This window comes from Oryctolagus cuniculus, chromosome 12, assembly GCF_051225735.1.
Source record: "Oryctolagus cuniculus isolate XC-2025 breed Fujian yellow rabbit chromosome 12, ASM5122573v1, whole genome shotgun sequence".
Taxonomy (NCBI): domain Eukaryota; kingdom Metazoa; phylum Chordata; class Mammalia; order Lagomorpha; family Leporidae; genus Oryctolagus; species Oryctolagus cuniculus.
In genome coordinates, this window is record NC_142878.1 from 70,991,084 (window position 1) to 71,234,876 (window position 243,793).

The 243,793-nt window shown below is 39.1% G+C and overlaps 4 protein-coding genes across 23 annotated transcripts; 3 read left to right on the forward strand and 1 right to left on the reverse strand.

Annotated features, from left to right (window-relative positions):
* Positions 1-27,961: 27,961 nt before the first annotated feature.
* SLC24A5 (solute carrier family 24 member 5) lies at positions 27,962-56,479 on the forward strand. Its single transcript, XM_017348054.4, has 9 exons — positions 27,962-28,103; positions 28,778-28,957; positions 47,249-47,332; positions 47,423-47,526; positions 47,866-47,966; positions 50,798-51,081; positions 53,512-53,718; positions 55,582-55,683; positions 56,152-56,479. Exons 1-9 carry the CDS (start codon positions 27,983-27,985, stop codon positions 56,472-56,474), a joined length of 1,506 nt encoding a protein of 501 aa, XP_017203543.1. The 5' UTR covers positions 27,962-27,982; the 3' UTR covers positions 56,475-56,479.
* On the reverse strand, positions 55,930-98,704 carry MYEF2 (myelin expression factor 2). 19 transcript variants are annotated; one of them, XM_002717853.6, is made up of 17 exons: positions 98,412-98,704; positions 89,014-89,222; positions 87,729-87,781; positions 86,488-86,495; positions 86,296-86,389; positions 81,244-81,435; positions 80,443-80,596; positions 79,924-79,973; positions 79,735-79,798; positions 72,277-72,378; positions 70,296-70,346; positions 69,942-70,010; positions 69,543-69,641; positions 69,200-69,271; positions 67,298-67,506; positions 67,167-67,218; positions 55,930-57,221 (listed from the first exon to the last, which is right to left on the reverse strand). In XM_002717853.6, the coding sequence occupies exons 1-17, from the start codon at positions 98,570-98,572 to the stop codon at positions 57,058-57,060; spliced, it is 1,803 nt and encodes a 600-aa protein (XP_002717899.1). In that variant the 5' UTR covers positions 98,573-98,704; the 3' UTR covers positions 55,930-57,057. The 19 variants fall into 19 exon arrangements, 16 of the variants coding, with proteins under 16 accessions (XP_002717899.1, XP_089165580.1, XP_002717898.1 ...); XM_089309454.1 differs by lacking the exon at positions 70,296-70,346; XM_002717852.6 differs by lacking the exon at positions 69,200-69,271.
* Positions 98,705-118,606: 19,902 nt separating this feature from the next.
* On the forward strand, positions 118,607-126,233 carry CTXN2 (cortexin 2). 2 transcript variants are annotated; one of them, XM_008269061.5, is made up of 2 exons: positions 118,607-118,745; positions 125,805-126,233. In XM_008269061.5, the coding sequence occupies exon 2, from the start codon at positions 125,862-125,864 to the stop codon at positions 126,105-126,107; it is 246 nt and encodes an 81-aa protein (XP_008267283.1). In that variant the 5' UTR covers positions 118,607-118,745; positions 125,805-125,861; the 3' UTR covers positions 126,108-126,233. The 2 variants fall into 2 exon arrangements, with proteins under 2 accessions (XP_008267283.1, XP_069910249.1); XM_070054148.2 differs by lacking the exon at positions 118,607-118,745 and adding an exon at positions 119,233-119,369.
* A 6,605-nt stretch (positions 126,234-132,838) lies between these two features.
* Positions 132,839-241,011, forward strand: SLC12A1 (solute carrier family 12 member 1; the record flags this gene model as incomplete). Its single annotated transcript, NM_001170971.1, is given in 26 exon segments — positions 132,839-133,450; positions 144,096-144,230; positions 144,385-144,460; positions 152,097-152,192; positions 155,131-155,270; positions 156,312-156,422; positions 158,893-159,004; positions 161,568-161,695; positions 167,639-167,723; positions 181,603-181,754; positions 183,491-183,598; positions 183,918-184,041; positions 185,366-185,467; positions 187,765-187,920; positions 191,815-191,914; positions 192,690-192,801; positions 201,793-201,933; positions 204,142-204,248; positions 209,276-209,358; positions 220,009-220,152; positions 224,642-224,773; positions 225,331-225,442; positions 227,154-227,240; positions 235,625-235,760; positions 237,040-237,107; positions 239,707-241,011. Coding segments are annotated over 26 exon segments (3,300 nt in total). The 3' UTR covers positions 239,843-241,011.
* Positions 241,012-243,793: the final 2,782 nt, after the last annotated feature.

Below are 243,793 nucleotides of genomic sequence, written 5' to 3' on the forward strand. Positions count from 1 at the left end.
CACTCGCCCCTAATAAATTTTTTAAAGATGAACATTGTGCACCTTGATTTTCAGTCAAGTCAAAATATTCTAGTATCAAGGGGCTGGTGCTATGACATAGCAGGTACAGCTGCCGCCTGCAGTGCCAGCATCCCATATGGGCGCTGGTTCGATTCCTGGCTGCTCTACTTCTGATCCAGCTCTCTGCTATGGCCTGGCAAAGAGTGGAAGATGGCCCAAGTCCTTGGGCACCTGTACCTGCGTGGGAGACCTGGAAGAAGCTCCTGACTCCTGGCTTCGGATCAGCACAACTCTGGCTGTTGCGGCCAATTGGGGAGTGAACCAGCAGATGGAAAACTTCTCTTTCTCTCTCTGCCTCTCCTTCCTCTGTGTAACTTTGACTTTCAAATAAATAAATAAATTTTTTTAAAAAACATTCTAATATTAAATCATCTGAATCAAGATGTTGTGTAACACAAGAAGAGAAAAAAATAGTAATTGCTGTGACACCAGCCTATGGGGTAGAAGGACCCTTACTTTTAAGTAAGGATGAATACTTCATGCAGTTTGCATTGTGTGCACAGGGGACCCTTCTACCAAGCCGTAAATGACTTTTCTTTAATGTCGTGTATGTCTTCAGCAGATCCCTTGCACTGGAGTTATGGAGAAGAGCGCACACCAACTTCGGAAAGGTAAGGCTTAAATCTTTACAAATACCAAAGAACGTGGACCATAGCTTCTTTAGAAATGAAGATTTGAAGGTTCTCTTATTTAGAAGTGTTCTCCTTTTAGTATTGGAAGTAGAATCGAGGACTGACTATGGACTTAAAACTAACAGTTGAGTACAGAACATAGTTCCACATTAGTCTTCTAGGAAGCTGAAGTCTATCCAAATATACGTCTGAGAGGCAAGAGCATATTTAGGAATGTAAGCTCACGTGTCTTGATTGGGGAATCAATACTACAGTCCTGTAGCTCAAGACATACAGCCAACAGTTGGCGTTGTGGTTTATTGGCTTATTTATTTTTAAAATGAAACCAGAAAAATAAAACACGCTACGATTTTGTTTCATTGGCCTTCTCCAGTCAACTCCAGGTAACGTATTTAAGAGAATGTCACTCTTTTATAGGCTGCCAATGGTTTTTTCATCAGTAGGCTATTTTAATTCATTATTGATGCCTTTTTTAAAAGATTTATTTATTTGAAAGTCAGAGTTACACAGAGAGAGAAGAAGAGGCAGAGAGAGAGAGATCTTCCATCCGCTGGTTCACTCCCCTATTGGCTGCAACGGCTGGATCTGTGTCCATCCAAAGCCAGGAGCCAAGGGCTTCCTCCAGGTCTCCCATGTGGGTGCAGGGGCCCAAGTACTTGGGCCATCTTCTACTGCTTTCCCAGGCCATAGCAGAGAGCTGAATCAGAAGTGAAGCAGCCGAGACTCGAACCGGCGCCCATGTGGGATGCCGGCACTGCAGGTGGTGGCTTTACCCACCACACCACAGCTCTGGCCCCTATTGATGCTTTTTTTAATGATGCCATTGACTAGCCATAACAGATAATGGCAGAGGATAAAAGGGAAAATATTTAATGAAATCTGAAACATGAATGCTGTGAGTACAGTCACTGCTTGGTTTAATGTGGTTCATTAGATTTTCTTCTGATGCAAGTAAACTAAGCAATATCTTTGTTACCCACAAAAATACCAGGGGAACTGACAGAAATTCTCCATGCACAGCTTGCTCATTTGTCCTGAAATCATTCAGTCTGGCATAAGAATTTAGTCGTGTCTCCAAAGACAGACTCTAATGGTACCCTAACTACTAGCTAACAACCTTGGCCCATTTTCTTAACTTTTTCTGACAAAGTTTCTTTATCTATAAAATAGGAATAATTGTGATACTTCTCTTGTAGCTTGTTACATGAAGTAAATAAGATAATGCATTGGAAGCTAATAAGCACTCAATAAATATTAGCCATGGTATTTATTTTTATTTTTATTTATTTATTTATTTTTTGATAGGCAGAGTGGACAGTGAGAGAGAGAGACAGAGAGAAAGGTCTTCCTTTGCCGTTGGTTCACCCTCCAATGGCCGCCACGGCTGACACGCTGTGGCCGGCGCACCGCGCTGATCCGATCGCAAGAGCCAGGTGCTTCTCCTGGTCTCCCATGGGGTGCAGGGCCCAAGCACTTGGGCCATCCTCCACTGCACTCCCTGGCCACAGCAGAGAGCTGGCCTGGAAGAGGGGCAACCGGGACAGAATCCGGCGCCCCGACCGGGACTAGAACCTGGTGTGCCAGCGCCGCAAGGCGGAGGATTAGCCTAGTGAGCCACGGCGCTGGCCAACCATGGTATTTAGATTGTAGTACAGCAGCCCAACTTGCTAGATATCTGAGACCTTCCCTACCCAGGTGCCTTCCTGATTTTGCCATTGCTTCGTTGATGATTCATGCATGGAAGGCACATTTCTTGATCACTATGTTTCCCACATTCTCTGCTGCGTAGGTGCCCTGTGTTTGATGTTGTCTTAGTCTGCTTGTGCTGTGTATTAGTCAGCTTTTTTGTTACCACAACAAAATACCTAAGGCAACTGACTTTAAAAAGAGAAAAGATTTATTTAGCTCACAGTTTTGGAAGTGCAAATCCAAGATCAGGTGGTCCCATTGGTCTGGGGCTGGGTGAGGGTGGTGGCTGACAATGATGGAGCATGTGCAGAGGAAAGATCACATTGCAAACCAGGAAGTGGAGAGAGAGACTGAGCCTTTTGTGAGAACTATCTCCTGAAGGCATGTCCCCAGTGACCTCAAGGTCTCGACTGGGCCCACCTCCTAAACACCATAGTTGGGTAAAGATTCTACCCTCTTAGCAACATTAACATATGACTTTAGGATTTAAGGTCCTGCAGGAGTTTGAGGGCCAAATCATATTCAAACCATAGCATGCTGCTGTAGCAAAATATCTAATGCTGGGTAATTTTTAGAGCAGAAGTTTATTCTTTTAAAAGTTCTGAAGGCTGGGAACTCCAAGACCAAGACCAGATGCAGTGTCTGATAAGGATTCAATTGGCTTCTGAGATTGAGCCTTGTTGCTAGATGCTCTTAGGGCAGAAGGGACCAATGATGTGTCCTCACAAGGCAGAAGGCAAAAGGGGGAGGGGGGAGGGAAGGCCAGTTAGTAACCTGAAGTCTTTTTAGACAGTGCTAATCCCGTCAATGAAGGTGGAGTCCTCATAATTCAATCACCTCATAAAGGCCCCCACATCCTAACACTATGACATTGGGGTTTCAGGCTCACATATGCATTTTGGAGGGACACATGCATTAAAGTCACAGCGGTTATGCAGTAATGTATAACTCACTAACCTGGACACGCTGGCTTTTCTCGAACCTCTCCTCCTCTCAGCATCTCCACTGGGAAACACAGGAAGCATAATGAGCACCTGGATGAAATTTTAGAAAAAAAAAAAAGAGATTAAGAATCTCCTCAAAAGAAATGGAGCATAATGTAACCTTGCTCCAAACTGCCTCAAACTGAGTCTTAAGATATGATGGAATATGGCAGGATGAACTTCTTGTGGAATATCTTAAGAATCAATTATCTGGGAATTTGTTTCCATTCTCCAGCAAAACCGAACATGAATTATCTTTTCTTCTCCTCTGCCTCAAATCCTACCCGTTACTCAAGATTATTCTGGCCGGCTCCGCGGCTCACTAGGCTAATCCTCCACCTGCGGCACCAGCACCCCAGGTTCTAGTCCCGGTCGGGGCGCCGGATTCTGTCCCGGTTGCTCCTCTTCCAGTCCAGCTCTCTGCTGTGGCCCGGGAGTGCAGTGGAGGATGACCCAGGTGCTTGGGCCCTGCTCCCCATGGGAGACCAGGAGCAAGTACCTGGCTCCTGGCTTCAGATCAGCACAGTGCCGGCCGTAGTGGCCACTTGGAGGGTGAACCAGCAAAAGGAAGACCTTTCTCTCTGTCTCTCTCTCTCTCTCACTGTCTAACTCTGCCTGTCAAAAAAAAAAAAAGGCAAAAAAAGATTATTATGCAAATATTCCATCTAGGAATAAAATGCTCAGATGCCTTATAACTTGATCCTAGCCTGTGCTCATTCCTGTCTTAGTCTAAGGTTATTCAGATGTCATAGTTGCTTTTGACTGTTTAACTTTTCCTGTGGGTTGCCACAGCCCTGATGCCAGAGATGATGCCTTTGTTGCTCTTGCCAGTTCGTTAGACTATGCTCCTTTACATGTTGCGCCGTCCTTACGTCTTGAGCTTGCGCTGATGGCCCCATTTGCTGCGTGAGCAATAATTAGAGACCCAGCTTTACAGTGACTTAGACACAGTGACATTATACTATCACAGCCTCAGAAAGCACCACCTAAACCAAGGAATAATCAATGGGCTGGTTTTTGGTTGTGCAACTAAAAATATATTGCCTGCTTCTAAGCAGAGGGAAACAGTTATAGCCGGAGCTACTATAGCAGCAAGATATGATGTTTAATAATGTGATATTGGAAATCTCATGATGCTATAAAAATAGATTGTCTATTCTTAGCTCCAAACTGGATATGACTTTTCCCACACGAAGAGGTTGCAAGCCTCATCAATAACCACAGCCCTTGAAATTTCAGCTTCTGGCCCAAAACTTACTAATCCTCACCGAGGGAAAGCAGCTGTCCAATCAATCTCTTCTTAGAGCCACAGAGTTAGAAATCTATATGACCATAGGCCTCGTGTTGAGGGAATATTGATGGGAAATGGTCTTCTAAAAAAAGTGTATCTGATGGACGCAGAGCTAAGTGACATCAGAGTCAAAAACACTCTTTCTTTTCATCAACTTAAATCCGCCTCAAGTCTCCTGATGGTTAGGGACGGGGGTGCTGGGCTTCTCACACTTTATTCCAGCCTCTGCCCGCTAGGGTCTTTAAGGTTTACAAAGAACCCTCACAACTGGAGTAAGGCCTTATTTCTGCACTGTACTGTATTGATAAGCTCAACCTTTTATAAAATACTGGAGGATTCTGTCTCTCAAGCAGCTTCTCCTCCGTGTCCTGAAAAGGCTTCAGGGTAAGGAAATACAAATCAACCTTTTTACTCCTCTGAACCAGGTAAGGAGGAAAAATGGGAAAATGCAACAATTATTATCTCAGTTCTTATTCTGCCATAGACAAAAACTCTGTGAGAAAGACATCAGAAGGATGCAGATAGCCCACTGCAGATCAGACCATTTCAGAAAAGAAAAACATGGGGGGCCGGCACCCTGGCTCACTTGGCTAATCCTCCGCCTGTGGGGCTGGCATCCCATATAGGCGCCGGGTTCTAGTCCTGGTTGCTCCTCTTCCAGTCCAGCTCTCTGCTGTGGCCCGGGAGTGCAGTGGAGGATGGCCCAAAGTGCTTGGGCCCTGCACCCCATGGGAGACCAGGAGAAGCACCTGGCTCCTGGCTTCGGATCGGTGCAGTGCCGGCCATGGCGGCCATTTGGGGGGTGAACCAATGGAAGGAGGACCTTTCTCTCTGTCTCTCTCTCACACTGTCTGTAACTCTACCTGTCAAATAAATTAAAAAAAAAATAAAAATAAAGAACAACATGGGACATGCACATGCACAAAAGAAACCAATCTGGGCCAGAACTGGGGTGGTGAAAGGAGACTCAGATTCCTTAGGGAAAAAGAGAAAGATCCACTGAACATCTTTTCTTTTCTGCTTGAAGTGTAGGCAAAGGAATTGTGAATCATATTTCACCTCCTTATTCACAGTACACTATCTTCGTAAGTCCCCAGTTCCACAGCCCTTCCTAAAAGTGGTTTGGGTGATGCCCATTTGTACCTCAAAGTCAAAATACTGGGCAAAGGGGCTGGCACCATGACAGCAGTTTAAGCTGCGATCTGCAGTGCCAGAATCCCCATATGGGCACCGGTTCAATTCCCAGTTGCTCCTCTTCTTGTCTAGCTCCCTACTAGTGCACCTGGGAAAGCAGCAGAGGATGGCCCAAGTCCTTGGGCCCCTGCACTCATGCGGAAGACCCTCAGGAGACAACTGGCTCCTGGCTTCAGCCCAGCCTAGCCCTGGCCTTTGTGGCCATTTGCGAAGTGAGCCAGTGGATGGAAGATTTCTCTTTCTCTTTCTCTCTCCCTCTCAGTAATTCTGCCTTTCAAATAAAAAGATAAACCTTTAAAAATATATATTTTGCAAAGCTAGATAAGTATCTCCCCTTTGTAGGACTGACTTAACACTTCCATCTGCATGCACAGAGTATGCAAATCACACAGCTTTTGAAAGGAAATCCAGGTGTCTGCATGAAGCTTTTCCACAGCATAGATTTGAAAAGTAGCAGGTGCTGTTAACACCACCCAGTTACTAAAGAAATGGGAATTCTGGCTATTGGCCAGTCATTTCAAGTTAAAGATCTGTACTTTCCAAAAGGAAGTGGAGATAATCCTAGCTTATCTTTCCTATCACAAATACAGCCTACACAAGTCAGTTCTCCAACTGTAATATATGATCCCAAAGCTTGGTATTTCCCCACTAGTTGTTGTCCAGATGGTCCTTAACAGAACAACAGAAGAATCTTAAATGGGTCTGGTGAATATTCAGCCAGACAGTCTGTATACAGTTGGAGGAATCATGTAGTATATCTTTATATTACACAAATAATTTAGTAATTTGTGCTTATCACTGAACAAAAACTACCTAGAAATTATATAAATAAACCAATGGTAGAAATAAAAAATTGTCCATCGATCTCTAACCACTATTAATATATTGGCATATATATTTACGACTTTTTAAATACATATGTATTAGTAAAATATATCTAATTTTTACAAGAACACGGTCATTATACATAGATTTTCTAACTTATTTTTTCATTTCCATATAAACAGATAAACTTCTGTGTAATCATTTAAACATCTACAGAGCATGCTACTGTACTATACTCACTTTATTAGAAAATTGTAGGCTATATTCGTTTTCTTTATATTAACAATACTCCAATGAATGAATTTGCTCTGCTTGTATTTCTGACTGTTTCTTAGGAGAAATTCTTCCAAAGGAGTTTGAGGTCAGAGCTGTTCAGATTTCATAGGTTGTTTTAGTGTTCATTGCCAAATTGCCCTTCAGAAGAGCTGCTCCAATTTATACTCCCACCTGCACGGTGTGGACGAGTGTCCCAAGCATTAATCTTAATGCTGTGCAGTAAACTCACTGACAGACCCAACTCCTTGTGATAGTAAGAATAAAAAGCCCGTATAACACGTGTTTATCATTCTGCTCCTAAGCACAGCTCTGAAGCAAAATATGTGTTGATAAACAATACATACATGCTCAACTAAAACAAAAATCCTCAAGAGAGTCTCATTTGGCAATAAATCTTGGGCCATATTTTATTTTTTGAAATCTGGTTTAATCAGGTCACCATCTGAGTCTCGGGTTCTTTATCAACCAGATAGATATTCTCTAAGGTCCTTTCTTTTCCTAGTATCTGGTGATTCACACCACAGAGGGAGACAAGAGGGCCAGGCCCTGCATCAGGCCCAGCCTCCTCCACTTCCCTTCAGACGTCTTGACTCACTGTGCTGTTACAAACTGGACATTTCTGAAGTCTGAATCTTTGGACACACTCTCTATCTGAGTATTGCCCATCTTTTCTTCCCCCCTTGAAAAATTCTACTCATCCTTAAAGGTTCACCCCCAAAAGACCTCCCTGTGTCTCCCACATATGCCTCTTGACCATTTCTCTGACACTGAATGTGACGATTTTGCTCATGTATGTCTCTTCTGTGAGACTGTGTGCTCTCTGTGTCTCCTGGGTTCAGAACTCTGCTGAGCATATTCAAGATGCCCAGTGAATACTTGAGGAAAGCACAGATGAGCAAGTGAATGGCTAGGTACGATTTTTCTGAGTCTCTGTGACATCTCCAAAAACTTCAGAGGTTTGCTCAAACCTATATAAACTTGATGGCTATTTTTCACATCTAAGTGCCAGACGTTTCTTGTAGGGCTTATCTCCGAACCAGGCTCCTCTCAGAAGTGTACTCTTCTCTCCTTCTTATAAACACACAAGCAGTACCAGTTCTCATCCCTGGATTAAGGAAGAAAATGATTTTTCAAACGATTTTATTTATTTATTTGAGAGAGAGAGTTACAGACAGTGAGAGGGAGAGGCAGAGGGAAAGGTCTTCAGTCCGCTGGTTCACTCCTGAAATGGATGCAATGGCCAGAGCTGCACCCATCCGAAGCCAGGAGCCAGGAGCCTCCTCCAGTCTCCCACACAGGTGCAGGGGCCCAGGGACCTGGGCCGTCTTCTACTGCTTTCCCAGGCCATTGCAGAGAACGGATTGGAAGAGGAGCGGCAGGGACTAGAACCCACGCCCGTATGGAATGCTGGCGCCGCAGGAGGAGGATTAACTACTGCGCCACAGCACCAGCCCCAAGTAAATGATTAAACCCAGTGCATACGCAGGTGCTGTGGGATAGCCATACCATCCGTCATCCATCCTGAGGTTATCAAGGGAGAGAAGGAAAGATCACAGGGCATCTGGTTGAACCAAGATGAACTGGTAGATAGAAAATTCATCACCAAGTAATGCTTTACAAGTGCTTAACACTGACTAACACTGCTCCTTAACACACTTCTCTCTCACAATTTTCACACAGCAAAACTTATTTCCAGCTGGTTTTCAAAGCTATTCTAATCAAAGAAGTATTCTTCTATTGGTCATGCAATTTCAGCTTAACCACCCCACGGTGGCCATATCAAGACTACTAGGCATTAGTGGGCTCAAGCCCTGACTTTGAAAATTGGAATTCCAGGAACCAGGGAACTGCCTTTAAAGTTGCCCTCTAGGCCAGTAATGGAAGTAGCTTAGATCTTCGAAGCACATTATCTTGAAGTGAAGATTCCAGATTTTGACATTCTTGAGCTTAAATTCCAGCTCTGCCATTTTCTATTTGCGTAACTCTTAGCAAGTCACCTAGCCTTTTTTTGAGTTTTTATTATCTCTTATAATGTGTGTGTGTGTGAGAGAGAGAGAGAGAGAGTGTGTGTGTCTCCTCAGATGTCATCTCCTCAGAGAGGCACTCCCAGATCACTCTGTCTACAGTGGTACTTCCTGTCACTTTCTATCACTTCCTTGTGGAGCTTTTTTTTTGTTATTTAAAATTTATTTATTTGAAAGTCAGAGTTACACACAGAGAAGGAGAGGCAGGGAGAGAGAGAGAGAGAGAGAGATCTTCCATCGCTAGTTCACTCCCCAATTGGCTGCAATGGCCGGAGCTGTGCCAACCCGAAGCCAGGAACCAGGAGCTTCCTCCAGGTCTCCCACGTGGTGCAAGGACCCAAGCACTTGGGCCATCTTCTGCTGCTTTCCCAGGCCACAGCAGAGAGCTGGACGGAAGTGGAGCAGCCAGGACTCAAACTTGGGCCCACATGTGATGCCAGCACTGCAGGCGGCGGCTTTACCCAGTACACCACAGCGCCGGCCCCCTTGTGGAGCTTTACATTCTTCCTGGCCCTTATCAGTATTCTGTTAAACTATCTGTGTATTGTCCTGTATTGGCAGGAAAGCACCAAGAAACCAAAGTCTTTGTCCTATTCACTCAAGAAAAGTGGCCAGCACATATTATGAACTCAATAAATATTTTTTGAGTAAATGAAAGTGAATACAAATTGTACCTGCCATCAAAGAACTATGAAGATTAAATGAATAATATGCCAAAAGTATTTTATTGCTTAGAACATTAGGAGCATGCAATTTATGACAGCTAATATCCTAATAACACTATTAATAAACATTCTATCATCATTTAAAAAGCCAATAATACCAATATGACTTTATGTAATCTTATCTCATGCTATTTGATGAATTCCCCAGATTCTCCCAAGAATTTGAGGTATCTTAGAAAAATATGTAAAATTACCTGTATTTACATAACTTATACCATTCTAGAATATTTGTACAGCTTTTGGCAAAATTTTAGTGTATTTAATCTGCATATTCATATATTTCATGAAAAACATTATTGACAATCTCATTCTTCTCATTTACAACATTTAATGAGTTTCATGGTCAAACTTTAGAGAGAGAAACATGCAGTTGTCCATTTTCAAATTAAAGGCAGTAATTTAGTCTCAATACCACTGGTGCAAACATGATTGCTTGCTATACTCATGGATAATTTTCTGTTCTTCCAGGCTTCTGACTTGTATCTGAAAGAAGAATTCTTGTACCATATAGTAGGTGTCTCAACCAATGTTCTGGAATAAGCTTTCCCACAGTGACAGTATTGAATGTACTTATTCAACGTCTAATGACTCTCCAGTATCGTGTATTGTAGAAGTCACAGTTATGTGTCTGTTTGTCCTCATCATTTCCTTTATTAGACCATGTGGACTTGGGTGTTCTATGTTCATATGTATTTAATCCTGTAGGGTTTCACTTGTCTTCTCATTTCCATTCATTTTTCTCGGTCTGTAGAGGCCTCTGTCCATATTTGTGATCTTGGTCCCTGCTTTGTTGTTGCATTTGTGTTTCTTGTAAGGATTCCAGAGTGCTTACTCATGATTTGGTTCTTTTTACATTTCTTACATTATTTGGCTATGCAAATACATGCTCAAAAAATTTTAAAGTCCTTTATTAAATGAATAAAGGCTCAGATAGGAGCCTTTAATTTAATTGATGAATAATAATAAATGCATTTATTTCCTGTGAACAACTGAGTCCAAAATAGGTGCAACATTTAACATTATTTTATAGAAACTCTAAATTTAGAGAGATTAACTGAATGAACATTCAGAGACATGTATTGTTTTTACCTGGCCCCAACCAGAATCTGTTGATAGTTTATAAAATAACAGGCTTGCTTTTCACATACTCACCAGAAGCTTGCACCAGCTAAAGTGGTCAAAAGAACACATCACCCACCGGAGCCTTAATGGAATACATTTTAGCACTCAATTTTGGATAAAGAGTCTAACATAGAAAATAAGTCACCCAGAAGAAATCTAGCAAGAAGAAATCACCAAGATAAGGAAATCCGGAACAGATAATCAGATAAAGGAAAGGTGTCCCAACCAGTGCTCTGGAGTAAGCTTTTCTCCAACAGCACTGAATGTGCTGTAAAGTTATTCCTAAGAAATAGATAATATATTTTTCTAAATATTTGCCCAAGTTGAGCCTGGAACACAAATCTGGTTCCAATGGGCAAAGCAAAGAGAAAACGTATTTACTTATGAGTTTCACAAATTGTTCGTTCACTTAGGAAAGTCATAGGTCTTCTGAGCAATAAAACCCTAGAAAGATTTCCCTTGTGGGTCCTAATGAAGGGGGTTTTGTACAAGAGAGTGACTATTTTCTCACCAACCTCCTGTATTAAATATCAAGGAGACCTAAACAAGAGTTCTTCTTATTGCATCTGCAACAGCAGGAAATGCTGTTACCCAGAAGGCAATTCACTAAAAGTAGTTCATGAGGACTCAAAAAAGTGGGATCCCCAGGTGCAGTTCTCAATTCAGGAATAACTTGCAGGAAGAATGAACTTATTTGCTCATTCAGTAAATATTTACTGAGTATCTGTATGAGTCAGATACTGTGCTGGTCACTGGGGAGAAAGCAGTGACAAGACAAATGTAGTCCCTTTTTGCAGAGAATAACAGAAAAATAGACTAGCAACTCCAAAACATGAAGTTGCAGGCACAGTAAGAGGCCATCTATCCCCTAGACTTTCAACTCCTTGACCTTTTCACGCCCTGTTGCTTTTTGCTCCCCTTCATTACAATTATCGTGTTTTACTATCTTACACTACCATGCTAATACTAAAATCAGCACCACCTCCAAAATCTATTTCAGCAACAGTTCACTGACACAATTTGATATCCCCAAACCAACATCAGCTTCTGGCTACCCACAAACAGCCTTTCTTTTTCTTTTCCTTTTTTTTTCTTTTTCTTTTTCTTTTTCTTTTCACATGGCTTTGCATTACTATCACCTCCTAGAAAATTTCCTTTCCTCCTTCATGTTATTTAAGTCTGGAATAGAACCAAGTCTGGCTGAATCCAGTTTTCCCACACCTTCACTTGAAAGCGAAATGTTACTGGGGATGGCCAACTTCACTTTCAATTCATGATAAAAACCTGAATGAGACACTCAACACTTTTTGTTTCCCTTGTCAGATTGACTCGGTTGTACCTTCTCTAGTCTCTCCTCAAACCTCCTTCAAATATGAATTAAACATGATTCTTAAAATGTTATTTATGGTTAAAAAATAGAAACCATCAGATAAGAATTTATGCATCATCTCCCTACCAGATCTTTAGGTCTCCTCTATATCCATCTTCTCTGTTCCTCCCATTTCAGTTGGGGTCGCGTAACTCCTCCAGCAAAGTCTCATGTCCCCCCTGAAGCTCTGGAGTCTGATCCCTAATACCTCAAGGATTTCTCTTCTTCCAGATTTTTGGTCTCTTTCTCATTATTGTATCATTCCCATGAAAGCGTGAACATGCTTCAGAAGTTCTCATGGTAAAAACAAACACAAACAAAAAACCAATTCCCTCACTCCACAGCCCCACTAACCACTATTCATAAACAGTGAAAAAAGAATTCTCCCTTTCTTTGCAACAGTTACTCCAGTTTTACTTCTATCCACAGGACTCTACTGATACTGCTCTGTTAAGGACTTGCATTATCTTTGTGCTGCCAAGTATAATGGACTGTTTTGTATTTCACTTTAACCTCTAACTATTCCCTCTGTCAATCTGCCCACCTTCTGCTCTAGCAACTCGACATTCGCTTTCCTCCTGCCTCAGTGACCCTCTTTCTGAATTCATTTTCTGGCTCCTCCTCTCCTACCAGGCTGTACCTTGGAACTATGTACTCCTAAATTCACCACCCACTTGACACATAGGTGTGGAAGAATAGTGAGTTTACAATAGACTCTACACAGGTCACCCAGCTGAACTTCAGACAAACACAGTTTAGCACTGGAGTTTTGAGAAAAATTCTCAAATAGAAAAAGGATTGCAAGAAGAAATCACCAAGATGAGGAAATCAGGAAAAGATAATCAGATAAATCAAATGATAGCATTATTCCTAAGAAATAAATAATGCACTTTTTGGCATGTTTGCTAAAGTTGAGTCTGAGACACAAATATGGGTCCATAATGGGCAAAACATGGAAGAAAACATACTTACTTATGAGACTCCCCAAAAATGTGTCAGGGTAAGAGAAGTGACAGGGGACAAATCAAGGAAGGCAACAGATAGTGGTCACAGTGGCTGTGGAAAGGAATAAATTGACTCAGGAGATGTTTAAGAGGTGTCATCATCAGGATTTGGTTATTGACAAACATGGTAAGAGGCGAGAGAAGTAAAAGTTAAAGATAGCAACCACAGTGGTCGAAGGAATAGGGGCTGAATATGATACATCCTTCAGAAATTTTCCAAGAATCGGTTTTCTCCCAAATAAGCCTTTGAGAAGAATCAGACAGCAGCAGCTCTTATGTTTATTCTTTTGGAAAATACCAACAGATATGCAGGTGTTTGTCCATCAGGAACTTCATGGTCTAACCATCCATGACTTCCAGCAGTGCAATGACCATGTCTGTGCTCTGACTCCCAGTGCTGGCACAGTACCTGAGGTAACAGGTACTTAATTAGCACCTCCTTATATGCAGCTAGGCCCTAAACTATGAGAAGTGCCACTTACCTAACTTCCTTGTGCCTCTCTTTCCCCTATGTAAAATGAATATTCACAGCAACTTTCTCTTAGTGTTATATTTGTAAGGCTTCAGACAGTGAATGGATCAGAGCATATGCTCACAAAGAAGCTATTTTTATTCATAAAAAATGTCTTAGGAAACTTCTATGCTGCCATGTGGAAAAGCTAAATGAATTTCATGTTTTACGAAGTCAACCATGGGTCTTACAAAGAATACGAATCTTGAGACTTGGCTGGAACTTGTGAGTTCTGCTCCAGCTCTCCAGGTACATATTCACCTGGACTCCATCAACACAGCTCAGCAACTCCACCCTTACGGCATCCTCTGTTCACATTTTTCTTGGTGACCCCCTCAGAGAAAGCTACATCTCCTAAGGGGGTAGGTACTATCTGAATGCTAAATGTTGCAGTTAAACCACATTCTTTCATGTGGTCATCTGATGTTCTGTGGTGGTCACACCATCTAGTGATATAAGGGCAAGTTCACATGCAGGAGAAAATTAATGGCTGTAGGTTAATTACATTCAAAAGGTAATTCAGGGGCTGGCGCTGTGGCTTAGGAGGCTAAGCCTCTGCCCGCAGCACCAGCATCCCATATGGGTGCCAGTTCGTGTCCCGGCTGCTTCTCTTCTCACCCAGCGCCCTGCTGATGGTCTGGGAAAGCAGTGGAAGATAGCCCAAGTACTTGGGCCCCTGCACCCACATGGGAGACCTGGAAGAAGCTCCTGGCCCCAGCTTCAAATTGGCTCAGCTCTGGCCTTTGCAGACATTTGGAGAGTGAACCAGCAGGTGGAAGACCTCTCTCTCTGTCTAACTCTGTCTCTCAAATAAATAAACAAAATCTTAAAAAAAAAAATTTAAGCCAGAAGGCATGAAAAAGAAAGGCTGCCCTCCCTTTATAACCAGTAAGAAAACCAGAAAATCTCAGGACTGGGGCTGGAGGGGGATGGGGAATTCAGAGCCACAAAAATATACACATGCATTCAAAGGGGGAGGGGGGGGGCAGAAAACACAGTACACCACAGAGATGGGCTGAAATAAAGAATGAGTGGATTACAGGTATTCCCTCCATTGTCCTGCTGCTCATCCTGTCGCGCTCCCCAGACTCTCAAAGGCCTTGGAACAACAGAGTCTGCCGAGAAAGACAGACGCAGTCAACCCAGTGGCTCAGTGGACAGAAACATGGCCAAAGGGACCCTGCTCCTCTGTAAATAACAACCAGTCTTTGTCTGGCACTCTAGTGTTTACAAAAACTTTTTAATGTAGATACAATGGGGATAATGTTTTCGAAATACTTTCCAACTAATTTTTTCATTTCTTTTGCCCTGTGGCTACCCACCCATTGAACTGGCAGCATTTAGTACTTCAAGCAAAGAACAGAAGAGAAGCAGCCTAGAACAAAGAAGTCATTCCTCAACCTCAAGTTTCAAATAGAACCTTTCTCTTCTATTCTTGGGGAACAACAGTTTTGAGAAGCAAGATATTTTGTTACCATACAAAACTCACTATGAAGCAAGATTTTTTGTTACCGTATAAAACTCACTATGTACGTATCAAGAGTGAAGTCTGGACGTAGAATGTGGCACTCCACACAGCTCCCAGGCAGATGAGAGCCGACTGCTGACATGGAGTCATGAAGATAGGGTTCCTCAGAAGCTCTCACTGTGACGGAGTTCGGAAGCGCATTTGTGAAAGGAAGTGGGGGGAGGAAGCAGGACTGGGAAGTGGGAGAAACTGAGCTTCCAGTTCAATCCAGCAAAGCTTCAACCAAACCAGCAGTGAGCTCTGAAGTGAGTATTACCCCTCAGAGCTGTCCGTGGAAGGGGAGGTGCCTTGTCTTGATATTCTTGCTTTGCACAGCTGTGGGCTGCCCTGTGAACGATGTGACCTCAGGCATGATGGGCTTCCGCCCAGAAGGCAGCCCATGAGGCAGTGCAGGAGAGCTGGAGGGTGTCTGAGGCCAGCGACTGGCTGCCAGGGCAACAGTCCTACCCCAAAGGGGTTCTTAGAGGCCATGCCCATGGATACCTCCGTGTCCTTCCAGTTTAAGGAAGAACTGGGAAAGACATTGAGAAGGGCAGAAAGGAAGATTTGTGAGTCCTTGGGTTCTAGAAAGAATAATATAGTTCAAGTTCATGGGAAGGGAATATCTAACTAAAACCAGAGCCGAGCAAGTATCGCAGAAGTCCTAAATGTAGGACTCTTTTGACATAGACTGCTGCAAACCATGCATGCAGGATATTCCATTACTAAGAGTGACTGGAGAACAATCTTGGAGTGCACAGGAATAAAGTACTAAGCTATTGGTTCATAATGATCCATCTTTTGGGTCAGTTTCCCTATGTTTCTTCCAACTCCATAACCCCTAAAACCATCATCAACAACAGAGAGATGACAACCTTGCTGTCTGATTGCTAAGCAGGACTTTAAAGCCCGTCAAGCAGTTTGTATAGTCTACTCCAGCATGCAGAGAATCACAAAGCATTTACTGGCTTTTTCTCCCCAGGACCAGCTGCTCTTACACTCAGTCCTCACAAGCTCCAAGGCTCTTGAGTCCCCAGCCTAGGGGAGAACCTCTAAGCCTGGCAAATTTTGAAGAATCCCTGATGAATTTCTTTGTCCCAATTATTTAGAGTGAAGGAGGCATCAATCTCCCCACACGGGGATGGCAGCCTTCACACAGCCGACTAAGAAAAAAATGATGATGCTAACTCAGACCCCAAAGGGGTTTATTATATTGAAGTGAAGAAAATAAATCTCCACAGTCTATCATGAGTGAGTCCGTCCCCTCCACCTCTTGTTCTGACTCGCCACCTGCTCAGAATGCCCCAATGAAACAGAGCCAGAAGGAAAAACAATAAAGCCAAGCTGGAGGCAGCTCTTTCCAGATCGCTCCTTCAACCACCAACTGCTGAAACACGCAGGGAAGGCTTTCCTTAAACTCTGAGAATGAAGACAGAAAGGAGGCACAAATGAAGTGGAAGAAACAAGGGTCAACAACGTCAAGCTCCACTTGGTGTAAATGCAGCTAATTAAAATCTCCTATCTGTTCATTTCGTCCCTAGCTGATGGTCTTCCCAATGCATTTGGTTTCATTGAGAGCTAAGCCCTCTGCCAAGTTCTAATAACACAAAATGTGATCACGTGCAGTTCAGAGGGAAAGGTACTGACATTTACATCCTAAGTCACACCCCCTTAAAGTGCATGGAATTATCTCCATTTGCTAAGCTAGCAAGAATGAGGAGAGTTTAACTCCAATATGGCTAATTCTAAGTCATTTCCTCTCTAAAATGTTTATCTTCAGTAATGCTTTATCTTCAAAACTTAAATACTGTCCGTTAATTTGAACTCCACTTTAGGATTCAGAGGATGAGAATAAACCCTACAGTTAAAAAAATAAAACACAAACTTTGTGAAGACTCTGAGGGCCTTATAGGAGTTTTCACTGAGTTGGACCCGCAGAGCAGTGAAATGAGACCAAATTACACAGTTGCAATCTGAGACTCTCTACTCATGGTTTAAAACCAGTGGTCCATCCTGGTTTTTGTCTCAAACTTACTGAGTTTGCTGGCAAATTCACCAAGGATGAGGATCTGGGAAAGTAGGCAGATGTGAGTATGTGAAACATTAAATAAAATTCTGCTTGACTGACAACCACAGCTATGGCTCAAGTTAGCAATTCGTGTGATAGTTAAAGACAAAAAGTGAAGGAGGGACCGGCACTGTGGCATAGTGGGTAAAGCTGCTGCCTGCAGTGTCAGCATCCCATGTGGACACCAGTTCGAGTCCTGGCTGCTCTACTTCCAACCCCATGTCCTTGGGTCCTGCACCCAGGTGGGAGAACCAGAGAAGGCTCCTGGCTCCTGACTTCAGATCGGCGCAGCTCTGGCTGTTGCGGCCATGGGAAGTGAAGCAGCATATGGAAGACAGACTCTCTCTCTCTCTCTTTCTCTCTTTCTCTCTTTCTCTCTCTCTCTCTTTCTCTCTTTCTCTCTCTCTCTCTCTGCCTCTCCTTCTCTCTCTGTGTAACTCTGACTTTCAAATAATAAATAATTTTTTTTATTTTTTAAAAATATAAATAAAATAATAAGGCAATATTGACAAGTTGTTTTCAGAGTGTGGGAATGGCCTTAGCTATCGGCTTCCTTTCCCTTCCTCAGTCTTCACAGTAATCAGGCAGCTGATAAAAATCACCAGTGCAGATAATAAAGGGCAGAGAATGGTCGACATTCCAACTTTTATTCCATGGAAGAGAGTCAAAATATCTTTTGAACTGATAGACTTCACAGGGCTCCTAAGTAGTATATTTTCCTGTATTCCCTCCAGCTGGTTATGGGAAAGCACAACTTGTGTTTGAAGCATCAGCAGGTGGAGCTGAAGAGCTAATTGAGCTGCAGGGTTAAGGACATCTCAAATGCTTAGAGAACTGGGCGGATATTTTGGGTGAGACACAAAGATTTAGTGTTTTCTTAGACAGTCTTGTGGACGTTTTCAGTGAAAGTTGAATGCAAAATACATAATTTTATTCATTCATTCAATATATTGAATGGGTATTCAATATAAATGGTATGGAAATATTCAATATTCATGGTATGGAAAATTTCTTTCTGGAAATGCAGTGACAAATTAGGTGGAGGGGCCAGCACTGTGATGTAGCAGATAAAGCCTCCACCTGCGATGCCGGTATCCCATGTGAGTGCCAGTTCGTGTCCTGGCTGCTGCATTTCTGATCTAGCTCTCTGCAAACAGCTTGGGAAAAGCAGCAGAAGACATCTCAAGTGCTTGGATCTCTGCCACCCAAGTGGGAAACCCCTGCAGCCATCTGGGGCATGAACCAGCTGATGGGAGATTCTCTCTCTCTCTCTCTCTCTATCGCTCTCCCTCTCTCCCTCTCTCTCTCTCCCCCTCTTTCTCTACTCTCCCTCTATGTAAATCTGAATTTAAATAAATAAATCTTTTTAAAATAAATTAATTAATTGGACATGATCTTGCTCTCCTAAAACTTACATTTTGAGGAGCTGGCTCTGCTGTGGTTAAGGATGTTCATGTTCTTTGGCATTAGACATGACTTTGTTTACTTCTTGGCTCTGCCACTTGGGAACTACCCAACTTCAAAGCTTAGGCAATTGACTCAATCTGTCTTCTATACCACAGAGACAGCAATGTGCACTCCAGTAATTCTCTATACTCCTCAATCACCTGGGAATCTTTTAAAAATACCCATGATTGGGGCTGGCACTGTGGCACAGTGAGTTAACGCCCTGGCCTGAAGCACCGGCATCCCATACGGGCACCGGTTCTAATCCAGGCTGCTCCACTTCCCATCCGGCTCTCTGCTATAGCCTGGGAAGGCAGTGGAGGATGGCCCAGGTCCCTGGGCCCCTGCACCTGTGTAGGAGACCTGGAGGAGGCTCCTGACTCCTGGCTTCGGATCAGTGCAGCTCCGGCCATTGCAGCCAATTGGGGAGTGAACCATTGGATGGGAGACCCCTCTTTCTCTCTCTCTCTCTCTCTCTCTCTCTCTCTGTGTGTGTGTGTGTGTGTGTAACTCTGACTTTCAAATAAATAAATGAATATTTAAAAAAAAAAGAAAAATAGCCATGATTGAGCCACCCCCATGGAATTTAGTTCAGTTGGTTTGGGTACCAAATCGGCCACCAGCCACTTTTGTTGAACAGCCAGTGAGACCTACTCCTTTACTCTTTAGAATTGCTGGGAGAATCACACCAATAATTCACATAAACAACTGCTGCTTAATAAACAGGGGACAGTTAGCTTTGACTCTGGAGCATACTAGGTGCTGTCCAACAGAGCAGAGATCCAGGTATCTGAGAGAAGATTGTTAACATGAAACTGACCAGTGAGCAAGGAAAAGTTGGAGATAATTCTAATGATTTTCTTCCTTAAAGGAAGAAAAATGGCTACTAGTCTACTAGTTGATCACAGCTGAATAACCACTTTGTACTGATTTTAATGGATATGCTTGCTTGTCTGTTTTCTGAGACGTCTCCTAGAGCATTGTTTACTCATTTTAGTTTCCATTTTTAGTTTAAGCCATGCAGAGCTTAATGATGTTTAACACTAGAATGTGCTAATAAGGAGAAGAATTAAGAACATTTGTAGTCCAGACTTTTCCTTTTACAAATGAAAATGACAGTCCTATTAAGTGATTTTCCAAAAATCAAGCATCCAGTAGGTTCATAGTTTTGTTTGGCCTCAGCATGAACCTATATAATGAACGATTTAGTTATCTGAAACTTTATATAATATATGGGTTTCCTACTGATTGTATGTATACAGAAATCTTCATGGGGCCAGTGCGGTGGCACAGCAGGTTAAACTATTGCCTGCAGCATCAGCCAATTTGAGACCCGGCTTCTCCGCTTCCTATTCAACTCCCTGCTAAACTGGGAATCCCTTTGGTTAAAAACAAGGGTTTTTTTTATTTAAAAAAAATTATTTTCATTTTATATGATAGGCAGAGAGAGACCAAAGCCAGGAGTCTGGAAATCCATCCTGGTTTCTCACATAGGTGACAGGGACCCATTTACTTGTGGCATTACCTGGTGCTTCCCAGGGTGCACATTAGCAGGAAGCTGGAGTGGAAGCAGAGTACCCAGGACTTGAACAAGGCAGTCGGATATGAGATACAGGCATTCCAAGTGGTAACTAACCACTGTGCCACCCTACAAAAAGTTTTATGAAGGACAAAGACCTCAATGGCATGGGTTTTCAATCTCTCCACATCCCTACATAGAAACAAAGCAAGTAGATAGCAGAACTTAAGGCTTAAGAACGTTTAAAACACAGTTGTGTTGAGCCATCCCTACAGACCCCAAATACTACTGAAAGAGGACAAACCACTTCACCAACACTAAACATGCATGGCGTCAGATTCCAGGAAGAAGAAAGCAGGAAAGACACAAACAGCTGTCCTGGGAGCTGGAGACCCCAGTAGAGACAGCAATTACTAGAGTCTACAGGGCAATTTGAGAACAGCAGCTAAAACTAAAAACGATTTGGCTCATTCCAACAATGAGTGATAGAGGGGCAAGGGAAAATTGCACCGCCAATCTCTGATGGTTCACTGGAATAAAATGAGATGTAGGTTATATAGGAGAAAAGACATACAGATTTCTTAATGTGCAAAGAGGGAAAAAGATCACAGCATGGGGAAAATGTTGGGAGTGTGACTACCCACAAGTTCGACATTAGAAGCTCATATACCTCTTATTCTACAGTGGAAGAGGAGAATGGGGAGTGCAGATAATTCTAAGGGGAACAGCAGACAAATTTTAGAGGAACTCAATGGGCTTGGTGAACATACACTGGCCTATGACAACAGCTGTTTGGCAGAAAGGACAATAGTTTGCAAATAATTCTTTGTGGCACCAAAATAGAGGACACTGATGTGTGACAAAAGTTCATCCAGGTGTTAACCAATTTCAGTCTTTCTCCTTGAGATATGAGTTTAATAAAAGCTCAGAGAAGAATGAGAGGTTATGGCTGCTTCTTTGGCAGGTCCAGACTTTTAGTAGATAAGGAACTTTGCAGAAAGCCTTTCCCTAGGCTGAGTGGGAACAAAAAGGGGAAAATCAGAGAGACCCTGATTCTGAGGTTGGTTCCAAACTCTCCCAGCACTACAGAGCACAAATCTTTGGGTTATCATTTTCTAAGCCCCAACAGTGAAGTCAGATGTCCCTGCAAGCTGTGATCCATATGAACTTGGGAAAATGATCATCTGAGGCTCACTTCCAGCCCTGGGTCTGAGGCACAGTGATTTGAAACTACATGTTGAAATTTCTGGTAATGGAATAAGAGCTAAGCAGGATAGAGACAATACAGGACAACAGGCAAGAGGAGGTCCAGACAAACATAGGACCAAGACAGTAAGTCTCAGAAAGTAAGCATGGAATTTTCTAAAAACTAACAAAAAAAAAAAAGAAAAAGAAGAACTCAGTGAATTGAGAAGGGCTGTACTAAAAACACACTCTCCTAAAAGATCATGGGAAAATAATTTCATACAAAAAATGAGAAAAGAAAGGTGTGGAGATCAAATCCCACACAAAGTTATTAGGAGAATAAAAGAGAATAAGGGGCAGAATAGCAACCCTTCAGCAAAGGAAACCTGCCAGGAAGACATGCCCGCAGAACAGGTCAGCACTGCAAGCTTATGAAATGTAAAAGACTGGAAGGAAATCACACAAGACCTGAAGAACAAATAAATCAGAAGTAGAAAAGCACTCAGAAATGAGGGGGCATCATTCAGAAAAGAATTAGATGTGAAAGGGACACAAGAGCGGTATACACAACAGATGATATCTTAGAAAAAGGATGGAAAATCTTAAAATCAAAAAAGAAATGAAGAAATTGATAAAAGGGATTTGTGATCATATCCCGATATTAAAGGGACCAAAATATTATCCAACACAGAAACAGAGAAGGTTCCTAAAAGAAGAAATCAAAAGAAAGGGAATAGAACACCAAAAACTGTACTTCAAGAAAACATTCCTGAAATAGAGATTTGAAGCTATATGTTGAAACATCACACTACATACCTGAGGATATTAACCCAGAACGACCACAATATAATCTATTCTAGTAAAATAACTGAACTTTAAAGAAAAAGAAAAAACAAGCCTTTGGTTACTCATAAACAAAAGCAAATGGCTTATAAGGGTTAGACAATAAGATAATTATTAACCTGTCAAAAACAATGTTTTATGACACAAAAATAGAGTGACATATTAATACATTCAAGGTAAAAAACGTGAACCAATATTATATCCAGCAAAGTTAAGTATAAACACTTTTGATCAATTATTACCAACACGAAGAACTCAAGTAATATTGTTCCCATGAGTCTTTCTAAGGAAACTACTGGAAAAGAAGGTTTAGGGGTAAAAGTATCTAGACAAGCATCCATCTAAAGATAACTGGAAAACAGTAAACACGTAATTACAGAATCAAGAGCAAATGAAGGTTAAATGGGAAAAACACTGGATTTAATGACTGTGTGCCCAGGCAATGTAGAGAGGCTATTGGTCTTAAAAAGAATAGGAAAATGGAAGAGCATATGCAGAAATCTTAAACTCCTTTTCATAATTATATTAATGGTAGTATTTTTTTTTTAGATTTCATTTATTTATTTGAGAGGTAGAGTTACAAACAAAGAGGCAGAGACAGAGAAAGGTTTTCCATCTGCTGCTGATTCACTCCCCAAATGCTCTCAACTGTTGGAGCTGGGCTGATCCGAAGCCAGGAGCCAGGAGCTTCTTCCAGGTCTCCCATGAGGGTACAGAGGCTCAAGCACTTGGGCCATCTTCTGCTGCTTTTCCAGGCCATAGCAGAGAGCTGGATCAGAAGAGGAGCAGCTGGGACTCAAACCAGAACTGCAGAAAGAGGCGTCGTCTACTCCAGAGTGCTGGCCCCGGTAGTAGTTTTAATGTTTCTATTTTGGGACTATAAGTAATGTGGGACCTGCAATTGAGTTGCAAATAGTTGATGTTTTAATTGTATCACCCACTGTGTTCTCAAAAACAAGAATACTTGGTGTGAAAGAAGCGATGTACAAAGCATAGAAAAAAGTTCAACTTCAAATGAAAAGCAGTAGTTCTGAGTTTGAAAGAAGTAGCAGTATGAACTTACCAGGTTGTCTTATGAAGAGGTAGGGGTGTATGAGCGTTGCAGTAGGAATATACGCGAGACAGTGACTCAGAAACAGTGGCCAACCCAGTGTCAATGATCTCTAGCAGCCCAGATTCTCAGATGATTTTCCTGAAATAATTTCCACTTGAAAAAAAGTAAAGATTTTTGAAGAGAATGGCTTATTTCATGTATAAGATGAATGTGGACCGTCTTCTTATATACCGGATAGTGAGGAAACTCTCCAAGACTATTAAGATCACGTTAAAGATGCTCAGAAATCACCTTCAAGTCTTCCATTGGCTAAAAATGAAACAAGTTGAGACTCAAAAAGGCTAACAATTGTAACTGATTGCAACTCTACAAATACACTTGAAAATAATCATTTATAATAATTTTAAAACAGAATTGTTTATTTGAGGATGAAAATTAATAACCAATTGTCTTGAGAACTTGTAAATAAAGAGAATGAATCAAGCATGCATTTTGTCTTTCTGGTAGAAGTTGAGTACTCCTGGGTATTTAAGAAGTGGACAATAGATAGAATGTTTGTAAATTATTCCAACTAATAAGTTAAAAAATGTTTTAGAATTGGAATGTCACCCTTCTGCAACTCCCACAGAATTCATGAATCTAGGTAATAAGCATAAGTTGTTGCTCACATTACAAGAAGAGAGATGAATAGATATTGGTGATTCCTGTGAAAGAAAAATGCCATGTATGGTCTTTCCAGAGAGATAAAGCTGAGTCTGATCAAGCATCTGCATCCAGCTGCTGGTTTGCAAAAACACAGAAACGGAGGAACGTATGGGACTGTACCATGAGAACAAAAATCAGGACTGTGGGAACTCCATACATCAAGTGCCCTGGGGTTTCCCAACACGTGAAGTTACATGGGAAAAAAAAAAAGGAGGGGGAATTATAGGCTAAAAGAAACTTCAAAGACTTATTTTGAAGGCAAGACTAAGTGATAGTCTTAAGAATGCACTCACCTGAAGTTGTAATTATGAAATGTGTGAAGTTTGTGACTGTAAAAAAATTCTATGTAGAGGTTTCTAACAAAAAAATTTTTAAGCTGAAAAAAGAGAATATACTCAGTTAGGGAGGGATGATAGACTACTAAAAACACACAAGCAAAAGACAGGATTTCATTCATTTCTATGGCTGAGCAGTATTCCATAATGTATATGTATATATATATCACATTTTGTTTATCCAGTCATCAGCTGATTGTCATCTCGGTTGATTCATTATCTTAGCTATTGTGAATTAAGCCACAATGACATGGGAGTATAGATAACTCTTTTTTGTTGTTGTTTTTTTCTTTTTTGTTTTAGTTTTTTTTCTTTTTTTTTTTTTGTTAGATAACTCATTTTTGCAACAAAATGGATGCAACTGGAAACCATTCTGCTTAGTGAAATAAGCCAGTCTCAAAAATAAAAATATCATATATTTTCTCTGAAACATGCCAGTTAATATAGAATGCAAAAAATGTATAGGAATGAAATGGACATCTTGTGATGTGATTGCCATTTTTAGCCCTTATTTATACTCCTGTGGAACTGTGGTCTTCCTGTTTACTTGTTGAATATTATGGTTAGTGGTGAATTAAGTCTGTGATTATACAGTGGATTTTTTTAAATTATGTTTTTGCAAAAATTGAAGAAAAAAGAAAAGGAAAGAGGGAGGGAGAGGGGAAAGGAGAGAAATATGATTATCTTCTTAGGATTTACCTATGAAATCTATCATCTCTATATTAAAAAATTTTTAAATAAATTTTAAAAGTATTTGACCAAAATAAAAAGAGCAGACACACAAGTACAAGGATATGATGACTGTTGGAAGAGTGGTTATTTTCAGAAAAAGGGAGGGGTTCGACTTAGGTACATGATAGGGTTTCTAGCATGACTGACAAAATTCAGTTGATTGACCTGGTGAGTTCTTCTAAGAATAAAAATAAAATAAAAATATGTTTTATTTTACAATAGAATTTTTAAGATCCTTTTTGCAAAATCAATAAGTGTGTAGAGCAAATCTAATTGGCCTCTTAAATTCTCTTTTCTTGTTAAATCCATATTTAATTGTAGTTTGTTGAGGCAAAGGACAGGCATTTTCTTGAAATGTGTTTCTAAGAACGATTAGGAGAAAGAAGCACTGGGGTGCAGTGGGTTAAGCTGTTGCCTGCCATGCTGGCATCCCAGGTCAGAGGGTGACTGCTTGAATCCTGGCTGCTCTTCTTTCCCTGCTAATGCACCTAGGAAGGCAACAGATGAAGGCCCACGTGCTTGTGCCCCTGCCATGCATGTAGGAGACCCAGATGGAGTTCTTGGTGCCTGATTTCTGCCTGGCTGAGCCCTGGCTGTTGCAGCCATTTGAGGAGTGAACCAGCACATGGAGAATCTCTCCCTCTCTCTCTCTCTCTCTCTCTGGGGAGTGAACCAGCACATGGAGAATCAATCCCTCTCCCTGCCCCCTTTCTGTTTTTCCCTCCCTCCTCTCTTCCCCCTCTCCCTTTTCCCTTCCCTCTCCTGCTCCCCTTCCTCTTCCTCGCCCTCTGTTGCTCTGCCTTTCAAATAAATAAATAAAACTTTAAAAATGAACCTTTATAATGTAATCAATCAACAAATGCTGACTGAGTACCTGCTGGACAAAGGCACTCCTGCTGCACTGCAGTTGGCTTGTGCCTTCAGAAACATGCCCCTTCTCTTGGGTTAGGTGACAATATACATTGCAAGTTTAGGTTTGGGTGTTTTCTATGGTTGGCATTTGTGTGTGTTTGTCTATCATAGTGTGTTTTATGGCACGATTGAAGTATCACTTTGAAGAAGAGGGGGTCATGAGATCCTTCCTGGCAGAACAAGGCCGAGTGCCCTCTTCTAGTTTTAGCCACAGTTTGTACCACGGCCACAGTCCAGTGGTCCAGGGTGCTGCTTCCTGTAGGGTTCAACAGCTGGGACTTTGCTTGTTGAGAATCTGATGTTGCTGGGCTCCACTTGGGTGACTCATCACCCCAGTTACACAACCACATCATATGTCTGGGTATTTAGTTCCTAGAAATGATCATTTCAGAGCGGTTTATAATGCAATTCCCAGAAAAGGGGGAGGGAGATGTTTGAGAATTTTTACCAACCCAAGATCACAAACATCAGGAAACAACTTACTGGTTTCCACCAGATAAATCTAGTTTCTTTTTTAAAATATTTATTTATTTATTTATTTATTTGAAACACAGAGTGACAGAGAGAGAAAATAGTATCTTCTAACTACTGGTTCACTCCCCAAATGGCTGCAATGGGTAGAGGTAGGCCAGGCTGAAGCCAGGATCCATGAGTTTCACCCAGGTCTCTCACATGGGTGGCAGAGGGGTAAGTACTTTGGCAATCTTCTGCTGCTTTCCCAGGCACATTAGTAGGGAGCTGGATCAGAGCAGAGCAGCTGAGATTCAAACTGGTACCTATATGAGATGCTAACATTGCAGGCACTGGCTTAACCTGATGTACAACAACACCAGCCCCTAAACCTAGTTTCTAAATCTAAAACTTAACATCCACATTTATTTTATGCTTTTTCTACAAGAGAATTGTGAAAATTGCAAAACTACAAAATTCCGTTCTAACTTAAAAATCTAGTGTTACAATCAAGAGTAGAATAAATAATAAAATATTAGATTCATAAGAATTGTGTACGTGTCAGAGGCTGTTCTAAACATATTACAACCATTCATTTAAGTAATCCTCTCCATAACCCTGCTTGACAAATAGTAGAACAGAGGAGTAGAGAGATTTAGTAACTTGCTCAAGGTCATAGAGCTAGTAAGTAGCAGTGCTGGGACTGGTACCATGTCATCTGGCTCCTTGTGTCTGTTAGCCATAGGTTACTACCCTGTCTCAAGTTCTTAGCAAGTCTCCTAAACGCGAGAGTAGGGAAGACAATGGTCTATATTTGAACACTACCTGGATTGTCAAATTGCATTTTAGATAGCTTTCTGGAAGGAAGCACAACCAATTAATGACCAAAGAGCATCCACTCTGCCTCCATAGTATTTTTTGGAAGCTATGGACTTTTCTCCATTCCTGTTGCCAATGCCTTAGTTCAAGCCACCCTATTTTTTTTTTCTAAATTATTGTAGTTGCTTTCTAACTGACCTTCCTGCCCCTAGCCCTACCTGGCGGTCACAAAACAGAAAAATAAAAAGACACCAAACAAGCCAAAGAATGTGCTGTATGTCCACTAGCCCCAACAGCTGCTAAGAACAAGATCAGCAGAGACAAAGATGAAAGCAGTTGGAAACCCAGGTCTTCACAGATCTGGGAAAAGTTGACAACAGAACCAATTTATAAGATGTTGAATGAAATCATGCCTTTGCATAGAGTGCAAACTGCTTGAGTCCGTCCTCATGGGCTATGGGCCACAGGAATAGCTGCAGACAATGCTTGTCTGCCCTCCTCCCTAACTCCTCCAGCCTCCCTGGGCTTGGGTCTCCTGATTAGAGAAACTTGGCTGCTCCAGTCCTCCTCTGTCTTGTGCTGGCCTCCTAAGATATGCCCTGGGCAGGGCACTGGGCAGGAAGGCGACTCCTCACATGATCCAGCTTAATCCTCCTTTTCTCCCTCCGTGAAGCTGAACACTGCGGCAGAGGCACGGCAGGAATGCAGAAAAAAGGGGGCTCCACATGGGCAAGAAGGGCCCTGCTGCTGGGCATCTTCTGGGCCGTCGAACACCTGCCTCTTCCAGGGGCCTCTCTGCCCCAGCGCCTCCCAAGGGCCACAGGTAAGTGGACACAGGGGTCAGCTCGTCTCGTGCTGCCGCCACATGCAGATGAAGGGACGGAGGGGACAAGTCTCACTTGACTCTCTGTGGCTTATGCTGCCTGCTCTGCTGGAAAGATATCAAACAGTTTTGATCTCTCAGATAAGTTCTTAAAGATAGCTCCAAAGTAATTCACGGAGATGAAGAAGCAGGCGAGCCTCTGGTTTTTATTGCTGGAGACTCCAGCAGGAAAGAACAAAAAAATCTTTCATCCTAGAAGCTCTGCAACAGTGGATGACTCTGCAGGCTTCCGGACGTCTTAGACTCTGAAATAGGACAATGAAATTGTACAGACATTAGAAATCTTCACTCACAAGACATCTAGTTTGTACTTAAGAGTTCAGAATTCCCTCTTAGAAATAAAACAAAGGGGAGCGACTTCATGATTTCCTCTTTTTTAAGTCTTCCACCAACGTCCGCTTATTTCATTCAAGCATCTCTTTCTGGTGTCAGAGATGAATTGTTTAAGACTTTATAGCTACATCACATTCCAAAGCGCTTTATATATTTATACTGGGTTCTTCTAACTCTACCTTGATGCCCAACAGTACAGTTTTACTAAGGAAACACTTTTTATGAGCTTAGAAAGTGTGACTCCAGCATTCTTCAAACTGTTGCTTCCTTTTCCTTACCAGGAAACGGCACCCAGTGTGTTATTTCTCCATCATCGGAGTTTCCTGAAGGGTTTTTCACGAAACAAGAGCGCATGGATGGAGGCATCATAATCTACTTCCTCATTATCCTGTACATGTTCCTGGCTGTGTCTGTTGTCTGTGACGAGTACTTCCTCCCCTCCCTGGAAATCATCAGTGAATGTAAGTGGCTGGAAAGCTCCCAAATAACCTGCCAGAATAGTTGCACGACAGAGACACGGCTCTCTGAAACAGCCCAGCTACAGTTCCGTCCCTCTCCAGCGCCTGGGGAGCGTGGACATCTGTTTTATGGGTCCCATGTCTGAAGGAATTGGCTCTGATCAAGTGTGCTTTTTCTTGGTAGTTAAAGTGCAGCAGAGGATCTATAAGTGAGTGGCCAGCAGTTGTTGTTATACTGTCTACCTGTAGAAATTTCCTGTTTGTCTTCTGTACTGCCCGGCTGTCTGTTAGAACTCGTCCAAGGATTTACATGTGTGTCCGTGTGTGTCCTTGTGTACCGCTAACATGATGGAACTCTTAATACTTGCCATTTTATACGTCAAAACTGGTTTTCGCTTTTACTCTAAGACCACTATAACTTTTTTAAAAGAGGTAGGTGATACATGAATGCAATTAAAGACCACTCTCCTCCTTCTCGCTTCCAATCCTAGCATCCTGCCATGGAGGAACTTAACTGACATTTAAGAATCAATTAATAAATAAGTCCTGCACTCCACACGAAGTGACCTTGGGTATCAGATATTCGTAAATTCTTTTATTAAAGCTCAAGCTCCATTATTACTGATTTCTGAAAGTAAGGTCAGCAATCCAAGTCTCTAGTGCTACGATTTTAGCAGGGTGCATTGCCCAGAATTCTGCACACTGACCTTCATAGGTCCCTAACAGCAGGGTATCAGTCAGGGTTTATGCAATGTAAGCAAAAGTGCCAGCATTTCCAGCCTCTGTCTTCTGCTTGATTAGTTTCACTGATTGATCATGCTCACTTAAAGGAAGGCGAAATTAAGGCCAGGGTTTCCTATTGCATGTTCTTGGGACAACCCAGAAACAGTAGCATCTACAAACCCATAGAGGGCACACACATGCATTACCACCATTGCTTCATAAAGAGAAAGAGCAGGAATGGAAACTATTTTTTTCCCATCGCTTCTCTCCCACCCCTTGTTCACTGCAGTACTGCAGTATTCTTAGAACTTTGAATAGCACCTGGCAATAGCAAAGGTACTCAACACCTAGCTGTTGAAAAAATTTTGTGGAATAGGTTGGTATAAGTTTATTACAAGTATTATTGTTAAGTAGATGCAATTATTTATTTTGTTACACTGTTGCTGATTTTAGTAGCTTATTTTAAATTACTTTAGTTTACTTCGATTGGTTAAATAAAAGAAAAATAGAAAGTGAAGAGCACTTACATTTCACCACTCAGACCCCCACAGTTACCATTTTGTGTAAGTTCTTTCAGTTGTTTGGATCTTGCTGTATGTAGTTTGGGGCCTTTCCTTTTCCTAATAGTGCACACATTTTCCCATGTTATTAATCTTCAAATATATGATTTTTATGTTAGAATGATAGTGTATGATTCTATAAATAATTCTAGTGTCTAATACTGTTTTTTATATCTGATAGGTACTTAGTGGAAACTTTTCATAATTTTTAAAACTATTAATCCCATTGGACATCTGATTTTTTTAGCTACAGTTTCGTCCATACTTGCATAAACTCTTTGCTCACCTCTCTGATCATTGCCTGATTAAGAAGAAGAGCAGTACATATTTTAAGACTTACAATATGTATTGCCAAAAAAGCATTCCATGAAGGATGTGGCAATTGATATCTCCATAATATAGCAGTTTCCACTCCAGAAAACTCTAAACAGTGTTTTTTGTTTGTTTGTTTGTTTGTTTGGACAGAGTTAGACAGAGAAAGGTCTTCCTTCCGTTGGTTCACCCCCCAAATGGTTGCCACGGCTGGCGTGCTGTGCCGATCCAAAGCTGGTCTCCCATGAGGGTGCAGGAGCCCAAGCACTTGGGCCATCCTCCACTGCCTTCCCGGGCCACAGCAGAGAGCTGGACTGGAAGAGGAGCAACTGGGACAGAATCCAGTGCCGCAACCGGGACTAGAACCCGGGGTGCTGGTGACTCAGGCAGAGGATTAGCCTATTGAGCCACAGCGCCAGCTTAAACAGTGTTATTTTAAATATATTTGATTGACTTAAAATGGAATTTCATTTTTTTAAAGCTTTATTTATTTTACTTGAAAGAGTTACACAAAGAGAGAAGGACAGGGGGAGAGGGAGAGGGAGAGGGAGAAAGAGAGGTCTTCCATCTGCTGGTTCACTCCCCAATTGGCCGCAAAGGCCGGAGCTGCACCGTTCTGAAGCCAGGAGCCAGGAGCTTCTTCCGGGTCTCCCATGCAGGTGCAGGGACCCAAGGGCTTGGGCCATCTTCTACTGCTTTGCCAGGCCATAGCAGAGAGCTGGATCGGAAATGGAGCAGCCAGGTCTCGATCTGGCGGCCATATGGGATACCAGCACTGCAGGTGGTGGCTTTACCTGCTATGCCACAGCGCCGGCCCCTGAACTTCATTTTATAAAATTTGTATTTATCTTGTTATTCATTAAGTTGAACATTTTATATATGTTTATCAAACTTAGAGTTTTGCTTTTGTACTTTTTTGTCCAGGGTCTATATACTGAGGAACATTGTCTTTTTGTCATTGATTTCTGAAACTTTTAAAAACCATACAAGGATATTAGCCCTTTACTATATAATTTTATATCATATGCCTTTTCATGGCTTTATTCCTGTTGCATTTTTTGTGTTTATCATATTGAAGTTAGATATTTTAAAGTAAATTTATAAACCCTCCCCAATATGACTCACCTTTTAATCTTATAACTAGGTCAGAAAAATTATCATATTTTCTCCTACTTACAGTGATTTTTTAAAATATATTTATTCTTTTCTTTAAAGATTTACTTATTTTATTTGAAAGTCAGAGTTACACAGAGAGAAAAGGAGAGACAGAGAGAGAGAGAGGTCTTCCATCTGCTGGTTCACTCCCCAGTTGGCCACAATGGCTGGAGCTGCACTGATCCGAAGCCAGGATCCTGGAGCTTCTTCCTGGTCTCCCACGAGGGTGCAGGGGCCCAAGCACTTGAGCCATCTTCTACTGCTTTCCCAAGCCATAGCAGAGAGCTGGGTCAGAAGTGGAGCAGCGGGACCGGCGCCTGGGCTCACTTGGTTAATCCTCCGCCTGCGGCACCAGCATCCCATATGGGCGCCGGTTCTAGTCCTGGCTGCTCCTCTTCCAGTCCAGCTCTCTGCTGTGGCCCGGAAGGGCAGTGGAGGATGGCCCAAGTGTTTGGGCACCTGCACCCACATGGGAGACCAGGAAGAAGCACCTGGCTCCTGACTTTGGATCGGCGCAGTATGGGCCATAGCGGCCATTTGGGGAGTGAACCAACGGAAGGAAGACCTTTCTCTCTGTCTTTCTCACTCACTGTCTACAACTCTACCTGTCAAATAAATTTTTAAAAGAAATTTAAAAAAAAAGAAGTGGAGCAGCCAGAACTTGAACCGGAGCCCATATGGGATACTGGCAATGCAGGCGGCTTTACCCGCTACACCACAGTGCCAGCCCCTAACATTTATTTATTCTAATAATAATTTGGCTTGCTATAGCATACAATGGTACTTTTCCCAAAAGCTGGTCAATTTTCATATACAAAGTTCATATATATATATATATGTTTCTATTGTTTCAGCCCTACTAATACAATTATTCATTCTAGTGTCAATACTGCATGTATAATTAGAAAATTGTAAAAAATGTTAATCATAGAAAACAAAGAAATTTAAATTTTAATCTGTTATATCACTTTCCAGTGATTCCACTGCATAAAAGCACAATTAAAAGAATAAATCTGTCAATTTTGTTTTTAAGAATTGTCTTGGTAAAAAAAAAACTAATTTAAAAACATTTCTAGCCTTGCAGAATGAACTACTGAATGAAAATTTAGATTATGAATTAGAAATACTCTTCATTAAATGATATGTATGTAATAATGACTTCCATTGGAGGAATTACTGTGAAACACCATCAGCAGACATGCATTTCTCAGATGATTCACTCTGCCCTGAAATATAATAGAGTAGCTATTATGGATGTGTGATTGATGGATACCTGTGCCACTGTCAGATCTTCTTCAGCTGTTAAGAATTGACCCCCGTCTTGAGTATAGAAAATACTGGCAACAGGAAGAAATAGAAATAGTGCTAGCTCGATTCGTTATAAATGCCTATAAATTAATTCTGTCATTTCCCTTTTCAAGGTCTAGCATGGTCTTCATTTAAATTACGACATGAGCAATAAAAAAACAATTCCCCTGCAATTTGTTTACATCCCCCAAAACTGGCTTAAGAAAAACCTGCAAATGCATTGCATTTCCCTATAGGCCCTTCATGAACTTGAGTTGTAACAGTTCCACCCATTTTTTTTTTTTAAGATTTATTTATTTATTTGAAAGTCAGAGTTACAGAGAGAGAAGGAGAGGCAGAGAGAGAGAGAGAGAGAGAGAGAGAGAGAGAGAGAGGTCTTCCATTTGCTGGTTCACTCCCCAAGTGGCTTCAATGACCGGAGCTGCGCGGATCCGAAGCCAGGAGCCAGGAGCTTCTTCTGGGTCTCCTACGCAGGTGCAGGGACCCAAGGGCTTGGGCCATCTTCTACTGCTTTGCCAGGCCATAGCAGAGAGCTGGATAGGAAGTGGAATAGCCGGGTCTCGAACTGGCACCCATATGGGATGCCAGGACTGGAGGCGGCAGCTTTACCTGCTGTGCCTCAGCTCCAGCCCCCACCCACTTTGTCAATTAGCAATGATTAGTATAATCTTCAAAGCAGTTTAATGTACTGCGGTGTTAGTTTTTGTTTACTCATCAGCTATTTATAATGAAATAAATATAGAAAACCAAGCATTAGCAGGATTCGAGAGCAGAGCCAGGACTCAGACCCCACGCACTCTGCATGCTGGCACCCCAAGCTGTGTCTTAACCACTATGCCAAATACCTACCCCCACCAAAATATATCAAATATGTGACAGAATATATCAAATACCCATCTTAACTTCAGAGGACATATACTGCAAAATAAAAAGAATACACTGAATTATTTATGAAAAATCAGCTTAGGCTTCTGGCGATCCATCAGGGGTTCTAAATGTTTGTTACAGAAACAGAGGCTGAGAGACAGAGACAAAAATTGAGAGGATTCCAAATGATAAGGAAGAAAAGGAACCTCAGTGGCCCCTGGCCATTTGTGTATACCTGATTCAAGGAGTTTTTCTAAGATTCCCAGGCATGGTTTGCGAAGTTAGTCACACTGCCTACTAGCTGTACCTGTTGCCTGAGGTTTTCCCCACTTTTTCTGCATTTCTACAATGTTATACTTGCTGAATGGTCCGTGACAATGCTGAGAATCCCCAGGGAGCTGGAGGGAGGATACACCCTGCCATCAGGTGCTCCACGCCTCATCCTACCATAGTGAAATGACACAACTTAGATCTAACTCTGAGTTCCGCCATTTGTGAACTTTGTGACCTTAGGCAAAATGCTTAACTTCTCTGCCTAAGCTATCTCAACTGTGAAACAGGATAATTGTAATGCTTAGTTCACAGATCTGTGTGCTGAATGCATGAGGAAATACAAGTGAACTGCTTACAAGTTCCTAACACATAGGAAACATCCAAACTGAATACTCGTTATTACATAAGAACAAAGCTTAGAAATCCTTTACTTGGGAAAGAAGAAAGTGGAGAAGGTGAATGAGCCAAGTCGATATTAGAATGTGTGGAGCAAATGCCTAATCTACGGTACATTTGCGAGAGCTTGAAAATCAAGTTTAAGGTAGATAAAAGGCAAATTCTATTACAGAAAGTAGGAAGTAAACTTATGAAACCCCATTCTTTTACTTTATCTAATAATCCATCTTTATGCCTTAAATATCTCTGTAACATTCTGTTTATAATTTCATTTCTGTGTGTGTGTGTGTGTGTGTATGTGTTTTAAGATTGATTTATTTGAAAAGCAGGGTTGCAGAGAGAAAGGGAGAGACAGAGAGATTTTCCATCCCCTGGTTCGCTCCCCACATGGCTGCAACAGGCCAGAAACCAGAAGCTTCATCTAGATCTCCCGTGGATGGCAGGGGCCACACACTTGGGCACCATGAGCTGCTTTTCCTGGGTAGATCAGCAGGGAACTGTATTGGATGTACAGCAGCCAGGGTTCAGACTGGTACTCACATGGGATGCTGGCATCGCAGGCAGCAGCTTCACCGGCGGCACCACAATGCCGGCCTCTCATTTCTTTTACATCAGTATCCATACCTTTTTATTCCATCCTTAGCAATCTGCTATTATTCAAAAGATTCCTTTAAAGTCACATTTAAATGTAAATAACATATAAATTTGAATATAATATAAACTATATTTACTTAAAGCCAAAATAGGACTATTACCTCTTCTCTCTATAAGCAGTTCGTTTTCAGAAACCTAAAACTTTAAAATAAAATGAAAACAAAATATCTTTTGGATATGTATCAGAGGTTTCAGAGATACTGAACCAGTGTCTACAGCTGATTTTTTTTTTAATTTTTTTCAAGCTCTCTACATAGAAAACTCCCAGAATCCCTCAAAACTGATCACTCGATATGGCCCAAATTCCATAATAAGCTGTGAAACATTTCTTTTTTAAGATTTTAATATATTACTCAATGAGAAATTCTAATCCCTCCACCATGCCAATCCCTCAATCCCTTTGAGTTACAACATGTCTTTCACTTAAGTGAAAACAGTCTCAAAACCATTTGGGGAGAAACACAGTTCAATAAAATAACTAGTTTTTTATTTAAAAATGATTTTCCCTCAGTGCTTTAAACTAATATTTGCTTATGTTCTACTCTGTGTGTCGGAAATAGACAATAAGAAAAAACTACACACTTCAATTCCAGGTGGAGTCAGTTCTAAACTGAAAAAAATTGGGAGTCAAAGTTCTCCTTGAGTATGGCATTTGGATAGCCTACAGTTTCAGGGGATTGTTTGGGCCTTAATCCTCATGAAATTTACAGAGGCAAAGCCTTCCCAAGAACAAAGACACTGAGACTAGTGCTCCCTCTTAAGAGCATTTCACCCTCTTTGTTGTTCTTTTCTCTCTGATTTAAATTGTGGTCCCCTTGGGTTGCAGCTAAATCTACACCAAGTGGATGGATCTAACAAGTGCTAAGTAGTCTGTGTATTAGCAGATGCTACTGCAGGAACAAGCAGTGATAGTAGTGCTGAGAAGAATAAAGCTATGTATTAATTTTTTCACTTTACCAGCGTGGATAACAGAGCAGCTCCTTGGTGTCAGAATGATCTAGGTTCCCTTTCCTCCTCTGCAATTACTGCCTATGTGACCTTGGCCAAAACTTGGGTAATTGTGAGGTTTGAAGTTCGTGTGTCTTGTGTATGGTTTATAGGATAGGCTAAGGGCAGATGGCATTCCGTCATAAAATTAAAACTGTTGGGCTGTAGGTGGGGGTGAAGGGGTTCCTTCATTTTCAGGGGAATCAAGCTTTAAAAACATTAAACAAGAGTTCAGAAGTCATTCCTTTATAGCACAGATAAAATATGGGTGATTTATGTAAGATAATCAATTTGTTTTGATTTATTGTTAAAAACACCACACAGGGCTGGGAGTTTACCCTAGCAGTAAGATGCAGGTTAATATGCCCACGCCCCATATCAGAATAACCTGGGTTTGGCCGGCGCCACGGCTCACTAGGCTAATCCTCCGCCTTGCGGCGCTGGCACACCGGGTTCTAGTCCTGGTCGGGGCGCCGGATTCTGTCCCGGTTGCCCCTCTTCCAGGCCAGCTCTCTGCTGTGGCCAGGGACTGCAGTGGAAGATGGCCCAGGTGCTTGGGCTCTGCACCCCATGGGAGACCAGGAAAAGCACCTGGCTCCTGGCTCCTGGCTCCTGGCTCCTGGCTCCTGGCTTCGGATCAGCGTGGTGCGCCGGCCGCAGCGCGCCGGCCGCGGTGGCCATTGGAGGGTGAACCAACGGCAAAGGAAGACCTTTCTCTCTGTCTCTCTCTCTCACTGTCCACTCTGCCTGTCAAAAAAACAAAACAAAACAAAACAAAACAAAAAAACAAACAAACCTGGGTTTGAGAATAATGTCCAGCTCCTAAATCCAGCTTCCTGCTAATCAGAACCCTGGGAGGCAGTAGTGATGGCTCAAGTAATTGGGTTCTTGCCACCCACGTGGGAGACCTGGATTCTGTTCCTGTCTGCTGGCTTTGGCCCTCACCCAACCCTGGTCATTGTGAATATTTAGGAAATGAACCACTGATAAAGGCTCTCTCTTTCTCTCTCTCAGATAAGTTTTTTGAAAGAACACACCACAGAGCATGTACTTGTACTTACAGTTCGTTGAGAACCAGTTACATATTATTGAGAAACTAAGCATTTGTTCCAATGATGCTGAATTTACTCAAAATTACATAAAATTAAGTTCAGGCCTAGTTTTGCAAATCATTAAAAGAACACGTCACTTTGCTGTCACACCTCATTGTGGACTCTACACAGAATTACTCAACATGGTTTTTCACCTTAGTCACTAATAGAGTTGAATGAATTTTGTTGTTTCCAAGACTCTGATCCATGCACAAACATCAAAAATTACAGACTTTTAAAAATTGTGCCAGAGACACCAAATTGCAAGGAGCCTATAGTTGTATCTATACCAAAATACATACTGTGGAAAGGATTGGAAATGCATTAAAATTGTTACAATGGGACTGGCACTGTGGTGGAGTGGGCCAAGCCTCTGCCTTAGGCACCAGAATCCCATATGGGCACCGATTCCTGTCCCTGATGTTCCACTTCTGATGCAGCTCTCTGCTATGGGCTGGGAAGGCAGTGGAAGATGGCCCAAGTGGTTGGGCCTCTGAACCCACATGGGAGACCTAGAAAAAGTTCCTAGCTCCTGGCTTTGGATCTGTCGAACTCCAGTGGTTGTGGACATTTTGGGGAGTGAACCAACAGTTTCAAGATCTTTCTCTCTGTCTCTCCTCTCTGTAACTCCATCTCTCAAATAAATAAATAAAATCTTTATAAACTATTGTTACAGTGGTTAAAATATGCTGATAAAAGTATAACTGACTCTTCCTTTCATTTTCTCCTCCATCTTATAAATTTCCAACAATACGTGATTAAGTGCTATAACAGAAATTTAATTAGCAGGAAAAGTGGTGTGGAATCTTAAATCATAGAAATCACAGTGTACATTTTGAGTAAAGATTGAAGAAATGAGACGATAACTTGAAGATTTTGTAGTCCAACCCTGTTTTACAGATGGCGGCATATGAGGCTTGTTTCATACCAAGTTACTGGCAGTGCCAGAATCCACGTCTCAGTTTCAGTTTATACTCCTCCTGCTAAAGATCAGATTTCCAGAAGGGGCTATGCAAAGACTGTTCTGAGCTTTACAATATAGCATAAGAGGGGCTGGCACTGTGGCACAGCGGGTTAAAGCCCCAGCCCACAGCGCCAGCATCCCATATGGGCACTGGTTTGAGTCCCAGCTGCTCCACTTCCAATCCAGCTCTCTCCTGTGGCTTCAGAAAGCAGTAGAAGATGGCCCAAGTGCTTGGGCCTCTGCTTCCACATGGGAGACCCGGAAGAAGCTCCTGGCTCCTGACTTCAGATCAGCTCAGCTCTGGCTGTTGGGGTCATTTGGGGAGTGAACCAGTGGATGAAAGACTTTTCTCTTTGTGGCTCTACCTCTCTGTGTAACTCTGTCAAATAAATAAAAATAAATCTTTAAAAAAATACAGCATAAGAGAAGAGAATTCATTTGAGGAAAAAGTCTGATAATTTAATAATCAGTTCATTATCATAAAGTTGCACTTTGTATAAACAATGTGTTGATATCTAAACCTGTAAAAAAAACTCATCTTCAACATTTCTGCTATATTCTGAATGAAGTGTGGTTATTACTTCAGAGTAATAGAGAGGGAAAAGAGTAATAGCTATGGAGAAAAAAAAGAACAATTTATTTTTAATAATAAACTACAGCAGAGAGAAATGCTCCTCAAAGGTCAGAGAAGACAAAGCCAATCTCTTCTAAAGTTCAAAGGTATAAACCATTTTACAAAACATTCTCGGAACCTTAAGATATAACTTGTTAAATATCTTTGAGGTTTTATACATCAATCTCCATGTAGAATCCTTGCTTTCATTATTCAGTAGAGCTCAGTGAATAGCAACCAGCTTTATTCTTACTGCCTTTGGAAACTGAATGTGTTCTAAAGGACCACCTATTTTCCTACATTGCAGTAACCCAAAAGATCACTATTTTCTCTCGAGATTGAATTTTTCTAGTGAAGCATTCAGCAAGTGTTAAGCAAAGATTGGTCTCAGAGACTCAACCAGCTCCAGCCTGAGCTGTTTTGCCAATTGATCAGCCTCCATTCAAGTGCTCTCTGCAGATAGTTGCAATTATCAGAATAATTGGAATCACTGATTCGGGCCCCCATTCTTTTTCTCACTATATGACTTCGTTTACGTCACTTGATGAACATCTACGTGCAGTGACTAATGAAGGAAGAAAAGTAATGAAGACAAGACCAAGTTTGGACAATTATCTAAAAGTAAAGAATTCTGTTCTTTTCAATGTATTCCACATATTATCTAGCCATATTGGGAAGATAATTCATGATACTATGCAGTAACACTAAGTTGATAAATACGCTAAAAACTTGCAAAGTATTTCTGACTCAGTAGCTAGTTTTTTCCCTAGAAAAGAATGAAATGGAAGTAGTTATGATGCCAATATCACAAGTAGGGAAAAGAATAACTCAGTCACCCATCAGGTTAGAACAGGCCGAAGTGTCACTGAAATTTTGGGTTCCTATGGTGAAACAGACATAGGACTGGGCTTAGAATTGGGATTTACGCAATAACTTCCTACATTTAGATTACATTATCAATGTAATCTCCTAACCCTGTTTGCCATAAAATGGAATACCAGTACTCATATCTGAGTTGGTATTATTTATCTTTTTCTTTTTTTTTAATTAATTTTTTTTGACAGGCAGAGTGGACAGTGAGAGAGAGAGAGAGACAGAGAGAAAGGTCTTCCTTTGCTGTTGGTTCACCTTCCAATGGCCGCCGCGGCTGGCGCACCGCGCTGATCCGATGGCAGGAGCCAGGTGCTTCTCCTGGTCTCCCATGGGGTGCAGGGCCCAAGCACTTGGGCCATCCTCCACTGCACTCCCTGGCCACAGCAGAGAGCTGGCCTGGAAGAGGGGCAACCGGGACAGAATCCGGTGCCCCGACCGGGACTAGAACCCACTGTGCCGGCGCCACAAGGCGGAGGATTAGCCTAGTGAGCCGCAGCGCCGGCCATGAGTTGGTATTATTAAATTATGTATATAAAACTAAATTAGATGCCATGAATGTAAGATATTTATATCATTTCTTGAATGAAAAAAGGTAATCACAGAGTAGCCTATTTTTTCATTTTATGGGCAGCTGGTCTTATTAATATAATGTTGTAAATATATGTTTTATATATATAAACGCACATATGTAGTGTGTGTATGTATACATACCATATATAACCAGTAAAAGAAATGCTTTGAAATGTAGGTTACACAGATCATTACTTTTCTTCCTTCATTAGTCATTGCACGTAGATGTTCATCAAGTGACGTAAACGAAGTCATATAGTGAGAAAAAGAATGGGGGCCCGAATCAGTGATTCCAATTATTCTGATAATTGCAACTATCTGCAGAGAGCATTTGAGTGGAGGCTGATCAATTGGCAAAACAGCTCAGGCTGGAGCTGGTTGAGTCTCTGAGACCAAAAAACCCCATGGGATCAAGTTCATGATTGGGGCTGGTAGCATCCATCAGTACCTTGCAAGTACTGCCCATAGTTTTCAGAATAAAAGCCAAATCCTTACCAGGATCCATAAAGCCTTACATAATCTGCGTATTACTTTTAATATCATCCACTGCTCTCCTTTCACACTTTTCATTCCCGACACACACACTTTCCATTTCTTGAACACACAGGCTAGCTTCCGCGTCGGAACCTTTCCAGCTGTTTGTTCTGCCTGGAACACTCACTCCAGGTATATGAGTGACTGGCGCCTTCACTGCAAGGCCTGCTGTTACCTGCTCCATTAAGCCCTTCCTGGTTACCAACAGAGAATTTCAGTCCTTCTCCCATGGTGTTTTAGACTCAGATCTCCTCTCCCTGCCTTTGCTCTCTGCTGCTTATCTCTAGAATGTTGTGTATTTTCCCTGTCCCCTCCCCCTCACTGGAATCGAAGCTCCCTGAGAGGAGGAACGCTTGGTTTTGTTCGCTGCCGTATTCTCTTTTCTTTTCTTTCTTTTTTTTTTTTTTTTTTCCAGGCAGAGTGGATAGTGAGAAAGAGAGAGAGAGAGACAGAGAGAAAGGTCTTCCTTTGCCGTTGGTTCACCCTCCAATGGCCTCTTAGGCCGGCGTGCTGCGGCCGGCGCACTGCGCTGATCCGATGGCAGGAGCCAGGTACTTCTCCTGGTCTCCCATGGGGTACAGGGCCCAAGGACTTGGGTCATCCTCCACTGCACTCCCTGGCCACAGCAGAGAGCTGGCCTGGAAGAGGGGCAACCGGGACAGAATCCGGCGCCCCGACCGGGACTAGAACCCGGTGTGTCAGCACTGCAAGGCAGAAGATTAGCCTAGTGAGCCACAGCACCGGCCTTCTGCCGTATTCTCAGCACATAGAAAAGATCTGGCACTGAGCTCCACAGCTGCAGCCAGCAATCGAGCACCTGCTCACTGACTGGCTAATGGACTTAACAAATAGCCCCGACACTAGTGGCTTCAGATAATCAGCATTCTCTTACCTCTTACATGTGCAGGGTGTAGTGAGCTCCGCTCACTGGATCTTTGTGCCTCTAGAGTCGGAGGAATCTGCTGAAATCTCACTCCCTCACACGTCTGGTGCCCAGGCTGGGAAGACTGAAAACTTGGGAACTAAAACAGCAGAGCTTCCCCCGCTGTCTGTATGCCCACGTGGACCCCTGAGAGCTCTCTATGTATGCATTTCAAGGTGGCAAGACTTTCTATGTGTCGGCTTAGGGCTCTAAAGCAAATGTCCCAGGACACAACACTAAGTTATATCACCTTTTATGTCCTAATCTTGGAACTATGGCTTTGCCATACCCATGCTTTATTAGTGACAGCAGTTACACGGGCTTATTCAGGAGTGCAGGCGTCAGATATTGCTTTACCTTTTTTCCGTGGACAGGGAATGGAAGGTTCTGGAAAAGTGTGTGGGGCAGAAATACTGTAGCTACTTCGGTAAAATACAATCTGCCACGTTAAGAAACAAAAAGGAATCACTAAAATCCAAGGCCATTGTTCCATTGGAGCAGTAGAAAATGAGATGCACCTGAGAGCATGCCACAGCTAACGGTCTCCAAGGGGAAGGAGTCCGGATAAGGGAACACTGAACACACAGTGATGGAGTCCACTAAGCACAGCAGAGTTTGAGTGTGGGGGGAGACTGGAGTGTCAAGAAACAATAGGTGTGGTAAACAATAATTAACATAAACAAAGGATGACCATCAAGGGCCTTGCAGACCTGAATTAACTTCACGCTGTGACGCTAACGTTGGAACCTAGTGTAGTTACCGCCTCAACCACCTCTGTTGCCTAGTTTTCAGTCATACAGTTAAGCCTGAGACACCCTTGAAGCAGCCTTCTCAAAGCAAAAGCAGAGTAGTTTGGCTTTCTCTTTTCCTTCCCATAGTAGGTTTCTCAGCTAATTGAAAGCCAAGAATTTCTTAAGACTCCCATCCTATCAATCACTCAACTTAATGGACCTGCATGCTTGTAGGTCTGGAGGATATACACAAACTACCTAAATACTGTACAGCATTTCCTTGTATTTCCCACTCTCGATTAAAGTTTTAATGAATCTATGTTTTAAATCAATCTCCTATATTTATGCAATATTAAATCTTATTTATTGGGCTTTTAGTTAACTATGTAATTTCTTCTCTTTTTTTTAATTAGACAAGTTTGAAATTGGAAATTTGTGAAGAAGCTCAGTTCAGCATCATTTATGGATCTTAAAACCTACTAATTTCCACTTTCTGTCTTCTTTCAAATTGAGTTGGGCTGCCCAAATTACCTTAGTTTATTTTGTAAAAAAGTCATGTTGTTGACACTCCCCTATAAGCCCTACAGCTAGACTGGAGGTTTTCTGGGTTTGAAATGTTAAATATTGGGGCCGGCGCTGTGGTATAGTGAGTAAAGCTGCAGCCTGCAATGCCAACATCCCATATGGGTGCCGGTTTGAGTCCCGGCTGCTCCACTTCCGATCCAGCTCTCTGCTATTGCCTGGGAATGCAGTGGAAGATGGCCCAAGTCCTTGGGCTGCTGCACCCATGTGGAAGACCTGGAAGAAGTTCCTGGCTCCTGGTTACAGATCAGCGCAGCTCTGGCTGTTGTGGCTAACTGGGGAGTGAACCGACGGATGGAAGACCTCTCTCTCTCTCTCTCTCTCTGTCTCCACCTCTCCTTCTCTGTGTAACTCTGACTTTCAAATAAATAATAAATCTTTAAAAAAAGAAATGCTAAATCTTGGCACTCAGGATACATAATGAGTACAGTTCAAAAAGTCCATGGAAAATGGAATTAAAGGATGTTTCTTTGGGGCCAAAATAACCTGAAAACCATATACATGAGGGATCTTCAAAAGATTCATAGAAAACTATGAAAAAACTATGCACATGTTTATCACTTTAAAGATTTAGCATACAAAAATTGTACATATTTATTGGGCACTATGTGATATTTTGTTAAATGAATACATTGCATAAAATCCAATATGGGTAAATATATTATTCTCTCATGCATTTAACACTACTTTCTAATAAGAACATCCAAAAACCCTATCTTCTTCTTCTTCTTCTTTTTTTTTTTTTTTTTTTTTTTTTTTTTTTTTTTTTTTACAGGCAGAGTGGACAGTGAGAGAGAGACAGAGAGAAAGGTCTTCCTTTTCCGTTGGTTCACCCTCCAATGGCTGCCTCGGCCAGCATGCTGCGGCTGGCGCACCGCGCTGATCCGATGGCAGGAGCCAGGTGCTTTTCCTGGTCTCCCATGGGGTGCAGGGCCCAAGCACTTGGGCCATCCTCCACTGCACTCCCTGGCCACAGCAGAGAGCTGGCCTGGAAGAGGGGCAACCGGGACAGAATCCAGCACCCCGACCGGGACTAGAACCTGGTGTGCCAGTGCCGCTAGGCGGAGGATTAGCCTATTGAGCCGCAGCGCCGGCATATCTTCTAATTTTTAAATAGAGAAATACACAGTACATCGATACTATATTATATTCGCCCTACTGGGCAATAGAACCCCAGACCTTTGACTCTTATCTAGCTAGTACCCATCAATCAACGTTTCCAAAACCCTCCCTGTCCGTTACCCTACCCAGCTTCTGGTAACACAGTTATATTTTTAATTTCTATAAGACCACCTTTAAAAAAAAAGATTTATCTAAAAGAGTTACACACAGAGAGAAACGGAGAGGCAGAGAGAGAGAGAGAGAGGTCTTCCATCCGCTGATTTGCTCCCCAATTGGCTGCAACGGCTGGAGCTGCACTGATCCGAACCAGGAGCTAGGAGCTTCGTTTGGGTCTCCCACGTGGGTGCAGGGGCCCAAGGACTTGGACCATCTTCCACTGCTTTCCCAGGCCATAGCAGAGAGCTGGATGGGAAGTGGAGCAGCCGGGTCTCAAACCAGCGCCCATATGGGATGCCGGCACTGCAGGCAGCTGCTTTACCCGCTACGCCACAGCGAAGGCCCCAGATCACCTATTTTTTTAAGAGTCCACATATAGATCATGTGGTATTTGTCTTTCTGTGCTTAGCTTATTTCACTTAAAATAATGACCTCATTCCGTCCATGTGATTGCAAATGACAAGATTTCAACATTCTTCTGACTTGTATTCCATTGTGTGCATGTACCACATTTCTCTTACCCATTCTTCATTGGCTGGACACTGAGATGGTTTCCTGACTGTTGTGAATAGTGCTGCTATAAACAGGGGACTTCAGATGTCTTCGAGAGATTTCATTTCCCTTGAATCTATCCCCAGTAATGAGATTGGCGGATCATATGGTACATCTGTTTTTAGTCTTTTGAGGAGTCTCCATGCTGGTTTCCGCCATGGCTGTCCTAATTTACATTCCCACCAACAGTGTGCAAATGTTCCCTTTCCTCCGCATCCTCACCTGCACTTGATATCTTATTTTTGAAAATAGTCACTCTTAGAGGAGCGAGGGGATATCTCACTGCGGTTTTGATTTGCATTTCCCTGATGAAATGCTGAACATTTCTTCATGTACCTGCTGGCCATTTTATGTCTTCCTTTGAGAAACAGCTTTTCATTATCTATTGCCCATTTGCTAATGAGTTATTTAGATATTCTGGATATTAACCCCGTGTCAGATGTAATAGCTTGCATATATTTTCTCCCATTCTAGAGACTGTTTATTCATTCTGTTGTTTGCTTTGCTGTGCACTCTTTTTTTTATGGATAAGGTTGCTATGCATTTTTTTAACTATCTTAGTTTTTTAATATTTATTTATTTGAAAGACAGAGTTACAGAGAGAGGTAGAGACAGAGAGGTCTTCCATCTGCTGATTCACTTCCCAGTTAGCCACAATGGCCGGAGCTGCGCCAATCCGAAGCCAGGAGCCAGGAGCTTCTTCCAGGTCTCCCATGCGGGTGCAGGGGCCCAAGGACTTGGTCCATCTTCTGCTTTCCCAGGCCACAGCAGAGAGCTGGATCAGAAGAGGAGCATTTTCTACTGTTTTCCCAGCATCATTTGTTATTTTTTGTTGTTATTCTTTTTGCTTAAAATTGCTTTGGCTACTTGGGTTTTTTAAAATTTTTTGAAGATTTATTTATATATTTGAAAGGCAGATTATAGAAAATGAGCAAGAAAATATTCCATTTGCTGGTTCACTCCTCAAATGGCTTAAAAGGCCAGTTGTGGACCAGACTGAAGCCAGAAGCCAGGAGTCAGGAGCCTTATCCTGGTTTCCCATATGGATGCAAGGGCCCAAGCACTTGGGCCATCTGCTGCTTTCCCAGGTGCATTAGCGGGGAGCTGGATTGGAAGTGGAGCAGCCAAGACTCACCAGTGCCCATAATGGATGTCGGCATTACAGGTAGTTGCTTAACCTGCTACACCACAAACACAGTCCCAATTGGGATTTTTCATGGTTGCATACAAATTTTAGTAGTGTTTTTCTAGCTCTGTGAAAAATACCATTATGATTTTGATAAAGATTGTATTGAGTCTTTATATCACACTGGGCATGCAAATTTTGATATTGATTCTTCCAATCATTGAACACAAGATACCTTTTTAAAAAATTTTTTTAAGATTTGAAAAGGCACACCGGGTTCTAGTCCCAGTCAGGGCGCCGGATTCTGTCCCGGTGGCTCCTCTTCCAGTCCAGCTCTCTGCTGTGGTCTGGGAAGGCAGTGGAGGATGGCCCAAGTGCTTGGGCCCTGAACCCACATGGGAGACCAGGAGAAGCACCTGGCTCTGGGCTTCGGATCAGTGCAGTGCGCCAGCCGCAGCACACCGGCAGCAGCGGCCATTGCGGAGTGAACCAACGGAAAAGGAAGACCTTTCTCTCTGTCTCTTTCACTGTCCACTCTGCCTTTAAAAAATAAATAAAGATTTGTAAAGACAAGAGTTACAGAGAGGCAGAGATAGTCTTCCTTCTGTTGGTTCACTCCCCGAGATGGCCGCAATGGCCAGAGCTAAGCTGATCTGGAGCCAGGAGCCAGGAGCTTCTTCTGGGTCCCCCACACGGGTACAGGTGCCCAAGGACTTGGGCCACAGGCCATAGCAGAGAGCTGGATCGGAAGTGGAGCAGCCAGGACACAAACTGGCGCCCATACGGGATGCCCGCACTGCAGGCAGCGACTTTTACCTGCTGTGCCACAGCACCGGCTCCCACAGGGTATCTTTTCATTTTTTATGTCCTGTTAGTCAATCTCATCAGAGATTTAGAGTTTTCATTGTCAAACGTTTTCATTTCCTTAAATTTATTCCCAGGGTTTGTTTTTTTTTTTTAAAGAATTCTATCTTTCATGAACTTTTTGAAGTACCCCTTTAGTTGGCTTCTCTACCCTTTACAGAGAAACATTAATGGATTTATTAATAAGCCAAGACACTGGATTCCTCTATGTAGTAACCTGCATGTTTTATTTTTCCAGCTTAAGTCAATACTAGTGTTATGTGGAGGAATGGCTTTGAATACATACTGTATTAAGGTATAAATATACACGTTTCATTCGTTACTCTATCAGGTGTAACAATAATTTCATTTATCTTCAGCTCTTGGATTGTCTCAGGATGTTGCAGGTGCAACTTTCATGGCAGCGGGTAGTTCAGCTCCGGAATTAGTTACGGCTTTCCTAGGTAAATATTGCTTCTTATGTTTTACTTACATTATGTGATTTTATTTTCTTGAAATTAAAATTAAACTTGCCACTACTGTCTTGCCTACAGGTGTTTTTATCACAAAAGGAGATATTGGCATTAGCACTATCCTTGGATCTGCAATTTATAATCTCCTTGGCATCTGTGCAGCCTGTGGTTTGCTATCTAATGTGGTAAGAAAACTTCATTCAACAAGAGTTATTGTCTTGGTAAAGTCTAAAAGTACTTGTTACAGTCTGGGAGGCACAACAAAGCACTAGTAAACATGTTCAATCAAATTTATTAATTAGTAGAAAAACAACATGTATTCAATTTAAAGGTTAACCCACTAACAGCTCTTTGTCAAATTTATGAAAGTCAACATAGGTTCAGAAACACAATTTTCTTTTTTCTTTAAGCAATATGAAAAAGGTAACAATATTTAACTACAAACATACAATTTTAGTATTGTACTAAGCATTGTACTTGAATGACTCACCCTGTAATGCAAACAGTAAACTGTCATCTTACAGGTTTCAACACTATCATGTTGGCCCCTATTCAGAGACTGTGCAGCATATGCCATCAGTGTAGCAGCAATTTTTGGCATAATATTTGACAACCAAGTTTACTGGTAAGTTGAAATAATTTTACTCTATTCAGTTAAAATTTAAAAACCTAAGAATAATTGTGTGTTAATCACCTAGTTCAACCAATAGTACTAGAACAAAACAAAGAGAAAATACTAAAATGGATAAAGTATTACATTGTACATCAACAGTCAGGACAAGAGCTGATCAAGTCACTGTTTCTCATAGTGTCCATTTCACTTCAACAGGTTTCCCCTTTGGTGCTCTTATAAGAGTGGGAATAAGAGAGGGAGGAGATGTACAATTTGGGACATGCTCAATCGGACTTGCCCCAAATGGTGGAGTTGGAATCATGCCAGGGTATCCCAATACAATCCCATCAAGGTGGCATGTACCAATGCCATCTCACTAGTCCCAGTGATCAATTTCTGTTCACAATTGATCACACTGATAGGTCTAAGAGTCAAAGGGATCACACAAACAAGACTAGTGTCTGCTAATACTAGCTGATAGAATCAAAAAGGGAGAGAACGATTCATCATGGGAAGCGGGATACACAGTAGACTCATAGAATGGCAGATGTCCTAAATAGCACTCTGGCTTCAGAATCAGCCCTTAAGGCATTCGGATATGGCTGAAGAGCCCACGAGAGTATTTTAGGCATGGAAAGCCAAGACACCCTGGGAAAAAAAAAAAAAAAAGAAGAAGAAGACCTAAATGGAAGATCTCTGCGAGTGAGATCCCAGTAGAAAGAACGGGCCATCAAAGAAGGAGGTACCTTTCTCTGAAGGGAGGAGAGAATTTCCACTTTGACTATGACCCTGTCGGAATAAGATCGAAATCGGCGAACTCAAAAGGCTTCCATAGCCTTGGCAACTCATGACTAGAGCCTAGGGAGATTACTGACGCCATAAACAAGAGTGTCAAATTGTTAAGTCAACAACAGGAGTCACTGTGTACTTACTTCTCATGTGGGATCTGTCCTTAATGTGTTGTTCAATGTGAATTAATGCTATAACTAGTACTGAAACAGTATTTTACACTTTGTGTTTCTGTGTGGGTGCAAACTGATGAAATCTTTACTTTATACTGAATTGATCTTCTGTATATAAAGATAATTGAAAATGAATCTTGATGTGAATGGAATGGGAGAGGGAGTGGGAGATGGGAGGGATGTGAGTGGGAGGGAAATTATGGGGGGGGAAGCCATTGTAATCCATTAACTGAACTTTGAAAATTTATATTTACTAAATAAAAAAAGAAATAAAAAAAGAAATAATTTTACTCTTATGTAAAACAATTAGAGAGGACTTTACTAAATTGATGGTTCAGTATTTTTTGTTCCAGAAATGTTACTACTTCTACACCATATTCCAAGGGGTCTCTGAAGCAACTTCCTCATCACAATCACTTGTTGGGTTCTTCTCACAACTTAGTGATTTCTTTCTAGTCACCTCCCAGCTTCTCGTCTTTCTCACTGGTCACTGGAGACTAACACTTGTCCTTCCATCCTGGCTGCCTATTCAGAATTTGCCAACTTTTGTTGTCCATTAAAGCCCAAAGAGTTGTTTGGTTTTCTTGTTTGTTTTCTTTCTTTTACTGGGCTATTGCTTACCTTGCTTTGATGATAAGTGGTCATGGTCACAAAATATTGGAAAAAGATGATGGAGGAAGTAAAAGAATTCCCATTAAATCCCTCCAAATACTTCTGTTTCTTGGTTAGCAGGAGTTACTGTAGCCTTCTTTAAGAACCAATAATATTTAATCATCACTATTAAAATTTGTTTGCTTTCCCATAATCTCCCTATGCCCAATTTGTACAAGAAAATGAAAAAAGAGTGAGTGGATAAACCTTTTCAACTAGTAAGCACCAGGCATCCACTAGGTATTTATGACTATGTTAGGCATCATAGGAACTTCCAGGACATGAAAACAATGTAAATGTGCATGTTGGAACACTACAACTTAACAGCACTGCATCATACCTGCTATCAAGAAATAAAATCTAGCACAGGGAATTTTAAAATCAATCTCCCTGACATGCAGTCGGTCTTCCAAAAAAAAAAAAATATTGTATTGGTATAGCAGGAATCCTTCTGGAATTCATCAGTTGTCTGTCAGGGACTGTAACAGTCAAAGTATCCAAGCTAATGCTTCCTCCACTAGGAAAATCAGGAACTCTGTTCTTTCAGTTGTAGTAGAGATTTACTGGCTATTAATAAAAGGTAAATGCAAGAATTAGGGATCTTGTGTTAGCTAATTACAGTTCTTTAAGTAGGAAAGCAGAATACTGGGAAGTAGTTCTTGATGCCTAAGGGGTAATTTTAGAGGCAACTGTATTTCTCCTGTGAATGCAAGCAAATGCACCTATATTAAAATCACCCAAAAATCTCTACATAGAAAACTGAAAGGCCCCAGACAAAATCTAACACATTCTGAATATTTTATTAAAAAATTCCATATTGGAAAGTGAGTGAATAGATACTACATTCTTTTTCTAACTATCACATAGTTTTGGGCACTAATTATGCCAGTGAACTGAGGTGGCAAATGCCATCACTATTCATTAGTTTTATTTTGAAAACCTCCAATGATTACTTTCAAGGCAGTCTTATGCCTGCCATTTGGAAGGAATCTACAAATGAAGATAATTAATTTATAATATTTTATAAAGAAAGAAGTATCAGTCTTTTAAGAAACTGACAATGTTATACTCAAGTTTGGACAAGTCTACAAAACACAAATATGTAGAAGTCTTCATTTGATTGTTTTAATGTCTTTATTAGAAAATTATTAAGCAGATGCTGCCTAAAAGCTATTAACTCTAAAATGAATTTTGCTAACTGAAAAACACAAATCTCTCTTTAATTTATAGGTATGAAGGGACTTTACTCCTTTTGATATATGGATTGTATGTTTTGGTGCTGTGTTTTGACAATAAAATTAACCAATATATAGTAAAGAAATGCAGTTCTTGCTGCACCTGTCTTGCTAAAGCTATGGAGGAGAGAACTGAACAGCAGCCACTGATGGGATGGGAAGAGGAAGGTCAACCATTCAGTCGTCGGCAATCAAGAACTGATAGTGGAATTTTTCATGAAGATTCTGGCTATTCCCAGCTTTCCATAAGTCTACATGGTCTCAGTCAGGGTTCTGAAGGTACTAACTATATCATATTATTAAGTCTATTCATTTGAAACGTTCAGAATTCCACTTCAGTTGGGGGTAGGAAGGAGGGTATGGTGGGAAGAATCACTATATTCCTAAAGTTGTACTTAGGAAATTTGTACTCATTAAATAAAAGGTTTCTTGGGAGGAAAAAAAAAAAAAAGAATCCCACTTCAATTCAGCAAGTACTGATACTCACTACGATTTATTATGTAAAAGACACTGGGGATGCGGATATTAAAGAAAGAGCCTCTATCCTTAAGGTGCTTCTGGTATGGCAAGGGAAAAAAAACTAAAATGTTAAGGTCTAAGTACTATAAAGAGATCCAGAAATAAAATATAACTGTAGTTCATAAATGGGACAGATGGTATAAAACTTGATAAGGATGATTTTACAGAAAAGAGAACAGGTAAGATTTTAACTATAAGGAGATGTTATACCGGATAGTAAACAGCTAGTGAAATCTTTATTACATAAATGACGCAGAGCTAAGAGTATATTCTATGAATTGAAGCCCAGAAAACACCATAAGCCAAAGACTTGTTTATGTAGTAGCTTAACTGGAGCACAGCAGAGTATCCATTACCCGAAATGCTTGGGATCAGAAATATTTGGGGATTTGGAAAGATTTGCATATACCTATTGTGGTATCTAATGGATAGGATCGAAGTCTAAATAAAATGCATTTGTCTCATGTATGTCTTATGCACAGAAGGCAATTCTATATAATAATTTTATTGTGCCTGTGTTTTGACTTTGACCCATCACATGAGGTCAGATTGGAATTTCCCACTTGTGGTGTCATGCCAGTACTCAAAAAGTTTCAGACTTGGTGGTATTTCTGATTTTGGATTAGGGATGCTCAACCTGTATGATTATAAATATTGTAAGGGAGCAGAGGAAAGCAGGAAGAGTTTTTAATGCTACTGTAATAAACTTGGAAGATTAGTGAGGATGGAAATTAGGAGATTTGTACTTCAGAAATAGTTCCTTGAAATGTTGTTCACAGAAGCACTAAATTATTACAGCTGACAAGCTGACTAGATGTCTAGACAAAATGAAGACAGTGTGAATGAAATAGAACAGATGTGAGAAAATACAGAGAAAGAATCAAGACTTAGCAACTGAGGAACAATATTCAGCCAGAAAAAAGAGCAAATACAACCCCAGTGCTTTGATCTTGATTGAGAAAATGGGAAAATAACATAAAAACTGGGAATTTAGGCAAAGGGGCTGGTTTCAAGGAAAGAAGAAAACCAGTGAGATTTAGACATGTTTAAAGCAACAGCAAAATACTTATTTAAGTATGTTCTGTAGAAAGTCAAATTCAGCTACAGCCAGAAATATAATTTTATATGTTCCTTTTTGATAAATGATCCTATAAAATAGATTCTAGCTTTAGTTATGTGCATTGGGAAGGGAAATTATTCTAATTCACTACTTACAGCAATTTAATCAGGACTTTTTTCCATTGTTACACATCTTATAGCTTCTAGTTTTTCAGGTTTTAGGGGCCAGCATCTCTTAAGTTTTATAACAAGACACTCGAAAGAGCCAGTCCAAGTCTTGTATTACATTAAAAATATATCTAATATTACTTAATGGTACACTGATTGAGGCTTGGCAACCTTTTTTATAAAAAGTTTATTTTTACTGCAATTAGCTGTAGTGTGACTCATGTTATTTGTAAATGTCATACAAATTTCAAACAATTTTAAAGTGAACCCTCATTTTTGTCCAGTATGTTGTTATACTAGTCTTCCACTAACTTAAAACAAACTGAATAAGACAACCAAGTTTTATAAACTGGATTATAGATGGTATCCTAAGTCTATTTTTTTAAGATTTTTTCTAAAAATCATTAAGTGTGAATTTAGTAAATAAAAAGAATCAAAGAAATAGGCCAAAAAAATCACAATAAGAATTTGCAAGGAATGTGCAACTTTATAAAAAGATTGTGCTGTAATTATTTTATATTTTCTAAGTATGTATTGTCAGATACATAAAGCAGGCCGGAAGCATCATCAGTATTGGAAAGCGGAGGCAACTGGAATAGTTGGGGCAGAAACCAGGTTAATTGCATAAGCACAAAGTTACTGAAACCAATCCACGGTGCAGAAAACCAAGAGATTTCAAATTGTCACTCCATAAACACAATAACATACTTAGTGAATGGTCCAAGACAGTATGATGGATTGAAAGCCCCAAGTCAAGAAATGCTGAGTGTTAAGTCTTACTGCCCTGGAGTTTCAATTAGCTTCTTTTTGCCAGCAATATCAGTAATGACACATTCAAATGTTTTAAATAGCCTTTTAAAAACTGATACAGCTAATTTATTTCAATATTACATCTAAATGGGCAGTTCTAACTTAATCGGCCATTTGAGAAAACTCAAAATTGTTTATTTTTTTTTACAACAGATCCACCGAGTGTTTTCAGCATGCCTGAAGCAGACGTAAAAAGAATTTTTTGGGTATTATCACTTCCTATTATTACATTACTTTTTCTAACCACACCAGATTGTAGAAGAAAATTTTGGAGAAACTACTTTATGATAACCTTTCTCATGTCAGCACTATGGATATCTGCATTTACATATATACTGGTTTGGATGGTCACAATAACAGGTATGTATTTAAAATACAATAGTATAATTTAAAAATAAAATAATTTTATAAGAAAAAATTGCATATGTTCTTAAAATAACATAGCTAGGGAGCAAATTTTTTCAGCAAGCCTAAAGATTAGGACTATTTACAAAAAGATTAAATATTAATATAACAAGATTTTTCAGTTGCATATTACATATCAGCTGTATTCTCACTATTATACAGACTAGGGTATAATTCAAGGGATCACCTTATAAATGGAATTAAATTCACAGGATGGCTTCCTTTATGCTAATATGAATAATTAAATCACATTGCATGGGAGTCCACAATAGATTCTTTATATTGAATTGTGAAAAATAGACAGGGAATCAGTGTTTTAGGAAAACAATGTGTGCTCACTGTTTAACTGGTTGTACTCTATTTTGCTTTTCAATACAGCAATATAAACAGGGTATATTATGAGTAAAAAGGGTTTAAAGTAAAGTTTCACTTTAGATTTCTACTATGTGCATGGCTAAAATTTAACTATACGGCCTAGCTATTATTCACTCTATTCCCCAACTGAAAAATCAAATATAGGCAAAAAAATCAGAAATTTCTCCCAAAAAGATTAAGCTACATTGACTTACATGAAATAAACAAACTATGGCTTGTGTGCCCAAATCACCTGGCCTATTTTTAATATTGAAATTTTACTGCACACATAGGCCCACTGATTTACATATTATCTGACTGCTTTCACACTGCATTGGCAGAGCTGAGTAACTGCAAAAGAGGCTATAAAGCCTATTAAGCCTAAATAATTACTATCTGGTCCTTCATACACAAAAAAGAAATTTGCTAACCCTAACTTTTCCCAAGTTAAAACATAAGCATTTCAATAGTTTGCTACCAAAGAACACAGTATCTTTTTCTTTTTGCATTTTTTTGGTGAGGAAGATGTTTTTGAAATCCCATTAGTTTGCATGTTAAATCTATCCTAACTTTAAGTCAGAACACATTTGATACCAGGAAAATATGAAGAGAGCAAAGTCAAGCAATAGATCACAGAACAGCCCCCAAGATGATAAGTATTAGTGTTATTTATGTCCATATGAACTCTAGCAAAGTAACAAAAATTAACAACCAATTCCAGTATCAACAGAGAAGCATGCAATAAGTAAGCTACATTCTAATTAAGTTCTTTTGACAGTTTAAGAAAAATAAAGGAAAGAAAAATGGAAGGATTCTAAATCAAGTTACCAATTACAACATTAAAAGAGTAGTTACATGTCCTTTTTTTTTTTTTTTTTAACCTTCCTCTGGTTCTGTTTCCCATAATGAATACATTTCTGAAAAATGTTGAACAGACATCAAATTAAACAAAAGTATTAATAAATTGGGACCATATGTTAAAAAGGTTCAAATAGAAAACAAATAGGTCATGTTTTCCTCAAAGATTTATGGACTTTGCCAAAGAAACAGTAAATTAAGGTGTGTTACTAAGGTAGGACTTAAAAAAAAAGTGTACATGTTAATACAATTATAGCTTTAAAAATACTAGAAATAATTTAATTCTACTTAAATTTCACACGAGGAGATGACCTGTCATTAGCATCTACTAAGCAACAGCCCTGAAAACAGCAATTATAAATTCACTAAAGATACAAATAGGGGGACTTTTTCGGGGGTAGAATTTTTGCTTTTACATACTTGTCATTAAAAATCTGAGCTACCTGGGTTCCCCAAATTTCCAACCTGATTCAAATTATTTGGCTTAGTCTGAAACCTAACTGCTTACTTCATTTTTATTCAAGGAAAAAAACATCTAAAATACCTGCAGAGAGTGTTAACTGGATCTTTAAGATTCATAACTTATAATATCTATGTTTATTGCAGGAGAAACACTAGAAATTCCAGACACAGTAATGGGCCTCACTTTATTAGCAGCAGGAACAAGCATACCAGACACAGTTGCAAGTGTGTTGGTTGCAAGAAAAGGTAAGATCTAGGACCCTCAGTCTGCAAAGCCCATTCTTCAAGCCTGACTGAAATACACTATGTAAAGGTAGCTTTCAAAATATTTCTCCCTCAGTAACATACTTTGAATGAAAAAAAAAGTAGCTGAAGTATACTATTTAATAGCAGGTTGATTTCACTCGTTCTAATCCCCCAAGAAGTCATCTGAAATGTGTGTTAAATAACTAACCATGGTAAATTAGGATGAAAAGCAATGAGTAAGCTACATACTTATGAAAAAAATGGTTTAATAAATAATTATTAAATAAATGTTAAGACTTTAAATACTAACCCAAGAAAAATTTTAAATTACAAATTAAGACTTTTGCTCTAATAACAACTTTCCAAAAGCAATCAACAACAAAGAGCATCCAGTGTTCTTTTCTTATGAAGATTATTAATAAAATACAGCATTGGTATGCACATTTTGACAACATGCTTCTTTTGCAGGTCAAGGAGATATGGCTATGTCTAACATCGTGGGATCCAATGTGTTTGATATGCTATGCCTAGGTGTTCCATGGTTTATTAAAACTGTGTTTATAAATCCATTAACTCCTGTTGAGGTGAACAGCAGAGGACTAACTTACATAACCATCTCTCTCAACATTTCAATTATTTTTCTTTTTTTAGCAATTCACTTCAATGGGTGGAAACTAGATAGAAAATTAGGAGTTGTCTGCCTAGTATTATACTTGGGGCTTGCTATATTGTCAGTTCTATATGAACTTGGAATTATTGGAAACAATAAAATAAGGGGCTGTGGAGGTTGATATTATTAATAGTGTTATGTGGAAAATGTAAATGGTTCCAAAGAACAGAGAATGAAAAATTCATTTCTTCATTTAAGTCAAATAAAAAACACCATGAACTTTAGAATCTAAACCTTACTTACAGTAATTCTTTTTCCTCAAAAGAAAAGTAATTTAAAACCAACAAAAATCACATCCTAATTTTGTCTGAGCCCTTTCATTTCATGGACAATTACATATTATAAAGCAGAAATTTTGAAACAACCATCTACACGTTACCTTACAATAAGTTGATAAAATTCGGAGAAACTAGAACAAATAAATCCCACTATGTAGTACTTGAAACAACAAGAAAATGACTTATTTAATTAAAAACAGTATAACCATTCATTTAAACTGAATGACCAGACTTGCTGTCCTTTAAAAACCCAAACTGGAGATTAACAAAAATCACAGTATTTTTTAACATTATCTTGTTAAAAGCTGGTGGGAATTTAAAGTTCATTTTTACAGCTTTTGTAAGCATACAGTATTACTTTAAAAATGACTTTTACTAGAAGATTCGGCAAAACAGATGTAGGAATGTTCCAGCCCTCGTTTGAAATTATGCATTACGATCCAAGCGAACATCAATTTCTCTGCCACTGATTTTTATTCCATTCATTATTCTGCAGGCTTTTTCAGCTGATTCTGGGGAGTCAAATCTGACCGTTCCACAGCCTTTTGACTTTCCATTTTCCATTTTTATTTCTGCAAACATTACATGACCTGTAAAATAAAAGTGACAGAATTATTAGTTTAAAGGGAGACCATTCCACTATACAGATTTGAAGTTTCTCACAGCTAATGAAGTGGTAATTTATTTAAAACATGAACCTTAATGATTTAAAAATCAAATAACCATTACTGTCATCATTTCACATTCTAATAGAATCCATATAAAGTAATGTATATACACATATTAGAATATACAAAATCAGAACTTAGATAAATTTGCCAAATATTTAATATATTTTATTTATATTTCATTCATAATTTCTGAAGAAAGTTTATAGTAACAATGTAAGCTGGCACAAATGCCACCAACTCACCATGCCCCATAACAAACGTAGGCATATAATCAAAATTATTTTTAGATCATGGCCTGATCTACCTAATCTGTTTTCTTTCCCTTTTATCCTCATTTCACTCCTCTGTCCCCTGCAAATAAGAGCAACTGCCCAGGAATTAATTTTGACCAGATCATAAAGGATCCCAATAGTTTTGCTTTTCAACCACAGTGCCTAAGTCATCTATTGGATATCACCATTCGAACTTAAATTCTAAAAATGGCACTAAATAATGTATGGGTTATTATGGAAGAGACAGCATAGATTTAAAATCAATAAAAGTAAAAACAGTAATGGTGGCCGGCACCGCGGCTCACTTGGCCAATCCTCTGCCTGCGGTGCTGGCACCCTGGGTTCTAGTCCCGGTCAGGGCGCCAGATTTTGTCCCAGTTGCTCCTCTTCCATTCCAGCTCTCTGCTGTGGCCCGGAGTGCAGTGGAGGATGGCCCAAGTGCTTGGGCCCCTGCACCCGCATGGGAGACCAGGAGGAAGCACCTGGCTTCTGGCTTCGGATTGGTGCAGTGCCGGCCGTAGCGACCATTTTGGGGGTGAACCAACGGAAGGAAGACCTCTCTGCTCTCTGTCTCTCTCTCTCCCACTGTCTAACTCTGCCTGTCAAAAAAAATAAAATAAAAAATAAAAACAAAAACAAAAAACCAATAATGGTAACAGCATAAAGAACCTTAAAGAAGCTTTAACCATTTCTTACATGACTATTACCATTGCTAACCCTAGAGACTTGTATTTGAAGCAAATCAATATCATGTATCAAAATTAAAAGTAGACCAAAAAAACTCCATCATCTAAATCAGAGCATTCTGGAGAGTAAAAGAGGAATTAATAATTGTAGATAAATAACAGCTGAGACTATAATCAGGCAAATGGAGTGCATGATTTTCCAATAAAAACAGGTCCTAATTTAGCATGTGACTACTTACCACAGTATTTCACTCCCACCTACATGTACATGTCAAAACAAAGTAAGCTGGAGGACATCTATCTAACAGTATAGTTGCCAGATCAGTATGGGCTAATTTTAGTCTGGCAACCAAATCAAACAGCCAGACATATTTACTTCTATAAAGGAAGAAGGGGAAAGGTAAAAGAAGAGGGCCTGTCAAAAAATTACATAAGCCCTTTCAGAAGGTACATTTTTAATCTCACTGCATATTTAAGAATTTTTTTTGTTAAAATCTTGATCTGAATGATTTTTTTTATTAGCAACATCCTGACAATTTTTCTACTTTTGTTTTTTCACACACCACCCTATTGTATTTTTAAAATCAACTGGTAGGACCAGCGTTGTGGCATACAAGGTAAACTGTCACCTGCAGCGCCAGCATCCCATATAGGCACCGGTTGGAGTCCAGGCAGCTCCACTTCTGATCCAGCTCCCTGCTAATATGCCTGGGAAAGCAGCAAAAAATGGCCCAAGTGTTTGGGCCCCTGCACCCATGTGGGAGACATGGAAGAAGCTCTGGGCTCCTGGCTTTGGCCTGACCCAGCCCCAGCCACTATAGCCATTTGGACAGTAACCCAGAAGATAGAAGATCTCTATTTTCTCTCTCTCTCTCTAACTGTGCTTTCAAATAAATAAATCTTAAAACAAAAACCAACTTATTGTCAATTGCTCACCTATTCAACGTTAATTAAACTAAGATAAATGCCATAATCAGCCAAACCATAATCTTGCAAGCCAGGATAGGCAGTCCTTAAATTTGTTTTGAAAATTATAAAACAGACTAATCCTCAGATAAATTACATTATAATAAAATAGATCCAAACAGCAATGAACACAAATGGCAAAAATGAAAAAAAAAAAAAGAAAGAAACACAGCAATTACACTAAAATAATAAACATCACTAAATTGACACTGGAAAAATATTTTTTTAAAAACTCTAAATATAGATGCAGTACAATTTCCGGGGTTCTCTATAGCATGCATGCTGGTACCTGAAAAAAAGCACGTTTAATTAAAGAAGCAAACCTTGGTAAACAGCAGCACTTGATAGTGCTTTTGAAAGGGACTATGGAGAATTTTCAAAGGCTCTCATGTTAAAGATTTGTACTTAGTATAGTTTTACCTACCAACTTATGGTTTTCCTTGATGTAATTATCATATAATAAGTTTGTTAGAAAATATAAGGTTCATCCAAGAAAGAAATCTCGAAAACTTCAATGGAAAATGTTTCAATATACTATGTCTTGCAGATTCTGCCTTTTAATATTTCAAAACAAATTTCTCTCCTTTTTTCCTCTCTTAAATAGTCTCCCTCAGTTTAGGAATCACAACACAGAGCTCCAAATTCTTGCTCTCATAATGATCCCAAGGCTTTTCAGCTGACAGGATCACTCTAAGATACTCCAAATATCTAACAGTTTGGACAATCAGGCTATACAGAGAACAGTCTGCAGATACTGTTTTTTTTGTTTTTTGTTTTTTTTTTGTTTGTTTGTTTGTTTTTTTTGGACAGGCAGAGTGGACAATGAGAGAGAGAGAGAGACAGAAAGAAAGGCCTTCTTTTTGCTGTTGGTTCACCCTCCAATGGCCACCGCGGCCAGCGCGCTGTGGCCGGCGCACCGCGCTGATCCGAAGCCAGGAGCCAGGTGCTTCTCCTGGTCTCCCATGGGGTGCAGGGCCCAAGCACTTGGGCCATCCTCCACTGCACTCCCTGGCCACAGCAGAGAGCTGGCCTGGAAGAGGGGCAACCAGGACAGAATCTGGCGCCCCAAGCGGGACTAGAACCCGGTGAGCTGGCGCCGCAAGGCGGAGGATTAGCCTAGTGAGATGTGGCGCCGGCCTGCTGATACTATTTCATGCTTAGATTGTCAAAAAAAATCCCAGTAGGATGGAACCAGAAAGAGTTGTAAGTGTTCTAGTTTTTTTCCTAATAAAAATACATAATTCAGAAGGGACAAAAGTTGACATCAAATAATTGATTAAAATCAGACATGCCTGACTTTTTACATGCTCTGATGACTTCCTCAACTGAAATCTTCTGGAGAGGACTCAATCTTGTGTGATATGATTCCAAGAAAACAAAAATAGAACTGCTGTTTTCAGAAAAATATAAGACTTTTCAGTATGTCATGAGAAATCATTTTCACAGAATAGTCAAACATATGATTGTTATAAACCTGTATACTAGTAATAAAATTACTTATAGTGCAATAAAAAGTTAAATATTTCTACTTTACTCAATCAAGCCTATTACTATCTTATGCACTATATACTGGGAAATGCAGATGTAAAAACATATGAAAAAATAGACCTGGGAACCAGTGCTGTGGCACAGTAGGTTAAGCCTCCACCTGCAGCACTGGCATCCCATATGAGCACTGGTTTGTGTTCTGGCTGCTCCTCTTCTGATTCAATTCTCTGCTTATGGCCTGGGAAAGCAGTGGAAGATGTCCCAAGTGCTTGGGTCCCTGCACACGCATGAGGGACCCAGAAGCTCCTAGCTTTGGCTTTGGATGGGCTCAGCTCCAGCTGTTGTGACCATTTGAGGAGTGAACCAGCGGATGGAAGACCTTTCTCTCTGTCTCTCCCTCTCACTGTTTGTAACTCTACCTCTCAAATAAATAAGATCTCTTAAAAAAGAAAAAAAAAAAAGACCAAATTAAAAGTATTTATCACTAAATAAATGATTCAATAAAATCTGCTAAGTGATGCTTTAACATATCCATGGGAGAAAAAAGCAAACTCATTCTACTTTAAGAAAGCATAATTAGGGCCGGCACCCTGGCTCAATAGGCTAATCCTCCGCCTGAGGCGCTGGCACACCGGGTTCTCGTCCCAGTCGGGGCACCGGATTCTGTCCCGCTTGCTCCTCTTCCAGGCCAACTCTCTGCTGTGGCCAGGGAGTGTGGTGGAGGATGGCCCAAGTGCTTGGGCCCTGCACCCCATGGGAGACCAGGAGAAGCACCTGGCTCCTGGCTTCGGATCAGCGCGATGCGCCGGCCACAGTGGCCATTGGAGGGTGAACCAGTGGCAAAGGAAGACCTTTCTTTTTTTTTTTTTTTTTTAACTTTTATTTAATGAATATAAATTTCCAAAGTACGATTTATGGATTACAATGGCTTCCCCCCCATACCGTCCCTCCCACCCACAACCCTCCCCTTTCCCACTCCCTCTCCCCTTCCATTCACATCAAGATTCATTTTCGATTCTCTTAATATACAGAAGATCAGCTTAGTATACATTAAGTAAGGATTTCAGCAGTTTGCTCCCACACAGAAACATAAAGTGAAAAATAATAGATGTTTTTTTTTAAATGATGATGAAATCAGATCAGACCTATTGTCATGTTTAATCCCAGTGAGAGTCAAGTTGGGAATTGATAATTTCTTTTTTTCTTTTTTTTTTTTTTTTACAGAGGATCAGTTTAGTATACATTAAGTAGAGATTTCAACAGTTTGCACCCCCATAGAAACAAAAAGTGAAATATATTGTTTGAGTACTCGTTATAGCATTAAATCTCAATGCACAGCACATTAAGGACAGTGATCCTACATGAGGGGTAAGTGCACAGTGACTCCTGTTGTAGACTTTACCAATTGACACTCCTGTCTATGGCATCAGTAATCTCCCTATGCTCCAGCCATGAGTTTCCAAGGCTATGGAAGCCCTCTGAGTTCTCCGATTCTTATCTTGTTTAGACAAGGTCATAGTCAAAGTGGAGGTTCTCTCCTCCCTTCAGAAAAAGGTACCTCCTTCTTTGAAGACCTGTTCTTTCCACTGGGATCTCACTCACAGAGATCTTTTGCCAGAGTGTCTTGGGTTTAAAGGAAGACCTTTCTCTCTGTCTCTCTCTCTCACTGTCCACTCTGCCTGTCCAAAAATAAAAAATAAAAATAAAAAAAAGGCCAGTGCCACAGCTCAATAGGCTAATCCTCCGCCTTGCGGGGCCTGGCATACCGGGTTCTAGTCCCAGTCGGGGCACCGGATTCTGTCCCGCTTGCTCCTCTTCCAGGCCAGCTCTCTGCTGTGGCCCGGGAAGGCAGTGGAGGATGGCCCAAGTGCTTGGGCCCTGCACCCTATGGGAGACCAGGAGAAGTACCTGGCTCCTGCCATCGGATCAGCGCGGTGCGCTGGCCACGGTGGCCATTGGAGGGTGAACCAACAGCAAAGGCCTTTCTCTCTGCCTCTCTCTGCCTGTCAAAAAAAAAAAAAAAAAAAAAGCATAATTATGACATAAGGGACGAAAAACAAAGTTTTAGCCTTTCTTTATAAACAAAAAGTGATTCAATCAATGAATTTTCTTCATAAATTATTTTTACAATTAAGTTATTTGAGTTAAATTCCACTAATCATGCTTGAAGTAGCAATTGCTTTAATAAATAAAATCTACAGCAAACGTCCATTCTGTGTAGTTAACATACTAAGTTTCCCTTCCTTGAATTTTAAATTAGATCGAATAGTGATGTAGAAATATTACATAGTGGAAATTTGTGGACTAAATTTCTATTTGTTTACTTGGTTTATAGCAGGAAGAAATGAGAATAGTCTTTCTTTCCACTGCTGTTCTAAGGTGTTATAGCTTGCATCTTACTCAGCCAGAGGCCGGAATATGGCTGAGGTACGTAGAAACACGGGAGCAAGTTTGAAAGACTATGTCTATTTGACCCCCCGTTAACATATGCTGAACAAATGTGGGTTCCACCTCAGTATAAGTCAGTAAATTTATTTATACTCAGCCTTCTTGAAAATGCATGTCACTGAGAAATTACATAAGGTGGGATAAAAACATTTATTTTACTGTAAAAATGATGTGTCTTACCAGCCTGGGGTCAAAACACAACCTTGTGGGGTTTACTGTATTTAGAACAAAGAACTGGAAAATACTTATTTTTCATCTTGCTATATCTGGGGATATCTGAAAACATTTTTTTCCTGAATAATAAAGACTGAGAAAATGTTGTATTGAGGGTACTATAATCCATAACATAACATTTTCTCAGCCTTTCTCATTGCTTCATCAAGGACAGTTAATCATTGGAGACATTTTCTAAGCTACCAATGAGGTTATTTACAGGCAGATACTATTTAGGGGAAATGCATGGAGTACCAACAGACTCCTAACTAACAGAATATAGTTATTCATCTTGGGTTTGGGGGCTGGGGTGGCGATTGTCTTGTACTGCCAAAGAGCTCATTACTAGCTTGTGGCAAGTTAAAAAAAAAAAATCTCATTACTTTCTTTTTTCTTTTTGACAGGCAGAGTTAGACAGTGAGAGAGAGACAGAAAGAAAGGCCTTCCTTCCATTGGTTCACCCCCCAAATGGCCGCCACGGCCAGAGCTACGCCGATCCAAAGCCAGGAGCCAGGTGCTTCCTCCTGGTCTCCCATGCGGGTGCAGGGCCCAAGCACTTGGGCCATCCTCCACCACACTCCCGGGCCACAGCAGAGAGCTGGACTGGAAGAGGAGCAACCAGGACAGAATCAGTGCCCCAACCGGGACTAGAACCCGGAGTGCTGGCGCCGCAGGCAAAGGATTAGCCTAGTGAGTCGCGGCGCCGGCCATCCTTTTTCATTTAAAATCCTAAGACTGGGGGCCAGCGCTGTGGCACAGCGGGTTAAAGCCCTAGCCTGAAGCACCAGCATCCCATGTGGGCGCCGATTCTAGTCCTGGCTGTTCCTCTTCCGATCCAGCTCTCTGCTATGGCCTAGGAAAGCAGTAGAAGATGGCCCAAGTCCTTGGGTCCCTGCACCCACATGGGAGACCCGGAAGAAGCTCCTGGCTCCTGGCTTCAGATCAGCACAGCTCTGGCTGTTGCGGCCATCTGGGGAGAGAACCAGCAGATGGAAGACCTCTCTCTCTCTGTTTCTACCTCTCTCTGTAATTCTGTTTCAAATAAATTTAAAAAAAAAATCTTTAAAAAAATAAAATAAAATTCTAAGACTGATAAATTGACCCATTAATGAAGCGATATGGTGGGGAAATGGCTGGTTCAGTTCATTCCAGCAAGGTGATTTCCAGCTGTGTACATTTACCAACACTCTTTCTCACTTGGTGTATATCACTAAGCACCTAATACGTGGTTCATAGGATTTATGGCTGACCATGAATGGATGCCCATCACTCATTCTGTAGCTCTGCCTACCCCTACAAAGGCTACTGATGCCTCAAAACAAGTTTTACTGTTTTGTTTTCTCTTAATGGTAACTATTTACTAGCTGACTTGTTTTCAACTTTTTTTTTTTTATAAAAAAGAATACAAAGTTTCCCTTCCTTGAATTTTAGATTAGTGCAAAATAAAGGCCGACCAACAAAGAGTGCCAACACAACATTCTGGACAGAGTCACATTGTATGTTCATTAAGAACAGTAGTATCTGACTCTATTCACCTTCATAATTCTATTGACTAGTGGAATATCAAAAATATGGTGTTTTTAGATTTAATGAATGAGTAAATAACCAAGTAAATGAAGATCTGTTCAGAATGCTGAACTTACAAACATTTCATAAACTCTTACTATCTGCAGAGAGGCAATGGAAGGTGCTAGGACAAAAGATGACAGTTCTTGTCCTCAAGAGCTTCCATCTAGGACAGAAGAAAATGTGAACAAAAAATTACAGCATGATGAAAACCACCACAGAGTTATGCATAAGGACTATGAGAACTTAGAAGATAATAATAGCTCTCATAGTGGCCACAGAGGCTATTTCTGTAGGAGATCATTAAAATTACCTCTTCCATGATCATAAAAATTAAAAACATAAACCAAATACTCCTAATTCTCTATTATTCTACCAGGCTGAATGTACCACTTTTATCATTGTATGTTACCTAAGTAGCTTACAATGTGATTACAGTCTCTGGAATTCTGTGCAATAGCAGAAAAATACTAGCAGGAAATCAGTTACTTTGTACAAAAAAATATCACACCAGTTCTCCCATTATTGGAGGGGAGGGAGCGAAAACTTATCAATTAAGATATTTTATGGGGTCGGCGCCGTGGCTCACTTGGCTAATCCTCCGCCTGCGGCGCCAGCATCCCATATGGGCGCTGGGTTCTAGTCCTGGTTGCTCCTCTTCCAGTCCAGCTCTCTGCTGTGGCCCGGGAAGGCAGTGGAGGATGGCCCAGGTGCTTGGGCCCTGCACCCGCATGGGAGACCAGGAAGAAGCACCTGGCTCCTGGCTTCAGATCGGCAGCGTGCCAGCCGTAGTGGCCATCTGGGGAGTGAACCAACGAAAGGAGGACTTTTCTCTCTCTCTCTCTCTCTCACTGTCTAACTCTGCCTGTCAAAAAAAAAAAAAAAAAAGATATTTTATAACAAAATAAGCATAGTACTGCAAGAGGCTCTCTTTTAAATGTAATAAACCTAAATCATCTACAGATCTTAGGTTTGAAATAGGTAATCTACAGGAGTGAAATCAATATTTTGAGATTCAATGATTGTTTATAGCCCTTGTCTTGGCAGTTGAGGAACAGTGTTTTTTTCTTCATACTATTTGTTGAGCTCTTTACTTAGTGTATGGTTAATCTTATGAATATAAAGTAAACTGAAAATAGATCTTTGTAAAAATTAAGAATGGGAACAGGAGAGGGAAGAGAGAAGAGGGTAGGAATGTGAGCTGAGGGAGGGTAGGGTAGGAAGTATCATTATGTTCCTGAATCTGTATATAGGAAATACAAGAAATCTGCATACCTTAAATAAAATTGTTTAGAAAGCTAATAAACACATTAAAGTTTTATAGGTAGTATGATAGCTAAGAATAGTTTATAAAAGAATTAAAAGTATCATCAGGATGTAGCCATGCCCTGGGTATGCCTGGTAATGAATTCTATGCTACCTGATAAACTTCCTGTATTATGTAGACAATACAGAGTGTGCAGAATGGGTCTCCACCTATTTATGCCGTATCAATTGGATGTCAACATCTCAGTGGCTGGCAATCTACTGCAGTATACTATAAACAAGGGTGTAAAATATAACATGTATTGGCCGGCACCGCAGCTCACTAGACTAATCTTCCGCCTGCGGCGCCAGCACCCTGGGTTCTAGTCCAGGTCGGGGCGCCAGATTCTGTCCCAGTTGCTCCTCTTTCAGTCCAGCTCTCTGCTGTGGCCCGGGAAGGCAGTGGAGGATGGCCCAGGTCCTTGGGCCCTGCACCCGCATGGGAGACCAGGAGGAAGCACCTGGCTCCTGGCTTTGGATCGGCACAGCACCGGCCATAGTGGCCATTTCGGGGGTGAACCAACGGAAGGAAGACCTTTCTCTCTGTCTCTCTCACTGTCTAACTCTGCCTGTCAAAAATATATATATATATATTTATATATTTATTGTGTATTAATGTTGCTCTAAAGAAAAAAATCCTCTCAATGCAAACCATTTAAAATCAAATAATAAAACAAGTGCTTTCTTTATTGATAGGAAACAGCAATAAGCAACCTTATTTTTAGTAGTAATATATACTGCTCAAGGCCAGAAGACAGCAAAATCACTCATTTGTTTGAAGTGAAATTAGAAACTGGAACACTCTCCAAACTATGCAGGAACAGGCATCCGGACAGGCAAAAGACTAAACACAGTGTAGTTTAAAATTAGTTTTCCTCCGTAATCAATATTAACATATCTACGATCATTGGTATACTTACCACACTGACTGAATTTCTCTTTTAGTTTCTGCCAAGTCAAGTCAAAAGGTAGCTAGAATGAAAAGAGGTGTTAGTAACATATATACAAGAAATAGAAGAATTTTAAGTATCCTTTACAATTATTTGCTTACATTTCTGACAAAAATCTGGTTGCCTTTGGAGCCTATTCTGTCTCTCATTCCGCTTCCCATTGGGCCCGATAAAAATCCTCGATCCACATCGATGCTCCTTTCCAGTAGAGCTCCTATACCTGGTCCCATTCTATCAAAGCTGGAGCTCATCCGGTCTAGTCCCATCCCCATTCCTCCAGTCACACTGCTCATGCCACCCATTCCACCACCTGGATTTTCAAGAAGGCAAGGATTCGGGAGTTTTGTATTTTTATTTTGAAGAAGGAGTAAGAAGAGAAGGAAAGAAAGGAAAGAGGAAGGAGAGAACCATTTTGAGAAAGAAGGGGAGAGAAAAATTAATTTATATAATTAGATAATAATAGAACTATTTTCATACAAACAATATAACAATTTTCCAAGGAACAGAATTTAATTTGGTATACATTTAATTAGTTGAAAATTTTAATTCTAAGCACTATATAAATCTCTATAAATTATAAAATACATCATAAAAAGCTCTATCTTTGATAAATGGGGTATGATATAAAATATATCATATAAATTATTTAAATTCTCTGGAATCACTTCATCTATTAATTTGTAGTAGTTTTCATTCTTATTTTCCAAAACACCAAGTATAGTAATTGCAAGAACAAAGATATGTGGAGCTAAATTCAAATTATTGCAACTCTAGAACACATTGCTCTCTTCATGCTCTCCTACACATTCCTTTCCTAGCTTACCTTTCACCTCAGTTTTATAATCTCTGTTTCCCATAAAATTTCACCTTTTATATCAAGTCATTTTTCAGTAATAGTAGGAAAACATGACATTTAATCGCAAACAGAATTCATGGAGGGAGGAAATATCATTCCTTCTTAGCCAAAGCTTGAAAATTTAGCTTCTAGCTCATACCTACATTCTTATATAATGACTCTGTCTCCCTTAATTATTGCAATTATTGCATTCTTAAAATGTACCCCCCTTTTGTTTGTTTCCACACATGGAAACTCTTAAAATTAATGTTACCTTCAAACTGACTTTCTATGAAAAGCAAATATGAAATTAGGGAAACAGAAGTATAAATGCTGAGATAAGAGGAAGTTAGGAAAGTTAAATTAACAGAAATATTCCAAATCTCAAAGATGATGAAATAAGGAACAAAGTAGGGGGTAAGGTACCATGAAAGTAGATGCCTTCAGCTGACAGGATTTTAGGATTTACTCTTAGAATAATTCAAGTAGGATGCATTTCCTACTTGCAAAATTTCATCAACTAAAGGAAGTCAATAAAATATGAAAAGCTTACAGAGACATGGCCCAGTAAACAGAGGTCAAAAACTAAGGTCTGTGTTAAGGCTTATGGTGTTAAAGCCTAAAGTGTGGGAGCAGAAACAGACAGGAGAGATTCAGCATTCCCCAGTATCAGGTTTAACAGGAAAGGCTTAAGAGAAGAGGAAATAAGCACCTCTTTCAAACTTAATCCTGGACCTCAGGAGTTCTCTAAAAATGTTATGCCTGTATCTACCAGAACACACAAAATATTCCAGATAAGATAGTCACTAATAGCTGTTACAGAAACTATGTAAGGAAAACAATGTTGGTGCTACAGCAAAAGTCATTCCTGACACACTATCAGAGAAATCCTCAGATTCATTGGTTGGAAAAGCTTCTTAGATGGGAAGATAGTTAACACACACGGTAATGTTAGTTTAGAAACATCAATGAAGGTAAAATTCAAACAGTTAATTTAGAAATATCAAACAGGCTTATTAGTTCAATGGTTGTCAAAAGTTTCTCAAATTGCAACAAGACACATTAACAAATAAGAATAAAGCATTACTATACTACAATAACTACTCTTAAAAAGTCTTTGCAAGCACTCAAATATTACTGAATAAATTCTAGTAAAATTTAAACCTACTTATTCCAGATCCTACTGGACCCATGTTAGAAGCTCCTATTCTTCCTGCAAACCCTCCAATCATTGCACTGCCTAAACAAGGAGGGAAAAATAATATACTAATTAATTTAAATTACCATACTTTATAATTCCCAAGGTACTATACTCTCCGAAGAAGTACAATAACTGAAAAGCATACAGTATTCTGGAAATAGGATTCAAACACACAAAATACTAAAGAGATAGTACATTAATATCCCTAAAGTTTTCTTCAGGTAATATGTAATAATAACCAAAAACTGAGAACAAATTTTGAAAAATATAACCTGCAAAAAGAAAAGGAGAAGCATGCAGCCAGCCCTACCAAGTCTACCAAAGGAATCTCCAAAGCCTCGATTTATTCCAATATCACCACGTCCAAAATCTCGCTCCATGCTACTAGTCATCGCGCCACGGTACAGTTCTGAAAAGATTGTGCAACAAATTAACCCTTCTCAAGTACATCAATGCATAGTAAGCCATTCAGGAATATATCTATACTAATCTGAAAAGACAGCAAAAGTAATAAATAAAAAATAGTCTTTGATTTACCCAACTCACCTCACACGCCAAATGCACCATCCCCATTCCCACAATGCCTGTCCTTATCCCCTAGTGCCCATATGCCTTCCTTGGTCACCCATTCCTAAGTGAAGGGGAAAAAAGTTAAATAATAGGCAAAACTAGACATAGTGTACATGTTCCACTGTATACATTTACTTACCTCCCATTCGGCCAACTCCTCCAAATCCTCCCATGCTATTCATTGCTTCTAGACCACCAAACCCAATTCCTATGAAATAAAGATTAATTTTTGAGATTTACATGTCAGTTATACAGTTGAACATTTTGAAAATGTTAAATCTCACTAGTAAGCTCTTCATTCATCCTACCTTGCGCAGCTACTTCTTAAGGCGTCACCTTTCTTTAAGTATGTACCAGGCTCAATTTCTGTTAGCAGTCATTAGGACATGAGCCAACAATAAACCATGACTTTTTTCCTTGGGATTCTCAACACAGTTTCTAGTTTATTAAAAGACGTGATGAGTACATACAAAAAACAAATGCTTATACATACCTCCTCCAATTCTATTCATGCCTCCAAAACCTGGACCATCCATTCCCATACCTCAAACAAAATACACAGTATGTACTTTCAGTAAATCTTATTTTTATGACTAAAGAATGACACAACTCATAATAGCAAAATAGATACCATTGGTCTAGCCAGAATGGAACACTAGAGAAAAAAACAGGTATAGGAGGGATGGTTTAAAGCACTATGCCATAGCAGCTGTCAAACCATGAGTCCTCAAAAAAGGCTTCTTTCAACATATATTAGACAAGAAAGCAAAATTCACGAGTCACACCTACAACATTCAGCTAACAGAATACCTAGGATGAGGTAATCAATTTTTTTTCAGGACAGACACAGAAATATCACTACAGTAGATTCAGAAATCAAATCAGAAAGTAAGAACCTCTCTAACCATGATAGCTAAGAGAATAGTAAAAAATTCAGTATAAATAGTATGTGTTTATGAAAAGTGAGGGATATGACAGCCTCAGAGTAAGGGAGAAAATTATTTTGATTGTAATGATATCTGTAACCACATAATAATCCAAAATGTTACTAAAGCATCTCAACAAAAATAGGAACCTGGTATCATCAATTAAATTAAAACAGTAATTCTCAAATATAGTCTGAGAATCCTTTAAGGTCTAATAGGTCAAAATTACTTCAGTCATCAAATACTACTAACAAATTATTTGACTATTTTACTCTCACCTCATTCTTTAATGAGTATAAGGTATACTTTGCTAGAGATTATGTCTTGTATGATATTACAACAAACAGAATGCAGATGCATATGTAACAGCATGGCTATCTTGTGTTAAGCCAAACATTAAAGAGATGTATAAGAAGGAAAAAAAATACCACTCTTCTCGCAAATTATCAGAAAATAGTTTATTTTCTTAAAAATTATACTTAACTAACACATATTCTGTTCATTATTTTTTAAATAAATATGAAAATATTTCTTATCTACCTAGTGCCCTAAGTTTTCATTTATAGTACAGTAAATACCGACAAGTAGAACCACATAAAAAATAGTACTCTGGAGTCCCTAGCAAATGTTAAGAGAATAAAACAGTCCTCACACCCAAAGGTTTAAAACCCATTCTCCAAAGAGAAACTACTAATTAGTCTTCTGAGCAGCCAAATAGCTCCCTGAAAAGCTACCTTCCCAACTAGCTGTACAAATTGAAGTCGCCTATGACACATGGCAGCATTCCAACCATTCTACAAATACTTTATACCCATGATATACAAGCCACTGTGTTGAACATTCTTCTTTTGCCTTAAAGACACCTCAAAATCCACAGAGCTCAAAGGCTAACAACAACACAGCTGGCCCCAGAAGAATCCTCCTGACCTTTGCCTACCCTCTTTCTTGTTAGCTACTCTTAAGGTTTCAGACTTTATAAAGAAATGATATCATAAGTACCTAACTATAAAAATGTTATGTGAAATAAGCCAAGCACAGAAAGACAGGTATCACATGATCTTAGTCCTCTGTGGAGTCCAAAAAATATGTGATCTCAAAGAAATTAAAAGGAAAATAGTGATTACCAGAGGCTGAGGAGGGAAAAGGAGAGGAGGCAACACGGAAAAAAATTGATTATTATAGAGTACTAGGTTATAGCTAAATAGAAGAAAGAAGCTCTGGAGTTTGCAAAATAAGGTAACTATAGAAAATGTTAAGGTACTGCATATTTCTCTATAAAAACTATAAAACAGGTGTTCGGATGTTTTCACCATATAGAAATGTTAAATATTTGAGGAAATTAAGTATTTTATTCTAATTGGATATTATACAACATGTACATGTATCAAGACATCACATTGTACAATTTATTATGTACAATGTTATGTCTTAAAATTTTATAAAGATTTACATAGAATCACTTAAGCATTATTACAGACTGGCAAATGTAAGCTTTACTATCTATGAAACATATGATTTAAAAGGAAATAAGAAAGTTAAAATACTCACCACTGGGACCTAAATTTCCCATGACACCACCTATGTTCAACTGGCTGGCACTAATAGGCTGTCCCCCTGGACCAAGTCCCATTCCAATGCCTCCAAGACCACCTAAAACATAAGTAAGAATATTATTCCCAAGATCCAGGCATGATTAACTAAGACTAAAGCTTAAAAAAAACTATAATCCTATAGCAGTTTCTCTAAAAATTTGCAAATAAGAGCCCCGGTTCTTGTTTTCATCTAGAAAGCAGCAAACAAAAGTGTGAACAACACACCATTTACTTATGTGAATGTTCTGGGAAGCAGGTTTTCATCTTAAATCCAACTTACAGGCATACTCAAAGAACTAGCCAAATACCAAGAGGATTTTGAATTTCTAACATATAGCATTAAAACTTGTATGCATATATGAAAATGGGCATCTTGCCCAAATATGTAGAATCACTTAAAATCTTACTATTACTTTAAGATCATTCAAATCAAACTAAAGACTCAGCAACCATGAAAGCATAACACTGAATAAAACAGATAACATATTACCTAATTTTGTCACTGACATAAATATTTGTTTTGTATAGCACCTTCACTTTAGGTTTTCACATCTATTATCCATAGATAAGGAAATTTTAAAGACCTTAAGTTACTGGCACAATGCCATTTAGCTAGGACTAGAACTTAAATCTTCTGTCTTTAAATTCAGCATTCTTTTCCTGTGTTTCTTAAACTAATTAACACGGTTGAAAACAAACTTTTAGAAATTAAGTTGATGATCTTAAAAAGTAAAATTAACATCTGAATGGGGATTGTTTTATTCTACTAAATCTGAATATGGTTTTTAAGTTCTTACTAGCCAAAGCAGCAACTGAGTCTTAGGGGCTGAGAAAACCATATACTCTTAATTTTTTTAAAAGATTTATTTATTTATTTGAGTTACACAGAGAGAGGAGAGGCAAAGAGAGAGGTCTTCCATATGCTGGTTCACTCCCCAGTTGGCACAACGGCCAGAGCTGCTCCGATCCAAAGCCAAGAGCCAGGAGCTTCTTCCGGGTCTCCCACGCTGGTGCAGGGGCCCAAGGACTTGGGCCATCTTCTACTGCTTTCCCAGGCCATAACAGAGAGCTGGATCCGAAGTGGAGCAGCCAGGTCTCAAACCAGTGCCCATATGGGATGCCAGCACTTCAGGCCAGGGCTTTAACCCACTGTACCACAACAGGGGCCCCATATACTCTAATTTTTAAAAAGAGATTTGAGGGGATGGCACTGTGGCTCAACGGGTTAAGCTCTGGCCTGAAGCGCCGGCATCCCATATGGGCACCGGTTTGAGACCTGGCTGCTCCACTTCAGATCCAGCTTTCTGCTATGGCCTGGGAAAGCAGTAGAAGATGGTCCAAGTGTTTGGGCCCCGGCACCAGCGTGGGAGCCCCGGAAGAAGCTCCTGGCTCCTGGCTTCAATCAGTGTAGCTCTGGCCATTGTGGCCAATTGGGGAGTGAACCAGTGGATAGAAGACCTCTTTCTCTCTGCCTCTCCTCTCTCTGTGTAACTCTGACTTTCAAATAAATAAATAAATCTTTAAAAAGTAAAAATGAAAGAAACTTTTTGGACCCGCAACCTTAAAAAAAATGAGTTGAGAGTATGCTGTATTAAATTGTAATGATCACTACAAAGGAAATATCTTTGTCCCACCTGTCCTGAAACAGTACACCCAGAAGCATTAGCAACATGACCATCACCAATGCTTATACATATACCAAGCTCTCTTATTTTCACCTCTGATACCATTTTTCACTAAGAAGAATGAGAAATCCTTTAAGGCAGGCCTAATCCAATGCCTTTGCACAAAAAAAAAAAACCAGAATGGATCTCAAAAATACCATTTTTATCAAAAAGAATATCAAAGGCATGGGGAATGAGGAGGCTATATTTGCCAAGTTATAGTAACTTGTACAAAGGAAAAGAGGAAGCAGGGGCAAGAGGCCAAGGAGTGGGGAGGGGGGAGGGGGCAGTGGCACGAATAATGATTAACTTAAATGATTCTGTCAAAGTCCAAGAGTTTATATTATATCTCAGTATGGAGTATAAAACTATGTAAATCTCTAAAAGAACAGATGAATACAGAAGTATGAGCATTAATAAGGATAGGTATTTTATTTAAATAAACAGAAGAGCATTAATAGTGGAAAAGAAAACTCAAAAGTCTTTGCATAAAGGTGAGATCTTGAAAGACGATATCCTGACGAGGACAATTTAGGAGCGGAAATGCTTTTTATTAAAGGGAAATGTTCAAAGACGTGGCCAAGAGCTTTCCAGAATTTATTTTTAAAACTTGAATTTTCATTGTCAGTCTGTGGACACTATGGGAAACGGTGACTTGATCAGCATAGCCCTGACTGTTAATGAACAACTTAATACATTATCCCTCTTAGTAGTTTTTTTGTCTGCTCTACTTAATATGACTGGTTTAATTCTGTAATTAATACACAGTTATTCTTAAGTGTTAAAAATTAACTGAAATGTGATCCCTGTTAAACATAAGAGTGGGAATAAGAGAGGGAAGAGATGTATAATTTGGGACATGCTCAAGCTGACTTGCCCCAAATGGTAGAGTTAGAAACATACCAGGGGATTCCAATTCAATCCCATCAAGGTGGCATGTACCAATGCCATCTCACTATTCCAAGTGATCAATTTCAGTTCACAATTGATCATAATGAAAGGACTAAGAGTCAAAGGGAGCACATAAACAAGTCTAGTACCTGCTAACACTAACCGATAGAATAAATAAAGGGGAGAGTGATCCAACATGGGAAGTGAGATATTCAGCAGACTCATAGAATGGCAGATGTCCTAAATAGCACTCTGGCCTCAGAATCAGCCCTAAAGGCATTCGGATCTGGCTGAAAAGCCCATGAGAGTATTTCAGGCATGGAAAGCCAAGACACTCTGGCAAAAAGATCTCTGTGAGTGAGATCCCAGTGGAAAGAACAGGTCTTCAAAGAAGGAGGTACCTTTCTCTGAAGGGAGGAGAGAACCTCCACTTTGACTATGACCTTGTCTAAACAAGATAAGAGTCGGAGAACTCAGAGGGCTTCCATAGCCTTGGAAACTCATGACTGGAGCATAGGGAGATTACTGATGCCATAGACAGGAGTGTCAATTGGTAAAGTCAACAACAGGAGTCACTGTGCACTTACTCCTCATGTAGGATCTCTGTCCTTAATGTGCTGTACGTTGAGGCTTAATGCTATAACGAGTACTCAAACAGTATATTTCACTTTGTGTTTCTATGGGGGTGCAAACTGTTGAAATCTTTACTTAATGCATACTAAACTGATCTTCTGTAAAAAAAAAAAAAAAAAAAAAAGAAAGAAATTATCAATTCCCAACTTGACTCTCACTGGGATTAAACATGACAATAGGTCTGATCTGATTTCATCATCATTTAAAAAATCATCTATTATTTTTCACTTTATGTTTCTGTGTGGGAGCAAACTGTTGAAATCCTTACTTAACGTATACTAAGCTGATCTTCTGTATATTAAGATAATCGAAAATGAATCTTGATGTAAATGGAAGGGGAGAGGGAGTGGGAAAGGGGAGGGTTGTGGGTGGGAGGGATGGTATGGGGGGGAAGCCATTGTAATCCATAAGTCGTACTTTGGAAATTTATATTCATTAAATAAAAGTTAAAAAAAAAAACTTGAATTTTCAGGTTGTGAAAATCCAATAAATGGTAATCAAACTCTATAGTAAAGATGCACACTGAAGACAAAAATATGAAAATCATCTACATGAAGAACACAGATTACTATAAAGAAAGAATAGTTCAACAGATAGCTAACTTAATAGTGCCAATAGAATTCAGAAGACGAGGGAGTATTTTCAAAAGGCTGGGAGACAATAACCATTAATCTTACTCTATAAAAATAAGTGAAACTATCTTTGAAGACATCTACAAACAAACCAAATTGAGAGAAATTAAAAATGGATCCTCTTTTAAAATTAAAAACAGCTTCTAAAATATATGTTTCAGAGAGACAAAATTACTGCCAGGGACAGTGAAAGCATAAGAGACAAGAAAACAGTAAATAATAAAAGTGTCTAATCTGTGGTATTGAAAAAAATGTAGAAAGAAAACACTGAGCAATAATAGCACATAATTTAGTATGCAAGTGATAAGAATCAAAGCATTCGAAGGTCACTCTGTAGAAGAATGATATTAATAATATTAATTTTAAGCTTTATAGACATTAAAATAACCAATAAAAATGAAAGGTATGAGAAGAAAGTTTTTAAAACATGGAAAATGGAACACAAAAGATCATGAAAATTAATCCAAATGAATAAGTGTGAATACATTAAACTCTTTTGACTTCCTGCAAAAGATTGTCAAACTGATTTTTCAAAAAATCTAATCCCAGCTATAACACTTTTTATAAAAGACTCAAGAAGGGCCAGTGTTGTGGCGTAGTGGGTGAGGCCCTGCCGGTTCGAGACCCAGCTGCTCCACTTCCGATCCAGCTCTTTGCTATGGCCTGAGAAAACAGCAGAAGATGGCCCAGGTCTTTGTGGCCCTGCACCCCTGTGGGAGATCCAGAAGCTCCTGGCTCCTGGCTTAGGATCGGCGCAGCTCTGGCCCTTGCAGCCACTTGGGGAGTGAACCAGTGGATGGAAAACCTCTCTCGGGCCAGTGCCGCAGCTCACTAAGCTAATCCTCCGCCTGCGGCACCGGCACCCAGGGTTCTAGTCCCAGTTGGGGGGCTGGATTCTGTCCCAGTTGCTCCTCTTCTAGACCAGCTCCCTGCTGTGGCCCGGCAGGGCAGTGGAGGATGGCCCAAGTGCTTGGGCCCTGCACCCGCATGGGAGACCAGGGGAAGCACCTGGCTCCTGGCTTCGGATCCTCGCAGCGCGCTGGCTGCAATGCACCTGCATAGCAGCCACCTGGGGGGTGAACCAACGGAAAAAGGAAGACCTTTTTCTCTCTGTCTCTCTCTCTCACTGTCTAACTCTGCCTGTCAAAAAAATAAAAAATAAAATAAATAAATAAATAAATAAAAAAGTCTCTCTGCCTCTGTAAATCTGCCTTTCAAATAAATAAATACATCTTTAAAAAAAAGGACTCTGGATAAAATTTTTAAAAAGGAAAACAGTATCATACTAATTAATAAAATAAAGTTCTACTTACATTAATATTAGACAAAAGAATCACTCTATAATGATACCATTTTTGGTTCACTAGGAAAATCTATCAATTTTAATTTTAGATGCATCTATAAGTCAGCTTCTAAATATTTAAAGAAAAGAAAAAACAGACAAATCTACCATTCTAATGAGACTTTACCATGTACACTTTTCAGTAATTGACAGCATAAGCAGACAACTTAAATGATTAACTAACTTGATTTAATGGACATATATAGAACTCTGCACTCACCAAGCACACCTGCAATAGTTAAAAATATGTGCCATATGGTAGGGCCATCCATAATGCAAGTCCAAATAAATTCCAAAGAATCACAATCATATAGATCATATTCTCTGACCACACTGAAGTTAGAAATTAATAAGAAAAAAAATCCTGTATTTGGAAATTCAAAAGTTATATTTTCAAATAATACATGGCTGAAGAAAAATCATAATGGCCGTTTTTAAATAAAACTAAACCAAAATATATCCTATAGAAAAACCTGTGTACAGTGGCTTAATTTATAGTCATAATTGCTCATATTAGAAAAGAGAGGCTGTGAATTACTGAAGTAAACATTTAACTAAAGAGGACAAAAACAAGAGACTAAACCCAAATAAACAGAAAGTACTAAGTAAAGCTAAGAGCACAAGCCGAACAAACAGGAACCAAATTCAGTTCTTTGAACGAATTAATAAAAATGATAAATCTCAAGCAAAATTGGCCAAGAAAAAAAGAGAAATTGAAAGCCTTTGTATTATATATTTTTTTTAAAAAAAGAACTATAGATATAGCAGAAATTTAACAGACTGACAATTTTATGCCAGTAAGTATGAAAATAATCAACACCAGAAAAATCCTTAGAAAAATAGAAATTTATCAAAATCAACTCAAGAAACAATAGAAAATATGATCAATGGGTAAAAACTCTTTGCAAAACAGTATGAACCAGATGGTTTCACAACTTCTAATAAACATTAAGAGTATGACAATTCTAACAGAAAAAGAACAGGTACTCTCTAATTCAATACTGTTTCTAGAAACTAAAAATTAGAATAATGTAAAAAACAGAAGAAAAGTGTACAGAATGTGGGCTTCACATTAAAAATGAAAAGAAACTCTACAGCTATATCTATCAACATAAATGAATCTCCAAAACAATTTTAACCAAATAACAGTATGTTATATAATAATTAATAGAATATGATGTCACTCACATCAAATCTTTATGCATATGCAAATGGGCACTCAAATTATTAAAATTTAAATGATAAAAACTACATTAATAATAGTTTCTTTTAACTGCAGGTGTATAAGATAAAGGGGAATCACAACTATCTGCAAAATTTCACTTGTTCTAAAGCAAGATTTTCAAACAGAATTTAGCATATGATAGGTAAATGGATAATTTTATTTTTGTCTAGACACTTAAATATTTTATGATACAAAAATTTTAATAATAACCAGAGAGGGTACTGTGAAATAAGAATAACAGCTAATATTTGAGTACTTATTTTATGCCAGAACTGTTCCAAGTCCTTTACTTCGTATAATTTTCATGTTAGCCCTATGAAGTAGGTGCTACAGTATTATCCATATTTTTTAGATAAGGAATTGAGACAAAGACATTAAGTATATTACACTGCTATTTTACAATCCTTTGAAAACCAATTTAGTAATACTAAATACGTCTATCTTTAGAATCTGTAAATCTTCAGGATAACTTAAGAAATTACCAAAAATATGCAAAAGATTTGTATGTAAAAAGGCACATGTTATTCCATTGGTTATTAAAAGAAATAAAAGTTAAAACTCCTAAAATACGTAACAGTGAAATAGTTATGGAGCATCTGTATGACAAAGCATTACATTCTCAATAAGTATATTTGCAAAGAATTTTCAACATGAACAAATGCTTATAGTCTAATGTTACACAAAATAATACAGACTTATTTATATGATAGTTGTCAGGTACTTAAAATATACATAGAAGACTAGAAGAAAATACACAAAAATATTATAATGGTAGTTACGCATGGGTGGTGAAATTACTAGGGAATTTCTTTCCTTCAAGTATAGGATCTTACTAAATATTTTAGTATGTATTGCTTAAAAAATAAAGGGGAAAACTACCTCCCCCTGCCAAATATGACACATAACATTATCTTCTCAGTCCTCTTAATCAGCAGTACCAAACTATCTCTGTTAACTCCACACTAACTCCAAACTATGTGCAACAAAAGAACAGTCTGTGTTGTTTCTAATAATAACTTTAACTTACGTGGTAATTGTGGTGTTTTACTATCATGTGAACGGTAGTCTTCATGAGGGACAGACTTGTCATCCTAATTGCAAAAAAGTTTATTATATGGTTAATACATTACAAAAAAAACACTGTAATGTGGAAAGTAGAAAAGAGCCAATCAAAGTTTTGAAGAAGTTGGAGTGCTGAATGATACACGGAACTCACCATTTTCACATGCATAGGTCTATCAAATAAAAATTGCCCATTGAACATAGCTGTTGGTTCAGTCAAGGAAAACCAGTTTAGATGACTATAAAATTATATTTGAACACAAACTAACTTGTGATAATCCTAAAGCCCTACTATAACTAATATCTTTAACACTTACTTGTACTAATCTCTTCCATATACTCAAATAAATTATATTCTTTTAATTCAACTACTGAATAAACAAGCCTACAAGTAAAGCAATTGCATTAATTGATATACAATGGATTATATAACTGTTCAAAGCAGGTATAAATACAATTAGTTGTGGCAGAATAATAACACAGAAGAGTTCATACCAGCCCTGTAGAATATAGCTAATTCAAGTTTTAAGAGTGACTTTAGTACTTGGACACAGTTAAGGTTTTATGTACTGGAGACTAAAGTCTAACATACATTTCTAAACCAGGCAACCTTAAATTCATGAACTTCTTTCTCCAACCTCATTAAATAATGCTAAAATGTAAATCAGGATACAAATTGCTTGAACTGCTTCAATTGCTTGCTCAAAAGTGACAGTGCCCATTCCTCTGCTCTTGCCATCTTTGTCTTCTTTAATATCTGCCCGCTTTACCGTTCCAGCTATGCTGAACACTTCCTTTAGCTTCTTCCAACCAACTTTGAAGTCAAGCTTAATATAAAATTATACAAAGTTACACTACAGCCCTTTGCACATACAGAAATACAAAACAATCTTTTCTAAACTCTCAAAACTGTAAGAACTGTAATTTTTGTCCAACAGCATATCAATGGTGATCAAATAAAAGACATCTTAAGTTGTTTAAAATCAGTTAAGCTACATCTATGTTCATTGTTCCTTATCCTTACTTAAATTCTCCAAATCATCTCTCAACTAATCCATCCTGTATTATACATTTGAAGCTTGCACATCTATTTTTTCCAAGATAAAATCAGATTTTAGAAAAGCATTATTGATTTTACTGACTTTCAAAAGCTTAGAAAAAAATGGTAAACCAACTACAACATGCATGTTCACAAATATCAAAACTGCAAGAACAAAATCCATTTACTAATATTAACAAACATTCACACAATTAAAAATTTCAAGAACTACTCAAATGTTTATAAATCCTTAGCTCTCTGATTAAAAGTCCTAAGTAGTTGTATTTAGACTAACCTCATGTAAAGATATAAATTGGGTATGAGCTTACAGTAATTACTATTTCACAAAATGTTCTATAAACTTATAACCCATTCATTCTGATAGTTAGAATTAAGTATCTGAATGACAAATTTTAGACTAAAGCTTAAACTTACATTAGCAACAAAAATTGTGGAACCAAGTCTACCAGCCTGCAAATTACTGATAACCTCAGGAGGAATATTTGGATTATTGAGAATGGAAGGTGGTAAATTCATCAACCCCGATCCCATATCTGAGACATGTCCTCCTGGAAATGATCCTCCTGTTCGTTGCAACGCCCTACGAGCATTTTCTCCGTCAGGATCCTATAACACATATCGAACGTTAAATGCCACTAAATACATCAGTAAATCTACACAATTAAAATAACAACTTCAAATTCTATAGTAGCTATCCCATCTGGCTCATATCATTAACCCTCCTGAAGAGTGAGCTTTTTTCCTCATCCAAGAATTGAGTCCCATAAAAAACCTGTGGATAGGATAAACAAAAGATTTCAGTCTCCAGGGATGTCAGTTAAATACCTCCTTCCAATCACTAAAGTCACTTAAGAACTTGAAATTAGTTTAATTTTTCCGTCATGCTAGTATACAAGTATGGCACATACACATAAATACATGTAACTCAAAGAGAAGCAAAGTACTTACTGTGACACTTTTCTTCCAAAAATGCAGTAATGGTACATTCTCACCACTGGATGCCCCAGGGAATGCCAAATTCAGAGTAATTCAACACTTTTCAATAGTGGCATAGACTGTTACAAAACCCAGAAATAACTGCGCTACAGTGGGGCTTATTAAAATCTGTAAATTTTATTCCTGGACAAAATACAATTATCTGCCTTCGAACCTCTTATCTTCCTCAACAATGATTATGATCTGAGATGGGGGCAGGAGAGAGGAAAAGGAAGGCTAAGTGTCCAAGTGAAGAATGATATTAAACATTGTGTTTTTTTTTTAATTTCATTGATTTTATAAGATAAATATCCTACCTTTAAACAAAACAAAAGAAAAAAAAAGTTCCAACACACTTCTCATTCATCGCACTAGGTGGAAAGCAAAAAACAAAAACAAAGAACCACATAAATATGTGGGTAGCCTATCATCCGCAATGCTAAACAATCATGCTGAAGGTTAACATCAGCTCTACCCTGCTGGCCTCAGTCTGTGAATACCACCAAAAAGAAAGTTGAATGACTTTATAAATTTTCTAGGACAACTGACAGAATAGAAGATAAAAAGGTAAATGCAAGAATAAATCTATTCTGGCTTCCAACCATTTTATCACCATGAAGAAACAAAAAGGATGACAAATTGAAGAAATTTTATCAAATAATGCTAAAAAAAACATTTAAGTTAATAATAAATGGTTCAGATATGATGATTCAAAAACTTGTACCAAAAATCCAAATTTTAGGATAGTGGTTACCTATGGAGAAAGGAAGATAACAGAGTATGGAAGATGTTTCTTGAATTAAGATAGGCTGTTTGTGCCCAACATTAATAAATCACACTGCTAATTTTAATGTCTTTTCTATATTTGATATATATATACAGCTATAATGTATACAATGTGTAAAACAATTTATTAAGTAAATGATTTCTATGCTTTTCTGCTTGCTGCTAAGCTGCCAGTCACTGAGTACTATTGCTATTAGAGGGCCTATACTCCATTTCTAACCGCTACTAATCCCCATTTAATTAAATGAAAAAATCTAATTCTAAAGTCTGTTAAGGAACATAGGAAATATACTTTCCTTAGACTTCTATCTCAGTTCTAAATATTCACTCCAACCAGAATCAGATATTCCCAGATAAGAGACTATCTTTAGTGATACTAATCTAAAAAAGTTAATTAAATAACTCCCTCACCATTTAGCAAGGCCAAATATAACCATTTTTTTCTCCTTAAAAAGTTAAAAATGGAAGCATCCTGTATCAACCTGGATCACATAACTCTATTCTGGGATCTTGGAAATATTACTGAGATCTAAAATGTGCTAACATTTAAAGGATCACAATATCATGGCTTTGGCCTTCAGCATCTTATAAACTTTTCTTTAATGTTAAAAATAAGACAATGGGAAGCTATAATACTTTTCGCTTGAAGAGAAAAAGAAAAAAATTAAAAATTCTAATCCTTAAAATAAGCATTTTGGGAGTCGGTGCTGTGGTGTAGTGGGCTAAGCTTCCGCCTGCAGTGTCGGAATCCCATGTGGATGCTGGTTTGTGTTCAGGCTGCTCCTCTTCTAATCTAGCTCTCTGCTATGGCCTGGGAAAGCAGTGGAAGATGGGCCCCTGCACCCATATGGGAGACCCAGAAGAAACTCCTGGCTCCTGCCTTCGGATAAGTCCAGCTTCAGCCTTGAGGCCATTTGGGTATTGAACCAGTGGATGAAAGATCTCATCTCTCAGATAAATAAAATGTTTTTTTTTAATTTTAAAAAACTATATATACATATATAGTTTCTTTAAAAAAATAAGCATTTTGGAGGGTTCTAACTTGAGAGAAATTATTTTGGATGTCAATATATTTCTGAAGCACTTGTCCTGGCTTATGCATAAATGTCACCAAATAAATGGCTAATGCAAACTACAAAAGTCTAATCATTCTTCACCAATTCTTCATATCCCTGTCAAAATTTAAAGAAAAAAATATCAATCTGGATCAAGTAGGACTAGAGGGATTTGGAAGCTAACTCCAATCAAAGACTGGAAAACATGTTTATGTTGGTGCTATGGCCTTTAATTTCAAGCTATCACCCAATGACTGTTGGACAGGAATAAGAATCATTATAGCTACCATTAAAAATTCTAATCTACATAATTACAATCTACAAAATTCTAATCTAATTCTAAAACTACATAATTACAAAAATTTGAGCACTGTGCTAAATAGGCATTATATAATAAAAATATCACAAGTAAAATAAATAGCTATTAAATGGCTTACAGAGATTTATTCTTTGAGTTCTTATAATACTTAGATTCTAGTATTAGCTCCATTTTAATAATAAGGAAATAAAACAGGTGAAGTAATTTTTCCTGGGTCACACAGTTTATCTGATGTCAGAGCCTCAGTCCCTTACATGTTACTCATTTAATTTTCATTTAAAAACCCTAACAGGTAAGTATTATCAGTAGTACTAAGGTTTAAGATATTAAATAACATTCCCAGTCACACAGCTACAGTGATGGATGGGGACTCATACTCACTATTTTATTATTCTTTTTTTTTTTTTTTTTTTTTTGACAGGCAGAGTGGACAGTGAGAGAGAGAGAGACAGAGAGAAAAAGGTCTTCCTTTACCATTGGTTCACCCTCCAATGGCCGCTGCAGCCAGCACACCGTGCTGATCCGATGGCAGGAGCCAGGTGCTTCTCCTGGTCTCCCATGCGGGTGCAGGGCCCAAGCACTTGGGCCATCCGCCACTGCACTCTCAGGCCACAGCAGAGAGCTGGACTGGAAGAGGGGCAACGGGGACAGAATCTGGTGCCCCAACCGGGACTAGAACCCAGGGTGCCGGTGCCGCAGGCGGAGGATTAGCCTACTGAGCCGCGGCGCCGGCCTCACTACTTTATTATTAAACGTCAAGTCTGACGGACATACTACTCTACAACCAAGGATTAACATCAGAGTTAGTAGAAAATCTTAAGGGTCCCAAAGTTACACTGTCTACCCTTTTAACGTATATGTTAACAATGATATGTGCACAACTGATCTGTAATCGAACTACTACAATAAGGTTAATAACATAAAATATAGGAATCCTTGAGAATTATTTCTAATCATCCCAAAAGCCAGTTATAACTAGCTGAAAATAGTTCTTTTACATACAACGGGTCTTCAAGAACTTCCTAGGTGGGGCCGGTGCTGCAGTGCAGTGAGTTAACGCCCAGGCCTGAAGCGCCAGCATCCCATATGGCCGCCAGATCGAGACCTGGCTGCTCCATTTCCGATCCAGCTCTCTGCTATGGCCTGGGATAGCAGTAGAAGATGGCTCAAGTCTTTGGACCCCTGTACCAGCATGGGAGACCGGGAAGAAGCTCCTGGCTTTGGATTGGTGCAGCTCTGGCCATCGCGGCCAACTGGGGAGTGAACCATCGGCTGGAAGACCTGTCTCTCTCTCTCTCCTCTCTCCTCTCGCTATGTAACTCTGACTCAAATAAATAAATATTAAAAAAAAAAAAAAACAAAAAAAAAAAACAAAAAAAAAAAAACCTTCCTAGGAGGAGATCAGTTTAGTCTAGCAGCTAAAATGCATGCATCTCACAAAGGAGTATCTGGGTTCAATTCCTGGCTGCAGCTCCTGATTACAGCCTCTTGCTAATACAGATCCCAGGAGACAGTAGTGATGGCTCAAGTAACTGGATTTCTGCCACCCAGCTGAGGAAGCCTGGATTATGGTCTGGCTTTGGCCCTCACCCAGTCAAGGGGGTCATTTTGGGGCATAAACAAAAGGAGAGGAGGACTCTCTCTCTCTCTCTCTCTCAAATAAACAACAAAATTCTTTTAAAGTTCATGGAAAATAAGTACTATGAAAAAAACATGGATTTCAAAAGTTTCTGTACCAAAATAAACCTATTATTAATTCCATTTTCTCACAAACTCTCTGAAGTATCCTCATATCTCCATATCATACTTTTGTCAACCTATTTATACTGCTACAATTCCATACAAAGAATTTTAGTGATTTCCAAGTATTAGTTGTAGATTTTGTTGATAATTATAATTTTTCTTAAATTTTAATCTGGTGTTGTTTACAAGTTAATTAAAGTGAGTATCAGTTTTATTCAAATCCATATGGTATTTGCATTAAGCAACCTTTAATTATCAACTATGGGAATCTCTACTATTTCTCAAATTAACACAATATAAAATTTGAAAATGTATATACCAAATAGTCAGCAACTGAAGTTTGACCCGATATCATATTTTTTTAAATCATGCAACTTTGTTTACAACAACTTAAAATAAAATAAATAAGGATAACTGATTAAGGGCAAATAGAAGGTCATGTGCAAGTAAAACTATCATCAATATTCAGTGCTTTAAAAGCATCTATATTTAAAGTAAGTTGTAGTCAAACAAATACATTCCCAAAATGAAAATCCAAAGTATGTTATTATAGTCAAATACGTAAATTCCAAATATAAGAAATCTTACCTCTTTGATATTTAGAGGTCTTCCACTAAGATCATATTTATTCATAGTTTCTAGTGCTTTCTTTACAAATTCTTCATCTTTGAATTCAACAACACTTAATGAGGAAAAATGCACAGAAAACATTTATGTACTAAGATTATTTTACAATCATAAGTTTAATTTGACTTAAGATAGTTCAAAAAAAAATCTTACCCACAACCCTATATCCAGGTAGATTTGTCAATACATGCAAAAGAAAAAAGATTTTAGATCAGTAGATGAAGTTAATATATAGTCTAACATCTGTCATTGAAAGTATTCAATATTATAAGTACTTTTCATCTTTTATACCTCCAGAACATAACAGGCAAGTGACCAAAAACATTTTTGTAATTTTTTAAGTTCATCTTTTTAAGACAGTATAATGTAGCATGTAACAAGCTTGGAGCACATTTTTACTTTTAGAAGACTTTCCATTAAGTTAAAACTAATGACACTGTAAAATTCAATTAACAGTAATTCAAGGAAATAACTGAAGGCTCCAAAATATTTATTCTTACTTAGACACAAACATGTTCAAAATAAGTATTATGTACCATATATTTTTTTACTCCATTAAGATCAAAATACCAAATAAACATTAATTTCATTTTTAATCAAGTTCCTTGTCAGATTAAAACTGGCTGCACACAATTTAAGAGCATTCAGTTTTAAGTATGGGAAAAATTACCTATGCCAAAGAAACCTAATTTGCAGAATCATTTTATAAAACAATTCCTTGTGATTACTGTTCAAAGTGCCATTTAAATGTCATAACAAAGTCTGTATTTCTCATGTACCCAACTGGTGTTTGCTAATATAATTAAACATTGTCAAGAATTTCCCATTGTATTCTTCAGTATATTGCATTCACATTGCTAAAAAATCAAAAAATCTACTATCAACCAATTTTTTATGTGAATTTAATCATCAATGTCATTCATACCATTTGGTCAGAGCACTGCCTCTTATATGGTCCTGCAGGCTAGCAAATTAAGCTTTTCAGTAAAAGTTTCAAAAATGCATTCTAAATTAACACCTTTAAGCTACAGTCCTCTTATAAAACTTTTAGGGAAAGTTATCAATCCAGTAACTTTTAAAATATCCTTGAAGACATCAAAAAACAACCAAAAATACTACATTAAAATCTTATTGGCTAAGAAGAAGCATTACCTTAGAGTTGTTAGAAAAGTGAATGCCCTCTACGAATATTTACAAAACCCATCCCTTCCAGGCAGCTAGTTTGGTTTGTATAATGTGTCAGACTTGCTAGTATGAAGCCTCAAATCTTGCATAATAAAGTAAAACAAAAAAAATGAAACTTAAGTTTCCAAAATCTGGTACAAGTATTATACAGAAAGTAAACTGCTGAGGAACTTTTAAACCTCAAGCAGATTATTGCCCACAGCACTTACCCTTGATTTTCCTTCCGCATCCTTAAAGAGCTCCACGTATGTAACCTCACCAACTACATAAGACATACAAAAGGAAGATACCAAGAAACAATACATTTAAACACCAGTGTCTTGCTTTACTGCACACCTGTGCACAACTCTACAGAAAAGCACCTATTATTCACCAACGATCAAAACCAGACCAACATACCTCCTGTCAATGGCTCTGTAAATTTAACTGATTTTCAGAAGTGTACATCATCCACATTCTCTAAAAAAGCTAACAACCATATTAACCTAATACATGCTACAGATCATGATCTTATTTTGGCCAGCATGATATAGTTGGTGAACAAATGCACATATACATACAAATGGTCCCTTAGCCTATCATATTAAAAAACATCAACATTAGCACTTTTCAAGTAACTTTGGTCAGCCTACACACAACAGCTGTTTTAAGGTGACTTTCTACCTGAATGTCTTCAATCATGTTTGCCATCAATAAACTAAATTTACAAGTCATGCTTCACAGCAAGCCACACACTTTCTAAATAAAGTCAATGAATAAAACCAATCAAATAGTTGTCACCTTACAACAGATACACCAATGCAATTTTTTTTATTTATTAAAAAAGATCAGCCTCAAAGCCAAGGACATAGTTTGCAGGACTGTTGAAACTCAATTTTTCAAGAGATAACAAAACTAACTTTTACAAGATCAAATATTAAAGTTATTTTTCCCCAAAACCAACCATATATATAAGATGAAGGTTTTCAGATTATTCTGAAAGCAAAACTGCAACAGCAGTAACGCAATTTTAATATAGAACTGCAAAGACAGCATCATGGCAGTAATGACAATGCAAACAAAATGAATCCACAGCCAGATTCCAGACTCCACCAAGGTAATAACAAAACAGCTTTTGGAAAAAAAATAATCAAACCTTATTATTCATACTTTAACACACTAAATGTATTGCTTAACTAATGCAATAGTCCTTTAAAATCTATGAAAACTTCAACTAGACAAAGCAATCACTTTAACAAAATTCTTGGTGGCATGCATATGGCTGGCTCACTACTATCCCACTAAAATGGCAGAAAGAAAAGTACTTCATTTATCCATACTACCTTGTAATGAAATTGTGTCAAGTGAAAGAAGAGGAAAAGATTAGTTCACATGTCAAGAAATAAAAATTAGTTTTTGAGTCTATGTGGCTAAGAAGAATAAAAAAATGTGCTTAGTTTCCTCCCCTTTCTATATGAAAATTATCCAAGAATAGGTTATTTCAAAGATAGTTACCTTTTTCTCTCATTAGATCTTTAATAGCTTGCCATTTCATGTCATACGGGATGTTACTAATGAAAACTCTGTTACGATTTGGACCCTTCTTTTCTCCAGTGCTGGAATTCTTGTCTTTTGAATAAGGATGAAATCTATTGGCCTTCTTATTTCCTGTAGATTTTTCTTTTAAGTCAGATTTCTCTTCTTTCACTGAGTCATCATTCTCCCTATGAATTTAAAAAAAATGACAAAACTTCAGTTGCGCTTCTAAGAGCGGAAGTTCACATTAAGTAATTCATACTTACAACTCTACTCACAAAATCCCACTAAGCTAGACCTCAGCAAAGCAGCTGGAGAGTCAGCCTGATAGCTCTGAAAATTACCCAATGCTAATTTAAACCATGGATTTGGACATATTATCAAGCTTCTCAATGAATAATCCTCATTTTTCTCCATAGTAAATATGAATAGATTCAAGTATCCAACCAAGCAATCTCCAAGGATTTCCCATCAGACTGCTAATAAATGTCATTAGATCCAAACAGAGGGCCTGGGAGTGCAGTGACTTTACTTCTACAACATATAAAATTGCTCCCTTGATCACAGAATTAACTTTCTGGGCTTCACTCAAAACTCTAAAAAACAAATAATACTCTGAAAAAGGTCATCTCTTAATGGTTAAAGTTTCTTCCCAGAACTTACTCTTCCATTTCTTAAAAACAAAAACTAAATACACAACTATGTCTATTGATTTACATTTCTATACCAGGGTCTTCAAAAAGGCCATAGAAATGCGCATTACTTTTTTAATTCCATTGCCCACAAACATTTGGAAGTGCCCGGGTAGGTATACACTCCTATAATCCTCAAATCTCTTCTATTCCCAACTTCAATCAAAACAAAAATTTAGAAGGTATACTAATATTTTCTGCTAAATATTTTTTCTTCTTTAACCAGTAAACTAAGACAGGGTATTTCATAGAATCAAAGTATTTTTAATAATAATATCTATAAAATGGGATGAAGTTGGAAGAGGGAATAGTAATTAATGCTACATGAACCAGAATTTTATAAATCTACTTTTAAATGAAGCCTTAATTGGAAAAAATTTTAATTTATTAAGTCTAAACTCACAATGCAACTATATGATATAGAAGATATAGGTACAACTATATGATATAGAAGATATAGGTACAAAAAAAGATACACATATATAATTAAGATAAACTATACTGATAAAAATTTGGACTTATATTTAAAGACATGATTTACTTTTCAAAAGGATTCTTTTTTACAGAAGCAACAATAGATTTATTTTAAATCACTAATAGCTTTAAATTCACTAGAGTAATTAAAAAATTTCCATTTAAAGCAATTTTTCACACATACACAGATAAAGGTCTCTGAGAATGATACACAGGAGCCTAAATTCTTTAAAGCTTTCTGTATTATTCTGACAACCAACCAGGTTCCATAATCCAGGTTCTACATGCTCTTCTAAGCCAAGCAATTCTAGGAGAGCTCCTCATGCACCTCTTGAAAGAGTCCCTTGTTACACAGCTTGCTTAGCTTGTTAGACACCACTCTTCTGAGCAGGTAGCAATACCACCGGAAATATAGTATATATACTATCTGCATAGGTATCAGCAGCATCTTCCATAATGATAAGTAACATGTGCTCAATAAATAGTAATTTTTGAATGAATGAACAATTAAGAACTCACACTCAAATGAGCACAGATGGTGCCAATGTCTGCCAGAAGAGCTGCTACAATCAAGGAAGAAACATTCAGCCTAAACTTGCTCTGCCACCTTTTCAGAACTTAACAGGAACATCCTCAGTGTCAAGCAGAAATAGCACAACCTCGAAGGGGTCTTCTCTACCCAACTCCAGAGAGGAGGTCTTCCCTCTTGTTTCTGTGTACAGCACATTCAACAACAAACCCTTCTTTCTCACCTCTCAAAGGACCCATTTGCACAACAGGGGGAGGCTGAATTCAAAGCACGTCTCTGTTTAGGTGAGCAGATTATCTATACAATCTCTAGCCAAAAACACCCCCATCTTTTTTCTTCCTGGATAAATCCAATTGTGAAAACACATAAAGTTCTGAAATGCATAGAGTTCTGAAATTCTTGACCTAAGCAGGTACATGGATATTAAACATTTGCTTACAATAATCTGAGTACTACATTAAAAAGCAGTAATATACCTTCTTTAAAATATTTACCCAAGGGATGACCAGAAAAAATTATTTCTTCAAGTTCTCCCCAATTAGGAGCATCTTTAAAATACTGCTAACCTGTTCATCTACAGTGTGTAATATTATCTATGTAAAGCATGTCACTCTAGTGGCTAGAATTATCTGGTTATTAATAAGCCATAATTACAATTTCTAAATTCTTTCTATCAGAAATATATTATGTAATAGAAAGTAAAAATATATGTGAAAATATTGGCTCTATACCCCAAATTCTATGTACTAATTCCTAAACTATGTTAATCCCTCTCTTAAATGTTCTTAAAATATTCTAAAAGTGACAAAAACTTTACAACAAATTTATTTTAAAAAGTCAATATTCAATACCAAATGAGGAATATAGTTCTAATGAGTGATTTTAAAAGTATAACATAATAGTACAAGGTCAAAAATTAATCCCAATTACAGAAGGAAGTTAATAGTGATGAATGCCTACATGAAGAAAAGAAATTTCAAACAACCTAATTCTAGAAAAAAAGAAAAGAATGGAAAGACTCAGATGGAGCTCTGGGCTCCTGATTTCAGGTTGGCCCAGCCTCTGCTGTCGCAGGCATTAGTGGAGTAAGCAGATGAAGATCTGTCTTTGCCCCTCTGCCTTTCAAACGATAATTAAAAAAAAAAACAGATTAGTAAAAGAAAGAAAATAACAAAGATCACAGGATAAATGAAATATACTAGAAAGCAAAAGAAAAGATGACAAAACTGAGTTGTTTTTTTGGAAATATAACCAAAACTGACAAATACACATATTAAGGTAGACACTGAGGAAAAAAAAAAGACTAAAATCAGAATGAAAGAAATTATAAAGGTGCCACAAAAATACAAGGGATCATTAAATGACCACTATGAACAATTGAATAACCTAGGAGAAACAGACAAATTCCTATAAACACACAACTCATCAAGGCTATCTCATAAAGAAATAGAAAATCTGAAATGACCAATGAGAAAGCAGATTGAACTAGTAATCAAAAATTACCCAACCAACAAAAGCCCAGAATTTAAAGACTTTACTAGTGAATTCTACAAATATTTAAGAATACCGATCCTTCTCAAATCCTTGTAAAAAACTGAACAGGAAAGAACTCTTTCCAATCATTTTGAGAGGTCATTATTAATCTGATACAAATGCCAAACAGTGTTAGTAAAAGGAAAAAGAATTACAGGCCAGTATCCCTGATGAACCCACATGAAAAATCCTCAACAAAATACTATCAAACTACATTCAAAAGCACATTAAAAGGATCATATACCATCATCAAGGCAAGGATGGATCGACAGACACGAATCAGTAAATATGATACACCACATTAAAAGAATGAAGGCTAAAAAACAAGTAAGCATCTCAATATTCTGAAAAATTATTTGAGGAAATTCAATATCTATTCTTCTTGATATAAAACTCTCAATAAATCAAGTATAGAAGGAAAGTACTTCAATATAATAAAGGTCACACAGCTAATATACAAAACAGTGAAAAGTTGAAAGTGTTTCTTCTAAGAACAAAAGGAAGACAAGGATGGCTACTCACATCACTTCTATTTAGCATAGTACTAGAAGTTCTAGAAAGAGAAATTAGGCAAGAACAAGAAATAAAAGGCATCCACATTGGAACAGAAGAAGTAAAATTATCTCTACTTGCAGATGATGTGATCTTCTATAGAGACAACTGTGAAGACTCAAAATACTATTAGAACTAACAAAATTAACTCAGTAAAATCACGGCATATAAAACCTACAAAAATTAGTTATGTTTATACACACTAACAATGAACTACTCAAAAAATGAATAAATAATAAAATCCCATTTACAAAAACACCAAAAACAATAAATGCTTGGCAATAAATTTAACCAAGGAGATGTACACTGATAACTATCAAACATTAATGAGGGGATAGGACTGTGGTGTAGCAGGTTAAGCTGCTGCTGGCGTCCCACATGGGCGCTGGTTCAAGTCCTGGCTGCTTCACTTCTGATCCAGATCCCCACTAATGTGCCTAGGAAAGCAGAGGAGATATCCCAAATTCTTGGGATCCTCCACCCATATGGGAGACTCAGATGAAGTTCCTGGCTCCTGGCTTCGGCCTGGCCCAGCCCTAGCCATTGCACTTTCTGGGGAGTGAACCAGCAGATGGACGATCTCTGCCTCTCTGTCTCTGTGTGTGTGTGTGTGTGTAACTCTGCCTTTTAAATAAACAAATTAATCTTTTAAAAAAATGAATGAAAGAAGTTGAAGATTACACTACATCCATGGTTCAGAAGAATCAATGTTATCAAATGTCCATACTATTCAAAATGCTGCATAGGGTCAATGCAGTTCCAATCAAAATTCCAGTGGCATTCTTCACAGAAATACAAAAATCCTAAAAATTTCTATGAAACTTCAAACGACTCCCCAAAAAACTAAAACAATCTTGAACAAAGCTGGAGGCATCACACATCCTGATTTCACAATATGTTATAAAACTACAGTAATCAAAACAGTATGGTACTGGCAAAAAACAAAAAAACAAAAAACAAAAAAAAGACACACAGATCAATGGAATGGAATAAAAAGCCCAGAAACACATCTACACACATAAATTCAACTAATAATCAACAAAGGCACCAAGAATATACAATAAGGAAAGGATATCCTTTTCAATACATGGTGTTGGGAAAACTGGATATCCATATATCAAAAAGAAAGAAATTAGATCCTTATCTTAAAATACACAACAGGAATGAATGCAAAGATTAAAGATTAAACATAATATCTGAAACCATACAACTCCTAAAGAAAATTTAGAGGGAAAGCTCCATGATACTGGTCTTGGCAATGATTTTTTTTTTTTTGATGTGGCACCAAAAGCACAGGCAATAAAAACAAAATAAACAAGTGGAACGACTTTAAACTAAAACATCTCTGTATTGCAAAGGAAATAATCAACAGAATTGAAAGGCAACCCACAGAACAGAAGAAAATATTAGCAACCCATATATCTTATATATGGCAACATACAAGGGACTCGTACAACTCACAACACATAATAGTAATAACCAAAGTAAATTGGGAAAAGGACCTAAACAGATATTTTTCCGAAGTAGAAATTGTCAATAGGTATATGAAAAAGTTTTCAATACGACTAGTCATCAAGGAAATGCAATTCAAAATCACAATGACGTAGCACTGTACATATATTAACATGTTTATCATCAGAAAGTCAGAAGATGACAAGTACTGGCAAGGATATAGGAAAAAAAAGGAATCATTATATACTTTTGGTGGAAATATTTGTATATGATATAGCCATTATGGAAAACAGTATGGAGGTTCTTCAAAACATTAAAAATAGGGCAGAGGTTTGCTGTAATAGTTACAACACTGCTTGGGACACCCACATCCCACATCAGGAGTGCCTGGGTTCAAGTCCAAGTTCTGTTCCCATTTTCAGTTGCTGTTGGTGTGCTGGAGACCAGAGAGGTTCAAGTAATTGGGGTTCCTGTCACCCATGTGAGACCTGGGATGAGCTCCTGGTTCCCAGCTTCAGCATGGTCCAGGGCTGGCTACTCTAGGCGCTTGAGCAGTGAACCAATGTAAGGGAGTACTTGCTCTCTCGTGCACTTTCCCCTGCATCCTGTCTGCCTCCCAATTTTTTAAAATTAAAAACAGAAATGCCATATGACCCAGCTATACCAGTTCTCACATATATACAAAGGAAATAAAATCACTGTATCAAAGAATTACCTGTACTCCCATGTTCCCTGCAGCACTCACATTAGCCAAAATATGAAAATAAGCCAAATGTTCCTTGATGGATGAATGGATAAAGAACATACATATAATACACACACACAACAAAATATTTAACCCTAAAAAAAAAAAAAAGAAAATCTTGCCATTTGTAACAATCTGGGAGAAACCTGGAAGGCATTATGCTAAGTGCAATAAGCCAGACTCAGAAAGACAAATACTGCAAGACACCTACTTATATCTAGAATCTTCAAAAGCCAAACTCATATAAGCAGAAAGGAGAATGATTACTAGAGGTCAAGCAGTGGAGGAAGTGGGGAGGTATTGATCTAAGGGTTCAAACCTTCAGTTTTAAAATGAATTAAGTTCTGGAGACCTAATGTATGGTATAGTAACTCCATGGTTGAAGTAACTAAGGTTTATGCAATAATACATGTTCTTATGCACTTAATAAAAGCAGAGCTAGTAGATCATCGCAACATAAAAGACTAGATTTATAGAAACACATCTTTAATTTCTTGTCTAATGATATGAACATGGCAATTAAATTCTCTGTATATGAGCTCCATGACCATAAAAATTCACTTGTAAATTTCTTCAACAAACATTTACTGGACCTTTAAAATATAAGGCCTTGAGCAAGACATACAGATGAACGTGACATAGTGGTCTCTGTTCTCAGTAACTGTGAATTAACTTTAGCACAAGTCATTTCAATCCTGATGACAAGCAGTACTCTCTTCACTTAGCAGTATAAATCTTAAGGCATTGTTTCTGATCATTTTTATCATCACCAAAGAAGTCCTACAATTAAAAACATACAGTATCAACTCAAAATTTATGTGTTAGGGTTGTCAACTACTCCTATTGGTTCACAAAGCTCAAAAAGGTTTGAAAGTTCCCTGTTACACAGTGTGCATAACGCATAGTAGCTCATCACAAATTCTGACGGAATAGACAGTACCAGAGTCTCTGTTCAACTTCTGGGGAAAAAGATAGGAAGAGAAACGAGTTAACAAGCAACATGGTAAGATCTACAGTTATTAGCAGCATTTCTTACTTTCTACATCACATTTTTCGCTTCCTAAATTAGATAAGGATTCTTTTCTCACCTCTCTCTTCTCCTGTACCCTTGATGAGATTTCAAAAGGGATTAGACATTTTTAATATCTAAAAATCTAAAAAATAAAAAAATAGAAGTTTAAATACCAACTCAACCTGTACCAACTCTATTGCACTAATCTTACCCAAGGGTAGTAGGGCTTCTCTAATTCAAGGCTCCTAATTTTGTTGACAAAGGTAGAAGAAGGTGCACAATTATGCTTAGATATGAACTAATAGTACATAGCAGCCATCATTCAGTATCCACAGGGGATACTGATTGATTCCAGGGCCCCACTCTCCACCTCCACAGATAAAAACTCTGAGGGGGGTCAGTGCTATGGCTTAGTGGGTTATGCCTCCGCCTCTGGCCCCAGCATCCCATATTGGCGCCAGTTCTTGTCCCGGCTGCTCCTCTTCCCATCCAGCTCTCTATGGCCTGGGAAAGCAGTAGAGACTGCCCAAGTGCTTGGGCCCTTGCACCTGGGTGGGAGACCGGAAGAAGCTCCTGGCTCCTGGCTTTGGATGGGCGAAGCTCCAGCCATTGCGGCCATTTGGGGAGTGAACCAGAGGAATAAAGACCTTTCTCTCTGTCTCTCCCTTTCACTGTCTGTAACTTCTCCTCTAAACCTCTCAAATAAATTAAAATCTTCGAAAAAAAAAAAAAAGGCTGAGGATGTTCAAGTCCCTGATACTAAACTGCACAATTTGCATATAACCCATGCACATTCTCCTGTATAATTAAATCATCTCTACATTACTTACACCTAATACTAGATAAATACAACATAAGTACTTGTTATACTGTATTGTTCAAGAATAGTTACTTTATTAAAAAGTCAGTACACCTGTACTGATGAAATCGCTTTTTCCATCCCAGGATGGCTGAATCCACAGATGTGGAACCTGCAAATATGAGTACAGAGGATTGGCTCTGTTTTTATGTTTATCACTCCACTGTTTTTTGTTTTTTAGTTTGTATTCATAATGTCAAATCCCCAAAAGCCAACATTTTGGCAGTCATGACAGAAAGTGCTTTGCTCACTTCCTGGTTTCCCAGTTACTAATGTGCACCACTTTTCATCCAGGAACAAACTCCATCGAGTTCTGATCTCGGACCGGCCACCTCTATTCTGCCTAGAAGATTCTATCTATTCAAATCCACTGTAGAGCAAAGGGGGCAGATGGAAACTGAAGAGAACCACCTCATTTCATCGCAATCAACCCCTACACATATCTCACCACACTGCTTCACACGTTTTTACACCAGAGAAATAAGTCAGAAACACATCTGCACTTCCTATTTTAGTGTGACATATATTCACTGCTTTCTACTCTGAGCATAACTGAGAGAGGGTAGTGTTTTCACTAAGTTATTACCAAACTTTCAACTTCAGGTCCCAAGGGGGAGGCCTATGAAAATAAACACCTGACTCCCCTATGCCCCCACATGACACCAAGGAAGGTGAGCGTAACATTTCCTTCTAACTGGAAGGGATTATGGATTTGAGTCAAATCCTTTACAGACATGACTGATAGCTGCACTCACAAAGTAGTAGGGTTTTCCTCAATTAAAAAAAAAATCTTATTTTACCCTTACACCATATTTAGGGCCATCACTCACTGGGTTTTTAAAAATAGTCCGCACAGCTGACAAACATCACCTGGTGGGTGGGGAAGCAGTTGCACATCTCCCCTTTTAAAGTACCTCCAGCCAATTCATGGGAACACAATGGATTCACTAGAACAGCGTATTATTAAACTTCATGTCGGGATCTAGCAGTTTAGGGCTGAATATCTGCGTTAGAAAACGAGAGCAGAACACTAAAACCATAAGCAAAGCTCGGAATTAGGCCGGCGAGATGGATATTCCTTTCAAATACGATTTCGGTGGTTAAGAGGAAAGGTCCGATGATGTCATCCCTAGATACTCCCTAGTGATGAACACTAACTACTGGCCTTTAAAAGGGGGACCATTTTCCTGCAAAAGGTGGCATTCGCCAAGCTTTGCTCAAAGGTTTCCCAGCTGAAGTCAAGGAAGTGGGGGTTGTCCCAAGGTCTCGCACTAGAAATCCGGAAGGGGCGCGGGGCCCCGGCCCCCCACCCCTGGCTCTCGGGGCAGTGTGCGGCGCGGCCCAGCCCTGGCGGGCGGGGAAGGCCTGGGAGAGTCCCGGCTGCACCTGCTTCTCGCGCCGCCGACGGCCCGCGGACGGGCCGGGGCCCAAGGGGCGGCTGTCCCCTACCGAGGCCCGACGCGGCCCCCGGCTCCCCGGCCGCCTCCCCGCCCCCCACCGCGCCCGGCCCCCGGAGGAAAAGACAATACATTTTAACGCCATTGGAGCTGCTGCTGTGCGGCGGCTGCTGCTTCTCCGGCTCCGGGGGGTGCGGTTCTCGCCGGGGCTCGCCCGGCGGCTCCGCGGGCTGCTGGGGCAGGCTGTCGTCGCCAACCGCCCCAGCCACCTCGGCCTTGTCGGCATCCGCCATCCCGCCGCCGCTGCCTCCGCCTCGGCCGCCTGCGCTGAGGGGCTCCGAGCGCGACAATGGCGGCAGCCGGGGAAGCGGTAACGGATCCCGATTTGAAAAGGCCCCGAGCGCTCAGTTGCCCGGATCTCGCGAGAACCGGTCGAGCCCGGGCGACTGGGAGATAGTACGAGCCGGGTGCGGGGGGTGGGAGTGCGGTGGGGGAGGGGAGGGGAGGGCTGGAGGAGGGGGTCGGGACCACGGTTGGGGCAAACGGCCCTGCACCTGCCCGGGACAGGATTTGACCAGTCCTGAAACCCGCGGTGGGGCCAGGTTCGGAGCACCAGCCTGCCTGGCGCTGGGCACCCGGTGGGGGTCTTCGCTCACAAAGCGAGGTTAGAAATCTCAGCAGCGTTGAAACTGGGACTGTTCCAGTCTTCCCAGGTAGGGACAGCCCAAGTTAGAGAAGCAGGCACACTTTGCATCTCTAAAGACGCCTGCAAGTCTTCAGCCTGCTTTGGATGCAAATAAAGCATCTGGGCCATTTCAAAGCTTACGCACCCCGTGGACATTCTGTAAACAGTTATTGATGACCGCACTTCACCGAGTTGAATGGCTTTGAATTTCTTTGAGGATTGCTTGCTCTTGAAACTGAAAATTTCTTTGAAACGCAGCAATCAGCTTAGAAAGAGAACATTGAAGTTTTTTGGTTTTTTTAATTCTCTGCACAGCAATCAATAGGAGGAATCTATAGTTTTCGTGGGAAAGCTATTAGAATGGCTGATAATAGGCATTTTGGTTTGGAGTTCTGTGTTTATTACATGCCTTTGCAAAGTATATGCGAGAGAGTTTATAGGCCCTCAAACAAATATAATTACCATATGGAGTTTTAAAATAGAGGCATAGATTTTTTTTTTTCCGCCTATAAGTATGAAAAAGAAACCCATTAAACTTAACCAACTCCTGAGTACTAAAGTGATATTTCACATTGAAATAACCTTTGGGCTGGGGCTGGCGCCACGGTGCACTAAATTAATCCTCCGCCTGCGGCGCTGGCATCCCATATGGGCGCCAGTTCTAGTCCCGGTTGTCCCTCTTCCAGTCCAGCTCTCTGCTGTGGCCCGGGAAGGCAGTGGAGGATGGCCCAAGTGCTTGGGCGCCTGCACCCGCATGGGAGACCAGGAGGAAGCGCCTGGCTCCATATCGGTGCAGCTCCAGCCGTTGCGGCCAATTGGAGAGTGAACCAATGGAAGGAAGACCTTTCTCTCTGTCTCTTCCTCTCATTGTCTAACTCTACTTCTCAAATAAATAAAATAAAATATTTAACCTTTTGGCTAAAAAATTCAAAACCTTCCTCCCAAATACTTCTTTTCATAAAGACCGTGAAATCATTACATAGATTTACCTGCTTTACAGAATATCAGGCACTTATTTGTGACAGTTACATTTAGAAACTAATACTAAAGTAGTGTATACTATCCTAAATTTTCCCCCTGTTCTTTGGAATTTCCATATGCAGGTTCCTGCCCTCCACTCCACCCCAGTATCATAAAACATCCCACCCTGAGGGGATACTCTACTTCATCAAGCGCACATACACATTTTAATCATGATGAGGAATGCTTGTTAATACATTATTGCAGGCCGGCGCTGTGGCATAGCGATAAAGCCGCCGCCTGCAGTGCAAGCATCCCATATGGGCCCAGTTCGAGTACCCGCTGCAGCAGGCTGATCCAGCTCTCTGCTATGGCTTGGGAAAGCAGTAGAAGATGGCCCAAGTCCTTGGGCCTCTGCCCCTGTGTGGGAGAACTGGAGGAAGCCCCTGGCTCCTGGCTTCGGATTAGTGCAGCTCTCGCCAATTGGGGAGTGACCCAGCAGATGGAAGACTCTCTCTCTCTCTCCTTTCTCCCTGCCTCTCTGTAACTCTGCCTTTCAAATAAATTAATTTAAAAAATTAATTAAAAAACTCTTGCTAGGATTCTACCTGTTCTGTTGCACAAACACGACAAATGCTATTGAAGTTGCTGCTTAGATGGTTGCTCCTCAGTCAACCTGAGATACAGTGTTTGGAGTAGCAGAAATAACATCTGATTTTGGCAGAGAAAATCTGGATTTGAATCCTAGTTTTGCAATTTTCTGCCTATAACTGCCTGGGCAAGTCACTTCATCTCTCAACCTCTCCACAATAAATAAGAATAACAATAGCTATCTTGCAGGATTAAGGTGAGGATGAAAAGAAAACACTTAGTGTAGGGCAAAGCGCTGTGTAAACATAACCTGGTATCACAATACCCTCTCTCAAGGCTCAAGCAGGCTGTTAGTGAAAGAGAAGTTAGGTGGTTTTCTGAGAGTGATACTCTTCATTCTGTTATCCTTTTATTATCACTGAATTTCACAATGAAGACTTAATCTCACAGTCCCCACTACAGTATCTTCTTGCAAAAATCTTTTAATAAAAATTCATTATTTCTAAAGAGGCCTTTATGCTTAAAACAGAGTAGTAGGCACACGAGGAACACAAAACTCAGTACACTCCTGTTGGGAGAGTACACATTTATGAAAAGCACTATCATAGAGATAAAAGTGAAGTATAATTAAAAATTGATTTTCAAACACAAGAGACCAGCCCACATGCCATAGTATATCAATTAAAATATTCCATTAAAATACTTATCTTGATTACTGAGCTCTTGGGCACTGCCTTCAACTTTTGTGCCTATGACGAATGCCTCACTCACACTGTACTTTAGTCCCGGTTTGATAAATATATCAAGAGCTGGTAGTTCCTGCTGGGGAATCAGCAAGAGTTTCACAGGAGAGCTGGATCTTAGAAGAAGGAGAGAATTAGGGCAGCTTCGGAAGAGAAGAAGATGATTAATCCTTACCACTGGACTGCTCTGTAGATTGATCATTTGTCTTTCTTATCTCTTATTATTAATATTGTGCTGACCATAGATAAATCTAAGATACAGAAAGATGGCTATTAATAATATATTGCTGAATTCCATCTCTATATTTTCTTTTCTTCCTCTCCACTGTTTTTATTTTAATTCATGGATGCACATTAAAAAAATTCTTAAGTAATGTTCAAGTTTACTCACTGCAAAAGTGTTATCCTTTGTAATTGCACAAAATGCATTGCTAGTAAAACTTCACATAACAACTTAGTTTTCTTATAAATTGGTGTGTGTCTGTGTGTATTAAAGCAGATAAGAGAGAAATCATTTACACATATCTAGAAATGTTAGCCAAAAATTCTATAATACTTTCAATTATGTGTGTATCATTTAGAAATTGTCTTCATCAGCTAGTAACAGCAACTGGAAGTCGCATTTCTTAAACAAGATAAATGCTGTCACCCTTTAAATCAAAGAAATGCAGAGGGAGATTGTGGAGAAGGTATAGTAGCCCCACATTCATGAGCCCAGATACCCACAACTTTAATCTTTCACCATCCCAGTGTGAGGCTTCCATCACTAAGGTTTACCTGTGGCCCAGGAAGGCTACTGAAGAGCGGGGCATTATAGTTCGCTAGATCCAGAAAGGAAAGATTCATCCAGAACTCAGACACGCATTTCCATCAGTGGGCCAGAATTTGGTCACATAACAAACTCAGCAATAGAAGAGGTTGGCAAATAATTTGGGGGCCAGGCTCATTACTCAAGATGAAAAGAAATGAAGAGGACTAAGGAGTGGCCCTAAGTGTATCATCATCCTTTCTATTTGTTTTTAAGAACTAAAAAGCAAAGACCAACAGTATAAAGTAAAGCAAGAAATATGGTATGATTTTTTAAGTAAATTTGCTGAACTATAAATTAAATGGCTGGATTTGGAGGCACAAAGTCTCTAAATGGTAGAAAGTAAGAAAGTTTTCTCTTTTTCAAAGCTTAAAAGGGAATTTATAAGTTTAAAAATACTATGGGTTATACCTCAAGTTTATATGTTTCCCTTTTTTTCTAAATTCATTCTGTGATGATAATGTGGATGTTGGTTATTGTCGATAGACATGTTTAACCTTAGTCTAGCAACTTTATCACCTCTATCTCTATTTTCTTCCATCACTCTGCTTAATTTAAGGAGTCTGTTTTGCAAAAATTTAGTATTCCAAATACGCATCTTGTAGAAAGGTCTCCACAAAGAAAGGAAGTTTAGAATTAAGACAATTATCTGAATAAGCCAAGCAAAAAGTCTACTTTCACTTCAATTATTCAAGTAATTCAGATAATATTAAGGATCTTGCATGAATTCCTTAGATAATTGTTTTGTTTTCAACTTACAACCCTAAGGTCATTGGCCAATAGCAGATTTACTTCTGATTTTTATACACCATATTGGGATATAATTTTTCCTTAAAAACTAAAGACTCCTATAATTCCTATATATTTATTTGAGAATTTTTGACCACTTTCTAATTCCTTAACTGGTATCATCCTGCCTTTTCCCCAATCTTACCCTTAAAAGGCAGATCAGAAGAGCAAATTCCCAAGAAGTCTGCCCTGCTTTCCTTCCTGTTGGCATACCTACTTCTTTTTCATTAAAAATTACATCAATTGGACTTCCTTTGTCCAAAACCATGGATATCATATGGCAAGATTTTTTTTAAAATTATCTTAGTCTGGTATTCCAACTCAAAGAGCACTAGTGAAAATAATTGCTTTATTTCAAATATTAATTTAATTAATTATCCTTTTTAGCATCATTCTCAATTTATAACATTTAGAAGAGAAAAATGTTTCTTTGAATGATAAATTACAAAACTCAACCCACCTGCTATCTTGCCTATTTGAAGATAATCCTATAAATGGTGATGACAGAGAAAATAATTGACACAATTCATCGTCCTCTTCTTTTGTGGTCACAGAAAGTCAAATTGTGGCTATAACTGTTACTAATGCTCCATGTTTTCTGGCTTCCCTTGCAGCTACATGTGACTATGTTCTGTACAATAAAATATAAGCACTTCATGTGTGCCATGTAGGTGCTTTCTTAGAAGAAATTGACTTAGCTGGGAGAATGGCCCTTTTTTCTTTTCCTGCCTCCTCCTGCTGTTGTCTTGGGATGAAGAAATGATGTCTGTTAGTAACAGCAACCATGTTGGGCCATGAGGCCATGAAGTGACCTTGTTATTGGAAACTAATTGCTGAGGTCAGTGAAACAGGAAAATAAATTCTGGATCTGTAATGGCACCCTGAAGCCACAATAATAACCCAGACATGTTTACCCTCAGACTTGTTTTCAAGAGGAGAAATAAATTTCTATGTTGATTAAATTGCTGCTATGGGGCTGCAGGGGGTGGGAGCAAGGAGAGCTTTCTATTACAGCTGAAGTAAGTCTTCATTATTTTTAGTTGAGATGACTGATTTCCTTAATAGTTTCTGCTACACTATGGTCATACTAACACTAACAATGCTTTTCTGAAGACATCATTTGCTTTGATTATTGTTTGCTCCTTTGCTTTATGCTGCAGAGCACTAAATTTTTCTATACAATATCCAATCTTCCTTTTTGCATGACAGATAAAAATTTTGGTTAGGGTAAAACATTAGGAATGGCCATAATGCACCACTCTATTTAATGTGTTGTAAGTAGTAATACTCTTATACTTTGGGATTCTGGAAGAGTGTCTACTTTTCCAATAATTTCTTTGCCTTCCTTCCTTCCTATGAGGCCGGAGGGTAGGGTATATCAAACTTGAAACTATGAGTCAACAGATGTGAAGACAAGCACCACAAACTAAAGAAGACAGATCAGAAAGTTAGGAAACTCACACATGGGTGACCTCATAGAGCCATCGAACAAGCCCTGGGATGCCCATATCCAAACTTCTTGTTTAAGGATAAAAATAACTTCCATTGCCTTTAAGCATTGCCATTGGATTTCTGTTACCTCAGTTTAATGAAACTAAACAGAATCCAAAAGTTACATCATCTTATGCTGATATAGCCCTGTTCAACAAGAAATATACCATTCTTGATGGCAGCTTATAGACCCAGCTTGTTGGAGGCAATGGTTTTTGAGTATCACAAATATGTGATACAGTTTCGCACTGTGTATTACAGAATGGTAGGTTGGAGTGATCTTATATCATTATATTTCAATTCACAAACAGCTTAAATATGCTAAAATACATGTGTATTTATGCAATATGTGACGGAGCAACATCATAGTTCTCAGAGCCATTTTGGCTTTTTGAGAAAACATTCAGTCCTCCAGGGGACTCCGTAGCTGCTGCATTCTTAGGCTAGCTGGGTTCTAAGCCTTATACTCTTCTCCCCACCCTCTGCATTCTTTCCCAACCACCAGTCCAAAGAGAGGAAGGCCCACAGAGTTTGAAAAGCTAGCTCAACTCCACCCCTTCTGGGCACTTACCTGGCTTATGCCATGTAAATCCAACTGGTAACCAAATTCTTGCTTTCAGCCTCATGCTCACTCTGTGTGCACATCAGCAGTTAGCTACATCTGTGAACTTCTTTTTTTTCTTGAATAAATTTGTTCTGGCTGTGAGTTCATATTCTGTTGCCTCTCTATTCTGCTTCTCTTTCCTTACAACATGTATATAAACTTGATAACATATATATATCCATGATTTTCATTTCTAAAATTTTTTAGTAGACAGGAAAAGAAATAGACCTTTTGACTTGGTCAAATGCTGTGGATGTGTCATGTAGGAAGGGATTTAATGCACAAAATCTTAGAGGTTGGAGAGAAAACACCTGGGATCCATTGTTAGAATTTGAAAAATTAGGAAGGACAAGAATCACAGGCAACCACCACCAATGATCTCTGTGACCTGCAACTGCAAGGTAAGTCTCAGGATTTCCTTACGCCCAGGAGCCACTGACATAGCATCCCGTCTGCCAGTTACTGATACCCATGAAGTTACTTGTGACTGCCACTGAGATAAATGATTTCTTCTTCTCTTCTTCCTCCAAACTTTCACAACCGTGCCTCTCATCAGTGGAATATACATTGGAATATTGCTGGCAGCAGAGTTTGAGAATTGTCTCAAAGGAGAGAAAGCTTAGGAGAGTGAGAATGATGCTGAGTATCATCAGGCAATGTTTGGCACAGTTTCCAAGCCACTTGGCATGCCCTCAGAGGAACCCACAGACAGAGGAGAGAATTACTCCATTCATTTGTTCATTGAGCTTGTCAAAAATAGAATAAGACCAAATTTAGAATTTTAGAGTTTATTATGCACTCAGAAAGGCAACTTACAAACTACGAAGACCTCAAAATGAAAGTGATCAGAAGCAGTTCAGAGACATGGAAATTTTAGGCTGACTTATAAAGAGAAAATGAGGAGGCTGATTAATCTTTAGAATGATTGGCTATTATGATGGGGGGTTGTGGATGGCAGAGAATTGGTTAAAAGTAATCCTTTTCCACTATTTTTAGAAGGCAATTTAAGTGTCATTTATGATTATCAGAGGCAATTTACAAGAAGTAACCTAAGTTTCATTTACATGGCCTGTTCAGGAGAAGTTCAAACCTGGTCGATTATGTTTTATTTTAGCAATTCATTCATTCACTGTGTCTGATAGATTTAGAAATGCCTGCCCTTATAAATAAGATAAACTATGCAAAAACACCGTGACATATTATTCTTATGACTCCATTAACAAATTTCAATTTCTCTGTAATATCCTCTAAGTCACTAAGGAGCCTACATTTGTAGTATTATGAGTGTAGGTATTCTGACTGTCCCACAGTCAAAGAACAAATATAGGCATGTATAAGTAACCATGTATGTCAAACTAAATTTCTGCATCTGGACACCTAATATTTCTGAAAATTAGTGTCAACATCTTTTCTGAAAAGCCAGAGCTCATTCTTTCCAACTGTCTATTGCTTTGAGTATCATCTGATGTCCCAGGGACAGTTACAAAAGAATGACTTGTGAATACAGAATATTACATAAACTTTAAATCTTTATATTTTAAGAGAGCTTTTAAACAATAGCCAGTAATTTAAATTTATTTTCCACTGAATTTTAAGTGATATTGGAAGCTAAGGCCTATTCTTAGCCTTTTCAGCTGTCTTCAATAGTTGCCAAAACATGACTTTGTATCCTACACGCTAAGCATTCATTCTCTAGCTTTGATTAAAATATGAAAGTCGTGGGTTTTATTTGGCTTGTTGTGGTCTAGCAATCTTATCTAAAGATTACAGATGTTTCTTATTTAAAAGTGTACAATTTTATGAAAAATAAAAACTAATGTTCTACAAAATCATGCATTAAAATAAATGGTGGGGCTGGCGCTGTGGCGTAGCGGGTAAAGCACTGCCTGCAGTACCAGCATCCCATATAGGCACTGGTTTGAGTCCCTACTGCTCCACTCTGATCCATCTCCCTGCTATAGCCTGGGAAAGCAGTGGAAGATGGCCCAAGTTCTTGGGCACCTGCACCCACGCGGGAGACCTGCGGAAAGCTCCTGGCTCCTGGCTTCGGAACGGCACAGCTCTGGCCTTTGTGGCCAATTAGGGAGTGAACCAGCAGATGGAAGACTTCTGTCTCCTCTCTCTCTCTCTCTCTCTCCCTCTCTCTCTCTCTCTGCCTCTCCTTCTCTTTCTGTGTAACTCTGCCTTTCAAATAAATAAATAAATATTTTAAAAAATAAATGGCAACTTAAGAAAATGGAAAGACGAGTCACAAACTAGCATAAATTCTTGACAAAACACATATCTGAAATAGAGTTTATATGCAAAACATACAAAGAACTTTTAGAACTCAACATTAAAAAATAAACTAATTAAAAAGTGGGGGGAAATTAGTACAGACACCAGAGAATATATAAAGGTGAAAATAAACATATGAGGGAGCCAGCGCTGTGGCGCAGTGGGTTAACACCCTGGCCTGAAGCACCGGCATCCCATATGGGCACCGGTTCGAGACCCAGCTGCTCCACTTCCGATCCAGCTTTCTGCTATAGCCTGGGAAAGCAGTAGAAGATGGTCCAAGTGTTTGGGCCCCTGCACCAGCATGGGAGACCTGGAGGAAGCTCCTGGCTCCTGGCTTCGGATCAGCGCAGTTCTGGCTGTTGCGACCAATTAGGGAGTGAACCAGCGGATGGAAGATCTCTCTCTCTCTCTCTCTCTGCCTCCCCTCTCTCTGTTTAACTCTGACTTTCAAATGAATAAATAAATCTTTTAAAAAAAGAAAAAAACAGATGAAAAGATCATCTATATCACAACGCATTAGGAAATTGAAAATATCCATTAAAGCACAAATGAATCACTACTACAAACCTAGCAGCATAAATCCAAAACACTGACAACTCCAAATGCTGACGAGGATGTGGAGCAACAGGGACTCATTCATTGTTGGTAAAAACGAACAAAGGTGAGTTATTTTGGAAGTTTCTTACAAAGCTAAACAAGGCCAGCGCCACGGCTCACTAGGCTAATCTTCCGCCTGCGGCGCCGGCACACCAGGTTCTAGTCCCGGTCGGGGCGCCAGATTCTGTCCCGGTTGCCCCTCTTCCAGGCCAGCTCTCTGCTGTGGCCAGGGAGTGCAGTGGAGGATGGCCCAAGTGCTTGGGCCCTACACCCCATGGGAGACCAGGATAAATACCTGGCTCCTGCCATTGGATCAGCGCGGTGCACCGGCCGCGGCGGCCATTGGAGGGTGAACCAACGGCAAAGGAAGACCTTTCTCTCTGACTCTCTTTCTCACTGTCCACTCTGCCTGTCAAAAAAAAAAAAAAAAAAAAAAAAAAAACAAGCTAAACAAATCTTACCATACAATCCAGCCATTTGTTCTTAGTTACCAAATTGTGTCCAAAGCTTATGTCCACACAGAAGCCTACACACAAATGTTTACAGCATCTTTGTAATTCCCAGAATTAGAAGCAACCAAGATATTATTCAATGGGTTAATGGAAAACTATATTCTGGTATAACCAACAAATGGAATATTATTGAGTGTTAAAAAGAAATGAGCTATCAAGACATGAAAAGGTCATGGGGAGATATTAAATGCATGCTATGCAGTAAAAAGACCCAATCTGAAAAAGCAGCAGAGTCTGCATGACTGTATGCATATTGTCTGGAAAATATAAAACTATAAAGACAACAAAAAGAGCAATGGTTTCCAGAGTTTCATGATTGGATGTGGAGAGAGATGAAATAGGGATATTCAGAGATGTGGAACTATTCCGTTTGATAAAATAATGGTATATATTATACATTTGTTGAAACCCCTAGAACTGACCAATACAGAGAAGGAACTCTAGTGAACTTTAATAAAAGCTATGAACTTTACTTAATAATAACTTGTCAGCATTGGTTTATTGGTTGTTAACAAAGGTACCACACTAATGCAAGGGGTTAATAATAGAAGAAATTGTGAGTGAAGGGGGTATATGGGAATCTTCTGTATACTGTTTGACTCATTGTTAATTTGAATTTGCTCATTGATTTATGTTCATTTATATTCATTTTTAAATTTCATTTATTTATATTTCATTATTTGAAAGGCAGAGAGACAGAGATCTCTTGTCTGCTGGTTCACTCCCCAAAAGACCACAACAGCCAGGACTGTTAGGCTAAAGCCAAGAAATGAGAACACAAACAAGGTATCCCATGTGAGAGGCTAGAATTGAAAGCAGAGCTAGACCTTAAACCCAGGTATTCTGATATGGGTTGTAGATATCCCAAGCATATCTTTTTCTTTAATTTTATTTATTTATTTGAAAAGCAGAGTTACAGAGAGGCAGAGGCAGAGACAGAGAGAGGTCTTCCATCCACTGGTTCACTTCCCAAATGGCCGCAACAGCCAGACCCAAGCATGTCTTAATCACTACACCAAATGCTCAATGCTGCTTGATTTTCCTTTTGTTTTTTAAGATTTATTTATTTATTAAAATTAACTCAGCTTCATCATCTTGAATGTTATTCTTTTTTTATTGTTTATTTGACAGAATTATAGACAGAGAGAGAGACAGAGAGAAAAGTCTTCCTTCCGTTGGTTCACTCCCTAATGGCCGCCATGGCCGGTGCTGTGCCAATCCGAAGCCGGGAGCCAGGTGCTTCCTCCTGGTCTCCCATGAGGGTGCAGGGGCCCAAGTACTTGGGCCATCCTCCACTGCCCTCCTGGGCCATTGCAGAGAGATGGACTGGAAGAGGAGCAACCCGGACTAGAACCCAACTCCCATATGGGATTTCGGCGCTGCAGGCAGAGGATTAACCAAGTGAGCCACGGTGCAGGGCCCCAAGATATATTTATTTGAAAGTCAGAGTTACAGAGACAGAGGGAAAGACAGAAAGAGGTCTTCCATCTTCCCATTCACTCCACAGATGGCCACTACAGCCAGAACTGGGCCAGACAGAAGCCAGGAGCTGGGAGCTTCATCCAGGTCTCCCACATAGGTGGCAGGGGCCTAAATTCTTTTGGGCCTCTTCTGCTGCTTTTCCCAGGCCTTTAGCAGGGAGTTGATCATAAGTGGAGCAAACAGGACATGATCAGCATCAATATGGGATGCTAGTTTTGCAGGCAATGGCTCTACCTGCTACGCCACATTGCTGGCCCCTTGACTTTCCTTTTTAAAAAAGTTGTTTGTTTATTTGTTTATTATTTGAAAGGCAGAAAAACAGGTAGATTTTCCATATGCTGGTTTGCTCTCCAAATGCCTACAACTGTCAGGGCTGGACAAGCCAAAGCCAGAAGCCAGAATCTCTATCTGTATGTCCCACATGGGTGGCAGTGACCCAAGTACTTAAGCCATAATCTCATGGCCCTCATAGTGTGCATGAGCAGGAACCTGGATTGGAAGCAGAGAAGAGGCTAGCATCCAGGCACTCTGATAAGGGATGTGGGTGCCTCAAGCAGGACCTTAACCTGCTGTGCAACAACACCCACCTTTGCTTGACTTCTCTAAGGCCCAGTTAAAACTGTTGTAAAAAGCATAACCTATTGAATTTTTTAAAACTTGCAATATTTAGGGGAAATGATAATATCATTGGAAAAAACTAGTGTCAAACTTGTACCACATCACAACAGCACTATAAAAATATTTACAAACTAACAAAAAGGCGTTTAAAAATACAATTTAAAGTATGTAGCACAATATATTTTAAACTTTACAGATTTGTTTTAGATAACAAATAATGATGGGAAAATATAAGGAAAGGTTGAATTCTGTCCAAAGGGTAAATAAACAAGCATCAGGGAGAATTGTACAGTATGCATTTTCAAGACAGAGCATGTGGTCAGATTCAGAGAAGATGGGAAAGGAGTAAATGCGTGTTATGTATAGTATTCCATTCCTCCACAGCTTACTCCATTCAGCTTTGTTAGCAGACTTAGAAAGTTCAGTTGCTTTTAGTTGGTAGTCATAACATTAAGGTATTGGGGAAAATCATAAATAAGACGATTGAGTTCCATATTCTGTTGACATCTCTTTTGCCAATTAGGTATTCACTGATTCACATTACCAAAGCACACATTGTAGCAGAAAAAAAATTGCTGCTTTTGTTTCTCTGTTTCTTTATCCATGTAAAATAACTTTGGCCAATTCCTATACACAGTACTGTGGTTATGGTTCACACATTCATGGAACTGTACCCAAGGTACCCTGTTCTACTCATTAGATCCAACCATAAATATAGCAGAGGGCTTGAAGCACACTTTAAATGAAACAATTTAAGGCTTATAGGCAGTAAAATTAAAACCAATTAAATAAAACTTCACTTAAATAGATCACTGTGAACTGAAACCTTTAGTTCATTTTTCTTTGCAGAAAAGTTTACCAGCAAAACATAAAATCTCGTTTCCAATGGGACTCATCAAATAGACCAGCATTAGATCATTATCTACACTGAAGTGTCATCATGTTCAATTCACTTAAGTCCACTCACTTAGATAATTTCTTCACTGTTGACAAAATCCCACACAGTCATTTTCTAATCAAATCTAATCATCCTATTACTATACTCTCTAATCCTATTTCAGCACATTTGGCATTAGCTGATACTCTTTCTGATATCAGATGGTAAAAATGACCTAGAGGAAGAATTCCAAGAAAGAAGAAAGGGTAAACTGACAGAATGGCTGTAAGCCACTCAATAATTAGTTGCAAAACTTCGAACGAGATCATGTAAATGAATAAATAAATCTTAAAATGAAGGGGGAGGGCAGCATTGTAGTACAGCAAGTTAATTCACTTCTTGTGATGCCAGCATCCCATATCAAAATGCCAGTTCAAGTACCAGTCACTCTGCTTCAGATCCAGCTTCCTGCTAACACACCTACAAAAGCAACTAAAAATGGCCCAGTAGTACTTGGGCACTTGCCACCCATATGGAGACCAAGATTGGGTTCTTGGCTGCTGGCTTTAGTCCAACCCAGACCTGACTGTTGTGGCCATTTGGAGAGTGAATCAGTAGGTTGGAAGATCTCTCTCTCTCTCTCTCTCTCATTCATTCACTCACAAAAACACATCTTTGAATGAGATCACAAACCATTAATTTGTAGCAGAAATTTTAAGTGGGTTCCTTGAGTTTATAGAAATGAACTTCTATAAATATCTATTTTGAGTAAAAAGTTGTATTTGTAGAAAATAAGCATGGGGCCGACGCCGTGGCTCAATAGGCTAATCCTCTGCCTGCGGCGCTGGCACACTGGGTTCTAGTCCCAGTCGGGGCACCGGATTCTGTCCAGTTGCCCCTCTTCCAGGCCAGCCCTCTGCTATGGCCCGGGAGTGCAGTGGAGGATGGCCCAAGTGCTTGGGCCCTGCACCCGCATGGGAGACCAGGAGAAGCACCTGGCTCCTGGCTTCAGATCAGCACAATGAGCCGGCCATAGTGCGCTGGCCGTGGTGGCTATTGGAGGGTGAACCAATGGCAAAAGGAAGACCTTTCTCTGTGTGTGTCTCTCTCTCACTGTCCACTCTACCTGTCAAAAAAAAAATCAAAAAAAGTAAGCATGTATTTCTTAATGAACTTTAAAAATTCTTCTCCCTACAAAAAAATTAAAATCATTTATGTGCAAAAAGTATAGGTAGCTACAAATGACACTCAAAATAGGTAGGAGTGCATTTTTTAAAAACAAATGGTAAATTTTTGAATATAATTAAATATGTAATATTATTGAAAGCCAAATGCATTGGGTAAATCAAAAAATAGTTATAGAAAAAGTAATTAACTTTAACATACTTAAAATATTTTTTGCATTTGAACAATGTGGTATAAAATATTTAAGTTATTAACAATATTCAAATAAGTTATGGCTACATTAAAACATCTTAGATGAGGGACAATAATCAAACTTCAGCCAGACAAGGTGTACATTTCCTTTAAAAGTTAAAGGTAATGATGCACCTCCCTGCTAATGTACCTGGGAAAGCAGTGAAAGATAGCCTAAGTATTTGTCACCCACTTGGGAAGCCCAGATGGAGTTCCTGGCTTTTAAGCTTTGGTATGGCCGCCTCTGATCATCATGGCCATTTGGGGACTGAGCTAATGAATGGAAGATCTCTTTCTGTCTCCTCTTCTGTCACTCCACCTTTCAAATAAATACAAATAAAAACAAATCTTAAAAAAAAGTTAAAAGTAATATATGGGCCTAACAAGTTTAAGAGGTGATGCTACTAAACAAAACTTAAAGTCACAAAGTCAACTAGAGTCAAGATAGAAAAATTCAAGCAAGCAAAGTTTTCCTCTGGAAAGAATTCTGTTCTGACTTGTTGAAGGAAATTCTTGCTTTCAGTGTCTTTGTGACATCCTCTTTCTAGAGTGTTCTTGTTAGAGTGGGACTGTAATGTTCTCTAAATTCTTAACCACGTCTGTCTCCTAACATGATAGATAATTAACACACTTAATCTCTGACATAATGAGAGCTTCTAGTCATATAAGGGACACTACTGAGGATATAGAATGAGAAGCATGGAAATAAAATGCTTTGGCTAAGTTGACATATATTACATAGATAAAAAATGTCCTCTGATAATTTAACATTTTAATATTTAATCATTATAATTTAGATACTTACATTCATGGCCAATTGGATGACATATTTTTCTGTATTTTAGCATCCTGTTAAAAATAAACTTTTAAAACAACCAAGCTATGGGGCCAGCACTGTGGCACAGCAGGTTAAAGCCCTGCCCTGCAGCACCAGCATCTCATATGGGCACTGGTTCAAATCCCAGCTTCTCAGCTTCCAATCCAGCTCTCTGCTATGGCCTGGGGAAAGAGAAGAAGATGGCCCAAGTCCTTGGGCCCTGCACCCACGTGGAAGACCTGGAAGAAGCTCCTCGCTCTTGGCTTCGGATTGGCTCAGCTCCAGCAATTGTGGTCATTTGGGGAAATGTACCAATAGATGGAAGACTCTCTCTATCTCTGGCTCTACCTCTCCCTGTAACTCTGTCTTTCAAATAAATGAAATAAATCTCAAAAAAAAAAACCACACTCATTCACTCCATAGTCAATATTTTTGGTCAAAAAGTAGAGAATTTGGATTATTTATCCCACTTCTGATTTTATGAGGACAGTTTATAACAACACAGATCAGCATAGATGATTTTAAAAATGTACTGCTACCCTCAGAAACAACTGTAGCAACTAAAGCAATAAAAAGGGATAGATATTAAAGCCTCAAAGTCTTAAATAGAGTTATTAATTTCAGCTGTTCATTTGACTCTGACATTCTTGGTAACTAAAAGAACTGGCAATGTGATTGCTTACATGATATTCTTTGTATATAACAATAGAACACATCACTTACCTTTGGTTGGCTTAAGTGAGGATGCACTGAGGGTTCCATTTATAAAACTGGTATTAAAAATGTATTTGAGGGGATGTTTAAGGGATCTGCATCCCTTAGACATTCTTGTGTAAGGAATAGCATGTGATGTGCTGACCAAAACTTTAGGAACAACCCTGTCAGAGACTTAGTGTAGGAATTATTTCATGTAGAGTACTTTTACATAGGCTGGGAACATGATTTCAAAGCACAGTAATGCAACTCTGCCTGGGGTGTTTAAACAATGCCACCCTACATATTTACCTTCTAATCATTTGGATTGCTCTGAAAATAAATCATAGACTATCTAGAAGTATGAATTAACTATGTGAATGATATATTTTGTATCTTTCAATAATTTATTTTATAGAAGTTGAGCAAGGACTCCAAGTGCAAGTATTCTGTTTTACATTTTTGCAATCCTTCACTTCTTTGGTAATGGAGAATAATATATAAATACCTTATTAATCTCTGTGCTTCTACAGAACTTTTAGAACTTGCCATGTTGTTTTGTAATGTTATATCCTCAAGGGCAAAGGCAAAATCTCATTTATCTTTGTATCCCAGCATCTAACAAAGAAACTGGAACATAATGGATTTTTTAATCCATTATACTTTCCTGAATGAGCTACTTTGCAGACTTTTGAGAGCATCATCACCTTTCCCTTAGCTTAAAAAAGGTCAAGGTTATGAACCAAGTAATATAACAGAACCTAATTCATGACAAAGCTTTCTCTTGGCATAAATTAAAAAGCATTAACTAGAAGCAAAGTATCAAATGATGTGGGTATGGATTTTTTTTTTTGAACCAGAAAACCATCCACAGCAAACTTCAAAATCTATGCATGTGTGTGTAATGTCAATGACATGCCAGATCAATGCTCTCACACATAATCTGTGAAATAGTAGCCCATCCCACTTTCTGAACTGGGTAAGGATTGGATCTGTAACATATAGATTTTAAAAATCAGCTTTATGAACATTTACCATGGAGCCATATTTAAAGTCATAAAATGACAAGTCAAGGACTCTAAACATGATAATAAATTCTTGGAGCCAGATTCATACATCAATAGCAGCATCATGTAACTTAGTTCTATTCCCTTGAGTTAGGTTTGCAAAGAGAATAGATGACTGAGGATCATAGCAGGAAAATATAGAGTGGAATTCATTGTAGCATGGGTCAAGATGATGGCAAAATAAGATCAAGTGTATCAAATTCATAAGCAAATTGTTAATATCAAATGCTTACATGATCAACTTCTGGACTAATTTGAATCATTGTATTTGCAAAAGTCTAGAAAAATACATAGAATAATAGTTGCAAGAAAATTATCACCTTTCTTACACACTATGATGTCTGTGCTGCCAGAACACAAGTATCTCTAGCACTTTGCTGTTTAAAGTATGGTCTCGAAACTAGCAATCTGTGTCAGCACCAGGGCTGCTGTTAGAAATGTAGCATCTAAGACCCAACCTCACAGCTACTAAATCTGAATCTGTATTTTAGCAAGATCCCCAGGGTACTTGAATGCTCATTAAATTTCAAGAAATATTGTTCTATCACAGAGTACTAATACAATGGGGAGGGTCAGCATTGTAGTGCAGAGGGTTAAGCTGCCATTTGCAATTTTGGCATTCCATATTGGAGTGTTGGCTTAAGGCCCAGCTGCTCTGCTTCTGACCCTGCTTCCTGTTAATGTGACTGGGAAGGCAGCAGAAGATGGCCCAAGTACTTGGGTCCCTGCCATGCATGTGAAAGACAAGGGTTGGAGTTCCTGGCTCCTGGCTTCAGCTTGGCTCAGATCTGTTGCAGCCACTGGGGAATGAACCAGTGGGTGGAAGAAAGATCTCAATCTCTTTCTCTCTCTCTCTCTCTCTCTCTCTCTCTCTCTCTCTGTCTCTATCCTCCCTCCCTCTCTCACTCTTTCAAATAAATCAACAAATCTTTTAAAAATAAAAAATAAATAATGTGGTCCTTAGAAAGCTTAATAAACAGTGGAAAGAATGGGTCATCAAAGAAGGAGGTACCTTTCTCTGAAGGGAGGAGAGAACTTCCACTTTGACCATGGCCTTGTCTAAATATGATCAGAGTCAGTGAACTCAGGGGGCTTCCATAGCCTTGGCAACTCATGACAAGAGCCTAGGGTGATTACTGAGGCCATAAACAAGAGTGTCAATTTGTTAAGTCAACAACAGGAGTCACTGTGCACTTACTCCTCATGTAGGATCTTTGTCCTTAGTGTGCTGTACATTGTGATTTAATGCTATAACTAGTACTCAAACAGTATTTTTCACTTTATGTTTCTGTGTGGCAGCAAACTGTTGAAATCTTTACTTAATGTATGCTAAACTGATCTTCTGTATATAAAGAGAATTGAAAATGAATCTTGATGTGAATGGAAGGGGAGAGGGAGTGGGAAAGGGGAGGGTTGCGGTGGGAGGGACGTTATGGGGGGGAAGCCATTGTAATCCATAAGCTGTACTTTGGAAATTTATATTCATTAAATAAAAGTTTGAAAAAAAAAGAAAGCTTAATAAAGAGCAAATAAAACCATAGTTATAGAAACGTCATAGAAGATTTATCTACCACTTCCATAGTGAAGAGTTAGCTCACTTATATTTCAGGATGTTTTAATCATTTTAAGTAAAAAAGAACAATTTTAAGCGTGACTTTATATGAATTCCCAGCTATACATTGCCCTTGCAAGGCTGTTAAATTTCCTAAATTAGTAAACACTCTAAATAACCATAAAGTTTGTTTTCACTTCAGTATTAAACCTGATTACACTTACATTATTTTCAGCTTTTTTTTTTTACTTGAACAGTGTCCACAATTCTGTATCTATATTTTCCCCTAATAAATTCATAAAATGAAGTTTGTAGGGAATCTACAAGTACTTGGAACTTGCAGGTTCTGGATACAGTATTGAAACATAGAGCACATTGCCTTGAAGGAATGTTTCCGTAACGAAATGATAAAACAAGATCATCTCATAATATTAATATACTATAATTTTCTGGTTGATGTACTTGATGAGAAAGAAAAAAGAACTTCATGATTGGTGGATTTATCCTTCAATTATCATGGTGTGTTAGATAACCCTCAGTACTCATCCATTTCCTTAGATATGTCTTCCTCCATTTACTTACCCATAAGAAACTATCTGGCACACAGCAGGTGCACAAAATTATTGGTTCCTGAATATCTTTAATGCACATCTTTGTTTTAAACTGAATTGGTTTAATATTATGTTTTATTTCCATCTTTGTACCTCTACTAAGTTCCAATGTCTTGATTATTTCCACATAACTGGCTTTTGGAACCATTTCTTTCACAGTAAGGAGCTCACTCAATAGCTTCTTTATGAATAAATAAAATATCTCATCTAATTCTTAATACAAAAAAAAAAGAAATTGGAATCTTAAAACTGCATTTGGAGAGAGGAACAGACATCTAAAATAAGGATGAGGAGCGAGTTGGTGGTTGTTTTTGCTTTGTTTTGTTTTGCTTTGCTTTCAGAGCTTTTACTTGAAATCTACATATTTAACATGTCTAGCAAACGTGCCTCCCAGCTGCCTAGGGGCTCTATTCCAGCGTTCCTCAGCACTGTTCTGATGCCTTTTAGCTGGCATTTGGGAGCCAGGTCTCACCAGAGGACACTTCAGCACTACGGACAGCGCCTGGGCGTGGACTCCCGGGCACTGGGAGGGGATTCGACTGCGTTTGTGGAGAAGAGACAGTAGGGAAGGGGAAGGGAAAGAGCTCCAAATGACGCATTCAGTTTCTAGTACACCTTTCATTTCCTTATCCAAAGAGAATTCTAACATAAGCATTTGGCGCCCACTGTTCAGCTGGGACTGCTGTCACAGAGCCAAGCAAAATGCCCGCGGAACAGCTGGGGATGCAGCAGAGACAGGAAATCAAGGGTTTTTTTTTTTTTGGACAATCAGCTAATTAAACCCTCACTGCCTGAGGAAGCAGGGAGTGATAGTCTCCGGAGTGTGAGATCTCATCTCTACTTGCTTGCTTTTTAGCAGAACTGAAGATGAGATGGAGCCTGTTGCTGCTGTACCCGCAGATTCGCTTCCCCCTCTCGCTTCCCAGCTCCTGTCAGTCTCACCTACACAGACGGTCAGACCCACTCACATACACACCGATCGCGCATGAATGTGTACACACTGCACACCCAACAGATCCGTGCAGGTTTTCCTGCAAACACACACGCTGGCACGCACACACGCGCGCCCCAGCGGGCACCCACGTCCTCTGCTTCTCACCTACAGACCGACAGTGACACGTAGGCCAGGAGAGCGCTGGCCGCCGTCCTGCGACTCCACGCAGGTGCCCAGAACACGCCTCTCACGTTGTCCCTGAGCCGATCCGCGAACACAAACCTGCCAACACTTAGGTCTACTCGCTGGATTTCGTCTCCATGGCAACAAGCATGGAAGGTGAGACATTGCTGCCTGCGAAACTTTCTCCCCCTTTCCTCTGCATTAACTGAGAGGGCTCCAGTGCGGGTCCAGATGAGAAGCATGTCCTCATTATTTTGCCTTTCTGAAGCCAGGGAGTGATATGTGGGAGGCGAAGGGAGCCTGCAGGTCTGCTGAGTTCAGATTCTAAAGGGGAAATAGCCCTAATGCTTCTGCAGCTGCTGATGCTGTTGTAAAAACAAAAACAAAAAAGGGATGTGTTGTGTGTGTGTGTGCGTGTGTGTGCGCAGATTGCTGATGCTTCTCCCATAATGTTTTTTTGGAAGTTTCCATGATTCTCCAATTTAATATGTAGGAAGAGAACTAGAGACAGTCAATGCTCAATGCAGAATAATAATGATGGTCTAGGTCGCAGAAGAATAATGATGGTCTAGGTTTCTCTACTGAGACATTTGAGAATTTTCAGACCAGTTTGCCAGTGCTTTGGAGAGAATGAGTGTCATACCAAGATTTCCTCTTATGAGGGAAATTCTCTTAAGGTTGAAATCTGAAGGGTTTTAGGGTGGATTTGGAAGATCCCAAGGTTTTGGATCTCTGGGAAACCCTGAAATTTATGCAGTTCACTATGATGAAGACATCTGGGTTTGTAATTCAAGATTTTCCTTTGATTCCAGCATTTATCATTGCTAATGTTTCACTAGCTCTGTGCAGGTGCAGTTTCAGTAATCTGCTTTTCCCTATTTACTTTTCATAGGATTTAGTAGCCTTTGTGTTTGGTGTGGGTTGTGTATGGGTATGTATGGGAGGATTCATTTCTTAAGCTTGGGTTTTCTTACACATCTCATTTCATGAAATTATGAATGTCCTATCATTAGCATTAGAGATTATTAAATCTAATGACCAATAGTCAAAACTTTTTGCCCAGAATGTCATATTCCAACATACTAGTAACAATTCAGATCTGTTGCTTGAAATATCATTACTAGATAAAAATAACAGGAAAAAAAACCTGTTGATTGAAATGAAATACAAGAGGTTCTTTTTAAAAATAGGAACATATTTTTTTAACATTGCTCTGTTATTGTGCATTGTTGTATGCAATCTAAATAATTCTATATTTCTGAAAAATGAATTTTTATATCTCCTAACCAGGAAACCTATTGCACAGAAGGAATAAACTCCACATACAACATTCAAGGATATGAAAGGTTACATATCACTTACAAAAATATTATTATCTTTGCTTGACTACTTACAATGATATCATTTGTACGACTGATCACAGAAATACTGGTTCATTGGTTGCTAACTATAAAGCAATTCCATGAGATTTGGGCCTTTTGGTGTCTGCAGGTACACCTTTGGCCCAATCCTATGACTCATCAGGAGTTAAAACTCTCAGTGCCTGATAATTGCCACTAAGGAAATGATACACTTTCTCTGACCATTTCTAAAGTACTTAAACATTAGCATAAGTGACTACAGCTCAAGGAAATATTTGATCACTTCTAATAGTATCATAAATATGTACTTAAATTTTTAATAATAATATAGAGAGAGCCTGCTACTTAAACTTTACAATGATAGCAATTTTACCTATTTTTGTGGTGCAGTATATTTGAAATTACTTTTATAATCATCTAATTTTACATTCTATTCTTTTTTTTTCAAAATTCATTTTTTTCTCAACTATTTTTCTCATAAGTGTTTATTGATGCTTTGTAACTTCATCATCTAAAATTTCTCATATTCCTTTCATTTTCTATTTCCCAGTAAACAGGATATTAGGATATTTTCCTCCTGAAGTAAGCATTACTCTATCTGTTGTGCTGAATCTAATGATTGTTTATTTTCTCATCTCCTTCAACAATTAGAGAAAGTGAAATGGTATCTTTCAACCTTAGTTGATGAGTATTTTGGACATCTTATTATGAAGAAATCAGCACTGGAACTGAAGAACTTTATTTGTTCTAAACAACATTTTGTTACTATTTTTATATCATATTATGCTCTATATCAATAGAAAGGCACAACTCTTCACATGCATAGCAAGTGAGATGGAAAGTTTGAACAATCCTTTGAAGGCTTCAAGACTGATTCAAGACTGAGACACTGGTATTTTAAGTGTTAAACATATGACTTAAATGACCAGGACCATCTACTTGCTGAACATATTGTTAGACCCTGGCTTAACTTTTTCCCTTTATCGCTTTGGTTGACACAGCCTGTGGCAATGCGGACTTTTTTTCAACCTTTGAATGTTGCCCTTTCAGTTGTTCTCCTTGACCTATATTTTGTTTTCATCTATAGTAGAAAGTAGAATTTTAGATGAAAATGAATTTCTAAGTTTTTAATAAAAAAAGAACATTTCTTCTTCCAAGCCCAGATTTTTTTAGAAATAGGTGAATTTACATGATTTTTCTTCTGAAACATGTATATATAACTATGCCCTTACTATTCAAAATTATTAATCTAATTACATAGCCTCCTGCGTCTTTAACTTCTGCCAAGTAAGAAATTTTTTATATCAAATTTATTTTTAATCACCTGGCTCTATTTTCTCATTACTTATCCCTCCTAAATCTCCTCCCAGATAGTGCTATCCTGGACACAACTGGAATTGTTGTATCTATGAAATAATTCTGAATACCACACCCAGGCTTTGTTTTGCGGTGCTTAATTTGTATCACTACCCCATTATTTGACATTATCACTGATGCTTCCTTTGAGAAACTCTAGCCTCCTTTGTCTCAGGTGAACTTCCTATTACAGATTTACTCATCTCATGATCTCCCAGTACAATATCCCATTTTCTTTTTGAAGAAGAGGTATCCTTTGAGGCTTATGGCCAGTTTATTCCATCTTCATTCCTTCTGGTAGCATGACATAAAACCTTGATGGAATTAAAACAAAATTTCCCTGAACCAATCTAGAGCAAATCAATCTCTTTTCCTGTAAGACAACACTTCAAATATTGAACGTATATATTGTCTTTGATTTTCCCTTTCCTAGGCAATAATCCAAACTCATTCCTTAAGTTTAAATCTGCAAATACTTCTATGCACTTAATTTTCTCTATCCTGGATAAATTTTCTGCAAATACTTTTTTTTTTTTACAATAAAACCCTTAAAATGTTCTTCTCACTAGGAATTTTTTGTTGGACAAATGATCTGGATGAACTTATTTTTAAAAGTATTTACTGAGTGTCTATATGTGTAGGAAAGAACAGAACAAATTCACTAAGTCCAAAAATAAACTCTTTATTTACTTTCTAAGCCTGTTCTTAGTTTTTTATTTTCTTTGTTTTGGTTATAAAAACACTATATACTTACCTAGGCTTGCTACAATGGAGTTACCTTTGCTGTCTCTCTCTCCATGCTCCTCATTCTCTCTTTTGCCAAATCCATCCCTTTTCTCTGTACACACACACACACACACACACACACACATATATATATAGCTGTAAAACCCATACCCTCTTCCAGACCCTTGTTTCTTCTCAGCTGAACATTTCTCTCCCATATTGTGCTCTCCCTCAAATTTATGTCTACTCTAGTCTTATCCTGAAGAAACTCAGCTTTTGGGCCAATAGATTCAAAATCAGCCTGAGGGTCAAAATATTTCACACTTTGGCTCCAACCTACCTTTCCAATGTTTTATTTCCCATACTGTGTTTTGCTAGGACTAGATTGTTCACTATCTTTTGAAAAAATCCAGCAGTTTTCTGTCTTCAGGTTTATTATCATGTTCTTTCCTTCCCCAACAATCTGAATTCTTCAGTATTTAAAGATTCAGTTCACCAGAAAAACCTGTGATTCTCAGATGGGTGAAATCTATATTCTCTCTGAATTTATATATCCTCTTTGAATCTCTCTGTGTTTTCATCAAGATACTGAAGGTAGGGGCCGGCATGGTGGTATGAAATGCGGGCATCCCGTATGGAGGCTAGTTTAAGTCCCAGCTGCTTCACTTCCGATCCAGCTCCCTGGTAATTCTCTGCTAATACTCCTGGGACAGAAGCAGATGGCCCAAGTACTTGGGCTCCTGTACCCATATGGGAGACCTAGAGGAAGCTTTGGCTCTTGACTTTGGCCTGACCCATGCCTGGCCATTGAGGTTATTTGGGGAGTGATTCAGCAGATTGAAGACATCTCTCTCAGGCTAAAGTCAAATGATTTCTCCCTAGGGAAACCTTTGCTAACCTCTTTAACTAAAGGAGTGTCTCTCATCCATCTTCTTCATTCTTGTGCATCCTACATTACTTTGCTTTCTTTTGTATAATTTATGACTGTGACTACCTGGAACAATATATAGATATAGATCTATAGAGTTAGATATTTTCAAATCTATCTCCTCCACTGGGACATAACTTTCAGTTGTCTATTTCATGACTATCTAGCATCAAAAACAGCACTGACACATAACAAATACCCAATATATATTTCTTAAACAAATGGAAATACTATTATACATTACTTTACACCCATTCAGCTCTTTAGACTTCCTGATGGCATTCTCAAAGTTTGTGGTGACTTAGCATTTGTCCTAGTTACACTGCATTTCTTACGTCTTTGAATGAATAATAGACAAAGAAATTATGTTTAAAGCAATGTAAGAGCCATATTTGTATATACATTGTATATATATATTTGTATATATATATATATTCCTCCAAGAAAGTATAAAAATAGTGACTTTGTTCATTTACTAGCAGTAACTCTGTGTACCCATTCATTATTTAGACCCCTCCACCCGATTCCAAATGCCTTTGAGATATCTTACAATAATCATCCTAGCTATTATAATAGCCAAGTAATGTAGAATGGGGCAAATTAGGGGCAATTATACCAGAAATCTTGAGCTAACCAAAGTCACTGCAATTAAATAGAAAATTCAAATCCACCAGGTACACCACGGTGTCCACTCAATAAACCAGATTTCTTGACTCTCTTACCCACATATCTCCTGAATTACACAAATGTTGCAGCCTATAAAGACTGTGCTCTCATGGAAAACTAATCCAGATCATTTACTTAGCTAAATAAGTCAGTTATATGATAAATGCTTGGTCCAGCATCTCCAAGTGGAAGTATCTTGCTTTTCAATTTCTCTATTTACTAAACACATAAACCAGAGAGAAAATGGATTTCAAAATATGATCATTAATTAACAAAAGCAAGAGAATTAGAGATTTAGTCAGAAAAAAATCTAGTTAAGTCTTTATTTATTTATTTATTTTTTGACAGGCAGAGTTAGACAGTGAGAGAGAGAGACAGAGAGAAAGGTCTTCATTTCGTTGGTTCACACCCCAGATGGCCACTAGGGCTGGCGTGCTGCACCGATCCGAAGCCAGGAGCCAGGAGTCAGGTGCTTCTTCCTGATCTCCCATGTGGGTGCAGGGCCCAAGCACTTGGGCCATCCTCCACTGCCCTCCCGGGCCACAGCAGAGAGCTGGACTGGAAGAGGACCAACCAGGACAGAATCCAGTGCCCCAACCGGGACTAGAACCCTGTGTGCCGGCGCTGCAGGCGGAGGATTAGCCTAGTGAGCCGCGGCACCAGCCATAGTTAAGTCTTAAGATCATTAGCTATTCACCACAGTCTCCTGTGCTCTTTACAGGAAAAATAATACAAATTCAGTCTCCATAATGATCACTCTGAGCCATGTAAGTGACCATAAATAAAACAAAAAGTAGAGTTCACTATAATGTATGTATTAGTGTAGAAAAAAATTTCATGGAAAGAACTTCAATAGAAGAGCTTGAAGCAGTATTTCTTTTATTAAACACAGTCAAACCACTGGCATGCCCCAGAATGTATTGAATATTTCTGCCACTTAAGAATTGAAGATAGAGCTCTTTGATAATCCAAACCACTATAAAATAATATATTGATTGGCATTAATGTTAATCAGTTGTATTATTTGTTGAATAATTTTTTAAACTAAAATATTTGTTCTTATTAATTATTATCCATCACTTTGTCTCAGTTTGTTTCTGAACATTGAGTCCCAAGAAATTCAGCAATTTAAATAGAGATAAATCCTAAAAATTATCATATGAAACCAGAAGAAAAGGGAAAACACCAAGTCTATCATTCTGTTATTGAATGACAAGCTATTTGGTGACAGTCTTTTCAAGGTCAGCTGCATCTCAACAATCTCTTGATCTAATCAACCAAATTCTTCCAAGTGATTTATTTAATTATCTTAAGGCATAAAATAGAAAAATATTTTGTTTCAATTCACTGTGCATTTCTGAACAGATTTAGAATCTCAATACAGTAAGTTCATAAATGTGGAAATCTGGTTGAGAGGAAGACTAAGGAGCTTGTCTTGAAGCTGAATTTGTGGAGAGAACATGCTGTTTAACTTGGATTTTATGTTTCTTTAGGGTATTCTGAAAGCTAATGAAGTTGGTGGGGGAGGTAATTAATGGTCCACAACAACTGCTACCGGTCACTTGCAAGATGTGATGTGGGGCATTGCTTATATTAATAAAATCTTAAAAACATAATACTCTAGGAAATTGATACTTAATGTATGGGTGTTAGTGGAGAAGCAAATGCTGTATATAAATTTTAAATGCTAAGGAGATAAAAGATATTACATCCATTTAAACCCACAGAACCTGGATCAGACAAAAGGGAACTGGAGATAGACTTTGAAGTAGGCATTTTATATTATATACTTCGGAAAGCTTATGCTCTGAAATTGCTTATGGAAAAGAATGAGGTGAAAATTAGATGACAATTCAGATTTAAGAAGCAATGAATCAACCATCTACTAATGAATCAAAAGCTCTTAGGTTTAAGTATTTGAATATTCATCTTCATACTTGATTTTATATCTAAAGCTTATAGCAACAGTTTCATGGGCCCACAAAGGTATTCTGTAATTATTGTGATAGGAGTAGCATCTCCAATGCTAACTTGATTCTAGTCCATATCTGAAGACCCTATCAAATATTTTTTATGAGTTGTGTCAAGAAGGTTTGAAAAATGCTAGATTTTATAAAATAATTTCGAGTCTGATACCATATAAGGATAAAACTAAACTGAGTCTAATTTTGTACCTAGGCCAAGAGTTGATTCCAGCAGGAATTTTGAAGAGCCACAATGATGTGCCAGTGAATAATGAGTAGTACCTACTGTGGCAACTCTTCAGCTAAGATGAGTGTCAACGAAGTATCAGCTTTCTCATTGACGCTGGAGCAAAAAACTGGCTTTGCTTTCGTTGGAATTTTGTGTATCTTCTTGGGACTTCTTATTATCAGATGCTTCAAAATTCTGTTAGACCCATACAGTAGCATGCCTTCCTCCACATGGGAAGATGAAGTTGAAGAGTTTGATAAAGGAACTTTTGAATATGCCCTTGCATGAGAGTTCCAGCTTTACGATTATGCCATTGGGACCCATGGTGGATACATTTGTAATTATGCTGAGTGTACTGGGAAGGGGCTCATTTCATTCACTAAATTCAATAAACATCTGTGATTGATTTATCTACCACACCGTGTACTTGATAAACCATCTTTGGATTTCCTCACTTTATTCTCTCTGGATTGATGCCAGCCACACAGAGAAGCCATTTTTAACTTATCTCACACATCTACCTATGTTTCCTTTCTTTTTTCAATTTTTTATTTATTCGTTTGAGAGTCAGAGAAACAGACATTCAAACATACACACACACACACACACACACACACAAACCCACACACAAACATACATACACACACAGAAAAAGAGACTTTCTATCCTCTGATTTTCTTCCAAAATGCCCCTGATGACTGGAAGGGGCTCAGCCAAGCCCAAAGTCCAGAGTTGAGAACTCAACCCAGGTGTTTGACACTGGTGGCAGGTACAGAATTGCTTGAACTATCACCACCGCCTACTAATGTCTGTGTTAGCAGGAAGCTGGAATCAGGAGCCAGAGCTGGTTATCAAACATGGCTACTCTGACATGGTACAGTGTGTCTTAACCACTAAGTCTGGGCCGGCACTGTGGCCTAGTAGGTAAGCCTCTGCCTGCGATGCCAGCATCCCACATGGCGCAGGTTTGTGTCCTGGCTGCTCCTCTTCTGATCCAGCTCTTCGCTACTGTTTGGGAAAGCAGTGGAGGATGGCCCAAGTCCTTGGGCTCTCTGCACCCATGTAGGAAACCTGGGAGAAGTTCCTGGCTTTTGGCTTTGGATCAGCCCAGCTCCAGCCGTTTGGGGAGTGAAACAGCGAATGGAAGACCTTTCTCTCTGTCTGTAACTCTACTTCTCAAATAAATAAGTAAAATCTAAACAAAAATCCTACTAAGCCAAATGCCACCACTTTGATTCCTTTCTTGTGCTAATAAATTACAATAGATGGTTCCAGTTCATCCTATGCGAAGCCCAGGCACCCTTTCCACATTTCAGACTCAAGCTTTTCTAGCTTTAATAAATCGTGCCTTAAATATGAGAGACTTTCAATTCTTCAGTCCAAGGATAAACAGAATATGACTTTCTGAATAATAACTATAGGTCAAAGAAATTGGCATGTGAAATAAACTCAAAAACTATCACCCAAACCCTAAAAGCAGACACATGCCCTAAAAGTTCCCAAATCTCACAGAGCCCTAACCCTTCTAAGTTTGTCTCTTGTTGAGCCTCTTGCAATAAAACCCCTTAAGTTGAGATCCAAAATAGATCATTTCATATTAACACTCTTTCTTTTATCCCTTTTATTAAATGCATTTAAGTGGGAATTTCCAGCATGACCCTGTGGAAGCACTCACCAGACGTGGGAAGTCCAGTCTCAGTTCTGCCACTATTAGGGCTACATAACTTTGGACAAATTATCTAGTTTCTTTGGTCTTCACTGAGGGAACTAACCAGAGGGCTGGTATTGTGCTTTTCAATTCTAATGCCCTATGAATAATACAAATGTACCTGGAAACCCAGAGATCTGAGGTGAATGAGGATTTAAGAGAATGAAAAAGTTTTCAGATTAGGAGCCTAAATTCAGAAATTTGATTCTCATGTTGGCCCACCCAACAACCAGCTTTATGACCTATATAGTTCCCTAAATGCAACCTATTTTCTATATGTAGAATCAGGGATACAGAAACTCATCCTGTAGGGCTTATAGGAATTTTGGGAGGATCAATGACATAAATAAAAATGAAAGCACCTTGAAAATATAAAACACTGTTTAAATGGGCCTTGTTTTTATTATTTCTATTCTTCATTAGGGTAGTAATAGAGATTCTCAAACTTTAAGAAGAAATGGTTAAGTTATTCAGTCTTTCAAATCTTCAGCTTCCTCATTTCAAAATGAGAATACAAAATCAAGTAATTTTAAAAGCCTTCCCAACTAAAAAGTTCTGACTCTCTATGATCGTTGAATAGAGGAATATAACAGGAGATAAATCAATACAAAAATGTTTGTGTCAATTGAGCCCACAGAACTGTCAAATATATTAAGCACAATGAACTAATATTTATTAAAAGCACTAAATTACATGTTTTACATGTTTTTCATTTATTTGATACTTTTATCAATCCTTTAAGTTTGAGATTACCATTTCCATTTTATTTATTCATTATTTACTATTTGTTTATATTTGTTTGAAAGGCATAGAAACAGAAAGAGATCTCCCATATGCTCATTTACTTTCCAAATATCCCAAAGAGCCAGAGATGGGACAGACCAAAGCCAGGAGCTATAATCACAATTCAGGTCTCCTGGGTAGGTGGAAGGGACCCAAGTATTTGATAAAATACTTGCTGTCTCTCAGAGTGTACACTCCAGAGCTAGCCATTTCAGTGAGATTCCCAGATATTTTCCATCTCCTAGAAGGGGGCTTCAGAATGTTCAAGAAAAAATTGAATTGAAAAACAATGCGCCAGCGCCACAGCTCACTAGGCTAATCCTCCGCCTTGCGGCGCTGGCACACCAGGTTCTAGTCCCGGTCGGGGCGCCGGATTCTGTCCCGGTGCCCCTCTTCCAGGCCAGCTCTCTGCTGTGGCCTGGGAAGGGAGTGGAGGATGGCCCAAGTGCTTGAGCCCTGCACCCCATGGGAGACCAGGAGAAGCACCTGGCTCCTGCCATCGGATCAGCGCGGTGCACCAGCCACAGCGCGCCAGCCGCGGCGGCCGTTGGAGGGTGAACCAACGGCAAAAGGAAGACTTTTCTCTCTGTCTCTCTCTCTCACTGTCTACTCTGCCTGTCAAAAAAAAGAAAAAAAAAGAAAAACAATGCACATTTTCCATGAACATTTAAAACCATCCTCGTAGCAGATTATGAACACATTTTAGTTGACTACGGATATTCTGGACCAAAACCTCACCTCCAGGAAGATCCTGGTACCTCAGTTGGTAAAAAAGTACAGGGCTGGAACACTTTGTAGTCAGTTCATAGTTTGGCCCAAGATATCTCACTGCCCAGCTCAGCTAAATGTGCTGAGAATTGTATATGCCAAGACAGCAGGCATCTCCTTTGTGAACCAGACTTCAGAAGGGCTCCAAAGATAGGCACACAAATACCAAGTGTTCCATTTGTCTCCTAGGGAAAGCATTTAGATCTTCAGTTATAAGGCCAGATCTTCATGTCAAAAAGAATAAAAGGTCTCAAAAAACAGAAAGCAAGCACGCACAAATTTATGAATTATGAGTGTTGTTTCTGAAAGTTCATCTCCAACAAGTTTTTCAGACACCAACTAAATTAAAATATTATTTCTAATGTTGCTAAAGAGAAATTCTATTAAACAGAAGTGTCTTCATTCATGCCTTTCACTCATGAATTGTGTGCCTTAGACCTTTGAGTGGAAAGAGGCATTACCATCTGTATTTTCAGAGCTAAAAACAACATAAAAATATAAAAGGCTAGTTATAGTATGCATACAACACAGAAATTTCATGAAATGCTAATCCTAGGAATAGATGTCCAGTGTGGTAGCTTGATCATCCCCCTAACTGCCCTCTCCCAAGAGCTTCATCAGGGAGAACAGAAGGAAAGGTAGAGGTGCATATCTCCAAACAGCTTGCTCCTGTTACTTTACCCACCTGTTTAAAAGGACTAAATCAGGTTCACCTTTCAAGGTTGGCTTTATGGATGGTGTAATTTCATCCATATCCCCCAAAAGCATCTCCCATCTGCTCCAGAAAGTCTGAATCCCCTTAATAGAAAACAAAGACTTTCATTTCACAGTTAGAGATAAAAGCTGTAGAATGAAAATGTCTGGTTGATGTAAGACCAAGACTAAAACTAATTCGCACTACACTGTAGCCAGACAGGAAGTCAGCAAGAAAAAGGAAATTGACTGGTATCAGAGACACTCACAGTCTTTGATAGAGGAGAAAGGTTACAGAATAAATAGGAGACTCTTGGAAGAGGGTGGGATGGCAAATCACAGTTCACAACTCCTGTCTTGGTTCTGATGAACTGAACTTGTTTTGGGTCCCAGCCCTATCCTAGCTGTCCCCAGTAATGCTCTAAACAAACAGCCCCATCTTGCTAAATCTAAAAGGTGACTAATTCCTATGCCCAAAATCCTTATATGGGAAGTCAGAACCCTTCGTTGAACAGAAAAAATGCCTTGAACCGATGGCCTTCAAAAGCAGGTTGAGTAATAGGTACATACTTGTAATTCTGTCCCTATCTCTGATATAGCTTCATGACATTTACCTGACCGTCAGGCATGATATTTCCCTAAGAGCTTCTAAAAGGGTTTACTTAGGTATCTCCAGACTGTTTTCTATAACATACATTTGTTCAGCAAAACATTCCCCCAATTTTAATAAGCATAATAGCTCTCTCAGTCTCTGAAGACTGACCTCAAAATCCTGGATGTGACTTAGTAAAAGTCACCAGCCAATTGCAAACATTGCTGCAATGGGAAAAGCTAACACTGTGTACAAACCAGTGCTGTTCTAAACTCAATACAAATTAATTCATTTAACTTTCAGAATAACTCTACGAGATAGGTACCCTCATCCACACCTACATTTGCCAGTGAGAAAATAACTTGCCCAAGTTCACATAAATAGGAAGTAGCCAGGCAGGATATTAATTTAGCATTTTGACTCCAGAGTATTACTCTTAACCGCTATATTACACCACAACTGAGCCACTCCAGCAACTGGAAATCACTTGGATAGTTTCTTACAAGTCGAAAGAAGCACTCATTCAATCATCCTGATGGAAAACCAATGGTAGAACCTGCAGGGAGGAATTGTTTGTGCTGTCTTAATAATCACCAATTCCCACAATCCAGCAAAACCTGTTCCTCAACAAAACTCAGAAAAATCTGGTTTGATAAAAGTACTTTTCCTGGTAGGACACAGGTCATTTAGTAGTACAACTAGGAAACTTACCCACAATTTGATTCCTGCTTGAAATCATTTTCCACTTGAAACCATTTGATAAATCATTGATTCTACTCTCAATCTTCTCACTTCCCATGCAAACAAAAATCAAGGCGATATTGTATAAACAACATGAAACCATTTATGACACCATTTTCTACTTACAAAGTACAGATATTATCTCTGGAGGACTATACGTTGGTACACATGCTGAAGTCCTAGAATACTAGGACTCATCCTGCAACTGTGGGACCCAATTTAGCCCTCCAAGATGGAAGCAATGTGCACATTTTTGGAAGGATTGCTATTGAGCAATCCAATTCGCCTTTTAAATTAAAGAAATGTTATTTTACTTCCTGCCTAAAAGGATTAATGGTTCACTAGTAGTTACTCGTTGATGTGGTACTTAACATTCCCTGGGGGCTGATGACTGGGTGGGGCTTATAATACTATTCCAGGCCAATCATTGCAAAGCCATCTCCTTCAAGGGAGGTGCTAACCAATGAGAAGAAACCTAATGTTCCAAGCTGAAAGCCAAATGCTCCATATATGCCTGCATGATGCTGAAGCAGGTGCTTCTTCAACAGAAGGCTCCTAGGTGGTAAGTTACACATTTCTAGGCAGAATGAAAATTTCACTTCATATAATGTCCTAATGTAGGTTCTGAGGAAAGGGGTAAAGGTGAGGATGTCAAGGATTATGAAGAGAGTGAGACGCTTTGCGAAAACGAAAAAGCTAAGTTTCACTTATAATTTCCACAGGAAAGATTGAGTTGAAGTTGACTTTGTTATTCAAAGAAGTAGCTTAAATAACTGCAAGAGAAAGGCAAGTTTTATTCGTATTCATTTCATCATTCCAGAATTTTTTTCAAAAAGGCAAATTTTATGATATCAGCAAAAAATATTATTCTACAAAAAGTGTTTTAAAGAGAGCTTATAGCATCCAAGTATAAAAATTGTTATGTAGTCTATTCATCTTACAGTCAAAAATAAACTGAATTATTGAGAGTATTTCATTAAAGGGAGTCAGTAGAATATGATTAGTTTACCTAAATATATTAATATGGCATTATTAACAGCAATAATATATTTTCTGACCCCAAATATTCATATTTTTAAAATGCTCCAAAGTAACATTTGCAAAACAAATATATAAGCAAATGAAACATTTTGAATGCTAGTAAATCTCCAAGAATTTACATAGACAGCATCTTACAAGATGCATTGTTAAATTAACATCCTATTTCGGTATTTCATATTTCGGTAGATAACAAAATATTTCTGAAATAGTTATTATGAGAGTATGTACAGATTTTTGTAAACTAGCAAGAATGTAATTTTTTGAAGTTTTCCATTTTTATACTTTTTATAATATGTGTATTTCTATCAGTCATTAAAAAAACTTTGCAGTTTCAGCATTTACTACTGTCAATAAATGATGTTTCAAGGTTAGAATATTCTCATCAATTCTTATCTTAATCAGTAGAATTGTATCTTTTCTGAAAATCATATTGAATCCAATTGTACAGATTCCAAGTGAATAATACAAAACACAGGTAATATTTCAATGACTTTATCAGAAATTCTGTTTGCTTAAATAGTCCCCAGTTTATTATAAGATTTAATTGCTCAGCTGACTAAGGTTCTTGAACAGGTAATTTTTAGTGAAATGAGTTTAAAAGTATATATCTTGTAAAAAAAACTATGCTTTCCATACCCCACCCCCACTTAAATATTTGTGTATTACTTGAAACAAGTTTAATGTTTTTTTCAGTGACAGCTTTGAAGAACATTCTGAAGATTGTATGGAAGACAATATATCAAGAGTCTATTTATTGAATTTGTCTAGAACAAAAGCCAAGAGCTCTCTAATGTAACCACGTTAGTGCTTATTTTGAGGAGGAATATATAGATTTTTTTAAACAACTATAAAGCAAATAGCTTACTAACAAAAAATCCATTTTGGAAGATGTCACTAAATAACTCTTCCAGTGTATTTCTGGATTCAGTGCCCACTAATACAAATCGCTTTCAAGTTAATGTCATAAATGAGAACCACGAGAGCTGTGCAGCTGGCATTGACAATACTGATCCACCACATTATGAAGAAACCTCCTTTGGGGATGAACAAAATAGACTCAGAATCAGCTTTAGGCCTGGGAATCAGGAGTGCTATGATAATTTTCTCCAAACTGGAGAAACAACCAAAACAGATGCCAGTTTTCACACTTACGATTCTCACACTAACACATACTACCTACAAACCTTTGGCCACAACACCATGGATGCTGTTCCCAAGATTGAGTACTATCGCAACACCGGCAGTGTCAGTGGGCCCAAGGTCAACAGGCCCAGTTTGCTTGAGATTCACGAGCAACTGGCAAAGGTAAGCTTGAAGAATGCAGGTGAGTATCTTGCTTTATTTATTCCTTCAAGTCATTTCTTGTATAGTATTTCATAATACTATGAATGTAAAACAGTCAAATGAAGAGGTTTGTTCCAAACCACCCTTCCTACTAACACAACTGTCCCTAATTTCCAATAAACAGAAAAGGCACAACAAATGCTGCACAAATATTTACTGACTCAGGATAGAGAGCTAAAGAATTAATTCTGATGTTAGGCAATACGTTACATCTAGTTCACAATTACAGGCTGCTCAATTCACACTTGGTTAAACATGTTAAACTGACTTGCACGCTGGTTCTACCTTAGTTTAATGTGTCCATACCAACTATAAAATAAACAAAATAACCACTTGTGCTTCTGTAGTTAATACTGTAGGTGCCAGATTTAGTGTGAATGATTATTTTTTATATTCTTTAAAGAGAGAGCAGAGAGGTATAAGATTCAACATTTTATCTCTTCCTCTTTGCCTGAAGCTCTTGAATGCACCTAAGCATATAGAAAATAAATTATTACACAAGCAGCAGAAATGGCTAAACTTTTCATTATTTAGGGAACATAGCTAGGGTTCCCAAATCTGCTAGCAGGATGAGGCAGCACTTTTTCTAATCGTGTAGCGCATCATTTGGAGACTTAGTAGATTGTCTCTTCTATAACTTGCTCTAAAATATGTTGATGGACTTTATCTTCTGCTCTTCTGGAACACAATTGAATAAGATTATTCTTTAGGGAATATAATTACTTACTAAGAAGAACTAACTAGATGTCACACATTCAAATATAATTTACCCTTGTCCAAGTTTTGATGAGAGGTAAAAAAACATGATCAGCACAGGCCCTTTCCTATTCAAGCAATAATTTTTTTATTAAATGATTACCCACTCCGGAGACGCTAGGGATACTGCTTTCATGCTCTGCCACACTACTTGTGATAATTTTAAAAACTGACCCTTTGCAAAAATTGCTATCAAAATTTAAAATATTCCCATTCATCTCTTTCCCCAGTTTACAACAAAAGGAAACTTTAACTCCATTAGAAAGGAAATAAAATAGGGCCGGCGCCGTGGCTCACTAGGCTAATCCTCCGCCTAGCGGCGCTGGCACACCGGGTTCTAGTCCCGGTCGGGGCGCCAGATTCTGTCCCGGTTGCCCCTCTTCCAGGCCAGCTCTCTGCTGTGGCCAGGGAGTGCAGTGGAGGATGGCCCAGGTACTTGGGCCCTGCACCCCTTGGGAGACCAGGAAAAGCACCTGGCTCCTGGCTCCTGCCATTGGATCAGCGTGGTGCGCCAGCCGCGGCGGCCATTGGAGGGTGAACCAACGGCAAAAGGAAGACCTTTCTCTCTGTCTCTCTCTCTCACTGTCCACTCTGCCTGTCAAAAAAAAAAAAAAAAAAAAGGAAATAAAATAAACTCATGTTGTTCCCAGGACCAAAATTTAGATAGAAAAGCAGCTTATTTCTAGTTTTGAAAGCTGTGACCTATGAATCTTGAAATAAAGTAAAAGGAGAAAAACTCTGAAGGCCATCTGAATGACCATGCAGTAGGAATGTTACAGCTGCATTTGAAAATTTGATAGCTGCTTGGAATATTGTATCATTTTTGAATACTTAATTTTTTTTGAGTCAGTGCATGTTTTCTCAAACACAAAGGGATGGCAAGTTAAATATACTAAAAATTAAGTTTAAGCTCAATGTTCTGAATAATCATCCTGAACAAGTATAGCAGTAAGTTATTGCTTTTATGAATTTGACCCTCACTTATCTCGGGTACTGCATTATCTCAGGAATTGCATTATCTCGGGTACTGCATTAAATCATGTACGCATATCTCCACAGCCAAACTGTGAGTAGAATTCGGTTACAGAACATCAGAGCCTATGACACACACATTCCTGCACTCAGTGTTCCAGAAGTTGTAGGGAGCAGTCTGTCTCTGCAGCTGCTCTCCTTGGGTGCTGCCTTTGCATTGCAAATGTGAATCATTGACAGGTCTATCTTCCTTGCTAGTAAATTCGATTCAGCTATTACTCCATGTCCACTGCCAAAAAATAAGAGATGAAGAAGAAGGCATGTAAAATGATATTGCAATGCTGCCACATCCTTGTGACCCTTAATGTTTCTATGGTGGTTCTTCAAATCACAGGAAAACAAACATTATATAATAAAACACCAACACTACACAGGTTTTGGGTTAAAAATTATCAATTGCAGTGTTTACTTAGAGACTGGCATTGTGTGGCAGCAGATTAAGCCACTCACTTGCAACAGCTGCATCCTGTATCGTAGTGTCAGTTCCAGCCTGGCTGCTCCATTTCCAATCCAGCTCCCTGTTAATGCGCCTGGGAAAGTAGATGATGATGGCCGAAGTACTTGGGCCCCTGTCACCTTTGTGGGAGACCTGGATGGAATTCCAGACTTCTGACTTTGGCCTAGCCCAACCCCAGACATGGTGGTCATTTGTGAAATGAAACAACAGATGGAAGAGCTCTCTCCTCTCTTTCCCTCTCTGTCATTCTGCCTTTCAAATAAATATATTTTTAATTGTGTTTACTTAAATAATTTGAAACTGGAAACAAATTGGCATAGTACAAGTTAGGCAATATTTTTTAAATTCATGATTATAATGCTTTCAAAATCTGTACAGCAATTATTCATTTATAGTCAATGGCATAACATTATTTCATCAGGAAACCGGTTGCTTTTTGTTGAAATATGATTATAATTTCTGATTCAGGAAAAATTTGACAAGATTTTCCTAACAAGTAAGATGAAAAATAGGCTTGAAAGACATCGTTTTAAGTCTCTACCTTACATGAAACTTTAGCACCGATAGGTATTGACAGAATTTGTAATCCCAATTATTTGAACTTGTAGCTGAAGAAATTCTTTTCATTTACTATGTTGTGAAGAGTTATACTGGTAGCTATACATTACAGATTTATAAACACTCTTATTAAAAGCAGAAAAAAGACCTTGTCCATTACTTGCTCTGCAATATTGTACAAGCTAACCAATTTCTTTTTTTCTTATAGGATGTCAGTGAATATTAGTTTACATAAATACAAAGTCTAGCACATTGGCTACAATAAGTAGGAACTCATTAAATGACAGCTCAAGATGATGGCAGTAATTTTTATACTAGCTTTTTACTTAAAAAGTAAAATATTTAACAAGTATTAAATATATATAGATAGATATACATATGCACATAACGAAAGATCTCTCATCTAACATTAATCTTAAGTTATTCTCCCTAAGGCAGTCACTATTGATAGTTTCTTATAAGTCCTTCCAGAAACTTTCTGGCTTATGCAAACATAAGTTTATAAATATCTATATTTCTATCTAACTTTCTGTCTATATTCTTTTTTAAAACACATAAAGGGGCATATATTACTCATTGTTTTGTGTTCTTCTGTTTTCATTCAACAGTAGACCCTGGAGTTCCTTCCATGTGTTGTGATTTCATATCTAGCAAAGATTAATTCGGTGCTTTACTTTGTAAGGCGACTTCTGCTTTCAGTCTGGCCCAAGTCATGTGACCACCTTGTCATACACAATTCCTTATGATAGTACTAACCAAAGTGGAACTCCATCCCAGCCATACCAACCATCATTCTTATTAGTATTTCAGTAAAGTATAACTATTTTCTTTTTTTTATTTGACAGGTAGAGTTAGAGAGAGTGAAAGAGAGAGAGACAGGGAGAAAGGTCTTCCTTCTGTTGGTTCCCTTTTCAAATGGCAGCTACGGCTGGTGCTACCCCGATCCGAAGCCAGGAGCCAGGTGCTTCCTCCCATGAGGGTGCAGGGGCCAAGCACTTGGGCCACAGCAGAAAACTGGACTGGAAGAGGAGCAACCGGGACTAGAACCCGGCGCTCATATGGGATGCCAGCGCCACAGGTGGAGGATTAACCAAGTGAGCCACGGCACTGGCCCAAAGTATAACTATTTTCAAAAATAAAAAGTATAAAATATTATCAAATCTAAGACGGAAATATATTCTTAAGAAAGCAAACTCTGTAGAAACTGATTCAAAACAAAAAAAAATGAAAAAATTTCATGTTAGGGTCAGCAGGCTATTAACAATTGAAAATAATTTGTAACTAAGAGCATTAATATTGACTGTAGTGTAATAACAACCAGTTTTTTACTGAGAATTTTTAGGAGTCAGACACTGTGCTCATACTAGAAAAATTCTCATTCAATCCTTACAACAACCTCTTAAGGTAACCACTATTGTTATTACTATTTTATAGATGTTGCAATTTTATAAAATGCTTTGGACCTTTTAGAAGGGAAAACAAAGACTTACAGAAGTCCACAAACTTCCACAGTAAGAAGCCAAGGTCATTTTGTCAATAAGTTGAACCCATGTCTGCATGACTCTGAAGTTCAAAGCCTTTACCGATACTACACTTTGCCTTAGCATATTCAATACCATGCAGTACCGTGGAAATCAGGCGCAAAGACAACTGCACCTTGGTCATGATGGGCAGAGTAGGAGGCTTAAATTCATTCCTTGTTTCTGGGACTATATCAAGAAACTGTATTGCTTCCCCTACATAATTAATTATAGATCTCAATCATTTTCATTGTCATCATCAAAAGCATTTATTAGACATTTATTTACATGAGCTGTTATATAAAGTGAATTAAAAATATATGATCTCTAACCTTTAGAATTTTATGATATATATAAAATGACATTATAGATAAAAATAAAGGACATATAGTCAAGTTAACAAACATTAAACCATGTAAATCAAGATACTAAGTGTTGATCTTCTGTACAAAGACAGGTAAAATATTTTTCCTACAATATAATCTTTTCTAAAGTGTTTCAAAGCTCAAATTTGGAAGTATAACATTTGAACTGGAGATATTCAAAATTAGAAATGGTCACTAAACCAAAAACAAGCAAAATAGATATTAAAATGGAAGCAATAAACGCCTTAACGGCCAACGGTGACTGAAAGCCACCCTACAAAGATTTCATTCTGGTACTTGTTAGAGTTTCTTTCTCAAGACCATTTCTCTGGAAGGTCATTCTGTTAAAATAATCTGTGGAAAAGAACAGAAATATTATTAATTTCCCTTTGTAAACTGTTTGGTAATAGATGAGAAGTGGGAGTTCCCTCAAACATATATTTAGAAAGTATTAAGAATATTTGCATTTTATGTTTCATATGCCAGTTTATTTCACATAGCTAACTTCTAAATTAAATTATCAAAAACACAAGTCAATTTGTGACAGTTTTATAAAACATCAGGAGATGTGTGTTTTCAGATGTAGTAATACTATGATTACAAATTATGATTTTCTAGGTATAATTTATGGTAACTTTTAAAAGAAAAAACCAAAAATCCCTTTCATTGTCAACATTTAAAATATTCCCTTTTGGGCCAGCACTGTGGCATAGTAGGTTAAGCCGCCGCCTGCAGTGCCGGCATCCCATATGGGTGCCAGTTCAAGTCCCGGTTGCTTCACTTCTGATCCAGCTCTCTGCTATGGCAGTAGAAGGTGGGCCAAGTCCTTGGGTCCCTGCACCCACAGGGGAGATCCAGAAGAAGCTCCTAGATCCTGGCTTTGGATTGGCGAAGCTCCAGCTGTCGTGGCCAATTGGGGGATGAACCAGCAGATGGAAGACCTCTCTCTCTCTCTCTCTCTCTCTCTGCTTCTGCCTCTCTATGACTCTGCCTTTCAAATAAATAATAAATAAAATCTTTAAAAAATACTCCCTTTTATTATAAAAAGATAGACATCTACAAATAAAATAATAATAATAAGATACAGGAATATGGCTAAAATCATGTTTTTTATTCTGGAATGAAACTTAGAAATTGTCTGATTCCTACTGAGATTGATTTTTTAAAGATTTATTTATTTATTTGAGAGGCAGAGTTACAGAGAGAGAAGGAGAGACAGAAAGAGAGATTGTTCACTTTGCAAATAGCCACAATGGCTGGAGCTGGGCTGATTTGAAGCCAGGAGCCAGGAGCTTCTTCCAGGTCTCCCACGTGGGTGCAGGGGCCCAAGGATTTGGGCCATCTTCCACTGCTTTCCCAGGCCATTATCAGGGAGCTGGATCAGAAGTGGAGCAGTCAGGATTCAAACCAGTACCCATATTGCCTAACCTACTACACCATGGCACCAACCTCCTGAGGCTGATTTTTAGATGATCCGGTGGTATGGGTGGCAGGGGTTTAGTTGGAATGAGATTGACCATATGTTAATAATTGTTGAAGTTAAGTGAAGGACACATAAAAATCTTTTATTATTTGCTCTCTATTTTTGAATATTTCAATAACAAAAGAATGTTTAAAAACAATGGGAGGATCATATAAGCCTAAACATTTATGGAAGAATTTCTAAATGACGGTGTAAGAATTCTACCACCCTGAGATTAAAGACTCAAAACTTAAAATGATATATTGAGTAGAGAATATTATCAAGTTGGGACTTAAAAAATAAATAGGTGTATTTTCTTTTGCTTTGATGACATCTAGAAAGATATCTGTTATTTTTCTGGGTTCTGAAATATCACTTCATAGTTTAATAAAATAATTTTTCATCATCTAGAAAAGTTCATTAAGAATTTGTCCCCTAAACTGCATGTAATTGAAGCTTCACTAATTTATCAATATTGGAGGAAAAAATATTTTATCAAAAGGTCTTACATTTTTTTCTTGAATATGCTTTGTCTTCCCTGAATTCTTAATGCACAGGTAAAACTCTTGGTAAATAAGTAATCATTCCCTAAAGCCATATAATTTAAAATGCATTTATGAAGGGTTATGGGTCATCATTTATGGTAATGGAGTGTGAAAAAACAAATTAATTCAAGTATGAAGGAAAAAAATCTAGTTTCAGGCAGCAATCATAAAGCTTCCAGTCTTTGACACTTTAGTCCCAAGAACATGGACTAGCCAGGAGTCTGCAAGCTTTCAAGTCCCCACACACCTTTGACCCAAAGTCATGTTCAGTACTTTCATGATGTGTTGAGTTAATAATTGCTATTCTGGCTTACAAAAGAGGCATTTATTAAAGTGTGAGAGCGAAATTGACTTTGTCATGTCAGAATAGGAAGATGACAAACAGAAAAATGATTTTTACTTTAGAGTAAAAAATTATCTTGAGATAAGACATTCAGAAAACCCACTGGATTTACCCTCTTTAGTGGCATCCAAAAAAGGTTAAGGAGGATATGCCGTGAGTTAATGGCATAGCTAAAATTAGATTTCAAGTCTCCTAGTTTATATAGAACAGGAGTTTTTGGTGATTAAGCAAAGGAAATGGCTTCAGTACTTGTAAATTTACTATCAGGTCTTCTTAGTCAACTAAAGAAGTTTACATTCAAGGATGGTTTTCCCCTCTGTGGTATAAATATATTCAAATTTTTATACTGTAGCAGGTTTAATATATTTATCTAAGAGAGAATTGAGCACCTTACTTGACTATAATTTTGATAATTTAGAAAATGATTGTTTTTTTAATTTCCATATGTGGTGATCTCCATGCCATGCCTTCATAGAACATTGTTTTTGCTTCAAATTGTCAAATTCTAGTGATAAAGAACCATTAGACCCTGACTAGGAAGGGTATCCATTACAAACAAATGTTCACTGAAGGAGAAATCTCAAATATCCATCTTATCCTTTAGTCTACTTTGTAAGTTTTATTGTTTGTTTGTTTTGGTGCAGTCATTGGTATTATTAGTCTAGATCTAAGAGTCACAGTCACCACAGGACTTTATCAAGAAGCAGCAATTTTCTGTTCTAAATCTCAAGTTCAGGTTTAATCAGGAAATATGGGTTTTATTCCCAAGACTGCCTTTTAAAAGGCAAGTGACTAAAGCTGAGTCTCATGGGATTCCCCAATTAATCCAGCTGAGGAATTAGCCCTCCCCCCCCCCCCCAAGTGAGTAGCTGCTGGTGATCAAGCTATGGGACCTTTATTAACCAGAATTTTGATAATTTCTAAAAGTATTTTTCAAACTAAGTCGAATAAATTAATCTCCTTACCAAACAGCTTCATCCACATCTATGAACATATTTAACACATTTCCTCAACTGTCTGCCCTCATTCATTATAAGTTTTAGTTATGAAAAATCAAGCTACATTTGACACACTCATTTTCCTACTGTGTATATAATTCTTATTGTGGAAAAATAGAACTTTTAATTGATTAGAATAGTACTCAAATGTTTCATTCATCTGAAATCAAATGTACTGTATTGATCTGTGCTAGCCAATATGGAAGCCATCAATCTCATGTAGTTCCCAGGCACTTAAGATGTGACTAGTTCAAATTGAGATGTACCATAAGGAGAAAGTACACACTGAATTTCAAAGATTTAGTATTTTTTTAAAAAGTGAAATCTCTCACTAATATTTTATACTGATTATCTATTTGAAATGACACTTCATATGGACTCACTCTGTTAAGTAAAATATGTAGTTAAAACATTTTTTGATTCCATTCACTTCTGCAAGGTGGGATGACAATACTGCTAATAGATATTTACCTCCCAAATATTAGAAACATGATATTATGTAAGGACTAAAAATATTTTTAAATTAAAAGATTTATATCTAAACCAAAGTTATTTCACAAACCTCATTTTAATTTGTAAAAAGTAGCTATCAGAAAATTTGAATTACATACATGACTTACATTGCCAGTTTGTGCCCTAACAGTTCAGCCATATTTATTTGTACTTTGTTTTAAAATATCTTGCATTGGCATGAATACAGGATTCAGCTTTCAATTATTTATGGAAATAGGAACTGAGGATGCTTATGATTGAGCTATTACTCAGATATTTCAAAACTAAATTTTAACTATTAACTCAGTCTTCTTTGTCATTCACTTTTTTCCTAAAACTGTCAGAAAATAAGATTATGATACTTAGGATTCATTCCCTCCCTCTTCCTCTTTAAATGTGTATGACACAGAGGAAACAATAATAAATGGACTGCCTCATAGAGAAATGATAAAAACAAAGAAGCGAAAATGGATGAGAGACTAGGACACCTGTTCCTAAGTGGTGGAGACCACAGACCTTGAAGTCCACTCTGTAGTCTCAATTTTGTTTATCAATGACCTACTATATGGCAGGCCATTGGTTGATAGTGAAGAGAATTAACTTATATCATGGTGTTTCTCCGATTCAGTTATTATACAATGACTCTTACCATATTGTATTACTTTAGTTATCCAAATGTCACACTAGTATCACAAAGTCTTATGGAAGAAGAAAGACGGAGAAAAGCCATTACTCACACATCAAGGAGGAGAACATACTATAAGAAAGAGATAAGAAGTCAAAGTCATCTGCAGTAAATGGCCCAAAGTAGAGTCAGTTTACACTGGATGTGTTAATGGCAGACCAAATCCCAAAGATACATAAGCCCTTGAATATGTCAAGGACAAGAACCTCAATCATCCTCAAATAGAGCCCTTATGCTACTCATAAATATGAAATAGTTATTTCACATCAATCTCACTTTGCAGGGAAACCATGCCCTTGTCCAGGACTTTTTTAGCTGGTTAGCTTACCCTAACCAACTTAGATCACTTAAATAAGATAAAGTCATTCTGTAATGCTGGTAATTAAGTGCTGGATGTAAGGAACTTTCCCTAACGGTTTCAAAACCCTTACTGGAAAAGTCGCTTTGGAGGAACTCGATACTGTGATCAACTGAGAAAAAAAACAAGCAGGCACCAGATAGGTTAAATTCAATGAGATACATGGAAATTTTTCAAAGTTATATCTAGAATAGAAATTAGAGATTATGACACATTCTCAACTCGAGAGAAGTAAAGATATTTCCACCCCATTGAGCTAAGCACCTATTTTACTGAGAAGGAGAGTCTTTTTTCAAAATGAGACTATAGGGGAGAAGAATATAAAAGTTTTAATCCTTTCTTAGAGTACTTACTTTTTGTTTCTACTCTATTGGTCTTTCTAGTGGTCAACCATGAGACTTCTTACTCTCCATACAATGCAAACACATTCAGCACTTCTTACATAGACTCCGTAGGCATTCTTACAGTCCTAAACAGCCTTTAAGCTTTTATGGAATATTTTTAATTTTTTAAAAAAAAACTTCTATGAGTTATTTCCTTTAATCCAGGTAAAGATCCTTTGAGGTGAGTTGAGAAGTTCTGTTATAATTGTTTTAGATAAATAACGTCAAGCACAGGGCGGTTAGTGCAGAGAAGTCCAGATGCTCTGCGTCACTAAGAAAGGCTATGTTTCTGGCCCCTTAGCGCCTTCATTCACGTTGCCCTGCGGTGCTTCCTTGCCTGCTCCCTTACTTTTACTCCTTTTGTGTCTTCAACCTATCTGAATCTAAGAGTCTCAGTAGTAAAAGTGCCACGTTCCTTCTACCACATCTGCAGCCTTAGCTTTGCTTGTAAATCACTCACACAATGAACCCATCAGCTCCCACGACAAAAAAAAAAAAAAAAAAAAAAAAAACCTAAAATGACCAGAATACGTTGGCATCTCTTTTTTTTAATTTAAGTTTTATATAGTTGTTTGGATCTGTCTTTAAAAGTTTTATGGAACCCTCTGTTTGTTAACCTATGACTGTGTTTTCGCTATCTGTAAAAATGCAGAATGTAGCAGTGACTCCAGGTTCAGCTGACAGGGTTGCTAACGGAGAAGGGATGCCTGGAGAGGAACATGCTGAAAACAAGGAAGAAGACAACAAAGCCGGTGCTGTGAAGTTTGGATGGGTGAAAGGTGTGCTGGTGAGAAAGCTCCTATGTTTATTAATGAAAAACGACCCCTTCAAAGTTCTAGTGGATGAAGTGTTAATAGGGCCTGGGCCCCAGAGTTCCAAAGGTGATGGGATTGGGCTCACTGCCATTGCTCCTGACTTTTCCATGACCCTCTGACCCACAGGTGAGATGCATGCTGAACATCTGGGGAGTCATGCTCTTTATCCGTCTCTCCTGGATTGTTGGAGAAGCTGGAATCGGTAAGCATCAGATCCCCTTCTACATAATTCTTGTGTAAATTATATACCCAGTAAGCAACTTGTTTTCACCATTAGTGCTGATTGCGAGCAGATCACAGGAATAATTTGTACTCAGGGTCCTTTGACTCTGCCTCTTCGACTGTGTTTGTCAGGGAGGAGGGTAAAGGGTTAACCCCGTGAGACTGGAATCTTCTAGCTCATCAAACAAGGGGATGTCCAAGTAGACGTTTGTATCTTTGATAGGGTTTGAGGTGTACAGGTACATAAAAGCACCTTCATTTTAGACAAGATTCAAATTTTGGGACAAATTCATATTTGCTCCCTAATTTGCCAGAGAGTATAGCTCCTACAATGTTTGACCAAACTTCACTAAACAAAAATAGCTTGTGGAAAATCTAATAAAACTGCTGACTTGTTGAACATTTTCCAAAGAATATAATTGTGTTACTTTTAGGTATCAGAAGTGAAAAAATAAAAACTAATGAAATACTGCCAAATATAAGCTTAAAATGATGGATAAAATGCAAAGATCATATATCATATAGCTGATGCTATTTTTAAATGGAAAGTGGGTGATGTTAACAGTGATTATTTAATATTTTAAGATATTAAACAAAGATACTTTGAAAAGTTTATGGAAATGCACATTATGAAGAAACTGCATGATTTCAATATTTTTCACTAAAATAAAATCATCTTTTAATTCCATTTTACCATGAACTTTAGAGTATCCTCATATCCAGTTATAGTGTTCTTTCCTGTAGCGAAAAAAATTGTTCTTATTTGTCTTTCAATTTATTTGAAAAGGAGAGACAGACAATCAGAGAGCTCCTATCTGCCAGTTCATGCCCCAAATACCTACAGCAACTGAGGCTGGACCAGGCCAAGACCAGGAGCCAGGAACTCAATCGAGTCTCCCGCGTAGGTGTCAGGGACCTAACTACTTGAGCCATCACCTCCTGCTTCCCAGGCTGCACTTTAGCAGAAAGCTGGGTTTAGGAACTGACCTAGGACTCAAACTCCAATACGGTATGCAAGTTCTAAGCAGTGTCTTAACAGCTACATCAATCCCCTGCCCCAGCAAATCTTTTTTGTTGAGAGTACAATAGCAGAATTAATGACAAACTTATTTGAATTTTATCTAAGCTTCTGATATAATGTAGCAAAAATTAATGATCTTTATATATGAAAATTACATTGTGGATTCACTTTGTGGGGAAGAGTTATAAATCATTAGTGTCAAGAACATAGAAGTTCAGGTGTGTTTTCAGAAGTAAGCTACCTCAATTCATGTTTGAAAGGTAGTCGGTGGTTCTTCATTGCCTTCCCTTCTCAAAATACATTCAGAATCTCCAGAAGACTAACCCCCAAAAGAAGGAGCTAAGTGGTAAATTGAAAAGCTGGAACCAGTTCCCATGGTTTTTCCATGTTTCATGTTTGGCAGCTGCTGGGTTCCTGACAAAGGGCTGCTTGCTGGCTTTATGATGCATATCAAATGAAAGCTCACAGCCGCAGGCTCCAAAATAAGTATATGCTGTTCCATGGAAAATCTGCATCTTAATATTGCCAAGGTTTTGCTCCAGGGTTTCATGCAAAATTAGGTTTTTAAGGGCAGTTTAGTAACTTATTGAGATCATCAAGAAACATTACTTTGTTTGGAGGTGTGAGGGTAGCCAAGGGCAAGAGTAATTCTTTTTAATGCAACTTATTTAACATCCATATGTTTGGGCAATAACCTGAACTTTAATCAGATCTTACATTACTCCTCACAGTCAACCCAGCTTCAAGTTTATTGAAAAATTGTAAAATACAAAGAATCTATCTTATGGTAAAACTTAGTATACTTGCAGACATTAGTGTTGTTTTAATAAGAGTCTTTTATTTAAGTACTTCAATTGTATATTAGAAAGGAATCATCGTCTACCTAATGGAGATTCAGTGGGTTTCCCTTTGAATGAAGGCTTGTGCTTTCCTTTCTTTTTAATTGTCAGAAAAAAAAGATATTAGTGAGTGGTAGAGACGTCTTATCAATCTTACTCACTTTCATTGGCATTTGTTATGAACCTATCCCTAAGTGAATTAAGTCACCATCTGGGTACCATTGGGTTTTCCTTTACTCAAAAAGAAAAGTATTTACTTCTGACTTTGAGAGTAGTTTGGGGAAGAAAGCTGGCTATACTTTCTTTTTTTTTTAACTTTTATTTAATGAATATAAATTTCCAAAGTACAGCTTATGGATTACAATGGCTCCCCCCCCCCATAATTTCCCTCCCACCCGCAACCCTCCCCTTTCCCGCTCCCTCTCCCCTTCCATTCACATCAAGATTCATTTTCGATTCTCTTTATATACAGAAGATCAGTTTAGCATATATTAAGTAAAGATTTCAACAGTTTGCACCTACATAGAAACACAAAGTGAAAAATACTTTTTGAGTACTCGTTATAGCATTAAATCACAATGTACAGCACATTAAGGACAGAGATCCTACATGAGGAGTGAGTGCACAGTGACTCCTGTTGTTGACTTAACAAATTGACACTCTTGTTTATGGCATCAGTAATCACCCTAGGCTCTTGTCATGAGTTTCCAAGGCTATGGAAGCCTTTTGAGTTCACCGACTCCGATCTTATTTACACAAGGTCAGCTGGCTATACTTTCTAGCCCAGTCCTTGAGAATAAAGCCAGAGGAATCTGGAGCCAGTAGTAACATGAGCTAGTTAGGTAACCATTTTGTGGCTTTGAGTCTCGTCTGCTTGTTTGCAAATGCAAGTGATAGAATGAGCTGATGATGGTGTCTAGTCACTTTGCTCTCTCATTAGGAGCTTGGCTGGGACAAGATGGTTTCCCATCAACTTAACCATCAGGCAGGGAAGACAGGTGAGGAAAGCAGAGATGGCCTGAAGCCAGGCACTTGCACTCGATGAGTTTCATTTTCTCATCTTAATATTAGGGAGCTAGGTTAATTGTTTTCCAGTTAGTTCTGAAGATAAAGCTAAAGAAGCATTCTGAGCAAGGAGACACAAATTGAGATGCTGTGGGCAGCTGAGTCATCTACTGGGGGAAGCATAAAAATTACTTGGCAAGTTAGGTTAGAAAAACATGGAATCCTGGTATTCACTTTAAAGATCTAACTGGTGGGTCTCTGCATTTTAAGTAAGCACCTGAGGCATTTCCTGAAGCAGGCTGGTTCAAGGACCACACTTAAGGAAAACAAGGAACCGAATGAATGTTTTCTAAATAGCCCTTCACCCTTTCACCTTGGGACTTCATGTTTGATTGTGAGAAAGAAAAAAAATCCTTTACTGTTTAAAAGCATAAACTGCATTCCAAGATTTCAAGTCATTTTTAGAAATACATACACTGCAAAAGATGAATTAAGAATTACTTGGAAAACAGAGACCAATGTAAAGTAACAGAGAAATAGTAAAGTGAGAGTAGGTTTAATTACATGAAATGGAAGCTAAATGGTCCTGTACAGTCTCTGGAGTATGCAAAACATTTAATATCAAACTTCCTCAAAACAAAGTCAAGAGCAAAGAAATATGCAAAAGATAAAGTATATCATTTTTCATGGCACAAGAACCTGAGGCCACATAGTGTTATTTTTTTAATATTGTGATGTGTCTTTTCTTTCCTTTTTTAACTTTTATTTAATAAATATAAATTTCCAAAGTACAGCTTTTGAATTACAGTGTCTTCTCCCACCCGCAACCATCCCATCTCCAGCTCCCTCTCCCATTCCATTCACATCAAGATTCATTTTCTATTCTCTTTATATACAGAAGATCAATTTAGCGTATATTAAGTAAAGATTTCAACAGTTTGCACCCACACAGAAACACAAAGTGTAAAGTACTGTTTGAGTACTAGTTATAGCATTAATTCACATTGGACAACACATTAAGGACAGAGATCCTACATGGGGAGTAAGTGCACAGTGACTCCTGTTGTTGACTTAACAAATTGACACTCTTGTTTATGGCATCAGTAATCACCCTAGGCTCTTGTCATGAGTTGCCAAGGCTATGGAAACCTTTTGAGTTCGCCAACTCGGATCTTATTTCGACAAGTTCATAGTCAAAGTGGAGGTTCTCTCCTCCCTTCAGAGAAAGGTACCTCCTTCTTTGATGGCCCGTTCTTTCTACTGGGATCTCACTCACAGAGATCTTTCATTTAGGTGTTTTTTTGTTTTGTTTTTGTTTTTTGTTGTTGTTGTTGTTGTTTTGCCAGAGTGTCTTGGCTTTCCATGCCTAAAATACTCTCATGGGCTCTTCAGCCAGATCCAAATGCCTTAAGGGCTGATTCTGAGGCCAGAGTGCTATTTAGGACATCTGCCATTCTACGAGTCTGCTGTGTATCCTGCTTCCCATGTTGGATCATTCTCTCCTCTTTAATTCTATCAGTTAGTATTAGCAGATACTAGTCTTGTTTATGTGATCCTTTCATTATGATCAATTGTGAACTGAAACTGATCACTTTTATTAGTGAGATGGCATTGGTACATGCCACCTTGATGGGATTGAATTGGAATCCCCTGGCACATTTCTAACTCTTCCGGTAGGGTAAGTCCGATTGAGCATGTCCCAAATTGTACATCTCCTTCCTCTCTTATTCCCACTCTTAGATTTAACAGGATTCATTTTTCAGTTAAATTTAAACACCTAAGAATAATTGTATGTTAATTAAAGAATTCAACCAATGTTATAGAGGTGATGCTCACTGCCTGATCCCTGCAAGAGTTGAGAATAATTTAATGTAACTATTTCTTCTAGCCCCTAAGTTTTAAGAGTCTACAGGGGCCAATGCAATTTGGTTCAAGTTTGCAGCTTGTGTCATGCAATTTAGCTTATTCCCTCTGCACTTGAACCTGCAAAATAGCCTAGGGACTTCTGTTAGAGGTAGGATATTACTGAGAGCATCAAAAGATTCAGCCTCTGTTAAGTCCCCACTGGCCGGATCATCTTGATCATTGTTTTGACTTGATGGAGTTTTGACTCCAGTACGTGACCATTTTTGTGATAATCAATTCTAATTGCCTTAAAAACCAATACTCAAGTAAAAAGGAAAAAAATCTAAAAAAATTTAAAAGATTCATCCTCTAGTACCTCATTCCCCTATCTGCCCTTTACCTCCCTCTACTTTCCCTTCTCTTGGGACATGGCCTGAAAGATCATGGCCTCTCTTTGCCAAATACCCTTCTAATTATCCTTAAGACAGCTTGCCATCAACAATCATAGAGCATTCTTCTCATGTAGGGGACATATCAAATAATTCAGAAAAACATATTCTAAATGGAGCCAGGGTGAGTTAAGTGGCTATGACTACTCCACTCTAAACTTCTCCCTTAATTCTGGGTCAGCCTCCATTGAAACAAGTATTATAGGAGAGAAAAACTGTATCTCTCTATCCGTCTTAGGTTAAGGACCTATAAATTAGACAAAAGTCAGACTACTGAGAGAAGGGCAAACGGAAGTTAACTGACATTTGCATCCTTGCATACACAGGAGAACACTCAAAGCAGTGGTTAGAACATCAAACTGCAGAGAAATGGAAAGACAAAGGAGAAGGACTTCGAGTTTCCAGGGTGGCAAATTGTAGGACGTTAAATAAATGAAGAAGCTCATGGACGACAGGCCTAGCTAGTGAGGTGGTGTAGATTCCTGTGGTTCTTCCTTCAGGGAGAGAAGGAGGACACGTTCATAAATCTGTGCCTTGCATTTAAGCAAATAGGAAGGAGTGAGAGAGCTTTTGCTGTATCTGCTTTCCAGTTGCTTTCAGCTCAAAACAATCTTTATGCCAAAGGGCAATAGTACGGCAAATTCTGCTACCCTTCCAGGTCCTCTGGAAGTGTTTCCTGAAGTGGAAGCCTGCCATGCCTTCCTCTGGATTCTGCCTTCTATTGTTTCCACCTGTCGTCTGAATCAGTCTCCTTCTGAATACTGTCCAGGAAGGGAGGTTTGCTTCATTTCCTTTTATTAGGTTCTTGCATTTCTTACACTATCTACCCACCAACTGGATATATAGTAGGCTTTTAATAAATGTCTTTTATGACTATTATTGATTTGTTCAAGAAGCAGTGTAATTGATTATGTAATGTGTTTCTTGCACTGTGCTTTTTTTCTGACTTCATTGCCATTTTTTTACACAGAAATAAGTAATTTGCCAGAGGTCACATAGCCAATGAGTAAATATAGTTCAATTTGATACTTTCCACTTTACCTATCTGCTGGATGAGCTTTGCTATGCTATATGTAATATCCCACCCATATATAACCAAATCCACATAAAGACAGTTACCTAGAAGGTTTAACATTTAATCTCTAGTTCTATTAATAGTTTGAAATTGTATAGACCAATTACTATACTTATAGGTGTCTAGAACTTCATCAAATCTGGTCTTCACATTCATTATCTTTTTAAAAAAGATTTTATTTATTTATTTGAGACATAGAGTTACAGACAGTGAGAAGAAGAGACAGAGAGAAAGGTCTTCCATCCACTGGTTCAATCCCCAAATGGCCACAGTGATCGGAGCTGCACTGATCCAAAGCCAGGAGCCAGGAGCTTCTTCTGGGTCTCCCACACAAGTGCAGGGGCCCAGGTACTTCAGGTACTTGGGCCATCTTCTACTGCTTTCCCAGGCCATAGCAGAGAGCTGGATGGGAAGAGGAGCAGCTGGGACTAGAACCGGCACCCATATGGATGCTGGCACCGCATGCGGAGGATTAACCTACTGTGCCATAGCACTGGCCCCCACATTCATTATATTTTGACCATCCACAACCCTTCAATTGTGTGCAACTCAGCACTGTAACTTTTAGGTCTTTAGCTTCTTGGAACCTAAGCTACTACAGGCAGAAAACTTCAAAGCTGAGCATTTACTCTAGTGATTTCCTGGCCAACTTGTTAAACTCTAATATTGTTCTTTAATGATTACCCTTGCTGGCTTTTATGCAAATAATCCAAAGGATTGTTCACCATTTAATTGCCTTTATTTTTCCTCTTTCAACTGAGGTCTTGGTGTGATTATCATCGGCTTAGCCGTGACAGTGACTGGTATCACTGGTTTATCCACCTCTGCTATTGCCACAAATGGATATGTCAGAGGAGGTAATTAAACTTGTGACCTGCAACATCATTTGTAAGGTAAAGGCAACACAGGCTCAAATAGTTCACCACTGACCTTTCTGGAGTGTTTCAAAGGTAATGCAAGTTGGTTCCTTTTCTCCCCAGGCAAAGGGATGCAAGAAAAATGGAGAAGGATTTAACCTTTGTCAAACCCCCAACTTTCTCATGCAGGTTCCTCGTAAGCAAGAGAGAAGGTCAAATGTCATGTTTTCTCTTTTCACAGCCAGGGTAGTTTCTCTCCCAGGACACAAGCATAAGTCAACTTTTCCTTTCCAGGACTGCATTTTAGATTGTGTTTACTTTTGGAAACCATCCTTCATCGTAATGAGCAGTTCTCTGACCTAATCTTTATGCCAGTCATATCAGTTTCTCCTTAGTACAAAGACACCCCGTTGGGCCCAAGTCATGGATCTGAAAACTTAAATTAAAGGCAGTACAGCCCAAAACACTGGGGAAACCAAGGAAGAAAAGTAAAATGTAATATCTTCTATCTTTCATTGCTAACAGGTCTTGGAGTTGTCATAATTCTTCTTTCCACCATGGTAACTTCTATTACTGGGTTGTCAACTTCTGCAATAGCAACTAACGGGTTTGTTCGTGGAGGTAAAATCTCTAAGATATCTAATGCCCTCATCACTTGCTACGGGTAGGCCAACATTTTTATAATTCTTTTTGATGGGAAGAAGTCACCCAGCATTCGTGAAGTCTGGTTAACCATTTGGAGGAGCTGCATGTAGAAGGAAACCTAAGGCATCGTGAGTACAGTCCAGGTCTCTGGTCACCTCTGGTCACCTTTCTAACAGAACTCTTTGGTACATTGCAGGCAGGTCATGGTTTACACATGCACAAACTCCTTGGTAAACATCTTCTTTTTCAGGTCAGTCTGCACATTTGCTGGTGTTTCTTGGAAAATGATTCTTGGACGTGCCTTCAGTTTTAAAGTTCAGTACATTTCAGGGGCTTCCTAGACCTTCATGGAATGGACTCTTTCAGAACATTTCAGGTTTTCGTGGGGATACTGGTCCTTCTGTGACAAGATTGAGGGAGCTGCCTCCTGATGTTCTGGTGACTTCTTTCAGTATTGGAGCCAAACACTTCTCTTGGGGCATTTTGCAGGTCTTGGAATTATCGTCATTGGCCTGAGTGTGGTCGTGACAACACTCACAGGTATTTCTATGTCTGCTATTTGCACAAATGGAGTAGTAAGAGGAGGTAAGCCAATTAATTTACTTATAACTACATGCTTTGGTGATGCAGTAATGTCCAGAGTTGGCTTAATAATGGAAGTAAAATTTGAATATTGCAAATTATCCCCCAAAATCTTAAAGCAAAACAAAATAGCTGAAAATGCAAACAGTAAGGCAAAATTCTTGTGAACTAAAATTAGATCTCCAGAAAAACTTTCTTTGACCAATTTTCTGTGGCAAAACATGGTTATAAAGTAGTTTCAATCTATGGTTTCTTTGTACCCTGGGTGAATCCTAGGGACTGTTTCCCAGGTCCCCTCAGCATGGGTCTTCTCTAGCCCCCTCAACCACCAGCTGGTGATTCCCACTTGGTAACCACTCCTACACACAAACTTAAGAGCTCATCCCAAACTCATTGAGCTGCATGGCCATCAGGCATGGGAAGATTATTTAAAAGACAATAAACAACAAATAAAACAGAGTCAATTTCAAACCATCCAAAAAGAGACAGGCCTTGGCTGGAAATGAAGCAGATGAAATTGAAAATTGTCTCCTAATTTCTTTTCTTCCTCCTCCCCTTCCCCTTTTCAGAGATTTTTAGAGATCGCTCCTTGTGTACCTTAACAGGAATCCCTATTCAGAGTCTTCTAAACACCATGCTACACACCACATACAATCTCTCCCAACTTTTGCCTATCTGTCATTCTAGATAAGCAGCTGGATAATTTGCTTAATATAATCAGGATAAAGGAAATAATGGGATTTGCTCCATTCAGAAAACAGATTTTTAGCAAGGACTCTGACCCTTAACACAAAGGGTTTGCTATGGAGAAAGAAATTCCTTTTCATTAAAAGGTAATGTGTTTTGAGTTGACGTTTGTTCAATGTCATTTCCATGCCAACTCTGTTCACTTCAGAGACTAGCTCAATATAAGAAGTCCTAAATACTGTAGGCTGTTGACCAGTCCAGTTCAGTCTTTCATGTGCACAGACATACACAACCATCTACAGAACTACTTCTTCAATGTCCCAAGGAGAAACCACTGTTATAAGTCCTCCCTATCATTCTTCCCACTTGCTAAGTGCATGTACATCTGGATATTTAACAACAATAATGCCTTCTTAAACTACAACCATGGAAAACCAAGTCTGATATTTAGAATAATACACAGCATTTGGGGACTGGCACTGTGGCATAGTAGGCTAAGCCTCCACCTGCAGTGCAGGCAGGTGCTAGTCTTGGCTGCTCCTCTTCCAATCCAGCTCTCTGCTATGGCTTGGGAAAGCAGTGGAAGATGACCCACATGTTTTGTCCTTCCTTGTGCTATCATCACAGTGGTACAGCCATCTCCATGTACTTGTGTGGGGACTTGGAAGAAGCTTCTGGCTCCTGGCTTCGGATTGGCTCAGCTCCGGTCATTGTGGCCATTTGGGGAGTGAACCAGCAGATGGAAGACCTTTGTCTCTATCTCTCCCTCTCTCTATCTGCAACTCCACCTCTTGAATAAATAAATATATAATCTTTAAAAAACATAGAGCATTCTACAGGCACCTTGCTTCACGCAGTATGTTTATACACGTGCATACATACCTACATATATAAGTGCAACAGAAGTGAATTAGAAAAACAAAGATAAACTTTACTCACTTCACTTTTTAAGAAATCTTATTTATTCATTTGAAAGTCAGAGTTACAGAGAGAGGAAGGGAGAAAGACACACAGAGAGAGAGAGAGATCTGCTGGTTCATTCCCTAAATGGATACAAAAGCCTGGACTGGGCCAGGCTGAAATTGGAAGCCTACAGGGGCCCAAAGACTTGGGCCATCTTCTGCTGCTTTCCCAGGCACATTAGCAGGGAGCTGGATCAGAAATGTAGCAGCTGAGACTCAAACTGGTGACCATATGGAATGTTAGCATTGCAGGTGGGCAGATAAACCCATTATGCCACAGTGTTGGACTCTACCCACTTCATTTTCTACCAAGGCCTGTCCCTGGAAATTTTGGACATAGTACTTTGCTTTTAGTTGAATTATTAATTTGAATACTGAAGTGATTTTTTAAAGACAAAGCATTTTTGGAGGTTTCTGTCTTCTTATATGCAGAATTTTTTGACATTCCAGTCTCAATAAATTGGATTTTATTGAGATATTTCCACTGCAGACTGTGCAGAGTACATGAAATGGCTAAATTATTCACTAAGATGATGTGAGATTCCTATAATTATTAGGAAATTATCATATTTTTATTAGACTAGTTAACAGTTTGAGTGTTATCAGATATTCAAAGTCATTTGATCACATAAACTAATACATTAGCATTTCCTCAATGTAAAGAATGTTCATTTCTGTTTCAGGTGGGGCCTATTATCTAATTTCAAGAAGCTTAGGGCCCGAGTTCGGTGGGTCAATAGGCTTGATCTTTGCTTTTGCCAATGCAGTGGCTGTTGCTATGTATGTGGTGGGATTTGCTGAGACTGTGGTAGATCTTCTTAAGGTAATTAAAAGCTTTTCTTTCCTTTGGCCAAGATGGATAATTCTATTTTGTTTGCTGTTTTAGGGCACTAGGACAATGTTATGGGGGAAAGGTAGACATAGTGAAAGGAGTTGCAGGGTTAGCATCAAAAGGTCTGGCTTTGAGACTCGGCTCTCACATTTATTATCTGAGATTCTTGGGGCCAGTCCCTCTATTCCTGGGGACTTTGTTTTCCAAATATATAAAATGGACTCAGAATATTATTGTATGCATTTCATAGGAAGTTGGTACAGATCAAATGAACTAATGTATGTGAAAATGAAACATCAGATAAGCGATGGATGTTATTATTAGCAGTAAAACTATTTTTATGGTTATATATTTCCAAAGGTAAAGGAAGCTCAAATACTGGAAAAATTCACTGCAGAAAACAAGGCATTCTCTAGTTTAGGGGCCCCCTTTAGAAGGGTGTGTGTGCAATCACACTGATTAGCTCATAAACAAACTAACTTCTAGTCTTCCTTTCATGATAACACTTGGATTCACTAAATTGGTAAAAGTACCTCTACCTGAAATGTAGACAAATGAATGTATTATATATTTAATATAATATGTTATCTTTTAAGAGATGCATTATCAGGTCTCTGTAGTCAATTCTTATATTTAACAGCACTTAATTTTCCAATAGTCACTTTATTAACCACTCATTTTTATTCTTCTAGGATTCCCCTTGACACACAAACGTAACTATTTTTATGAAACAAAACACAATAGGTATTTGTGTGCAGAATTTTACTGTGTGCCACAATAGCTTCAAAAGCTGTAACTAGAATTAATCTCTAAAATTTCCAACTCCTGTCCATGGATCTCAAAGGTTTATTATCTTGGAAAAGTAAAATAGGGTTAGGTTCTTTATATTCTCAAATTTATGAGCACTTTATTTTTATGTTATCCAAGATGGCCCCAGGCAATAGTGTAGAGTATCTTTTCATTGTTAAATGCTAACATAAGACACATATGCAAAAAGCTATATATCTAAGTATGTCAGTGATTCTTTTTTAGGAAAGTGATTCAATGATGGTGGATCCAACCAATGACATCCGGATAATAGGCTCCATCACAGTGGTGATTCTTCTAGGAATTTCAGTCGCTGGGATGGAATGGGAAGCAAAGGTGAATTTCTCCAAATGATTTTATCAACAACTGATGATCAGGTCCTCAACAAATTGCAGAGATAGGAAGAATCCCATATTAAAAAAAAAATCACTATTACTATCTGCTACCATGAGAGGAGCAGCAGAGAGCCAGGTGGAATACCAAGCTCACAAAGCACAAAGTCCCAAGCAGTTGTGACTCGCAGCTCCGATGTTTTAGTTGCCCCCTGTGTTTTGTCCTTCTTTGTGCTAGCATCCCAGTGGTTCAGCTACAAGTTTGCTGCCATCTTCTTGTACAGACTCATTATGCTCATAGCAACAGTCCACACTAGAAGCCTTTGTCTCTTAGTCACAAACTGTGGTTTCCCTTTCAAGCTTCTGGGTGCTGAAGCCCAAAAGCAATGACAAGTATGTTGGGCGAAACTAACAGAGACAGGAACAACCATTCCTCTCCGACACTCAGAACTTCACCAGAAAACCCTAGCACAACATAGCCTTTATAAGCAGAAAATATCTGTATTTAACCATGAGCAAAAATTGATAGCAAATTTCTGACTGATGAGTAACATGTCTTTTGCTTCCTTTATAACTCCCTACAGTAATTGGTACAATCAAAAAATGTTCCCTTGTGCCTGAAGATGCAGTAACTAGTCCTCAAGTGGTCACTAGAAGTAGGTTCATAAAGCCTCGGACCTATATAAGGCAGTAGGAAATGTTAGCATTAATTTGTGGATCATGCATTCACACATTAAAAAAAATTAAGCGCCTAACATGTTCTGTGAGGCAGTAGATAGTCATCAAAACAGGCACAGTGTTAGCCCTGGTTCAGCATATGACCTATAAATAGATGAAAAATAAATAATACATACAAAATGGTAAATTGTGAGAAGTACTACAAAGGAAATAAAGATAACATTGAATACCTACTTTACAGGTTATTCCCTGAAGGAAATAATATAGATCATGGCAGGATAGTGTAGTATTCAAAGCTCTAGCTCTGCAGTTAGAGTGCCTGGATTTCAATCTAGTTAATACCTCTGTGACCTTGAGTAAATTACTTAACTTCTGTATGCCTCAGTTTTCTTATCTTTAAAATGGGAATAATAAAATTACCCATTATGTAAAATTAAATCTGTATCTATTACATTGTGAGTCCTCAGTGAACATTAGCTGCTATTATTTAGATTAAGTGGTCAGGAAAAACCTCTCTCTCTCTCTCCCTCTCTGTCTCTGTCTCCCCCCTCCCCTTCAAGATTTGTTTAATTATTGGAAAAGAAGAGAGAAAGAGAGAGTGAGAGAAAAAGACAGAGATCTTCTATCCAGTGGTTCACTTCCCAATCGACCACAACAGCCAGTCCTAGGCCAGGCCACATTTGGAGCCAGGAATTCCACCCAGGTCTCCCACAAGGGTGGCATGAACCAAAGTACTTGGGTCATCATTTGCTATCTCCCAGGTGCATTATCAGGAAGCTGGATGAGAAGTATTGAGTAGGGGCCAGTGTTTTCAGCTGGTTATCTTGTCACCTGCATGCTGGCATCCTATATCAGAGTATCGGTTTCAGCCCCAGCTGCTCTGTTTCTGTTACAGCTCTTTGCTAATACTTGGGTCCCTGCCACCCACTTCAGAGACCCAGTTGGAATTCCAACCTCTTAGTTTTGGCCTGGTAGTCATTTGGGGGATGAACCAGCAGATGGAAGATCTCTTTCTCTGTCTCTCCCTTTCTTTCATTCCACCTTTCAAATAAATAAAAATTATAAAATTTTAAAAAATAAAACTTAAAGAAAGAAGTATAGAATAGCCAGAACTTCAACTGACATTGCAATATGGGATGCAGGTGTCCCAAGCAGTGGCTTCACACACGATACCACAACACCACACGTGCCCTCACAGAAAAACTCTCCAAGGAAGTAACAGACTTAAAAGATGAGAAGAAATAGCTATGCAAAGAGTAGGGTAAAGCAGAATCCCAGTAGAGAGAGCAAAAAGCCAGTATGCCAATGTTGAGAGCCTGAAGGGAGCTCACTGGACTGGTCACTTTTGCAGACTGCTTGTGCTGAACACATGTTGGCAGCCTGACATCAAGTGGACTGGGCATCACATGAATTCTGTGACTCATTCTGTGTTCTTGTACTCCTTTTGCAGTTAGCACTGGAAAGAGGAATGTGTTTTGCCTAAATAATAAGTCTACCAGTGTTAAAGCCTTCAGCTCCTTGCATATTACAAGGGCTAATACAGTAGTTGGCTACTTAGAATGTTCTTGAAATGTTACCATGAGGAGCCAAAGCACATTCTTCTATTGAGCATGCACCTCAGGTAGACTTAGGTTTATTAAGATGCCGTTCTACAAGGGTGCATTTAGTACCTGCTCTAGGTGGCAGTCTTAACTGGAAAATTAGACGGTCTTTCTGCAGTGGACACTTACAACATTTATTAGCATGTAAGTTTTAAAATTAATCTAATTTGATCTCCTTTTACTTTGCCATTGCAGGCTCAAGTGATTCTTCTGATCATTCTCCTCATTGCTATTGCAAACTTCTTCATTGGAACTGTCATTCCATCTAACAATGAGAAGAAATCCAGAGGTTTCTTTAATTACCAAGGTACATATGACAAATTAGTTGCTTTTCAGTATACGTTTCTCTATATTTCCCTTTCATTACCATCCCCAGCACCAAAACCACAGTGATCAAAACACCAGTGTGGTTCACGGAAGATCCAATGTGGATTTGAGACCCAGGATTGGGCCAGCCCCGCGGCTCACTTGGCTAGTCTTCCGCTTGCGGCACCGGTGCCCTGGGTTCTAGTCCTGGTCGGGGTGCCAGATTTTGTCCTGGTTGTCCCTCTTCCAGGCCAGCTCTCTGCTGTGGCCTGGGAGTGCAATGGAGGATGGCCCAAGCCTTTGGGCCCTGCACCTGCATGGGAGACCAGGAGGAAGCACCTGGTTCCTGGCTTTGGATCAGCGCGGCGTTCCGGTCCCAGTGTGCCAGCTGTAGCGGCCATTTGGGGAGTGAACCAATAGAAGGAAGACCTTTCTCTCTGTCTCTCTCTCTCAATGTCCACTCTGCCTGTCAAAAAAAAAAAATAAAATAAAATAAAAAGAGAGAGAGAGAGAGAGAGAGATCCAGGATCACTTAACATGTTTGAGTCTTAACATTTTCCTGCTGAAGTGAGGGTGCTAATAATAACATCTTCGGGAATTTTGAGAACAAAATAAGATATTGGCTATGAAAATGTTTTATAAACCTTAAAACGTTGGGCAAATTTTTTTTTTTGACAGGCAGAGTGGACAGTGAGAGAGACAGAGACAGACAGAAAGGTCTTCCTTTACCATTGGTTCACCCTCCAATGGCCGCCACAGCCGGCGTGCTGTGGCCGGCGCACCGCGCTGATCCGATGGCAGGAGCCAGATGCTTATCCTGGTCTCCCATGGGGTGCAGGGCCCAAGCACTTGGGCCATCCTCCACTGCACTCCCTGGCCACAGCAGAGAGCTGGCTTGGAAGAGGAGCAACCGGGACAGAATCCGGTGCCCCGACTGGGACTAGAACCCAGTGTGTTGGCGCCACAAGGCGGAGGATTAGCCTAGTGAGCCGCGGCACCAGCCCAGGCAAATTGTTTTTGCTATCTACTAGTAGATGTAGCACTTGCAAGGAAAGGGAACCCAACTCAAACTATTTGTTCAACAATTGTAGACCACCCAAGCCAAGCACGATCATTTTTTTTCTTCTGGGCAGACTTTTTTTGCATCTTCTCTTGCTATTGCATTTCCTGGTCAAACATCACTGTCAGATTTCCATGTATAAATGATTGTTGGAGTAACTTAGTATAGCATCCTGTGATAACATCAATAGGCATGAAATTTGACTTTTCTCTCCAATTTTACTGCACCTACCCACTCTTTCTCACTCAAAAATCTACTGCTCGGGTTTTTAAATTTTTCCTTCATTATTTGCTCAGCTTTCAGTAATTTGTGTCCTTTTCCTATCACCCCCTTTTTCTTGTTTCTTCTTCTTGGTAAAGATTGTCTTACTTGCTTCTCATGTCAACATCCTTTTCCTTTCTATTCTTTCCTCTCCTACTGTACTTTTATGATTTTCCTAACTTTTGTACCTCAGATTCTTTTGTTCACATTTTCTTCTTCCCTTTCTTCCTCCTTTCTATTTTCCCTCTAGATTTTTTCCTTTGCATCTAACTATTTTGGTGACAATCTGAGGTACAGTATTATTTTATAAACACAGCTTCTCACTAGAATATCCTCCCATATAGGAAAAATTTGTATAATGATCTAAAATCCAATCTGTGGGTATGAGGAGTGAAGAGATTTATATATTAGTAGCAAAATGGTAAAGTAGCCTCACCCACAAAATTACCCTATAACTTTTTTTAAAGAAAATAGTGTTTATTATTTAAGGTTTTTATATATTTGAGAATGTAGTTTTATGTGTGGAGGTGGTGGTGTTGTATGAGTATTTGTAGTTTACTTGTGACTATGCTAGTATGGTCATAACAAAATTCTTCATCTCCTCCTCTTTCAAACTAAATTCACAGAGGTCAAGCAGCCGAGGTCTCTGTTGACACACACAAAAAAAAATCATTATTTTTTTTTTTTTTTGGAACTACATGCTAGGGGAGTGAATTTTTGAATTTTGGTAAATATTAACATAGTGTCCATCAGAAGTTCACCAGCATATCCAAGTTCATTCCATTTAGAATATAGGGATGATTTGTATTTAGAAATATAAGGCCGGCGCCGCAGCTCCCTGGGCTAATCCTCCACCTGCGGTGCCGGCACACCGGGTTCTAGTCCTGGTCGGGGCCCCGGATCCTGTCCCGGTTGCCCCTCTTCCAGGCCAGCTCTTTGCTGTGGCCTGGGAGTGCAGTGGAGGATGGCCCAAGTACTTGGGCCCTGCACCCCATGGGAGACCAGGAGAAGCACCTGGCTCCTGCCATCGGATCAGCGCGGTGCGCCGGCCGCAGCGCGCTGGCCACGGCGGCCATTGGAGGGAGAACCAACGGCAAAGGAAGACCTTTCTCTCTGTCTCTCTCTCTCACTGTCCACTCTGCCTGTCAAAAAATTTAAAAAAATATATAAAAGTCAAAGATATTTTGTCTCTATTACTGTAAACAATGTTTACATGATGATTTTCTCTTAATTGATATTGCAGCATCAATATTTGCAGAAAATTTTGGGCCAAGCTTCACAAAGGGTGAAGGCTTCTTCTCTGTCTTTGCCATCTTCTTCCCAGCAGCCACTGGGATACTTGCTGGTGCCAACATCTCAGGAGACTTGGAGGTATGTTGTTTGTTTTCTCTGCTTTGTAGTCTTGGGAGGTGGTAGTGGACTTGATGGACAGCCCGGGGAGCTATGGAGATTAAATGTGACTACATTTCCCTACAGATTCAAAGCCATAAGATTTCTGTAAGGTTTTCTGACTGTTTCTTCCAATGCCAAAATTGGATTCCTTTAACAGATAGTTTTTCCAATAGTCTTGAGTGATAATGGAACAGAATATATATTGTGTCATTTTTACAACAAAATTAATATAATTAAGTAAAAAAATACCAGAACCACCTTTTTTCTTTAAAACTCATAATGAGGAGCCAGTGTTGTGGTACAGAGGGGTAAGCCACAGCCTGCAATGCCAGAATCCCATATGAGTACTGGTATGAGTCCTGGCTGCTCCATTTCCAATCCTTCTCACTGCTAATGGCCTGGAAAAGCAGCTGAAGAAGGCCCAAGTGCTTGGGCCCCTGCCAACCACATAGGAAACCCAGATGAAGTTCCTGGCTCCTGGCTTTGGCCTGGCCCAGCCCTGGCCATTGTAGCTATTTGGTGAGTGAACTAGAGGGTGGAAGATCTCTGACTCTGTCTCTGTCTCTCCCTCTCTGTCTCTGTAACTCTACCTTTCAGATAAATAAATAAATCTTTAAAAAATGAATGAGAACATGAAACATTCATGAACAAGCAAGTAATAAAACAAAACAAAACAAAAAAAACCAACTGCTTTAGCACTGCTCTTATACTATATTTTATGATATGTACCATTAAAAGCATTGTATTAGTTAGGATTTTGGTTTGAATGCTTTATAAAAAATCAATAACAGTAGCCAAAACAAAGCAGTTGATTTTCCCAGTATATGAAAATTGGAGTTCACTGCCCATCCAGTGCTCCAAAAGGTAGCCTAGGTCTCCTTTTTTACTACGACCTTGGAGTTCGCCCTCATCTGCAAGGTCCAAGAAGAAAGATCATTTCCAAGACAATATTCTAATTCATAGGAGGAGAATGAGAAAATAGAGAGCAAACAGTTGCTGGAACTTGAATTTACTGCTTCTATTGACATCTTACTAGCCAGAATTTAGAATTATGACCATATCCAGTTTCCAGAGAGTTTGAGAAATGTAGTCCCTAATGGAACAGCTATGTGCCCAAATAAGATTTTAGGAGTCTGTCCAATCAAAAGGAAGAAAATGAGCAGAATAAATATAGGGGACAATAAGGACTTTGTACCACATACACAAAAAGTAGAAGACACAGTTTTTGCTTAAAAAATTTATAATCAAGTTCAGAAGACAAAACATCTTTTCAAGAGTCATCAGAAGACTTGTATAAATTAACACCAAATGTACTACCCTCGTGGGTTGTGAAATAGTTTTACAAACAATTGTTAGGTCAGTCAGAGATGATTTCCTAAGGGAAGTAACTTTTGAACCTGAACTTAAGTAAAGGCTAAATACTATTGGTGAGGAAATTCAAGGGTTTCCCAGGCTGAGAAGACAATAAGAACACTCCAACATAAGAAAATCTTGAGAAGTCTCTTATGTTTCAACTGGAGACATCTTATATAGCTGGATAAAGGAGAGAGGAAACAACTTTGGCAGGATCTGAGTGAGAGGTACTTGATTTAGCATGAAAATGGATCCTTTGCCTTTGGTTTTATTCATTGCTGTATCCTCAGAACAAGTAAGACATTGATAAATATTTATCAATATATAAAAAGCATTTGGATTTGTTATAGAAGGACCCACAGTGTCATAATAAATACTTTAGCAGAGACATGGGGTAAAAAAGATTATGCTGCAGTCAGAAAAATTACTTCTTTAAAATGATTCAAGTAATATCAGTGCCTAATGAAACAGCTATGGATGTTAAACTTCCAGTTTGTCAGCTCTGTAAAACTATCAGGGGTCATTTACTAAGTATTTCTGTAAACTATAGATACAAGTTTAAATGAAAAAATGTGCTTTGTAAAGACTCCTTAAAAACAAGTTTGCATCCAGTGCCTAGTAGTCAGTTCAGCTTAGCCAGCATTTACTGAGTATTCATACCAGGTACCAGAAAAAGCGAAGAATTTCATCTTTGATGAAGGTGGAGACAGACTTACACTTTAAGAGTCAGAACAAACAAAAATAGAGTAATGTGCAAGGAAAAGAGAAACCAAAATTACCTTCCCACCCCAAAAAGTAAGTGAAGACTTTGAGTGGAGGTGATACTCAATCCAGATTTCAAGGGTTGAATAAGAATTTGTCAATAGCACAAAGAGGAGAGGGATATTGCAACCGAAGGAATGGGTTATGAAAAAGCACAAAGAAAGATGTGGTGGGAATTATTATATGTGCAGAATGCAATATATAAATATGTTCATCAATACATTGATAAACATATTTATAAAGAATTCTATATATCTTAAACATTCTTGGAATAAACAAAGAACTAGAACATGTTATCCCTGTTAAAAAAAAGGCAAGACTTAAAATCCCCTTCTGAAAAAAAAAGCAATAGCTTGATGTGGGATTTTTATGCTAGTAAATAATTCTATTTTTATTTATAAATATATAATGAGAAATCTCCAATTTTGAATATATGTGTAAAGAAAGTACAGAGAATAGTCTGTAATGGTTTTCAGGACATGTACAGTATGGTACTGTGGTGAAATGTTGCATTCTTTTCATTTAAAAGTACAATTAAGCTTAAATTTTAATATGTACACTATTGTGTACTTTTAAATAGAACTCAGAGGCCCTTAAAACTGCACACAATAGACTTTGGATATTACCTCAAAACTAGCTAGAGACATTCAGAAGGTTAGATAAGTGAGTAACATGATCATACATGTGTTTCAGAAAAAGCTTGCTAGTAGCTTCTAAAGGATGAATTAGAGTGGGGGAATGGGGACAAGAAGCAGAAAGATCAGTTATACCATGTCATAGTAGTCTGAACAAGAGATGACATGGGCCTGAATTAAGACATACAGGAGAAAAGTATCAAAAGAGTTGTTTTTTATTAGAGTTAGCAGAAAAAAAATGGAAAGAGTATGTTTTCAGTAAGGAAACATTGTGTATCACAATCAAGTACACATTTACAAAGTTATCCCCAAATGGTTCTTTATTACAACTAATGTATTCTGATATTTTCACATCAATTCTACTATACTGTATTTTTTTAAAAAAATTTTATTTATTTATTTAAAAGGCAGAGTTAAAGAGAGACAGGGAGAGACAGAGAGAGATTTTCCATCTGCTGGTTCACTCCCCAGATGGCCAGGGCTGAACTAGGCTAAAGCCAGGAGCCAGGAGCCAGGAGCTTCTCCTCAGTCTCATGTGGGTGGTAGGGGACCCAACAGTAGGTCATTCTCCATTGCTTTCCCAGGCCATTAGCAGGGAACTGGATTGGAAGTAGAGCACCTGAGACTTGAACCAGCACCCATATGGGATGCTGGCACTGCAGGTAGTGGCTTTCCTGCTATGTCACAACACCAGCCCCTATATTATATTCTTTTAAAGCTGGTTGCATTCTACTGAATTGACTCCCTGGCATAGCAGATGGGACGAGGGAAAGGAAGCTCAGATTTGGTCATTGTGTTGGAATGACAGAAGGACATTAGAGTGGAGAGCTAGAGTTGTGGGTAGCTAGATTTATGAATCTGGAGATCTAGAAATGAGGAAAGTGAGGAATAGGAAGCCTAGCGTGGTTGAGCTCAATCAGGTATGTACAAGAAGGAGGAGAGAAACAGTCTATTGGAGCATTCTGGGAAACAAGGATTCAAATTATTAATGGCATAAAGGGAGATCATGAAGGAAGAAGAGAAAGAGCTAAATAAGAAGTAGGGCAAACTAAGAGATAGTGGGAATTTAAAAGTCCAAAGAGAAGCATGCTTTGAGCAGGAGTAACACAGTCAAAAGCCAGAATGGTCACGCATGTTAAGTACTGAGATAACAATATGTTGGGAAATGGCAAGGAGACTTCAGTGTATGTAGATAATATTTCTATTAGTGATACTATAAGTAAAAGATAATGCAGTTCAATTGGGTAAATATTTACTGTTTAAACACTACAGAACTATGCAGGATGCTGACCTCTGCTCACAGTCTCATAAGCCTTCTCAAGATGACACTTCAGGTTGCCAGTGACAGTCAACAAGAGCTGGCACAGGGGCTTCTACAAAATCCCTGAACCTTCTGTTCACAAAGAACATAATAATAGATTATCATAAAAATGTATCTAGGAAAAGATTTTGGGAAATATTCAAGTCTAACTGAGAGGGTTAAATTGTGATTTCAGAGATGCAACATTAGGATGGGGTTGACCTATTCAATAAGCAGCAAGATTGCTAATATTCTGTCCTTAGGAAAAACATGTTTAATGAAAAATATGGAAGAAGGTTGGATTTGGGAATACTATTGAGGAATGGAAACCAACACTGAGAGTGAAAACCAAGAGTTTTGTCAAAGTCATGAGCCCTGTTTAATGATAGCTAGATAAGACAATGTGACTACAAGATCATACATTAATATAATTTATATGTGTTAGGGTCAGTTAGATTCTCATGTAATATCTATTTGGTAATTCTAGAGTTTGTAGTAGATAACTGTAAATAAAAAGAAAAAATTGTAAAGATTTTGGGTTTTAGGTGCAAGACTACCTTCTGTACTCACGCTTCTTATCCTTATATATTTTTTCTTCCTAAGTCAGTTCTTCACATTTCACTTATATATCAAGAAACTCAATTTTCAAAACAAATGTCAAAATGTAATGGAGGGACTGAGGGGAGCCCATTTCAGCCAGAATTCCTTCTTCCATTCCTGTACTGCTCACATCACACCAGCTACACTGACTTTTGGAGAGAACTATTTAGAAGGAAGACATTGGATATTCATATATCAGAACAAGCCCTGTGTGCAGTTATTCCCAGAAAGGTGGGGAGGAAATAATGATCACAGAATAGTTCCATAGTGCTGGCCTACTCCAATATGGGGCCATATTCACTTGGGGTTCAGTTATGACTTCCAGCCATCAAGTTGAGTTTTCATCCCCCATGACTTTTTGATGAACTTGATAAGCATATGTAAGATTCTTAATCTCAAACTTTCTTTGACTGTATTGATTGCTTGTTTGTATTGATAAGTCTCATGTCCTCTGGTGAGGACTCTAATGCCTACTGAGATTGTGATTCCCTCAATTGCATATATATTGACTACAACAGACACTGTATGTATAAGCAATACATACATCAAAATCTCTATTTAATAATCCCTGTTAAATTGAATTGAATATAATTCAATATGCTCTTTGGAAATTGATTTTATATGATTTAGCATCTGAAATAGGATATAAAATGGTAAATTTAATATAATGTGAACCCAGCTCAGCAAACATATGCATTTAATAGCAAGAGAAAAGCCCATCTTTGGGGGGTAAGCTTGAATTTGCCTCTTTCTTTATGCCTGCTTATGAAAATTAAATATCTCCCACTGCAGTTATTCCTGAACTAGATTCCAAATGGGGAATTTGAGGGACTAGAGAATTGAGTAGATTATCTTTCTGCTCAGTCAGAAATAATTCCTTTAAAAGCAAGCCTAAATGCAATACAACACAAATACACAGAGAGAGAGAGAGAGATCATCCACATGCCAGATATTTGAATGTTTCTCCCCGACACTTCGAGATCTGATCCATCTACCAGAATTCCCAGGAGATAAGTGATGGGAGAAGTCTTGCTGAGTGAATTACCTGGTATAGGTTTTACAGATTCCTTTATTCACTCTGAACACCTTGTATTTATCCAAAAAGAACTTGAGCTTACCATTTTGCTATTAACTTGATCTTTTCTATAGAACTTGCCACACAAAGAGTAGCCTAAAAATTAGAAAATACAAAAATAATTCAAAGTGTTGCTTTTCCTGTTGTTGCTTATGGAACCTATATTGCTAATCCTGCCTTCACATTATCTTTTAAAGGACCCTCAAGATGCCATCCCCAGAGGAACTATGCTGGCCATTTTCATTACTACTGTTGCCTACATAGGTGTTGCTATTTGTGTAGGTAAGTAGTATGTTTCTGGTGGCAGAATGTCAGAATAGCAAGGAATCCAGTCGCTCTTCATATATAGTGGGCATTCAGTGAATAACAAATAGAACATTTTTTAAAGACAACATTTTTAATTCCCTTCTTGGTACCTTAATAGTTTGGATGCTTTAGGGATTTGAATGCAATTAAGCTATAATGCAAGTATCTCTCGTTCAGGGCTACACTAAAACTAATCAGAATGCTAATTCTGCTGGAATGCAAACAGGGTCCCATTTTGCTACCCTAGATGATAATCCCACTGGTAAGGTAGCTATCATTTCTAGAGCCCAACTTCTCTGTCCTAGGAGACAGGTGAATAACAGTCAGAAAAGAAGCAAAAATCTAAACCAAATTGAACTAGAAAACAAGACCAAGAAACAGCCTTAACAAGGTAGGAAAGATATAGAATTTATGACTGTATTTCATCCTTACATTGATGTTCCTCTTATGGAAATGTCACTGTCACTAACTGGCAGGAAATCAGAACAAGTTCCAGCTGCTGGCTGTGTGGGCAGCCAGCCCCCACACTGCTCAGTGAACAGAAAATATGTGTATTCTCCTGCTGTGCCTGAGGCTGACTTTGGTTCCACCTGTGGCCTATCTCATATTTACAGTAGGAGAGAAAGAAATCTGGTTTCCTTCTTTTCTGTGCACAATAGGGAATACAGCAATAGTAGACCACTATGGAAGCCTGGATGACCATTTTGACAAGGGTACATCCCAGTCATTTTTGCTTATTGTAAGGGGAATAGGGAAAGTACTTAGATTCTTACCTGTCTCACTGACTTCTTTTTTTTTTTTTTTGACAATACAAATTCTACTTTTTAATCTAGAAAAGAATTTTACTATGAAATAAAAGATTATTAATATATTCTAAGTCACAGATATAGGACTTTGAAGGTACTAAAAAAGAGACTTGTATTTTCTTATCTCAAATTATACCCATATAGGGCTTTTCTTAGACATATTAATTTTAAAAATTGACAATAGAAATAGCAAAATTAGTAAGTAAAAAGTTAATTTATTCTATACTAAGAGGAAACAAAGCAACATTTTGCTCTCATTTTTAATAAAATATCCTAAAATCATACACAAAGCAGTTTCCTTGCTTTGTATATGGTAACATAATTAATGTACACACTAACTCTTTTTATTTAATGAGTACAAATTTCATAATTACAACTTTAGAAATATAGTGATTCTTCCCATCATACTCACCCTCCTGCCCCCACTCCCACCCTACCACCTCCTTCATCTCCTATTCCCAGTCCCATTCTCTATTGAGGTTCATTTTTAATTAACTTTATACACAGAAGACCAACTCTATACTAAGTAAAGATTTCAACAACTTGCACACACACACACACACACACAGAGTTTGAGAACAAGTTTTACAGTTAGTTCTCATAATACAACTCATTGAGAATAGAGGTCCTGCATGGGAAGCAAGTGCACAATGACTCCTGTTGTTAATTTAATAATTAACACTCTTATGTATGATGTCAGTGGTAACCCAAGGCTCTTAACATGAACTTACAAGGCTACTGAAGCCCTTTGAACTCACAGTCTCCATCAACATTTAGATAAGGCCATAAGCAGCATGGAAGTTTTCTCCTCCCTTCAGATAAAAGTACATCCTTCTTTTATGGCCACTTTTTTCCACTTGGGTGTCACTCACAGAGATCCTTCATGTAGGACATTTTTTTGCCACAGTGTCTTACCTTTCCATGCTTGAAATGCTCTCGAGTGCTTTTCAGCCAGACCAGAATGCCTTATCGACTGATTCTGAGGTCAGGGTGCTATTCAGAGTGATTGTCATTCTATGAGTCTGCTATGTGGACTGCTTCTAATGTTGGAACATTCTCTAATTTTAATTCTATCTATTATTACCAGACACTTGATCATATTTATATGATCCCTTTATTGTAAGGGGAATAGGGAAAGTACTTAGATTCTTACCTTTCTCACTGACTTTTTTTTTTTTTGACAGTACAAATTCTACTTTTTAATCTAGAATTTTACTATGAAATAAAAGATTATTAATATGTTCTAAGTCCTATTATATATAATAATTGTAATTGTCCTATCTATATGATCACTTTAACACTTAATCTTATCACTTTAACGCTTAAGATGGCATTTTTACCTCCCAGCTTAATAGGACTTGAGGTCCCATGGTGTCGCTCCCCCTCTTCGTGGAGGAACGACACAGGACCCTGTGCTGTTCTTTTGTCTGCTCGGCCCTCCCCGGGTTTGCTGTTGGTTCTTCCCGGGTTGGCTACTGACCCTTCCACCTCCGTGGAAGGGCGGTTCCCCCTAGCCACTTTCCCCACTTCCGCGGGGGAGCGGCACACCGCCGGCCGGCTCTCTCGGGGGCTGCACAGGTGTTCCTTCAGATAGATGTTCCTCTTAAATGTTCCTGGTGCATGTTGTCTCTCTCCTCCTTTATAGTCCTCTTCCACCAATCCCAACTCTGCTACCCACACGCCGAATACGCTGCTCTCCTCCAATCAGGAGCAGGTCCTACAGTTTATTGGTTGAACTGGAGGCAGCTGTGTAGAAGCTGTTACTCCCTTCTCAGCGCCATATTGTGGGAGAGCAGATGCATAGAATAAGTCTTAATTCCAGTAACAGTCTAGTCCGAGTTGCTCCCCACACCATGGCAAGTTTTTAAACTGTACCCTTAGAAGTAAGTCCATAGGAATGTATGAAGAACTATACAGCTTTACAGTTACAAACTTCTTCCTCTCTCTATTCCCACTCTTATTTTTTACTGAGATCTATTTTCAATTGACTTTATACACATATGGTTAAGTCTATGTTAAGTAAAGGGTTCAACAAATAGTATTAAGGAGGAAAAAAATACTGTTCCTCAACAGTTAAGATAACGGCTGTTCAAAGTCATTGCTTCTCAAAGTATCAATTTCACTTCTAAAGATTTCCTTTTAGGTGCGCATTAGTTATCACAGATCAGAGAGAACATGTGGTATTTTTCCCTTTGGGACTGGCTTATTTAACTATAATGTTTTCCAGATTGATCCATTTTGTTGCAAATGACAGGATTTCTTTTTTTTTTTTTTTTTTTGACAGGCAGAGTGGACAGTGAGAGAGAGACAGAGAGAAAGGTCTTCCTTTTGCCATTGGTTCACCCTCCAATGGCCGCCGCGGCTGGCGCGCTGCAGCCAGTGCACCACGCTGATCCGATGGCAGGAGCCAGGTACTTATCCTGGTCTCCCATGGGGTGCAGGGCACAAGGCCTTGGGCCATCCTCCACTGCACTCCCTGGCCACAGCAGAGAGCTGGCAACCGGGACAGAATCCGGTGCCCCGACCGGGACTAGAACCCAGTGTGCCAGCGCCGCAAGGCAGAGGATTAGCCTAGTGAGCCGCAGCGCCAGCCCTGGATTTTATTCTTTTTACTGCTGTGTAATATTCCATGGTATACATATCCCATAATTTCTTTATCTAGTCTTTAGTTGATGGACATTTAGGTTGATTCCAAATCTTAGCTATTGTGACTTGAGCTGCAATAAACATGGGGGTGCAGATAATTCTTTTATATGCTGATTTCATTTCCCTTGGGTAAATTCCCAGGAGTGGGATGGCTGGGTCATATGATATAGGTCTATATTCAGATTTCTGAGGTATCTCCAAACTGTTTCAATAGTGGTTTTTCCAGTTTACAGTCCCACCAACAGTGGATTAGGGTACCTTTTCCCCCATATCCTTGCCAGCAATTGTTGTTTGTTGATTTCTGAATGAGAGTCATTCTTTTTTTTTTTTTAGTTTTTTTTTAACTTTTATTTAATGAATATAAATTTCCAAAGTACGATTTATGGATTACAATGGCTTCCCCCACATACCGTCCCTCCCACCCACTACCCTCCCCTTTCCCACTCCCTCTCCCCTTCCATTCACATCAAGATTCATTTTCGATTATCTTAATATACAGAAGATCAGCTTAGTATACATTAAGTAAGGATTTCAACAGTTTGCTCCCACACAGAAACATAAAGTGAAAAATAATAGATGATTTTTTTTAAATGATGATGAACTCAGATCAGACCTATTGTCATGTTTAATCCCAGTGAGAGTCAAGTTGGGAGTTGATAATTTCTTTTTTTTTTTTTTTTTTTTTTTTTTACAGAGGATCAGTTTAGTATACATTAAGTAAAGATTTCAACAGTTTGCACCCCCATAAAAACACAGAGTGAAATATATTGTTTGAGTACTCGTTATAGCATTAAATCTCAATACACAGCACATTAAGGACAGAGATCCTACATGAGGAATAAGTGCACAGTGACTCCTGTTGTTGACTTTACCAATTGACACTCCTGTCTATGGCATCAGTAGTCTCCCTATGCTCCGGTCATGAGTTTCCAAGGCTATGGAAGCCCTCTGAGTTCTCCGATTCTTATCTTGTTTAGACAAGGTCATAGTCAAAGTGGAGGTTCTCTCCTCCCTTCAGAGAAAGGTACCTCCTTCTTTGAAGACCTGTTCTTTCCACTGGGATCTCACTCGCAGAGATCTTTTGCCAGAGTGTCTTGGCTTTCCATGCCTGAAATACTCTCATGGGCTTTTCAGCCAGATCCGAATGACTTTAGGGCTGATTCTGAGGCCAGAGTGCTATTTAGGACATCTGCCATTCTATGAGTCTGCTGAGTATCTCACTTCCCATGTTGGATCACTCTCCCCTTTATTTATTCTATCGGTTAGTGTTAGCAGGTACTAGACTAGTTTATGTGCTCCCTTTGACTCTTAGTCCTTTCATTATGATCAATTGTGAACTGAAATTGATCACTTGGAATAGTGAGATGGCATTGGTACATGCCACCTTGATGGGATTGAATTGGAATCCCCTGGGATGTTTTTAACTCTACCATTTGGGGTAAGTCAGCTTGAGCATGTCCCAAATTATACATCTCTTCCCTCTTATTCCCACTCTTATGTTTAACAGGGATCACATTTCAGTTAATTTTTAACACTTAAGAATAACTGTGTATTAATTACAGAATTAAACCAGTCATATTAAGTAGAACAGACAAAAAAAACTACTAAGAGGGATAATGTATTAAGTTGTTCATTAACAGTCAGGGCTATGCTGATCAACTCACCATTTCCCATAGTGTCCGTTTCACTTCAGGAGGTTTCCTTTTTGGTGTTCAGTCAGTTGTCACTGATCAGGGAGAATATATGGTATTTGTCCCTTTGGGACTGGCTTATTTCACTCAGCATGATGTGTTCCAGATTCCTCCATTTTGTTGCAAATGACTGGATTTCGTTGTTTCTTACTGTGGTATAGTATTCTAAAGAGTACATATCCCATAATTTCTTTATCCAGTCTACCGTTGATGGGCATTTAGGTCGGTTCCAGGTCTTAGCTATTGTGAATTGAGCTGCAATAAACATTAGGCTGCAGACCGCTTTTTTGTTTGCCAATTTCATTTCCTTTGGGTAAATTCCAAGGAGTGGGATGGCTGGGTCGAACGGTAGGGTTATCTTCAGGTTTCTGAGGAATCTCCAGACTGACTTCCATAGTGGCTTGACCAGTTTGCATTCCCACCAACAGTGGGTTAGTGTCCCTTTTTCCCCACATCCTCGCCAGCATCTGTTGTTGGTAGATTTCTGAATGTGAGCCATTCTAACTAACCGGGGTGAGGTGAAACCTCATTGTGGTTTTGATTTGCATTTCCCTGATTACTAATGACCTTGAACATTTTTTCATGTGCCTGTTGGCCATTTGGATTTCCTCTTTTGAAAAATGTCTATTGAGGTCCTTGGCCCATCTCTTAAGTGGGTTGTTGGTTTTGTTTTTGTGGAGTTTCTTGATCTCTTTGTAGATTCTGGTTATTAACCCTTTATCTGTTGCATAGTTTGCAAATATTTTTTCCCATTCTGTCGGTTGTCTCTTCACTCTCCTGACTGTTTCTTTTGCAGTACAGAAACTTCTCAATTTGATGCAATCCCAATAGTTAATTTTGGCTTTGACTGCCTGTGCCTCCCGGGTCTTTTCCAGAAACTCTTTGCCTGTGCCAATATCTTGAAGGGTTTCTCCAATGTTCTCTAGTAACTTGATGGTGTCAGGTCGTAGATTTAGGTCTTTAATCCATGTTGAGTGGATTTTTGTGTAAGGCGTAAGGTAGGGGTCTTGCTTCATGCTTCTGCACGTGGAAATCCAGTTTTCCCAGCACCATTTATTGAATAGACTGTCCTTGCTCCAGGAATTGGTTTTAGATCCTTGATCAAATATAAGTTGGCTGTAGATGTTTGGGTTGATTTCTGGTGTTTCAATTCTGTTCCATTGGTCTATCCATCTGTTTCTGTACCAGTACCATGCTGTTTTGATTACAACTGCCCTGTAGTATGTCCTGAAATCTGGTATTGTGATGCCTCCGGCTTTGTTTTTGTTGTACAAGATTGCTTTAGCTATTCGAGGTCTCTTGTGCCTCCATATAAATTTCAGCACCAATTTTTCCAGATCTGAGAAGAAGGTCTTCGGTATCTTGATTGGTATTGCATTGAATTTATAAATTGCTTTTGGGAGAATGGACATTTTGATGATATTGGTTCTTCCAATCCATGAGCATGGAAGATTTTTCCATTTCTTGGTATCCTCTTCTATTTCTTTCTTTAAGGTTTTGTAATTTTCATCATAGAGATCTTTAACGTCCTTGGTTAAGTTTATTCCAAGGTATTTGATTGTTTTTGTAGCTATTGTGAATGGGATTGATCTTAGAAGTTCTTCCTCAGCCATGGCATTGTCTGTGTATACAAAGGCTGTTGATTTTTGTGCATTGATTTTATACCCTGCTACTTTGCCAAAATCTTCTATGAGTTCCAATAGTCTCTTAGTAGAGTTCTTTGGGTCCCCTAAATAAAGAATCATGTCATCTGCAAAGAGGGATAGTTTGAGTTCTTCCTTCCCAATTTGTATCCCTTTAATTTCTTTTTCTTGCCTAATAGCTCTGGCTAGAACCTCCAGAACTATATTGAATAGCAGTGGTGAGAGTGGGCATCCCTGTCTGGTACCAGATCTCAGTGGAAATGCTTCCAACCTTTCCCCATTCAATAGGATGTTGGCTGTGGGTTTTTCATAGATTGCTTTGATTGTATTGAGGAATGTTCCTTCCAAACCCAGTTTGCTTAGAGTTTTTATCATGAACGGGTGTTGTATTTTATCAAATGCTTTCTCGGCAACTATTGAGATAATCATATGGTTTTTCTTCTGCAGTCTGTTAATGTGGTGTATCACATTGATTGTCTTACGCACATTAAACCATCCCTGCATACCAGGGATAAATCCCACTTGGTCTGGGTGGATGATCTTTCTGATGTGTTGTTGCATTCTATTGGCGAGAATTTTATTGAGGATTTTTGCATCTATGTTCATCAGGGATATTGGTCTGTAATTCTCTTTCAATGCTGCATCTTTTTCCGGCTTAGGAATTAAGGTGATGCTGGCTTCATAGAAAGAATTTGGGAGGATTCCCTCTTCTTCGATTGTTCTGAATAGTTTGAGAAGAATTGGAGTTAGTTCTTCTTTAAATGTCTGGTAGAATTCAGCAGTGAATCCATCTGGTCCTGGGCTTTTCTTTGTTGGGAGGGCCTTTATTACTGTTTCAATTTCTGTCTCAGTTATGGGTCTGTTTAGGTTTTCGATGTCTTCCTGGTTCAATTTAGGTAGGTTGCATGTGTCCAGGAATCTATCCATTTCTGATAGGTTTCCCTGTTTGCTGGCATACAAGTCCTTGTAGTAATTTCTGATGATTCTTTTTATTTCTGTGGTGTCTGTTGTTACGTTTCCTTTTTCATCTCTGATTTTATTGATTTGGGTCTTTTCTCTTCTTTTTTTAGTTAGTTGGGCCAATGGGTTGTCAATTTTGTTTATTTTTTCAAAAACCCAGCTCCTCGTTTGGCTGATTTTTTGTAATGTTTTTTGATTCAATCCTGTTGATTTCTTCTCTGATTTTAATTATTTCTCTTCTCCTACTAGATTTGGGTCTGGTTTGCTGTAGGTTTTCTAGATCCTTGAGGTGAATTGAAAGCTCATCTATTTGGTGTCTTTCCAATTTCTTGATGTAGGCACCTATTGATATAAACTTTCCTCTTAACACTGCTTTTGCTGTGTCCCATAAGTTTTGGTATGTTGTGCTGTTATCCTCATTTACTTCCAGAAAGTTTTTGATTTCTCTTTTGATTTCTTCTATGACCCATTGTTCATTCAGGAGCATGTTGTTCAATCTCCATGTGTTTGCATATGCTCTAGGGATTCCTGAGTTGCTAATTTCCAACTTCATTCCTTTATGGTCTGAGAAGCTGCATGGTATGATTCTAATTCTTTTGAATTTGCTGAGACTTGCTTTATGGCCTAGTATGTGGTCAATCCTAGAGAAGGTTCCATGTACTGCTGAGAAGAATGTAAAATCTTTAGCTGTAGGATTGAAAGTTCTGTATATATCTGTTAGATCCATTTGGGCTATATTGTCGTTTAAATCTACTGTATCCTTGTTGATCTTCTGTCCTATTGATCTGTCTATTTCTGAGAGTGGAGTATTGAAGTCCCCCTGTACTCTTGTATTGGGGTCTAAGTCTCCCTTTAAGTCCGTTAACAAATCTGTTAGATAAACTGGTGCCCTGTAGTTAGGTGCATATACATTGATAATTGTTATATCTTCCTGTTGAATTGATCCCTTAATCATTATGTAGTGTCCCTCTTTGTCTCTCTTAATGGTTTTTGTGGTAAAGTTTATGTTGTCTGAAATTAAGATGGCTACACCTGCTCTTTTTTCATTTCTGTTGGCATGGTATATCTTTTTCCAGCCTTTCACTTTCAGTCTGTATGGATCTTTGTTGGAAAGATGAGTTTCAGTCTGTATGGATCTTTGTTGGAAAGATGAGTTTCTTGTAAGCAGCAAATAGATGGGTTTTGTTCCTTAACCCAATCAGCCAATCGGTGTCTTTTAACTGGACAGTTCAGGCCATTCACGTTCAATGTGACTAATGATAAGTGGTAACTTTGCCCTGCCATTTGCCAAAGATAAGTTCTAATATATGCTTTGAATTCCCTGTGATCTTTTGCTGTGAGCTTTCCTTCTTTGGTTTCCTTCCTTTACCTTCTTTCATATTGATGACCGTGTTTCTTTGTTTCTGTGTGTAACACATCTTTAAGCATCTTTTGCAGGGCTGGACGAGTGGCAACAAATTCTTTCAATTTCTGTTTGCTATGAAAAGTCTTTATTTCACCTTCATTCACAAATGAGAGCTTTGCAGGATATAATATTCTGGGCTGGCAGTTTTTCTCTCTTAGTACCTGGGCTATATCTCGCCATTCCCTCCTAGCTTTTAGAGTTTCTGATGAGAAGTCAGCTGTGAGTCTGATTGGAGATCCTCTGAGAGTAATCTGACGTTTCTCTCTTGCACATTTTAGGATCTTTTCTTTATGTTTCACTGTGGAGAGTTTAATTACAACGTGTCGTGGTGAGGATCTCTTTTGGTCGTGTTTATTAGGGGTTCTGTGAGCTTCCTGTACTAGGATTTCTCTGTCCTTCTCCAAACCTGGGAAATTTTCTGCTAATATCTCACTAAAAAGGCCTTCTAATCCTTTCTCCCTCTCCATGCCTTCAGGAACTCCTAGAACCCGAATGTTGGGTTTTTTAATAGTATCCTGAAGATTCCCGACAAAATGTTTTAGATTTCTAATTTCCTCTTCTTTTCTTTGGTCTGACTGTATCCTTTCCTGTTCTCTGTCTTCTAAGTCCGATATTCTCTCTTCTGCTTCACCCATTCTGTTTGTAAGGCTCTCTATTGTGTTTTTCATTTGATCTATTGAATTCTTCACTTCAGTCACTATCCCAGTTTCCTGTTGTACTAGTTGTTTCGTTTCATTTTGATTCCTCCTTAATATTTCATTTTCACGAGAGAGATTTTCTATCTTGTCCATTAAGGATTTCTGTAGTTCAAGAATTTGTTTCTGAGAACTTCTTAATGTTCTTATCAATTTTTTGAGATCTGCTTCTTGCATTTCTTCTATATCATCATCCTCATAATCTTGAATTGGGGTGTCTTTTTCATTTGAGGGCTTCATGGTGACTTCCTTGTTTTTATTACCTTGGTTTTTGCGTTTGTTATTTGGCATATTGGAGATATTTGGTTTCTTCACTGTGGTGCTTTTTCTTGTTATACTATGACTCTAGATTAAGTGGACTATCTGTTTTTGATGGAGCCTTAGGGCTTGAGATGGGTGTGGCCTGAGAGCTCTGTTTGGTGTGCCAAAGGTGACACTCCCAGGTTAGGCGTGGTAAACCTCTCTCTCTCTCTCTCTCTTTTTTTTTTTTTTTTTTTTTTTGATTCAAAAGGGAAGTTATTCTGCACAGCTGAACCAAGTTGGAGGTAGTTAGCAGGCAAATGATATACCCACAGGAGCCAGAGATCAGAAGCTCTTTCCCAAGGACCACATAGGGAATCTGTTCGGCCCTCAGAGTGGGCTCAAATTCTCCTTCAGTCTCCCACTGGGTTGCCAAAGTTACGGAATTGTAGCGTCTCTGGAGAGTGCTCACGTGAATTCCGTGAGTTCTCTCCCCCACCGTCTCTTTTTTCACAGTCTCAGTTCAGTAGCACCACAAATTTACTAGGTCCTAATCTCCTGTTAATTTGCCCCACCCAGAGTCAGGTTTTTCTGCTAGGCTCAGGGCCGGTGCAGACCTGAGGTCACTCTGCTTATGATGTATGTCCAAGATGGCGCCTGCTCTTTGTCTTGCTCGCCCTTGAGAGGTGAGCGGAGAGAGAGAAACCCATGTCCGTACCAGTCACCTTTTTTTTTTCCTCTCTCTCTCTTTCAGTTAGCCTGGTGAAGTCCCCCCCCCCCCCCGGGGGTCGTTCCCTGAATGAGAGTCATTCTAACTGCAATGCGGTAAAAATTCATTGTAGTTTTGATTTGCATTTCCCTGACGGCTAGTGAGCCTGAACCTTTTTCATGTGTCTGTTGGGCATTTGGATTTTCTCTTTGGAAAAATGTCTGTTTAAGTCCTTTGTTCATTTCTTAACTGGAATGTTTGTTTTGTTGTGGAGTTTCTTGATCTCTTTCTATATTCTGGTTATTAATCCTTTAGCAGTTACATAGTTTGCAAATAATTTCTCCCATTCTATCAGTTGCATCTTCACTTTCCTGACTGTTTCTTTTGCAGCACAGAAGCTTCTCAGTTTGATGTAATCCCATTTGTTAATTTTGGCTTTGATTGCCTATGCCTCTGGGTTTTTTTCCAAAACTCTTTACCTGTGCCAATATCTTGCAGGGTTTCCCCTATGTTCTCTAATAATTTGATAGTATCTGGTCATAGATTTAGGTTTTTAATCCATTTTGAATGGATTTTTGTATAAGGTGTAAGATAGGGGTCCTACTTCATACTTCTGCATGTGGAGATCCAGTTTTCCCAGCACCATTTGTTGAAGAGACTGTCTTTGCTCCAGGGATTGATTTTAACTCCTTTATCAAAGATAAGTTGGTTGTAGATGTGTGATTTATTTCTGGCATTTCTATCTGATCCATTGGTCTATCCATCTGTTTTTGTACCAGTAACGGGCTGTTTTGATTATAATTGCTTGTAGTATGTCTTAAAATCTGGTATTGTGATGCCTCCAGCTTTGTTTTTGTTGTATAAAATTGCCCTAGCTATTTGAGGTCCTCTGTGTTTCCATATGAATTTCAGCATCATTTTTTCTAGATCTGCAAAGAATGTCTTTGGTATTTGATTGGTATCGCACTGAATGTGTAAATTGCTTTCAACAGAATGGACATTTGGATTATATTGATTCTTCCAATCCATGAACATGTCTTCTTCTATTTCTTTCTTTAATGTTTTGTAATGCTCATTGTAGAGATCTTTAATATCCTTAGTTAAATTTAGTCCAAAATATTTGATTACTTTTGTAGCTATTGTGGATGGGATTGATCTTAGAAGTTGTTTCTCAGCCGTGGCATTGTCTGTGTATTGATTTTATATCCTGTCTGGGCTTCCCTTCATGAATTTTCCATGGCTCTATCTCTGATGTGTATTTTCTCCCCTTATAACTATCTATTTTGCCCGGCATGACTCAGATCGTTCTGTTGCTATTCCACCATCTTGGGACCTCCCATCTCACTGCCTCTTGTTTGAGGAAACTGGATAAGGCTGTTAAACATATTGTTGTGGCACTTGTACATTTAGTTCCATGTAAAAAGATTTTGTTCCAAGGAAATCAACACATTTTTCAATGACACTGAAATCATCTAAAGTTAAATTTCCCAAATGTTTTTCATTTTCACACGCAGTTAAAATGAAGAAAGGAGTAATGTTATAGGTCTGACCTCAAAGATTCTTCTAGTTTTTATCTCCCTGCCCCCATGGGTGGAAAAACCTGTATTTCTATACCTTTTCCTGGGTAGGAGAAGAATAGCAATGGGGTCAATGATCTGTCATTAGTGAAAATGATGTCAAATGACCTGGCTTCATGGGAAATCAGAGAGTCCTATTATGCAGAAGTTGAAACATATGATTCAGAAAAGTGAGTTGGACATGAATGAACAACACAGAGGGAAAATCAGGAATAGACAGTTTTGCTTGGTAATCAACATCCATAATTTCATGTGTTTAAGCAGAGACTATCAGGGCAATGATAACAAGGATTTCTGCACTGATTGTTATAAATGGCTATTTGAATTTGAAAATTCTATGATTTTTAAGATTTTCCTGTGTTCAAAAAATGTGAATTCCATGGCTAAGATTGAAGTTTCCTATTAGTTCCTGTCACTGGGAACTGTCTTAAAGTTATTAGCAAAAAATAAGAATCCATCCCAAGGAGGAGCTGTAAAAGCAAAGTGAACAGTTTCACTTGTTGGCACTTAGTTTGTAAAGTATTTATCCTTTATGCAGTTCAAAAATTTCATATGTATAAATATTCAACAAATATACTCATACATTTCAATAATCCTATCAAATGCATGATTGACATAATTATAGCTAGAAAATCTTGTAAGGAAAGTTAGGGAATTATATATATATATATATAAAAATGTTTGTAATTCCATACCTGAGTCTATCTTAGAATATTTATAATAAATATTTATAATAAACACTAACAAAAGTATTCAAATATATAAAAATAATGCAATGGATAACATGAGGTAAATATTTGATAAAATATTATTTGGCCATTAATATTACCTTTGACATCTTAATATTTTATCCTTTCAATTTTTGTATATAAAGTGGAAGCATTTGTTGAAAACAATGGCTCTATTCTCTTAACTATTGGAATTCTATAATTTCTTCCCTTGGTTCTCTCCCAGAATGAGAGATAGCTCCTTCTACTTGAAAAAACTCAATCAGTAGCACCTAGCCAGAAATACGAATTGAGTACATGTGAGTATAAGGGTCTTCAATATGTTTGTGGACAAATGGCATAAAAGACACATTTATTTTTGCATAAAAATTATTTCATGCATTTTTCTCAATAATATGAAATTTCCATGAACTGTTTGAAGACCTCTTATATTATGTATGAAGCCCTGCCATACACATTAAGAAATCAGAAAGTAAGTACAGAGTCTCAGCTCTCAAGTCTCTTAAAAAAGCAAGCAAGAGCTAGGACTCAAGCCATCCAAGGAAGTCAAGTGGTAGCCTGTGACTGATAGGGAGTGCTCCCAGGACTCAGTGGATGGGACTCTCTCCTTCCATGCCCCAAGAAGCATTGATAATGAACAGAGAGTAGGGAACATACCTGTTAGATTCCATATCAACTAAGTATGTTTTTCAGGAAAAAAACCTAAGGGAACAGAATCTTCATAAAGAAATAACAAGCCATGATTGTCCCCACAGGAGCCTGTGTGGTTCGAGATGCCACTGGGAGCATGAATGACACCATCATTTCTGGGATAAACTGCAATGGGTCAGCAGCCTGTGGGTTGGGCTATGACTTCTCAAGATGCCGACATGAACCATGTCAGTATGGGCTGATGAACAATTTCCAGGTTCGAATTGAAAAAAATATTTATTGCTATGGTTTTCATTTTTAGAATACCATGTATACAAAACTCTTGAATCTGCAGCTAATTGATTATTGGTTGATTTGAATTGAACAAGGAACAATTTGTATAGGAGAGGAAGGAATCGTATAGGCATCATATGACAGTAAATACTGTTGTTTCATTTGGTATGAGTGGCAGGTAGACGGGGACAACAGGCACTTGTGCAAAGTGCATCACCAAGGTGAGATCACCACTTGATTTTATGTGTCTTTCAAAATTTCATGGTGGAAAGAGAAGCTTAGATTAGCCAGCACTAATGGTAGCCTGTGTGGTGGCCCTGGCATGCCTGGAAGACAAGGTCAAGCAAGAAATAGTGAGTGGCAGAGAGGGAAGGCATCAGGAAAGTTGGGAAAACTGTAGGACTAGAAATATATTAATTTGTGTGACTGGTGAGCAGAGGGAGAAGTAAATTTGTCATGAAGGCTTCATTCATCTATCTTAACAACCAACAAAGAGAAATTAACTTGGCTGAAGTCATTATTCCAAAATAGGATTTAAATTGATAGAATCTCATCATGTCTCAGATCTAAAATTATGTTTAATGAGCATAGAAAAAAACACAGGTTTGAAAAGCCTCTATGTGCAGGAAAAAGAAAGGCTAATGTCTTTTAAAAGACGGGTAAACAGATGAGCCCCTCCCCAAACCTTATTAAAGTACAGTCATCTATCTGCTCAATACAATTTCCCATCATCAAAGAAACATATGACCACAGGGAAAAGAAGGGGGAAATGTCAAAATCCTTGAAATTATTTCCTTCTTTATTCTTTCCACTATTTTCTGGATATATTGTGATGAGCATTTATAATTTAATAAACAATGGAAAAAGACAGGGCCAAGCATTCTGATGCAGCAGTTCAAGCTGCTGCTTGGGATACATGTACCTAATGCAAGAAGAAGGGTTCAAGTCCTGGTTACTCTGCTTCTGATCCAGCTTCCTGCTAAAGCACATCCTGGGAGGCAGTGGTAAGGGCTCAAGTACTTTGGTCCCTGCCACCCACATGGGAGACCCTCATGGAATTCCAGGCTCCTGGCTTCAGTCTGGCCCAGCTCCCAGCTGTTATTGGCATTTGAGGAGTGAATCAGAGTTTGGAAGATCTCTCAGGCCAGCGCTACGGCTCACTTGGCTAATCCTCCGCCTGCAGCGCCAGCACTCCGGGTTCTAGTCCCGGTCAGGGCGCCGGATTCTGTCCTGGTTGCTTCTCTTCCAGGCCAGCTCTCTGCTGTGGCCAGGGAGTGCAGTGGAGGATGGCCCAAGTGTTTGGGCCCTGCACCCACATGGGAGACCAGGAGGAAGCACCTGGCTCCTGGCTTCAGATTGGCGCAGCGCGCCGGCTGTAGCGGCCATCTGGGGGGGTGAACCAGCGGAAAGGAATACCTTTCTCTCTGTCTCTCTCTCTCACTGTCTAACTCTGCCTGTCAAAAAGAAAAAAAAAATCTTTCTCTCTAAAACAATATGAAAATAAATAAATAAAATTTTGAAAAGATCATTCTATTTTTTGAAAAGTAAATACAAAGAATGAAGCAGGGGGAAAAAAAATCTGACCAGAAACAATTTTTTCATAGAACAGACCCCAAATCACAGAACATGGAAAAGGAAGCATGTACATAAAATTGCTGGTTTTTATTTTTAGCTGCCTATTGAAGGGATTTTTTTTTTACCTGAACCTGCTTCTTCCAGGTCATGAGCATGGTGTCAGGGTTTGGCCCTCTCATCACTGCTGGAATCTTTTCGGCAACTCTGTCCTCTGCCCTGGCCTCCCTCGTCAGTGCACCCAAAGTGTTCCAGGTAATACAGGCACGGAGCCGGTGCTCCTCCCCACTGCTGTTTCCACTGAATGGGGATCCAGCTGAAACATTCATTCTCGCCGGCAATCATTTTCCATCATTTTCTGAAATTGTTAATGTTTGCATCTGGCCCAAGCGCTGTGTCTGCCACATAGTCAAGATCAATTCAAATAATATAAAGAATGATAAACTGCAGTGTTAACTTGTGCCTCATATTGTGTATCACTTAATCTTCCCCCAAGTCTTCTTGTTTGAATCACATAGCGAAAATGACTGTGCATAGATATAAATGACAAATTTCTCCTCTTCTTTTCCATTAGGCTCTGTGCAAGGACAACATCTACAAAGCCCTGCAATTCTTTGCAAAGGGATATGGGAAAAACAATGAACCCCTGAGAGGATATATTCTCACTTTCGTTATAGCCATGGCATTTATTCTTATTGGTTTGTAATTTTCTTGTTCTTACTGAAAGCCAAATCATTCTGATTACTCATAGGGTTTTCCTTTTTCTTTGAGAAATTACCAACTATATGTTAAAATCCCATTTGGGAATATTAGAATCTGTCTAAGAAGGAAATAAGAAATCTTTATGTGTAGAACGCTTTGAAGAACTTGAGGTGGACTTAGAACTTTAATCTGATCTTTGGATCTGAATATTGGAAACCCATCCAACCAAGTGCGACTGAATTCTTCTTCTGATCTGCCTAATACATTGGGTAATCCCAGAGTCTCCTCAAGCTGCCATGTCTACTGGCCAAACAGTAGAATTGAATTGTCTATGTTAGTATTTCTAAAATGTGGCATATCCAAAGCTAAGAGCCAGGAGCTTCTTCCAGGTATCCCACATGGGTGCAGGGGCCCAAGTACTTGGGCCATCCTCTGCTACTTTACCAGGTGCATTAGCAGCAAGCTGTATCGGAAGTGGAGCAGCCAGGAGTCAAACCAGCGCCCATATGGAACGCCAGCACTGCAGGTGGTGGCTTAACCCACTATGCCAGAGCACTGACCCCTAAAATCACTCTTGTAAATTGGTACGGATTAGCTCTATGCACAACTTCTATGGCAACTGTGTCTGCCTGTTTCCTTGTAGTTATCTATGTTATAGAATCATACCCAGCTGCACTTGTATGTGCATCTCTGATGCTGATAGATGTCTGACCTTCAGAGAGGATGCCTCTACATTTTTTCCTGTATCACACAGAAAACAATCCAGCTGGGATTAAATCATACTGGATATTCCACTACAGAGATGAAAGTACTTTTGGAAACCTTGAGAGGTAGAATTCTTTATAAATGACTAACAAGAATCCTGAATGTCTAAGAATGTAGTGAGTATATGCAGAAGTTACCAATTTGGAGTTTCTGATGCACAGGTATCCAACTAATTCGTCACCCTGCAGAGCCTTTTGATTGCAGACATAGCAGATAAAGAACACATGCTACAGTGCCTCCAGAATGGCTACAGGGGAGTTGATTGTATGTCCAGCCCCTAAACCTTCTAAGCAACTCCCACTTGACTTTCTTACAGGCAGAGGTCTTGATGACCTGATTTTTGATTGGTAGGTTCTCTTGCTTCTTCTCTTGTGGAAACTCTGGCTCACAATATTATATGCAGCCCCCAAGAAAAATCACTAGCTTCTTAAACTTTGACAGATGCGAGCTGTGTTTTCAATTTCCAAATAAAGTCAAGCTTCCAGGCGGGAACAGCTGTTCAGCCCCTGCTCTCATCACTCATCAGTACATGTTCAATTCTGCCCCTTTTTACAGCGGAGCTGAACACCATTGCTCCCATCATCTCCAACTTTTTCCTGGCCTCTTATGCGCTTATTAATTTCTCCTGCTTCCATGCCTCTTATGCCAAATCTCCAGGTAAGTTTTCATATCAAAACTAAAATAAGTCTAAGCAAACAGTGAGTTTGTCTCAATAAAATAAGTCAGTGAAAAGTGTTCAATCTGTGTTTATATGTTTTCTTATATCCTAGTGGGCAGTGTAATCCACTTTATTTTGGTGAGTTGGGGTATGACTTCTGAAATAGAAAAAGAATCATTTGAGCAATGGCCTTTTTGACCAACCGTAAAGTCAATTTTCTCCTGTGGCAATAAATTATTCATTGCAAGAGAAACCACATTTATTTCAGCAGTAGAAAAACACCACTATTTATTTCCAGGGTGAAAGTGACCACAGAAGTGGAATAAATGTGTATATTTGAAACTTCCTTACTATCAATTTGCTTCCTGCCCATGGTGCAGAAGAGAAGGATGAGTAGTTCCAATAATTACCTGCTGAGAGCAGGCAATGCAGATTCACGTGGGGCCCCATCACATTGATGCCCCTGGCATCAGTGCACTCCTTGGACCACAGTTTAAAGTCGTTCAAAATTTCAGACCAAAGAACCTCCTCCCGTCTAGTCACTCCTCATCTCTTCCTTGCTTCCATTGGCCAACAGAGTTTCTTCTGCTTTTCTGCCAGATTTGAGACTTGTCATTATCAATCCTCAAAATTTTTTTCACTACAAGGCATTTTATTGGGGATATCAACACATTTCTACTCTTTCAGAGCCTGCCATGATTTTCAGCCTCCTTTGGAAAACCTGTTGTCAGTAAGACAAAATAGAGATGGAAGGGGAACCTCTATCTACTAGATACAAGGCTACAGAAGATAACCAAGGACTTTCACTTCTGTTTTGTTGTGTAATCCTATGCATGTTTTGGCCATCCTCCAAAAGCAAAGTGAAGTAACATGATTAGTCTTTTTTTTTTTTTTTTTTTTTTTTTTTTTTTGACAGGCAGAGTGGACAGTGAGAGAGAGAGACAGAGAGAAAGGTCTTCCTTTTGCCGTTGGTTCACCCTCCAATGGCAGCCACTGCCGGCGCGCTGCGGCTGGCGCACTGCGCTGATCCGATGGCAGGAGCCAGGAGCCAGGTGCTTTTTCCTGGTCTCCCATGGGGTGCAGGGCCCAAGCACCTGGGCCATCCTCCACTGCACTCCCTGGCCACAGCAGAGAGCTGGCCTGGAAGAGGGGCAACCGGGACAGAATCTGGCGCCCCGACCGGGACTAGAACCCGGTGTGCCTGCGCCGCAAGGCGGAGGATTAGCCTAGTGAGCCGCGGCGCCGGCCCATGATTAGTCTTTTAATCATGGAAAGTTCACATAATGAAAAAACTAGGCATGGATTTAAAAAAAATTGTTGCATCAAAATAAACATCTTTTTCCCAAAATGTATTGAAGTCCCCTCCTAGTGTCAGAGAAAAAAGTAAAAAGAAGAAGGGGAAGAGGGGGATACAAAACCATATAGGTGAAACCCAGAACTTTCTCTCTCTCTCTCTCTCTCTCTCTCACACACACACACACACACACACACTCTTCTGAAGAAAGTCAGAATCAGAAAAAAAAATATTAAGGATATTTCCTGTGATGTTCTTACAGTGCTATTTCCATCTTGTGGCCGTTCAGGAAATTGCTCCTGGGGACTTTAAAAACTGTTGTGATTTGGCAACCAACAATTAAAATGTCCTTGACCCACACCTCAAATGTGCCCTCCTAATCAGGATTTCCCCATCCTGAACATACTGTCTCTCAACTTCCTTCCTTTCAGGGTCTGATGGAACACAGAAACCCCCTACACATGTAGGAATTATGAAAAATAATGCATGCTCTATTAATGCACTGAGTTGAAGATGCCATTGCTACAAGCGTTTTTCCTCTTTTCCCATAGATCACTATTTTCTTGGGGTAATGAAAAGCTGCCAAAATGTCAAACAGAATGGCCCTTGATGACTGCTCTGTCTTCTCCATGGGAACAGGAAGCTCACTGTACTAACCTCTTTTTGGACCAACAAGAAGTTCCTCTTTCCCCTCTTTTCTCCTTTCCATTCCTTATGGCATTAGATGCTTAAGGGTTGGTAGTTTGGGAAGACAATCATTTGGCATGCAGGAAGTATGGAAAGATCATGAGTGGTCACGAGTAGGAGGATGTTAGACTCTTAACATTGTCTAAATTTCAAAGCATCCTATTTGGTATAGACACCACTTTGATAAACAAGGGAACCAAGACTATGGAAAAACAGTCACAGGGTTAGGAAAATGACTTTAAAATGTTGATTCTTTTTAAAAGGAAAAAAAGAATCTTGCCTGCTTTCCTTCTGTATCTTTTTTTAAAATTTCAGGATGGAGACCTGCATATGGAATTTACAACATGTGGGTATCTCTTTTTGGAGCTGTTCTGTGCTGTGCAGTCATGTTTGTCATCAACTGGTGGGCAGCTGTCATCACCTATGTCATTGAGTTCTTCCTCTATATCTATGTGACTTATAAGAAGCCAGGTAAGATAAGGACTGTATAGGACAGAATTTCCAAATCTCTTTTTACCCATTCATTAAACATTTATTGGGCAACTTTTATGTGCATAGGTGTGTCATAGATGTTAACAATATAAGAATAATAACAGTAAACCTTATTGAGCACCTAGTACATGCCATGAGTTCATTCAATCCTCACAATAATGCCATATGTTAAGTAATGCTAGTCCCACTTTACAGATGAATAAACTGGGGTTCAAAGTGTTGACCACTTGCCACAGTGATGTGATAAAACTAACATTTTAACCAGAGGTGTATGATGAAACCCCATAAGCTTTCTATGGCATCACCTTCTGCCTCTAATATCCTGGTAAATGAGATATAGTTCCTGTCCTCAAGGAGTTTACAGCCACAAACTTAGGGAATGAATCGTAATGCAATATAGCAGGTAGCATAAGAAGAGTAATACCAAAATACTGAGAAAAGGGGAATGATTAACTTTGACTAGAGTCATCCAAGGAAACATTCCCAGTTTATGGCTTGTGTTTCCATGATTAAGCTCTTAGTAAGCACTTAATGAATATTTATTGAGTGAACACTTAACCTAGGCTTTTAAAAAAAGATTTATTTATTTATTTTGAGAGGCAGAGATACAGAGAGAGAGAGAGAGAGAATCTTCCATCCAATGGTTCACTCCCTAGATGGCCGCATTGGCCAGCACTGGGCTGGGCTGAAGAGCCAAGAGCTTAATCTGGGTCTCCTACATGGGTAGCAGGGGCCCAAACACTGGGGCCATCTTCAGCTACTTTCCTCAGTCATTAACAGGGAGCTGGATTGGAAGTGAAGCAGCTGGGACATAAACTGGTGCCCATAAGGGATATCACCATCCTAGGCAGTGGCTTTATCTGCTACACCACAATGCTGGCCTTGACAAATGTAAGTAATCCTATAACCACCACCATGGTCAAGACATGAAATAGCTTCACCACCCAAAAGTTCTCTGACATCCCTACATAGTCAATCTCTTTCCTCCCAACTTAGCCCCTGGCAACTGCTTTTCTGACTTTTATTTATAGGTTTGACTTGTCTAGAATATCATACAAATAGAATCATGTGGTGTATGGCCTTTGAGTGTGCCACCATTCACTTAGCATATGTTTTTACATTCATTCATGTTGTTTCCTGTGTAGTTTGTTCTTTTGTATTATTAAGTAGTATTATTCTGTTGTATGAATATATCACAAATTGTTTTCAAAAGCCAGTTGATGAAAATCTGGATTATTTCCTCTTTATAGTGATTATATATAAAGCTGCTATAACTAGTCATGCACAGGATTGTGGTTTTTTTTGTTTCTTTTGAGTACATATCTAAGAGTGATATTTCAGTTTATACAGCAAGTATATATTTGTAACTTTATAAGAAACTGCCAAATTATTTTCCGTTGTAGTAATGGAACTCCTACCAGCAATGAATGAGTGCTGGTTGCTCCACAGCCTTGTCAACATGTAGAATTATCCGTTGATATTTTAAAAACCATTCTAATAGATGTGTAGTCCCATCTTATTGTGGTTTAATTTGCATTTCCCCATGCTTTTGAACATATCAGTCATCAAAATACCTTCTTTGGTCAGGTATTTAAATATTTCCTCATTTTTTTTTTAGTTGTTCTTTGAATTGTGTGGCTCTTTAGTAGAGAACTCTTTGTGAGAGTTCTTTATATATTCTAGATGTAAATTCTTTAGCAGTATGTGTTTTGTAAATATTTTCTCCAGGTTTGTGGCTTCTCTTTGTATTTTCTTTATAGTTTGTTTTGAAGAATAGAAGTTCCTAATTTATTAATTTACATTGAGTCTATCTTTTTTTCTCTTATGATTTAGAATTTTGTATATGATCTAAGATATCTTTCCCTGTGTCACTGGGAAACATATTTGAATTTGTTGTCCATTTGGGGTTAATTTTTGTATATGGTATATAAAACATGGTTCAAGATTAATTTAAATCATACAAGTATCCAATTGAACGGTAGGTTTTTTTGTTTGTTTTTTTGTTTTTGGTTTTGTTTTGTTTTTTGACAGGCAGAGTGGAGAGTGAGAGAGAGAGACAGAAAGAAAGGTCTTCCTTTACCGTTGGTTCACCCTCCAATGGCCGCCGCGGCCAGCGCGCTGTTGCCAGCGCACCGCGCTGATCCAAAGGCAGGAGCCAGGTACTTATCCTGGTCTCCCATGGGGTGCAGGGCCCTCCAAAGGCAGGAGCCAGGTACTTATCTTGGTCTCCCATGGGGTGCAGGGCCCAAGCACTTGGGCCATCCTCCACTGCCTTCCTGGGCCACAGCAGAAAGCTGACCTGGAAGAGGGGCAACCGGGACAGAGTCCGGCGCCCCAACCGGGACTAGAACCCCGAGTGCCGGCGCCATAGGCAGAGGATTAGCCTATTGAGCCGCAGCGCCGGCCAAATGGTACAGTTTTCATTCCTTTAAACTCTAGTGAATAGTACTTAAAGAGTACTAATATTTTCTTTTTTTAAGGTTTATTTATTTACTTGAAAGTAAAGTTACACAGAGAGAAAAGTAGAGGCAGAAAGAGAGAGGTCTTCCATCCACTGGTTCACTCCCCAATGGGCTGCAATGGCCAGAGCTGCTCTGATCCAAAGCCAGGAGCCGGGAGTTTCTTCTGGGTCTTCCAAGTAGGTGCAGAGGCCCAAGGACCTGGGCCATCTTCTACTGATTTCCCAGGCCATAGCAGAGAGCTAGACTAGAAGTGGAGCAGCTGAGACTTCAACTGGCACCCATATGGGATGCTGGGACTGCAGGCAGCGGCTTTACCTGCTATGCCACAGTGCTGGCCCCTGATATTTTCTTTATTTCCAGAAAATCATTTTCAAACCCCTTCCTTCACTCTCCAGAGCAAGGCTGGGGAGAACAGTTCCTGTCTGTCATCTGGGGTGGAACTGTGTGTTCCTATCAGGGACTTCTCATAAAACTTAAAGAGGGCCAGGGCTGGGGCTGGTAAAGCCGCCGCCTGCAGTGCTGGCATCCCATATGGCCACTGGATGGAGTCCCAGCTGCTCCACTTCTGATCCAGCTTTTTGCTATGGCCTGGGAAAGCAGTGGAAGATGGCCCAAGCTCTTGAGCCCTTGCACCCACGTAGGAGACCCAGAAGAAGTTCCTGACTCCTGGCTTCAGATTGGAGCAGCTCCAGCTGTTGTGGTCAGTTGGGGAGTGAACCAGCAGATAAAAGATCTCTCTCTCTCTCTCTCTCTCTCTCTGACTCTCCTCTCTCTCTCTGTGTAACTCCAACTTTCAAATAAATAAATACATCTTTAAAAAAAAGCTTAGAGGACCTATTCAATATTTAAATTTGTAAAGAAAACCTAAAATAATAAATGATAGTGCTGACCTCCCTTATTATAAGGTTAGATTCTAAAAAAAGTTAAATTATAAATATTCTTGATAAGAAAGCTCAACCCTCTTTGTGGACATCTAGAACTAAAAATTCCTGAGCTAGTCAGTTTTACTGTTCAAAATATAAAGATCATGGCACACCGTGCATATGGAAATACCTCTTTTCTTTTTGATTTAAGAATTTTTGAAGATCGCTTGAACGTAACTCAGATGCTGACCATTTTCTCACATCCCTCTGGCTATAATGTGCCTCTTCCACCAAGCAAGGGTTTCTGGAACTGCAACTTTAGAGGAGCCCCAGCTGAAAGGAAGTCTCTCTACTAAAGATCCACACAATTCAAGAAAAACAAAATGCTCTTTCTAGGAAATATTACATTATATTTTCTCTAATTGCGGCGTTCATCACTGCCAGCATAGCCCAGGAAAATTATAGAAGGGAACGGTTTGTGAAAGTTATTCATGGTATACAGACAAAAGGTCAATGCTTTTTATGCCAATTTTCTCCTTTGTCCACAGATGTAAACTGGGGCTCCTCCACTCAGGCGCTTTCCTACGTTAGTGCTTTAGACAATGCTCTAGAATTAACCACAGTGGAAGATCATGTGAAAAATTTCAGGTAAAATTCGTTTCTCAGGCATCCTGATGTTGCACATGAGAAGTGCCTTTCCTGTATGGGAGATGAGAGCACAGAAGTAGCAATAAGCTTTATAGGTATACTGTAAAAATGAGCAGTCATGCAAAACTGCTATGTTTTCATGACCACACTTCCTGTGTGTGAGTGCTTCTCTCCTTCCTCTCTGAGCAATGCTCGCCTTAAACCATAGCCCCTCATAGGAACAGGGGTTACCTGCCATGTGTAGAGATAGAGAGGTGACCCAAGTGATGTGATTTCAGAGAGATGTCGCCAAATACACACATGTTAATCACTGGAATCATGTCCATTGACCTTAAGGCTTTACAGCTTACCAGATTTTTAAGAGAAGTAACTTGTGTTTAGCTCTTCCCTAATTATCTCTTATTTTGAATGGAACCTCAAAACACAAGCTTACTAGGAGGATAAGACTAAGAAGCATGAAAGTACTGGTCAGAGAAGAAAAGGTTGTATTCAGATTTGGGATAGGGTGGTGTCCAGAGAAGGTGGGAGAGGGAACACAAGACTACCTTTCCCTTTCTTCAAATTCTGTTGGGAGTAATTAAATTTAGAATACAAAGACAGCAAGAGGGACAAGCGGGGTGATTCGAGAACTCTGGTGGGAAACCCAGGAAATAATCAGGGAAGAGGTTGTGCCACCTGTCAAGCCTTCTGTATCTGCCATTTCTTTGGGTTAATTCTGGGTACACAAGCTTTTTGTGATGTCCAGTTCTCACATCCACCTTTTCTCCACTTCCAGACCCCAGTGCATTGTCTTAACAGGGGGACCCATGACCAGACCTGCTCTCTTGGACATTACATACGCCTTTACCAAGAACAGTGGCCTTTGCATCTGTTGTGAAGTCTTTGTGGTAAGAGCCACTTCATCCAAGGGAAATGCTTTTTTTCCTTTCTGCTCACTTTGGGTTATTTTGAGTGAGCAGAGAAGATACATGAAGAAAAACAAGCAAATGGCTAAAGAGTTTGAGCAAAAGACTTCTTCTTTGATTCATACAATAAGGACTAGCAAAGGCCCACGATCTAGAATTTAAATGGGTGGATGAAATGTATTTCCAATTTCATAGGAGACCAACTTAAAGTGATAAATATTTCCAAATGATGGCCTTTGAATCAAGAAAAAGAGACTGACTCAGAAATAAAATAAAAGCATTGGGCTGCTAATGGTCCACAGTAACATTAAAGGATGGAATGAGCTGGATTAAGCATTATTATGGAGATTAACTGATAATGAGAGAAGCAGACAAAAAGGCCCTAAGTTACAGCACATAGAATTTAGATTAAATATTTGTATAAACCTGATAGCACTAGAAATATCCAGGGAATTAAACCAACTTTTCTATGTCTTTGGTAAACCTAGAGCTGAACGAATTCCTTTTTGTTCACGAAATATACTGTAGATTAATAATACTTTATTGATGGTTTTTCTAGGAAATATTACAAGTAGGTGCTAAAAATTTACGTATAATTATTAATCAATTTCTTAAGTGGAGAGAAAACATAAAAGTTAAGATAAAATATTAAGTACAAGTTCTACAAACTAGCCTACCATTATTGTATTCCTATAATTCATTCTCTCTCTCTCTAACACACATACACACACACCATTCAAAAAATCCTTATCTATCAATGTATATTTGATGATATTTAAATACTATTCTTCAAAGTATTTTCCTAGTTTTTCTTATTCACTCCACACAACAGCCTGATGAGCAAGAGAGGAAAAAAAGCCCTGTTCTCATTTTACTGATTGAGAATTGAGATTCACGAAATTTGCATTATCACTAGATCACACAATGCGCCAGAATGTCAGTTCAGGGCACTTGGGAATGCTCTGTGTTACGCCATGAGGAAAATGCCTGAAAAGACCTGTATCCATTATTAGCATCAGCCACCACTATTTAAATTTCTGTACTGGCTGAGGAATAGGGTTATCAGGGAGTTGTGTGACTCAGGCCAGTCAACTCTGCCTTGAGGCAGGGGGCTAATTTACCACATTTCATCATGACCAACACTGATATTCTAAATGCTGTATGAAGCAAGTTGGTTATATTCTCTCTCCTTTCGATGCTTATATGATAGTAACTCAAACAATATAACTCAATGCAATTATCCAGGAGTGGGGGTGTGGGGAATCCTACTTAATACATAAGATTGACAGGGTAAGTAATGGCCAACTGAGACTCCAAAGGATTTTAAAAAATCTTATCAAGCACCCTGCTCTCTTATTATCAACTTTGGTGCCCTGGATTAGTGGATTTCATTTTGGCCAATATAATATAGAAGCCAGTTTTGATGGGATAAGCAGTTTGGGGTGTTTCTCTTCTCCAGCAATTTAGAGAAAACTCAGTTTAACAGGCAATAAAATATCTTCAGGACTGGAGAAATGAACTGGGAGTATAATCAGTCATATATTAGTAAGGAAGTCTACAGGGACAAGATATAGTGCTTTTAATTAACCCTTTGCTACTTAACTATAATAAAGGAGTATAATTCCAAATTATCATTTCATTTGAAGTAGGTACCTAAGTCTGTGCTTCCAAAGGCGCTGGTTGTTTGACATGTATGCTGGACCACAGTGTACAGCACTGTGCTGGTTTCTTCATGTAGACCCTAAGTCTTGTTCCCAGGTGCCAAGGTTCTCCTGGGAACAGAAAGTATTTACTGGATCAGTTAATGACTTTGCAATTAATTACTTTCTTTGAGCTGCTGGGGTTTCAGATGCTGTTAGCATTTTTAGGCTTGTAGGCTCAGTTGTCAGTCATCTTTGCAAAGAAACAGATGGAAAGGGATGTGGGGAGAGTCAGCACTCCACTAGAATCTTTTATCCAAAAGCACAAGTAGTTGATGGTTAGGCCAACTTTGTGGAAAATGTTAAATAATAATGGTGACAAGACAACAACAATTTTCAGAAATGTATTATTTTTTCACCTACAGAAGGCAGATGAGAGAGAATGAGAGTTCCCCCTTCCACTCACTTACTCCCCAAATGTCCACAACAATCAGGGCTAAGCCAGGCTGATGTCAGGAGCCCCGAACTCCATTGAGGTCTCCCTTGTAGATGGCAGGAACCCAATTACTGGGCCATCATCTGCTGTCTCCCAGGATGTATTCACAGAAAGTTAGATTAGAAGCAGAAAAGCCAGAACTCAAACTGGCATATCAAACTGTGATATGGAATACAGACATCTCTAGCCATGGCTTAGTCCACTGTGTCACAATGCCTACCCCAACAATGACAATTTTGTTTACAACTATAGGAAGCTGGTGCTCAGACTTTTGAAACTATTCAGTTTGAGTCACTGTTTTGTCACCTGTTAGATGTGAATCCTTTGGGTGCATAATTTTGTTTCTCTGTGCCTCAATTTTCTACTATAAAATGAAAATCAAAACAATACCTATGTTACAAGTTGCTGTGAGAATCACATAAGATAAACTTCCAAGTACTCAATTTGGTAGCTATTAAATAATAAATTCTCACTTAATTTGAGTTGTTATTACTGATTTTGTTGTAATTATCATTATTTTTGATGTGCCATAGTTGTCATTTTCATTCCAGAAAAACAGTACTTTCAACTAAAGCATCCTCTTAGAAAAACCAGCTTCAAACACTGGATTTTGAATTTTTTAGGCATCTAGCATTTTGATCATGATTGAGCAGTGAGATATGTACCATGTACTCAAACTGGATTAATCACAGTACTCTGGCTTTCTGCTACCTGCATCTGGTGGCCTTCAGCTACTGAAGTGTGTGCTTGGAGTCCTGTTAGGCTACCAGAAAGGAACAAGACCTGGAATTCATTGGAATTTTGATATTGATAGGTAGATTAAAAACATTTGGCTCCAGCTGCCATTTCCTGCAACCAAAGCAGTTTTGAAGGGCCAGAGGCCATGGCCCCAGAAGCCATGGAAATTTGAAATAAGAGAACTATACTTTCTGCTGGACCTCAAACACACATTATGGCCATTTACCTATCCAAGTAGCTCTTACTCTCACTCATCCAAATTGTACCTCCCTTTTCTTCCTTGTATCCTATTCATCCTGCATATTTCAGATAAAGGGACAATTATTGAGACAAATTTGGGGGGTCCTTTTCAGAAATCCAGCTTCATAAAGTTTTAAAATATTGGCTGTTCTTCTTTGAATTACCATATAGTAAACTAATAACATACTTCTATCTCAAGAGGCTCTAAGTAATTTTGTTCTTTGAGTCTTGTTCCTATCACCATAGAAAAAAGAAGGAATAGGACTTCACCTTCTAGTATTCCTCATATTTCCGAGCTTACCTAAGTTAAGTAGGTTCCATGAAAAGCAAGTACTGAGTCAGGAGCTGCAAATTTTAACCTTCACTAGTTCCATCCTAGATATTATGACATAAATAAGCACTGACTTTCTTTATCAATTAGTTTTCTCACTTTAAATCACAGTAGATGAAGAGATAATTAATCCAATAATTGAAGATAACTTAGTTTTAATTTATGTACCCTTAATTCTCTAGGTATACCATGTTAGTTATAAAAGTCCAGTGGTGTCAGCTCACACTTAACTTTCCTATGTGAGGAGGCATCATACTTCAGCAGTCCCTCATCCACGTACTTCTCAGGCTTGCATTTAAAGGCAGAGTATTTTTTATTATTGTTATTATTAAAACAAATAAAAACATATACTTTTCAAGAACAAAAGTTGATTCAATTGATCTTGGATTTAGAATGTAAGTCAGATGAAGTCATTATTGCCCTAAAATATGCCACTTCCTTATTTTCTAAATGTTGTTTGTCTTAAAATTTGCAAAAGGCTTTCTATTTTCATTTTAAGACAATAAGAAAAATATTTGGTTGAATCATGAAATTTATATCCTTTAAGAACAATACTGTTGAATATGGGCAATTTCATGTGAAATTGAGTGAGACCCATATTCTACCTCTCCTAGTTAAATTAACAGCTATTAGCATATTTGTCATAAATTCTCCCACTCACTTTTTAAATGAAATCAAAAGTTCAGGTCAAGCTGAAGCCCCTTCAGTGCCATTCCAGACCCATGGTTTTCTGACTGCAGAGGTCCTGTTATCTAAAGCTTATGTATTCTTAGCATCATTTCACACATGCATACCAAGATGTGTACCTATTTGGTTCCTGTTTTTCCCATTCTTTGACATTACCTTAAACTTTGTCCTCTCTTCATTGTGAAAGAGAAAAGGGAGCTTTTGGTCAGCTTCCTCACACAGATTCCCCTCCTAACAAAATGCCAACTTACCTTTCTCTCCTGTTCTGAAATTTTATTAAATACCTTAATAAAGTCTAAATCTCTCTCTTTCTCTCAGAGAAGATCTCAAGAAAATTCAGAGCATACAACCATCACCTAACTCCATGCATAATGGAGAGCTGCCCAAGTCCAAATACTCCAGAGAAAACTATAATTCTCATTTTTTCTTCTATTGCCCTCTTCTTAATTCCACCTTTCACTCCCCCCAATAAAAAATGTGTGCTTTTTAGATGCATCTATTCTCCTTTTGTCAGCAAGTCTATGTCATGATGTTAATAAAATGGTGACATGACCAAAGACAGAAAGAATGAAATGACCTATGAATGGGCACCAGGATGCAGGGTGAGATAAAATATGGATCAAATCAGATAGGGAAAAAAAAAACTCCTTTCCACATTTCCAACCAAAGCAGCAATGAACACAAAGACAAGTAAGACTCCCAGTGTTTTAAAAAATAAAAGCTGGAAAGAATATTGCACTTGGTCCAAATTCTTCTGTTTGATCCTAATGAGGTCAGAACTTCTTTGCAAAATCCCTTGTCACGATATTCACTTATTTGAAGCAGTTAACATTAGCTTCTCCAGACTAAACAATCAGAAATTCTTTACTGATTTCTCAATCACTGTCCAAGTTATACTATATATAAGATTTTTAAATCTTCTTTGCTCAAATCCAGAATTAATTTATGTACTCCTATTTTAGTTCTCAACTGAAGCTAGCTTCTAAAATATTGTAACTGGGTGATAAAGTTCATTTTTGTGATTATGACATTCTTGAATGTTGGGTAATGGTATTTCATGGTATCTTTTCTCTTTGTTCGTTTTCACTATCCTTCCTACATTTGCACTGAAGGCTAGCCTTACATTAATAAATGCATGATAAAGCTATTATAATTGCTTTTAAGGAAAAAGTTTCTATATGAAATGTTTTTGTTACTTCTCAATATGGTAAATTTAAGCATTAAAGGAAATCTCTTTCTCATTAATGTTTAGTATGCATCTTTGTAATGCTAAAAGATATACATTTGATTGTATTTATTTAAATAAATGCCATTTTCTGCAAGGCTCATGGTCATTGGCTAGAACCCAATATACTGATGGTCCAACAACTTAGTTGTTGTTTATTCTTCATCCAACAACTGTCAATACCATTGAGCTTCCTTTAACAGACTACCCCTTCTTTCCCTTGCAGTTGACGGAGTCTAGAATGAACCAATGGTTCAAAATGCACTGACACACTGGAAAACTGAGCTAGCTTTGATCTTTCTTTCTTTCGTTCATGTCTTCTGTTCATGTCTTCCCTGATTCTCAGCCTCTTCTTTCTTCATTGAAGATTTTTTTTTTTTTTTTTTTTAATGACAGGCAGAGTTAGACAGTGAGTGAGAGAGAGACAGAGAGAAAGGTCTTCCTTTTGCCGTTGGTTCACCCCCTAAGTGGCAACTACGGCTGGCGCGTTGCGCCGATTCGAAGCCAGGAGCCAGGTGCTTCCTCATGGTCTCCCATGTGAGTGCAGGGCCCAAGGACCTGGGCCATCCTCCATTGCACTTCCAGGCCACAGCAGAGAGCTGGACTGGAAGAGGAGCAACTGGGACAGAATCTGGCACCCCAACCAGGACTAGAACCCGTGGTGCCAGCACTGCAGGCGGAGGATTAGCCTAGTGAGCCACGGCACCGGCGGATGTTTGCTTTTAATTTTAAAAGTTGGCAGGTGTAGAAAATAAACTGTAAAAATAACCATATAAAGAATTTGATTCAATCTAAATAGAATATTAAAATGAAAGGGACCCCAGAGCTCATCTACTGTTCTGCAATGTAAATATAGTTTGTGCCACATAGGTAATTTAAAATTTGCTAGTCACAAGGTAAAACGGAAATAAGAAATAGGTAAAGTCATTTTAAATAATGTATTTTATCTAACCCAATATATCCAAAATATTATTTCAATATTCAATCAATATAGAAACATTGAGATATTTCATACCTTTTTGGTACTGAGGCTTCAAAATCCAGTGTATATATTACACTTCTATCACATCTCAGAATGAACTAGCCACATTTCAAGTGCTCAATAGCAACTCTGGACAAAGGCTATCATACTGAGCAGTGATGACTCAGGCAATCAACTTATTTTTATAAATGTAGGGCATACATCAAGACAGGACAAATGACACACCCAGAATAATACCTAGTCAGTGCCATAGCAATATCTAAACCCAGGACCCTGACTCTGAGTTCACTCTTCTTGTAGCTCTCTTATAGAACAAACGCAGTAATAGAAATAGGCCTGGGTCTTCAATGAGATTGTGAGCACTCATTCAAAATAAGAAAAATCATGCTTGAATGAGCACAACTATTTTTCAGACTTTGTACTAAGTACTGTATTAATACTATTTCAAACAGCATTTCAGGATAGACAGTGCCTCCTTGCTTCATAGCTCCATAAAAATGACTCAGGATGGCCAGAGTTCATTTTTACACAGCTGTGTTTGACTGTAAGCTTGGGTATTTTTTCATGTATCCCAATGCCCTTTCTCTCCAGCCTAAGACCCTCCAAACTGTGGCTTCCTGTGTGGTCTCAGGACCAGCAGCCTCCATGTCATCTGGGAACTTGTTAGAAATGCAGTATGTTGGCCTAAGATGACTTACATGAAATCTATGCATTGAAATAATTACCAGGGGGAAAAAGTAGAATTTTTACCCTGTTAGACACATGGTAGATGATCATAAATAACTTTCTTCAGATTTTTGTTTATTATTTTGAGGCTGACGTTATGGTGTAGTGGGTTAAGCTGCTGCCTGTGATGCCAGCATCCCATATAAGCGACTGTTCGTGACCCAGGCTGCTCTGCTTCTGACCCAGCCCCCTGCTAATGTGCCTAGGAAAGCAGTGGAAGGTGGCCCAAGTGCTTGGGCCCCTGTAGCCATGTGGGAGACCTGGAAGAAGCTTCAGGCTCCTGGCTTTGGCCTCGCACAGACCTGGCCTTTGGGGACTTGGGGAGTGAACCAACAGGTGGAAGATTCTCTCTCTCTCTCTCTCTCTCTCTCTCGCTGTCGCTCTCGCTCTTTCTCTCTCTGTCTCTCTGTCTCCCTCTGTGTGTGTCTCTATCAATCTATCTACCTGTGTGTCTCCCTCTCTCTCTCTGTAACTCTGCCTTTCAAATAAATAACAATAAATTCTTAAAAATTGTTTAAATTTATTTTCACTTGAGAGAGAGAGAGAAAAAAAAAAGAAATTGAGATAGAGAGAGAGTGCACGCATGCACGCACACCCATTTCCTGGTTCATTTCCCCAAATGCCTGCAACAGCCAGCACAAGGCAGGACTAAGCTGGGAGCCAGGAGCCCATTCCAGGTCATAGTGGCAGGAAACTAAACACTTGAGCCATCATCTCTGTCTTTCAAGGTCTGCATTTTTTGAGAAGATTTTATTTATTTGAAAGGTAAAGTAACAGAGAAGGAGAGTGGGTGAGAAAGAAAGATTTTTCATCTCCTGGTTCACTCCCCAGATGACAACAACAGCTGGGGCTTGTCCATGCCAAAGCCAGGGCCCAGAATTCCATTTGGGTCTCCCACGTGGGTGGCAAGGCCCAAGCACTTGGGCCATCATCTGCTGCCTTCCCCAGGAACCTGGATTGGAAGCAGTGCAAGCAGTCCTGGAACCCGATCTCTCCTAACCAGCTGTGCCACAATGCCAACCCCTCAGGATCTGTGTTAGCATCTAGAGTCTGCAGGTGAAGCCAGGTGTAGAACCCAAGTAATATCAAATGGATTAAGGCATCTTAACCAGTGGCTTAACTGCTAGGCCAAATGCCTACCCCTAGAAATACCTTTTGAATTGAATTTTGATAGGAAAGGGGGGGAACATTAGAACTTTTCATTAAAAATTAGTTTCCAGACCCAAATCTTGAAATTATAAAATTCTTTATCTATCATCACAATAAGTGGCTCCTTTTAATGTCATAGGTATGTGAATTTCTGTTTCCACCAAATGTATTGAGTGAAAAGGAAATGCTAATTTGAGTAGAAGTGTGTCACCATTATGCAAGGAAGAGTGCTTCAATGGTATTCTGACCACACAAAAAAGCAATGTATCAACCTAATAGAATTGTCAAGATATGCAGTTCATTGCAGGATTCACGACTCACCAAATTCTAGCTCCCAAGAACTGTGTTTATTTCTTAAAAATGGGCTCTACCTGAGATGTCTTTGGTGAGAAAGTGGCTCTTCCTGTTTAGGCAAAGGTTGATTGTGTATTTACCCTTAGTCTCTTCAATCACATTTTCAGTACTTTTCTCACGTGCCACAATGCCCTCAGTGCTTCCTTTCAGTCAGCATAAGAGAGCTCATTAGCCAGGTGTTAATAAATCTAGACATTTGGGGTGGAAAATGAATAATCTGAGCAACACAATTCCTACCCCACAAAAGGTCAAATCAGCCAGAACCCTGGTTAGTGAGGTATTTTTCCCTCTCTCCCATTTCTTAACTCAATAGGGCATTGCTAGCTATTTTTGTGCTTTAGAAAACAACAGCAGTGTGATGTATAATAGCAGCACTTCTAACCAATATTTCATTGTGTCGTATAGGGACCACGCAAGCTGTGTGTTAAGGAGATGAACAGTGGCATGGCGAAAAAACAGGCCTGGCTTATAAAGAACAAAATCAAGGCTTTTTATGCTGCAGTGGCAGCAGATTGTTTCAGGGATGGTGTCCGAAGTCTCCTTCAGGTAAGGATGGCCTTGAAGGAATGCACAGAGAGGCAACAGAAATTAGCATTCCATGTTAATGAAGCTCCCAGAGTGAATGGCTAAGGCTTGGCAACTCACATCAGAGATCAGTACAGATGGTTAGGAAATTCACTTTTAATTCCTGGGGACAGGCAAAGCTAGAACAAAAGCAGCAAGGTTCTATCACTGTGAACTATGAATGATATGCTGGAAATGGAAAATCAGGTTGCCTTTGGCCACCAACGTACATTCTGCCCGTACTTATTGAAATGCAAATTTGTTCTGGTGGTTGACAATATTCAGGATCCTATTAAAACTTCAAACTATTTTTGCATCTCATACTGCAGATAGCAAAGCTCAAGTTAGGCATACTTTCCCTTTTTTCTTTCGCAAATGGTATAAGGGCGGATGCCAGAGTCAACTAAATAAGTGCATGGTAATCTAGGCGTAAAATCTTCCTATCCTCCTGAGTTATTTCCAGAATGTTGAATAAAACGTAGGAATTTCTACTGCTTAATGTTAAGTCCACAGTTCTCCATTGTTTCTCCCTTATTCTTTCCCTTTTTCCTCTTTACCATTCTACAGGAGATAAATAAAATCTTTCTCTAGTTCCCATCTCTATAGAGTGTCAGAGAATCCTTAAAACAATGTAGCTACACAAGCGAAGAAACAATTTCTGAAAGACCTACTAACCACATGCAGCCTCTTTTCATTTTATTCATTTATTAAACCATGGAAATAGGTATTAATTACAAAATACTGACTTTTCTTTCAGAAGTAGTTACCTTGCAGTAGCTCTTTGGTTTAAAATATTGTGAAAGTTACACATTTAGTATAAAATAGGAAAAATTTCAACTATGAATGAAAACATACACATAAAATAAGAGCAGGGAGAGAAGAAATAGGTATGAAAAATAATTCTTATAATTCAGAAGAAATGCTGGAAAAATTGAACATGCATAAATTCACATGAATTTCTTAAAATAAAAGTAGAGTGCAGAGGGCTCATGGAATAAGGGCAGACAGTAATATTAAACAGACGCAATGCCAGTGATAAATTTTGAATAAAACTTTCTTTCATCTAAGAAATTATAGTACAATTGACAACATTCCCAAACTTTAGTCTTGGAAAAGACTGTATATATATCCATACTACCACATATCTGCTACGGGCCAAATAATGGCTCTCAGGAACTATTCAGCCACTGTGCACCTCTAAGAACAACACCAAGTGTGTTGGAGGCAAAGGATATTTCAGGAACCTTCCATCAGTGCTTATCTCCCTCTACTTGCTACTGTTCCCTCTAAAACATCCTGCCCTGGTCATTTCCTTCACTATTCCTGTGACCCAGAATGGCCTTCTTCACTCCCACTGCTCTCTGTCAACATCTCACCAATGCCCAAGACTCAGCGCAAATGCCACCTCTCCCATGAAGTAGGGAATCCTCAGCTAGAATTCCACTTTTCATTTTTGTGCTTCTATTGCCTTTGTATTTATTTTAGAATTATTTGTGTGTATCTTGTCTCCTCTACCGGAAGGCTGCTGAGTATGCCTCACTACTCTCCCACAGCACCTAGCATTTAAACACCTTCCAATTATAAGGTGTTTGATAATATGGCCAGATTAAATTTAATTAACTGGAAGCCATTTCCTGTCATCTAATGGGGGAAACAAAACTTCTGCTATGGAAGATGGCTATTAACGATCCTGCCATGTAAGATTATTAGCTTTTAGAGACATAGTGCAGTCTCTCTTGAATAAGTAATATAAGTAGAGATTTCGGTGATCCTTAGATATAAGAATTTTCCAAACATGGATTTTATTACTAATGGCATTGTGGATATAACAGGTGGAAATCAGCTTTGAACCACTAAGTTACAACATGCATGCCAACAGTTAAGCTGACCCTCACTTGAATTTAAATTATTGAACCATTTTAATGAGCGTGTCAGAAGAAATGCAAATGACTGCTAATTTAGAAAAGCTACATTTCTGTCATCTAAAATCCATTTATGGCTGAGATGATTTAGAACTAATCTTTCTATTTTATGCTTGGGTACGGGCATGAAGGACATGCACTAAAATGTAATCTAATCTTCAGAATCTTCAGAACATTACTTCAGTGCTCTTTGAACATTAGTTTTCATTTGCAGTGCTGGTTTCCTGGTGCAGTAAGAATTGCCCGTGTGTTTATGTCCTCTGTTTAGGCCTCGGGCTTAGGCCGAATGAAGCCAAACACTCTGGTGATTGGATATAAAAAAAAATGGAGGAAAGCTCCCTTGACAGAGATCGAGAACTACGTGGGAATCATACAGTAAGTGATGGCTTTCAAGATGCACTCTTGTTTATAAAGCACTAACCAGGGCAGTACATAACTTGTACTGCGCTTAACACTCTTGTGCCAGATCAAATTGCCTGAGAAAAGCACATTCTCCTGGTACTCTAAATTCTTCACCAAAGCAAAACAACGCTGCCAACGACAGAAGAGAAGGGAGTCAGAGTGTCAGAGAAGGCGGGGTGGGGGGCATCAGTATCAAAGGAAAAGGCAAATGTTTAAAATCACAACATGGTTAGGAGAGTAAAATCAAAGGACAGCTGGACAAGGAAGAGATTTTTCGTTCAAAACACCTGCAAACTTGGTTTGACTGATATGTCCATTTCAGTCCTTGTCTTCTGAGCACTGGGTAACACATTCAACATGCCAGAGCCAACTAGGGATCCTATATGTCAGCCGTATCTATAACCAGGTGTAACACAATCAGTTTATGCAGTGAATGTGAGTTTTAGATGGTATATCACTCAACTGCTAAACATTTGGAGATTCTTGGAAATGAGATAATGTAATAGACCTTAACAGACTAGGAAGCACCAGGCTAAAAACCTTACCATGAACTATCCCATGTATTTATCTTAAGAAATCTTTGAAATAATATTATTGTTCTTAAATTTTACAAATGGAGACAGAAACATTAAGTTTTACAAATGGAAACAAAAAATTAAGTGACATTCAGAAAACCCATAGACCTTAGTAACAGAGCTGAGATTCCGAACCAGGACAAAGTTCAAACACATGACTCCAGTGCTACACCGCCTCCAAAACTGTGCATGCATGTGTTGTGTGTGTGTGTTTCTGTGTGTATATAAATATATATTTCCAAAGTATTACCTGAGTTGGTTTCTTCTTTTAAGTAAAAGAAAATGAATTCTACACACAGAGACAGACATATTCTAGAAAATCAAGTCCTTCTAGGTTTGAAAATACTTGACCAGATAAGAGAAGCAATGTTATCCATGCCCGACAGTCATCTTTTTTGTCAACAAAAAGAAAGGAACCTGGACTCTGACTTGGCTCTGATTTCACACCACGGCATACAGAACATGCCCTGAGAGGTACTACTGCACTTAAAAGTCGATACAACTATAGGGAAGAAATCCTCACCTTTTCAAAACGATCATATGCTTCAGGCTTCTTACACCAGGCTATTTCCTCTGCCCCCAGCAATAATGAGCATCACATTTGTTCTTATTTTAGGCAGATTTATGTGATGTAATAACAAAAGCATTCTTAGCTCTATTAAAAAGAAGAATGAGAAAATAATTTTCATCTTCTCAAATTTTATGCACTACTGACCAAACAGAAATTCACTTAACAGTCTTTCTAATGTAAGGAAGCTATATATTTATTAAATGCATCATTTCCCAAACATATAAAGCCTGAATGCCATGCATTGCCAGCTGACTCCTTCTGGTTCAGTAGATGAAGGCTAAACCAGGAGGTCAAGACCAGAATTTTAGTAGGCTCAGTAAACAGCATTTAATATATTTAGAATCAAAGTCAGTTGCTAACCAGTCTTGGAGGTATGTTAGATCTGCCCTTTGTTATCCAGATTCTTCAGTGAATTTTCTTCTTCAACTTAGGGAACAAAGGAAGTAGAGGGGAGAAAAGGAAGCAAATAGAAATGCATAGATCTTCAATCAAAGACTCCATTATTGATACAGAATTATTGAGATCATCTACCAACCGCCCCACCATCCTAAACATTCTAAATATTCAAAGGGGACAAAATAACCAAATCTAGTAATACTGAACCAAGGGGATAACAACAAATTTATAATTGATCTTGGTAATAAAGTACAGTGTTACGGTGGCTCAAATTTGTGCTAGTATAAAACATAGCCACATTGGTTAGGTTAAATGACTGCTTCCAGGTTTCGGGGTGAATATAGAAGGCAGACAATCATACATCTCTATTGCATTTCCCTTTCCAATTTTTTGTTGTTTTATGAGTTACATAATTGTATAATTATTTACACAAGGATATTATTACAAGAACATAGTGATTTGCCACTTTCTTTGAATTCAAGATGTTTAATGCTTGTCTCTTCTTAAAAATGGCTTAATTAGGATCTGTATGAATTGATAATGTCTTCCTTAACAAAGGACCTCACATTTAGCAGCATAAACAACACAGCTTTATCATCTTACAGTTCTGCAGGTTAGAAAAGTAACACACATCTACTGTGCTAAAAGTCAAGGTGTGGGCCAGGCCATATTCCCTTCAGGAAGCTCTAGGACAAATTCCCTAACTTGCTTTCTCTAGAAGCTGCCCACATGTAAGCTTTGCTCACAACACCCTTCTCAATCTTGAAAGCCATCAACAGTGAGTCAAGTTCTTCTCACATCCCGTTACTTTGCCCTCCTCTCCTGCCTCTGAATTTCACTTTTAAGGATGCTTGTGATTACAAAGTCCATCCCAAAGACCTTAAGCTAATCACATTTCAGAGTCACTCTTACATGTAAAAGACATATTCACAGGGTCTAGAGATTGGACATCTTTGAGGATCTATTACTCAACCCAACATGGTATCTAGATTTTTTGTGGAACACATTGTCTATGTTTTATAATCAACAATTGGAAACAAGATTTTTATATGAGTAATTTACTTTGTGGCAACTTATACTAGAATGGATCTGTTTTGTTAAGTGAACGTAACTTATGTAATTTATGTTTGAATTTTGAGTGGATATTGACATTACACTGAGCTTATTTATGTAATTATCAGATAATTCAGGTTCACTTTGGCCCTCAGAAACTTGTTTTCATATGGTAAGGATAATGGCAAACTGTATTTTTTCTAGGAGGAGAGGGTGGTCTAATCCTAAGGGGTTCTAGATTTCAGGCCCCAGGAAGACTGAGCCAAGAAACTCCTAAGAAAAAAATTTTGCTTCATTTTTATTTATTTATTTGAGAGGCAAGGAGATAGAGAGTGGGGAAGGTGAGAGGGAGAGAGAGAGACATGTTCCCATCTCTTGGTTTACTCCCAAAATGTTCCCAATAGCCAAAGGCTAAAGATAAAGGCAAAGCAAGTAGCCAAGAACTCAATCTAGGTCTCTCACACATGGGTAGCAGGGACTCAACTAATTCAGTCATCACTGCTGCTTCCCAGGGCCCACACCAACAAGAACCTGGAGTCAGGAACCTTAGCTGGACTTTGAACCCAGACATTCTAATATAGGATGCAGGCATCTTAACTTGTAGGCCAAACATCCACCCAGGAAAAAAGTGTCCATGACTGAAATTATGAATTGGCTTTCTTCTATATTTATTACCAGAAAAATGTGCTACAGCAGCAGAAATAAAAGAGAGCTTTTATTTCTCTTCTACATAATCTAATTCCAATGAACTGGATATAGAGAAGTTACACGAGCCATTTTCAACTACACAAGTTGCCAGGAAAAAGCATTGCTCCAAACGACCTGTCCAAATTTCTGATATAAATTGGAGACATTTTTAACCATGAGCTTTACATCAGAAATGTCATAGAAGGAACCTTCCTCATGGGCATTAGAAGATAGATAATATTTTCAAAGGATCTTTGCATCCTGTAAACTCTCTGTTCTAAATATGCTGGTGATTATTTTACTTACTTTACAAAAACAACTCAGTTATTTAAAATTATGTCACAGGCCCTTAATCAGGGTTCTAATTGATAGTATTATCTGAAAAAAAAAATTGGCTATGTGGAGTGAAGGATTTTATTACTTCTGCCCAAAACATATTTTTAAAAGGGATACAAGGGAACAAATAGAAAAGATATCATTTCTTGGTTATATTCTAAAGTGAAAATTTTTAACAGATTTATTCATTTATTTGAAAGTCAGAGTTACACAGAGAGAGAAGGAGAGGCAAAGATAGAGAGAGAGAGAGAGAGAGAGAGAGAGAGAGAGGTCTTCCATCCACTGGTTCACTCCCCAATTGGCCACAATGGCTGGAGCTGCACCAATCTGAAGCCAGGAGCCAGGAGCCTCTTCCCAGTCTCCCACGCAGGTGCAGCAGCCCAAGGCCTTGGGCCATCTTCTAATGCTTTCCCAAACCATAACAGAGAGCTGGATCAGAAGTGAAGCAGTTGGGTCTTGAATCGGAACCCATATGGGATGCCAGCACTGCAGGCAGAAGCCTTACCCACTACACCACAGCATCGGCCCCCTAACGTGAATTTTTAAAGTTTTATTATATTAAAAGCCTAGAAACAAGTTTAATATATGTCCAAAACTTAAGTTTTTTTTAAAGATTTTTTATTTATTTATTTATTTATTTGAGAGGTAGAGTTACCAACAGTGAGAGGGAGAGACAGAGAGAAAGGTCTTCCTTCCGTTGGTTCACTACCCAAATGGCCACAATGGCTGGAGCAACACTGATCTGAAGCCAGGAGCCAGGTGTTTCTTCCTGGTCTCCCATGTGGGGGAAGGGACCCAATCCTCCACTGCTATCCCAGGCCATAGCAGAGAGCTGGAGTGGAAGAAGAGCAACTGGGACTAGAACCGGTGCCCGGCATCCCGGCGCCAGAGGCAGAGGATTTAACCTACTGCGCCACAGCGCCAGCCCCAAAACTTAAGTGTTAAAGGAGCCATTTACTAAGAGGGACAGTTAACGGTTAAGATGTCACTTGAGAAATCCACACCTACATTAGAGTGGCTGGGTTCAGGTTCTGACCCTGTCCAATTCCATGTAATCCACACTCTGAGAAGCAACAAGTGATGGCTCAAGATGGCTCACTTACATGGGACCCCTGTAACCCATGTGAGAGACCCGAATGAGTTCCCAAGCCCCGGCTTCAACCTGGTCTAGCCCTAGATGTTGCAGGCATTTGGGGAGTAAACCAGCAAATGACAGATCAATCTCTCTCTCTCTCTCTCTCACTGCCAATCTCTCTGTCTCTCTCCTTCTCTGTTTCTGTGTGTGTGTATGTGTGTATGTGTGTTTGTGTGTATGTGTGATTGTGTGCCTTTCAAATAATTAAAAAAAAACAGAACCCTAACAACTTTGCTTCTCCTTTCAGTGATGCATTTGATTTTGAGATTGGTGTGGTGATTGTCAGAATCAGTCAAGGGTTTGACATTTCTCAGGTTCTTCAGGTTCAAGGTATGTATTTTTTATTAAGCATCTACTATGTGCTTGACATTGGCCTTCTAGTGGTGGAGATAAAATTACATTCTAGTGCTAACCCACAATGTGTGCATTTCCCCCAGCGCTTTTCCAGTTGTTTTCCAAGTGGTCTTTGTCCTGCTAACCAGAATACAGTAATTTTAGGTAGTCATCAATTATTTTTCTTATCACAAAACCACAAAGCCAGCATCAAAGAAAATAAACACCTTCAGTAAAATAACCTGCTGAATTAATTTCTGCAAGATGTTTCCTAAAATGAAGATTAATTCCTTCCTCAGAAAAACATGTATTTTGCTTCTAAGAGCCTGTGAACTGGTTTGTAGCTAACATGGAAATTAGCCTGGTTGTATCATGCTGTGAATTGCTAATCTAAGTCAGAGACAGAAACACTAATTCAGATTAGTGATTCTCTGCTTTTAGCCCTGTAGAGAATTTGGTATACTTGTTTAGCCTCAGAATTTAAACATACTTCCTTTGTATATGAAATAAAGAACATGTTTAAAGAGTTACTGAAAGATTAATTCAGGACATGAACCCATGACTTATCTCTAGTTGAACTTCACAATAGAGACCACTGACGACATAACACTAAGACAAAAGGTTATTTTCCCATGGCCTATTATATACCAGGCATAGTGGAGACCTAGGTTCTAGGTAGACCGAGGTTAACAAGTACTGTCTATACCCTCAAGAGACTTAACAGCCTGGAAAAGGATATGGATATTTGTTAGTGGATAACAGGTACAAAAAATGCATTATGAGAACGAGACAAGAGGTACCTAACTCTAAGAGGAGGAAATTACCTCTGACTTGTGAATTAGTGGATGAGTAGGAGTTAACTAGGCAATGTAGAAGAAGGGGACGTTGAGGAAAGAATTCGAGGAATGGTATGTTTGGTAAGGAGGAGAACACTGGCAAGGATGAAGAGGCGTGAATATAGAGAAATGGGGATGGATAAATGAGCAACCCGAGGCAGATTTGTGTGAGTGAAGTCAAAGCTATGAAGCAGACAATACCGAACTATGAAGCTGCTGATGTAAGGAGAACCCAGATTTGAAAAGCCTCATTTGCCATGTTAAAAAGTAAGCATGTGCCTTTTCTTGTATATAATGAGGAGCCAGCAAAGAGAAGTGAGGGAGCAACATGGTCAGCTTTGGGGTTTAGGTCTCATACTTTTTAAGTCACACAAAGTAAGGACTCAGAGAGGACTGGAGACAATTCTCATTTTTTGAAAAAAGATTTTATTTATTTGAGAGATAGAGTTACAGACAATAAGAGGGAAAGACAGAGAGAAAGGTCTTCCTTCGACTGGTTCACTCCACAAATGGCTGCAATGGCCGGAGCTGTGCAGATTAGAAGGCAGGAACTTCTTCTGGGTGTCCCATGTGGGTGCAGGGGCCCAATAATTTGGGTCATCTTACGGTTTTCCCAGGCAAATTAAAATCCTCATGCCAATTTTTGATTATTCACATTGTTAAGAATTGGGGGCAGCTTCCAAGATGGCAGAGTAAGAAGGGAGCTTACCGCTCTAGTTCAGAGCAGAGAGCTGGATTGGAAGAGAAGTTGCCGGGACTAGAACTGGCGTCCATATGGGATGCCAGCACGCAGGCAAAGGATTAACCTACTGCACCACAGTGCCAACCCCAAGGACAGGAGACAATTCAAAAAGACTTCTATAATAGAATATAATAATCAAAAGAATAGAATAGAATACAATAATATTGGTACTTATAATTATTTTATTAGCATCCAACTGTATTTATAGAATATAAATATAGAATATAATCTATATAAATATAGCACATACATTATATCCAACTGTAAATATAGAATAGAATAGAATACAATAATCAAAGCACAAGAAGACAACATTTTGAACTAGGGAAGCCTCCATAGGAATAAAGAGTAATGACAATAGCTAACATTTTTGAACACTTACCCTGTGCCATGTATCACACTTCATGTTCTCACATAACATTTATCATCTCAACTACTCTATCAGGAAATTATTATCATTGTCTCCATTTCACAGCTGATAAAATTGAGACTTACCCAAGAGTCACAAGGCTGGTAATTGGCAGAGCTGTTTGAGGCCACTATTCTACCTTGAAAAGGGAGAACTAGAGAAGACAGTGACTTCCATCATGAGAGACAGTGGTGGAATCTGAGATACAGGAATAGGACAAAGCTGTTTCCATATATTACTTAAGACCCTTAACATGGGGGTTGCCTGCCACTGACTTTCAGGGCAATTACAAGAACCTAATATTATGAGAACCATTCTGCCTTACCTCTCTAGGTTTTCTCTGCATTTCTTTTTCTAGCTTTTGTGCTGTAATGCTGCCCTAAAAAATGAGAAATACAAAAATATCTTTTGTATTTAGATTTCACATTTATTTTGTATTTTGTATTGGTGTTTTCAAACTGAAAGATGTGATATAGTTGAAAAATATTGCACCCACCCATTATTATTCTATCCACCAAAATGTACCATCAGTTTATTTCTATAGAACAATATACCAACCAAATTTTGTAAGCATTTCTCAAAGAATCCTGGTAGTGAACTATATCCCCTTTTAATTTCCCAAGGAACATATCCTATTTAAATCAACTTTGATGTTTGAAATATTTCCGCTTCTTAGTCAAAAAAGGGAAAATACAGTTGGATGCTAATAAAATAATTATAAGTACCAACTATCTAGGGTGAACAAAAACAATGTTACAAAAATACATGAAAAGCATGAGGAAAAACAACAGCATAATGATAGAAATTAACTTTGCACCACATTTTCATGCATTATTTTGAAGTTTATGTAATTTATGACACAAACCTCATATTAGATTTTGAATTGGAAGAAATAAGCTTGCATTTCATTATATTATTCTGCAATACAGGACTTAATAAGAGCCTGATAAATCTTAAGTATTGCATTATACTACGTTAATGATTATCATCATAGCTTTTCCAACACAGGCACTGCAATGTCATCACAGATTATAATTTAAAGGAAATATTAGCAATTCAGAGTGCCCATATACTGTAGTTAATAAAGCAGTGAATAGAAATCAGCTTTATAGGTAATTTACCACTAATGACAATTATTTCTATACTGTATCACAGGCTTATATGAGAATAATTTTTATATAAATAAGATCAAAGCTCATAGCATTCTAATTGTATATTGCAACTACTCATCCAATATTGATGACTGATAATTTCTCTTAAATTAATTTATTGTTTGACAACATAAAAATGTATTTTACATTGTTCACTTCCCAGGGGTATTTAGGAAGTTTGGCAACTACAACAAAAAATCCAAATGGTACTGGTAGGAAATAAAGTGATGAAACATGATTTGCAATATGTTGTGGTCAAGTATTCCATCTAAGTAGTGTGCGATTTATGACCTTTTCAGAGTACGGTGATACTGCTGTGTCTGATGGAGTGGCTTAGCAAAATAAAGACAGATGGCAGTGTAGTAAATAATTACTTGATTGGAAAGCAACCACTGCAGGATTGCTTCCTGCCTTCAATGCAGCTAGACTTCACCTGGGGTTCGGCACATTGATTCATATGAGTATTTATGCTTTTGAGTTGATTCACCAAGGAAAGAATCACAATTTAATAATTAAAACACAAAGCAGACGCTATGAAATGGGAGGGGATGTGATTCTCCAGTGGGTTGCTCTCCATTCTGCTGTCAGATAATTGACTGCTCCCTATTCTTAAGATTTGTGATTCATAGACCCTTGCCTATTTCAAAAAGTATTTTTTTTAAAAAAGTACTAGGGATAGAACATTTGGGGTGATCTTGAAAACCAAATTGAATTTCAAAATATACTCCAATGGGTCACTATATAGTCCATTTATAAAGCATTTGAAAATATAGTAACCTCTGTTCAAGTAGGTTTGGCACTTGCATGAAGATATGACTCAGGAATTAGTCTTTGTTCTTAGCATAAGAAGTAGATAAATTAACCTAATGGATTCTCTGAAAATCTTAAAAAGAGAAGTGCAGGGGGCAGACAGTAGGCACAGCAACTAAGTCACTGCTTGGGACTGCCACATCCCATATCAAAGTGCCTAGGTTCAAGACCCAACTCTGCTTCCCATAGCTTCCTACTATGCCACCCACACAGGAGACCTGAATTGAATTCCTGGCTGCAGTTTGGGAATGACCCAATCATGACTATTGCATGGATTTGGGGGCATGAACCAGTGAACCAGCAGATGAAAGATCAATCCCTCCCTCCCTCCCTCCCTCCTCCTTCCCACTGTTTCTCTGCCTCTCCATCCTTCAAAGAAAATGAAAATAGATAAATTTAGTTTTCAAAGAGAGAAAATGGCAGACTTTCCTTCTCTCTCATTCTCACTGTCTCTCAGTGTGGCTTTATATATTAAATTGTGATTGTTTCTTTGGTGAATCAACTCAAAGGCATAAATACTCATATGAATCAATGTGCCGAACCTCAGGCTTTACAATTGTGACATTTACTATGGAATTACCTAAAATGGAAGATTCAAATTCAACGTGATTCACACTACCTGATTCCCAAGTGCTTCTCCTTCCCCAGGAAGTCTCCTTCTTCACTTGCCTCACCATCCTGTGCTTACTCCCACTTGTCCCTCCTTCTGTCCTCTTCAGCCTGGATTATTACAGCCAGCTCCTGTAAGCCCCTTTCTGTAAGTTTGTACACAGTGTTAACTCCAATTCTTTCAATCGCAGTCTTTTTAACCTACTTCCTACCCACATACCTTTTTCACACTCCCTCCCTAACAGCTCTGTCCTTGCTTTTCTTCCTTTATCAAGATAACACTTCCAAAAATATTGAACTATATCAACAGGATTGACCAGTTTTCTTACTTATTTCAACAAATAATTCTTGAGTGCCTATCATGAGTAAATCTGGGCCCAGACACTAGCAGGGAGAGCTAAGAATGTGAGAAAGCATATATGAAGCCCAACATACACTTTGGAATAGATAGACCTGGGTTCAGATTTTGACACTTTTTGACTGTGTGATCTTGGTCAAGTTATTTATCTTCTCTGTTTCAATTGGTCACATTTTCTTTTTCTGTTTTAATTTTAATTGTTAGATTTATTTAGTTACTTTGAAAGTCAGAGTTAAAAAGAGAGGCAGAGAGATGGGGAGAGGGTTCTTCCATCCACTGGTTCACTCCCCAGATGGCCCCAAAGGCCAGGGTTGGGCCAGGCCAAAGCCCGGAGCCAAGAGCTCTATCCAGGTCTCCCATGTTGGTGCCAAAGCCCAAGTTCTTCAGCCATCTTGCAATGTTTTTCTCAGGTCATTAGCAGGAAGCTGGGTCAAAAGTGGAGCAGCCAGGACATAAACCAGCACCTGTAGGAGATGCTGGCATCGCAGGTGGCAGCTTTACCTACTCTACCACAATGCCAGCCCTGGTCACACTTTCAAATGGAAATAAGTATAGTCCCTATCAAGCAGATTTGTTGTTTAAAGGTTATGGTGGATGCAAAGTATTTGGCATTGAACTTGGCACACAATAAATGCACAATTGTGTTAATGAAATATGACAGAAGCTCTGCTTTCCAAGAGTTTGCAGTCTGCAATGAATAATACAAAACATAGCTCAAGACTCTATTCCTTCTCATAGAGTTATAATTACTAGAATGAAAGTTTAAGCATGGTATTACAGAAATGCAGAAGAGATTAATTCTGATCAAGAAATCTAGGAATGGTTTCTGGAAAACATGCAACTGTGTTCTCCTTTAACAGGCAGATGTTATAGTCAGGGCACGTCAAGGAAGAAGAGTAGAGATGAATAAGCAGGAAACTTGGGTCACTAACTGTGAAACCATGAGCAAATCACTTTACTTTCTGATCCAAATAATAAATGGGGAATAGAATGTGGGAGCACTAGCCCTATCTGCACTTAGTTTCAAATGAGATAATATATGGAAAGGGCTTTGTAATTTCAGAACATGAGAAATGTTGTAATGGAGGTGGACATTTTGTCTAGTGGTTAAGCCACCAGCTTGAGCCCTCGCATCCTGCTTTGGAGCACCTGACTTCAATTCCCACCTCTGGCTCATAACTCTAGCTTCCTGCTAATGCAAACCCCAGGAGGTAGCAGTGATAGGGTTTTTGTTTCCAGTTCCTGGCTGCCCCCACCCCCCCAGGCTGTTGTGGGCATCTGGGGAATGAACCAGCAAAGAGGAGTATACACTCTCTCTCTGCCTCTCGTATTAAAAAGATGTAAAATATACTAATGATGGTGGCAGTGACAGTGAAAAGATGAATGGTTTTTATTGTTAGCCCAGTGGAAATCAAATATCAGTTCATACTCCCTTGGATACTTTCCTGGCTTATTCCTCTTTGTGGACTAACAGTAGACTTTTCCAAGCCAGCTGGCCAGTATTCCTGTTGAAAGTAATGTCTGACGGTTTTTAAGGAATTTTAAAAAATGTAGTTGAGAAGCAGAGATATGGGGGGAGGCTCTCATCTCCTAGTTAACATCCCAAGTGCTTGCAACAGCCCCCAACTGGGGCCAAAGCCAGAGTGAGAACTCGGTCCCGATCTCCCATATGGGTGGCAGGAATCCTATCATTTGAGCCATCACTGCTGCATTAGCAGTCAGCTGGAGTCAGGAGAGGAGCCAGGTATCAAACCCAGGCACTCAGTACAGGATGCCAGTGCTTTAACTGCTAAGCCAAATGCCCATCCTGACAAAATCTACTCTTAATTTCCCACACAAGCAGAATCAAGCAGTACACCACACAGAGAATTGTGACTAGCAGATAGTTAAAACATCATTTCCATTTAGCCCTGAAATTTGAAAAGGAGAGTGCATGGAAGGAGGCCTTAGATCACCTACCAAGTGAATAATTAAGAATTACCTCTAATAAGAACTTACAGAATACTGTGCAGATGAGGATCACACCACTGTGTGGACCCTAGAACCCAAGATGGCAAAGCAAACAGATTTTAGCCTTTAGAATAGACTCTCTGTCAGCCACTGTTTGTTCTTTGAGGGAGCTGCTGAATCTGAAGCATTCAAGCAAAATTTGGTTTTGTCTCTCAAGCCTGGGACTTTGCAGTTTGCTCTGTCCTGGAAGGGCTGTGCACAGACCTGCAAGCAAATTGTTGGAGCAGCTCCCAGCTTGCTCGGCCAGCTGACTCTCTTTACAAAAGAGGATTTATCCTTTTTTTCTGCCTTTGTCCAAACTAAAGGACAAAGAGCATGGCAATTAATGGCTAATCACAGGGTGTGCTGGAGCCTGCCAAAAAAAAAAAAAAGGAAAAAAGAAAAAAGAAAGAAAAAAGACCCCTCTCCCCAGGGCAACCCTGATAGTGGTCCCTAAAGAAGTTAGCAAAAGTCCACCCACCCCCTGCGACACCCCTGAAGGCTTGTTAACAGCTATGGTGTGACACCCAGGGCAGAGACAAGAAAGTCCAGCTGACTGTGCTGCTGCTCTAAGACAGCCTCCCACATCTACCCATATCTTTAGTATCTTCCCTTTAAAATGACATGTTTCTGTGTCTCTCTGCTTTACAAATAAAAATTTAAGTAAGATGTCCAAGGGTCATCATTTTGGGGGATTAACTTGGCATTGCACCGTAGGCCCGAGGCTGTTTAGGTTCATCGATGTGGAAAAGCTGGAATTTAATAAAACAATGCTGAAGTAATGGTAACCAGCTACAAAATCTTCCTAGTGAGGAGCACACAGGATTTACAGTCAAGCAGACCTCCTTGCATTCAAAACATCTTAACTTGTTAGGTTGTGTCAGAAGAGTTATTTAACTTTTCTGAGCCTCAGTTTCTTCATCTACAAAATAGGGATAATATTAATAGCTCTCTCAGAGTTGCTTGGGAAGGAATAAAATACAGCACAGTCCCTAAACCCAAAAAGTAGGGGATCACAAGAAACTGCTAAAATAATTCCCAGGCTTCTCAAAATACTCAATTTGCTTCACATGCCTAGGCCCAGAAGTTGCATAAATACACTGACTATAGAATGCAATCATCAGCCGGTGCCGCGGCTCACTAGGCTAATCCTCTGCCTTGCGGCGCCGGCACACCGGGTTCTAGTCCTGGTTGGGGCGCCGGATTCTGTCCCGGTTGCCCCTCTTCCAGGCCAGCTCTCTGCTGTGGCCAGGGAATGCAGTGGAGGATGGCCCAAGTCCTTGGGCCCTGCACCCCATGGGAGACCAGAATAAGTACCTGGCTCCTGCCATCGGATCAGTGCGGCGCGCTGGCCGTGGCGGCCATTGGAGGGTGAACCAACGGCAAAGGAAGACCTTTCTCTCTGTCTCTCTCTCTCACTGTCCACTCTGCCTGTCAAAAAAAAAAAAAAAAAAAGCAATCATCGCTCTATTCTTTAAGGAGTTTCAAGGTGCAATGCAGAAATACTTGTTTATTATTTTTGTAAAGCTAAGAGAGTAGGAAGAGAGAAGAGTACAATTTTCCATTTTACAGATGGGAAATCTGAGGCACAGAAAAAGTAAATGACATGCCTAATGTCACATAAAGCCAGAAGCAGAAGTAAAATTGGTGTGACCCCCAGAGCAATGCAGCTTGTCTTTATCCCTAAATGTCAGGGGTGAGAAACTTCTGTCCAAGCTTTAATACCACCAGTCTAATTTTTTAGATTTTCTACAGCTGCTGATCTTGAGGACCTTTGGAGCATTGGGGAAATCACATGGGCAATTTGACCTTAAATCTCATGCCACTGGCGAAAGATTAATTGCTAAGACCTGGAAAGGGGCCAGAGAATTCCATGTAGCTGAATAAGAGCATCGTCTAGGGATGTTGTTGTCCTGACAGACTTAGTACATAATTGATAAATCTGGAGTTTGTATAGCTTTACAGATAGATAAGGCAACTGGCTTCCGGGGCTGACATTTACAGAAGCCCTACCAGTGTTTTTGGAACACCGAATGTAGGTTTTCTACCCTTACCCTCTGAACATTGCTTATTTTCTCAGGCACTGTTCTCAGCAATAAGATGAGGCAATTGGACAAAAGTGCCACCTTCCCCAGTATAAGCAAGCAGGCTCACCAGTTTAATACTGTTACAAGACTGCTTTTAAAATGTATTTACCCTTGGGGCTGGTGTTGTGACACAGCAGGTTAAGCCACCACCTGCAATGACAGCATCCCATATAGGCACTGGTTTGAGGCTCCACTTCCAATCTAGCTCCCTGCTAATGTGCCTGGGAAATCAGTGTAAGATGGCTCAAGCATTTGGGTCCCTGCACCCACAAGGGGACCCAGATAGAGTTCCTGGCTACGGGTTTCAGCCTAGTCCAGTCTTGGTGGTTGCAACCATTAGGGGAGTGAACCAGTGGACCGAAGCTCACTCGCTCTCGCTCTCTCTCTCTCTGTCTCTGTCTCTCTCTTTCTGTAACTCTGCCTTCCAAGTAAATAAGAAAAATCTTTGAGCCGGTGCCGTGGCTCAATAGGCTAATTCTCCGCCTTGCGGCGCCGGCACATCGGGTTCTAGTCCTGGTTGGGGCGCCGGATTCTGTCCCGGTTGCCCCTCTTCCAGGCCAGCTCTCTGCTGTGGCCAGGGAGTGCAGTGGAGGATGGCCCAGGTGCTTGGGCCCTGCACCCACATGGGAGGCCAGGGGAAGCACCTGGCTCCTGCCATCGGATCAGCGCAGTGCGCTGGCCGCAGCGGCCATTGGAGGGTGAACCAATGGCAAAAGGAAGACCTTTCTCTCTGTCTCTCTCTCACTGTCCACTCTGCCTGTCAAAAAAAAAAAATCTTTAAAAAAAAAGTACTTGCCCTGATCCAATGTAGGTTGAGGTCAAAGAGGGATTCGATGCATCACATAGAAGCTAGAAAATTTTTGTCACAATCAGAATCCAGAAAAGATGAAAGACAGCCAAACACAACATTAAAGCTTGATAGTGGGTCTAAACCTTGGGCAGGAGACTTTGCACAGTGTAAGTCTTGTTCCAGACTCCAATGTCATGAGCCCACTTTTAGCGATTTGAACTCTGACCCACAGAAACCTCAGATTTTGAGTTTCTTTGACTTTGGTCACCCCTTCCAACAAAGTATTTTGCTTAATAGAAGGAACTGGTGATGAATATGTTTCACTGTAATTTGTATTCAGAGACCACAGGGTTTCTTAGAAGACCTGGCTATCTTTCCTTAATGCTCGCACTCTAGTTTCATTTCAGTTCAGGAGGCATTGCTGTGGGCTTGATACATGATAGCACACTTCTGCATTTCTCTCCCGTCCAGATGTAAAACATCTGACAGCCACTGGGGTCCATAAATCAGTAGCTAAGAGTGCACAAGATCATTACACAGAGTGGGTCAAGTTTTTTTTTTTTTTTTTTTTTGGTATGTTTTTGGATGGTAGTGAATAAGGGTGGCATCATACAGCCTTTTTTGCCCTTTTTTTCATGGATCATAAATTAACACATTGGACTCTTTTTCTATGCAAGTTATTACTACTTTCTGAACACAATTTACTAAAATATATTACTTTTAAATAATCATTCTAAAAAATCACATTGTTCATAAATCATCATTGTTTCACAAATATATCATTTTAAATACTTAGAGTTTACAAGATTGTTCCTAGAAACTTGTGGGTCTGAATTAAGGAGGTGATTTTTATCTTTTTCCATCAGAGGAATTAGAGAAATTAGAACAGGAAAGATTGGCATTGGAGGCCACTATCAAAGATAATGAGTGTGAAGAAGGAAATGGAGGTATCCGGGGCTTGTTTAAGAAAGTTGGCAAGCTGAACATCACTAAACCAACTCCCAAGAAAGGTAAGTACCTTTTACAAATCTACAAGAAAAACTACAAGATAAGTGATTATTTAAGCATCTGTAAAGGGTCAGTGGTCAGCATCTAAGATGTTGAGGGCATTCAGGGTAGGAAGGGACCGAAAGAGTTATTTCAAGTAGGTGGCTGAGTAAGAAGCAGATGCCATTGACAGTGATAAATATTTCTAAGTAATTTGTACCATCTTTTTATAAAAATTTTATTTTAAAATCATCATATTTGGTTTAGGAATCATACAATGCTTAAGCAGGTTAATTGCCACAAAATAGAAATATCTTAGTTAAGATAGAAAAGGTATAAACATTTAAGAACCAGTACCCAAACTTTTAAATTTACATCTTTCTTATCTTACAGAAATTCAGGGGACTTAAAATTGACTAGTATATGTAAGTAGGGGATCCAACTTGAACCCCAATTTCAAAAATGTGTTTATCACACACCAGAATGCTGGGTTTAGAACTTCATTAATACTAATTTCCTATAGATTTTGTTTGAGTGGTACATTTATCTCTGAGGGTCTGGCATATATCCCAGAAACAGGGACCAAGGGCTGGGAGAGCGTGTTGTGGGTTTTAAAAACAGTTGATTCAAAACCTGATTTTTTAAATTGCTTTCTTTCCTAAAATACTGCAACTTGAGCTTAATATCCACAGTGACCTCTGCTGGTAGAAAACTACAATGTTAACACGCACTGCAGGCACAAATATCATCTTGTTAAATAAAGTAATACTCTAGTGTGAGACTGGGGGAAGATCACTTCTCTGAAGAGTCTCCAAGTCAAATAGCAAGATCCAAATTGAAATTTAGCAGCCTTCCAGTCTAGAATGATGGTGGCCAGTGCTTCAAAGGGGCCATTTCCTACCCAGTAATTGTATTGGTTCAGTTTGCTTGTTCTTCTGCTGTAGCTCAGGGATAAAAAATCTCACCTGTAATTTAACATTTTTATATATTTACAGAAAAGGATGAGAAATACACATATTTCTCCCACTTCAAATATTAGAGATACTCTCAAGTTCCCAGGAATCCCATAGGTTTTGGGAGAGCCTACTATTTACTGCTCACCTTAAAATGACATTTTCTAGGAAAATATGTTTGAATCTAACGGGAAAGATACATCAGGACTTTGAGAGTGCAAAAATGAGAACAAGACTCTACTGAATACTAACTACTGTCTTCTTTCCATTCCATTTTACTGTTTTACTTGTGAGAAAAGTTAACTGACCCTTAAACCTGCTCTATTAAGTGGTGCAATATGAAAAGACAAGGGAAACCTCAGAAAGCATAGGCAAACGCTATTCTCTATGTAATGGGGAGGAGGAGCATTTATGTTCTTATTAAAGAAAGCAGGATTTGTTATATATTCTGGAAGCCTGTTTCTGCGTCACAATACTTGTTTGGGAAAAAATGTGTTCTGAAATTCAGCATGTCTCATTTTTCAGAAAAGCAAAATAATGTTATGTGCTATTTTCAGTATCTAAAAGTTCAAACACAGCTCTAAAGTGGGCCCATTCACTGCTCTGGCTGACAGCTCTTTGGCGTTCTAGATCAAGACCAACCCTGCCCCTAGGCACTCATCAGAGTCCTGGGGATGCTTTTTGATTTGCTTGTAAGTGAGGGCAGAGTTTGGTCCATTTTGCAAATAAATTTACTTTCTCCCTCAGCAGTCCTAGCAATACAAAAACAATATGAGATAATTGCTTCAGAATTGACAGGCCCAAAACATGGAAACAGCAACAGACAGAACAAAGCATCTTCAGAACCCCGGAGATCAGAGAGGAAGCTCTGAGAGGCTGTCAGCTCTACTCCAAGCACTACATTGACACCACCTCTTTGAAACAGAGCAATGAAATCACAGCTTCCAAAGACACAGAAATGAGATATAATATATATAGTGTGGCAAAGAAAACCTACTAGCAGAGAGGGACAAGGGCCTCTCAAACATTGGCCTAGTTCCCTGGTACACTTTCGTTGTACCCATGTTAGGCTGGAAATTGCATTAAAATAAATTTTTAAAGTATTTTATATCCACTCTTTTTTTTTTTTTTTTTGGACAGGCAGAGTTAGACAGTGAGAGAGAGAGAGAGAGAGACAGAGAGAGAGAGAGAGAGAAAGGTCTTCCTTTTTCTGTTGGTTTACCCCCCAAGTGGCCACTAAGGCCAGCGCGTTGCAGCCGGTGTGCTGCGCTGATCCGAAGCCAGGAGCCAGGTGCTTCCTCCTGGTCGCCCATGCGGGTGCAGGGCCCAAGGACCTGGGCCATCCTCTACTGCACTCCCGGACCACAGCAGAGAGCTGGACTGGAAGAGGAGCAACCGGGACAAAACCAGTGCCCCAACTGGGACTAGAACCTGGGGTGCCGGCGCCGCAGGTGGAGGATTAGCCGCAGCGCCAGCCTTATATCCACTCTTAATTATAGCTGAAGGAAGGATAGTTTTTCTTTCAATATTTTCTGGATTTTCCTTTCTTTTTAAAGATTTATTTCAAAGTTAGAGAGAATAGAAATAGACAGAGATATGCATACAGAGAGACAGACAGAGCTCCCCTGTGCTGGTTCATTCCCCAAATGCCTACAATGCCCAGGGCTGGGTTAGGCTGAAGCTGAGAACTAGGAACCCAATCCAGGGCTCCCACACGAGTGGTACAGACCCAACAAAATGAGCCATCTCAGACAGCCCTGCTGTCTCTCAGAGTATCCATTAGCAGGAAGTTGGAGTTGGGATAGAGTCAGGACTCAAACCCAGGAACCCCAATAGGGCATGCAGGTGTCCCAGTCTAGTGCCTTAACCACTGAGCCAAATACCTATTCCTGGACTTTTTTCCCTCTCATTCAAAAATATTCAAACAGTTCAACTGGCTTTACCTTAGCTTCATAAGATTTCTTGAAAATAAAACAGGAGGGGCTAGTGTTGTAACACAAGTTAAGCTCCAGCCTCGCACAGAAGCCCCAGTTCAAGTCCCAGCTGCTCCACTTCCAGTGTGGCTCCCTGCTAATGCACCTGGGAAAACAATGGAAGATGGCCCAAGTGCTTGAGCCCCTGCCATCCACAGGGAAGACCTAGATGGAGTTTCAGACTTCTGACTTCAGCCTAGCCCAGCCTAAGCCATTGTGGCCATTTGTGGGGTGGGAGTGGGGTGCAGTGGGGTGGGAGTGGGGTTGGTGGTGAACCAGCAGAGGGAAGATCTTTCTCTTTCCCTCTCTCTCTCTCTCATTCTCTGTGTGTAACTCTGCCTTTCAGATGAATAAATAAAACTTAAAAAGAGAGAGAGAGAGGAAGGAAGGAAGGAAGGAAGGAAGGAAAGGAAAGGAAAGGAAAGGAAAGGAAAGGAAAGGAAAGGAAAGGAAAGGAAAGGAAAGGAAAGGAAAGGAAAGGAAAGGAAAGGAAAGGAAAGGAAAGGAAAGGAAAGGAAAGGAAAGGAAAGGAAAGGAAAGGAAAGGAAAGGAAAGGAAAGGAAAGGAAAGGAAAGGAAAGGAAAGGAAAGGAAAGGAAAGGAAAGGAAAGGAAAGGAAAGGAAAGGAAAGGAAAGGAAAGGAAAGGAAAGGAAAGGAAAGGAAAGGAAAGGAAAGGAAAGGAAAGGAAAGGAAAGGAAAGGAAAAACAGGAGTAAGCCAGGCCAACCACAGGACCAAATAATCATAGGGAACTCAAATTGTACATAGTCTCTGAAAAATTTTATAAACCATACTTTCATGGAATCTATACTAAAACTGTGCTTGAATGAATAAATTCTAACATAAGAACACTTCTGGGGCTGGGCTGTGGCACAGCAGATTAAGCCACATCCTGTGATGCTGGTATCCCATATTGGAGCAGCCATCCAGCTCCCTGATAATGTTCCTAGCAAAGCTGTAGAAGATGGTCCAAGTACTTGGACCCCTGCCACCCATGTGGAAGACCAGGATGGCGTTCCTGGCTCCAAGCTTCGTCTTGGCCTGGTCCCACTATTATAGCCATTTGGAAAGTGAACAAATGGATGGAAGATCTCTCTCTCTCTCTCTCTCTCTCTCTCTCTCTGCCACTCTGTCTTTCAAATAAATAAAATAATTTTTTTGTTAAAAATACATCTGATCCTATTGTGTATTTCCAGAAAACCAATCACTACATCTTCTGTCACAAAAAACTGAAAATATTAAGTTGGCTCATATCTGAGATTTAGGAAAATTGGAATATTTTGGTTATTGTATTAGATTATTAGGTATTATTGTATGCATAAATAATAGTTCTAATCTGAGACAGATTATGAAGGATCTGAAAATAATCCACTGCTTTGTAAGGAAAATTGTAATCATGAAACCAATATCAAATTTTCATTTAACTATTAGAGGTTATCTAAATTCATGTGAGATTTTTCCTTTATCTTCACAGAGATAAAAAACATGGATTCATGACTCTTCCTCTATTTTCATCAATAGATTTATTGGAAAGTTATTTTGCTTCTATCCTCAAAAGACAAATAGATGTATCACTTTCTCTTTCAGATAGCAGCATTAACACAATCCAGTCAATGCATGTGGGAGAGTTCAACCAGAAACTGGTGGAAGCCAGCACTCAATTTAAAAAGAAACAAGGAAAAGGCACAATTGATGTTTGGTGGTTGTTTGATGATGGAGGTAAAACTTCCAGAATACACTGTAGGGAGAATTTCTGTTCTGATAAACTTAAAAAGTACATGGGATGGTATATGAAAACAATGCCAGTTAAAGAATAATCCTTCTGGCCGGCGCCGTGGCTCACTAGGCTAATCCTCCGCCTTGTGGCGCTGGCACACCGGGTTCTAGTCCTGGTCGGGGCGCCGGATTCTGTCCCAGTTGCCCCTCTTCCAGGCCAGCTCTCTGCTGTGGCCAGGGAGTGCAGTGGAGGATGGCCCAAGTCCTTGGGCTCTGCACTGTACCTGGCTCCTGCCATCGGATCAGCGCAGTGCGCCGGCCGCAGCGCGCTGGCCACAGCGGCCATTGGAGGGTGAACCAACGGCAAAGGAAGACCTTCCTCTCTGTCTCTCTCTCTGTCCACTCTGCCTGTCAAAAAAAAAAAGAATAATCCTTCTATATTCTCATAAACTTGTAAATTATTTAAGAACTATGACTATGAGAATAAATAGATACATAGTTATTCGTATTCTTTGTTAGATTTACTCATCCTTTCTGTCATAACTTACTCTTTATTACAGGGTTAACACTCCTTATCCCCTATATCTTGACTCTCAGAAAAAAATGGAAAGACTGTAAATTAAGAATCTATGTTGGAGGGAAGATAAATCGCATTGAAGAAGAAAAAATAGCGTAAGTAGCTTACCACTCCTGTGTTAGGTTATTTCAGATGTTTGTTGCCTTAATGCTTTAATTCTTGAGAAATTTTTTAAGTGTTTTTGAGGCACACTAGATGGAAAGACACACCCACCATAATGGGACACATGCTTACTTGGTTTTCTCTTCAATAAACTATTTGCATAATTTTTCTAATCATTGTCTTTAAGTCCTCCTATCTTCTGCCACAAATGCTTTCAAAAAGAAAGTTGAGTGTCACCCCACCTTATATAATGTGTGTTCTGTTCTGACGAATAAACACATTCAAGAAAGGAACAGCATGAAAAAATTTATGTCCATTTGTGGGATCTAAATCTGCTAATTCATGGCAGTCACTATTAGAATAGCAAAGAACTAGATGGAGAGATAAGTCTTGGGTGTACCAGCCCTGCTACCAAGGGGTTGCAAGAGTCCACAACAGTCAAAAAACACATCTGATCCTCAGTTGCTTGTGTACAGTTTGGAGAAGTTTCCTCATTCTAAGTCTGTGTCTATTGCATTGAGAGCAGATGTGTGGCCCTAAGAATAATAAGCATGCCCAGAACATGGCATATCCAGGAGGCTCTGGTGGAAATCTGGAGAATCACCTGTAGCAGCTCTTGGTCCTCTGTGATATACTGAAGTCCTGAGCCCTGTGTCGTCCAGAAATCACAAAACAATGACAGACTTTTATTAAGTAATTTTTGATATTTTCTCCTTTCTCAGGAAGTTGTAACTGCATATAAATATATACTTCTGTATTAATGAGCATGTAAATATATTCATTTATTTTTAGTTGCAGCAATGCAATATTCATATATTTTATCATATATATTTAATTCTTCATAAAGAATCATGGTGAAATTGAAAATAACATGTTAATAATAATTTATATTTCTTAAAGACCCTGGTATCTTTACAATTGATAAAATTTGAAGGTAGTTTGTAGATTAGATAATAGTATGACATAAATGTTGGATGTTTTAATTTCTCAAATTGTACTCTATTGGTATAAGAGAATATCCTTGTTCTTAGGAAATGTTCACCAAAATATTTAAGGGTGAAAAGGCCTGATATCTGCAAGATACTTTAAAGTTGGATAGATAGATAAATAGATACAAAAACAGAGGAAATCAGCAGATAAAGAGAGATACAAAGAGAATGACAAGTCTAATGGGGCAAAATACAAACAACTGGTGATGTTGGGAGTTACTCACACTATGCTTGCAACTTTCCCATAAACCTGAAATCATATCACAATTATAAGTTGTTAGGATAAAGACTTCCAACATATAATCATGTAATGTATGATAATTACTAGTTTGTCAGTAATTTGTCAGTGGCTATAAAAATTATCAGCTAGATAGTAGTCAATAAATATTAAGATTTACTGGCTTTCCTTTAAATAATAAGTGAATGTGTATGGCTTTGCATCATCGTCCCTGGCACATGAATGCAGTTAGATTTACTATTTCTACTCTCTGTGCTTACAGGAGTTTCTTTACACTTGCAGTGGAATAGTTTGGTCTACATTTAATGTGTCCAACAAGTATGGTAATGAAAATCAAACACTAACCATAAAGCCTGTCTTACAACTAAGCTGAAATAAGGCATGATTGCTTTTGATATCTTAACTCAAACACAAAACATCTTTGATTGAAAATAGTTAAATACACAATGATGAAGTGTTTTTCTCTTCCATTTTCAGAATGGCTTCTCTTTTGAGCAAATTTAGGATAAAATTTGCAGACATCCACGTCATTGGTGATATCAACATTAAGCCCAACAAGGAGAGGTACGAAATGTTTAACAAGATGCATTGATTAACCACAGTAATCTCTCATTCTCTTTGGTGTTGATTATCAAAGAATAAAAATGTTATGTATTTACTACAGTGACTTCTTGATAGAATTTTAAAAAAGCCTTCAAGTAATCATGACAAAGAACTAACAAGTACATTCCAATAAAAAGAAAAGGCTTAGGCTTTATGATAAAGTTGAGCTTGGAAGGAAAGTTGTTGAAACACAGGTTGGTGTGTCACACAATAGAATTCCCCTTCCTATTCTTGATCCCTAAAGTGGCAAGAGTACCAGGAAGCACAAGGTCACACTGTTCTGACTTGAGCAGTCAAGGTTAGTTTCCTACTCAGTGTTAATGGTGAGGCATCTTGGATGGGGAGTTCTGATGGAGAAGATGTATAAACAGCTTGTGTTTTCTTGGCACAATGACAGTACCAACCCTCCAGGACCATTTTAGCTTTTAGGCATGAAGGGCCCAGCTTAAGACTTATGAACTTTGGGGGAGAGAAGGATCTCTAAAACTATCTGAAGCCTGGAAAAGAAATGTATTGGTTCCAAAAGAAAATGATATAATTGTAATATTCATGTATTATCCTCAAAGGGCCAGTGTTTGGTGCATCTGTTCCTTGGGATGCTCACATCCCAATTAGAGTGCCTGGGTTAGAGTCCCAGCCCTGCTTCTAATTATGGCTTCCTATTAATGCATACCTTGGGAAGTAACAGGTGAAGGATCAAGTACTTCATTCCCTGCCAACTACATGGGAGATCTGAACTGAGTTTTGGGTTCCTGGATTTGGCCTGGACCAGCCCCAGCTGCTGTGGGTACTTGAAAAGTAAGCCAGCATATTGAAGATCTCTGTCTGTCTTTCTGTTTTTTTCTCTCTGTACATCTCTGCCTTTCAAATAAATAAATAAAACTCTTAAATAGCTTTAAAATGTGGGGGCAGGTATGTGGCCTAGTGGTTAAGCCACTGGTTAGAACACCCACATCCCACATTAAAGTGTGTAGGTTCAATTTCTAGCCCTGTTTCTCAAGTTCCTGTTTCTTCTAATATGCATCTGGGAGGCAGAATGTGATGGCTCAATTAGTTGAGTCCCTGACATACATGGATGATATCTGGATTGAGTTTCCAGCTCCCAACTTTAGCTCTTAGCTTTAGTTCCTAGACTACTGTGGACATTTATGTGGTGAACCAGCAGATGGGAGCTTTCTCACTTTCTTGTTCTCTTTCCTACACCAACCCCTGCCCCAACTCCCAAATAAATAATTTTTTGAAAAAAGTTTAAGTAAATATTTTCAGAACAATATCATTTTAACTCTCATCAGTTATTATCAACTCCACTATCATCTTCATCAGGCTGCTAAAAAAATACCAAAAGCTGGGTGGCTTAAATAACAGACATTTGTTTAAATTCTGAAGACTAGCAAGTCCAAAATAGAGGTGTTGACTGATTCAGTCCTTTGAGGGCCATCTTCCTGGTTTGCAAATGGCCACCTCCTCACATGGTAGAGGTGTGATCCCTTTCTCTTCTTCTTCTTCTTTTTTTTTTTAACAGGCAGAGTTAGACAGAGGGAGAAAAAGAGACGGAGAGAAAGGTCTTCCTTTTTCTGTTGGTTCACCCCACAAATGGTCACTACAGCTGGCGCGCTGTGCCAATCCCAAGCCAGGAGCCAGGTGCTTCCTTCTGGTCTCCCATGTGGGTGCAGGGCCCAAGCACTTGGGCCATCCTCCACTGCCCTCCCGGGCCACAGCAGAGAGCTGGACTGGAAGAGGAGCAACCAGGACAGAATCCGGTGCCCCAACTGGGACTAGAACCCAGGGTGCCGGTGCCACAGGCGGAGGATTAGCCTAGTGAGCCAAGGCACCAGCCCCCTTTCTCTTCTTAAAAATATCCTAATCCCCTCAGGGGCCCACCCTCATCACCCGATCTAAATCTAAATACCACCCAAAGGCCCCATTTCCAAATACCATCGGGTTAACACTTCAAAATATGAAATTTGGAGGGACACAAATGTTCAATTCACAACAATGGTATTTGAAACCCATTTGTAGGGTAGCTCTTCACAGGAAATACCAAAGTTGCAAGAAGATTGTGTGGAAATCCTAGCTAATTGTAAATTTAATGAACAACTTAGAGTCTAATCTAACAATTATAAAATGTTGCCCAAGCTTGTAGACCAAATCATATCTACTATTACATTTAGATTTAATTATGTACATTTAATTTTTTTAAGGATTTATTTTATTTATTTGAAAGAGTTACAGAGAGAGGTAGAGACAGAGAGAGTGGTCTTCTATCCGCTGGTTCACTCCCCAGATGGCTCAACGGCTGGAGCTGAGCTGATCCGAAGTCAGGAGCCAGGAGCTTCTTCCAGGTCTCCCACGTGGTTGAAGGGGCCCATGGACTTGGGCTGTCTTCTACTGCTTTCCCAGGCCATAGCAGAGAGCTGGATTGGAAGAGGAGCAGCAGCCAGGACTAGAACTGGTGCTCATAAGGGACACCAGTGCTTCACACCAGAGCTTTAATGCTCTGTGACACAGTGCTGGCCTGTACATTTGATTGGGTGAAGAGTAGGGCCTCTGGGGCAGTGCACAGAAACACAAAGTCCCCAGAATGCCATACATCCTTACTGCTCTGTTGGATATTTTCCCTATTCTGTTTTCCACCATTTCTCCTTCCTCTTGCAATTCTTGATGGGTTATAATTCTACAATCCTCAAGTCTTTTTCCTTTTTCCCTTCTTTGGATTTTTTATTATCCTATATAAACTTAACACCTTGTTGAAAATCATTCATATATGGCCGGCCCGTGGCTCATTAGGCTAATCCTCTGCCTGCTGCACCGGCACCCCGGGGTTCTAGTCCTGGTCAGGGCGCCAGATTCTGTCCCAGTTGCTCCTCTTCCAGTCCAGCTCTCTGCTGTGGCCAGGGAGTACAGTGGAGGATGGCCCAAGTGCTTGGGCCCTGCACCCACATGGGAGACCAGAAGGAAGCACCTGGCTCCTGGCTTCGGATCTGCACAGCGCGCCTGCCATAGTGGCCATTTGTGGGGTGAACCAACGGAAAAAGGAAGACCTTTCTCTCTCTCTCTCTCACTGTCCACTCTGCCTGTCAAAAAGAAAGAAAGAAAGAAAGAAAGAAAGAAAGAAAGAAAGAAAGAAAGAAAGAAAGAAAGAAAGAAAGAAAGAAAGAAAGAAAGAAAGAGAAAGAAAGAAAGAAAGAGAAAATCATTCATATTTAAGATGCAGTCTTATTGACCAAACTTCACATCCTTTGAAGGTACTCATGATTCCTCCAAGGCTATGGTTCAGTTAAAATGGCTTTACTAAACACTTTCACTGTGATAAGAAGGCAATAATTGACAGGGTAAACCTGGTTATTACTTTGTGATATTTCCTTATATCATATATACTTCTAATGCCTTCCATTATATTTCTACAATTACAAATACTTAAGAAAAATTAAGACTACATTTATAAATCTCCTTGGTAAATGGAATTAACAGTCTTATATGAACCAGGTTGTCATACAATAATATCTGGTAGCTTTCCACTTTTCATCAGAAGAATTCTAATTCCCTGAGTCATTGCCCCTTGGTATTTGCAGTGATGTAATCAACCAGGTTCATGTTATGGCTGCTCTAATTCTAAGGAATGCATTCTCTTTCATAACACAGAAGGCCCAACAATTCCTTAGTATGTGCCCCTTAGTAACTGAGTCAGCCCTACCAGTACTCTGCAAAACTGGGCCATTCTCTATTGCCTAGAGGCTATTCACTATGATTGTTACTGGTTTTGGAGTTCATAAGCCAGGGCACAAAGGGCACAAATTAGTCACCCACATCTTGCAGGCAAATGCTTCTTGCTGTTGTTTGTCTTATCAGTAGCTAAGGACTATCTTTGCTTATAAATGTGTTCCTAAATTCCTCTATTTCCTTACTCATCAATCTGGTTTGCTCTACCCAAGTCCTTGTTTTCTTCCCTTTCTTTCTTACTCGTTTCTGTCCAGCTGCCATGGTCACCACCTTAATATTCATTCTTTCTCTCTCCTGTTCATCACTGAGGATGTTGAGATACCTCCTTTTCCGTTAACTTAAACCTTTTCATCTTTTGGGTACCTGTCAAAGTCAGGGCCTCTTCATCTTACCACCCTGACCTTTGTCCCATGGTACCTTGTTGCAATAGTACGAAAGGCATTTTTTTTTTTTTTTTGCTTTTGTCTTGGTATCTAAATCTCACATATTCTCATCATCCTATCATAAGGAGAATTCATTCCCTCCCTAAAGAAATAAATGAATTTGTTTTCAAAATTTTGAAGAGATGTTCTCTCAGCCATTTCAAGATCTTGAGGAAGATGCAGAGGGGGGAAATTCCTTCTCTACTGAAATAAAATACTTGTGGGGCCTGCGCTGTGACATCTCAGGCTGAGCTGCCCTCTGCAATGCCAACATCCCATATGGGTACCGGTTCCAGTCCTGGTTGCCCTACTTCAGGTCCAGTTCTCTGCTAATTTGCCTGGGAATGCAGTGGAAAGTGGCCCAAGAGCTTGGGCCCCTGAATCCACATGGGAGACCTGGAAGAAGATCCTGGTTCCTGGCTTCACCCTGGCCCAGCCCTGGCCATTGCAACCATTTGGGGAGTGAACTAGTGGATAGAAGATCTATCTCTTGTTCTCTCCTTCTCTCTCTGTAACTCTGCCATTCAAATAAATAAATGAAATATTTAAAAAGAAGAATAATACTTGCAACTAATGTACCCTAGTGCAAGGAAAAGAAGCCATCCCCTTGAAGGGATGTGCTGCAGGACCTATCCTCCTCTCTGTAGCCTTCTGCCAAAACTAATGCCATAGTACTTTATGAAACAGCGACACATCCAATGTTGGCAATAACTATTCCTATCTCACATGTGGCCATTGGTAGCACATATGGTAAGTTTTTGATAACCTAAAGAAGGCAACTTCTCTGGATGTTTTAAAGAGAACTCTTTCTTTGGGTTAATGCAGCCAGAGCACAGAGACTGTGACTTAGAGATTAACTACTGGCTCGGTTTCAGCTCTCACATGTACCTTCATGACCAGACATCCTTTATCACCATTAACAACTATCCCCTGGTCACTATTCATCAGGTTATATGCATGTGGAAAAATAATTTGTCAATGATTTCCATGTTGGAGACTAATGTAAAATGACCTTAAATTGCCTTTAGTAAATCTTTCAACTACTCATAAAATATCAGCAAGTCTTTTTTTTTTTTTTTTTTTTTTTGACAGGCAGAGTGGACAGTGAAAGAGAGAGACAGAGAGAAAGGTCTTCCTTTTTGCCATTGGTTCACCCTCCAATGGCCGCCGCAGCCGGTGAGCTGCAGCTGGCGCACCACGCTGATCCGATGGCAGGAGCCAGGTACTTATCCTGATCTCCCATGGGGTGCAGAGCCCAAGGACTTGGGCCATCCTCCACTGCACTCCCTGGCCACAGCAGAGAGCTGGCCTGGAAGAGGGGCAACTGGGACAGAATCCGGCGCCCCGACCAGGACTAGAACCCGGTGTGCCAGCGCCGCAAGGCGGAGGATTAGCCTAGTGAGCCGCGGCACCAGCCTCAGCAAGTCTTGATGGAGGCATTTTATCACAGAAACATTATCTATAAATATGGTAGGGCAAGGGTGAAAGGGAGTACAAAAGCAAAGTTAATGAGAAAATAATTGAGTTAGGAGAAACTAAAAAGCTCTTGTGGTTAAATTCTACTTTTTATTGTATATACTGAATTAAAAGTCATAGGCCAAAAAGACAACAATCTTTATATGAAAATCAAAGAGAAACTAGAAGCAATTAGATAGGTGATTTAGTTTAAAGACACTGCAGTAATCACAAAAACAACTCCAGCACATTATTTTGAAGGAAGAAATCTTAGTGAACTGGAGGTAAGGTTTATGCAATTAAAAAATTTAGAAACTTTGCTGTAAAGAAGAAGGATAGGAAAGCAAGGAAGCTATTAGTTAATTTTTAAAATTGAATTTTCATTTATATTTAATATCATGTACTGTTTGATTTATTCTGGAAATGTATACAAATATTTATAAGAAAACTCAGATTTAGTGAGACTCAAAATAGAAATTTTGACTACCTTAGAATCACCTAGCCAGAAGGATGGGAAACAACCAGCTCAGAGATGAGCCTCGTGATGAAGAAATCAAGAATGGGCATAGATCAAAGAAGAGGAATGGACAAAGGCAGTCTCATTATAACCTACTGTGTCACTTAGCATATTTCAATTACAAATAAAAGAAAACCTAATGTACAGTGACTCAGATGACGTAAATTATTCTCCTACAAAACTAAAAAATACAAACATAGCTTGGCTTTTAGGCTAAACTTGATCTAAAAGGTTAACTTTATCATAAAGAGTTATGTTTCAGTCTCCCTATTCTACCTTTCATTATGAAACAATCAATCAAGATTGATTTCATTTATAAAAGCTAGATGACTGCCAACAACAACCAAGACAACAAAGTTGCTCATGTCTGTTCTGTAGGAGAGAAAGTTTATTTGTTCCCCAGTCATTGAACTCAGGTCCTGGGTTCCACTAAAGTTGCACGGACCTATGCCCTGAACCATTTACTATGATCAGCATATCACTGGGTGCTTACCAGTTCGAACCTGGCTAATTAACTGCCCATCCTGGCCAATCACTGTGTTAGACTTAGCATTGTACTGACTAGCTGATGTTGGGAACAGAGTCATTCCTACTCAAAAGACAATGGTAAAAGCATAGTATGGCTGCTGAGGAAATACCCAGAAACCTCCATTCCACCTTCTGTTTCTTAGGAAACTATTTCTGTACTGTTTCTAACAGAGATCTTGGCTGAGACGCAAAGAAATGCTCATCCTGATTGAAATAAATGTATGTAGAGCTTAAACACAGAGTCTCCGAATCCTCCATCCTTTGGGTGTTCAGTAAAGTGACTACACACTTTTTGGAACACTGTCATCCAAATCATTACCATGACTTTCAGACAGCTCCCAACAGCCTTTGTTACTCATCCTCTATAGGCAAGGTTATCCAGGCCAAGGAGGACAATGGAAAAGCTAGAGCAAGAACACAGGCTCTTCTCCCCAAAGCCAGCACCCTTCCATCTTAATAACCACTGCCAAAGGTATCCTAAGTCATGACACTGTTCAAAGTAATAGCAAATAAAAGTATTGAATGGTTGAAAGAATAATAGGGCACATCAGTCTGATTTCTTTCCTGTCTTCAGCTCTCTAAATAAATCAATACAATAGAAGTCTACTGCATTAAGTGGCTCTTCAGTCCGTTAACAAAGGCTCACTGGTAAGGACAATCTTTGTCCTTTGTAATCTCTGCACTCCCAACTACAAATCTTAAATCAAGCCAACTGATGAGATAATTGAACTCGTTGCTTCAAATTTTAATTGTTAACCTAAAAGCATATGGATTCTAATTATCACTCATTCCAAAGTTACTAAATTATGAGTAAGACACATTATAATAAAGCCAAAGAAAAGAGTTCATACTTGAGATCTTCTTAAAGTGGCATATTGAAGACAACTACTGCCATAAATTATAAGCTTTGCTTTGTGCTATTGCTTTAAAAATAAATCTGATGAGTGTTATATAAGACAAGAATGAAAATTTATAGCAATTATTAAAATGTTCTATAGCTCTTAAATACTACTTTTAGTTTTCTCCTCAATGCCACAGAATTTCAGCCATTAAAATATCACTGATTTGTGTTCTTTCCTTAACACACACCTGAATAATAGTCATTCAAAACTCTCAGACAGCAACTTCAAACATGAGAAAGATAAAAACAGCATTATTTGCAGCAAACATCCAGATTTTTCAGAACCATGAAGACTGGGGGAGCCCTTGCCATGCCCCTGCTACCTGCCCTCAGCCTCTGGCTGTGAGTGGGAGTTGCCATGTGGACAAAAGATGAGAGTTGCCCTACTCCCAAGGAGCCTAGTTCATCTTCATTCTCTTATGAATGTTTCCCATAGAGTCTGTTTAATATACAGATGAAAATTCATTTATAGACTAACGTGTCTACAACTATGTCTTTGACTATACTTTGTAGAATATATACTTGCAGAACAATTACTACCTGTGTGTTTGTGCCTTAATATTGAAGATCTAACACCTACCAGACTGACAAGGCCTCAAATGCATTAAAGCGTTTCCTTGGAAAGGGAGTACTATACCCATGGTTTTACTCACAGTAAGTGCCCTGCAAAGATAAGTCTTAAAAGATTTGCATGACATTCAGTTCTGATTCCACAGCCAGCAGAGCCAGTCATACCTGGAGTATCCATGAAATAATGAGTTAGTTTCCCACTGTGAGGCCTCCTTTATAATTCCAATTTCAGCTGGAAATTCTTTGAAGAGATGATTGAACCATATCGTCTCCATGAAAGCTGCAAAGATTTAACAACCGCTGAGAAATTAAAAAGAGAAACTCCATGGAAAATTACAGATGCAGAACTGGAAGCAGTCAAGGAAAAGGTAAGGAACTTGTCTTCCTTAATTTTTTACTTTGCTATCTAACTGGCTCTTGATTTAAAGATCAAGAAGTAATGTAACTATTACTGAATTGCATTATTCAAGATCCAGAGTTTCCACACTTTTCAAGTGCTTTTCAATCACATTGTTGGATATGAGGATTTAGAAAACAGTGTTCATTATATTCTCTAAAGTCGAAATTGTTTTTAAAGTACAAATTATTAAATCTCCTGTCAGATTTAGTTTTAAAGAACATATGACAGAACTATCAATCTAAAATAATTTAGGTCAATATATGTGAAAAGTAGATAAGGGTAGATTGACTCACAATTGAGTACGATAATAAAGAGTTCTGACGGGATGAAGATACTTTGAAAACTAACAAAGATATCTGAGGAAATATATGATGTGATTGGAACAGTGCATGTGAGAGTGAGATCTAGTGCATCTTGTAAGATGGATACAAAATGGTGAGCTAGAGAGCCCAGAAAGATGGAAGTTACCCTCTTCCAGCCTGAGCTGAATGACGTCGCTGATAGTGAGGAAAGTGAAAATGAGGTAGGACTGACCTCTGAATTGCGCATTAAAGTCAAGGGAACACAGGAACTTGTAAACTACAAAATCTAAATAAACTACACAAGGAGCTGAATTTGGAAAAATTAAGAGTAAGAAATACTAAAAGCTTTTCACATTTAGTAAAAAAAATTTACAAATTAGAATCAAGCTCTGTGTATAACAAGCTGTCTAGTTCTTACAAAGACTTGTATAATTGAGCAAATCACACATCTGAGTCTCATTTTCTAAACCAGTGAAATGTAACAATAAATGTTACTCTCACCACTGCAAAACAGTTATTTTTCCATGTGAGTCTTCTGATAGCTTTTTCATCAAAACCAGTCTACTGTACTGAAAAACATTTAGAGAGTTACAGGAAAGGTAGCCTAGGATATGGTCTATGTTCTTAGGATATCAAACTGGTGTCAAGATTTGATCAGTTTTCTTTAACCAAAAACTTATTTCCTAAAACTAGCCATTCATGTTTTCTTTTTATAGTTATTCAAGTTGTTTGCTTCTCTCCCACATCCTAGAATGTATTAAGCTACTATAACACAATGAAAATATGGCCTTATTCACACCTCTAAAATGTCTTGTGAGGCTTTAAAGCTCTGTAAGCGTCCAAGCCTAAATAAGGTTCTCTCTCTGTGACTCGAAGTAAGAAAATAAATTCTTATTCATAATTCTGGGAGAACTACACTCAGCTAATTCTGAATGCTGTCCACAGAGTTACCGCCAAGTTCGACTGAATGAACTCTTGCAGGAGCACTCGAGAGCTGCTAATCTCATTGTCTTGTAAGTATCATTGCAGGCATTTAGGAATGGTGGAGAGACATTTTAGTGAAAATGGGTTAATCAGTTTTTTATTTATTTATTTTCTTTTTGGACAGGCAGAGTGGACAGTGAGAGAGAGAGACAGAGAGAAAGGTCTTCCTTTGCCGTTGGTGCACCCTCCAATGGCCGCCGCGGCCGGCGCACCACACTGATCCTAAGGCAGGAGCCAGGTGCTTCTCCTGGTCTCCCATGGGGTGCAGGGCCCAAGCACTTGGGCCATCCTCCACTGCACTCCCTGGCCACAGCAGAGAGCTGGCCTGGAAGAGGGGCAACCGGAACAGAATCTGGCGCCCCGACCGGGACTAGAACCCGGTGTGCTGGCGCCGCAGGAGGAGGATTAGCCTAGTGAGCCATGGCGCCAGCTGGGTTAATCAGTTTTTAAATCTCATGACTTTTCAGGTGAATAGCTTTTTTTTTTTTTTAATTGGAACACATGGGATTTTAGTGAAGGAAGGTCAATACTACTCTGAAATCCCGATGATGGCAGCTCAAGGCTACAGTGGGCCTGGCTTGGACTTTCTGCCTGACATGCTATACCCATGGGGCCAACGACACATGCCCACCCACAACCCAACTTTACCTTCCAGTCTGCACCAGTTAACTGAGATCCTGAAATTCCTTACTGACAGCCCCACGTTAACCACCAAAATTCACAGGCCTGTCCCTGGATGCGTGCTCCTGAGCTGCTGTGTCTCTGGCAGATTCATGAGGCTCTTTGCAGTGTTGGAAGAGGCCAGGGAGGGAGAAAAAGGCAATGATCTTTCCTATTTTCACTGTTGACCCTGTGGCACTACAAATGTTAGCTGTGTGACTATTGAAAATATTCATGTTCATCTACTTAGATTGGTAGCTAAACCTGAAAAGCCTTCCAACTATTTTGTATTTATACCTCATAATCTGACTGCTATGTATGAAGAAAAATGTGTCTTCAAGCATGGCCTAGGCTGGAAGGTTGTCCATCTAAAATGTTATACTCTTAAAATTGATGCAGGCCTGGAACCTTAATTTTTTTTTTTGACATGCAGATTTAGACAGTGAGAGAGAGAGAGAGAAAGGTCTTCCTTTCTGTTGGTTCACCCCCAAAATGGCCAATAAGGCTGGTGCACTGCGCCAATCCAAAGCCAGGAGCCAGATGCTTCCTCCTGGTCTCCCATGTGGGTGCAGGGACTAAGCACTTGGGCCATCCTCTACTGCCCTTCCGGGCCACACAGAGAGCTGGACTGGAAGAGGAGCAACCGGGACAGAATCCAGCGCCCCAACCGGGACTAGAACCCGGGGTACTGGTGCCACAGGCGGAAGATTAGCCTAGTGAGTTGTGGCACCAGCCTGGAACCTTAATTTTCAACCCAGGACCTTGTTCCTCACAGAGATGAGCATTTATAGGTGCACAGAGTAAGAACAGAATTTATTTAAAAGGTGACAGAATGAACATATATTCAAATGTGAGTGTGGCCTAGCTACATGGAGAAATATATATCATGAGGCCGGCGCCGCGGCTCACTAGGCTAATCCTCTGCCTGCGGCACCGGCACCCCAGGTTCTAGTCTCAGTCGGGGCGCCAGATTCTGTCCTGGTTGCCCCTCTTCCAGGCCAGCTCTCTGCTGTGGCCAGGGAGTTCAGTGGAGGATAGCCCAAGTCCTTGGGCCCTGCACCCCATGGGAGACCAGGAGAAGCACCTGGCTCCTGGCTTCGGATCAGCACGGTGCGCTGGCCGAGGCGGCCTTTGGAGGGTGAACCAACAGCAAAGGAAGACCTTTCTCTCTCTCTCTCTCACTGTCCACTCTGCCTGTCAAAAAAAGAAAGAAAGAGAGAGAGAGAGAAAGAGAGAGAGAGAGAGAGAAAGAGAGAGAAATATATATCATGAGTGGATCAGAGAGTTGGTTGAGAGAAAAAGCCTAAGTAGCACCCATAACTGCATTCAAGCAAAAAAGGGGCTCTCTCCTGTATGAGTTAGGGGATGTTGCCTTAACTGAAGAAATAAATGGGGTGGGAGCTCAACAAGCATGAAGCCATCTGGACATTTTATGGCACCCCTATGTGGAGGTTAATATCCATGAAGTAATCATGGCATCTACTCCTTCCTTATTGGCCCTGGATGAGACACAGGTACATCCTGGGAAGGTGGGTGTCTTAGACTGACAGGTAAAGAGATAGCATTAAATTGCACAGTTGTCAAGAATTCCATTTCACCTAGGCCTGTCTAGCTGCCTGCTTATTCATACAAAATCAAAATGGTCTGCTAAATTGTGTGGTAGGATCTCAATAGCTTATTTCTGAGGTTTCCCCCAAATACAAAAACTTTAAACTTCTGGAAAATGATTTCTATCTATATTTTTGTTCTGTCTTTGCAATACCTAAGCCTATTTCTCTGGTTTATAGTTATTTGTATAAACTGAGAAATACATCAGTTTAATGTCTATATTCAAAATGATTCCAGGGCCTTCATTGGGGAGAAGAGTGTAAAAGTATCAGGCCTGTCAAAAAAAAATAGTTCTGAAATGCTAGAAAGATTATTGTGTTAGTAATTCTCATTTTCGTCTTTTGTCTTCTCTGCCATTAGGAGCCTTCCAGTGGCGAGAAAAGGATCTATATCGGATTTGTTGTATATGGCTTGGCTGGAAATCCTCACAAAGAACCTTCCTCCTGTCTTACTAGTTAGAGGAAATCACAAAAATGTCCTGACATTTTACTCTTAAAACATGAAAGATTAGAAAACATATTAATGTATGGCTAATTAAGAAGCATGTTGCTGTACTATATGCTGTAAATCTGATCCTTGGATATGTAAATCTCTGGAGACTGTCCTACCATATTCTACTGATTTATTCATATAAATTGTAGTATATTAGAATTTTTATTAGTTACTGGAGGTTTTTTTTTTTTTCTATTAGCTTAAGAGAGTCTCAAAACCAATGCTGCTCCTAGAAAAAAAATTTTGTCATTGCTGTTGATAAATAATAAGCAAACCCAGGCTGGCTTGTACTCATGAAAACCACCAATTTGACTGGAAGCTTCTCCAGGCATACTTAATCTTTTGTTTGTACGTTGTTTGCTTCTGGGCACTGATATAGGCCTCAGCCCCACAGCAGGTGCTCAACAAATGCTTATTGACAGCCCCAGAGAGTAACCATGGGTGGTTATCAAAGGAGAAGACCAACTGGGTGTGAAACCTGATTATACGTGGCCTCCTGAGAGGCTTGTATCTACAAAGAAGATTTAAAAATCAATAACTGAAAACTTTAAAAAGTTCTTGAGTTACAAAATGTTTAAAGCACTTATTTAAATAAGGTTATTTAATGTAACTGATTAAATACTTAGTGATCAAGTGATCATTGATAACACATGCCTTAAATTTGCTACTGACTGAAAAGTACGTTAACCACCTTAGAAGGCAACATTGGTTCCAATTAAATGAAATATATTTCATTCTTAACATACAAACTCTAATTGTCCACCCTACTAAATATTTAGAAATTTCCATCATGGTATTACTCTGCATCCTTTTTCCTAATTAAGTAATTAGCACAGATGAAGTAAGTCTTTAAGACATCTAATTGAAAGCAAAGTACCATAAACTTTCAAACCATCATTATGAAATACATCCTGAATCATATATTTACTTTCTAGGTGATTGTATGTATTTAAAGAATAATTACAATGTGAAATGGAAAGGCTTGCAAAATTTAGAATATATAGGAACTGATTTTTTTTATTTTGTAGTACACCTATAATACTTAATCATATTGACAAACCAACAAAAAATTGGTTTTCTGATGAACGACTTGATTTTTTTTCTTGACATAGTTTGACTGTTTATTCTAACTATGAAAATATATGGGGAAAAATGAACCTGAAATAAAAGCACTAAAATTCATTTGCTTGGCCTAAGTCATATTTTTACTTTTCAATCACTAAAATTACAGTGCAATGGAATCTCAGACATGAGCCTGAAAATTTTCCTGCTTGGTGCAGGTTGTTTATAACTGGGGTTCAAGATTAGGACTTACAAGCTTGGCTTCTCTGCCTAGAGGACTACAGGAAAAGGGAGACAATCAGCAAAGGTTAAGCAGCTGGATATCCCTATTCCAAAAGCAGGGCTATTTTACTTAACTAAGCCCTTGAATAAACCTGTGTACTTGAAATCCAAATGACTGGACTTGGTCCTGCTGATGTGTGCAAAGAGGACCCAGTGTCATGTGTCTGTAATACATCCCTGAAATACTTGAGAGGGTCTCTGAGAGAAGTGAGAAGTAATATGGCTTCTGTGATGGAAAATTCTGGCTTTTGTTGCTTTGCAGAACTGTTGCAGGCTGGGTTCCTGGGGAAACAGACTGAGAGTTTAGCATGTAGTGACCTAGGGATCAATACCCATGGAAGGCAGGAGAAAAGAAAGGTGGAGAGAAATGGTGTGGTACGGGACCAATGACAACTTCGGTCATCTTTACAGGGAACTCTGGAGTTAAAATGTCCTTTCAGAGTGGTCATGCGTAGGGCAGAGAAGGCCAGGCCTTTGAACTGCCACACTGATCAATCACTGGATGTAGGCTGCCTTGGGGAAGGGCTGTGACCTCAAATGCAGCAGCCCTGCCATTGAGTCTCCCTGTTAACAGCACTGCTAGATGCCTGGGCACCAAATCCTTCATTACATAGAGTCTGAGTGTGACATCCCCACGTCTACCAAAGGGGGCAGATAATTATGGTTGTCAAAAATTTCAGACTGTCTTGAATTGAAATCTTGGTTTCACCATTTGTTAGTTTTGTGCCTTTAATTTTCTAAAGGCTACTGGAAAGAAAGTGAATGGAATGATGTCCTTTGGGCTCCAGATTAAAGGTTGAGGTTGAGTAACAATAAGGAACTAGGGATTTCCAGGTCAAGAAAAGATGTATTGGAAATAAGAGAGGTTAGCAGAAAATTGAAATGATAAGGGTTATGGTCAGCAACAAATTTTTATAGCCATTTATACTCTGCCTTTATCCTTTGCTTCTCTCAACGCTATTAACTCTATTATTTCAACTTCCCAACATCTCCCCATCTACACTCAGGTTTCTGAGCAAGGAGAAAATTCCACAATCGTGGGCATTGGTGTGCAATTTTCTTTCTTTTTTTTTTTTCAGATTGATTAATTGATTTGTTCCTTTGAAAGACAGAGAGAGGGCAAGAAGCAAAGGGAGGGATCTTCCATCCACTGGTTCATTCCCCATTTGACCACTGCATCCACGCTGGTCCAGGCTAAAGCCAGGAATGAGGAACCCCATCCTGGTCTCCCATATGGGTGGTAGGGAATCAAGTACATGAGCCATCTTCTGCTGCCTTTCCAGGTACATTAGCAGGGAGCTGGATCAGAAGTGGAGCAGCCTGGACTTGAATCGGTACTTACATGGGATGCCACCATTGCAGGCTGCGGCTTATCCTGCTGTGCCACAACACTGGCCCTGGTGTCCAATTTTCTGTGTCTCTTTACTTTACATCCCACTTTCCTCACAATGACTTTCAAAATCTTCATTAATTTTTCAATTGATGAACCTTCCTTATCTCTATAAACATATACATAAAACATAAAACATTTTAAATAAAGGGCACCATATTTAAAATATTGCATGAATTCTTCCTTTAATACTCAATTTTAGACATCTTTAAGTGGAAATTTTAAAAAGAATTATAAAGTATTGGGGACTACTGTAGCCTTGTTAATTAGAACCTCTGGGAGAGGGACTAAGGGACCTTAGTCTGATCATCTGCAACATATTGCAATTATGCTCTAGGAAATTCCTCTGATTTCTGATTTGACTTCTACAACCAAATTTTTATTTCCAACTTATATTTTTCCTCCAAGTCCCAAATTCACAAATTTCTTTTTTTTTTTTTTGGTGGAGAAAAGTTTTTATTTTAAAGCAGAAATAAAAGATCTGGAAACAAAGCAAAACTCAGTGAATACTGTACAATAAATAATGCTGAATCTGTTGCATTTCTGTGTACCTGGGAAGAAAAAGGAAAAATGAGAAAGGAGCAGAGATAATAGGGGTAAAAGAGAAACGCAGATATGGAACAAGTAAAACAGAGAACAGAAAATGGAAAACTCAGAAGAGAAATAGGAGAATTTTAGAAATAGAGAAAAGAAATTTTAGAGTATACTGAGTAAACTACAGACAGTTCACAACTTACGGTGGTTCAACTTACAGTTTCTTTTTTGACTTCATGAGGGTGCAAAAGCAGTACACATTGAGTGAAAGTCATACTTCAAGTTTCAAATTTTTATCTTTTCTTGAACTAGCAATATGGGGTACAGTACTCTCTCACAATGCCTGACTCTAAGTTATTGTAAGTATTCTGACAACATTTCAAGTAAGTTTAGACTATACTTTGATGTGTAGTTGGCTGGCTGTATTAAACACATTTTCAATTTACAGTTAATTGGCTTGTTGGAACATAACCCCATCATAAGTTGAGGAATATTTGTATCTGTCATCCCCTTGCTAGTTTGCCCTATTACTACTTTTTAGTGACTTTTTAAAATTCTAATCCTTCATTTTTTCTTCACCTGTACTCCATGAGGGATCCTTAGCAGGCCCCAGCTGACTCTGGGAATTCACACTTCCTAGGACATGAACCTAGAACTAGCCATGCTTTGTTCAAGGATGCCCTAACT

Coding starts and splice junctions, on each gene's coding strand:
- SLC24A5 (XM_017348054.4), top strand. CDS start 27,983: ATGCAGAAAAAAGGGGGCTCCACATGGGCAAGAAGGGCCCTGCTGCTG. Junction 47,333..47,422: donor ATTAGTTACGGCTTTCCTAG/GTAAATATTGCT, acceptor TCTTGCCTACAG/GTGTTTTTATCACAAAAGGA. Junction 55,684..56,151: donor TGTGTTGGTTGCAAGAAAAG/GTAAGATCTAGG, acceptor CTTCTTTTGCAG/GTCAAGGAGATATGGCTATG.
- MYEF2 (XM_002717853.6), bottom strand. CDS start 98,572: ATGGCGGATGCCGACAAGGCCGAGGTGGCTGGGGCGGTTGGCGACGAC. Junction 87,782..89,013: donor AGATCTAATGAGAGAAAAAG/GTAACTATCTTT, acceptor TGTCTTATGTAG/TTGGTGAGGTTACATACGTG. Junction 70,347..72,276: donor GGGAAATTTAGGTCCCAGTG/GTGAGTATTTTA, acceptor ATTTTGTTTGAG/GTATGGGAATGGATGGTCCA.
- CTXN2 (XM_008269061.5), top strand. CDS start 125,862: ATGAGTAGTACCTACTGTGGCAACTCTTCAGCTAAGATGAGTGTCAAC.